This window comes from Elephas maximus, chromosome 21, assembly GCF_024166365.1.
Source record: "Elephas maximus indicus isolate mEleMax1 chromosome 21, mEleMax1 primary haplotype, whole genome shotgun sequence".
Classification (NCBI taxonomy): domain Eukaryota; kingdom Metazoa; phylum Chordata; class Mammalia; order Proboscidea; family Elephantidae; genus Elephas; species Elephas maximus.
This window is the reverse complement of record NC_064839.1, coordinates 69,604,960-69,893,317: the sequence shown is the minus strand read 5'-3', so window position 1 is coordinate 69,893,317 and position 288,358 is coordinate 69,604,960. Positions and strand designations below refer to the sequence as shown.

The window sequence follows — 288,358 nt, the reverse complement described above, 5'->3', positions numbered from 1 at the left end:
TTCAGCTCCAAAGCTTATATTTCCACCGTTCTATAACGTCTCCTCACATATTTATCAAATGTAAACATTATTTCCATTTTAAAACATGTTCTTTCTTTGTCTTTAGAGATATGGAGTAAAAGAGAAATATTTACTTCGGTGGCCAAAATATTTCAGATACACATGCTGGTCTCCTGCTCTGCTTCTGTATCAGCAGCCAGGCTGATATGACTAATCCAGTGCAGATATCTAGTTGATTTTCAATAAATACAGACTTTTTGTTGTTTGGTTAATTATGATGCCATCTCAAAATATTGCCCTCCACCTTGCTGCTACTTATCTTCTGCATATTCCAGTGTCCCATTTATCCAAGAAGCTTCTGGGTGAAAATGGAGCCAGTCTGGTCTCATGAGAGTCCCTTCCAACCCCTATGTTTAATCAGAGATAAATCAACACAAGTCAATAACACACCAAGATAAAGTCTAGTAAAGTCAAGCCAAGTGTTGGCTGCTGAATCCTGGCACGCTACAGTTATGAAATGATAATACCTTTCAGGTTCTAATCTATGGACTCTGTTTCTTTGGTCACTGCAGCATGACAAATTAGAAATTATGGCCAATTATTTTTCATTTTGATACCATTATCAACCTTTCAGAGCCCTGGTGGCACAATCATTAAGAGCTCAGCTGCTAACCAAAAGGTCGGGAGTTCAAGTCCACCAGCCGCTCCTTGGAAACCCAATGGGGCAGTTCCACTCTGTCCTTCGGGTCACTACGAGTCACAATCGACTCAACAACAGGTGGTAATGGTATCAACCTTTCACATTGTGGCCTTGTCTCAAACACATATATCTTCTCTACACACCGTTAACAGCATTGACTATTCTGGTACTTAACTCTAAAAATGATCATAGACCCTCCTTGAGAAGAAAATATTCACATGAAGCCCCTACAAACAGGAAGGTATATGTTAGAAGATTAATTATAAAATCTTGAACCAAAAAAAAAAAAAAAAAACCATACCCACTGCCGTCGAGTTGATTCCGACTCATAGCAATCCTATAGAACAGAGTAGGACTGTCCCATAGAGTTTCCAAGGAGCGCCTGGGTTCGAACTGCTGACCTCTTGGTTAGCAGCCATTGCACTTAACCACTATGCCACTAGGGTTTCCAAAATCTTGATAGAGGTTATAATTACGAAGAAAGATCAGTAACAGAAAGATTTCTCTAAAATGTAAGCACCAAGAGGGACGAAACAAGATAGGACTTAAAATTTTGATTTTCAAGGATAGATAGTATTTAAATAAATGTAGAAGGGAGGGGGTGTTGTTGGGAGACAGTTCTCCATGGACCTCTCACATTTCTGTATGTCTTGCAAGCAGAGATACTAACTGCCAATGTCCCAAACTATCTTTTCAAGGATGTTTGTACAGCTAACAGTTTTGGAAGAAAAAGGTACTGTCTCTCTCCCTCTCTCTCTCTCTCTTCCTTTCTCTCTGGCAAAGTAGCAGGCATGCCTATTGCCCATTTTAAAAGAATCCAGTTCCCTAAGCTCAGGATTCGTCACCTATAATGAAATTCACTGTGGGTTCAGGAATCACTTCACCCTCTTCATGTCACCTTGTAGGAACTGGAACTCGAGGTACTGACATAAATGCTAATACTCTCACTATTGCTATTGCTGTGAGTAACAAACTATCCTTTGTCTCTGACCCAGAAGCCTCGTGTTTTCTGTTAGCATGAAATTGTGGCAGGCTAGCTCGTTAGCTCTCAAGTAGGGTAAAATATCACAGCTTTTACAGTTCCTAACAGGTATATTTGAGGCAGAGGTCACAGACTGAATAAAAGCCTAGGAACAGTAATACGAAGGCGAAATACAGAGAAAGATATGAATATCTCCATGTAGTTCTAAACAGCATCACTGGAGTTGGTCTTTATATCTGGACTAAGAATTAACCAGGCAGATACTGCCAAGTGAGTTCATTATACTTCAGATTTATATCAACTGCTTTGTGACAGGATTTTTTTCTTTCCATCTGCACATAATGGAGGGCAGGGGAGGTGGAATCAGTGACATGTTTGCATGGTTTCTTTTCGATGAATTAAATTTAGACTTCCCCAATCACATTTCTCTTTCCGCTTTAGTCAACAAATTTTCAAAGCCAAGCTGAACTCAGGTCTACTCACATTGGTCTGAATGGTTCTGGCCTAATTCTTCCCAGCTATGACTTATGATTATTTTTACCTTATTTTACATATTAATGTGTATCATCTCAAATCTTCTTTGGAATGAGGTAGGCTATTACTTAATCAATAATAGTTCACTGAATACTTAAATAATTAAGTAAGCTTTGATGATTTTGTTTACTTGCCCAAAATCTTACCACCTTTTCTCCATATCTTTCCAAAGTCAGAAGTAGAAATTCCAGTTCGATGTGTGTTAAGCAGGGAACATGATTATGTTCTTCAATTTCTAGAAGCTACATAATAATTTTCTCCTCAATCAGCAAATAAGCCGGGAGCTAGTACAGAGAGAAAGGAAGTCAAACAAGGCAGTCTGTTCTCAAAAACCCCCAAGTTTTATAGAGAGGGAGGCTGCCAACCAGGTTGCGTCTAAATACCATAATAACTGGCTCTATATAAAAGTGTATAAAGAATGTGCTTGTAAATCACCTTGAAATTTCTGGGCTGATGGAATCGTATCACTAACGTGAGTTTCTGCTATAATTGCCCTTTTCACCTTCAAGTCTCTTTACAAGCATTATCTAAAATTTGTTGACACAAAGTACCACATGGTTTAATTAAATTGAAATAATTCAGTGCAGGGAATGGTGCCTGGACAATTGGAAGATGCTTTCCAAATGTTGTTCTTCCAATGGAAGTATGTGGAATCTGTGAAATAACAATAATTATTTCAGCACCATAAATCAAGCTAAAATATTTGTTTCCAGAACTGTCCAGTAGAATGAACACCTTCCAGACCCAAGTCATCACAACATAATACAGCTGTCTGAAGCAACACTGGAATTTCTGTGTTTTTATTTTTTTAATAAGAAAGCACATTTTGAGGTGAGATTTACAACTTCGTGCTTAAGAATTGAGGAAAGGGATAAATAAGAGGATGACTGTAATACTTCGAAAAAAAATGATTTTTATTTTTACTAGTCAGGGGATCTTACGGAGAAGCAATCTGTTTTTAACCAGATGGGGGAAGGCAAAAAAACAGATGAGAAGAGGAGATCCATTGAAGTGATTTCCCCATAATTGATAAGTTGTCACCTATATAGAATGGCAGTACAGTGCAGAGGTTAAGACTTCAGTGTCAGACATATTGGAGTCAAAACCTGACCCCGTCCCTCCCTTTCTCTGTGTTCTTGAGTAGTTAACCTCTTTTTACCTCAGTTTCCTCATCTGCAAAATGGAGATAGAAGAGTTGTTGTGAGGAGCAAATGAAATAATACCCAAGCACATGGAACAATGCCAGGTACATGTAAGACTCTATAAGTGGTAAATTTTTATTATTATTATTACATTTAGATTTGATGATAGAATTTACTCTAACAATATAGTCCCAGGTGGCATTCTGTATTTGTGATTTAATGACTATACAGTTAAAAGTCTGTATTACAGGCAGAAGTGTACTCTGTTTTCTGCAGTGCCTAACTAAACCTGATTGTAATATGTCCACGGAGACGTCTAACTTTTTCAGACTGCTAGAGTCACATTGGAGCACTGGGGTGGTGCAGACATTTAACCAACTTGTCTGCCAACAGAAAGGTTGGTGGTTTGAGTCTACCCAGAGGTGCCTCAAAGAAAGGCCTGGTGATCTACATCCAAAAACTGAAATGGCTGCAGAGCAGAGCTCCACTCGGACACATACAGGGTCATCATGAGTTGGAATCAACTGGATGGTGACTAGTTGCAGTAAATACTAAAAAAGTCATATATCCCTGTATTTCCCAATAAATATTGGAAATCCTGATTTGGCACTTTTGTCTATTATACCTACATCATTAATTTAAACAGATGGCAAATCTTCCACGTAGAACCTTCCTAGAGATTCCCAAATGCAGATAACACATCTTGAAAACTTCTCAAATATTAAACACAGTATTTAATTTTGTTTATCACACATCTCCATGGCATTTCAGTGGAACTCGATGTCCTGCAGGTGGCAGGACGTTAAATCTGTAAGTGCTCTCTGTGTTTTTAGACAATCCAAGAATCAAGTTGTTTTTATAATACCTGGCTGGGTAATCCCATTAAAGATAGCATTAACAGCTACCTATTTTTCCTCTGTGAAGTAGTTATGTTTGAAGAGGTGATTTTATCAAACCTAATCAATGCAATAAGGGCTCCACTTGCAATCATATATTAAAAGCCACATATATAAAGCATGTGAATTAAAATGGAGTTTGTGCTGCATAATGCAATGTTGCTTATAGAATAGCATTTGATCTAACAAGCTGCAAAGAAACCGCAAATTACAGGCAGGAGTCACAGTTCGTTGAAAAACAATCCAAAATTAAGAATGAAACAGTTCTAAATTCAGTATGTCAATGAGAATAAATGGATTTATTTAGAAAATTCACATTTACAACAAATGTAACAGAACCAAGCAATTGTACAAATTAAGAAAAATGTAATTACCTATTGATTAATTAAGGACAGAGTAGGCATTCTGGGTATTACCAAACACCTTTCTTCCTCCTCCTCCACATTGCTAACTGCCTTTTGGGTAGCCTTCCCAACTTGAATTGGTTATAGTCTAATGTCAGGGAGTCACAAATTTTTTCTGCACAGGGTCAGATAGTAAATATTTTAAAAAGTTTTGCAGGCCATACAATCTCTGTTGCAGCTACTCAGTTCTCCCTTTTGGTGAGAAAGCAACCACAAACAAAACCCTCCAACGATGAGTAACCAAACCAGCATGGCTATATTCCAACAAAGCTTTCTTTGTAAAAACAGTCAGCTGAACAGCTTCAGTGATCCCCACTCTTCCTCCTGCAGAGAGAAATCTCTTCTTACCCCAGTGATTTAAGTCCAAGGAAATTTCTAGTTTTGACCACCTGACCCAAATGCTCTATTGGGAGATCAAGACGAAGAATTGAATTAGAAATGTGATCACACGCCTCAACTGTAAAAGTAGCCTTAACTTAAAGCTAAGTCTTGAGACTCAATGATTTCTTCCCTTTTTAGATACATCACACAGAGATATATCTAAAAGCTGTTTCCAAGATGTTTTCCTCAAAGGAAATATTTCTGGAAAGCCTGAAAATGTTTCACTTTCTAAATCAGATGACTCTTTCCCAAAAGTGGGAAGTCAGCAATTACTAAACTCATGCTCTGTACGTTACTATGCCCAGCTGGAAAAGACAAAATTTAAACACTGAATGTTGTGGTACAGAACAAGAAAACACTAAATGCCAATGTGTGACTACTTCGCTTAAGTGAAAAATCAATATTCTTCTACCTGAAGTTTGGATTGGAATTGGAATTGTAGCATTCTAAAAAAAATCTAACATAAGATAGGAGTAAGCTCCTTTTTTATGCATGCATTCATTCATTTATTCATTCAACAAATAGGACTTGATGGCAGTGGGTTTGGTTTTTGTTTTTTGTTGTTGCTGTTGTCGTTGTTGTTGTTGTTGTTTTGGTGCATGCAACTAGGAACCCAGTAGTGTGAAAAATTTCATGGGCCTAAGTGGGGAGGGGAACACAGAAAATAAGCAAAAGAAGTAAAATGTAAAACTTAATATATTAGATTGCAATGAGCACTATAGAGAAAAATAAAGGAGGGACAGGGAATTTAGGAAATATAGGGTCTGGGAGTTACCATTGTCATTGAGAAAGTGACCTGTGAGTGTAGACCTGAAGGCAGTGAGGGAGTGAGCTGGACATGGTGGAAAGAGCAGCCAGCGTAGGCAGAGGGAACCGCAAGTCCAAATGAGCTGAGGTGAGAGCATGCTTGACATGTTGCAGAAACAGCAAAGAGGCCTGATGTGTTGGCTAAAGTGCAGAGAATACAGAGGAGAACAGTGGAAGATGAAGTCAAATAGATGGGAGGGGAAGAGAAGGAAGGGGTGGGGAGCGTAAGTCTTGCAGATCACTCCAGCTGCTACGTTAAATAGAATAGACGGAAGGAGAAAGAGTAAGGGCAGAAGGGGAAACCAGTTGGGAGGATATTGCAATAACCAGATAAGATAGATGATGGCTTGGACCGAGGTGGTGGTAAAGATTTTCCTATTTTCTCTTTATTCCCCTAGAATGCATACATTACAGAGAAGACCTGGAAATACACAGAGAGGTGGTCCTAAAGGCAACATTGTTCAAATTAAACAGCCTCACCTTAGGGATTCCAGAATTTCCAAAGGTTAGGGATGACCAAGAGAATGGCGCCTGAGTGCTGTGTGCAATATCTCACAGGGCTTTTCTCTGGAATATCAGAAAGTCTAGGTTTATAACATTAACCTGAGCACAAAAGGAAGACTATGGAAGGAAAGGTCTGTTACACTCGCTGTCAGTCTCTGAAATGAAGCACAGACTCCAACATTTAAATCCACCTGTGCCCATCACCACTTTACTTCTTCGCTGCTCACTCTGGAACAAGTAAAGAGCTGATCAGCTTTGCAGGAATCAAATTATAGGAAGGCCATTTTGAAAGCTGGGGTTGAGTAGAAGGATGGGAAATTCTCCATTCTCTGATTTTTCAGAGTACACAAAGCCATGCTATACTGACAAATACGGAGGGCTGGTGGGGAGGTGTTTCAAATAAAGCTTGGCTTCCTCCACAATGTATAATATAAACCAAAACCAAACCCATTACCATGGAACCAATTCCGACTCATAGCAACCCTATAGGACCGAGAAGAACTGCTGCATAGGGTTTCCAAGCAGCGGCTGGTGGATTTGAACTGCCGACCTTTTGGTTAGCAGCCGCAGCACGCTGTAGCTCTTAACCACTGTGCCACCAGGGTCCCATGTCTAATATAAAAATGCCAGTAATTATTTGAGTTACACAGCAAGTACTGTTTATTCCTGGATAAGAGGTCCATTTGCTTCTCACAATTTTTAACGCTTTCTAATTTATGTTTGATGGTTTCTCGAATTTAACATCTGTTTAAAATGATGATATATTAGTTTGCACCAGTAAGATATGATTCTTGTACTGTAGTTGTACTTTACTGAAACAGAAGAGAAAGCAACAAAGTACAATGAAACCATACCTTCTATATGGCCTTCAAATAGTTGTCTTCTAAACACTGAAGACAAAGTTATAAAATTTAAAATAAATATAATCAAAAGAGTATATTATATGTAGTATTACTTGTACTGTATAAGTAAGGTCCTTTGACAGATTCCAATAGGTTAGTAACATGAAATGATGTTTATATGATGTCTTGCTCGCAGGAGGTGCTCATACATTTGGTAACTGATTGATTCATGTTCTCATAGACTCCTACATTTGTATCTTCATGGATACTTCATTCACTTTCACAGGAACCTGGATATTTCTGGAACTCTGTGATTCAACAGCAGTAACGGAGACAAATATTCCCATTCTGAGATGTAATACATATTCACCAGCAATTAGCAAGTGTTTGTGATTGTTGTCAGACTCTGCGGAAAAAGCTGAGAACTGAGTTTAGGTGATTTGATGTAGTTCTCTATTTTTATAGACAAAGAAAGTGAGATGCAGAGAAGTGAACCATTTAAGGAAAATAATGTGAAAAGCTGGTAGGATAGGTGGACTGGGGTCAAGTGCAAATGATATTATGTGCCACACAGGGTTTCGCGCTGGAGAGGCATAGAATGATCTCAAATAGTGGATGGCATGGTCAGAATGTAGAACCATCACTTTAACGGTGTAGATGGACCCTACCTTCCAGCCATCTGGATTACCAGTTCCCTGGAGTCCCATGCTCTCACGTGCCCGTGCCTTTCCAAATGAGGGTCCCTTTGATAGGAATGGCCTCCCTTTCTTGCTCACCAGCCTCATTCTTCAAGTCTCAGAACAAGCATGGCCCCTTCGTGGAAGCCTCCCAGGCAGTCAGTCAAGTTTTCTTTTTTACTCCTTCAGTAGCCATTTGGGACATGATACACGTGATTGTTGATGTATCTGATTTCTCCATTAGACTGAGACTTATTTAAAAGCAGGGGTTAGTTTGTTATATTTTGAATTGCAAATGCCAAGCCTGGAGTCTAAGAGGCACTCAAAGAGCTCTTGTCACTACATATGATCAAAGTTACCTTCCTACCTCCTTTCTCTGGATCTCACACACTTGGGCATTGCCTCATCACTCTGTCCTCAGCTGCCTTTGGGATGCCCAGAGCTCTTGATTTAAATGTCCTACTGAAGCCTGCCCTCTATACATCTTACGGTCTAGAACCATCCCTTTCTTCTATCCTTCAAGACTCTGCTCTTTGCTTTCCAAGTACTAAAGTTAATCTATTGGCTAACATGATTTGTTTTAGATGGTCAGTGGCTTCAAATTTTACAGTTGGGAGGTATTTCCTAAAACCCTAAAGAATAGTTAATGGTTGAATTTCAGACACACGGTATTTCTCTTTATTATCTATAGCCACCGATCCTAAAATCACATTCTGAAGGCTGCTACCTAGGCCGTCTACATGCAGACATGTAAGAAATAACAAACGCATTCCAATTCACGCAAGCATGGTTATTTAAACACTCCTCTAGCACATATTTTTTTTTATATGTGCACATGAGGTTTCCCTTTTCAAAACGAGTGTGACTTCATTGATTTTTTTGTGAATGAAATTATATTAGCCACTCACAAAGGAAAAAAAAAAAATCAGCTAGACACATCAACAACATGGGTGATTCTCAAAATATAATGAGCAAATAAAAGAAAGCCACAGGAGAATACACCTAGTATGATTCCACTTATATCAAGTTTTAAAAAAGTCCAAATTGAACTATATATCGTTTATGGATGCATTCACAGAGAGCTGAACGATAAAGAAAAGCAAAGAAATGATTAAGACAAAAATCAGGTAAGTAGTTACCTCCACGACAGAGGCAGAGGCAGAGAGAAGGTTTGCCTTCTAAGGTAGGGTAATATTCAATTTTCTTTTAGCTAATAACTTACTACATTATTATTCTTTAAACTGCATATATGTCTTCTTTCAAATGTATGGCACATTTCACTGTAACAAAAGAAATTGATCAAGCTAAAAATAATACAAATAATAAAGATATACAAAGAAAATAATAATCACCTAAAACCCATTACTCAGAGTTAACTATTAACAAACTTCAAAACATCTCTCTTTCTTTTTTCATACACACACACACACTTATGTATGTGTAGCATAATATTCCATAAATACTTTTGTAGCCTATTTTTTATTCAACAATATACACCAATGCATTCTTGTGGAAAGAACTCCATGACATACAACTGGGAGGGAAAAAACATTGTGAGCTTGCTAAAAACTCACACAAAAAAGAACATTCTCACTCATGTGATTAGATCTATTTCCCTTAGATCCCCAGGGTTTATACAAGAAAATTTGACCCAAATTTTTATATGTTCCAAACACATTTCCAGATAATTCCACTCAAAACTGACCGTTCCTAAGAAAGTAAGCTTAGCTATACATCTCTTAAACCCACAAAGCCAGACTTTTTCACTTGTAAGCTAAGTACTCCTTTCCTATGGAACAAACGTGCCAATGACGGAAATTCATAGTTTTCAACACAGAAAAGAATAATCATATTACATCAGAGCCCATAAAATACTGAAAATGGAGGTGTGGTTTTCTCACTTCTGACACTTAAGCCAGGCATAAGACATAAACTTACAGCATTTAAGTTCTGTTAATAACAGAATGGTTTCCATCTAAGGTCCCAAATTTTGCCTCCATCATGCCAACATTTACAAATCTTCATTTCCTGTGGCTACTATGTTAGTAAACTTGTTTTAAACTGACCTGCCTTCTGGACCAAATTATGCCCATGAGCAAACTGCTTGCTAGCCAGAGTCTCAGTAAATATTCCCTATGAACTTGAGTTTTTCAATACTGCAAGCCACAACTGGCAATCATACGCTTCACACTCATGGCTTTCTATAAATGTTTTAGTTTGAAATAATAAATGCTTTAAAAAATACCTCCACTTTGATAGGAAAACCTTATTCACCTCACAGCTCATTCCCACTTTTTAGTAATTTTTCTCTCATCAAGTTGAGACTCAAATTGAAAACATATCACCAAGGACTGAGCCACATAACAGCTTGACATAGGTTCAAGAATTGGGGGTGGGAGGCCAATGAGGGGGTCTTAAGAACTTGTGGAGAAAGGGATTTTTCTTATCAAAACATGATCATGAGTTTGGGAATGTGCTCACAAAACCAATTTTGGCTGAAGCAATTCCTTGCAGTTCCAATCATCCCCCAAATTGGGCATTTACCAGTATAAAAGATTGTAAGACTCCACACCTACAACTCACATCTCTCATTTCCTCCTAAATAAACTAAAATGAATTTCTGTAGCTATGGCTGTTTAGACGAATTTTCCCTTTGTAAATGAATGCAGTGTGCAGAACTACTCCCAAGTCATTAAACATGACAGTTCACAAAGCAAGAGACTTTCAGAAACAGCAGTGACCTGCCACATTTTATGAGCTTTGAACCAAACACAGTGATCACAGTGAGTAAAAATGTCTCATGACAATCATGAACACTCTGCCAAGGAATAAGAAATGGAATAAATTCATGTCTGGGTATGGGTGAGGATCTTAACGTTTAGATGATCTTCTTGGTTCTGTTGTTGTTTTCATTTTCTTCTTTATCCGTCCTTAATGAACCAATTTGTCAAATGATACTTCTTGCTAGGAAAATGCAAGATAGTCCATAGAACACATGCAAAATAATTATCCCACTTAGATATGACAGGTGTTCATGAATGGTCCCAATGCAAATGTATCGAGCAAAATAGGAAGCAGATGAACTTCCTAATATTGTGAAATATCAGATTGTTGCTGTTAGTTGCCATAAAGTCAGCTCCGATTCATAGTGACCTTATATATAACAGAATGAAACATTGTCCGGACCTGTGCCATCTTCATGATTATTGGTACGTTTGAGTCCATTGTTGTGGCTACTGTGCCAACCCATCGCAGTGAGAGTTACCCTCATTTTCACTGACCCACTGCTTTACCAAACATGATGTCCTTTTCTAGTGATTGGTCTTTCCTGACGATGTGTCCAAAATAAGCAAGTCAGAGTCTCACCAACCTCACTTCTGGAATATCACCTAGCTCCCCACACTTAATTATGCTCATGAGGAACCTATACAAAAACCAAGAGGATGTTGTTCAAACAGAACAAAGGGATACTGTGTGGTTTAAAGTCAGGAAAGGTACGCATCAGGACTGTATCGGTTCATCATACTTATTCAATTTGTACGCTGAGCAAATAATCCAAAAAACTGGACCATATGAAGAAGAGTGTGGCATAAGGATTAGAGAAGACCCATTAACAGCCTTCGATATGCAGATGACACAGCCTTGCTGAGAGTGAAGAGGACTTGAAGCATTTACTGATAAAGATCAAAGACTACAGCCTTCGGCATGGATTACACTTGAACATAAAGAAAACAAAAATCCTCACAATTGGACCAATAAATGACATCATCATAAATAGAGAAAATATTGTTGTCAAGGATTTCATTTTACTTGAATCTCTAATCAATGCCCATGGTAGCAGCAGTCAAGAAATCAAACGACGCACTGTATTGGGCAGATATGCTCAAAAGACCTCTTTAAAGTGTTATGCCTGACCAAGCCGTGGTATTTTCAATCACCTCATATGCATGCAAAACCAGGACAATGAATAAGGAAGACCAAAGAAGTATTGACGCCTTTGAATTACAGTGTTGGCGAAGAATATTGAATATACCATGGACTACCAGAAGAACAAACAAATTTGTCTTGGAAAAAATGCAGCCAGAGTGCTCCTTAGAAGCCAGGATGGTGACACTTCATCTCATGTACTTTGGACAAATTATCGGAGGAACCAGTCCCTGGAGAAGGACATCATGCTTGGTAAAGCAGAAAGTCAGCTAGATGGATTGACACAGTGGCTACAACAATGAGGCCAAACATAGCAATGATTGCCGGGACGGCGTGGGACCAGGCTGTATTTTGTTCTGCTGTGCATGAGGTCGCTATGAGTCAGAACCGACTTCATGACACCTAACAACAACTCCACAATGTCAACTTTCAGGTGGTTACATGACGCCCCAGCTTGAGAAGGATATCAACAAATCCTGGCAGGTTGTTCTGCTGCCCTGGCCTAGGAAGAGTGATCTTTGTACTCATCATATTTTTTTACTTTAAAGCTGTTTTGTCCAGTAGATTTTTTTCTTTGCATTTTTGCATGTGAAAATATGGACAACATACTCCTAAAACAAAATAATCATTTTTCATCAGAAACATTTTTTATTGTTGTAAAAATATACATAACCCAATGTTTGTAATTCAACATTTTTAGGTATACAACTGAGTAATATCAATTAATCATGTGCAACCATCACCCACAATCATTGCCAAATTTCTCATCACCATAAACAGATGCTCACTGCTTCCTAAATAATGGCTTCCCCTTTCCCCCTCCCTCCCACTAATAAGCTTTGTTGTCTATATATTTGCCTATTCTTGTTATTTTGTATAAGTGAGATCAAGGTTTGGCTCACGGCCAAAGCTCAAGGTTTAGCTTATCTCCCTGTCTGCCCCTAACTCCTGGAGCACTGCTCATCAGTGTCACATATTTGGCACTTAGCTTATGCTAGCAGGTCATCATGCCATCTACCTGTCTTATATTCCTCACTAGACCACACCTTCCTGAGGGTAAGATTAAATCGTATACCTCTTGCTAACTTCACTGATTGTATAAAGTATAAAAAAAAAAAATGTATAAAGTATATTGCTTTATAATTAACTGTTTGTTTGTTTTTTGAAGGAGATATTGATGACAACATTTTTCTGTTACTAGAAACAAGTTTCACCTTCAAAGAATCAATGTAATCCAGAGGGATATTACTGACAATTTTTAATGTATTTTCTCCATTATTTACAACACTGTCAAAACAAATACCTGGAGACACAACATGTTTGAGTATGTATCTGGGGCCTAACCACTTATTAAACCATAGAGTGTTGCTATATTAGATATTAAATATCTATGGCTATTAATAAGGGTATTAATATTATTAAATATTAAAACATGCAGTATGCCCTAGATAACACATTTGCTTTACCCTAGTCCTCACCCAGTATGAAAGCAGTAACCTGGACAAATAAAAATACAATGATTTAATGAAAAGTAGCTGTGCTAAATAAATGAGAATTTTAAAAGATAGCTTGGTATTCTAAAATAATGGTCTTTCAATTCTTATGCCATTTAAAGTCCTATGGCCAGATTACAAGTCACATAATTCCATAGGTTTTTCCCAAAAGAGAATCCCTTTGCAACGAACCAGCAGGAGACATAGTCCCACTTACAAGGCTATTTCTACAAGTTTTATTTTTAATCTTTTATTGCCTATTCTCCCAGCTAATCAGTACTCAGTAATTAATCTGAACTGTAAAAAAAAAAAAAATTTTTTTTTTTTGTCCCATAGTCACTTTACTATATTGCAAAGTAATGCCTTTCATATTTTCTTGTCAGCTATATTATTTTTTTAATCACCACTCCAACACAGCCCTAGTGTCAAGAGCTGACTTCTGTCACGTGAGATAGAGTCTCTCCATTCAACAGCTGATCGGAATCTCCCACCACCTCCTCAGGCACGCCCTCCTGGGAATCACACCTATTCTCACATTCCTGTGTGGCTCTTTTCCCTTATTTGAAGCTATGCTCCCGACTCAAGTAATGCAATCATTACCTCTCCCACCCACAAATAGAATCCATTAAGAGAAAATTCATTCCGAAGTCATCTTAGGGTAGTGAGGAAGACGGGGTAAACCCCAAAAGGTCTAGAGGTTGAATTTCAGTTGGAAGAATACCCAGAAGTTGGACTGCTTATCCAGCCCTTATCCACACTAGGAGAGTGGCCTCGGGATGTGCTGACAGGGAGGAATTAAGGTTCCACCAGGCACCGGTGAAAACCAGTTTTGTAGCGCACACTGCTTCTGAGAGTTGAGGAGATGAACAGGGAGCCTTCAGGACCCTCCAAGGAGATGTATCCATGCTGCGTTTCAAACACGGGAGTCCTACTGTGCCTACTAAGAAAAGTTCTCTCTCGACAGAGAGCTCTTTTATAAATAAAGTGATGTTGACACTCTTTTCTAAAATAATTTATTGTCTGACTTGAAGGCCAAAATGCTGTGAAAGGCAGTGAGGCACATTATTTCCTTGGATTTAAAGGGTGATGCTTGGAGAGGGGGAAAGGATGAGTCATTGTTTAGGAAGAACCCAGTTTCTCTTTACGGAGATGGAAAATTGGGTAACGGATAATGGTAATGGCTGCACAAACAGGATTAATGCAATCCGTGTCCTTGAATCCTACAGGTAAAAAATGTCAAATTGGCCAGTGTCGTATTACATATACTTTTACAACAATAGGGAAAAAAAAAAAAAAAAGATGATCTTGGAAATGAATGCCAGGGACAAAAGAAACAAAAGAAGAGGATTTTATCATAAAATCCCAAGGATACCTACCAGGTACTTAGTCTGTGAGGGCCTGAAACAACTCATCAGTTCAGCCCTTCGGTGGAAAACAAAGAGCTTTGTTTTGTTTTGCTTGTTTGTTTGTTCGCTTATTAATATGGTTTGAGATTTTGATGCGAGCTTTGGTGAAAATAAAATTACTCAGGTCCCAGTTTGATTGAACTTGGACAGTGCAGGGAATTGAAGAATGAAACCTTTGGATGGAGCATAGAAATAGAAACTTCCTTTAAGAGCTCTTCCAACCCACCTTTCTCTCCCCAGAGTTTTATTTAAAACATTCGAGAGTAAGGATAGTTATTCTATTTTTGAAGCATATGCCCAGGAGGAAAAATACATATCCCATCTCACTGCAACCAACACTTATCAATGCTGGGAAATTATTTCTCACACAGGAGCCAAATGAAAAGATGCTCTAGGTTATCCCTCACAGTGACGAACGTGAGGACCTGATCCCATTCCCTGCCTTTCTGTGGAGTCCAGAATGGGTGTTCAAGGCCCTAAAGATAAGTGAGGTCCTTCTATGTGTGCCCTTACTCTCTTGCAAACCATTCTCTCCTAGAAGGAAAAAAAAAGGCTCTATTTCAAAAGGGACATGATCTTCTCAAACCTCTGAAAACCTGAATAGTAAGATTCTCTTAAGGCCAACCCTGGCCATTTTGCTGATTAACAGCACTAAAAGAGAACCAAAAAAGGGAGGAAGTTTAATTATGAGAAAAAGAAATTTACATTTTTTTGATGTGTGCTTTTTCTAAGATTTAAGTTCGCTAAACACTTCAATGAATACCCAGATCCTTCAGCCAAAAAAGGGAAACATTCCAACAGAAGAAAAATTCCTAACTTTCTTTGTCTATAAAGTACCAAATAAAATGATGCCTTATATAATTGTCCATAGAGGTTGGCCGGGTGAAAAAGAAAGATGTTCCATCTCCAGGCTTTTTCATGGTGTGTAGAGTAGATTGGGTCCATCTTGCTAAGACAGTACTTTGGAAGCATTACATCTCATTCTGATAGAAAGCCGAGTATTTGGAGAGACACAATTTCTCTGGGAGCTTGTAGGGAACAACTTCATGCAGGTGATGGAAAAATAGCTTTCTTCTGAAACTCATCTCAAGGTTATTATCATCCTTCCTCCCCCAAAACTGTAGAGCCACAAGAGCCCAGAAAGCCACCTGGAAGCAGGAAAGAGAACAGAACAGTATAACGTTCAGTGTGGAGGGAAATATGATAATAACACGTATTTCAGACATAGGGGCAGCTTTGGTACAGTAAGTGTCGTGGCAATCACTCTGCCAAAGGAGCAGGGTCCTCTCCCACCTGCAGCAGCAGCACGAAGAGCAACAGCAGCCGTCATGAACTACCACTCACCACGCCTGCTCCACCAGGGGAATTGCTCCGGTCTGTCTCATAGTTCAAGAGCTTGTGCTCTAGAGTTACACTGTCTTTGTTTACATAGCTCCACCCCTTACCAGCTTCAGGACCTTGAGCAGATTTCTTGACTGGTCTGCCTTAACTTCCCCATCCGCAAAATGGAAATAAATATAAAATGTCCATGTCATAGAACTGTCAAAAGGATTAAGTGACATAAGGCATGCAAAATGTTTAGCATAGTGCCTGGGAGATAGTAAACACCCAATATATGTAGGGTATTATTATTGCATTTCTGTTCATCTCTACAGCAGCCGTATAACGTATTTATCATCACCTCCATTTTATGCGAGGATACACAGTTAATGAGGAAGTGTGACCTGTCCAGTTTCACATTGTTGGTTAGAGTTCCAGACAATATCTGTGTCCCAGAAATGTCTGCCACCAAATTAAATAACCTTTTCCCTGAGATACACTGTTCTGTCTTACAGGATACCCAGTTAGGAAAATGATGACTGGATTTAATACAAATAGCCCATCAATGGTATTTGAATAACTAACATTCTAGAGGTCTGAAAGAATAATCTCCCCAAACTATACAACTTAACACTAGAAAGTAGCATTCTTGGGCTATCTACAGCCAATTCCAAGCATTCGGTGGCTCCTTAAAACCTGTCTTTAATGTGTGTGTGTGATCCAACTAATGCAGCACTTCTTAACTTTTATTGAGTCTTTCACCCCTTTGGAGCATCAGATCAAGGAACAAGCACATTCTCCTGGGAAAAAAAATGCACATATATACACTCGCAAACTAGGTACACGAATTCCACGGTTTCAGAGACTTCAGGGAGCCCAGGAAATCCAGGTTAGGAATCTCTGCACTCAAGTGCCTGGAGATCTCGGATGATTATAGTAATTGTGCTCCATTTGTAAACCAACACTTCTTTCCCTTAGCTGTCATCTCCTGGCTTTGCTTTGCTTTGTTTCTGTTTGACTTCTTCCTCTCCTTTTCCGCCATTCTTTTTCCTATCTCTTACCTCTCTTATTCTTCCTTTCTCAATTCTCCACCCCCTTCCTACCTCAGCCATCAGACAAAGCCACTATCAGAGTTCCTCTCCTTTCCCCTCCCTCCCCTCTGTATCCTTCCTGACCAGCTGATTCCGGAGAGGGATCCGATAACTTATCAATATGCATAGATTACTCCATAGGAATATTGACCAGCCTAGGAAACAGTCCTTCTCTGAAGAATAGCAGATCAGAACTTCTGACTCCATCATGGAGTGTTTTCTTTTAATTCTTCTGTAAATGCAGCCACTTTCCATTAAATATACACAGATTCGCTGCATCCTGTTTTCAAGGAAACAGATTCACTAACAAGTTAACAATGCTGGTATGGATATCTGTGCACTCATTCATCCTTTTATATCTGTGACTTTTTTTTTTTTTTTTTGTAGTACCCATCAACTTAGGGCTTAAGCACTCAGAAAAAGACATACTGGAAACAGAAATAATCTGCATTTGAGCAACCTTTTCACTAAAACGTGTCAATCCGCATTAGGCCTCTTGTTTCCCTTCCATGCGTAAGAGAATTCCATTTATTCCAAGTTTTAAAAAAAATAACCTTATAAAAACTCGTCCTGCAATCCTTTAGGCTCCTTGACCAATTTTTATGATCTTATATTTAGGTTTTTATATACAGTCTTGCCACAGAATTGCCTAATATGAAAATCTGACTAAGTAGTTATTAGAATGGACACCTCAAATGGAAGCAAAATGTAAAATCCTGGACTGTAATATTTAAATGAAATCTTATTCAGAGGATTTGTTTTATAGTTTGCCTTCTGATGCATTTTACACCTCTATCATTGACCTGCACCAAAAAATCTAAAGTCAGTATTTCCACTCCTAAGCAAATAAAAACTGTTTTGTCTCAACCTAAGACTTTTCTTGCAGGATGCTTTTCAAGGTAATTGTCCTTTGCATTTTCGGTGTGGAAGTTCCTGCAAAGGCCAACTAAGATGTGATTACCACACTTTTAATAAGCCAAATTTACCACCCTAAATGTGCCTCAGATTATAAACAGAACATTTTGTGAGCAATTGGGCATGCAAAACTCCAGGTGAGGAGCAAACGCTTTATAGACATATGCACGTCCCAGATTTAATTCTGAGTTTTCTGAATATCTTAGAGCAGCTTCAGTGGTTTTTTGGCTTACCTTATAATGATCATCTAAGGTTCCTTTTTTTTTTTTTTTATGAAGTCATTCACCAGACAGAAACACTTTTTAAAAAACTGTACAAAATGAATAGCATTGGCAAATGTTTCTAATCATTTCCTTAAAATAGCAAACCACCAAACAATCTTTTTATTTACTATGTTGTGCTTGGGAACATAAATCAAAGGACAATAACAAGCCTAATGTCAAAGAAACTTTTTGACACTTCATACATCTGAGCAAGCTTAGCCGATAAACAGTTTGGATGAAGTTAGCGTTTGAAATATGTTTCCCGAGAGGACTGTGGTTCATAAATTGCTATCAGGCTACTTCTGTCATTATTGATTTGAGACGTGTTCAAGGTACCCACAGCCATTACGACGTCTAGTGTTACTTGACCTGCTTCCTCAGAGAATGATATTTGGTTATTCACAGACAACTAACCATCCATCCTCAAAGAACCTTGCAGTTTGCATGTCATTATATGTGTAAAATATTGCATTTGATTTGAAATTTTGACCCATGATCTAAAAAGAAAAAAAAAGTAACCCTTTTCAAGGACTGAATGGGTTGCCAACCAGTTTGATAATCCTGAGATTGAGTTAAATCAGTCGTTTTAGAATTATGGTGCTGGAAGAGTCTAGACAGATGAAAAAATTAACTATAGATATATAGATGGATTCTTTAAGCAATAGAAATTTGCATCTCAGCATTTTGTGATTGTGTGATAATTTATTACACCTGTGCTCTTGTTTGGGTTTTTTTTTTCAGATACATGTTTTTGATAAAAAAGAAAAAAAAATTTTTTACAAGTTTTTGATAAGCTTATTTAAAAAATAAACCCACATCCAAATCAAAATCTAATCACCTAAAGTGCGCGAGTGTGTGTATGTGTTTATTCCTTTCCCTGCCTGAGAAAACCAACTTGCCGGCACTCCTCAGTGATGGCCGAGTATGGAACAGTTTACACTCCAACCCTGCATCATGCCCTTTGCCTTGTGGATTTGGGAAATGTCAGAAAAAGATCAGAGCAGGGATCCTGCTCCTTTTTATTCAGATCCTCTGTTCTTAACCTTCCAGAAAATACTTAAAGGTTACTTACGACTTGCTCATTCTGCATTAGGTTTGTCATCAGTGACTGGGCTTTACACAAGTACAGAACCGACGAGTTTTGGAAACGGGCCGTATTGCGGCTAACCAACAGCAAGAGTTGTAATAAATTTATGAATTTTATCAGGCTTGCTTTTATAAGTCCTGGTAAGTTAAACAGTCCGAGGTGGTGGCTTCCTGTGAGCCCCTGAATCATCTGAGGAGAATTATACAAATCAAAACTTGACCACATCACTTTCACACAAAGAATCCCGCCAAATGTGAAGGAAAATGTTTGGGGGGAAAAAAAAAAAAAACTATCTCCTCTGGAACTTACTGATTGGGGTAACTCATTCAAGGAAATACCACTTGAGCTGCTGTCTCCTTCACTTGCAGCAAGCTTTTCTAATGCTTCGATGGTAACTTTCGCTAATTTTACACAATCGTCCGCTCAGCTACCTGAATAAGAAAACAGGTCTTGCCAAAGCAAATTTAGATTCACCTCAGCTATGGCCTTTGACTGGAGCTGCTCAGGAATCAGAAAGCCTGAGGAGAGCAAAGATCATTTTTCTCTTCCTTGCCTTACAGTGCTCCACAGCACTGAACCTGGGGAAACAGTGCAAATCGTGGTGAGCGATTGAAAGGCCTTCCAGTTCACTATCAGCTGCTTCACTCACCCACCCCTTGTGCCCCGAAACAAAAACAAAACCAGGTTGTTTTGAATAATTGTCCATACGAAACACCAGACCTTTTCCGCAGTTTGTTGTTCTGTCTAATTAAAACAGATCCTCTAAATGTGGTGTATCTTTTTCTCGGTTATAAACCGTTAAACTCTTCTTTGATAAGGGCCTTGGGAAACTTCCACAGAGTTGGTTTATGCCTCTAAAAAGTATCCAAAAATTCACAGGGCACTTTACTCTGATAAAGCGCTTCTGACACGTAACTATTAACCTCTGAGCATAGGGTCTCCATCTAGTTTTCTCTTGACCTCCTATCCCACAATCCCTTGCTGCAGTTCTGGCCTCACTTCAAAGACCTGCAGGGCCAGGAGGGGCTATACTTATTCTGTTTCCTCCTTCCTCCCCCACTCCTTCCCTTGTGCTCTCGTTTTTTTTTTTTTTTTTTCTTTTGCACTTCTCTCTTGCAACTTTCTTGCCACTAGAAAAACATCTAATCTCTCAGTCTTCCCACAGTTTACCAGGTTGCCTGGCAGTGAGCCTAGCATTTTATTTCCTTTATTCAAGGGAGAGCCCCAAATTCTCCTGTTTTAAACGGAGAAATGGACAAATTAGTCTTGATTTTGGGGCTGTCTCTTCTTTACAACCTGTAATGTTTATATTTTAGGCAAAATAAAGAAATCATAACCCGAAAATGCTAGACAAATCTGATCACTATACCCAAAACATTGCTTCTTTGAATCATAGAATAAAAAGAGCTAGAAAGAATTTCTAAGGCCTGGCCTACCTCCAAAGGTCCTTGGTTGGTGCAATCCTTTTGCACTCAACTACTAACCTTAAAAGGTTGGCAGTTCGAACCCACCCAATCCCAGCAACATTGCAGAAGAAAGAAAGGCCTGGCGATCTGCTTCTATAAAGGTTACAGCCAAGAAAACCCTGTGAGCAATTGTACTTCGTAACACATAGGTCACCATGAGTCAGAATTGGCTCCACGGAAACAAGTTTAGTTTTTGGTTTTGGTCCAACCTCCTCTTTTGAAGCTAAGAGAGCAGAGGCCCAGAGAGGCTAGATAATTTGTCCAAAACCACAGGGCGGTTTCTGATAGACACAAAACCCCCCTCCTCAGTCCAGCACTTGCCATGACAACACGAGGATTTCCCTGTGGTCTGAAGAGACTTATTCCTTGTCTTGGGTGGTAGTTACTAGTGGAATAAATGCCTCGTTGGCCTCTCTTTTTTGACTGGAAGGATATGAACTAGAGGGTTTCAGCATTCCCAAATCCATTCAGAAGCCGGGTGCTTTGAGTTATGCTATCTGCAGTGATGTCACGTTCTTCTCTGTTCCTTTTCTCCTTTTTCCTCAAAGAAGGAAACATAACCAAACAACTACTCAAAAGATTAAACTTATAACTTTAGGACTGTGGAATTTCAGAGCTGATAGGAGCCTTGAGCTCCTGTAGCCTGTGTTCGTCACCTTACATTTTGAAGAAATTGGCCTCACGTTAGTCACCAGGTCAGTGAAGAAGCTGGGAGAGAGGGCCAGGCTACCCCTCCACTCACAAGTATTTGAGAATATCCATGTTTCTCTACTTTGTTAGTAATACCTTTAATGTACTGTGTGCCTTTGAATCTCACCTAATTACTTTTTTATTTCAAGGATCTATGACATGTCATAGCCAGGATGACTCATAAATTCACTTTTATTTAATTGCTCCTCAAATCTTTTATAATTACAGCCCCTTATGCTATTCCTAAAATGTTTTTACATATCAAATATCAAATTTATCACTCTTCTGGGCAATGGCCTAAACATGTAAACTTTCTTTCATGCTGTATTTTAAGGAAAATGGCCACTTTCATTTTTCATTTTTTCCTGTGTTAACCTTAAGGCAATATTGATTTCATTTTATTTTAAGAAATTTTCTGATAAATGGTTCTGACCAAAGGTTTAAAAATTTTTAAGAAAAACAACTTGTCTCCTACTCATGTTTGTTTTTACCTTGGAGAACAAAGTCCCATGAGTCAAAGTTTATAGTCAATCAAAAAAGGGCACATTACCTTCCCAATTTAATGGTAGAACAGGGACCTTTAACTTTCCTGGAGGCTTTGCTACAGGGTTTATGCAGAGCAGAACTTCCTTGCTGCTAGTAATCAGACCCACAGGGCACGTGTTAATTGTTCCTGACATGTAAACCTATCTACAGTATCTCAGCTAATAACACTAAGGCAGACATTTCACTTTTGAAAAGCACAGTACTGAAACCAATTACATGGCTGTTGATCCGCCTCCTTCCATTTTCCCAAAACAGTAGTATAGCCCCTTCCAGTGTAATGTCAAAATTCTAACGCCAAAATAGTAACAAAAGCACTGAAATACAGAGCCAAGGCATAGTGTGTGTGATCCCTAGCTGACTAGAGATGACCGCCAAACCAAAATACATACGGGCAAATATTTATGAAATCCTACGGAAGAATATAATTGACATAGCTGCACAATAGCTAATAACTGCAAATAAAACATTTTTTAAGGGTAAGTCATCCTAAGACCAAGTACCATTTTTAGGGTCATAGGGTTCTCTAGAGAGACAGAACCAAGGATGTATATAGAGAGAGAGAGATTTATTTCAAGGGATCGGCTCACGCAATTGTAGGGGCAAAATTCCTAGGTCAGGAGACAGGCTGGAGGCTTCTGATGGCTCAGGAATTGTGGGAGCTGGCAATTCCAAAATCCATAGGTCGGGTCACAGAAGGAATGCAGTCCAGAGAGAGAGAGCTAGTTCTGCCAAAATACCTATTTAGAGTCTGCAGGTAGACCATACCCTAAGACAACTCGTATTTCAACTGATTAATTACATTAAATTACATTATAGGTTGTGATTACATTACATCACCTTAGGTTATGTTACATTATGTTACCTTACATTACATTACGTTACGTTACATTACATTGTATTATGGGAGAGCAACTAGTCTAGTATTTGGCCAAACCCCTGGGAACCATAGCCTAGCCAAGTTGCCACGTAAAATTAACTATCACACTTACATTGATAATTCAGTGTAAATAGTTACGTATTTTCGGTATTTATTTTGGCTTTGAAAATTATTGTATCAATGAAATTTCTTATACACAAGAAATAGAAACCTAATTTGGCTGCCATAAGAAATAAAAGGTGGGGAGGTAGATGGAATGGAAGTATATGGAGGCTTGCAGAATTGGTCAGAGGCTGAGGACAGGCTGGGAAAATGGTCAGCAACCCAGGAGGCCGGCAGAGCTGAGCAGCCAGAAAGAGGGCAGCCGGCAGGCTGGGCAGGCGCCTCCAGTCCCACTGCAGCTGTGGGTGCCAGTGAGTGTGACTTCAGCCATCCCTTGCTTCCTTACTCGCTCCAGATTCAAAGTCCCAGAGGACAGCAGCTGATTGCCCAAATAAGTCTAAACCTCATGGCTACCTTAGGGAAGAGAGAGAGTCTGGCACCTTTAGACAATTGTGGGCCTGATACAGCTCCCCAGGACTGCGAACCGTGAGGCTTCTCCAAAAGGATTCCAAGATCTAATAAGAAGGGGAGTTGGATAACCCAATCACCAAAAAAAAAAAGGGTAGGGGGAAGGGAGGTTTACTACAAATACGCTGGCTTCATTTGCTTTTTAAAGGCTTTTGAATTTGGGAAATAATTTGTTTCTTCTGGCAAAATTCACTTTGAACTTTAGAAATTAAGTGCCTTGGAAACAAAACGCCCATGTCTTTGCTGCAGCAAGGAAGGTCATAAAACGGCTCCTGGGTTTTGCCTGACTTCAGTCATGGGGAGGGGCGTGGCTATAACGGAGAGCAAAGGAACCCATCCTGAGTTCTTTGACCTTATGCCGGAAAACAAGAGTCAGCCATTTCTCCACCAAAGGGAATATTTTCAAGTTGCATGGAAACGTTTGGTAAGCTTAAGTCAGGTCATTTTCGTGGTTGACTTCGGCATGATTTTAGCCAGCTTATAATTTTATTTTCTTTACATAAAATAGAGAAGGTAAAAGTATTATTTGCGCATAAACATTTCACTAAATGCTGGCAAATATGCAATTCGACATGGTACTTTGCTCTGTGGTATTTTTACCGCTCGAATAAAATAAAGATCAACTTTTTAAAAGGTCAAAATACTACTTTATTGCATATTTGCTTACTACAGTCCAGATGCTACCCTTTAAGCAAAAAAAAAGATGTGTTCATTCTAAGACTTTTGCCAGATCTGAGCACATTTCCATCAGATTGTAACACTTCAAAAAGTGGCCTCACTGCAGGGAATGAAGCAATGAAAACTTGTCGTTAGACTTATCCCTTAAAGTTTTGACTCTCCTAAAACTTATATTTCCCTTAGAAGATAATAATAACAGTAATATAAAGATGACACATATTAGTAGATGCTAATAATAAAAGCTCTTAGTAACTGCTTATTAATTAAATGAATAACTCACATTTATATAGCACTGACTGTGCCAGCTACTGTTCTAATCATTTTATGTATATTATCTCACGTAATCCTCCCATTAGCCCAACGAGTTTGGTATTATTCTTATACCCATTTTACAGATTGAAAAACTGAAGGGCAGCAGAACTAAAACCATTCCCAAATCCAACTCTTCAAACAAAGATTAGTCTGGACTGTAAGATATAAAATGATACTTGTGAAGAGTGTACTTCGTAGTTCAAGTAGATACATGAGACTAAATGGGTAGCCCCTGTCTGGAGGTGAGTTGAGAAGACAGAAAGGGACAGGAAACAGGAAATCCGGGGTGGAAAGGAGGAGTGTGCTGCCACATTATAGAGAGAGCAACTAGGGTCACATAACAATGTATGTATAAATTTTTGTATGAGAAACTAACTTCAGCTGTGAACTTTCACTTAAAGCACAATAAAAATAAATAAATTTCACTTTCAAAATGAAAAAGAAAACCAAAACTGAAGGGCAGTTAAGTAATTTACCCAAGATTTCTTAGCTAAGAGGCCTGGCTCCAGAGTTTATGTTTTTAATAATTAAGTTACAATTCCTCTTTGCATACAGTTTTTCGAATAAGGCAATGGAAGTTCTTTCATTAATGTAATTTAAAGATGAATTATGCTATCATTTGGGATCATTAAAATAATTCTCTACCCACGCATAAAGTTTGGATCAAAATGTATTCTTTCATATTATATTCCACATTCCTGGAATAGGGGAGCCCTCTGAAAATTGTAGATACAGTTAGAAAACTGTCCGCAAACTAAATATACATTCCTTATCCCATAACCAAGTATGCTGGTCAACATATGGCATGTGAGGGTTTTGCTTTGGATGCAGGAGTTGCTCCATACAACACTGTTACAACTACATAGATAGATAAGCAAATTCAAAACACTAATAATTCACTGATTTGGAGTGCCAGATGTACTCCTAGAGACCTGAGAGAAGGAATGCTATCCAGAGGGATGTCTCATTTACAGCCAGGGGATAGTTTAGTGAATAAAGGAACCAAATCCCTGATGGTACATTGAATTGTACATTACAGTACCAGGGTACGGGACTTCAAACAGCCAATCTTTCTGACAATAGATGAGTGTGTTTTGAGAAGTAGCTGGACAGCATTGAAGAGTACAGTAATTACCAAAAAGGCTTCCAGACACCCTAGAGTTATGGGGCCCTGTTACAAAGTCTCACCTCCACCATCAGTTACTGAGTTCATTTGTGCCATTGAAGCCTACACTCAGAGCAACTGGAACAAAAGTGATGTTTACATTTTACCAGTGTTTTATTTTCAATTAAACATCTTGACTGCTATTTACATAGTTGAATGGCATGGCATTTATACCATGCAATTGGATGTTATTTCTTTATAAATATTTCTCCAACAAGAGACCTAAGTTCAAATTAGTTGTGAAAGTGTCACTAAAAATAAAATAAACTTTAATTTAACCTTGATCACAAATTATTGTTAAGCCAAAGCTGAAAACCTATAAAAATTAAAAATGGAAGGCCAAAGACATTAACTGAAATGCACGTGCCCCAGAAAATGACTTGCTTTTACACTGCCTGGGCCCTGGAGGACTCGGGTTGAGTTAAAGACAGTGGGAAGTGAAGCTGTAGAGGACACAGATGAGGACAGTGAAGCTGTGGCTCTCAGCTTTCACCCCAATGGCCTGCAGTTCCATTTTGGGATAGGTCACAACTGGCATGCTTCACATTTCTCTCTAATAGTTGCCGTTACCACGGCAGCTCCTCTGTCTGAGATCATTCATCATGACTAGAAATCTTTACTCTATCTGCAACTGAAACTCCCAGGGCCAGGTGAGTTAGAATCAAATTCAAAATGGAAATAAAGCTCAAGAAGGTCTGCAAAGCTTTCTCTGCTCTGCTCTGCTCCTGCTCCTGCTCCTGCTCTGGTCTGCTCTGCTTCCCGGAACATTCTCTTCCCATGTGGTGTCTTCTTTGATGGGTTAAAAAATAGAGATGACTAAGCAAGTAAACAACGCTTCAGACTTATTTTTTACCATGTACTTGTTGGTTTCTTCCAATTCTCTAGAATCTGAATAGATATCAATTTGAATTTAGAAGAAATAGGCTTTCGGGTAGGGCACGCCTTATATGCACACAGGCTAAAATATAGATAGGTAAATAGATAATGTGATTTGAGAGATACCAATCATGCTGTTATGTTAAAAAAATAAAAAATAAAAAATAAAAAGCTCGATTGGCTTGGCAGATGCCCGGGATTAAGCACTGTTACCGTCCTCTTTGGTGTAGCGATTAAGTGCTATGGCTGCTAACCAAAGGGCTGGCAGTTCGAATCCGCCAGGCACTCCTTGGAAACTCTATGGGGTAGTTCTGCTCTATCCTATAGGGTCACTATGAGTCAGAATTGACTCGATGGCACCTGGTTTGGTTTTTTTGATTTACCATCCTCTTTATAAACTGCCAGTACCTTTATCGGGGTGAAATGTTCAGCCTCTGTCAGTCATTTACAATTGGGTGTGGATTCATTTATCTGATTACTTCCCTCTGAGAATGCAAGAAGAGAATAAAAATTTGTCAGAGAAAAAGAAATCATTTGGGGGCAGGGGTGAGATGGCGGCAAAAAAATTCAACAATTTACTGATTTTGACAACTTACACAGTTTGCCTTGGTTTGGGGAAATAAGATAATCCTTTCCTTCTCTGTTTAGTTTGGTAACCTAAATGTCTTCTGCAGTTAAGCAGGTAACTAAATAACACAGAATCAACTCTGTGTGAATCAGTAGAGGGTGATGAGGTCTATGATGAACTAGGAAGAACAAACCTCATCTCAAGAATTGCAAATTCAAATATATAATATATGATGTTGCTGCTGTTAGGTGCCATCAAGTCGGTTTTCAACTCATAGTGACATCAGGTGACAGAGTAGAACTCTCCCATAGGGTTTTCTTGGCTGTAATCTTTACAGAAGCAGATGCCAGGTGTTTCTCCCGAAGAGCCACTGGGTGGGTTTGAGCCTCCAATCTTTGGATTAGCAGCTGAGCACTTAACCATTGCACCACAAGTGTTCCTTATATAATGCAGAGAGAGTCAGTCCTTGGGTATACAAATGGTTAACACACTTGGCTGCTAACCAAAAGGCTGGAGGTTGATGTCCACCCAGAGTCACCAGGGAAGGAAAGCCTGGTGATCTACTTCAAAAAAAATCAGCCATTGAAAACCTTTCAGAGGGCCACATGAACCAGAGACTTACATCATCCTGAGACCAGAAGAACTAGATAGTGCCCGACCACAACCGATGACTGCCCTGACAGGGAGCACAACGGAGAACCCCTGAGGGAGCAGGAGATCAGTGGGATGCAGACCCCAAATTCTCATAAAAAGACAAGACTTAATGGTCTGACTGAGACTAGAGGAATCCCAGTGGTCATGGTCCCCAAACCTTCTGTTGGCCCAGGACAGGAACCATTCCGGAAGACAACTCATCAGACATGGAAGGGACTGGACAATGGGTAGGAGAGAGATGCTGATGAAGAGTGAGCTACTTGTATCAGGTGGACACTTGAGACTGTGTTGGCATCTCCTGTCTGGAGGGGAGATGGGAGGGTAGAGAGGGTTAGAAACTGGCAAAATTGTCACGAAAGGAGAGACTGGAAGGGCTGACTCATTAGGGGGAGAGTAAGTGGGAGTATGGAGTAAGGTGTACATAAGCTTACATGTGACAGACTGACTTGATTTGTAAACGTTCACTTAAAGCTCAATAAAAATTATTAAAAAAAAAGAAAAGAAAACCTTTCAGGACACAGTTCTACTCTGACACACATGGGGTCACCATGAGTGGGAGTTGACTCAACGGCAACTAGTTTGGTTTGATTTTGTAGATAAAGAGCTAGAGGCAGAGATAACGATTTGGCTGGCCAAATAAGACCTACATGCAGTTCTTAGTTTCTGACTCCTAATTTAGTCCATCCTGAGCGAAGTTCTATGCAAGACAGACGTCAATCAGAAATTACGTTAAAGTGTGATTCAGCACTGCATGTTTGCCAAATCAAGAGGACCTAGAGCAGATCTCACTGAGGGACAGTCACTAGTCAGGCTCCCCCTGATTCGCTTACATCGTTCTGCTGATGGTGGTGGTGATTAATTTGGTTACCTGAAGAAGTCTCATGCTCTTCAGAATGAATTTGAAGAATCTGGAGGGTGCAGTAATTAAGTGTTCAGCTGCTAACCAAAAGGTCAGCAGTTCAAATCCACTAGCTACTCCTTGGAAACCCTATGGGACAGTTCTACTCTGTCCTATAGGGCCATCGGGAGTTGGAATCGACTCTAAGGCAATGGGTTTGCTTTTTGTTTTGTTTTGTTTTTGTTTTTTGAAGGGTTTGAAAGGGGATTGCGGGGAAAGGGGAAAAGGCAGAGTGCCAGCTTAGACGGTTGGGAGCCCAGGACCAGAAAGCAAGTGTTCATCATTAGCATTCAAGTAAATACAACTTTAAATTCTTTTCTTTTGTTTCCATATCTTCGGAAAGAAAACAGTGGGTCCAGTGCCTACCTCAGACTGGTATTATGCATATTAATCATGTTAGTGCCTTATAGGTACTTTGAAGATAAAAGGGATTAATTAGCATCAAGTGGCAGCCAAGACATCCATAACAATTAGAGAAAAACAGGAAGGAGGCACCACTGAGAAACTTGGAAGCAATATAGCAAATTAGTTTTTGTGCAAACCTTTTAATAATGAAAACCTCTGAACTCCTCTTCAGATGAAAAGAGGCTCAACTGTGTCTTTAATTAGATCATGCTATTGGAGCACAATAGAGTGATAAAGAAGATTTAATAAAGCATTTTGTCTTTTTATTACTTTGATTTGATGCAACATATCTGCTCATCCAAGCAAGATGTTTAACTTCAAAAGAAGTCCTGTCCACCTCCCCTCTGGCCTATAAATAACTCCAAGGAGGAAAACACAGACACACACAAAATATATTTGGAGTATCCTCATGCTGCTGAGTGATGAAAAGATTCATCATTTTTTTCCACCATGGACACAGGTCTTGAATTAGTCCTTTCTCCAATAATTGGTAGAATTCGTAAGAGTTTACACTTTTTCTAGTTATTGATTAAAACAGAAGCTAAAGTAATTTTGAAAAAAAAAATCAAATTACTCAACAACCATGGAAAGACTCTCCTATTTGACATGATCCTGGATATGCCCAGTAGACTGGGAATTTTAGAAATAAACAAAATTAAGTCTTAAAACTGTTGACATAGAATTCTCTGTATCATGACAAACCTACTCTAAACATTTTTTTTTTAACATAGATCTCTAATTAGGTTCTATGGTTGATTTTAAGAATGAGGCCAAGCTTAGCCTGAAAACACATAAATAGAACATTTAGGAGATCAAGAAATTGATTTTTTGAATGTTTGCATTTTTTTTTGATCATCTTAACAGTAATATTGCATAGACAATCAGATTAGCCAAACAAGCATCCTGAGGCTGTAAGTAAGAAAACGTCAGACAAACTTACCCAAATAAACTTGTAGACATGGAATGGGAAGTCAGAATAAAGATGCAGAGAAGAAGGTGGATAAACCAGAGGGAGAAAACTAAAAGAATATCAGCAAGGACAGAAGGGACAGTGAACAATGCAGTCAATCAGCTGTCTTAATTATAATGTATCTCAAAGTCATTTTTATTTTTTGCCCTTAACAAAAATTTGGGTATCTTACTCAACTGGCTTTTGTGAAAGCTAACTTAATTTTGTTTATTTCTAAAATTCCCAGTCTACTGGGCATATCCAGGATCATGTCAAATAGGAGAGTCTTTCCATGGTTGTTGAGTAATTTGATCATTAAGGTTGTGTGTCAACCTGGCTGGGCCATGATTCTCAGTGATTTGGCAGTTATACAATGACGTGAACATCTCCATGATGAGATTTGATATAACATGATGACCTTCATGATGGAATCTTCTATGAGTAGCCAATCAGTTGAAAGGGATTTCCTTGGGGATGTGGCCTGCATCCAATATAGGTGGACTTTCTGACAAGGCTTATAAGCTTTTGCTCACACTGGATCCTGCAGCTGGCTGTTATTCATCTGACCTCCAGTTCTTGGAACTTGATCTAGCAGCTTACCTGTTGATCTAGGGATTCGTCAGTCTTCGCAGCCTGTGAGCCAGAGCCCTGCTGTCTGACTTACCGATCTTGGGTTCACCAGCCCCTGCAGCTGTGTAAATCAGAAGCCTCCAGCCTGACCCACAGACCTGGGACGTTCCAGCCTCTACAACTGTGTGAGCCATTTTCTTGATACAAATTTATCTATATATCTATATATGTATTTATATGCCTTACTGGTTTTGCTTCTCTAGGTAAGAAGACAGAAAACAGAAAGAAGTGTCTTAGATGAGCCTGTAGGCCACAACTGTTAAATAACATAACAGAATGTGATTTCTTAGGATCTATTTATGGCATGACAAAACAGATGGGGAAAAAAAAATAGTCATTCCCAATATCTCTCTTCCACCACAAACCACTGACTATATACTTCCCAACTTGAGTTCTTTACTATCACCCTTCTACCTTTGGAATCAGAGAGATTTGATTTCAAACTCTACCTTCACCATTTAACAGGAACAACTTTATGTTAACCCATCTGGCTTCAGTTTTGTCTGTAAAAAATGGAAATAATAGTTTTTACTACATGTGGAAATTAAATGAGAAAATATACATAAAGGTCTTATAAAATAGCAGGTTAACACACAAAATTTGGATATCTTAGTCAACACACACACACAAATACATATACTTACTCTAATCCACAACTCCACTTAAGCCCTCTGATCTTGCCCTTATGCCAGCATCTTAATATTCAGTTGTATATTCTCCTACTAGTTTGTCTGCAACGATATGTATTCAAGATTACTGTTAAAAAAAATTGCACATGTCCATGGTGAAAATTTATTTCCTTATTCATTCACAAATCTTCAAAAGGCAATTGTTCATTTAATTGGGGAGTTTTACCTGGATGTTTGCTGGCATGTAGACACAGATTTAAACTGCAAATTCCTGGAGAACAGAGCATATCACGTTGAAAGTCATGGCCTGAATGGTCCTGTTTCTTGCACCTAGAAGGGGCTGGGGTCCTGAGCCAAGCCTACCCACTGAGTTGGGCAGGCTCTGGGAATGAAGATCCTGCTGAGAGGCAAAGTGTGTATTCGGCAGCAGGCTCCATCCTCTGCACCTCTGGCCAATGCACTTCCAAGAACTAAGCCAGACCTTGATGCAGGTAAGAGACCGATATTCAAGACAAGTTACCAAAGGAGAGCCTTGAAAGATGAGGTCTTAGTCAAGGTTCAATTTATGAAAGTAGTTTTAGTATCTAATGGAACTCAAAGATCTTTCCAAAAACTGGAGAGCCATCAAACATCTCTCTCCCTCTCCCCATGCCACCTTTCCAGCTCTCAAGTTTACAGCACTAAGTTACAGTCATGCACAGAGACCGACTCTGCAGATTCGTTCCAAATTCCCTGGAAGTGATTCTGAAGGCCCTGCTTGCATCAGATGATTCTAACATGTCTGCCAGAGGCCCACGCCTTAGCGGAAGGTGAAGTTCTTAGGAAAAGGGGTCATTGTGAGGATGTTCACTATAAATGTCTCAACTACTAAAAGATCACAAACCTAGAACAAAGTAGGAACCAAAACAAACTGATGCTGTGCCTTAGCACATGGGACATCTGGCAGTAGAGCTATTAAAGGTAGGTTCTCAGAACTCAGCCTGAAAAATGGAGACCAAGTAACCCCATCTGTGGAGAGGAAAAAAGGCAGAGCTTGGAAATCTATCTGGCAGGCCCATCCTGAATATTTATAGGGTCCAGAGCAAGAATGCAAAGGCCCACATACCATATGTCTAAAATAGTTCAAGTTGAAGCTCAAGCTTGCAAACTAAATAAAATGTTATATCCTCCTATCTTGACAAATATACCTTCATAACAACCTGGAAGTCCAGGTTCCAATTTAGAATTCTCAGACTCCTCAGAGTTGCACGTTGCAACATGGTAGCATGAAAGAGCTGGGCTCAACAGCCACCCCACCCCTTCTCTGCCATCCCTGGCCTTTGAGAGGGACCTCACACAAGCACATGGACACCCCAGTGTTTCCCACACTCCTCTGCAAATAGCCGCCTCTTAGGCCCAAGGAATGAGAAGCACAGGCCACGGAAATGGGCTCTGGGCTGTTTGGGCAGAGAGTTTCAGAATCCTGGTATATGGCAGGGCTTCGTAGGATGTTTAGCAGCCTCCTTGCCCTCTACCTGCTAGATGCCTGTAGCAATCCCTCTGCCCCTACCAAAGATGTTACAACCTGAACGGCCTCCAGACATTGCCAACTGTCTCCCCAGGAGCAAAATTGCTCCTGATTTAGAAACACTGATGTAGAAGGGCAAGGCTTGTGCCGTGGCAAGGGGCAGAGCTGGAACATAGCCGATGTGGGGGCTTCTCTAAAGTATGGGGACCAAAACAGAGGCCCCCTCATCCCCAGGCCTTAGGGCATTACTTCTTGTGGGACCTGAGTCCTTGAAGAGCATCCAATACTTAGCAAAGGCAAGAAAGTGTAATGGACATTTAATAGTAACAACGTGCCTGGCTCGATGTTTGCTATCTTCACAGAATTATTTTTCCTCATCCTCTCAACAACTGTGCAAGATGAGCACTCTTAACCCATCTTATACGTGAGGAAACTGAAGCTTGTGGAAGCTAAGCTTCTCGCTGAATTTCACACAGCTAGGAACTGGCAGAACTAGTTGTCAAGCTTGGATCCACCAGGCACCAACCCTCCTGATACTGTACCAGACTGAGACTAACTTAATAAAGCCAAACTAGAATATCCAGCCTCAAACTGACCCTAAACGTAGTCTAACTAGATTCTCTGTCAGATGTGGAGCGTATTTGTTGATGCTCAGGAAATGGCTTGTGATCATAAAGACCATCACAGGAAACGTTTTCTTCTGCTGCACAAAATATCCCAGGAGATGAAGAGGAGAATATTTCTGATATTAATACCAACACTAACTTAAAAAAAAAGAAAAAATCATAGCTGAGTGTTAAGTATCCATATCCTAAAGTCTCTAATTCATTAGTTACTGTAACTTTAACTAAAATGAGAATCTGCCCTTTGAAGCCAGTAAGGATTTTGTCTGTGAAAGTAGGCAAAAACTAAGGTAATATGGATATAAATTAAGGTGCAGAACAACGTGATTCGGGTCCTAGAACCATGAAGATACCATTCTTTCAGGACAGGAGCCACATCGTCCTCATTCTGGATCTAGCACGGTGTGTCATACCTAAGAAGCACTCAGGAAATTTTGTGAATGAATAAATGGCCTTGTGTGACTGTAGATAATTTTAAAGACATACATTATCCTCCATACCTGAGAAGATGTCTGGATAATTGCCTCGGCTTTTTATTTACCTTTAGCTATACAAAAAACAATCAAAGAGAGAGTCTTGAAATGTATCATATTTAAAAGCGTTTAAAACAAATTTTGTATTTGGTGCAGTGCAGTCCACATTAAGCAATGTATCCAGCAAAACGAAATAAGCTTGTGGTGTCAGAAAGCTGAACTGCACTAATAAATACATTTGCACGCATTGGACCAAGGGTAACAGTACACAAGGGTAAAGGTTAAACGTTGGAGGCCCTGATTTAATAGCAGACCCGAACTGTTATTTAAATGTCACAAATGTCAGTGTTCATCTTCCAATGGTATTACAGTAGGATTAGTGTCCTAAGCCTTGTTCCAATTTATGGAGAATCAGGGAGAATGATTCTCATCAACTTGGTCCAAAGCAGGAGAAGATTGATTTTCCTTTACCACTCACTTTGCTTTTATGAGTTTTCCAGACCCTACCTTTCCCAGCCTGCATCGTGGATGGAAACTGCTGGATCTGCTTGGAGGCCATATGTGAGCAGTGAATCTGAAAGAGTTATGGCTCATTGAGAAACCAACCAAGAAAACCCTGCCCCGCTCAACCTCCTTCACCCAGCCGGAGCTCCCTACAGTTGTCAGAACAGCAGTGGCTTAAATCCAACGGGAAGGTGTGGGACCAGCCAGCCCAGTTCTTCCAACCAACCTGCCAAAGGCGGAAGCACCGGAACCAGGGTGGGGGAACCCATCCTGCTCCCCCATCAGTATCATTTGTCTTAGCTAGGAGAAGGTAGATGATTCTGAGGCTCTTCTAATCTTATTATTTGTTATTAGTAATAGTAAAATTTGTTTTTGTTATTAGCAGTAGTAAAAAGCATGTATTTGAGCACCATTTTTCTCTCATATTTCATACAAACATGTCCACCGATTAACTCATAATACAACAAACCTGTCCTGCATACATTGTATTACACTTCCATCGTTTTAATGATCTCTGAGATTGTCCCCAGGCGGCGCGAACGGTTTGCACTTGACTACTAACCTAAGCATTGGAGGTTCAAACCTACTCAGTAGAGCCATTAAAGGCCTGAAGATCTGCACCCATAAAGGTTACAGCCAAGAAAACTCTACAGAGCTCACCTCTGCTCTGTAACACATGGAGTCGCCATAAGTCAGAATCAACTCAAAGACAACGTGTTTGGTCCTTTTGCTTTTCTTAAGTGCCATGCGCAATAGACACCGCATCTTATCTTAATGCTCCCAGTGCTATTTGAGGTAGGTACTATTATCCCTATTTTAAATAAACGAAGACAAGACTAAAAGCTCACACAATCTAGCAGAGAATTTGCACTCAAGGTTACCAGATTCCGAACAGGTCTTACTTGACGATTATTAGAGGAGGTGACTTGCAGAGAGGCAAATGATAAAATGACCTCAAGGCCACAAAGCTTCAACCCTTGAAGTATTTCCCACCACAGGCATGGGTGATAGCTCTAAGGACTGTAGGATTTGAGGCACCAGCTTCCATTAGGATGCCCAGTTCAGCAGGAGGTGCCATTCAAGTCATTGAAAATCACCAAATGATAATAATATCTGTCCTTGTTTTGGGTTGATGTAGCTCTTTCCTCTTTGGAGTCTCACAACAGTGATTTTCAAATAGAAGGTGGAGCCTCTCCTTCCACAAAAAGGAAGCAGGGAGTGCTAGAGGAGGTACTGGAGACCACACAGTAGTCCTCTTAAAGCTTTCCAAGGGGAATGGCAGAAAATGGCAGGCTGGGTGAACAAAGAGAAGCAGCCACTTTTCTATTCCAGCCCCTTCCATCTCCCAAGCCTTTGAGATTTACTGTAATTTTAGAAAGGAAATGAACTTCTGGTTGTGCTGGGGTCATGGGTGTGTGGGTGGTGTGGGAAGGCTGCATGAGGCCCCAGAGAGCCCACAATAAAAACATTTGAAAAAATTTCCACTGCAAGGTAAGGAATTAGACCCGAATTAACATCTCCAGAAAGAAAACACTTAGGGCAGCCAGTCCCCTCTCCTCTAAGCTGTAAAAGAGGCGGCCTGTCTGTTGTTCTTTTTATTTGAGTATGTTCAGACAACACAAATAAACAGTAATATAGATACCCACTGTTGGACCATATTGACTATTAATGAAATCATTTGAAGTACAGTAAGAATGTTGCCAGGTTGCAAAAATATGTGAGTACTTAGCCAGTAATAATTAATCCTTTGTATTCTGTGAATATAAAGTGTACTGAGTACCTACTAGGTGCTAAACATTATTAAGCACTTTCACACATTTAATATTCTTTCTTCACACCAGCCCTATAAAGGTAGGTGATATTATTAGCCCCTTTTACAGAAGAAACAATTGCATCTCAGGAAAGCTAAATCACTTTCCAAAATCCATAGCTAGAAGACTCTGAACTGAGGTTTTTGATCCCAAAACCATTGCTTTTTTCATTTCACCATGCTGATGGCTTGGCAAAGCAGTATGCCACATGGGCAATTGGAAAGAAGGGGCTAAATGAAAAGACCATTTTAAGTACAGACTTATTATGAAAAATAAAACATTGGTAGTGCTCAGTCTTTAGAATACTTTAAGTTGGATCCTCATAGATGAAGTGAAGATTTATCTTCATATCAAAAAAAAACTGTTGTTGATTCAAAAAATTAGATAGTAACCTAAGGGGGACAGTGAGTTTATGTTAATGGGGAAGGAACAACTCAGAGAAGGAGAGTAAGAATGATTGCACAACTCGTAGAACGTAATCAACATCACCAAGCTGTACATGTAGAAAGTGTTGAATTGGTGTATGTTTTGCTGTGTATATCCTCATCAACAACAACAAAATAAATTTTAAAAATTTTTAATTATTGTTCGAGGAATTGGAATTTGGTACCGTGATCACCCATCATGTCATTCTATATAGTCTAAACTCACTTAATAGTTAAATAACACTCCATTTTGCTTCTGTGGACAAAGTCTTATTCACTGTAGTAATTTCTACCATTAAAGTCTCTCATTTTTGATAGTTTATGCATACACATATACCTTACACCACAAATTAGATTTAGTAAGAACAAGGAAGGACAGCATAATTCAACCGATTCATTGTTTTATGCTTTTAAGGTATGAATCAGTCCTTACTAGATTTGTTTTTCAGTCTGCCTTTTTTGAAAAATTATTTTCCAAATTTAAACAAACATTGACTCTTCTGTGCTGAAGATTTTACACAAAGAAAAGCAAAAAATGATAATAATAATACAGCCCCAGACGTAACTGAAGAAAAAATTGTAAAAGATTTTCTTCTGGATTTTTACGCTAAATATGTATAGTAGAAGAGAACCTACTGTATATATTATCATCTCAATTGATTTTCCAGAAAAAATATATATATAAAAAATTTTTTCAGATGGAGTTCAAATTTATGTTGTAAAGGACTAGACTCTTATCCTGATATCTATGACAGAAAACGTTATGCCCTAATCACTTTTTTCCTATGCCATTACATTAAACATCTGCATCTCTCCCAAAATGCTTGGGAATCAATTTGTCCTAAAGAGTGAGTAATGCTGACTGTGTATCTGCTTTACTGAAGAGAAGTAGAAATTAAGAAATAGCAGAGACTTGTTTGAGAGCGGTGGGATACAGAAGGAATGGTGGTAGGGAGAACCAGAATCCAAGAAAAAAAAAATGTTTTGGACTACAAAAAGGGCTTTTCAGTTTGTAACAAAAATCCAATTCAACTTACAAATTAACCTTTTCTTAGTTCACTAATAATCTGAAAATAATGTCTATATTAAGCTAGGAAGTAAAACCATTCAATTAAGGAATTAAAAATATCAGCATGAACTAAGAACTTTCTGATGGTAAATGGATAATGGCTCTTTTGTTAATTTGTAAAATAAGTCCAGGAAATATTTTGATAAATTAATACTCAAAGGAGCAGCAAGTTAAATTTTTCCAGCACACTAATACAGTCTGTTTTATTGAGCACCAAACAGAAAGTTGCAAATGTACCCACTGGATAACAATATCTACACTGTTAAATTTTAGCAGGTGGAATTCCAGCTTGCCAAAGACTCAAAATTAGGAAACCACTCTTCCAGCCATCTCCAGACTGCTGACTCTTTATTTGGTGAACTGAACACTGTAGGAAGATTGTCCTTAAGTATGTGATTAGATCTTGAACCAATCTTTTGTTTTCTATTACATTCCAAAGAGGTCTTTATGTCAGGCAAATAACTCAACGGTATATTATAAAATGGATAAAGGAGAACGCATGGAACATCAGTAAATGGTGAGATTGAGATTGCAACAGACAGAATCTTCTGCATATTCATCCAGTTTATCCAAAAAGCCATCATGAGAATTACTAGGTACTTACATCAAAGAGAGAATGTGCCTTTATTGGCCAGAATAAAATAAAATAAGCTATATACAGAGATAAATTACTTCACTATAGCATTATCTTCTACTAATATGTTTTGAAATGTTTTAATTTAATTATTATATATAATTTTATAAAGAGTTGTTTTTTCCCTCCTGGATACAAAAATAGTTATGTGTTATGTTAACTCAGTATCATGAAGAGATAAGTGATAAAATGTTTAATATACGGCCACGGTGGTTATTCACAACTGAATAATGAATTGCATGTCACGCAGTGCGTGATAGTTATCTACATTGCTGAGGTTACAGCTGAGGAATTGTTGGTCTCCCTTATCTAAAAGACCGAATGTAGTGTGAGATCAAAGAAGGCAATAATTGTGCAGGAAACAGCATTTCAAGGAAAAAAAAAAATTCTCTGAGGATGTGAAGCTGATTTATAAAGTTCAAGATTAGTAAGTACTGAGTATCATTTTAAGTTACCCAGTTGGGTCAAACATTTTTAGCAATATGTCTAGTAGACCATTTGTAGCAGAAACAAACATTCAAAAATTACCAAATTGTCAGACCCATTAAGGATTCCTTCCCAGCACTGAACAAAATAGAATGTGAAGTTATTTTCAGCCATTTACATGAAAAAAAAAAAAAAATCTTTTATGACAAATACAACACAATTGCCTAAGTTTGTTTCATTGCAGAGAGAAGATGGCCCCTGATGTACGCTCCAGAAGCCCTGCACACTAAATCTGATCCTGATAAGCAAAGCAGACAATAGGAGATCTCTGGGCCCTGTCAATTGATGACATGTGGTGTTTTCTGAATTGGCAGCCTCCAGGAGAATCAAGTGTGGCTACAAGAAGCACTTGGAGCAGATTAACAGACAGTTCAAATCAACAACTAGTCATTGAATAAGGTACCAAGTGTCAGATTATCTTACCCTCCTACCAAAGCAAACTTTTGGAATTCCTTAACAACTGATTACAAGACAAAATTTATTACCATTCTTAAAGACCCGGAGAATCAGAAAACGTCTGCATGACTTTCCCACCTTGCATAAGTTTCCCTGCCAAGGATTCTTAACCCAAAACATTCTCCATTCAAAACTCAATTAAGATCAAGTGAAAAACTGGAATGCAAAGCTCTATGCAATATTAACTATCAAAAAATTAAAAACCAGTGTGCAGAAAAAAGGAAAGAAAAGAATTAACGACAATTATCAGTGAGTGAGAGAGTGATTTTTAATCTTCTTTACGTTTTCCTAGATAAATACAATTGTTATAGTTTTGCTGAGCTGCCTCCAACTCATTGTTTAACAGAACAAAATGTTACACAGTCCTGCACCTTCTTCATGATCAGTTGGTATACTGGAGTCCATTGCTTTGGCTATTAAATAAATATGATACAATAAGCAAATATTACCTTTATAAAATCAAAACATTTTATATGTGGACTTCAAGTATGAATAATAGATGACTCTTCAGTCCCCATTTACTTGCATTTACATCAACACAGTCACTTTTGTAATAGTTTTCATTTCTCTCTATTGATTCTTTGGAAGTTCTATGTGCACTTAGGTCTCATTTGTTTTGTCTACCAATGAAGGGGAACAAAAGAAAAGAAATCTCTGCAAATGTTGTCATGCAGTACTAGGTTATGATCTCAGTAAGTAAGTAAGCCAATCTAGGATTTGATCTCCCAGCTATAACTACAAGACTTTAATAGCCAATAAGTTTCTCCCAATTTAAATATATAGCCATTTAAGACTATTTGCCTTATCTTTCTATTGTCTGGAGCCCTGGCATAGTGGTTAAGAGCTACGGCTGCTAATCAAAAGGTCAACAGTTCAAATCCACCAGCCATTCCTTGGAGACCCTATGGGACAGTTCTACTCTGTCCTATAGGGCCACTATGAGTTGGAATGGACTCAACAACAGTTCAAACTTACTAGCCACTCCTTGGAAACCCTGTGGGTCAGTTCTACTCTGTCCTATAGGGCCACTATGAGTTGGAATGGACTCAACAACAACGGGTCTGGTTTTTTCTTTTTGTTTGTTAGTTTCGGTTCTGTGATCTAATGGAAAAGGGTGGAACAACCTAAATACAAATTAGTTCCTTACGATTTCCATTCTATAGGAAAATAATCCTGAGACACCACTCTCCTTTTCACATTTTGAAACTCTAGGGACAATACAGCTGATTCTGGTAAATAAATGAATACATATAGCTAATACAGAATGCAAGAATACAAAATCAACTATGGATCAGAAGTTTGCTTCAAACACTGTTAGATTTAATGACACTAATATCATCTTTTACTTCCTGTGTTAGAGAGTTTAGTATAGTTCAAGCCTTGCCTTGTCAGTGAAGCACCCCCTAACCACTCACCCATGTGACTCTCCCTAAATTCTAAAGCTCTATCTTCAGGTGTTGCTCACTGGCTCAAGTAGACTACCTTGCACCAGTGAAAGCTTTTTATGTATGTACATCCTTTTTTCCCACATGGACTGTGGGTTCTTCATGTACTTTGCAACAGCAATTCCCCCTCCCCCAGCTTCATTCCTGATCTCAGTGCCTGGCATCCTGTCCTGCACATGGCAGATATTCAGCTAGTATCTCTTGGTTGATTGATGTGAAGAACTAAGCTTGCCCTCACTTTTTCAATCTTCCAACTGTCTTTGACTGGGTCCAGGCATAGCTCTGCTGTTATAACTATGAAGGCAGCACGGTGGATGGAAAGTCCACCAAACTGGGATCAGCTCATCAGAAGTCCAAGTCCAACACTGCTAATCCATGTATCCAGGATGCTTCACCTCCTGGTCTTCGGTTTCCCCATTTGTAAAATCAAAGTGCCAAACTAGGTCAATTTTAAGGTCTATTTCAACTCTTAAATATTATGATTCTACTTTTCCAAACGTCCAAGAATTGCTAGAGTTGTTCAATAAGCTCACATGTAGCCATTTAAATTCAAATTAAGTAAAACAAAAAATCCAGTTCCTCATTTACACTAGCCCCATTTTAAGAGCTCGATAGCCACATGTGACTAGCGGCTACTGTACTGGCATAGATATGGTACATTTCTATCATCACAAAAGGTTTAATAGGACAGTCTTGGTCTACAGCGATATCTTAAATATCATGGTTGCCCTTCTAATGCTGTACCAACAGATCCAATTTAACTAACTTGTTAGTTGAATTAAGTTTAATTAAGTAGATTACTCTCATCTAATTGCCAATTTTAATGCTCATAAATCATACATCAGGAATACACGTACATTTTCTTAAATGGCAATCACTTACATATGTCCCTTTTTCTTGGAAAAATATAGCAGGAAAAATGTTGCAACCAGTGTCATAACTAGAGCAGCAAACTGAAAATCAGGAGGCTAAGATCCACCCTTCCCATTCAAATCCCTAGCTTTAGCCACTCTGAGCTCTGTCTCCCTTCCCCTTGCACTTGGCAATTTCCTGTGTGCATACCTTTGATAGTTTTGTTTCTTTAACTTAGACCAGTTTCCTTTCCTCCCACACCCCACCCTTGGTCCAGTCTTTCAAGGTCCTTTCCACAGCTATGCTGTGACGAAGCTGGGAAGAACTGTTCCAGATGCAGCCATGATAGGTAGCAATGGGGGTCAGAATGGGTAGTGGAAAGAGGCCCTTAGCAGCTGGATACCAGACTGCTTCAACTTGTCTCTATGAAACCTGATAAAGCTACATGGTACATTTACTGAGGCTGGGACTGCCTGAGAGGCAGATAGCTAAGCTCACCAAAGTGCATGCAAAAATGAGGGAATAACACCAACCACGTAAGAAAAGATCTGTTGGGTCGTAAGCAACAGCTAAGGCAGTCTGCCCCTCACAAGCATCTAGAGAAATGACAAAATCATCCTCCCAACAATGTACCCACTGCCACAGACAACATAGAACCAAGTTACATGAATGTGTGAACTACCACCCCTAGCTGGAGGAAAGCTGTCCCTTCATCAGCCTCAGACGATTTATTCCATTACAAACCCCAGTCAATGTAGTATTTGAATAAATCACTGAATGTAAGTAAAATCACCTATTTTTTTGTGTGTGTTTTTGTTACTTCAATTGTCCTGTACTCCAGGACAAGTGCCACCTTCTCTTGACTATGAAAAATAATATCTTCCCCTTCGATACTGCCATAGCACTTTACCAATATCATTTTCAAGATACTTACAATGCACTCTTTTATTTTATCCTGCCCACTTCTTAATTCCCTTACAAGACTGTAAGGTATGGTCAGTTCCTTGTACTTCTTATATTTTCTAGAGTTTTAGCATAATGAATAATATAGTACCTGTGACCCTTGAATCAATTCCCACTCACAGCAACCCTATAGGACAGAGTAGAACTGCCCCACATAGTTTCCAAGGATCAGCTGGTGGATTTGAACTGCCAGCCTTGTGGTTAGCAGCCCTAGCTCTCCATAGCTCTTAACCACTGTGCCAGTGGGTGCCCAATAAATATTAAATCTAACAAGGAATGGATGAATAAATGAAATGAATGAACGGATTTATGAATGAATGAATATAGTGAATCAGGTTGCTTCAGCCCCAAAATAACCCAGGTCTTACAGTATCCCACCTTAACCCAGTCTTTTATCCATGACTTCATTAAATCCCCTTTATTTAAAGGGAAGCAATATACTGGTCATGCATAAAAGGAAATGTTCAGCAACACTGTCAACTACAAGGATTGGTGGCTGACATGTAAAGCAGGTTGGGAATTACTCATAAAAGATGTTCTTTGGCCACAGTTTCTGAATCGTATCCTCCTTTCTACTTTATGCTTTTTCATTTAACATAATTACTAGAACTCTTGACATCATAATTAGCCTGACTGGATATAAAATAAAACTACCTGGATATAGTAAAATTTTGAAATTATACTTGCCAATATTAATCATGAGTAGCACTAACTTTTTTTCTCATAAAATTTCTAACTCAGTGATGGAAGGGTTTTTCTCCTACTTTTCCCAAAGCAAATAGATGTATCTGAAAATTAGACATAAATGAAAAATGTTATTCACAACCAAGGATTTCACTAAGGCAGTTATCACACTTATTAAGTAAGCCATGCTTTATAAGCTTAGGGAGATCACAAAGACTCCTGTTTTAAATTTGTTGTATGCTGAACAATCATAATCCCATCACACTCTCTAAATTTTCTTCCTTGTTGGATTTTTCTAAACTTTTAATTCTTATTATAGTTTATGATTACATTTCCTTCAAATGTCTATACATAGCATTAAGTGGAAAATGGGAACTAACTAATTTATTTTCTACATAGTCAAAAATGACAAGCATAGTGGGAATTTGGAAAACGGAATTAGTTGATTGCATAATATATAGCTTTTTACAACTTTTACCTGATAGAAATTTCCATTTTTACCTGACAATCTGACTTCTAGGGATTAATTCTATAGGTATACATGCTCTCATATGAAGTAGTATATGTATGAGATTATTCGTTACAACATATTCTGTAAAGGATTGTAAACTCGATCTCCGTCAATAGAGAACCAGATAAATAAATTATGATATATCCGTTCAGTGGAATACTACGTAACCATTTAAAAATGAGGAAGCTGTCTGCATAAGTCATTGCAAAGTAAGTCATTGCATTGCTGTTTGCAATAGCAAATATTAGAAACTATCTCAATGTCCATCAGCAAAGAACTAGACATAAATTGTAGTATATCTGCTCAAATAGAATACTACACAACCTTGAAATGAGGATCTCAGACAAAAGATCTCTAAGGTATTTTAAGTGAAAAAAGCAAGATTAAGAATAATGTGTATAATCTTTCATGTTAAAAATGGAGGTGTAAGATATATTCAAACAAAGGAATTCTGAAAGGGTACACAAAACAGCAAAAAAAAGTAGCTATACAAGAATGGTAGAATTGAGTACCTGGGGAAAGGAGCAAAATTGCTCACAATATGCCATTTTCTATATTTAGGTTTTACACTTGTGAATATATTACCCACACACAAAAAAAATTTGTATATTTCCATTATCATTGTTCTAATGTTTAATAATATTAGATGATTTTTTAAAAGGCCTCAATATATCATTTTCTACTGTTCTCTTGCCAAATTTCTCTTCTGTACTCCACCCCCTGTTCCACATCAAATGCCTTTTTCAATGCTCACAAAAACCCAGAGCAGAGAAACAGCTGAAGCAGAGTACTTTGGAGTGGAGTTGGTTTTGATCCAGTATGAAACTTAACAAGATATGAGACTAAATGATCAAGTAGTTTGGGGACCATGTTAGCCTAGAAATGAAAGATGAGATGTATGGGCTGAGTGATGGCCAAAAACTTGAAGAACACAGAATTAATTGTACCTGCTTCTTGCTAACATTTTAATGACCTATAAAAATGGTGAAAAAGATGTTTTAATTCTTGAATGAAGGTAATAATTGTCAACCACTCTCTGAGGAACTAATGAATTTCTTGTTTCATTAACCTAAGCAAATTTTAAGAAAAAGTAAAAGTAACTGAATAGCCATACTAAGTTTTCTTTTTTATATACTATACCAAATTTATAAATATTTAAGTAATTAATCCATATTCGGAAATTTGAAATCATCTAAGGTCCTGTACAGCCTCTCATTAGTTAGAAAGGAATTCACAGAAAGAGTAACAATGCTTTAATTTGTTGTTCAAGATGCCCTCTCAGCAAGAGGTAATAAAATGTCAACCTCATTTGAATGAGACATTATTGACCCCCATTAGTAGGACATGTGCTTGGCTTTGCTTTTTCTAACGGTGGTGATGGATTTGCTCTTGTCCATCCACACACTTCTGCCCTGTCCTCTTATGACCTGGGGCAGACATATGCTAGGCAGCTGCCTGGACCAAGTCTGTGACCACTGAACAAAGCAAACCTTCCTGGCCCACACAGAGATTGAACCTGTGACCTTGTTCTCATTAGCTCAATGCCCTAGCCACCTGCGTTAACCAGCCAAAAAACGTATGGATTGAACATTCTGTAGATAGATGTCTGTGTGTGAGTGTCAAAGCCAGATATAAAACAATACATAGCAACAGGCATAAAGCTGCTGCTTAGGTATTAAAGGAGGACGTTACACCATCAGCCTGTATCACATGCTCCCATGACATTTTCAAGCTGAGAAACAAAAATGCCTTAAAAGGCATTTTACTTCAGTTCTGAACCACAATTCGGTATAGTATTGTGTTGATGTTGTTGTTGTTAGATGTCGTCAAGTCAGTTACAACTCATATTCAAATGAGAGAATGTATAACAGAATGAAACACTGTCCGGTTCTATACCATTCTCACAATCATCACTATGTTTGAGCCTATTGTTTCGGCCTCTGTGTCAATATATCTCTTTGAGGGTCTTCCTCTTTTTTGCTGACCTTCTGCTTTACCAGTCATGATGCCCTTGTTCAGGGATTGGTCCCTCCTGATAGTATGTCCACAGTACGTGAGACAAATGCTTCTAAGGAGCATTCTGGCTGTACTTCTTCCAAGACAGATTTGTTCATTCTTCTGGCAGTCCACAATATATTCAATATTCTTTGCCAACACCACAATTCAAAGGCATCAATTCTTCTTTGGTCTTCCTTTATTCATCGCCCAGCTTTCGCATGCATGTGAGGTGATTGAAAATACCATGGCTTCGGTCACATGCACCATAGTCCTCAAAGTGATATCTTTGCTTTTTAACACTTTAAAAAGGTCTTTTGCAGCAGATTTGCCCAACACAAAATGTCATTTGATTTCTTCACTGTTGCTTCCATTGATTGTGGATCCAAGTAAAATGAAATCCTTCACAATTTTCCATCTTTTCTCCATTTTTCATGATGTTGTTTATTGGTCCAGTTGTGAGGATTTTTGTTTTCTTTATGTTGAGGTGTAATCCATACTGAAAGCTGTAGCCTTTGATCTTCATCAGCAAGTGCTTCAAGCCCTCTTTACTTCCAGCATGGTATCAACCATGAAATGAAATTGGCCATTGAAATTAGCAATTAGCCATAATGTCTTGGGAGGTCCCAGAAAGCAAGGGATTCCAGATCTCATCTGATCTGTGTTCTACTGGGCCTTGGGTTAAAAGTAGAAGTCGAGATAAGAATGGTAGCTGATAGAACTAGAGAGCCAAGCACAGAAAAAGAACTAGAGAGCCAAGTTGATAGAAAAAGAACTGGACAGCCAAGTTGACAGAGCCAAGAATTTGTGACTAAAGGATACAGAGCTGTTTATTTATCCAGTCATAGCTTCATGAAAAAAGATCCGTGCTTAATCAGTCAACCTAGGATTTTTAGTGGGTATCCAATTTTTTTTTTTTTTGTCACATGACCCCTGGTTATAGAGATCTACCCAAGTGAGGGGGTGAGCATGAAATACTTCCTCTCACAGAACACACAGTCATGGAAAGAGTCATTAATGTCTAGATACCCACATTTCTACTTAGCCCTGAATAGACAGTTATTCTAGTGCCAACTTATAAGAGTCACCATGACTGTGTGTTCAATGCAGTATTCACTGAATCTGGAAAATTCCAGATTACGTGGGAAATCTGACCATAAGTGCACTACGAGCAGCTCCAATGCCAAGATTTTACTTCAAGAGATAGATGAAGTTCCACTCACAAGCCCTTCCTCCTCATTTGTTTGAATGGACTCTCTGTTATGGGAATGAGTGAGAGTAGGATGCTGGTCACACCCCCAGGTACAACATTAACCCCCAACCACTGAGAGACAACAACTGAACTCATGTCTTTGGATCACGAGTATTATATTCCAGGTTAACCACCCAAAAAGACCACTTTCAATTTCCTCCTTTAGCATAAAGTTTCAATTCCTTAACTTAACCTCAAAGATCTTCCATCAACAGAAATCCAAGGCCAAGTCTTCTTTGTCTTTGCATCTCCAAGACTAGCAGAGGATTTCCCACATAAAAGGAGCCTACTAAATTATTAAATGGAGAAACAAGTGAATGAATGAACGTGATTCTAATTTATCTCTCCACTTTATCTCCCTCCACTTCTTTTACTTAGTCCTTCCCTCCACTCATAATAGTCTTTTCATTGCCTCATAAACATGGCTGTCTCCTTCCTCCATGCTTGTTTGTGGTGTTCTCTCCAACTGAGTGTACTACCATCTACTGATTGCTTACTATGTACTACTTTATAAATGGTATCTCATTTAATCCTAAAAAAAAAATTAATGTAACTAGCTGTATTATACCCATTGTATAGAAGATGCTCAGAAAAGCTGAGTAACTTCCCCAAATTACATAGCTAGAGACTGACAGAACAAGATTTGAACCCAGGTATTTCTGGCTACAAAACAAATCTCTTTTCCTTTCTTAGCTACTTGTCTCCTTCCATGTTCCAAAATTCTGCCTTTCTAAAATTAGTGTGTCTTTCGTAGATCCCAAAAGAAAGCCACCAAGACGTATTATCATCGAACTTGCCAAAACCAAAGATAAAGAGAAAATTTTAAGAGCAGCCAGGGATAAGTGAAAAGTCACCTACAAAGGAGAAACAATAAGTTCGGACTACTCGGCAGAAACCATGCAGGCAAGAAGGCAAAGGGATGACATATATAGAACATTGAAGGAGAAAAATTCCCAGCCAAGAATCACATATCCAGCAAAACCATCTCTCAAATATGAAGGTGATATTAAATCATTTACAGATAAACACAAGCTTAGGGAATTTGCAAAAATCAAACCAAAACTATAAGAAATACTAAAAGGAATTCTCTGGTTAGAAAATCAATAATATCAGATATCAGCACAACACTAGGGCACAGAACAGAGCATCCAGATATCAAGTCAGACAGGGAAATCACAAAAATAAAATAAGATTTTAAAAAAATGCTCAAAACGGAATCAGTGGTGCCATCATGTGAAAGATGACAATAATCAATAAAGAGGGACTAAATAAAGTGGGCATAGATCTTCCACATGGAGAGGAAATCAAGGCAATATAGGGAGATACAAGTCAGGTTTATACTTAGAAAAATAGGGGTAAATATTTAAGGTAACCACAAAGAAGACTAACAATCCCACACTTCAAAATAAAATCAGTCTATCTTTCAAGGTTTAGTGCAAACTTCAGGAGAGGAACTCTTTCCTGTCCACTCCCATCCCATAGTGATCTCTCATTCTTTTAACTCAGCATTACGAACTCAGTGTCAAGTCGATGACAACTCATGGCAACCCCACCTGTTACAGGGTAGAACGGCTCCATAGGGTTTTCTTGGCTATAATCTTCACAGGAGACTGCCAGACCTTTCCTCTACAGTGCTGCTGGGCAGGTTTAAACTGTGATCTGTAGGTTAGCCTTCAAGCACAAATCGTTTGGGTCACCCAGGGACCTCAGCAAGTACATAGTAACTAATTGATGTCAACACCTACATCTTCCCACCAAAAATTGTGCACTAATTCCTATTGTTATAAAGAAACACACTCTGAATATTTATACCTTGCTGTTACTGTAATAAAGAGAAAAAACTGTAAAACTTTGAAAATTAAACTGACTATGTTTTAAAGGTATTTTAAGGTCTTTAATTATTAACCTGAAGCATCTCTGCTTGAGAAGTCCACCACACCAGTGTTCATGAGATCATCTTGTTAGGGTTCTCTTTGTTTCCTTCAAAAACCCTCATTTTCAGAGGTTAATTACCTAGTTGTAAAAGTCCACTCCAGACTGAAATTTAACCTACGAGTTCTCCATCTTGAGCTGAATATTCTGAGCAGTTTTTTTTTTAATAGAAAGCCATCTGTTTAACCAATTTAAATACATACTTAAAGAAGAATAAAAAAAATAGGAATACAGAGGTTCATGGATTTCTAGCACTTTCAAGTATTTGTAAAACACATTATGACTTTGATGCTGGGAAAAATATGAAGTAGTGCTTTCAGCTGTAAATCAGCACCAGAAAATAAAGCTGGGCCAGACATGAGGATATCTTTAGGACAAAATTTTTTTGAGCATCCACAACGTTGATCATTTGTGGATCATAGAGAAGAAGCATTTATTTTTTTTTTTTTGAATGGTTCAATTTTTAGTAAGATTAAACACATATAATTTGAGAGAACATCAAACAGAATGTGGTTCTTATTAATATCACATAACCTTTCCTGCAAAGCTTTTCCCCTCTCCGGTATAGTTCCCGTTAGAACCAAACTAAACATGTTGACAGCTCCAAGTTAGAAAGGTGTTAGGCCAACAGTCCCTCCTTTTGAGAAACTGGGTCATTAATTCAATATCACTTTACTTGTTTTCTTCATACACCAAATCCATGGAGACAGACTCTATTCTGCAGGGTTTAATCACAAGAAAGTGGTAAAAACCACAGAACACAGCCCCTAATCAGCCAGGCCTTCAACCATGGACTTACGCTGTGCACATATGTCACTCCCATTATCATTAAAGTGAATAAAACTTTGACTTGTTTTACACATTCAAAAGGGGCCGGATCTCTGTGTTTGTGGTTAGACATGTTTCATAGGAATCATATTGTCTCATTGCTGAATATTTATACATATTGTTATGTTTTAGAATTCAATATTTTCTTTCAGAGCAGAATAAATCATGAATTGTTTCCTGGGCGATCTTTGAATTACTTATTTCCTCTCTTACCCTAAATACTCATATGACTATAAAGTTAGCTCTTTCATTTTTAAAATTTTAAGATTACTGAAATCTTTAGAGCCCAAGTGTGTCTTATTCTAGGTCTTGTACACAGTAGGCACTCGATTAATGTTTATAAAAGAATGAATGAATTAATCCCAATCACCTAAACTTCTGAACTCCACCCATAATCAAAAAGAAGTACATTCTGAATGAGATCCCAGATGAAATTCCAGACAAAAGGCTCAGCTCTATGTCATGTAGTTGATTCCACTTAATTTTGAGTTTGAATTCCAGGAAGAAATAATCTTAAGGCTTCCAAAGGATCCAGACAGAATTGGTTAGACAGGGGTGACGTAGATGTGACTATATCTTTAGGAGAAGTTGGGGACTTCCTTTGCAAAAAAGAAGAGAGAGCTCTTGGAGCTCTCTCCAAGATCCCCTCCTGAGGCCATTCCTGAATTATTGAACCTAGAGCCGTATTCCTGGGTTGTATGGTTACACATCAAAACCAAGCAAAAATGAGTTAACATGAGACTAGAGGAATCCTGGCGGTCATGGTCCCCAAACCTTCTGTTGGCCCAGGACAGGAACCATTCCTGAAGACAACTCATCAGACATGGAAGGGACTGGACAATGGGTTGGAGAGAGATGCTGATGAAGAGTGAGCTACTTGTATCAGGTGGACACTTGAGACTGTGTTGGCATCTCCTGTCTGGAGGGAAGATGGGAGGGTAGAGAGGGTTAGAAACTGGCAAAATCGTCACGAAAGGAGAGACTGGAAGGAGGGAGCAGGCTGACTCATTTGGGGGAGGGTAAATGGGAGTATGGAGTAAGGTGTATATAAGCTTATATGTGACAGACTGACTTGATTGGTAAACTTTCACTTAAAGCACAATAAAAATTATTTAAAAAAAAAATGAGTTAACACCAATTCATTCTAAGATCCTTCGTTCTGCTCCCATTCCCATCCCTACTACCATTGTTACCTGCACAGTCTTATCCAGGTGAGGAACCTGCCCACCTAGCCTGCGACCTGAGATACACATCAGAATACAGTGGAGCCTGATACTGAGGAGTCCCACTGAAGTGGGATGACGTACCTTATCACTTGGATGGAGAGCAAAAGAGTAGAAGACGACCAAGACTGTGTTGGAAAGGTGGAGTCAGGCTCCCTACTTTTATTAAGGAGCTTACATCAAAATCAATGTGCCGTACAAACATTCACTAAGGCCTTCCCACAACATCAAGTTTTTACACAGTAAGTCTTGAGCCTTCGTGCCCAATAGATCATCAGGGCAAAGGAAGCAGAAACATCTATTTGAATTCACTAAGGCGATGACCACATAGAGCCCAGTGCTTGCGTATATCAGTTGCTGAGTAAAGATGTGATGAATAAGTGACAGTGGCTAAGAGAATGACTCAGGAGCCAGGCTGCCTGGGTTTCATTCCAGCCCACTGTGTAACTCTGGGAAGTTAGATAACTCTTTGCACTTCAATTCATCATCTATAAAATAGGGTTAAATGCAATATCTTGCTGGGTAATTGTGAAAAATAAATGAGTTAATATGGGAAAAACACTTAGAATAGGGAATGGCATATGATAAATGCCTGTAATATTATTACTATTATTTTTATTATTCTGACTTTCAATTCCTGGTGTAAGGTAGAGCGGGGCCTTGGCAGACTTCCAAGACTCAAGCAATCACAGAGCTACTCATCACCCTGTGAGAATGTTCACTCCTATAATAAAGCATCTTCATATCCTCATTTTGTGAGTGAGAAGGCAAAGCTCGCCACTCAATAAAATGAATTCTTCAATAGGCCTAGGGTTTTGCAAGGGTTAAAAAGATATTCTCGAGTGAAAAATTTGAGTTCTCTGGGTGGCGTAAAAGGTTAAGCACTCGACTACTAGCCAAAAGGTTGGCAGTTCAGATCCATTCAGAGGCACCTCGGAAGACAGGCCTGGCAATCTGCTGCCACAAGGTCACAGCCTTGAAAACCCTATGGAGCAATTCTACTCTGCACACATGGGGTCACCATGAGTTGGAGTCAACTCAAGGGCAACTAAGGACAGCAACAATGTATCTAAAGCTATTTCTAAATCATAACTCCAAAGTGAGAAATTTATCACCACTCTTGCCCTTAGTGTTAAAAAAACAAAAAGCTGTATCCAAATTACTACCCAAGGTCCACTGTTATTAAATATAAAAATAACTTTCCCACACATGCATAATTTGCACAAAATGGCATCAGTGTGGTTTTGACAGGTAGGAGGAGACTCCTGATATTGCTAATTATGTTCACTGGGCTTAACCTGAGAAGGTGATTCAGCTGAACACCATGTTGGATTTCATCGTTTCCGTTTACCCTGCCCCTGCATCACTAAGCCTCTGCGGCAGTTACGGGTTACTGCGGGTGGCCCTCGGGCCGGGGTGTGTGCACCCGGGTCACTGTGGAGGACTGTGTGAGTGCAACAGGGACATCTTCAAACGAAGCAGCTGCATCAGAAGTAGCCAAGGCTGGGGCGCAATATGATAGCTGTCATTAAACCCCACTTTGAGCTTCTCTTGGCTTTGGTGATTCCTGTGTGTGCGCGCGTGCACGCGTGCGCACGTGCTTTAGGTGGAGGTTTACAGGCCAAATCAGTTTCCTATTCAATAGTTTATACACAAATTGTTCCTTGACATTGGTTGCAATCCCCGTAATGTGTCAGCACTCTCCCCATTACCACCCGGAGCTCTCCATTTCCGTTGAACCTGTTTTCCTGCCCCTTCCTGCCTTCTCATCTTTGCTTTTGGGCAGATGCTGTCCGTTTGGTCTCATATAAATGATTGTTCTAAGGAGCACTTTCTTCACGTCTGTTATTGGTTATTTATCAAACCAAAAACCAAGCCTGTTGCTATGGAGTCAATTTCAACTCATAGCAACCTTATAGGGCTGAGTAGAACTGGCCCATAGGGTTTCCAAGAAGCAGCTGGTGGATTTGAACTGCTGAGCTTTTGGTTAGCAGCCAAGCTTTTTAACCATTGCACCACCAGGGCTCTATTATAGGCCTGTCTATCATTTGGCTGAGAGTTGATCTCCAAGAATGGCTTCAGTTCCAAGTTAGAAGGGTGTCTAAGGGTCATAGTTTCAGGGATTCCTCCCCTCTCTCTCAGACCAATAATTCTGGTCTTTTTGGTGAAGTTTAATTCTGTTCCACATTTTTTTCCACTCTAACCAGGACCTTCTATTGTGATCCTGATCAGAGTGGTCAGTAGTGGTAACCAGGCACCATCTAGTTCTTCTGGTCTCAGGCTAGTGGAGGCTGTGTTTCCTAGGGTTCATTAATCCTTTGGACTAATTGTTTCCTTGAGTCTTTGGTTTTCTTCACTCTCCTTTACTCTGGACAGGAAGAGACCAATAGTTGTATCTTAGGCAGCCACTCGCAAGCTTTTAAGAACCTAGACAGTACTCACCAAAGTAGGAGGTAGAACATTGTCTTTAGGAACTATGTTATGCCAGTTGACCTAGATGTCTCCCAAGACTATGGTCCTTGACCTTCAAGCCCAGTAACTCAGTCGCTCAAGTTTCTTGGTTTTATCTAGGATGTTTCCATGACTGGGCCCCCTGTGTGCTCTATCATATATATGAATGTACATGAAAAATCATATATATGAATGTACATGAAGCACATACAAATATGTATGTAGAAATATCCAGAGCCAAACCTATACATGCACATGGGTGTACTCTCATGCACACTCCCACACCTATTCAGCATACACATCTACCTATGTATCCACTCATAAATTATTGTTTGTTATTATTGTTGTTGCAGGGTTACATATAATATTTACCACTGTTGCTTTTTATTCTTGTGTACTTCTCAGTGTCTTCCCCTGCCTTGGTCATGTTGTGCTGACTTCCCCCATATCGTGTATTACCTTTCCCCTCACCAGAATTAACACATCTGCTGTCTAGTGATTCTCCTTCCCTCCCTCTCCCATCCCTGATAACCACCATAGATGGTTTCTTTCTGTGTGTAAACATTTTCTTGACTTTTTATAATAGTGGCCTCATACAATATTTGTCCTTTTGTGATTGATTTATTTCACTCAGCATAATGTCCTCCAGATTCATCCATGTTGTGAGATGTTTCACAAATTCATCTTTATTCTTTATTGTTTCATAGTATTCCATTGTGTATATATATCCCCGTTTACCCATTCATCCATTGCTGAGCACTTCGGTTGCATCCATCTTTTAGCTATTGTGAATAACGCTGCAATAAACATGGGTATGCATATGTCTATTCTTGTCACAGCTCTTATTTCTCCAGGATATATACGTAGGAGTGGGATTGCTGAATCATAAGATATTTCTATTTCTAGCTTTTTAAGGAAGCGTCATACTGTTTTCCATGGAGGTTGTACCATTTTACATTCCCACCAGCAATGTTTAAGGGTTCCAAGCTCCCCACAACCTCTCCAGCATTTGTTGTTTTATGATTTTTTGTTTTGTTTTGTTTTGTTTTTGATCAGTGCCATTATTGCCAGGGTGAGATGGTATCTCACTGTAGTTTTGATTTGCATCTCTCTAACGGCTAATGATCACAAGCATCTCTTCAAGGGTTTGTTAGCCGCCTGAAAGTCTTCTTTGATTGATTATTCCTTTCTTCCTCTCAAAAGTTTTTCACTTTTTTTCCTGATCTCAATTCAACCTTATAAAATTAGCCCGATTTTTGTTTTGTTTTGTATTAAAGTTTTTGTTGTGCTGTTGTTGGTTTCAGGGTTTTGAGTTTTTGGTTGTTTGTCAGTTTGGTCTGGGAGAACTACAATGTGAAGTGAATCAGTCATGCTAAACTCCTTGAGTAGACATGAAGGAAGGACCTGGTGCCCCAGTGTTCACCTGCTCCACAGCCCCTGCCTTCCATGGCATTTCTTCTAGGTGAGCAGCTATAAATGCCCACTTGTTCTGCAGTTTTGTTTCGTTTTTTACTTTTTGTGTGATTTTGAAGAAAATTTACATAGCAAATTAAGTTCTCATTTAACAGTTTCTATACATATGATTCAGTGACGTTGGTTACACTTTTCGCGATGTGTCAGCATTCTCATTATTTCCATTCTGGTTGTTCTGTTTCATTAATCTAGCTTCCTTATCCCACCTTACCCTCTCATCTTTGGCCTAGGGTAAATGTTGACTATTAGGTCTCATTTAGATGATTGTTTAGAGGAACACAGTACTCAAGGGTGATGTTATTTATTTTATAAGCCACTCTGTCTTTTGGCTGATAGGTGACTTCCTGGAGTGGTTTGAGTTCCAGGTTTAAAGGATATCCCAGGGTGATAGTCTTGGGGGTCCCTCTAGTCTCAACTGGTTCAGTAAGCCTGGCCTTTTTTAGGAATTTGAGTTTTGTTCTACATTTTTTTCCCCATTCTGTCTGAGGCCATCTATTGTGCCCCTGTTTGAACAGGCAGCAGTTGTAGCCAGGCACCATCTAGTTCTTCTGGTCTCAAGGTAGGTGATGAAGTGGTTCAATATGGACTATTAGTCCTGTAGGCTAGTTTCTTCTTTGAGCCTTTGGTTTCTTTCTTTATCTTTTTCTCCAGATGTTTAAAACCAATAGTTGTATCTAGATGGCCGCTAATAAGTTTTTAAGACTGCAGATAATACTTACCAAACTAGGATGTAGAACATTACCTTTATGAGCTATGTCATGCCAATTGACCCAGTTGCCCCCTGAGACTATGGTCCTGAGCCCTCAAACCCAGTGACCCAGTCCCTCGAGGTGTTTGGTTATGTCTAGGAAGCATCCATAACTATGTTCTCTATGTGCTTTATTATGTATATGACTATATATACAGCACACACAAACATGTGTATCCCTTTGCCTACAGAAACACCTATACATGAGCATTCACATATTCATATGTACTTACCTATACATATAAAACTTGTTGCCTTTGAGTCGATTCCAACTCATAGAGACTCTATAGTACAGAGTAGAACTGCTCCATAAGGTTTCCAGGGAGTGGCTGGTGGATTTGAACTGCCAACCTTTTGGTTACCAGCTGAGCTCTTAACCACTGCACCACCAGGGCTCCACCTATACATATATAAACATACATATCTAAATATGTAACCACACACATATTTTTCATTGCTATTACTGTTGTGGAAACCCTGGTGGCGTAGTGGTTAAGTGCTATGGCTGCTAACCAAAAGGTCAGCAGTTCAAATCCGCCAGGTGCTCCTTGGAAACTCCACAGGGCAGTTCTACTCTGTTCTATAGGGTCGCTATGAGTTGAAATTGACTCGATGGCAGTGGGTTATTACTGTTGTTGCAGAAGTGTATATTTGCGGCTTCTACCAAAATTGTCTCTTATTCTTGTGTACTTCTTAGTGTCATCTTTAACCTTGGTCAAGTTGTGCTGACTACACCTTTATTTGGTATTGCCTTATCCATCACCAAAACTAACAAGTGCCTACTATCTAAAAAGTGATTCCCACTTCTTCTCCCTCCCATCCCTGGTAACCACCAAAGAATGTTTCTTTATGTATACCTATTCTTGTCTTTTTATAATACTGAAAGCACACAGTATTTCTCCTTTTGTGATTGACTTATTCCACTCAGCATAACGTCTTCCAGATTTATCCAAATTATAGTATATTTTGAGAACTCACTGTCTTAGGCTGGTTCTCTAGAGAAGCAAAACCAGTAAAGCCTATAAATATATATAAAGAGAGATTTATATCAAAGAAACAGTTCACACAATTGTAGAGGCTGGAATGTCCCAAGTCCATGGATTCATGTAGGTGCAGGGGCTGGCAAAACCAAGATTGGCAGGTCTGAAAGCAGGGCTCTTGCTCACAGGCTGTGAAGATCGATTATTCCCAAGATCAGCAGATAAGCTGATTGCTCAAGTCCCAAGAACTGGAGGTCAGGTGAACAGGAAGCAGCTGCAGGATCCAGAGCAAGCAAAAAGCCAGAATGTCTGCTTATATTCAGGTGTAGGCTATACGCATGAGGAAACTCCCTTTCAACTGTTGAGCTACTCACAGCAGATCCCATCATGGGAGTGATTACATATAAACACAGAGAATCATGGCCCAGCCAAGTGGACACGCAATGTTAACCATCACACTCACCATTATTCATTATGGCTGTACAGTATTCCACTGTGTATATGTACCACAGTTTGTTTACATTGATGGGCATTTAGGTTGTTTCCATCTTTTATTATTGATGGGCAGTTAGGTTGTTTCCATCTTTTTGCTATTGTGAATAATGCTGCAATGAACATAGGTATGCGTATATCTGTTCATGTCAGTAGCTTTAGTTCTCTAGGATATATACCTAGGAGTGGGATTGCTGGATCATAGGGTATTTCAATTTCTAGATTTTTGAGAAAGCACCCTACCGTTTTCCACAGTGACTGAATCAATTTACAGTCCCACCAGCAGTGGAGCAGGGTTCTAATCTCCCCACAACTTTGCCATTATTTGTTGTTTCTGTTTTTTGGATCAGTGCCATTTTTGCAGGGGTGAGATGGTATCTCATAGTAGTTTTGATTTGCATTTCTCTGATGGCTAATGATTTCAAGCATCTTTTCATGTGTTTGTTGGTTGCTTGAATGTCCTTTTTGATGAAGTGTTCATTCATGTACTTTACCTGTTTTTTAATTGGGTTGTTTGTCTTTTTCTTGTTGAGTTGTTGAAATTTTCTATGAAATTTAGAGACCCTTATCAGATACATCATTCCTAAAGTTTTTTATGCTTCATCCTTGTGGGATTTTTTCAGGCTCTGTGGTTCCAATCTCCTTTCCTACATCTCTCATTCCACTGGGGGCTAGTTGAGTGAAAAGGCCTCATCATTTCAATATCTGACAATCACATCCTTGAATAAAGCTCATTATTCACTCTTGTAAGAGAACAAGAGCCTACATGCACTGTTAGAATGAAAAGTTATTTTTCATTCTGACAGTTATGAATTTAATGCACTTTAAGTTTCTTGAGGAAAGTACATTTATTAACACAAACAGTGATAGAAAATGGAGAGATTATAAAGAAACGGTTCTAGGACCTTCTAACCCCACCATCAGGAATCATTTAAAAGACTGTTAACAGTGTTCCTAAATTCCCACATCTTAATTCCACCAAGGTATTTAGCATCATCTTTTCTTAGGGCTATAATTAATAAACTATCACTAAATGACTCTTTAATGATGCTGAAATGGAGTGTAGACCTAGTCAACCAATTCATTGGGACTTTTTCCAGCTCCCAAAGGCCACCTGGGATTCATCTCAATTCTCTGATTCTGTGTTTCAAATCAGCCACTCAAAGATACTATTTGCTGTCAGCAAGTCCCCTGATTTATTTAATCCTTCCCCAAAATACGCCTTGAAATTCTCTCAATTTAACCCCTATCTGTCATGAGGGCAGCTCCTCTGCAGTGACTAAATCACTCTTGGGCGTTGTCAGGTGTTTGCCGCAGGCCTGTGACTGCACTGGTGGCCTGGAAAAGTGAGATCGAGCCTCCGTAATATTGCTGTTATTTTATCTTCTCCACAAATCGTCGACAAAATTTTTAAATGGTACTTAACAGTCTCCACTAATCCTCTCCAAAAATAAGAACACCTATGCATTCTGCAAGCACGTGATAACGTATGGAGACTCAATGTATTTCTGCATTTTCATTTTAAGAAAGACATTACAAATTCAAAATGCAATATATACACTCTTGTTGGCTTTTAGATACAACAGTACAATGTGAGAAAATATGGGTTCAAATGGAATGAGGAGAGAGAAAAGGAAAGAGGAAGAAAGGAAGAGAAAATAAAGAATAAAAACTCTTCTCTGATTGACTTAAAAAATAGATTGTGACAATCATACAGAATATAATCTAGTTTTATCTTCTAATGCATGAATCAGTCAGCTGATGGATTAAAAATTCATCAAGGTTTGCAAAGCAGAAGCCATATGAAGGTGAGGTGCAATTTTTTTTCTTACCCAAAATAGCAGGAAGAATGCACTATAATCCCTAATAAAAATCAGGCGGGAAAAAGAGTCAAAAGAGCTTGAGAAATGCACTGGAAATAATTCTTAAATTTTACACCTCCTATTCTAATCCCATCCTTCCCCTCTTTTCAGATCAGTTCTGGAACATGTAGACCTGGACCGCCAGTCAGCTGACTTTTTTAATTATCTTTCTATTTTGAGATAACTGTAGACTCACATGCAGTTGTAGGAAATGATAGAGAGAATTCCCATGTACCATTTACCCAGTTCCCCCAACGGTAACATCTTGCAAAGCTATAGTTCAGTGTCACAACCAGGATATTGACATTGATACAGTCGAGAGCATTCCCATCACCACAAGGATCCCTCATGTGGCCCTTTCACAGCCAGACTCACTCCCCTTCTAAGTCTACAGCTCTTAAACTGCTGGTGACCACTAGTCTTTTCACCATTTCTATAATTTTGCCATTTCAAGAATGTTATATAAATGGAATTATATGGTATGCAACCTTTCAGGTTAGGCTTTTTTCACTCAGCATAATTCTCTGGAGATTCACCAGGTTGATATCAGTATCAATAAATTTTCCTTTTAATTGCTGAGTAGTATTCCATGGTACAGAGGAAGCGTAGTTAACAGTACAGGGTTAATTGTTAGCAGAAAGTCAACAATTTGTTTATTCATTCACCCACTGAATGACATCTGGGTTGTTTCCAGTTTGGGGCTATTTCGAATAAAACTCCTAGTACTCATACACGGGCTCCCGTGTGAACTTAAGCTTTCATTGCTCGGGGATAAACACCCAGGAATACGATCGCTGGGTTGTGTGGTAGTTGCTGGAATCTGTAGGTGATGCGAATGCTTAACACAGTCACCTGCTAACTGAAAGTTTGGAGGTTTAAGTTCACCCAAAGGTGCCTCAGAAGAAAACGCTGGCTATCGACTTCTGACAAATCAGCCATTGAAAACCCTGTGGAGCTCAAGTCCATTCTGACACACGAAGGGTTCCCATGGGTTGGAGTCAACTTGATGGCACCTGGTTTTATGGCAGCTGAGTGTTTAGTTTTTTAAGGAACTGCCGAATTCTTCCACATGTCTATACCATTTTTCGTTCCCACCAGCACTGTATGAGCGATCCGGTTTCTCTGCATCCTCACCAGCATTCGGTGTTGTCACGGTGATTTTTGGCCAAAGCCAGATGTCTTAGTTATGTGGTGACGCTATAACAGAAATACCACAAGTAGATGGCCTTAACAAACAGAAATTTATTCTCTCACATTCTAGGAGGCTAGAAGTCCAAATTCAGGGTGCCAGCTCTAGGGGAAGGTTTTCTCTTTCTGTCGCCTCTGGAGTAATGTCCTTGTCATCAATCTTGCCCCAGTAGAGGAGCTTCTCAGAGCAGCAACCTCCAGTCCAAAGGACATGCTATGTTCCTGGTGCTTCTTTCTTGGTGGTAGGAGGGCCCCAAATCTCTCTGCTCACTTCTTTCTTTTGTATCTCAGAAGAGATTGGTTTAAGATTGAGTCCTGCCTCATTATAACTGCCGATAATCCCATTTCATTAGAAGCATAGAGATAGGATTTACAACACGTAGGAAAATCGCATCAAATGACAAAATGGTGGACAACCACACAATACTGGGAATCATGGCCTAGCCAAGTTGACAGATATTTTGGGGGGACACAATTCAATCTGTGACACCAGAGATTCAATTTGGGACAAAAACTGGTAGTACAGTTTTCAAATTTAGTACATCTTGTTATTTTAACATGACCTGGAGACTTTAAAAAATATTTTTAACGTCAGTTCCCTTTGGTTTAAATTCCACAACTTAAAAGCTGTGCACTTTAAACAAATTACATAACATCTCTGAATCTCAATCTCCTTGTATGTAAAACTTACCCCTCCCAGGTAAGAATAATAATGCATGTAAAGAAGGTAGGATATAAATGTTTAATAAATGCTAATTCCCTCCCTCCGTGTCACTCCATTTGCCCTTTATATATCTTAATATACATGCTTCTTCTTAATCCAGTCCCAGTATCACTCGGAACTATTGCTTCTGTTCAGTCCAGATGAACAGGAATATTGTTTAAAAAGTCTGTTAAAACATATGCTGAGTGAAATAAATCACAAAAGGACAAATACTGTACAGTCCCACTTACATATGAAAATCTAGAATAGGCAAATGTATAAAGACCTAAATTCATTCGTAGATAAGAGGGAGGAAAGGGAAAAAGTGGGCCCTGAATTTCTGCTAACGGCGATGGGAAAATGTGGACACAGATGGTGGCGATGGTGGCACACCCTGTGAACGTAATTAATGTCACTGAACTTAATTAACGTCAAAAATGTTAAAATGGCAAATGTATATACATTGACCACAAATTTAAAAAAAAAAAAAAAAGTCAGTTAAGACGACTGAAAGGAAACAGCATGGTCTTGGTTTCAGTAAAAAAAAAGTTCAGGCCCAGCTTCCTTACCTACCAGCTGTATGAACTTGGGCAATTATTTCACATCTCCAGTCAACACCACTGACGTTTCATCTCCTCTGTCTTCAGGATGCACAGAGCCAGGCCTGCTTTTCTTGCCTCATAAAGACGCTGCATGCAAGTAAAAGAAATGCGTGAAAGAGATTTGCACACAGCAAAGAGCTCTACAGCTGTGCTGGAAATAGAGTCAGGCAACTCATAGAAAACAAAGGGTAGCACACCCGAGGGTCCCGTTCATTCTGCCATAAAACATCAAGGTAGAAAAATAGCAGAGCTGCCATGAGTTCTGAGTCTAGGACAGTGGTGCCACAAGGAATTGGGTGCAGAAGACTATGTTAGAAATTCTTTTTATACTTACTTTTATATAAACAATCAGAAATGGGTTTACCAAAGTTTAAAGTAGCCATTGGCACCAACACCCTCACTCAGTCCTCGTCAACAGTCCCTTTTGGCACACAAGGTATGCTGAGGGAAGGGGGTGATCCCGACCACAGAGGCCTTGTCAGCAGCCCTCTCACAAATTCATTAGATTTTCATATTCTAAGATGTGTTATGGCTTATCTGGCTCAGCTAGGTGGAAGCAGATTATATAACGCAGTTTTAGTTTGTAAAAAAAAATAGTTGCCTTTAAATAGACTCTGACCCATGACGGCCCCTTTTGTATCAGAGTAGAACTGTGTTCCAAAGGGTTTTCAAAAGCTGGTTTTTGGAAGCAGATCACCAGATCTTTCTTCCAAGGCACACCTGGGTAGACCGGAACCTCCAACATTTCTGTTAGCAACCAAGCGTGTTAACTGCTTGTACCACCCAGGGACTCCTTAACAACCCTGACCAAATGGATGTTGTTGTTGTTAGGTGCCCTGGAGTAGGTTCCGACTCATAGTGACCCCACGTACAATAGAACAAAACACTGCCCGGTGCTGTGCCATCCTCATAATTGTTGTTATCCCTGAGCCCACCACCAAATGGATAAAGAGCTTAAACAGATTCTTGCCAAGGACCTTGGACTGAAGAAAATCCAAAGGATACAGGCACAAACAATCGGCAAGGAACGGCAGGCCTGACCCTGCGAGCAAGAGCTTTTGTCAGCCAGAAAACAAGCAAGAAACGTTAACAACGTGAATTGGACAGTAGCTAGCCAAAATATTTTTAAATGACAAAAAATACTTGAAATACGGGTTTACATCCACAACTGCTGATGCTGAATCTCACCTTAAAATACTCAAACTTACTGTTTAATCCAGCTTTAGCTTATCCTTTTTTAGCTTTTTTTTTTTTTGCATAGGTTTATAATGTACATTGTATGTCAATAAAATAGGGCATATATGTAATTTTCAAATAAACATACTTAATAAAAAAAAAGGCTGAAAAATGTTTTACTGTCAGAGTGACAAATCAAAACGGTGGGGAGAGTACTGCCCTAGGGCACTCTATTTCTTTGAGGTGTCATTTCCTTTAGTTTGTGTCAGGCACCAAGAGGCCACACTGCACATGACAAAGACAGCATGAAGCTGGGTTTCTACTGGCAGCCTGAAGGGTTGCTATCACTAGGATCACCTCCCCATACACTTCTAAGCCTCTAAAACAGCCAGAAGCCATTGCCCTTGTACTTCAACCCAGCGGGCGGGAAGCCAATGCAGGCTCATCATACAAAACTCTATGAAGTCCTAGGCTGTCAACACTGCCACGTGTAGGGTCTCTAGGGAAGGTGACTGTAGCATGCCACTCTTTAACACTGTAGAAATAAGCCAAAGAAAAGAAACTTAGCTGGCTTTTATTAAGCACTTACTACGTGGCCTGGTCGCCTAGTGGTTAAGTGCTACAACTGCTAACCAAAAGGTCGACAGTTCAAATCCACCAGGCACTCCTTGGAAACTCTATGGGGTGGTCCTAACTCTGTCCTATAGGGTCACTATGAGTCGCAATAGACTTGACAGCAAATGGGGTTGGTTTTTTTATAAGCCAGATCCCCTGCTAAGAGCTTCATGCCAGTCATCTCATTAAACGTTCATCCCGACACTGCGACAGAAGCTATTCCTATTATCCGCCGTCTACAGGTGCAGTATCTCAAGCAGAGAACGGTTAAGTAATGTTCCCGGGATCCTACTGCTAATAAGTGCTGTAGTCGAGATTCAAAACTGTTTCTCTGAGTCCAGACACCCTGGTCTTAATCACAGACTCTGCTGCTCTACCTTCATAGTGATAGCTTTAGAGAGTATCCTTGGTAACATTTCCTTACAACGTACTCAAATTTTAAAGATTTGTTGCGTTCTAAATGTGGTTTTGTTTCATCTTGGGGGCCTAACTATTTACCAACACATCATTGAGCTTGTAATAGGCATCAAAAGTAAATTACAATTTATTCACTGGAATTACTTTTACCAGCAGCTTTTTGAAAAATTCATCTTACCAATTCTCGATGCCACGGCTTTAAACCCTTTCTGAGGTGAAGCAGGCCGTGAACAAGAAGGAAATCTAACGCGCGTGGCTTACTGTTTACTCAGATGTAGCTGAGGCTATACGCCGCGCAACTCCTAATGTCCAAGGCAAAGAGGAATTGCAGCAAGTGATCCAGTGACTTCCCAACAGTCAGGTCATTGACAAAGAGAAGAAAAAACACAGGGGCAGCCAGGTGATTTTTTTCATGAAATATAATGTAGCTGTATTAATGTCATGTAGTATTAAGATGTTTAAGGAAAAGAGAGAAAAGCCCAGTGAGTTTTTTGTTTTTTACTGAAATGCAGCCAGTGGCAGTACAGAGTGGGGAAAAAAAAGAAACGGCAACCTCAACAGAGAAATGGTTCTGAGTTGCTTCTGAGTTCCTATACGTGATTGTGTGTTCGTGACTGCATGTTGGGGACTTTTGAGTTTCTCTTCTCAGATGTCCTCATTATAAATACCTACATCATGATTTTAAAAGCACTCTAATTTACAAAGCTCAGTTGACACCACACAGACTCAAAGGCCACTTTGAGTCACTATTTAATCTTTTATGAACCATCATATCTATCTTTATATACACTTTATTAAATATCACTCTATCTGAAAAAGAAAAATTCAGCATTCAAACAACAAAGCAATTCAACAGCCCAATATAATATATAAATTTTGTAATAAAGCAAAAATAGTTACTTGATTAGATTCTGTAATTTTATTACATCATCTTTACTTGAATAGCACAAGATGCATAGGACTTAACAATGTTTGGAAAAGGAAGAAGAATTACTAGAAATAGAAGAAGGCAGTTTCCTGTTTTATTTATCCCAGATTAATAACAGTTAAAGTTGCCTGCTTTCTTCTCAACAAATCTTTTTTCACTTTATTCTCAGCAAGTCAGAGTTTATCATCCCGTGGGTGTATTTTATTATTCTAGTTTGTCCCCAGCTTGAAAAAATGCCCTGCTTTTTGACACCAATTGTTACATCATGCCCTCATTTAGAAAGAACAATGGTACAGCAAATTACAGAAACTTTTATTTAAACCAAATTGTGTAGTAGAAAGTTACTATGATTTAGGGACATTTCAAAATGCTGTGTTGAAGGAAGTGGTATTTAAAAAGTAATTGAAAACTGCTCTCATCTTAAAAGAAATCAACATAGCCATATCCTTATAGAACAATGCCATAATTATAAATCACAGTAACTAGTATTTTCCCATATACACAAATGACATATACTTTGATTGGACTTCTTCATGTAGGGTAAAACAAATTTCAAAAATCACTGAATTGACTGCAGAAAGAGAAAACAAGCTATTTGGATATGAGGATCCAACCTACCACCCTCCACAGAGAGCCAGATCCTGCCTAAGCAAACTTTCTTTTTCAGACTTTATGTTTCTGCGTGCCTCCTGTCTTATTTTTTGCGTACATCTTTAAGCCATCATCTTATAACTATAGCTGGAGAAAGCACTTGTTTGTTCCTCGGATGTCACATTTTAATAGAATTTTTATTTTAGAGGGAACACAAGCAATCCTGTAGAACAACACCCATTTCTGGTAGGTTCTGCAGAGTTTAGGCAGTCTGTCTAGGGCACTGTCCGTTTGTCACCCAGCACAAACAGGGAATCCCATTACCTACAAAGGTATTAGGAAAGTGCTCCCAGCTGAAAGCGTTTATCCAATTCCAATTGTTTGAAAATCGAAAATACTAAGGGCAGTATTGTTCCAGGAGCCACTGTCTAACACAATGCAAGGCCTGTTTAGAGTAAAAAAATCAATATTTGAAAATCTGAGTTTGGTTTAAAAAATAATAACTGTGTATGTATCCAAAAAAAAAAAAAAGGAATTTCTAAAGAAGCATTTCTGTGCCAGGCACATGTTTTTAATTTTAATAACATTGACTTACCAAACAATATGTAGAACGTAATTATTCTCTCTATTTTGATACTTTTTCATATTCTATTTTAGTGAGTTTGCAAAGAGACTAACGAATAATAGTGAAGAAAAATTACGTCTCTGTCAGTAGAAAGTTACTGTGCTTTAGGGGCATTTCCAAAGGCTGTGTTGGAAAAACTTTGTGAAAAATAATTGCAAACTGCTCTAATGTTTAAAAACATGAATGTCAGCCATAGCCTTATAGGATAATGTCGGATAATAAGTAATCGTTTTCCCTCCACAATTGTATTTGTTGACATTTATGTGAGAATAGTAATACTTGAAGGTTATTTTCATAGTTGTTCACTTAAAGGGGATTAACATCAAAATCTTCATAATTTTCTGAGATCACCCATTGGGAAGTGGGGTGGCAAAACATGTTACTACTGGGTAAGACACTCTAGCAGTTTTAATACTAAACAGATTAACACACATGAAAAGCAGTAATATAATCTGTGCATTGAATAATGTGCCAGGCCAATTGTTTTTGGTGAAGAGAGAATTTTTACGAAATGGTACTATTTCTAGCTACTGCTTCCTAGCTCTTGAAATACTGCAGTAAGCAGTTAGCCAGGAGGCTGAAACAGATACATGGGTGTGCGCGACTGTAGGGACTTGGAGTAATATTCCGTGTCATTGCACAATTTTCCGATGTTTGCTTTACAGAAAACTGAGAACCAAAATATTACAATAGGAGGGTTACCCGGAAGAGCAAAGATACAACCCAGGTAGGATTATAAACCAAAAAAGTTTAAGTGTGAAAGAAGATTGCTTACTGGTGGAAATGACTATGAATTTATTTTATGACCGGCAGCAAACAAATGTGCCTCCATACTTTATACATTTTAAGCAATAAAGAAGCATATTTCAATATGCATGACGGTCTCCTAAAAATATTTCTCTGCCTCAATTGTCCCACCTCCTTCAGAAGTCCTCGAATAAGAGAAAAGTGGATAGTCATTTTGAAAACAATTATAAAATATTTACCCAAATCATGCCCATCTTTCTTGAATCCACGTGAAAAGCAGACATCACATCCAAGGCCTAATTACTTGACAATTCTTGTTACTTTCAGGTATATGGCTCAGGGTGGGGTGTGAAACCTTGGAAACTGAACTGAATGTAACAAATGCAGGTGCCTCCTGGAAGAGATGGACAGTGTGTGCTACCAGACAGTATCTGTAGAACTTCAGCTGTGCCTGAGAAGGGGGGGGCGAGGTGTCAGAGGTTTAAATCATGTTGTTTCCACTTATGCAGAGAGAATCCATAAAAAGAGATTTATGGTCATATTTTCTTTGTGAAATGTAGTATTTGTTTTTTACTTTAAAAGTGCTCCTCAGGATAGAACAGAGTAAATATTACAGTTTTGTTAAACAGCAGCCAAGATTTAATTGTCTGTGAAATACAAGGCTTAAGACCTGATTTGAGTTAACTACTGTTCTACTGATACAAACTGGGCTATGCCTGCGAGCTGACTGGGGGTCCCCAGCTGCTGATGTGCACACAAGAGCTCTCCCGCAAGACCTAACGGTGAGCTGGGTGCAGCCACACGCCTGCAGGGGCCCAGCCAAAGGGCCTGGGGCTTCATTCTTCCTGCAGCAGATCCAAAGTGACTTTGCGCAAAAAAGTCAAACAAGAATAAGCAGCTATGGAAAATATAACAAATCATGCTAGCAGTTTAACAGCGAGGGAGAAGGGGAAATCCAGTAACCGCTAACATACACTGGAGAAAAATGTAACTGGGATAGAAGACGGGGAAAGAGAGAGAAAACTGAGGGAGGCACAACGCTGATTTCCATATGTGAATTGCGGGTTTTATTACTGTTGTTGTACACACTCAGCGCCTCGATCGGAAACCTGAAGAGTCCGGCTCCTTTAACACTGCTCTGCGCGCCTTTTTGGTGGGGTTTAGGAAAGGGTCCCCCGCCCACCGCCCCTCGGTCACTCCCCCCACCCCACACCCTCCCTTCTGGCTTCAGTGGCTCCTCGGGTCGCTTCCTCCAGCCTCCCAGGGTGCCGAGGAGAAAGCGGGCGGCTGCGGATTTGCCCCGGTGGCACCGCCGCCACAAGCCAACCCGTAATTGCAAAGCAAACAAGGCTGAAATATTGGATTGGTCTCAATCGTGACAAGATCTACGCTTTTGCCGCCAATTTGTGTGTACAGCTCTATTTAAAGGCACTTGATTGAGGAAATGTTGAAAATAGCGGTGAGGGTTTCCCTAATGAGACCTCAGGAGGAAAGCCGGGGCCTTCGGCCTGCGCTGGGTGCGCGGGGGGCGCGCTTAACCCCTTCCTGCCCGCCTCGGGCGAAAGGGCCTCGGAGAGGAGCGGGGGAAGCTGGCTTCCATCCCGCCCCGGAGGGGTGACCTCCCCCGGCCTGAGTGACGGGGAGCGAGAATGGAGAGGGGCGCGGCGATCTAAAGAAGAACGTCCCCGGCACGGAGGGGCGGCACCGCGTGACTGGGCGCCGGCGGCCTGGATCCGGGTGGCTGCCCCCGCCGCGCCTCCGCCCGCAGGCCCGCGCGCGCCTCGGTGCCCGGCGCCCACCGGCCTGGGGGGCTGAGGTCCCATGCGACGCTGGAGGCGAGGCGGGCGGTGCCCTCCGCCGCGCGGAGAGTGCGTCTGGCCAGGTGGCACCATCGCAGTCTGGCTGGTCTTCCGGCGGCTGGAAGGGAGAGAGGGAGAGACCGAAGACGGGACAGCAAAGACAGGAACACTTACTGAGCGCAGCCTGCAGGCAGGGCGTCTCTCTGGCGCGCGCCTTCATCTCCCTTCGTCTTCCCTACACAGCCCCGGGGTCGGCGTCTTTATCCCCACTGTTCAGATGGGGAAACCAAGGCTCAGAGACATTGAAGAGCTTGCCCCAGGTCGCACGGCCAGTCCGTGGGCACCGAGAGTCGGCCTGCCCGGCCCTGACTCCGGGCTCGGGAGTCGGAAGGCCGCACCCGGGGAGGTCCGGCCGAGGCTGGGGTTTCGCCCTCGGATCCAGCGGCCCCTGACTCAGACCCAAGGCCAGCGCCAGCGAGTGGGAGGAAGGCTTCCCCGGTGCTCCCGAGGGCTCGGGGGTGAAGGTCTATTCCCAGCCGAAGACTCCAACTACTACCAGCTCTCATCGCTTTGAAAGTAAAGAAAATAAATCCGATTGCAATAGGGGTAGGCGGAATTCACCCAGTTTCTCTAAGCCATCCCTCTTAGGCAGGCTGTTTAAGTGCCTACTGGGCGCAATGAATTGTTTGCACCCTCAAGGAACCCAGAGTCAGAGGAGGCAAAAGATATGTTTCCAGAGTGGAAGCACGATAGAGGAGTTCAGGAGAGGAAAGAAGGCCTGAGGGGGGAGATGGGGGAGGGTGGAAAGCAATATCTGGAGAGGCTTCCTGGAGGAGGTAGCATTTAAGATGGGCCTTGAAGAAACAAAGGCGTGTGGATTATCTGAGGTGGGGTAGATGCTGGAGCGTCAAGGGGTGCCAGGCCCACAACTGGGGACAATGCTGCCTTCTCCCGGCTGCCCCTCTAGCTTTGAGAGCTAGGGGTTGATCACACCATGAGGCAAAATTCTAATCACTTCTAGGATTGGAAATCTAGAGCTTGGGGGCAACACTGACCCCTCCAAAGCCCTGGACTTGGGCCAGAAGGGACTGTCAGGGGTAGGACAGATAAATGGCACTTGGGGCTATCTCACCAGAGCTCCTAACTACCAAAGCCCCATATTCCTGTTTTCCCCAGTGGAACCTGGTCAGAGATGTACCTTGGCCAATCTGAAGTTTGTCTTTCTGGAGGCACAGGCAAATGCAGACTAGGATAGCGAAGACACCCCTCCCCCCAAGGGGGAAACAGGACTGGTTTCGGTCGTACTTCCCAGAAGGATCTGTGCCTTCTGTCAGCAAAACAAAAAAGCACCAGTCCCACCGATTTAGTGAAGACTCCAAATGTGTTCTGAATGGAATTGGCTTTTTTTTTTTTTAATGCAACCAATTCCTCCGTTTGAAGTTGGATGCTTTGCAAGCAGAATGCAATTCCATTTTTTGTTCCTCTAGGTTTTGGCCTGTGTTAACTTAAGTGGGTACTCACACAAGCATTAAAAAGAAAACCAGTCTCTTCTGGGGAACTGAAGGAAGGAGCGCTCCCCAATCATGGTGCAGATACATAAAAAACCAAACCAAACCCAGTGCCGTTGAGTGATTCTGACTCAGCGACCCTATAGGACAGAGTAGAACTGCCCCATAGAGTTTCCAAGGAGTGCCTGGCGGATTGGAACTGCTGACCCTTTGGTTGGCAGCCCTAACTCTTAACCACAACGCCACCAGGGTTTCCACAGATACATAAAGGGTAACAACAAATTAGCCCCCTTGTGCTGCGTATTTCCAGCAAGCATCCTGCCTTCTCTGTTTAGATTATAACTTTTCTGCCTGCAATTATTTTTATTTTAATTTTCTGTCACTGTAACAGAAACCAGAGCCTTTTCTTTCAATGTTTTGTACACAACATGTTCGTTTTGATAAGATGTTCTTTCTTATCCTCTTTTAGTTTGCCTTTGCTTGTTTAGAGTTCTGTATCAGGAGTTTCTAATATTTCTCCTCCTTCTTTTTTTTTTTTTTAAAGAACATGTCCCTGTCTTGCTTTATTTGTTTGTGTGAAATTTAGTTTGAAAGGAGATCAGAGAGAGCAGGAGGGGTTTGTAATAAGAGAATGACCGAATGACCCAACGGCTGATTATCTATCATTAACTGGAGACTCGGTGTACCCAAATTACCAGAGAGACCTCAGTCTGCCGGATCCTCACCCGGCCAGAAAGGCCAGCATGGAATGCACACTGCAACAGGCTGGGGACATTGCATCTGGGGACGCACTGCTCACACAACATTTCCTTAAAGGGGTTTCCTTCAAAACTCGACTCTTGTTCAGTGGGCATGTTTATGAGATTCTGACATGTTGTACACAGGTAGAAATTTCTGCCTAAAGACTAACTTTAACAGCTCCATAACTAACTTTTCTGTATTGTTTCGTTGGGAGCAAAATTGCAGTTAATTGTCTAAGCTCCAGAGAATATTGAGAAATCAAGCCAAGCTGCTTTTGATCTGCTCATGCTGCTAAACCCACGCCTTGTAAAAATCAAGGCTTTCCATTAATATTGACAATAAAAGTGTTTCTTTTTGTAAACCTGAAACCTAACCATCCTGGCTCAAGTCCCCTGTCTATAAGCAAAGGCCCTAGCAGAAAAGTAGAAAAGGTCTGGAAGAAACTGCCAAGACTAAAGAAATCCATCTATGTGGATTTGCGTACCCGGAAGCTACAGACCACAGCTTCCCGGGAATGGCAGTAACACTGCAGTTAGAAATGAGAACGTGCTGGGGCCTCAGGCCACCAGCAAACCTTTCGGTCACAAGAATGACTTTTCCAAAGCACCACATTTTAAGTTGCCCTTTTCTCTCATGTTCTATCTGGAGACTCAGGCTGCACTGTAGTCTAGCCGAAGTCCATTATTTACCATTTCCATAGAGTGTGTGTGCAAAATCATAACTACTTCCTCATCTGAACACTGAATGTTTCCTCCCGCCTTGGAAGAAAATATTGCTAATGTATGGGGTTTGCTAGGAAGATGAATGCTGAGGAGTATTTAACATAAATCCTGTGGGACATATTTTCTTATGCCACTTCTGTTCTAAACCATATCTTTCTACAAAGTAGCGTTAGGACCAGTATAATAATGGCATTAATGATACCTCTCACATATACATCATATTGCCTCTTGCGAGGTCCTTTCAAATGCTTCACCTTGTGTTCTTTTAGTCTGAGTATTTTCACATTACACACAGACTTGAATACCTGGCAAAGTGTCTAGTTCTCCATTGTCAACGAAGAGCCCCCAGAAAGGCAATGTACCTAACAGTTAATCTGGGGAAACTCTGGGCATTGGTTAATTGGTAAAAGTGCATATTAAGATCTTTCTTAAACAACTTAAGGATGAATTGGTATCTCATTCTTCTTCCTCAATCTCAGATTCAGTGACATCAAAAACCTTGTAAATCCAAACATTGCCAGAAAGAGAAGGGAAGGGTGAGAGAGAGAGAAGCTAAATGCAGGGGGCTGAATTTACAGGCACGAAGCAAGTTCTGAGTTCCACTGACTTAGATGTTTCCCAATCGGAATTGGACTGAAGGATTCGTAAGTAATCAGCCCCTCCACAGCCATCGTTACAGCTAGACCACCGCCCCCCCCCCCCCCGCCCATTTCCCCTGATCTGTTTTGGATGGGGAAGCAGAGAGGAGGAGGCCCACTCACCAAATACCCTGCCCCCATCCTGACTCCAAAAGAATCGATCTGGGAAAACAAAATCTAAGAGCCAAGGGCAGCTTTCCCTGGCCTTCATTTCTGAAACAGATATTGAAAGTCCAACGGAACTTGGTTCTGCTTTGTGGACACATACGTTGAGCAACACATTTGTGGAGCCACAGTCGCAAGCTATATTCACATACAACTATTTCCCAAGAGGAGAACTCACAAGGGAGGGACTGCAAAACCCCAGTTACAGGGAGATCCCTGCCGCCTTATCCTGGATGTTTTAAAGGTTCCAGGACTACGTAGTTAATATGTGAAATGACTCAATCCCACCCTAGCACAGACAGGAGTGAAGAGCTATCACTGCATCAAAGAAAGAACCATCCTTGGGGTGGGCGCAGCTGGGGTTACATCTTCAACAACCCATTGCTTTTTCCGTCATCTTCTGGGTTTGATGCCCTTTCTGGGGTTCTTATCACTTTCTGAGGTTCACCTTATAGAAGAGCACCATGGATATTTAAGGGAATGTTCACAGCCATGTCTCTGACATTGGTTAGAAAAACAAGGTAAAATCAGATTTGAGAAACTACGAAGGGAATCAAGTCATAATTCCCACAAACATAATATGTGTGTTTATGGCCCTCCAGCCTGGTTCTTTTCAGGTCTAGTTTATTTTGAGTTCTCACGAGCAAAACACAAGATACAAACTGCCCTTGCCTTTGAAATAATAAATACCTCAAAAAGGTCTGTATTTGCCCTAAAAACAGGCTGAAGTTTTTAAAAAAAATATTTAGTTTAAACCAGATTGATTTTATAAGTAATATCTCACAAGACCAAAATGTTTGCAAGGGAGTGCTCAGCCTCTCCCGTGCTCTTTGAATCTTTTCCAGGGGAAGCAGTGGGAGTGAAGGGAAGGAGACAAGAGACATGGATGCAAAATAAATGTTTGAATCCAGCCTAGCTGCTTGGCCCCGAGGCAGATGTAAATGCGCAGCCCAGTGGGTACACCAGCAGCTACAAGCAAGGGTATGGGCACAGAAACACAAACACTACTTCAAGCCCGGGCTGCCCCACCGGGAAGCCGTACCCAGATGGGTGAGGGCTCCTCGGAGGAGGGGGTTGGGTTAGCATACCCTTGATAGGATTCCTCCTGTTAGCACCGGGGCAGCCCTCACTGGCATTCTCAAAGCTCCTAGGCTCTTGAGGTCTTCAAGCATGCATCCTCTAGTGCAGCCCAGGGTGCGGTCCCCTAGCTGACACCTAGGCCAGGGGCTGCACCCTCCTCCCCTCTTTCTATCACTGTCCCCCTCATCTTCAGCACCAACATCACCTTCATCACCACCACCCCCCAAGAAATGCAAACCACCTAAATTGGGGGCAAACCCAAGATGGCATCTTTGCCTCCCTGCTTTCCAGAGCAGCAGGGTAACTCGGCAGCTCCAGGTGACCTGGAGCTGAATGTACCAAAGAGGACACAAAGAATAAAAAGTGAGTATTCAGGGTGGGACACATCTGGGTAAAGCAATCCTGGCCTCTCTGGGGTCAGTCACTCCAGTTGAGGACACCACTAGCATTCCCCGGCTTGTCACTTCTCTCCAGGCCACCTACAGGTCTACCTCTCTATGGCTGTAGCCTCTGGGTTTGAGTTTCTGAGATACATGAAGCCCTAGACCCTTGGACCGCAGTAATTAACTGATAACGACACTGTCAATGAGGACTGATGTTCACATTAGCATCTTTTATGACTTTTTTTTTGTCCCATGTTATTCATTTCTTTTATCATTTTTGATGCTATCTGGAACCATGAAAGTGATTCGCCCATTTTTTGTTTCAGTTCAAAGAGCATAAGAAAGGCTGATCATGGCAAGTTCTGAAGGCTTCCCTACTGAGGTCATTCGCTCCTTGTGGACAGAACATCCCAAACCCCAATCCAGCCCTCCATCTAATCTTTTCTTCCTTCCTTCAATTCCCAAAACTTTGTTTGGGTTTGAAAGCAGTCAACCAACTACTTCCCCTGAATCTTTATGTTCCTGGTGTTGGACACAACCAACTTCTCATTTTGTCTACTTGCTTCCAAGGCCTGGAAGTGTTTTTATAAACAGACTTTTTTTTTTTTTAAATGTATCAAATGTCAGAACTCTGCCTATTTACACATCCAGCATTTCCCTCTTTGGTGAAACTGTAAACAGAACGCGTTCAACCACACTACCTGTATTCTTTCCTTGAATAACCAAGCCTCGGAAGGGCTTTCCTTGTGCTCAAAACTGAAGACCCACCTATGTCCAGGGCTGGAAGCTGTAGGTCGCAATTTTGTTCTGAGCCCAAATGCAAGACTAAAGGGGCTGATTTCTGCTACTCATCACCCCTGTCTCTGCGTTAAGACACTCTGCTGGGGACATCCAGGAAAACTGACCCCGTATCCAGGGGAGAGAATGGGCCCAGCACCTACTCCCTGCGTGGGTTTTTACCGTCTCTGAGTGCCTTTCCCTTTCGTATGCCCCAGCCCCTGAAACCTATAAAATATTGCTCAAAGCTGCTGCCCGAAATTCGGGGCAGCGAGTAGGGTGGTGGCGGGTGGGACCTGGCCCGAATCCTGGCAGCTCAGGAGTTAGGTGCCACCACCCTCCCTGCGCTCTGACCATGCCTTCTAACGCGGAACCAGCAAGTCCTCGGCAAGCGCCCGGCAGGCAGCGAAAAGACTGTCCTCCCAAGCCCTCAGGTGTCAGGAGCCTGGGGCTTTACTTATGGCCTGGGACCCGGTTCTGTCTGCCCCCAAAGAGCGATGCCCAAGGAGTCTTTGGTTTTTCCCTGAGCAACCCCGCTCAGGCCCAGCGGCGAGTCCAGGCCACCCCGGCTTGCCTGGCTCCTGCACGCTCGGCCCTCAGCTCCCTCTAATTTTCCGCCCGCGGGCTCCTGTTGGCGCCCTTTTCCACACGCCACTCCATCGGGCTGAATCCCCATAGACTCAGTGGCCTGCCTCGCGGCCTGGGGCCAAGCCTTTGGGATGGTTTCGCTCCGACCGATGCTCCCCACTCCAGTGAGTCTTCCAAAGATGCTCAGGCCATGCGGGCGCCCGGCCCCGCCCGGCTGCCCCCAGACCAGTGACTTACAAGTGGAGATCCACTTTCTGTTGTAATGCGTTCAAGATCACCAAGGCTTGCAGTCTAAACATCCACGAGCCGTCCTCCCTGCCTGCCTCTTAAACCAGCGTTTAATGGTTCCCCTCCGATAACTAAACCTGCTTTCCACAGATGCCCGCTTTTATGGGGGAAGGCAGGAATGCAGAGATGTATTTATATGTTTGTTCATAAAAACTGGAAAATAAGCTCTGAGCAAGCTGTAAAAAATATTCAGTTACTTACCAAACAGGCTAGTTAAACCATGGGAACACCGATATCGGCCACATCACTGATTCTGGCAACCAAAGTACCGGCGCTTTGAAATCGTCCAAGGTCTCCGCTGGGGCGGAGGTCCCTGAAGAATATGAAAACAACATTTACAATCGGCCTGCCCCGTCGCCCAGGGGTCTCAACCAAGATCTTGAAAAGTACCCACCAGCACAGCAGCCACCCCAGGCCGTCCCGGCCTGGGTCAGTAAATAGCCGTGGAGAGCTGCGTCTCCAGCTTGTGCCCAGGTCAAAGCAGCAGCCTTCGCCGCCTGCCCCGGGCGGGCCTTGGCGAGGAGACAGCCCGCTGCCCAGGCGCCCCTTTGTGGGGGCCCCGCCGCCTACCGACTCTGTTCGCGGGCCTCACACGAGACTGCTTGCTCATTCTCTTGCCTTGGTTACCTGGAAAACACTTCGAAAAGCAATTAATTTTTTTTTAACCAGAAAAGAAAGAGGAGTGATACTGTACCTGGCAGGAGATACCTCAATATTTGAGACTGGGGGGAAATTTTTAATAGTGAAGCATCTGTTAAACACTTGCATTAACCTCTAACTGATAAAAAAGTTTTTTTAACCCTACCCCCCCCCCGGTTTAATTATCTTCTGGTTATGAAGGGGCAGCCAATCCCGAAAGAGGACCTGGGCAATTAGCAACTTGAACATCAAAAAAGTTTTATTGCGGAGAGCGCGAGGCACCGCCCCCGCCGCCCCCGGATTGGCGTGCGGAGCCTCTGACGACATATATTAACCCGAGCTGCCCTAAAGATGTAGCTGTACATGGAGATCTTGCTGGGAAAAATCGCTTGCTCCCCTCACGGAGTCCAGCCCCGGAACGCCGCCGCCGCCGCCACCCGGGAGCCCCCTCAGCCGCCTCTGCGCAGACCCTTCCGAGAGCGCGACCCGCCGACTTCGCGTCCCAAGGCGCCTACAGGGCCCTAGATCCTTCCCCCGAAAGGAGAGGAGCTGGGAAAATGGATGCACTGAAGTCTCTCTGAAAACCTTCGGAGAGAGCCCAAGAGGAGCAGGACGCGTTACTTGCCGCTAAAATCACGTTCAAGGACCAAAACAATAACCACCACCAAAAAATCATTAAAACAATAAGCGCCCAAGAACCCAGACCGGTCTGGTGGGGGGAGGGAAAGGGGCGGGAAGGGGAGGGTCGCATGGAGGTAGCTTCGCAGTGAGCAGTCGACCCCACCGCCTCCCGCCAGGCCGGGCTAGCTCCTTCAGCCGCGGCTCGGATCTCCCCGGGACTCCGGCTGAGCTTTGGCTCCGGGAGCGAGCGCGGGCGGCCGTGGAGCCCGGCGACTCAGCAGACCAGCCTCGCAGGAGCCGGGCCACCTTTGCATGAGCACCAGAGGATTCTGCGTCCCCGCAGCAGCCTGGGAAGCAGGAGCCGGCACGGGGGCCGCGGAGCAAGGCGGGCGCCGGAGGCGGCGGCGGCGGCCAGGGGCGCACGGTGCCGGGACCAGCTCTCCGCCCCCCATGGGGAGCCGGCGGCCGCGGCGCTGCTGAGGCGGGCCCGGCGGGCCAGGCGGGGGGCCCGGGCTGCAGCAGCCCCCTCTGCGGCTGCCGGGCCGGCCCGGGCGCCCGGGGGCCGGGGGGTGGGGGGTGGGGCAGGCCCCCGAGCGCCGAAGCCGGGGCCCGGGCGGAGGGCGCGGCGGGGCTGCGCGCACGCTGGGGCGCGTGGAGGGGCACGCCGGGCGAGATGAGTCTGGTGGGGGGCTTCCCCCACCACCCGGTGGTGCACCATGAGGGTTACCCGTTCGCTGCCGCCGCCGCCGCCGCTGCCGCCGCCGCCGCCAGCCGCTGCAGCCACGAGGAGAACCCTTACTTCCACGGCTGGCTTATCGGCCACCCGGAGATGTCGCCCCCTGATTACAGCATGGCCTTGTCCTACAGCCCGGAGTATGCCAGCGGCGCCGCCGGCCTGGACCACTCCCATTATGGGGGGGTGCAGCCGGGCGCCGGGCCCCCGGGCTTGGGGGGGCCGCGCCCGGTGAAGCGCCGGGGCACCGCCAACCGCAAGGAGCGGCGCAGGACTCAGAGCATCAACAGTGCCTTCGCCGAACTGCGCGAGTGCATCCCCAACGTGCCCGCCGACACCAAACTCTCCAAGATCAAGACGCTGCGCCTGGCCACCAGTTACATCGCCTACCTCATGGACCTACTGGCCAAGGACGACCAGAACGGCGAGGCGGAGGCCTTCAAGGCGGAGATCAAGAAGACAGACGTGAAGGAGGAGAAGAGGAAGAAGGAGCTGGTCAGTACCAGGGGGCGGCGGGGGGCCGCGGAGGGGGGTGTTCGGGGAACTGGTGCCCCCGGCCTCTTTCCAATTGGGCTGAGCAATAGCATCCCGCGTTCTTTGGCCGTGTCCGGAGCCAAGGGTGTCTGCGTCAGGTTGTGGTAGAGATGGTTTCCTGCCTAAGTAGAAGCGATGGGGGCGGGTGGCAGCAAGGAGGAGACGGAGGACGAGGATGATGAGGGGAGTGCTTTGGGTCGGTGATCTTCCCTCCGAATTAGCGCTGTTTCCCCTAGCCGTTTAGGGCGGGCCTCCATCTCTCCTTCGCACTGGCCCGGGCCCTTCACTCAATGCTGATTAGAACCTTCGTTTGGCCTCCAATCTGATCTTGCTTTCGGATATTTCTGAAATAAATCGCCCAGAGACACTCGATTCCACGTTGTTCACTATTGGTCGCATTTCCCCCTTTTGACAACAAGGCTGCCCCTGATTCTGAGCCCTGAGAGAGCTTTGTGGTGGTTCTCCTAACTGGGCCCGGAAGAGGTAAAGGTAAACACAAAACTAAGTCCTTTTAACTTCCAAATCCTGCTCCAGTTTTTTCTTTGTTCATGAGGTTGACTGCAGTTTCCCAGATGAATATACTCCCTGAGTATTTCTAATGAACCTGTATATTTTCAGATGAAAATAAATAAATATTATGCTGATCATGCTACTGTTGGTAACGGTAATACGAAATTATTCTCAGCCGTTTAAAGTTTTCTCAGATTTCTACCAAGTGCCCAGAGGGTCGTTGGTGTTCAGGACAAGGCTATTGCCCCCGAAGGGCCTGGAAAATAATTTTTATTTGTCGAGTTTTTCTTCTTTGGTTCCTACATAATGGAGTGACCTGCCAAATAACCTGGGATTTTAGAGGCCTTGGAAGGGAGGCACGGCTGAGCCGGAGACTAAGAGCCGCTGGCAGAGAGGCCCAGTCCCGGGTGCAGGAATTGCTCCTATCTGGGATGGCGATGGAAAGCCGAGAAAGCTTGTTTTAGCTCCGGCCCAGCTAACGCCCCTAAAGTGAAAGAAGAGGCCCCCAGCTCCTCCATCGACAACTTGAAAGCGGCCTTTTGTTTATAGCATTGCCGGTCTGCTAGTTGAGAGCTGCAGGCGTGGGGAGCCCTAGGCAGTAGCTAGGGCAGGGCAAAACTTCACAGCGAAGCTGGGACTTGGAGCCCGCGGCCCATGTATTCCTTCCTGGCTCTCTCACGGTCTCCTCAGGCTCGGGAAGCGCTGGGGTGGCGGCCCATGAGGTCTCCTCTCTGAATTTCTCTTTCCACTTCTCTCCCTCTCGCCTCCTCTCTGCCCAGAACGAAATCTTGAAAAGCACAGTGAGCAGCAACGACAAGAAAAGCAAAGGCCGGACGGGTTGGCCGCAGCACGTCTGGGCCCTGGAGCTCAAGCAGTGACGAGCAGGAGGAGGAAAGGGCCAGACAGCCGGGGCCGAGGCGCCGCCTGCAGACCCGGGACTCCTGGCCACCCCTCCGCTCCGCTCTGAGGACTTCTGGCTTTGGGATTCATCCGGTTTATTTATGTGCAATTTCCCTCCCCTCTCTTTGCCCCCTTTGAGGCATCCGCTCCCAACCCCCCCTCCGAAAGAAAAAAAAAGTGGATATTTGAAGAAAAGCATTCCATATTTTAATATGAAGAGGACACTCCCGCGTGGTAAGGGATCCCGCGTCGTCTTGTAGATTCTCTGTGTGAATGTTCCCTCCCGGCTGTATAGACACCAGCGTTGCCCCTCCCCACCTGCCCAACCCCTTCCAGCTAAAGACAGCGGACATTAGTGCCTATGTGAAGTATATCTTTGGGGCCTTTTGGATATAAATATTCCTAGGGATTATAAAGTTTTATTTCAAAGCAGAAAATGGGGCCGCTAACATTCGTTGGGGTCAGTATCTAGTGCTGTCGTTTCCTATGTGGTCCTTCCCTACTCAAAGATGTTCCCAACAGCTATTTGTGTTGTGCACTTCAGCCCTCGAAAAATAAGTGGAACTTAATTAATATTGAAGGTGTAAACGTTGTAAGTATTCAATAAACCACTGTGTGTTTTTTTTTTTTACAAAACCCCCAATCTTTTCATAGTGGATACCTCAAAAGAGTTTTGAAAACAAAGCTGTTCTATTTGTTTTCATAATATTTAAAATATTCAGAAGTAAACTAAATTATCATGATTGCCTCTACTTTTATTTGAGAGAGTCAGTGGTTCCAACCAGCCTTCAACGTGATGCCGGTTCCAGCAGGGCGAGGAGGTCCACTTAAGGAGAAGTGTCCTCAGTGAAAGGGCCTGCGTCCTGTCCATGTGGTATCTCCATCCCTTTCCCTCCCCCAGACCTCCAACCTAGGGGTATGTGGAGTGGTCTCCAGGAGGAGGGTCTAGGCTGGAGAGCTGGCCGGGGCAGTTGGCTCAGAGGCTGGAAGGGTGTCCTTGTTTTCCAGCAATTGAGCAGATGCCATCCTGTGGTGGGTTCGGTTTTTGTTTGAGGACTGCGAATTCGGTGGAGGAGGTGTCAGGAGGCTCCCAGGCATTATTGCAACCACAGAAACTAGTCTGGAGTGTTTAATTCAAAATATAAGGCTTTCATCCAAGAAAAATCCAAAGAAGAGGCTTCTCCTGTAGCCTGTGGGGAATCCTCACCTGAGCAAGCTCAGGGGCTTGGGCATGGTTGGGGAGGGGTTTCCAGAAAAGTCCATAATTAGGTAACACGGAATTTTAAGTCTACTAAGCAATCGCGCACAAGACCAGGGATTTTAGGGGTGGGGTTGCAGGGGAGCTGTATTTACAAGGAGCTTCAGGGAACTCAATATTAACCGTTACGGTGTCTGAGGCCTCCCGGGCTAGAGCCCGGTGGAGCCAAGAGCCGGAGCAGTCCTCCTGCTCCTTCCCTCCCTTCCTCCCCCGGCTGCCACCCGGTCGGGAACTTTGGTCTCCCCCAGTTGCAACACACCCCCAGCGGAAGTCCCTGAGGCCTTCTGGGCCCGCCGCCTTGGCTAGAGCCTAAATCTGTGCTCTAGGAACGCGAGAAATGGAAGCATCGTAAAGGACCCTGCCGAGGGTGCAGGGAGCGGAAAGGGATTCCGGGATGGAGGGAAGAAAGGTGAAACGTATTAAAAAGTGGTTTGTTTCAGGAAACGTGCACGTGTATAAATCTGGTGTTGCGGAGGCTTGCCAGAGGGGTTCCACCTTGGATCCCATCTTCCGGCTGCTGTTCGCACCTCGGCTGCGGGCACAGACCCTCCACCCCGATATTTGTGGGGTTACCGCGCCTTGCCAGTGCCCACTCTGAGCCCGTCGCCTGCAGCAGGCAGGCCAGGCCCAGCGCGGGCGAATTCGCCAGTGTCCCGGGAGAGACAAGCCAGTGGCTCTGCGGGCTCCTTCTGCGGGCGACTGACAACGCCAGGGCGCGGGGTTAGAACAACTCGGCCAAAGCGATCTGAACTTTCTCCCCTCGGGTCAGCCGGCGCTGGGCCGGCCCGGTGGGCGCGGGGCTGTGTTTACTGACACTTGCCTTTGTTTATAGCACGGGGTGGGGGGGGATGAGGAGGAGGCGCGCCCTGATTTTCTGTTGCTCTCGGGATCCCTGTCCGTTTGACCGAGTGACTCCCTCCCTCTCCTGCCTCCAGCCGCCTTCTGCGTCTTCGCTTTTCATCCGCTCTCAGGAGAAAGAATACTAGCCGCTGGAAGTGGAAGACAGGAGTCTACCGACGTGGTGGAGCGAATGGTGGTGGTGGCAGTGGCGGTTTTTAAAGAGGAACCGGAGAGAAGTTCTGTGCGCGTGCACGTGTGCCTGTGCTTTCCTGGGGTAGCTGGTCCTTTTCGCCATCTGGGCCTTAATACACTACTGGTTTAACACACTGTTTCCGGCTTATTAAACACCAGCCGAGGAGAACCAGGAAGACCGCGGCGTTTCCAGGCGGCTGACTAGTACTCATGTTTTTCAAACCGCGCTCCGATAATTTGGCCTCTTTGTCTGGCCCCGGCCCGGGCACTGCCCCCTTCTCTCCCGCCTGCGGCGCCGGTTCCCCAGGAGCACCCGGCTCGGATACCCAACCGCCCCAACACTCCAACCGGCCGGACACCCCAACCAGCCCGACACCCAGTAGGCCCATTACTCCAGGCGGCCAGACCTCCTAACCGGCGGCACACCTCAAGTGGCCTGACACTTCAACCGGCAGTACACCCCAGATTACCCTTCACCCCAGCCACCCTGACACCCCAGCTGTCCCAACGCTCCCAGCGTCTTCAAGCCCTGGGGAGGTGAGATGCGTGCAGGGCCGGCGTTTCTTCTGAGCGTCTATGTTTTTCCCTTCTACAAACCTCTTGCTCTTTTAGCAACCTCTCTTCTTCCTTTCAAAAAAAAAAAAAGTTTCCAAGCTCCTGCCTTGCGGGACCCGCTAAAAGGCCTCTGTTTTAATTGCTTGGGTAATGTGGTTGCTGCCATTTTGTTAAGAGCAATCACTCCTGCAGCGAAATCACAAGCGCTCTAGACAGGCCGGAGCCGACAAAAATGTAGGATTTGACGTTAAAAGCTAAATGGGAAGCCGGGGCGGCGGAAGGTAAATTGATGGTAGACGGGGCTGTCAGGGCCCTGGCCCCAGACCGCCGAGCGGGCTGAGTGCCTGATAACCCCGGAGCACGAGCGGGGCGGGGGCGCGCTCGTTGTGCGTCTGGGTGTGTGTACTTTTCTGCAGACCCATCCTCAGCTGCGCTTGGAAAGGAGTCGGGAAAACTTTGCCCAGCCGGCCTCAGTACACTTCCTGCTCCCGTCGCAGTTTCCCAAGACTTTCGCCCCCACCTGGGCCACTGACAGCAGCGTTAAGGATTTTTTTTTTTTTTTTCAGGCCTAGCTGGCAAGAAGATGGCATCACCATCGCTTGGGTTTCCACTGCCTTCTAAATCGCGGCTCGGTGGTGGGAAGTGCGGTCTCCGGGTGGGTTAGCCAGAAGGCCAGGCCGGGGGCACCTAGGCTGGGCCTTCCGGCCGAGGCTGCCCTCCTCAGGAGTGGGAGAACCAGGCGGCTTGGTTATCTCCAAAGAAAGGTGGATGCAGTTGTGGCCAAGAGGAGGGCAGACTGCGGGCCCCTTGGAAAGTGTGTTTGCGTGAGTCGGAAGTGCCGGCCGGGCATGCTAGACTATCCCCCACCTGCGCCTCCGCGGACAGCTCCGAGAGCAGGCTAGGGTCTCCGAGCTGGTCACGACCGAGACTAGGCGAGTTAGGTGCACGCGGAATTCGTAGGAAGGGGTGCTGAGGGTCAGAAGGCGAATGAGCTCCAATGCAAAGCCGCGGGAAGCAGGAAGGGGCCTGGAAGCGCCTTCCACACTTCAGCTTTCCAGGTGGAGCCCAGGCCAATGGCCAGGGCCTGTGCTGTGTGACGGAGGACAGTAAACCCGGCAAAGGACGCCACGAAGATCGGGCTGCGTGTGCACCGTGGGTCTACAACGCGCGGGAAACTGCTCAGTTAAGGAGCTTTAAGGAAACGTTATATCTGTGTCTGACGCTGGGTTTTCTCTTCCACAATCGGGGAGTCCCACTCATACGCCTGGATTTAGAAAATGGACTGACTGGTGAATGCCAAGTGGAGACGATCTGGAAAGAGGTCTACGGCGTGGGCCCCGAACAGGGCTGAATCCGGACCCTAGGCACTGGTTGTCTTTCCTGGATCTGTGGACCGGAGGGTACCGATTGCCTCCAGCTGGCCAGCTCCTACCGCCCACACCCCGGCACGAAAAGGAGCCGCAGAAGAATCTCCTAAACGCACAGGACCCCCCTGTCAGAGCCGGCAGATCCCTCAGAAAGATCCTGGAGCCGCCCCCAGGCCAGGCCCAGGACCCCTACCCTAGGCCCCAGCAGCACCTTCTCTGAGGAAGCTCAGCTGTGCTAGGAACTGCTGCTGTGGGGATTGTGTCTTGGGAAGGGAGTGCTGGAGAGGAGATAGAAGAAGCATTTTTTAACTGTTTGGAACAGGTCTCCCCTTTCCCTCCCTCCTGAGACAACTCAGGGAGAGGAAACGAATCCCACATTTCCGGGGGCCGGGCAGCTCGGAGCGCGCTGCCTACCACCCAGAGGCTGCGCAACGCGCCGCTTCCCTCACACCAACTGTCTTTGCCCGGTTCTTACTGGCCTGTAACAACAGCTCAGAGCTCTCGGGCTGCCGGGCTAACAGAGGTTAAAGCGCTCTCGGTATCTGACTTACTTGTGCACAGAAGTGTATAGAATTCTCTCCCTGTTCTCCCCCGCTCCTCCCTGCCGAAGCCAGCTCCCTTGGAGGAACGCGTCCCCCGCCTCTCCCCCAAGCGCAACCCCACCCCCTCGGTACACACATTCCCTTCAAATTCTGCCGGCATTTGGGCCGCTTTGATGGTCAGATGGTAGAGCCCTGATTACAAATTTATTCCCGGGCGCTCCGTCCGTCTTTATCTCCGCTATTAGGGACATCTGGGAGTGATTAGCGCCGCGCCCGCTCCCGGCAGCGCTCGCCTATCTCGCCGTGGCGGGGCCCGGAGCCTCGCTGACGTCAGGGCAGACGGCTCGGAGCCATCCCAGCCGAGCTGGGTGTAATCGGCAGCCGCGCGGCCAAGTCCTCCCCGGGCCAGGCCGGCAGCTGGAACGCGCCGCCCGCCTGCGCACAGGGATTTTCTAAATATGTATTTTTAGCGGCGGAGACGTTTTTGTTCTCCTTGTTTGGGGTGAGGCGAGGTCGGTTAACCTCTCTACTGCCCCCTTCCCACTTTAAATTTTGCAACTCGTTGCGTCTGGTGCATTCGGCCAGGAAAAGCATCCCACGTCTGGTCCTGCCAGGCTCCTTTCCATCCCTGCCCGGGAGCGCTGCTCTCCTACACCAACAGCTGCGGCCCGGGCCGCGTTGCCCGTGCTGGCCTGGGAGGAAGGAGAAGGGGGTTGGGGATCTCAGCCTGGATGCTCTTAGGGCCACTCGCTTGCCTCCGTCCGTCGCTGGCACCCGTTCAGCCCCTACAGGCCTTAGCCAAAATGGTAGGAATTTCTGCTTAGCGGGGAAGCTTGGCAGAGCTGATTACAAAAGGCGACGCTTTCCCGGGCGGCCTGATCCAGGGGCCGCCTTTGCACCTGCTGTTAAAGCCTAACGGGTCTAGAGATCAAAGGTGCTAGACCTACTCCCTCGTGAGAGTTGCCCTTGACGCAAACACTGACCGCTGGAGAAGGCAACGATGGCTGGAGGCAGCTTGGTTCTCTGCTATGTCCCAGTGCCCAGGGCAGAGGATGGATGTCGTTGTCTGATTCCTACCATTCCTACCAACAGGGAACAGACTCCCCAGACCTCCGACCAGGCGCCCTGAGGCGCAGGCCGGAGTTTTCGCGCTGGGTTAAAACCAAACCTGAACCCGTTACGTCTGAGCTCCCTACACCTGGCTAGTAATCGGAAGTCCCTGGGGGAACGTTATAAAATTACACATTTAGTCCCCATTTCACCCACCCTCTCCAGAAATTTGACTCAGCAACTCAGAGGCAGGATCTGGATTCTACAATTCGGGAACCACTGCCTGAGGCCACACCCACTGGTTCGCAGCGAGTCCCCCACTCCGGCACTCGCTCTGCGGCCTATGTGAAACACTGGACCGCTTGGGTGGGGTTGGCTTTATTAAGCCTGGGCAAGGGTGGGGCGAAGCCTGCATCGTTTAAAGCCTCCACAGGGAGAGAACTGGCTACATGACGGTGTCTGCTCTACACGTGGGGCAACGAAGGGATTCCAAGCAAACCTGGAAGGGGCTGTTTCTTTCCGTACAGGCTGCAAAGGGCAGGCTGTGTTCAATCAGAGGCTACGGTGGATTCAGCAGAAAGGGGAAAAGAAGCAGCCCGCGATTTGAGCGGAATGACAAGCAAATCTATTTCGGGGGCTAAGGGTATCAAAAAATAAAGAGAAAATCCAGTCGGGAAAACTTCCCAAACGTTATCCCCTTCTCAGTTCTTTGTCTCAACTCAATACACCACAACTCCAAAGTGTCTTTGTGTAATCTATAACGGAAAATGTCCATTTCCTGGGCTAAGTCAAGAAAAATGTCACTTTGAGAGCTTGGCTCCTCTCTCCACCCACCCCTACTCCAGCCAAGGGGAGGAAACATTGAGTCCTGCTGTTAGGGTGTAGGGGTGGGGAAAGAAGCTTTGAGACGATCGTATCCGTAATGATTTGGAGGACCCCAGGCCTAACCGTGCTGGGGGGGGGGGAGGAGGGTAGGGGCAGACCAGGGCTGCTGGAAGAACAGTTTCCCACAGAGCTGGTAAGTGGATTCCGCACAATCTGCCTTTAGGGTGGAGTCTACTCAGGCAAATAACCAGTTGTGAGAATCATTCAGACCACTTGAAGGAAAAAAAAAAAAAAAAACTGCTTTGGCCTGTAATACTTTCAGCCTCAAAACATAAATGAAGGTTTAGCTTGAATTAGATGGAATGATTCAATAGGAACTATAGATCCAGACAGTCCTAGTTTATATTTCTAGCAAAAGGCAGCTAAACCATTTTATGTAAAGGATCAGAGAGTACTCACCAGCCTCCTCCCCCCCCCCCCCACCACACACAACTAATACCCTAGGCGTTTCCTCAAATAGTATTTTTAATGCCTGGCCAATCAGGAGTAACCAAGACAACCGATGTTTTAAAGCATGGCTCTTTGTCGTAGGGCTAAATCATCCTTCCATCTGGTGATGAACAAAAACCAAAGAGTCAGGGAGATCTGTAGATTCTCCTGAAACGGGGGGTCGTCCGCGGCTCCCCCACCTGAAACATTTAGCACACACGACGCACTTGGCCAGGGACAGATAAAGTTTCCAATCTCCTCTAAGTGCATTGCTATAGAGAAAAGAACAGAAAAAGATTTTATTCTAAATTAAGATGGCTGTAACCCCTCCCTGTAAAAAGGATGGAAACCTATGGTCCCTGATGCCAGTGCACGGTTGCCTTCAATTTAAAACTGGTTGTTGTTGTTGCTGCCTTGGGCTAACATTTCTGTCGTTATGGTAATACAGAAACGCAGGCATAGAAAAAAACGTTGCTTTGGGGTTTAACGAAGAAAACCCGAAAACTCAACCTAAGTGTCACTGGAACTGGCGAAGAAGAAAAACTGGTGGATTTTTAATGGGAGAAAGTGGTCTGCAGGCTGCCTGACCATCGCCTGCGCTCGCCGAATCTGGTTTTCATATTCTCGCTCAGTAATCACCCAAAGCCATAACTGTCTCTGAAATTATTCATTAAAGTCGTTTTCAGGGATTCTCACAGGATGCCGTTTTTACGTTTATGGTCTTCTCAGAGCTATGACATCAGCCTCTGTCTTTTTTCCCCCTGTAATTAACGTGCTGGGCAGAGGAGAGAGGCCGTGGCTGTGTGCGTGGAGAGGGGGCGGGGACCCGGGTGCAATCCGCGGGCTGTGCTGCTCCCGGTGCGGCCAGCTGAGCTCGGGCGCGCAGACACCCTTTGATTAAGGAGGGTATTTCGGGGAGTGCAAGCTGTGCAGAAGATCACGGCTGTGCCCTGTGGTGCTGTCAGCAGTGACAGATCCCAGATGGGGCCGCTACTGTATGGCAGATTGAGTTTCTCAGCAGAAAACTCGCCCTCCCTTCTAAACGTCTTCAAAAACCTTCTCCAGATACTCCAGGTCGCTTCGTGTGAAGCTGAAAAACTCCAACCCCAAAGTTATTTTTGCGTGCGTGTGTGTGTGTGTATGTGCGCGCGCGCGCACGCGCACGCGCGCGTGTAAGGGTTTTTCCCTCCTTTTTCTCTGCAATTCCTCTTCCTCTGAGCATCTTGGCCCTTGAGGGCAGACTTGGTGGGCCTGGGGGTTGCGGTCCGCCCGGCCCACAGCCCCGGGCCGAAGACGCAGTACCGAGGGGCCCCAGAAGAAAATCCGGTGGGTAGGGGCGCGGCGTCCGGGGCACGGAGGCAACCGTGGAGCACCCAGGCAGCGCGGGTTGACCGCTTGGCGGGAATCACAGGGCTGCACCCAGCAGGAGAAGGGGGTGGGGGACGCGTGGAGGCGGAGCAGAGTCCCGGGGCCTGCCTCCGGCTTCCCTCCTTTCCCCTCCCGGGCTGAGTGCCTCCTGCCCGCCCGGGCACCCTCCAGGGGCAGCGCGGAGACTGAGAATGGGGGAGGTGGGTGTTTCTTGGGGTTGGGACGCGGCGAGTAGGCGAGCTCCGGGAGCCAGCAGACCCAGGCACGGTCCACCATGGAAGGAGCGCGGTGGAAAGCAGGGAGAAGGGGGGCTGCGGGAGTCCTGGCGGCTGCTGGAGAGGGGAGGCTGGACTGGGTTCTCTCCGGGCGAGAGGCATCGCCTCGAGGCGCAGCTTTCTGCAGAATCAACATTCGCCACGTGGGGTGACCAGTTTGGGTCCCGAGTTTCAAGTTTCTAGAGACCCTTCAGATTGGAAACTAAGTTGCAGAAACATTGGGACTTATTTTAAACCTTCGTTAAAACAATAAACGACTTCATAAATAAATGTCTGGCGCCCCGCCTGCTCGGAGGCAACGGGGGTTCTCCAGGCCTTCTCCCGCCCACCGGAGGAAGCCGGGGCCGGCTCCCGGGGAGCAGCAGTGGCCAGGAGAGAAGGGACGAGAGGCGGAAAGCAAAGCGCACCGCACCCAGAGCCTGCGCGGGCTCCTGGGCGCCACTCATCCCTGCTCTCACGGTCCTCTCAACTGTAGAAAGTATTCTTTGGGCCCTAACCCGGAGAAAGGAGAGAGGCCGGCGGGAAGGAGAGGAACCGAGAGGGAGCGAATTTTGTTTTCATTTAAAAATAAGAAATCTCTTCTTCACAATACCGTTGCAGCTGCCTCCACTCCCAGCCCCACCTCCGCTCCCAACCCCAGTTGCTTGGAGAGCCTCCGTTAGGCTTCCAAAGGAGCCCCCTAGGGAACTGAACACAGGAGCTAAAAATACCGCAGACCCAGGCGGAAGATCCGGGAGGAGCCAGCCGCCTGCGCCTTCCCAGCCTTGCCGCCCACGGCAGGCTGCCCTCTCCACCTCCAGGGCCGGGGCCGGGCTCCAGGGGTCCTTTCCTTTAAGCCAAGGGCGGGCGCTGGGGCTAGGCCGGGGGGTCACGCTGCAGCGGCCGGGTGAATTTCGCCTTCCCTTTGCGGTCCAGACCCGGGTCTTCCCAGGCCACACGGGTTACTCCGAGAGAAGCCCTTCGGTCGCAGTCCCGGGTGAAATCAGATGCCGCACTTTTCACATCTCCCAGTCTTTCCCCTTTGCAACCTCGATTTTTAAAAAGAAAAGAGGTGGGATGGCCAGACCCTATTTTGCATCAAAAATAATCTGGCCACGTCTGTCTTCTCCTCCGGTTTGTGCAATGAGCTATATGGCTGTGTGCAGTTCCTTGCAGTTTGAGGCACAAGCTGATTGGGGGGAAACCTGTGAAATTCTTAGTCTAGTCCTCTCCCGAGGGGGGCAAAAAAAAAATCGAGCAGCTATTTCCTCTGCAATCCCAACTTGGCTATGGGAGAAAACCGCAAAACGCTTTACAAAAGCCAAACACGCTGAATTTCAAAACTCCCGCCCGTCCCCTCTAGAAGGCAGCTTTTATGTTAACTGCCCCAACTGCAGGAAAGCGGTTTATTTTGACTTTTTTTTTTTCTTGTACCCACATGCCTTGTAAAAGGTTCCTGTGCAGCGGCCCGGCCCTCTGCTGACGGCGGGGCCTTGCTTGCAGACTGCAGCCCCCGCCACTTGGTGTTTTAAGTCTTCTCCTGGAACCGAGGTGAAATTGTGACCCCGCCCGAGTCGCGAGCCTCCCGGGGGGGGGGACGGTTGGCCAGGCCTGGGTTGGGGCCGGGACCTCCCAAGTGGCGGGCCTGGACGCCTGGAGCCGAGCTGTTTTCTCGCTCTTTGCCTCCTCCCTCTCTCCCTCCCGCCGACTTTGCTCGTTTTGTCCTCCATTCTCCCGCTTGCCCACGCTACCCGGCTCAGCATTTGTCTTTTCCCCTCCCTGTTTTGGTTTTCTCTTGCTCTTTTCCTCTGGACCACCTTTCAATCGCTCTCTCCGTCACCCTTCACGGGGAAATCGCAGGCTCAGACAAACCACGTGGGGGTTTGTCGGAATCTAGGGGACAAGAACCGGGAGCCTCTGGCCCCCTTGGCGCCGCTGCGGAGTCGGAACCGGGCGCGCTTCTGCATAACATCAGCGCGGGGATAATTTACCTTCCTTCGGCGTCTGTCAATATGACTAATTTCCACAGGGGTCAAAAAGCCTTTCTCCCGCAGTCCATCTTGGAGCGCTCTCTTACGCAGCAGACCGGGTTGGTTGTTTTGTTTCCAGCCTTAGAAATAAATACTCTTGGGGCGTTCCTGCCAGGGCAGCCCAGGAGGAGCAGAGGGATATACACTGTGTCAAATAAAGGCAGTTCTCCTTGAACTACGAACTGTGATTGGGCTTCAACGACAGCGACCTGCTTACCTTTTAATACACACTGTCCAACTCGTCTTTGATAGCAGAGCTTTGTTTAGGAAAGGGAAACCAGAAAAGAGGGCAATAATTATTGCTTCAGTTATTCTCTGTCGCTTGCAGATTCCTATTGAAACCATTTTCTCTGTCTTTCAGGGTGTGATTTAAACAAACAGTGTTCGGGTGTTTTGGTCATCTGGCTTAGACAGACAATATATCCTCTAGGTGGTACTTTACAATAATTTTTTAACTGCTACTAATTTCTAAGCGTGGATCTGTGCTGTGGACTTAAACATTTTCTGGGATTCCATAGACCAGCTCACTGATGCTGGTTGCATAACCTGAACTCACTTTGAGAAATGCACTGAAAGAAGCCAACTTGTCCAGAGGAGGCAGGGTGATCCCTGTATGCAAAGACCTCTCTTGTCCGGAAAAGAGAGCTGGGAGTTAAAGGGCATTCACCTCCAAGGGCACCCAACCTGGCCCCTTGGGTGTTGAAGGAGATTAACCTCTCCAATCTGGGAATCTGGGTCCAAAGGGAAATGAAAGGCCCAAAATAACCTGTTTCCCTCCCACCCAGGCACAGGCAATGAAACCCCAACTAATAAACTTCCCAGAGTTAATTTTTTAACAAACCCTCTAGAAAAAGCACGCCTTGGAAAAAAGTCTTCCTGTGGCTTTTAGGGAAGTAAATACTTGGTTTTAGGCAGTTTAGAGCTGCCGGTGGAGCCCCGGGAAAACGTAAGAACTGAGAAACTGAAGTCAAGGCCCTAGGAAGCACCTCTGAGACAGCCTCATCTCACCATCCTTGGCCTCCGCTAGCAGGGTTGGGTTGCTCGCGCTCAAGGACGCACGCACGAACTCAGGCACACCTCTTTCCCCTCTCTCATCTGTTGGTACATTTATGACCTAATGAAAGTATATCCTTTGGAGGAAAGAGTGTGTGTAAAACGTGAAATATGAAGAACCCATGTGGATATCTCCCCTCCAGGCCAGGCCCAATTTTGAAGTTTTTTAGTAGGAGCACCTTGGACTTTTCTTGCCTGCAGAATCACTCCAGTATTTTTACTAAAAAAAAAAAAAAGGGAGAGAATTAGTTCTAAGTGACCTCTGGTCATTCCCTGTGAAGAGGGAAAAAATCCTCCAGCCTGTTGGTTGGTCTTTATTTGGGAGAAGGCATGACTTGTAGAAAAAAATAATTTTATATTCGCGATTCCTCGTCATCTTTGGAACACCCTGGCACCATATGTTTCCACTTCCGCAGACAGCTGGGGAAACCAAGGGCTGTTTCAACTCCCTTCCCTTTCCTCTCTGTCCTGCAGTTGCCCCCAAATACCACCCTTTTGGGTCTCACAAACATTGGCCCATTCCTTCTGGTGGTTGCTCCACTGAAATCCTTCCAACTCTCAATATAACTGAGTAACCCCTCATTGGAAATCAGATAGTTAACCACCTGCTTTCATTGTAGAAAAAAGCAATCTGATTTTATGTGTTGGGGGAAAAAAAAAAAGGGAGGACCTATTTATTAACACACAAGTAGGTAGGGCAGAGATTATTTCTCCTGGGGTTGTCCATATACCATGCGGTTAAATAAGACAGTTTTTTAAATTCCTTTCATTTTCCAATTTGACCTTCACCATGAGACCAATTTATTTACTAGCAGGGCCTATGCAACAGGAAAAGTTCCAGGAGACATAAGCAATGTGAACCCAAGAGCTGCATCCTTTGATAGGATAGATTTATTTGTTTATTTACATATTTCTGGAAGAGCACAGCAGTTCTAACTTAAAGACTTTTTGGCATCCAGGCAGACATTTAATGATCTGGGGTGGAGTGGGTGGATTTTTTAAAAACTCCCTTCTGGGATCATCACTTTTATTTCTGAGTTCACATGGCTGAGAGAATTTTTAATCCCCCTTTTTCTTTTCATTTAGGTATAAAACATTACATTTTCTGGATAGGATTTGCCTAACAAGAATGTTTACACCTGGTTAAGTCTTAGGAAAGGGGCAGAAGTCCTGGGGCAGTGTTCAGCCCACCCTTAGGGTAAGTGTGTGTGTGTGTGTGTGTGTGTGTGTGTGTGTGTGTGTAGCATGTATTGTCCCCAGGGGCAGCCATTTCTATGGAAGAGTCTTGTCTTCCTTGTAAAAGAAACTGTTCATTTTCAAACACTCTTCAGAGAACATCAATCCTTTTTTTCCAGTTGTGGCCTGGCTTAGCCTTTCCACTTGGGCTCAGCCAGTCTTACAAGTCCATGTTCTCAGTGACCTGACTTAATTGGAACAGCAAATGGTTTTAAATTGGCAAATCTCCCCATTTGGGGAGATGAGGGAGGAAAAGAGCAGTATATTTTTATCTATCTACAGTAGAAGTTTTATTTTCTTGTCAGATTTCCAACGAATGACCCATTGATCAAAAAAAAAAATTATCTCTTTTTCAATCCTGCATTCTCAGTAGATGAAATCCTCTTCCTCAATATGTGATAGTATGTCTGGATGTATTTTAGCATCTACTGTCTCATATATCCTGATCAGATTCATTTCTTATGAGTAGGCATTATGTTCTCATGGTTCAAAAATATACAGATTGTACATGTGAAAAGTCTCTTTTTCAGTTATCTATCCAGGTGCCTCCCCCCTCCCACACACACACACACACACATACACACATTGTTGCTCATTTCTTGTGCATCTTTCCAATACCTCTTTATGCACAGAGAAACAAATACAATGATGCAGGTTACTCCAGTTGCATCTGTTCTGCTGATGGGGGGAGGGGAGCCCTGAGAGCTTTGAAGGACGTCAGGGGGCTCCTACCAAACACAGCCTGGTCGGGCTATGAGATGCCTCCTGATTGTAGTTGCAAATACCCAGCAATGAAGGGGCTGGTGAGGCACAGGCAGAACAAAAGGTTCTTAAGGTTCCAAATTGAGTTGTCTTTTGTCTGTGACTGAGACCAAGGTATAAGGGGAAAGTGAGGAAGGAGAGGGAGAAAATCAGCAGAAGGAGCGAGGTTACCAAATTCTAAAATTGTGGGAACGTAGCTCCTCATTTTTTGGCAGGCCTTCTCCAACTCAAATTGAAAAGGACTAAATTGTTACACATCAAATAAGTAACAAGGCGATTTTCCCGTGTTCTAGGCTGTAAGTATGTTGTATAAGTTATAAATAGAGTGGGGGGGGTTGGGAAATCCACCTTTATTACAAAACCACTGAGATAATTTTGCAGTGTGGCAAGTATGTGTAGACTTGATAGACCTCAGGCAGTTCATCTTTTGTGATTTGAAAAGAGATGCAGATAAAGCTATAGGTTATAGCTTCCAATACAGAGTAGGTAATACCTTCAGTTACATCAGTGTAGCCATCTGAAAGGCTGAGGGGTCCTGCTACAGGGGTCTGACCTGGATCTGACCTAGATCTGGCTGATTCTGACCATCCTCCATCCAGGTGTCAGATGTGGGTGGAGAAGAGGACACCACTTGTAGGAAAAGTGCTTTGTACAAGGCCCCTTGCCACGAGTGGGAGCAGTTCTGCTCTCTGGGGTGTTCTGTGAACTCCTGGTACCTGGCTAGCATCTGTGGTTGTTACCTTGGCTCTAGCCCAGGCTCCTCGTCACCACACCTTCCTTGTAAATGGGGTTGGAAGCATTTAGGCTTCTGGATGGACTATAGCCATACACATGTCCCCCCCCCCCCCCCGCCCCGTTCACTTTCGGCTTCTCCCTGACTTTCTCATAATAATACTAGATGCAGTAATAACAACAAAAGCACACTATTGATTCTTTATCTCACCTTTGGGCAGATTCTTGCCTGCCTTCTCAGGAAAATCAATCACTGCAAGGTTTTGGCCTTAGTTACTGTGGTTAAGCTACCCTTCCAAAGCGGGTAAGCTTTCAGATCACCCACTGTGCTCAACTGATGCCTTGGTAGGACCAAAGGGCATTGGTGGGTGAAAAGGACCCCAAGCCCTCTGCCCTTGCAGCCCTGGAGCTATTCATCAGACTGGAAGTCAAAGACTCACATAACTCTAATTAATGTGTGCATGTGTTGGCCAGTCTCTTGGTCGTTTTATGGGGCTTCACTGGCGGTGCCTGAATCGCCAGGGGTCACAGACGCTGATGCTAGCACTCTGATGAGGATTAAGGATCCTAATGAATCATGTGACCAAGAATGGACTTGGATGGTGGCTGTGTTCAGGAGACTTACCCTTGGTGATCTCCACCCTGAGGGTCTCTGCAGCTAGAAGAGAGGTCTGGTCTGGGAGGAGCCAACTAAAGAGGGTGCCTTCAGAAATTAAAAATGTCCTCCTGATCTGCATTTTGGCACAAAACATGACTTTAATTTTTCAGGAATACAGAAGAAAAGTTTTGTCTTAGAAGTATTGGATGTAAGAATGGAAATGGGCCTTTACAGTTCATCTAGTCTAACCACTTCTTTACGGAAAAGAAGGCTCAGGCCCAAAGAAACTGCGGGATTTGCTGCCACTAATTACTGCAGCTGGGAGGGGTCATCTCCCCTCTTCAGGTAGTTATTTCCGGGGATCTTTTTGTTTTTTCGACTCGACGGCAGTGGGAGTGGGTTTTTTTGTTTGGGAAAATAAAGGCATAAGTAAAGAGAAAGTTTCGGCAGGAAACATTTCGAAGAAAAAAAACAGCAACGGTGTAGAAGGCCAGGAGGTAGAAGAGGCATGGCGAGAAATGATTGGGGGATGGTTAATTCAGCAGGCCTAGCTCCACCATTTCCCGAACGTCTTTATTGGACTGCAAGGAAGTTGTTAGAAGCGATGTTTTCACATCACAAATACTTTGTCATGGTAATTTATTTATTTATTTGTAAGCCAGTCCAGAATAGGTCCTCCTCTCCTGGGGTTTCCTAAAGGGAAGCAATTCTCATCATAAGCGCTCTGGGGATCTAGTGACCACAGGAAAACGCGCTTCGCTTAAAGAAGACTGTCCCCCGGGCGGCGGAGGCGGGGTCAGGGGCCACTGGGACTGTAGGGGCGCAGGGTGAGCGCGCGGGGTACCGGGTTACGGGCGGGCTGCGTCCGTGGGAGCAAGAGAGCCTGGGTCCCCGCCAGAGGTCTAGTGCTGATTCACAGGGATTGCAGGGAGTGGGAGGAGGAATGGTAGGTCACCGCGTGGGAGAAAGACGAAACGGGGAGAGGAGAGCGCGGGAGGAAAGAGGTTACGGAGCTACAAATGGGAATCTTGGCTGTCTATTGGAAAACACAGGCCCTCTCTGCGGGATAGCCGGATCCGATCTGTTACCGGGGTGAAGGTACAGGCTGGGCTGGATGTGCCTCGTTTGTGGTAGCTAACCACCAAGATGGCTCGGGGTTTTGCACGGATTCAGGCTAAAAAAAAAAAAAAAAAAGTTTGCTTTTTTGAGGTGGGTCTCAGTGGGGCCCGAGGCTGCGGGGAATAATGAGGGACTTCGGGCGCCGTTGGCTATCTTTCTGTAAACCGCAGAAACATAAAGAAAAATAATAACAAAAAACTCAGGCCCCGCAGTCATCCTTCAGAGCTGTAGAGCAGTGCTCTGGCCTCAGCGCTCAGGTTGGAAACCGGGATAAATGTAGCCAGATCCTGGATACACCCCGGGGACAACCTTTTAATGTATATGTAAAATATGCTTGTAATAATCACTTGTGGGCCCTGAAGCACCACTAGAATCTCTGTTTAATTATAGGGGAGTGAGAGAGCATTACCAGCTAATTAAATCCAATCCAATTTGTAATTTTCCTTCTGCTGCTGCCGACTTTAAAACGCGAAATTTCATTTTAAATGTGCCCGCATATGAAGTGAAAAACTAAAAGGAGAAAGAGGGGGGAAGAAAGAAAGAAGGATGGAAGGTAGGAAAGAGAGAAGGCGGCAGCTGGGCCCGAGATGAGTCCAGGGGCGTCGGATGAACCTCTGGGGTTGCGCCGGACCTCCCAGAGCTCAGGCGGAAAGGGAGCTGCGCGCATTCGGCGGCGCTCAGAGGTCGGCCACGAAAGGAAGCGATGTCCTCTCTTTTCAGAGGTTTCAAGTTCCCCTTTCCCACCCTGGCGGAATCTCAGCTGCTAGACGTCGCCCCAAGAATCAGAGCCCTGGAGCGCGGGGAGGGCACCGAAGAGGCCCGGCGCCCCGAACGCTGCGCGTTCGGCGGGGCGGCCAGGCGGAGAGCAGCTGTCGCCGAAGAAAGGGAGCGGGCGGAGAGGAAGTGAGCTCACTGGCGGGGAAGGAAAGGGGTAATGCGCCCTGGCGGCGGCCGGGCCCAAGCGGGAACCCCGGGGGCACGTGGAGCCGGGGCGAACGGCTGGGGGCCCGGGAGGCGACTGCGCCGCCCTCCCAGGAGGTCGGGGGCCTAGCCCGGCTTTGGGAACCTTCGGGGCCGCGTGGACCGACGCGATCTCGAACCGCGCAAGCTGTCCTTTGCTCTCCGGGGAAGGAGGAGCGCCAGGCACGACGCAGGAGGCTCAGGCCTCGACGTTAGGAACTGGGAGTTGACGACTTGCGACGGCTCTATTCTGGTGTGAGCGTCTGTTTGTGCCCTCCTACACACACACACACACACGCACACACCTCCCCTCGCTTTTCAACATCTCTTTTTGCAGGCCTAGAGCTGTGCCTGACAGAACGTTGAGTTATTCACAAGAGAAAACCGGGGTGAACGCGACCACCAATTCTTGAACAGACCTTTGTACTTAAGCAGTAAAATAAGATGCCGGTGGGTCCAAAACTGGTACTGCGCCCTGAGCCGGCTGCTCCAGCGCAGTCTGGTTGGGGGACATGCTCTACAGAGGGAGGCCGGCCACCTCACCTCTGCACAGGGTGCTGTAAGCAGACAACGTGAGAGCGCGGAGAGAGGCGTATCCCAACACAGAAGATGCAGGCGGCACCTGTGAAAGAGGAGCCCTTCCCACCTCTGCCTCTGCCCGCGAGTACTTCTCCCGCGGGCGGGGCCCTGGGACCCGAGTCCACCCTGGAGGCTGCAGAGCACGTTTGCGCCTGGAAGAAAGGCGGCGAGGAGCGCGAGCCCCGCCCCGGCGTGGAGCGGACTGGTTTTCCGCCGCACCCGGCGTGGAGTGCCTTCTTTGGGGCGCTGCCCTCGTCCCAGGAACAGTCGTCTGGGCCGCAACTCAGCGAGGGGCACGCGGCCTGAAGTCTGGCTCCCCCTATTGCTGGCCTGTGCGTTGGGCGCCCTGCTACTCGGCTTAACGAGGCCGGGAAGGTGAAAAAAGCCCGAGTCTCTTAGTACGTGTCGGGGGCGGGGAGGTTTGCGGGATGGGGGTGCTTTTTGTCAGACCTCGGGGAGGCGGCCTTGTTTGCAGGGCACTGTGTGGGCTTATTTGTCGCGTCTGTGCGCCCTGGATCGACAATCGATGGGAGAAATTCCATTAATCTAGGGCTTCGCCATCCCCATCACGTTCAAGTATTTATAAAATTAGTAAAATCTTGTTTTCAACCTAACTTTCAACCTGATCCGTATCTGTGGTTTGACCCAAGTCTTGCTCTACATTCAGGGCTGAGGTGGAGAAGTTCTTGGAAGCCTTCGCAGCTGGGAGAGGAAAGCCAAGGCTCTTCCTGCGGTTTCTCCCCTACGCGGCTGGCTTAGGCCTCACCTCCTCCCCCTCTCCATGGCGCGCCCCCTCCCTCCCACCCTCCCGTCCCCCAGGTTCCCTCCGCGGTCCCCACCAGTAGCAACTCCACCTGCATCCACATACGGGGAGCCAGGACTCTGAGCCTCCAGGGCAGCAGAGGGGCCTCCTGCCTGTTTTGGAAACTCTCCACGTTCCCACAGTATTTCACATTCATACTATTTTCACACCCTGTTAGGCAGTAAAGGCACAGAAACTGCTAAATACTTCCATGCACCAAGCTGGCCCTCCCGGGTCTACTCCAGACCGTTCTGTCTTCTGGTGAAAAGGAAGATGGTTGCTCTCATCGTGCGGGGTTGTTGGCTTCTTTCTCCTCACTGCGCCGGCTCTGCATCCAGAGCTTCGTGAGCTGGTACTGGTGGTGGCCGCCGGGCGGGAGCGCTAAGGTGTGGTGGAGGTCTTGGCGCTCGCTTTTCCAAGAGGTGGAAAGGGCAGCTGTGGCAAGATAGGATCGGAGTTGGGCTTGGCTTTGGCAGCAGTGTAGGGACGAACTGGCCATTTTTAAAAGAGAGAGGCCTTGCTCCAGGCCTCAAGCAGGGAGAGCGACCTTGGCTTCAGAATCAGAACCGCCTCCCCGCCTTCCCTTCAGGGCACCAGACCAGTCGGGTAGAATTTGGGCACTAATGGACTTAGAAGCAGCACAGAGCAACGCCGACCGCCGCATAGAAGCTCCGAAAGCTCTGGGCCGTCCGGTAAACTTGGGGAAAGGGTTCGGGCCAGGCGCCAGGAGCGCCGGCGGATAGGTAGCTTCAGAGGAGAGGAGAGAGCGGCATAGGCCTGCCAGGCGCTCAGAGTCGCTTGTTCTTTGGCTGTCGCTGTTGAGTGGACGCGAGCCACCAGCTGTCCGACCTGCGCCGGGCGGATTCGCAGAGAGCGCACCTACAGTGGACCGAGCCTCGCCTGGCCCGGCAGACACCGAGGTCCTGACCCTTTCCTGGCCCAGGCCTGGGCTCCTGGAGGGCGCAGCCGGAGGCCCAGCGACTCTGCCGCCTTTGTAGGACTCAGGCCTGTGACCTCAAGGCTTCAATCTGAGAAGGCAGGGAAAATTAGGGGCGCTCTTCTGTATATCCTCCATGATCCCTTTCTCAGTTCTGCCATCAAAAAAAGACAAGTCACAAAATCTGTCTGCCCCCTACCCTCAGGGCATGGGGGAAGGAGCTAATTTTTAATGAGTGCCTATTAAGTGCTATGCATTTTACAGGCTGCATATTGTTTAATCTTAACAAGCTGTAAGATATATTCAAACCAGAGTGCCTGCAGAGAAACTGAGGTGCGGAGAGGATGGGCCTGGCCAGAGTCATAGACCAACACATCCAAACAAGCCCCAGGTAATCTGTGGGTGGTTGGCATGCTGAGGGCCTGCATCCTGGGCCAGGTCTCTTGGTGAACAGGAGAGGGAGTAGGACTGCCTTCCACCAACCTCTGACATATACTAAAGAGTGATTTAGGTGAGAGAGACATCTGGTTCTAAGGACTTGAAGATTTGGGTTCCATTTTAAGCAGTTGTGCCTTTATACCTTTTCTTCCAAAATAACCATGAGGTTAAAGTTACCGGGATTTTTCTGACTCAACCAGAAGAGCCAAGTCTACTACGCATTTGTCCCTTGGTGTAACTTTGCTCACTCCGCCATACCGAGGTTTGAGAAGATTTAAACTCAAATTCATTGGCCTTGAGTTTCTACTCATACCACCGACATCTCAGCTGAGCCTGAAGCTCCCCTCCCTTCAGCCTAAAGTAGGGACATCTCAGGCTTAGAAGGTTGGGGGAGGTCTAGGAGGGGATTAACAGTAACTTGGCTCCTAACTTCCAAGTGCCGCTTCAGCCATTTCTCCACCTGTCAGGACCAGAGTTTGTCCAGGAAGCAAAAGGGACCACCCACCCCTAAGCTGGAGGAGGATGGGATGTGGGACTGTGGATACTCATTTTCTCTTTTAAGTGATATGTTAACATTTGGAAGAGAAGCCCCAAGACCTCCACTCCCAAATATTATGTGTGTGTCCTCCTCCCAGCTCTTGTTCAGTAGTTGCTCCACAGAGAGGCCGTCTGGTGGCTGCCCACTCACACTCTGGAGAAAATGCTTTAGATTTGAGGAGTTTGCAGAAAGTAGGAGGGGTGAAGCAGAAAAGGCCAAGGCAGGAAGCAAAGAAGGAAAGAGTGCAGGCCTATGGAGTGGAGGTAATTGTGGTTAGGGAGTTGCTTGGGGAGATGTTTTCTGTCTTCTCTCCTAGACACAATCCCAGCACAGAGTGTCTCCACTGCCTACTTTCCTCTTTCCCTCCTTCTTCATTCTCTCGATGCTGAGGCTCAGCCAGAAGAAGAATTGGGGAATGGTACCCTACGTCCTTCTCTTCTGAGCAGTCAGCTGCACAAGGGACCATCTCCAGATGAACATTAAGGGTAAATTGTTTTCAAGAGTCCCCCTCTCCCAGCACCTTGGTCAAATGTTTTTCCTTTTCTCTAAAACTGCACTCATCCTTGTTGAGCCATCTTGTTCCCTTTGAGCACTGAGGGTGATGTTTTGGGGGCATCAGGTCTGCTTCCAGAATTTCTGGTTAATCTAAACACTCTGGGCCCTCACTGCCCCCAGGGCACTATTCCAAACCTGGAGGCAGCTAAATAAGTGGCCATTTACCAGAATTTTTAGCATTTACTAAAAAAAAAAAAAAAAATTTTACTAGGGTATATTAATTCATTTTACAGTCATGGGGGGGGCAGGGATGATACCTAAATACCAGCTGGTTTTTCCCCCTGGGGTAAAATTGTCTTTTCCTCCATTACAGTTATTGATAGTCTAATCCAGCGTTAACAAACATGGTGGACAGGAAGCATTGCGGCACTTGTCGACGTCTCTTTCCTCCGGATTATCATCCTCTGCCATGGTTTCTGCTCTTCCTGTGGCCTGTGGTGCCACCCTGGACCTTAGGAATGCCGAGCCGAAGAGGCTGACCACGCGAGGCCCGCGGGCCCTGGGGCTGGGGTTAGGTTAGGAATTCGAGTTGTACTTGGTCTCTTCTGATGAGGATGCTGGTGACCCTAGAGTGACATCTCTTTTCCTTCGGACGTATGGAAGCTCTAAGGTATCAAGACATGGGGGGGGGGGAGGTATTAAAAGAAGAATGAGAAACAGCAGGGAAAGGGAAAAAAAGCAGGAAAACGACTGTGCATCAAATCCAAAGGACGTTAGGAAGTTTGGCTGAGTTTTCAACAACTGATGGTGAAGAGCCTTTGTCTCCGCTTTACTAGGGTATCCTCATTTGATTTCTAGCCCCCTTTTCAGAATCTCTGGAATTCTTTGCCTAGGAACGACACATTTGCCTGACAAGTGGGTCTAGTCTAGTGCCCTGCAGGGCTTTGCCCACCTGCGGTGTGTTAGGAAAGACCGTGGGGAGGGGGGGATGGGGTGGGGGAAGCCCTCGGCCTTGCAGGCAGGTTGCATCAAGGCCCCCCCCCACTCCGTTACGGTAGGGGCTTGCCGCGCCCACAGCCCCGACGCCCCGGATGACTTGGGCCAGAGTGATCTTATTACAGTTATTAATAACCGGAGTGATTTCGTATGCCAGAGCCAAAAAGAAAGGGACCAAATGAGAAAACCAGAGCAGCTCGGGCTCTGCGCGACAGCTGCCAGCGGAGGATTGCACCGGCTGGCACTGTCCACAGCCCTCCTTTGGCATCCGCTGGGTAGCGGCGAAGAGGTGCGCGCGGCATGAGCCCTGCGCTCCGGAGTTTGAGGTTGTGCGGGACTGGAAGGCAAATACTTAAAACAATTCGACTATACGGTGCTTACAGTTGGCGGGAAATGAAAGACATTCTTGGTATTTCGGAAAAATGACCACCCCACTTCCTCCCCTGCAGCAGGCTCAGGGTAAGCGTCCCCTTTGCTAAGGATGACACCCCCTTACAAGCCGTCGGGGGTTCGGGCAGATGAGGGACTCACTTAGAATAACAGTGTCAGCGAAGATCTCCTTTGAGTCGCTTGTCTGAGCTTCAGTGGCTAGTGCTTAATGGGATTCGCAATTCGGAGCCTGCAACCAAGCACACCTGGGGTGGGTCTCGGCTCCTGGATTTACTGGCTTTGTGATGTCGAGCAAGCATCTTGGCCTCTCCGAGTTTGCTTTCCCGTTCACAGAACGGGAACATTGGAGGAATGAGAGGTCTGAAAGCAGCGCTCCTGGCCCTTTGTGGTCCTTATCAATGTTTGTTTCTTCGTGAAATTCCCCGCATCTTCGTCCTAGAAACGTGGTAAACCTGACTGTCATCTCCCCTTCCCACCATGAGGCGTGGCTCCCAGGCCGCCACCCGCTCAGCACCGAGGGAACTTCAGCCCGGAGAATTCCACGTCCTTCCCTCCGGGGCAAGCCTCACAAGCGCGTTCTTGGACGTGACCGGATGCATTCTCGCACGGAGACCGGAGAGGTCTGATCTTTGGAGTTCTTAACGATCGCTCTTCAGCGGGTTCTACCTCCCTCCCACGGCCGGTCCGGGAAGCCCACGTTCGGCCTTCCAGGGGGACGGGCCCTCGAAGGAGTCCGGGAGGGCGCAAAGTCCACATGCCCCGAGGCCAGCGGAGCCGCGGTCGCCCCCTGCCCACCCGCCACGCAGGCGCCTGACTAGGGTGATTGGGAGGGGGGTCATGGGGGCCAGCTGACCACGGGGACCAGGAGGCGACACCTGCACTGGCTATGCAGCAGCCCCAGTAGGAACACACTCAGGGATGCGTGCCCTTGTCTACCGCAGTGTGCGAGCGTCCGACCTGGACTGCCCCGCCCTCCCTCCCCCAGCCCCTGAGGAGGCGGGAGAAGTTCAAGGTCGGGAGAGCTCCTGCCCCTCCCATTCCGCGCCGCCTGCGAGGGCCGAGTCCCCCTTCCGAGGGAAACCCGCGGTGTACGCCAACCCCCCTTTTTATTTTTTCCACTCAGTAAACATCTTGCATATATGTCCATAGCGGTCGGGCCCCAATTGTGTAAGCTTATGTTCCAGGAGCGCGGATGTAAGGCCCGAGGGCTTCTGGGTTGCAGAGTACGCTTGGAACTTCACGTAGTTATACGAAATACTTAATTTGGACTGTTGGGGGGAGAGTCAGGAACAGATTGGTGGCTGGAAGACGCCTGAATTCCCCCTTCCGAACACGGGAGCTCGGAGTCACCTTGCAGGTGAGGGCTGAGGAGGCAACAGGTCCCTGAATCGTCCCCCGCCGCCAGGACTCCTCCCAGCGCCGAGCCGGCCCGCACCACCTTTTAACTGGGACCTGGTTAAATCTTTTAACCTGGCAGACTCGGAGAGAGAGAGGAAGGGATCCAGGCAACGGAATTGCGGAAACATCCTTTCGGTCACGTGAACTTTATTCCAGTCCGGAAGTTATCGAACAGCTGCCAAAAATCCTCGGACTCCAGCGCTCCAAATGTTTACTGTTTCTCACACCTCACCACTGGGAACAGAATCCGCTGCCTTTGGGGTTATTCAGATGCCCGAGTCCCTTTCAGTTTCGGTCTGCCCCCACCTGACTAGTTCCATTTGAAGACGATTTTCCTTTTTCCGTCCGCGAGACCATGTGGCTCCCATACCTACCTGCGCCGACTGTTCGTCCTCCCACCCCCAGCCCCGTCCTGGGGATCCGGAGTCTCCTCCTGAGGAGGGAAAGCTGGGCTCAGGAAGGCTCAGAAAAGGCAAGCCGAGCCCAGGTCCAGGCGTGCAGTGTTATATTCTGTCCCGGTGCCTAGATTCACTTCAGGTAAAAGGGGAGCACGAGGAGAACTCTGATGGACGCCCTTCCATCCTGCCAGAAACGCACTAATTCCCAGTCCTGAGCCAGGTTCACCCGCAGGGATGCGGCCTTGTAGTCCCCAAAGGGCCTGGCAAGGATCTAAGGACACAGTCGGCTGACCGACAACCCGGTTGACCGAATGCAAGCTCTGAAGGAGAAGGCGCAACTGTCCGAGAGCAGCTGGAGGCAAAGGCGCGCTTGTGTATACCGTGCCTCTGCAGTCAAGTTCAGGCTCGCACGCGAGACCCCTCAGGCGGATTCGCTCCCACCTGCAACCCCGCGCCTAAGCAGAGCCCGACTTCTCCCGGTAACCCGGGCCTGCGCGTCCAGGGATCCCGCGCCGGCTGCCCATCCAACACAGGCAGGACATCGCTGTCTACTCGACAGTCCTCCACCGCCACCGTAAAGCGAAGCCCACACAATCCAGTCCAGGCTCCTCCAGACCCGCGGCGCTGAGCCCTCATCGGAGACCAGAGAGCCTGGAGGCCGCTCCTCGTGCGCCCGGTGACGTTGCTTGGGTCAAAGGGCGCCGGCCGGGCGGCGTTCCCGCGACGACGGGCGGGGCGGGAGGCTGAGCGGGCCCTGGGCCCCACCTCGCCGGCTGCCACCCAGCCGAGTCTCCCTTCTCTGAGCGGCCGAGAGCAGAGGTTGAAGCGCTTGAGCACGGGGGCGTCATGATCTGTCACAGCAGCAACCCGGCTCGCAGTTGCTGCGAAGTTCCCTCCTCGTTAAAATGGCCGAGGCCACAGAAGGCACGGAGGCGCACACCCCGGAAGCGCTTTTGCCGAGACCCGGAAGCAGCGGGAGCTGGGACCAGGCCGCACTCGGGAGGAGCCCTCCCCCGGCCCTGTGAGGAGGGGCCCGCGTCGGACGGTCTCCGCGTCGGGCGAGAGCGGGTCCCGCGTTAGCGCCTCTTTCGCAGCCCGGCACGTGTGGCCGCGGCGGGCCTCCGTGTCCCCGGAGGGAAAGGACCCTTCCCTGGAGGGCCGCGAGCGGAGTGACGTGCCTCGTGCAGGCTGCTGTTTTGTCCGGCGGTGGGAAGAGGGAGGCAAAGGGAAGAAGGGATTTACCGCAGCCGGCGCGGGAGTGACTAATAAACTCCGCCTAGGTTAGAGTGTACATTTACTAGGGATCTGGGGTTGTAATTCATAATTCCACACGTAGTAGAGTGCCACCGCTGCCCCCGGCCTTTTTTTTCCGGCGTTGCTGGTCTCCCCAGCGGGGTGCCGGGCGGGCGCGAACCCGGGCCGTGCGAGAGGCCCCTGGGCGCAGCTCTCTGGGAGCCGGGCTCGCGCGCTCCGGGCGGCCCCGTGACCCGCCGTCGTAAGAACGCTTCATATCCAACCTGGGCTCGTTTCCCTCACGCAGGAAACATTTGGGGAGTTTACGCCGGCGTTTGAGAAAGTTCTTACTTCCGAACTCCGCGCTAAGGTGTTCCTGGATCCAGACAAACCTTGGCCTTACAGGGGGATGGAGGGGCGCTAAGGTGTTCCTAGATCCACACAAACCTTGGCCTTACAGGGGGATGGGGAGGGGCGCTAAGGTGTTCCTGGATCCAGACAAACCTTGGCCTTACAGGGGGATGGAGAGGGGTGCTAAGGTGTTCCTGGATCCAGACAAACCTTGGCCTTACAGGGGGATGGAGAGGGGTGCTAAGGTGTTCCTGGATCCAGGACAAACCTTGGCCTTACAGGGGGATGGGGAGGGGCGCTAAGGTGTTCCTGGATCCAGACAAACCTTGGCCTTACAGGGGGATGGAGGGGCGCTAAGGTGTTCCTAGATCCACACAAACCTTGGCCTTACAGGGGGATGGGGAGGGGCGCTAAGGTGTTCCTGGATCCAGGACAAACCTTGGCCTTACAGGGTGATGGAGAGGGGCGCTAAGGTGTTCCTGGATCCAGACAAACCTTGGCCTTACAGGGGGATGGAGAGGGGTGCTAAGGTGTTCCTGGATCCAGGACAAACCTTGGCCTTACAGGGGGATGGGGAGGGGCGCTAAGGTGTTCCTGGATCCAGACAAACCTTGGCCTTACAGGGGGATGGAGGGGCGCTAAGGTGTTCCTAGATCCACACAAACCTTGGCCTTACAGGGGGATCGGGAGAGGCGCTAAGGTGTTCCTGGATCCAGGACAAACCTTGGCCTTACAGGGGGATGGAGAGGGGCACTAAGGTGTTCCTGGATCCAGACAAACCTTGGCCTTACAGGGGGATGGAGAGGGGTGCTAAGGTGTTCCTGGATCCAGGACAAACCTTGGCCTTACAGGGGGATGGCGAGGGGCGCTAAGGTGTTCCTGGATCCAGACAAACCTTGGCCTTACAGGGGGAGGGAGAGGGGTGCTAAGGTGTTCCTGGATCCAGGACAAACCTTGGCCTTACAGGGGGATGGGGAGGGGCGCTAAGGTGTTCCTGGATCCAGACAAACCTCGGCCTTACAGGGTGATGGAGAGGGGCGCTAAGGTGTTCCTGGATCCAGACAAACCTTGGCCTTACAGGGTGATGGGGAGGGGCGCTAAGGTGTTCCTGGATCCAGACAGACCTTGGTTGTACAGGGGGATGGGAAGGGGCGCTAAGGTGTTCCTGGATGCAGACAAACCTTGGCCTTACAAGGGGATGGGAGGGGCGCTAAGGTGTTCTGGAATCCGGACAAACTTTGGCCTTACAGGGGGATGGGGACGGGATGGCAGTGCTGCTATCTGCCTGGGTGCGAACTGGGGAGATAACCGGTGGCAAGCACTTAGGTGAAGGACGAATTAAATACTTAGAGCCGGGTCCACACGTTCTGGCCTCATTGTTTTAATGTCTGTAGTACTTATGAGCAGTTTGAGAAAGAATAATGCCTTTACATTCAAGAAAAACATCAAAGACCAGGGCCTGCTCAATATGGAGCACATATGGTAGTCTCCAAAGGCCTTGCTTGCCAAAACATGTTTCTCAGTATTTTTCTCTTTTCCTTTCTTTCGGTTCCCCCCCACCCCCCTCACACTTTTTTTTCTCTCCAAATGGGAGGGAGCTGCGGGCTCAGGTTACCTAGGGTGTCTTGCGTTCACGTGAGTCAGTTGGCGGCTGTACCAAGGCGATCAATGAGGCCTTTCAGGAACATAATCTAGCCCAGGAAGAGTCTTTGAAGATGAGTCAGCTTCGGGGGCCAGGCCTGCGAGGCCTTGACTTACCCAGAACCCCAGAGCTGGCTGTGGCAGAGTTGAGGCATTAGGGATTCACCGACTTTAGGTTGCTTTTGGCATTATACCTTCAAAAGTACATTTCCCTGTTGGTAAGTGCTTTCACCTTAATGTGGTCAAGATACACTGGCTGTATCCCCAGGCTCTAGCGCATTGCTGGCTACTTAGAGGACATTTAATAAATATTTACTGAATGAATGTCCACCAAACTAAATGAAGGCAGTAGTCTGGAAAACCACTTCTGACTTCACTCTAAACAAGATTTAGTCGCAAAGCTTCTAGCTGCCTCACTGCTATTATTTTTAATTATTTTAATTACCCATCAGAGAGAGGCAGAGTTGGATAAAAGTTTAGGAAGTTTGTTTCAGGAATTCCTTAAGGTGAAATCTCGGAATGTTAGGGGTCATTAAAAGTGATCTAGTTCAACTTCTGAATTTCTCTGAAGAGGAAACTGAGACTCAAAGAGATGAAGTTACTTGCCCAGGGCACACAGCTCGTATGAAGCTGGGGAAGTATCCTCTTTCTGATGCCTAGCATAGTGCTGGGCTCACTGCTCTGCACTGCCTTTGGTGGAAAGACAAGCCAGACAGTATCCTCTCTTTTAGCCTCTTCTATTAAACGGACTCCTTTCATCACCTCTGAAAAATGATCTCAGGATCTTATCCTTCAGCAAATTTACATGCAGAGTTAGGAATAGAGGCAGGGGTAGATTCTTGGGGCTTCCATTTTAAAGAAGACTCACGCTGTCACCAGAACGTTCGGCATTTTCTAAGGCAATATTGATGATGGTGGGGGAGAGCAGCATGCCACACATGGAGCTGATTAAACATCAATCATCAACCTTCCTAGTGTTCTGCCGACTTATGATGCACCCACAGTCACCAGAGGGCAAGTTACCTGACAAGTACTTAGAAAACCTGGACTTTAGACCAGGTACATATCTTGACCAAAGTCAGTTTCTCTGGATCTCTCTCTCTCCCTCTCTCTCTATATTCTCTACATATATAATAAGGAGCCCTGGTGGTGCAGTGGTTAAAGCAATTGACTGCTAACCGAAGATGGATACCACCGGCAGCTCCGTGGGAGAAAGATGTGGCGGTCTGCTTCAGTAGAGATTTACAGCCTTGGAAACCCTCTGTGAGTTGGCACTGACTCAGCGGCAGTGGGTGTGGACTATATATACTACATATATATGCATACCGAAAAAAAAACCAAACCCATTGCCATTGAGTTGATTCTGACTCAACAGCGACCCAATAGGGCAGAGAAGAACTGCCCCATAGGGTTTCCAAGGAGCACCTGGTGGATTCGAAATGCCATCACTTATGGTTGGCAGTCATAGCTCTTAACCACTAGGCCACCAGTATATCTGTATATATGCATAGACACACACACACACACACACACACTTTTGTTCTAGGTGATCTGTTTGGCCCTAAATCCAATTTTCATTCTCGTTTTTTCTGATGTTATAACATATACTGTAACTGTACCAATGTACAATAAGCCTCTTACCTAAACCAGATGGGGAAACAGCAGAGTCAGCACTAGAATCCAGCTTGTTCTTGTATTACGTACTCAGAGAATGTTAAACCTGGAAAGGGCTTTAGAGATGCTGTAGTCCCTCCAGCTTAGAGGTGAGCACATTGGGGCCCAGGGAGGTGATTTCCCCAGGCCACACAGCTGCAGAGCCCACAGGGCTTCTTGCTCAGTGCCACATTCCTTCAAGATGGTTACTACAAATACAGGGCCCACCAATCTCTGAGGTAGGTTTAGGTGAGCATGTGTTGTGTCTTTAGGATACTGTCTATTACCCCAGCCATCCAGACTCCTCACTGTGCTTCCTCATTCAGATAGAGAATAAGTGGGCCAGGATGTAACAGCCTTGGGTTCAGGAGTAGGAATTTAAAGCAAACTTTGAAGTCCAAACCACTCCACCTGGCAGTTACCTTTCTTCAAACATACCAGCTGTACTGTGTGAGGCTTGGAGCCCTCAGAGGTCATCGGGACAAGGTCATGGTTCCTTAAACGAGAAGTACAGCAGCAAGACTCACTTGTTTTTAGAGTCTTGAATCCGATGTAAAAAAGACAATGCCTAGTCAAAGAGGCGAAATCAAAAATCAACCATTGCTTAGGATAGTATTTGACTGATCCTGATGACCAATATTGGGAGCAGGTGGGGGAGGTGGAAGGGAATTCTCTACCATAAGATAGTAAAGCTGCTTTTGCAGGGAAGTGCATTCTTGAGAAAATACCTGGAGGAAACCATCTGCCATGTTGAAGATCAAGTCTAGGGCAGTTCCATCCTCCTGTATGCCTGGCCCTGGTTGGCCATGCTTTGCCCTATTGATCTTTTCTTGCTCAAATCCAAAGTGTTTCAGAGGAACAGTTGTGATATGTTTTTTCCTGGGTATGAGCTGGAATGGGCAGTTTTTCTGTACTGAAGTAGTTTTTTCCCCCCTCACCTTTAGGCTCAGAGTCTTGATGACTTGGTCTCTCAGCAGGACCTTTAGACTCTGGGAATGGGCTGCCTAGGCCAGACAGCCCCTCCAGGATGTTGTCCTCAGCAGAAATGGAACAAGGGTGGAGCTGAGAATTCAGCCAACTGGAGGGAGACATGTAACCTTCAGTTTTTAAGTCTGGATGATGGTGTAAACTGCTCTTTGCAAACTACAGCTGTGCAATATAGTAGGGAGAGCTCTCCCACCATTCTTCTTAAATGTAATTCTCAAGACCCTCTCTGGGACCACTTCACTTCTTATACAAAACCCTCTCCCTGGGCAATACTTCATTGTCACACCTCGTGTGGTGGTTGTGAGGATTAAATGAGATAATCTACTAAAAGTGCTTTGCATAGTGCCACATATGTAGTATGTACTTGGTGTATACTAGCAAATATCTTCTTCATCAACTATTAACCATTCTATGGTTTCAGTTACCACTTACATGTTGATGACATCCATACCAAAAAAAAAACCCAAACTCATTGCTGTCAAGCTGATTCCACCTCATAGTGACCCTATAGGACAGAGTGGAACTGCCCCATAGGGTTTCCAAGGAGCACCTGGTGGATTTGAACTGCCATCCTTTTGGTTAGCAGCTGAGCCCTTAACCAGCACACCACCAGGGCTCCATGACATCCATATCTGCCTGTAACTCAAACTTCTTCATGGAGCTCTAGGCCTGAATAGCCAACTTCCTGTTGGAGGCTGTGTCCATATAAATATACTTAGATTTTTAACAATCAATGTGCTCAAAACAGAACTTCTAGTCCCCATTGCACATGTATAATCTGTCCCTCTTGTTTCCCTAAATGGCATCACCACTAATGGGAGCACCACTGGTGCTCAGGTCAGTAACCTGGCAGATGTCCTCCTAAATATCTTTCAAACCCATCCCTTTCCCACCCCACACCCACTTGCCTTAGTAATAGCAGATACTGCTTTCTGGCCCCATAATGCTATCATTTTCCTTACTGCCAGAGAAGCCTGTCTCCTTCACAGCCGCAGGAGTGATCTTTATAAAATGCAACTTGATTATGTCATTTTCCTAGTTTAAATCTTTCATTCACTCCCCCACAGACTTCAGGATAACTCCAGTTGCTAAGCATATAATGCTCTTCATAGTCTCTCAACTCTCCACACGCACACACTCAGCCTGGCTCGGCTGAACCGTGTGGAACACCCTCGTTTTTTTTGCCTTCTTGTCTTTGTACATGTTGTCTGCCTGGTTTACACCTCTCTGCTTCTCCATCAGCTGCACTCTGCTTGCCCCTCGAGACTCGGCCTAGGCGTCCTCTCCCTAGACTCGGCCTAGGCGTCCTCTCCCTAGACTCGGCCTAGGCGGTCCTCTCCCTAGACTCGGCCTAGGCGGTCCTCTCCCTAGACTCGGCCTAGGCGTTCCTCTCCCTAGACTCGGCCTAGGCGTTCCTCTCCCTAGACTCGGCCTAGGCGTTCTCTCCCTAGACTCGGCCTAGGCGTTCCTCTCGCTAGATGCCTTAACTAAGCCCCTGGGCTTATACCCAGAGGATGGTAACTTCTCTCTCTTCTCACTAGGTGTGAGTGCTTTAAGGGCAGTGAATGTGTCTTTGGTCTCTGTGGCCACAGGGCCTTAGTGCCTGGCACACAGTAGGTGCTCACATTTGCTAAATATGACAGTAGCCCAGAATTGGAGATTCTACAGCTTCTTATCATTGAGATCTTGGAAAGTTATTTTTTTCTGAACCTCATTTTTCTCATCTGTAAATGGGGATTAATAATGCCCCTGGTGTTGCCAGGAGCCCCTGGATGTGGTGCAGACGGTTAGCATGCTTGGCTGTTAACAGAAAGCTTGGAGGTTTGAGTACACCCAGAGGTACCTCGGAAGAAAGGCCTGATGATCCACTTCTGAAAAATCAGCCGCTGAAAACCCAGTGGAGCACATTTTTACTCGTCACATGGGTTCCCCGTGAATCGGAACTGTGACTCGAGGGCAACCATTTTTGTTTTTCCTGGTAATGTGAGGATTAAATAAAAAGTGAACCCATAATCTTTTGTGAACTGTGTAGCACGTGGTGGTAAGTGCAAGCCCGCCTTTCCTGTGCAGGTACTAATTTCCATGCGCTCATTTACTGTGCACGTAGTACAGGCAGCCGTGCCCACCGGTGGTTGTGGTTCTCCGCAGTTACACGGAGAGGCAGTTTCCAAACGTGCCTTTCTCTGGATTGTACTCTTTAGAAGGAATGCCGAAATGGACGGATAAACAGTTACTTTTGAGAACTAGTTCAGGTGCTAGGTAAAGCATTTTGCAGGAACGCCCTGGAATTAGCCAACATTCTGTGACTTCATTACATCCCTATACATAAATGCGCTGCAAATTTGTACGGCATTCAATGCATAACAGCAGCCTATTTCTGGTTTCACTGTGACTTTTATTGTACCTGAAACAGCAGGGTTGAAGGGATCCCTCTCAGTTTTTCACTGGAGTTTCACATCACTTGCACGAAGCAGGTACTGAAGCCATTGTTTTTCCCCATCTTGCTTTCGAACAAACTGAGGCACACCGGACTTGTTTCATAACCTGCTGCCTTTCCAGTGTTGTAACAAAGCGGAGATCAGCACCTTAGGAGGCGATTTCTCGTGTCTTCTTTTTCTCAACCCACAGGTCAAAACAGGACGTTTGCTCAGAATAAAAATAGGCAGCTAATAAAACGAGCCAGAGCCGATCGACACGTACATAGGCCCGCGCTTACTTATAATGCTTTAAGTGCCACAGTTAATTCTGCACGTTGAGGCTGCCTGAAATTTGCAATCTTGCTCTTCTAAGATCAGCAGCGAGGGAAGTTCCCGGGTTTTTTTTACTCCCGGGAGGGTAATTGCCTTTCCTTCCGCAGCGCGCGCGGCTGCCAGCCCCGCTGCCTTGGCGGCTTTGATGTGCAGGCGCACCTTCCAGCCGGCTGGTGCCCACAGCCGCCCGAGAGCGGGGCGACGACCCCTCGGGAACCCCAGCTGCCTCCTGCCTCTGATTCTCCTGTACGAAGCCAGGTGGCGCCAACTCTCAACAGCCGCGGGAGCTGAGGGTTTTCCTGCCTGCGCAGAGGGGAGCCCAGGGGTAAATAGGAGCTGGAGCTTCTCTCAGCGCCCTCCGCCCTTGGGAGAGACGGATCCGCCTCCTCCTTCTTCCGCACCCCTTGCAGAATGACGGCGAGCCTAAAGGAAAACGGAGTGTCCTGTGTGCCACATGGAGCTTGGGGAAAGGAAATGATTAAAGCCGTGAGGTTTCCTGGCTCTTTGGGGTGTTTACGGTGGGTTTTGATTTGGGGAAGGAAAGTGGGGGAGAGGTTGAGGCCGGTTTCAATCAACCGCATCCTGTATCTGTCTGTGCGGCAGATGACACTGGGGGGGGGGGCGCCTGGGTACCTGTGGGCGCAGGATGACATCTCCATGTGTTGTGTGTGGTGGTCTAGTACGAGGAGGCAGACTGCAGTATGTTTATAAAGAACTGGCAACCCTCCCAGCTGTACAAGGAGGGCTTTGAGGGTCCCTCGTCGGACGCCTGAAGTTCTAGATCTGCTTTGGAAGGCACACGTTTCAGTTTTCAAACCCTATGTTTTATCCTTGAAACGTTTCCCCTCTTTCAACTACTGTGAATTAACAGGGAGAAACCCCATTATATGATTCTGTTGATCAACTTGATTTAAACCAAACTTCACTGAACAAAAGTGTTTGTTGGCACTTGGAGACTAACTACTAATCTGGCCCTGAAATCTCCGCCATCCACATGTGCTGGCCGTTGCAGGTCGTCACCGAATCCCAAGTTAAGATGCCTTCAGTAAAAGTAACAGTTTTGTGTTCACTGGGAACCTGTGAGAATAGACTTGGTCTTAGGGCCTGTAGCCATTTTAAGATTTTAATTGAAATGACAGGAACACACACACACACACACACACACACACAGCACTCAGTAATTTAGTAATGATGACAGTATGCTGTTAATGCTGCCTTTATACACTGCTGGCAGTGTGTTTATTACAGTGTGCACCTCAGGGCTGTGTTTCTCAAACTAAAGGTCGCCAACTCTCAGTAACTTACGAAATCAGTAATGCGGAGTATGACCAGCATTTCTTTATAATGAAATAGAATAGAAAATATCAGGATGCTAAGTGTTCCTTCCTGAGCCATTTTTTTCCCCCAGTGTTGCAATAGAGTGAAGATTGGAACCTTAAGATGCTATTCCTTCTCTCTTCCTTTTCTTTCCCCACAGGTCGAAGTAGGAAGTTTGCTCAGAATAGGTAATCAATACAATTGAGCCAGGGCGAATCGACAGGGTAATTGACTGGTGCTTATTTATAATGCTTTTAAGTGCCACAGTTACCTCATACATGCACTGGGCTGCAATGTAAAACGTAGTTCTTATTATGGATCCCATGTTTTACAAGTTTGAAAGCTATGGTTTTAGAAAAACCCCTGTTTCTGTAACGAGGTTCCCATCAGTTTTCTGCTTTTTAGGTTTGGGGTGCAGAACTGGGTTGCCTGTTGCCCCATGGTGCTCTGCACTGTATTGTTTGCAAGAGGACAACAAACCAGTTGCCACGGAGCTGACTCCTGTTCATGGAGACCTCATGAGTGTCAGAGTGGAGCGCTGCTTCTTGGGGTTTTCCATGGCTGACACTGAGGGCGCCCCCAACACAAATGATATCAGGAGGTGAACACTCAATTTTGAAAGCGAATGAATAGACTTTAGTTTTTAGATCAGTTTTAGGTTTACAGAAAACCTATGCAGACAGTACAGAGTCCCCTCTGAGCACTCATTTTTTATAGTCTCAATTTATGTTTTTCAAATAATACTTAGTGGATTTTTCCTGATTATGAAAGTAATACTGAACAAGAGATCATGTCAGGCTTCAGGCCCCAGGAAGAGGACTAGGAAGAAAGATCGACATGGAACCCCAAGCTTAGGATAGGACTGGTGGCAGGAGGAAGCTTAGTAAAATAGGAACTCTGGAGCTAAGACCAAGGCAGAAGCTTGCTTATTCAGACTAGGTACGGGACAGTCAGAGTCCCTGGGTGCTGCAGTTGGTTAGCATGCTCAGCTGCTAACTGAAAGGCTGGAGGTTCAAGTCCACAAGAGATGCCTCAAAAGAAAGTCATGGCAATCTACCTCTGAAAACAAAAACCAGCCACTGAAAAGCCTGTGGAGCACAGTTCTACTCTGACACCCAGGATGCCTCCATGATTAGGAGTCAACTCCGTGGCAACCGTTTGGTTTGTTTTTTTAACGGGAGGGCCAGGGAAGGGGTGACTGGAGTCAGAAATTTTGGAAAGGGGATCCATTATTGTAACTGGGGCAGGAAGAATAGTCTTAGGCCATGGGAAGCAAGTTAGGAGATCAGTGATCCTATCTCCTCTGCCCAAGAGAAGGGGATATTACTTTTATTGCTCAAGTTCCGGGACACTGATTAGACCATATTTGCTAGAAGGCAGGTCGTTTTGTGTATAAAAGGCCATGGATCCATTTGGGCTCTTTCTCCTATTTCCTGGTAAGTGGACTTACATCAGAAATGTCAACCATCTCCCTCTTTTTGCACTCCAGACACGGACTAGTTAGTTGAGCCAAGACCCATCTTGAGCGTGACCTACCTGTCTCTTCACCTAAAACACACTGCTCATGGCTTTGGGTCCCTGCCCTATGTGGTCAGCCAGGGGGACAGGAGATTCAGATTTGGCCTTCGACGGCGATGGAGCTAGCCACGTCCTCCATCCTGGCTCTGGAGCTCTGCACTGCGGTGTATGATGTTTCTCCCTCCGGGAATGGAGTGGGCTTCATTTCCCATTATCTATTGTCCCTGAAATGTATCATTTTTATAGCAGTTCTCAAACTTCAGGGTGTGACAGAATAACCTGGAAGGCTTGTGTAAGCACAGATTTCTGGGCTTCACCCCTGGTTCCTGATTCTGTAGGCCTGGGGTGGAGCTTGGAAATTTGCCTTTCTAACAAGATCCCCTGTAATGCTGATGCTTCTGGTCCGGGAACCATGTCTTGAGAACCACTGCTCTATAAAATCTTGAGAAGGATGTGGAGTGGGGAGGTCGCTGGCAGGACAAGATGAAGGCATTCCTTCGTTCTCGGCTTTAATACCATCTTAATACTGTGAACCTCCATCTCCCCCAGCCAATCCCCTGGCACTCTTGGCTGCCAGGAGATCAGCTCCTAGTGAGGGTCCCTAAGGTAACAGCATGAGTTCTCAGTGGTTAGTTTTGGGACTCCCTGTCTTGAGTGAGACTTCCAGGGAGGGGGACTTAGTCAGGTTGGGGTCCTGGGGCACCTTGTTCTTGGACAGACCACTAGAGAACGTGATTCAACATAAAGTCTCCATAGGGGAGCTGTGCTGGTTACTGTCCACAGCCCTCGGCATCTCTGGGTTTCCCCACCATCTTCTATTTCAGGCCCTAGAAGTGTGAAAGTTATAATTCCCAGTCACCTTTGCAGCAAGAGTTCAGGATGCCAGTTAGGTTCTGATAATGAAATGTAGTTGCATAGGATTTGAAAGGTAGAAAAGGGGGGTCAGTCTCTCTTTCTGGCTGTGTGGGTGCACAGGAGGGCTCTGGGAGACACGGGTGTGGGCAGTAGGGCACTCCATAGTCTGCTGCCTGGTTGCCAGCCTGGGAGGTGTGTGTGGGGGGGGGTCTGCTGGTGGTGGTAAGATGGCAGCAGCAGGCTTCTGACATCCACGGGGTGTGATCTAGAGGCCAGGAGCCTCCCCCGCCCCTGAGTGTCTAGTCCTTCGGCTTGATGACTTGTATTAAATCCCTCTGAGCCTGAAAGATGTAGAATGTTTCCTGTACTGAACCCTGACTGATGCAGGGAATGAGGCTGTTGGGGTGACTCATACCTGAGGTCTGCATTTGTCTGGCACAGAGCAGGTTGACATGACTGCCCTCAGCTGGGGGAGTCTGGGGGCAGTGAGCTGAGTTCAGGAGAGGGTGCCCATCACCCACAAAGCTGAGGCTGAAGACACAAGAGTGCAGGGTCACTCCCATCTTATTCTGCCTCTCTGGCCACAAAGCCTCATGCTCGCTGGCTTCCTTTCCTAATTTTCGCAGTAGGGCAGGAAAACCAGCAATTTCTTGGGGCATTCAGGCAAAAGATTTTTCTAGGGCTCAGTGACTGTTCTGCTCATTTTAATACTTGGTTGTATATTGACCCATATTATGTTCTAATTCCTGGATATTTACTCCCCAGGGAGGCTATAAACTATTTAAGGAGAGACAGCGTTTGGTTTCCAGCCCCCAGGGTTGAAGGACAAGTTACTCGGGAAGCCTCGGTGTGAACCGAGAGCCGGATGGGCAGAGCACATCTCCCCGGCAGCAGCCTTGCCGCCTAAGCCAGCTCAAAGCCCTGTACCTGCAGCTGTTATTCAGGTGCTGATTCTACAGTTTATCAGTTCTTCCTCAGCAGAGACGAGACCGGACACCTGTCAGTTTGCTTCTATCCACAAAGAATTGACTGCCCTGGTAGATGGTAGCATTGTTCCCAAGTGCATGGTGCCCTCTGTGGGAAGAGGACGGCCTCACTTTGTGGCATCCAGTTGTGACCAGTGATTGGCTTTGGCTAATGGAAGTCACTGCCTGAAATCTTCAGCCCCTTGACCAGGGTGACCAGCGGTGATGCCAATAGAGGGTCTCAGAGTGAAGACAAAACGAAGAGGCTTGCAGGGATTTGGGATGGACATGCTGTAAAGCCTTTTCAAAGAGAATAATTCTGTATTAGTTAATTTACTTCTATGAGGTCGTTGGAATTTTAAAGGCCGAATAAATTTCACCTCTATTCCTAGCCAGAGAGGTTGAAACAGGAATCAGATAGCCTAAAAATACCAGCTGAGTTACTGATAAAAGCTAGATTGGAAGAGAGCCACAATGTGCTTATAAATACTTCACCCAGCTCTTAGCCGCCCTGTCCCTGGCACAGCCGGACACTGCAGGCCTCCTCCCCGCAAGCTGAGAGCAGGCTGGCAGCATGTCCCCCACAGGCTGACTCAGAAAGAGGCACCTGGAGAGGACCAGACTGGGCATGCTCAGTTCCCTCTTCCAAAGGCACCAATCAGACCAGCTGCTCCTCCTCCCTTGGAGAGGTGGGCTGGGCTGTGGGAGACTGAACTGCAAAGGAGGAAAGGCAGCCTGGAGACTTGTTGCTGCTGTCCAGTCAACCCCCACTCATGGTGACCCCATGCACAATGGAATGAAATGCTGCTCTTTTGCCATTCCCATGATCAGTTGTGGGCCAGACGATTCTGATTCACGGGGTTATCGTTGGCTGATTTTTCAGCAGTACCATGTTTTTATGCAAACAACTCCTGCCCTCTGCCTTTGTGTACCTGCCGTGCCCACCTGCCCCTCCCGTGAGGCACCGTCACAAGCACCGCCATGCTAGTCCTCTTCCACATGTTGCTCTAAAAAAAAAAAAAAATCAGCGTAAAGGGCTTAGGAAAATACCTTGGGGAGGGGAGAAAATACCTCCATGGGTGGAGGACTCTGCAGGCAAACAAACACAGAAGGCGCGATTTACTTGTGTTAAAATATGGTAGATTGCCAAACCTTTCTTCCTCGCCCATCTTAGTCTGGAAGCTCAGGCATCTGAGGACTGAACCACCAATAAAAAAAAATTTTTTTTCCCTGAAAACTTTAGGTGAGGGAAATAGGGATTTTGGAAGGGATTTAGCCACTCTTTCTAAAAGGAATTTGCCAGGAATAGGACTATTAGGCAAGGCCGTACATAATCAAATCCATTGCCATGAGTCATTTCCGACTCACGGCAACCCTCTGCGTTACAGAGTAGAACTGTGCCCCACGAAGTTTTCTTAGCTGTGGTCTTTGTGGAAGCAGATTGCCGGGCCTTTTTTCTATGGTACCACTGGGTGGGTTTGAACTGCCAACCTTTAAGGTTGCTAGTCTAGCCCAAACTGTTTGTGACACCCAGGAACCTGAGGCCATAAAAACATTATTTAATTTTTGTTTCATTTGTATTCTTCCATATTTTAAAGCTTAGGGGGGAGAGTCCAAGTGACATTAATCCAAGGCACTGGATTAAAAGTTTTAAGCAATGGTAATCCTAACCATTATTAAATAAAGGTTTAACATTTAGCACGTTACTGCAATAGGGGAGCAACTCCATATTAAGTGGGGGCTTGGGGCCTGGAAACATTAATATGACTGACTTTCTACCAAAATGTCCTTGGTCCCAGGGCTTATTAGTTGATGGCCTGTGGCTTCCTAGCACTCTGCTCCTGCTGCTGGGCCTCAGAATGGGGGTGTTTTTAAGCCCAGTGTTCTTAATGAAGCAGTGCCTGACCCTGTGGGAGAGGGTGGGAGAAAATGACCTAAAAGTGAGATGAGAAACTGGTCTATTGAAAAGTTGGTGACCTTGCCAGGTGGATTAAAAAAAAAAAAAAAAGATTTGTTTTATTTGACACTTTGGTAAATGATTTAATAAAATCAATATAATGTCAAAGAAATTATTCCATGTGTTTCATGTCCTGCAGCCTGGAATATCTAAACTATATATATCCTTGCAAGTGGGCATAGTTATTAGTGAGATTTTTTTTTTTTAATTTTATTGTGTTTTAGGTGGAAGTTTACAAAGCAAATTCATTTTCCATTCAACAATTCATACACAATTTTTCCATGACATTGGTTACAGACCCTGCAATGTGTCAGCACTTTCCCCATTGCCACCCTGCCTTCCCTGTTTCCACCCCTCCAGTTTCTCTTCCCTCCTTGCCTTCTCATCTTCGCTTTGGTCTCCTATAGCTTATTTTCTAAGGAGCACATCCTTATGGGTGTTATTTTTCATTTTATAGTGAAAATTCTATTATTATTTGGCTGAGAGGTGACCTCCTGGAGAGGCTTCAGTTCCAGGTAAGAACCTTGCTTACCTTGCCTATGGGATAACCTGCCCCTGCCCTGTATCAGCTGTCTTCACTCTGCTAGCTCTGTCTTACTTTGTCAGGCACTCTTTTTCGTTCCACTATCTTCTGCGTTGTTTTCAGACTCCTAAAATTCTAGCTTAAGATGGCACGAGTTAGGGTTTGAGAGAGAACCAGCACTAGTTCGTTAGCATCCACAGTCTCAGAACACACCCTTTCCTGTTATTTGACACCATTTTCTACACGGCTTTCTTTCGAAAGTGGAAAAAATACATTATTGAGAGTTTGTCAGATGAAACCATATTGCAAAACCTTTGCAAAACCGAATTGTTGACAAAAATGCATGTGATTCCAAAAGGACCTGCTTGATTGAAAGCAGTTGCTGTGTTTCAGAGTGAGAATGTTGCTCATTCATTCTGTTGCCTGTTTTTAGGTTCTTACAGAGCATACCTCTGGACTTCTCCTGTCCCAAGATAGCAGTTTCTCCACAGCTAATTCAGAACAGATTAGAGTTGGAGTTTTAGAACACTCTACTCCTATGCCTTTTAGGCCTTGAATGAGCGTTCAGGAAAATCGCATCATCGAGTTCTCCCACTGTCATCCCTAAATCATAGGAGGCTGCTTTCCCTCTGCCTGCCTGTGGTGTCCAACAACCCCTACTAAATTGCATAATCATGCTGGTCCATCCCCAGCAGGCTCTGGCTGTTGCCAGGACATAGTCACGCTCTCAATTGGTTCCTTGGAGAGATGTTCTTTCCACGTCCTGTAGCTTCAGGGTCGACTAGCCAGTCACTCCTAAATGTTCCAGTTTGCCTGACACGTAGGCTACCTCTGAGAATGACACCAAAATCAACTCTGCCACTAAACAGAAACATGGCTATTGAGAAAGGGGAACAATAGCCTCAGAGAAAATTGCACTTGTATACTTGGTGATTATAATTAACATTTAGAATTGAATTAATTTTTTTTAAAACCAAAGTCACTTAACTAATCTGTGAACTCACCAAATGTGTATGTGTGTGTGGGAGGGTGTTGTAATGTAAAGGAGATTTCTTTTCCCAAATCTAATATATTTGATATCTCATTTGTCTTTTGACTAAGATAGAATTAGCATCTTGAAAACTGGCCAAAGAAGGAGAAAAAATTATTTTGTTTTATTTTCTCATTTTACCTATGCTTCCTTTTTTCTAATTACTCTCATAGCTAAGGAAAACCAAAAATCAAGAGCAACATGGTTCATCTTTATGTGGAATTTCAGAAAAGTTAGCATTCCAAACTATGTCTTCCGAACTTTTCAAAGGACTTTTGCTGTCTGGCTTCACCTTGTTTAAAGATGTTAGAGCTGTGTTGAGATTAATATCAACAACCAGAAAGTAATATCATGGTTCTGGTTGTCATTACTCTGTTCACGTGTGCTAAAACTAGACTGCCTGTGTTCAAACTTAATGGACTAGAGAAGCATTTGAAACCTTAATGATGGGGGCTTCGACCATCCCAGCATCTGCCAGATGTCTCATTTACTGAATTCAGAACGTCTGATAAATCCATGATTTACCTCAATTAGTGTTCTCAGCCCTTGCTTCACAGTGGAATAACCCCAGAATTATTATGAGTATGCACGTGTGTGGATAGATGGATGAATAGATGGATGGGTGGGTGGATGATCTATCTTCATCCTAATTAAAGCAGAATCTCTCGGCGGGGGGGACCCCACCCCAGACATTGGTATATTTTTAAAGTACCTCAAGTGATTTGAGTGCACACCCTGGTGGAGAGTCACTGACCCACGTGATAATTTCATCTTTCAGAAGGAAAAGGAAGTGATGAAGGGGATTAGCACCCTGCTTCTAATTCTGGCCAACTTGGAGGCCCTGAATGGAAAATCAGAAGTGACAGGAATCCTGGAAGAAGGCCACCTGGCCATCAGAAAATTCCAGAGGGATGTGGTCACTGCCAGATGCTCACTCAGTTAGCCTAGGACTTAAAAATATTTCAGGAAATTATGAAAGCCTGGCTTTAACCCCTTGGTCTGAGATTCCAAAATGAAGCAGAGGAGAGTCCTCAAAATCAAATTCTGATGCTATTATTGTAAAGGGTCCAAAGGAGGAAAAAACAGAAGAAGAAGGAAAAAAAAGAGGGAGGTTGCCAAAAAGATGCAGTGTCTTCCTGCAGGAAGCCGTCTACTGAGACCAGATACTTTTTAAATGGGGTACATAAAATGTGAAAAGTAGTCTAGAAAAATAAGCATGGATAAAAAAAAAAAAAACTGTCAAGAATATGTGAGAAAATGGTCAAAAAACAAACAAAAAAACTAAATCCAGAAGGAAGATAAAATTATAGATATTGAAAAAAGAGCTATTTGAAACAAAAGCAAGGAAGTGTAGGACCCAAGCAGAGCTTTGATGGCCTTGTCAGTGGTGAAGGATAGAAGGCAGGACACCCTCAGATTCTGTATAACTGTAGACTGTAAAGGATAGAGGAAACCCTGATGGCGTAGTGGTTAAGAGCTACGTCTGCTAACCAAAAGGTCAGCAGTTTGAACCCACCGGGCATTCCTTGGAAACTATGGAGCAGTTCTACTCTGTCCTTTATGGTCGCTATGAGTTGGCATTGACTTTTTTTTTTTAATAAAAGGTAGAACAAAGCTTGGTAAGAAGGAATTGAAGAATATGATCGTTTAGGAGGAAATGCTAACTGTCCTAACCAAGTTCAAACACTGGCTGGGACAAAACACAAACCAAACATTAATAGAATTTTCAGATGAAATTGCTTTAATCTTTAAAAAATATCATGGAGGATGGAAGAGGTGCCAGAACACAGGTGCAGTGGGTTTCTCTCATGTGGCCTTTCTGGCCTTGGGTTTGTAATTCTACCAGAATGACTGGTCTGGCCATAGTCTGGCAAGGGATTGGTCAGTTTATGACCCACTCTGTAGTTGATCTTTAGGGATTGGCTGGGGAGCCCGCGCCAGTAGCTGACTTTTACCCAGTTGGTTAGGGACCCTGCCTTATAATTAACAAGGAGTACTTAGGCTAGCCCATAAAAACACTGGAACCTGGGGGCAGAGTTATCTTTTTTTTTTTGTAATTAAAAAAAAGAGAAGTTTTTATTGTGCTTTAGGTGAAAGTTTACAGCTCAAGTAATTTCTCATACAAAAATTTATACACATATTGTTTTGTGACATTAGTTGCAATTCCCACAATGTGACAGCACACTCCCCTTTTTCACTTCAGGCTCCTCATGCCCCTTCATACAGTTCCTGTCCCTTCCTGCCTTCTCATCCTGCCTCCAGACAGGAGCTGCCCATTTGGTCTTATTTATCTGATTGAACTAAGAAGCATGCTCTTCACATGTAATGTTTTTTGTTTTATAGTCCTGTCTAGCCTTTGTCTGAAGAGTGGGCTTCAGGAATGTTTTCAGTTCTGGATTAACAGAATGTCCGGGGGCCATAGTTTCAGGGGTTCTTCCAGTGGGCAGAGCTATTTTGATTGAGAGAAGAGCTTCTGGAGTCATCTAAAGAGAGACCTATTCCTGTGGGGAGCTTGTCTGAAGCTGTAAACCAAAAACCTGTTGCCACTGAGTCGATTCCAACTCATAGTGATCCTATACTGGTTGCCAAAGGGAGAGACACGCTCTCTACTTTGGAGACCTTCTCATACCTCCTCCCTACACCTTTTCCCTGGGTTTCCTGATGTTTACCCCGAGTTCCATTGAAAATTGTATCCCGTTACTTCTGTGTTGTTACCTTAATAAATCACATAACTGTGAGTACAGTCTGTGAGTTCTGTATGACTGGTGCAGTAAATTGTCCAGGGCTTTGAACCGGTTCCTTCTGCTTTGAACCTCTGCTGAGAATTTTAATTTCTAACAAGTTCCCAGGTGATGCTGATCCTGCTGGTTAGGGACCAATTCTGAGAACCACTAGTAGAGCAATGGTTCTTAAAATGTATTACACATAAGAATCACCAGGGGACCTTCTTATAATGTAAATTCTGATTTAGTATATCTGGGGTGGAAATGCAAATATATTTGACCTCTGCCTCATAGAAATGAGCCTTATGCTGATTCTGGTTCAGAGTGTTGCCCTTATACTGTCCCACTTTTTTTTTTTTTTTTTAAGAGTAAGGTAGAAAAAGCCTTTGAAGTATAAACTTGAGGGTCTGATGATTCTTCAGCTCAAAATTCTATGATATACTTTAAAATGCAGTTTGGGTGCAAGATTTGCTAAATTAAATTTTACGTATTGCATAGTTTATAAAGAAAGTAGGAACAAGAAATCACAAAATTTTAAATAATCTGTTTCAGTGGTTCATAACCCTTGAAAAGCTACATACTCTCTTGTAGTTGAATATTGTGGTATAACCAAACTAAATCCATTGCTATCAAGTGGATTCCGACTCACAGTGATCCTATAGGATAGAGTAGAACTGCCCCCATAGGGTTTCCAAAGCTGTAAATCTTTCTCCCACAGAGTGACTGGTGGGTTCGAACCGATGAACTTTCAGTTAGCAGCTGAGTGCTTAACCACTGCAGCACCAGGGCTCCTTCATGATACAACAAAGCATACTAAAATTTAATGGCTTAAAATAATTACTATTAATTTGCTCACAATTCTGCAGGTTGTGCTGGGCCCAGCTGGGTGGTTCTTCTGCTGACCTTGTCTGGGATCACTCAGGCAGCTTCAGTCATCTGATGGCTTATATAAGCCTGAATGGTCCAAGACAGCCTCAGTCCAGGCCTGGATTACTCAATAAGCAAGGTACACACAGACTTACTTGTGCATAGTTACTAATCTGTAGTGCACAATTCCACCTGTTTTTCACCTTATCAAAGGCTTGGTAAAACTCATGTGAAATTGTTCACTACAGATTAGTAAGTAAACACAAGACTGTGTGTATCATGCTTACTGGTTAATCTGCCCCTTCCTCAGTCAGATGTCTGGTGGTTGTTGCTGGCTGTCAGCTGGGCCACATATCGTCAATAGGCTAGCCTGGGCTAATGTACATGATGGTGGTAGCATTCCAAGAGAATGAGAGTAGAAGCTGCAAGGCCTCTAGAGGCCAAGGCATGGAAGTCACATAACATCAGTTTTGCCTTATTCTGTTGGCCAGAGCAAGTCACAAGGCTAGCCCTGACTGAGGGGTGAGGAAATAGGCTGTAACTTTTTTTTTTTTTAATATTTTTATTGTGCTTTAAGTGAAAGTTTACAAATCAGTCTCACATACAAAACCTTATATACACCTTGCTATATACTCCTAGTTGCCACCCCCCTAATGAGACAGCACACTCCTTCTCTCCACCCTGTATTTCGTGTCCATTCAGCCAGCTTCTGTCCCTCTTGGCCTTCAATCTCCCCTCCAGACAGGAGCTGCACACATAGTCTCATGTGTCTACTTGATCCAAGAAGCCTAGTCCTCATCAGTATCATTTTCTGTCTTATAGTCCAGTCCAATCCCTGTCTGAAGAGTTGGCTTCGGGAATGGTTCCTGTCTTGGGCTAACAGGAGGTTTGGGGACCATGTAGGCAGTAACTTTTGATGGGAGTTGTCAAAAAGAATATGTAGCCAAATCTAATCTGCTATACTTCTCCTCAGAAAAATGCTTCTACACAGTATACGTAAAATAATTAATTTCAGGGGATTCCTGGATCCTCTAACTCAAGTTAAGAGCCTTTAATTTGTGTTCCAAAGCCAAACTGTCTTAGGCTGGGTTCTGTAGAGAAGCAAAACCAGTAAGGTGTATAGAGAGAGAGAGAGAGATTTGTATCAAGGAAATGGTTCACGTGGTTGCAGAGGCTGGAATGCCCCAAGTCCGTATGTCAGGATGGAGGCTTCTCCTGATTCACAGCAGGGGCTGGCAAACCCAAAATCTGTAGGTCAGAGAGCAGGGCACTTGCTCACAGGCTGCAAAGATCTCTGAATCCCAAGATCAGCAGGCAAGACCACAAGTAAGCTGCTAGCTCAAGTCCCAAGAATTGGAGGTCAGTCCAGTAGGAGCCAGTTGCAGGATTCAGCATGAGCAAAAAGCCCCTGCATCTTGCCAGAGTGTCCACTTATATTTGATGCAGGCCATACGCCCAAGGAAACTCTGTTTCAAATGATTGGCTACTCACAGCAGATCCCATCATTGGGCTGATCACATATTAAATCTCAGCATGGAAGTGATCACATTATATGACTGCCAAAACACTGAGAATCATGGCCCAGCCAAGTTGACACATAATCTTAACCACCACACAAACACATTGCCATCGAGTCAATCCTGATTCATTGTGACCCTATAGGACAGGGTAGAACTGCCCCATAGGGTTTCCAAGGCTGTAAATCTTTAAGGACGTTGACTTCCACATCTGTCTCCTGCAGAGCAGCTGGCAGGTTCGAACCGCTGACCTTTCAGTTCGTAGGCGAGCTCTTAACTCCTGCACTACTAGGGCTCCTTGCCCCAGACTTATTTAAAGGAGGAAATTAAAGCTTGAAGAGACTAAAGACTTGCCCAAAATCAAACATATTTATTTAGTGTACGAGTGTGGTCTATCACCTGATTCCCTGATTCTTGGTCCTGTACCATTTCCATTATGCCCAACTGGTAATCTCCTTTTTTATTACAGGAAATTCAGCAGCTTTATAAATCACTGGTTGACAGTCAAAACAGGACAATATATGTCAAATATATACAGTTATATTATATAAAATATAAACATCTTATTTAATTATCTTTGGGTTTGAGTCCTGTTCAGTACACCCGATGTGCAGCTACCGGCCCTCTGTCACTGGAGGCTTGTGTGTTGCTGTGATGCTGAACAGGTTTCAGCAACGGAGCTTCCAGACTGACACAGACTAGGGAGAAAGGCCTGTCCATCTACTTCTGAAAATCAGCCACTGAAAACCCTGCGAATGGAATGCAATGGTCCTATCCACAACTGATCATGGGAAAGGTGCAGGACCGGGCCATGAGTTGGGGCCAACTCAGTGGTGCTAACAAAAACTAATAACAACAGCAACATACATCCAGAAAAGTAGACTGGTTAAAAATAGATGTAAGGAGTAAATTATTAATTCGCAAACTGGCATAATTATTTACAAATTATGGGCAATCCCCTAAATCTGGCTCTCTTTTTACTGACAGATACTTTATGCTACAATCAACTCACAATGAAAAGTTGATTAAATAGATAATTTAAAACTAACAGGAATCTTTTCACTTTTAAACCATTAGAAATCATTCATTGATAAGAATAGCAAGTAATCAATTTATATTGATTTTAATTTGCATAAAAATAAAGCTTTATTACCATTTCAAGTTTTCCCCCCATAAGATAAAGATAATTAAAGGGAAGTTATGCAGCTTACTTTAAATAAATTATTGACTCTTTTCTTTGTATTATTGTTTTTGCCATTGGACAATTTTTCATACAAAGGATTCTGGTTATGTTTTCTAAATTTTAAAAAATTATTAGTATTTACTTATCTATTCAGGTGAATTTGACAGGTTGATCTGGTCCACATCAGTAGAGAGAAACTAATTAGTTTTGAGATGGCCAATTTTCAGATATTCCTGACTAATAAAGGTAAGTTTTCTGTCTTTCTTTTTGTTATTAAAATGTCAAAGACAGAAAGTAGAAAATAGTACAATGAACAGCCATAACCCAATACCCTTAATCAACAATTGTTATTTTGCCATCATTGCTTCATCTATCTGTATTTTTTTTTTTGTTGGACAATCTTAAAATAAATTACAGATATAAGAATGATTCATCCCTAAACACTTCAGAATACATCTTGAAAAAATAAAGATACCCACTTACATAATCAAATTCCATTATACTTAATAAATCAATAGTAATTCCCTAATATCTAATATCCAGTTCTATTCAAATTATAACCCTGCTTTTATGGCTTTTTTTCCCCAACTTAGAATCCAGTGAAGGACTACATGTTACAGTTGCATGTCTTCATTCTCTTTTAATCTAGAACAGCCCCCCTTCTTTTTCCCTGCTATTGACTTTTTGAGGAGATCAGGCCTGTTCAAGAATTTTCCAAATTCTGGCTTTATCTGATTTGATTCTTTCTTCATGGTGATTTAACTTGTTTCTCCATCTCCTCTGTTGGAATCGACTTGATGGCAATGGATTCAGGCCACACATTTTGAAGAACACTCCATAGGTGAGGCCGTGTACTTCATAACGTATGACATTAGAAACACATTAAGTCTAGTCCCTGGGTGGTCCAAATAGTTAGCGTGGCTGGCTGCTAACCGAGAGGCTGGAAGTTGGAGTACACCCACAGGCACCTCAGAAGAAAGGCCTGGCCATCCACTTCTGAAAAACCAGCCATTGAGAACCCTGTGGAGCATAGTTCTACTGTGACACACATGAGGTCACCATTTCTTGGAATTGACTCGACAGCAACTGGTGACTGGCCCCATTATTAGTGACGCCAAGTGTGACCTCTGAGTTAAGGTGGTGGCAGTTGTAGCTCACTCCACTATTAAGGTGCATTTTCCCTTTGGCAACTAACTCAATAGTGGGGTGGTGTTTTGGTCCTATGCAAATATCTTGTTCCATAAGATTTTTTTTTTTAATAAGTTATTTTTGCTTTTAATAAAGAATTATAGGACTTCCGGCCAAAATGGCACCTTATGCAGAAGCACTATGCTGTTCCTCCACAGTAAAGACCCAAAGGGGATAAGAAAGTAAGTAAAACAGAGACAAACTTCATTCCTGGAACCTGAAGTGTCAAACGAAGAGATAAAGAACTCGGTCAAGCACCGAATGGAATAAGAAACTGACAGAAGACAGACAGCAAGGAGAGATAAGTGCTGAAGCCTCCGTCAGCTAACACAGCACAGATCTGCCAACTTGGACTCCTGTTGGGGATCCACAGACACGGAGCATGGGAAAGCAGGTCCGTGTAACTCCCAGTAGGAAACAGAGCACCAGGTAACCAGCGATACATGCTTTCCCACTCCCCATTCTCTCTGGGCTGCTCTACCTCCGAGCTTCCTGGCTGGCAGCTGTGGCTCGGTTGGCCGGGAAATGCAGCATTTATACTGCTTGGGTTCATCCCACCCACGTCAGAGATCAGCGGACAGGGAGTACCAGAAAGCAGCTTCATGAAGTTCCCAGCAGGAGACAGAGCATCGGTAACGAGCAATATAGGCTTTCTTAACCCCCTTCTCCAACCTCCCCACCACCTCCTCTGCTTCCCGCCAGCTGCAGTCTCTTGGCTTGGGGGCTACTGCTTTGGCCTCAGGCTGCTTGGAGTCACCTCGCCCACACTGGCTGGATCCCTGAGCTGGTGTTACTTCTTTCCGTTTCTTTTGGTTTCTTCTGTGCTTCCTACCACCTCCACCTCCTTTCTTTGGAACACCTGGCCCCATGTGCCATCTTTGCTTCTTCTTGAAAGGCTGTGAAGCCATGCTCAACTGGGGAACCACTCCCCTGGCCCGGAATACCACACTGACGGGGACCCTGGGGCTTTTTTTTCCCTTGTTTTGCTTTGCTCTGTTTTGTTTGTTTTCTTTTTCTTTTTGCAGCTTGGGAACCCCTTTTAGCCAGGCTGCACTACACAGCTTAGAGCCATTCCCCCAATCTGGACAGCTACAGAGGTGGAATCCCTGGGGGCATTTCTTTTTCCTTTTTCCCCTCTTTCTTTCTCTCTCTTTTTTCCCTTTCTTTCTCCATTTGTCAATTCTCATCCCTCTACACTTATCTTCTTTTCCTGTCTCCTGAATACCTGGTGCTGTGTGACATCTATACCCCCTCTAGCCAGGCTATACTGCACATCCTGAGAGCCACTCCCCCAGTCTTGGCAGCCCCACCGGTGGGACTCTGGGACTCTTGGGGGCTTTTCTTTCCCAAATTTTTATCTAGTTTTTTCTTTCTTTTTCCCTTTTTCTTTCTTTTTGCTTTTCTCTATTTCTTGGTTTCTAATCTATCCACTCCAATGGCAAGCTCCCTTAGCACTCTTTTTTCTTTATTTGTTTGCTTGTTTGTTTTTGGTTCATGTTTCTCTCTCCTCTTTCCCATACCCCTATTAGCTCCACACATCACAACCTCCTCACTCTTTCCTGCCTACCTGTACCATGCACTGAACATCACACCTCTGAGCAGCACAGGCACGGCCTACTGGAACCTGCTCAGCACTGATTCCTGGCCCGCCCTGTTGTGTTGGCCCTAGTACATGCCCACAACCCATACCAGCACCTCCCTTTCAGCTGGATCTGCCCTGCTGCACCATAGCTGACTGACTGGCCCTGCCCATTTGACAAGGAGGTGAAAAGTACCATGAATACAGATGAGCAAACAACAAAGAACGCACAACCTGCCTACTCAGACATAACCAAATAAAACAAAAAAGCAGGATGAAACAAACAAATCCACAACCAAGAAATGAAGAAAATAAGTACTGAATGTCCCAAAGACAGCAGACAATATCAAAACATATAAAAAACAGGACATGATGGTTCCAGTAGGTGTCCAAAATAAAACACCAGATGACTTTCCAGTAGAAGAAAAGGCACTGGAACTACCTGATAGGGAATTCAAATCTCTAATATTCAGAGCAATCCAAGAGTTTAAGCAAAAAGCAGACAAAAATAAGGAAAAAAATAGACAAATTTATAGAAAAGACAGACAAATTTGTGGAAAATACAGACAAAAGAAAGTAACAATTCAGGAAAACAATACAGGAACAAAATGCCAAAATAAATTCACAACTAGAAATCATTCAAGAACAACAGTTAGAAATCCAAAAAGATAAACAATAAGATTTCAGAAATGGATGGTATCATAGAAGGGCTGAGGAGCAGGTTTGAAATGATGGAAGACAGAATCAGTGAAACTGAAGACAAACACTTGGATACAATTCTGTTTGAGGAAAAATCAGAAAAAAAAATGAAGAAACCCTGAGAATTATGTGGGATTGAGTCAAAAGCAAAAATTTTCGAGTGATCAGAGTTCTAGAACAGGGAGAGAAAATGGAAAACACAGACAGGATCACTGAAGAATTGCTGATAGAAAACTTCCCTAATATCATGAATGATGAAAAGCTGACCATCCAAGAAGCTCAATGAAGTCCACATAGAATAGACCCCAAAAGAAAAACACCAAGGCATCTCATAATCACACTTGCTAAAACCAAAGAAAAAATTTTGCGAGCAGCTCAAGAGAAACAAAAATTCACATACAGAGGAGAAACAATAAGACTGAGCTCTGATTATTTGTCAGAAACCATGCAGGCAAGAAAACAATGGGATAACGTATATAAAGCCTTGAAAGAAAAAGCTTGCCAACCAAGAATAATATATCCTGCAAAATTTTCATTCAAATATGATGGTGAAATTAGGACATTTCCAGATAAACAGAAATTAAGGGAATATGTAAAAACCAAACCAAACTTACAAGGATTATTAAAAGGAGACCTTTGGTCTGAGAACAAACAACATCAGACCACAGCCTGAATCTAGGACACGAGATTGTACCAGCCAGATGCCAACCTAGGAAATGAACTCTCAAGGACTATCCAAAACCAAAACAATTGCAACAGGGAAACCAGAGAGGTTAATCTGTAAATGACAACAACATCAGAACAATAAAAAAGGAATAAATGGTATAGGTATAGAACTTTCTAACGGAGAGGAATGCAAGGTGATACCAAGAAATAATAGACTGGTTCAAACCTAGGAAGATAAGAGTAAATTTCAAGGTCAGCACAAGAAAGCTAACAAACCTACTCATCAAAACAAAGAAGAAAAACATAAATTCTCAAATAAAAACAAAATCTACAAAAAAAAAAAGAAAAGAAATCCACAAACAAAAGGAACTCAGCTCAGGAGAGTAAGAGAAACAAAATACTAGCACCACACACACAAAAAAAAGCACTACAAAATGACAGCAAAACTCACACCTATCAATAATTACACTGAATGTAAATTGCCTAAATGCACCCATAAAGAGACACAGAGTGACACAATGGAGTTAAAAAAGCCAGGATCCATCAATATGCCGTCTACAAGAGACACACCTTAGGAACAAAGATGTAAATTTATTTAAAAATCAAAGACTGGAAAAAAATACATCAAGCAAATAACTACCAAAAAAGAGCAAGAGTGGCAATACTAATCTCAGATAAGATAGACTTTAAAACAAAAATCCACCATAAAAGACAAAGAAGGGCACTACATAATGGTTAAAGGGACAATCCATCATGAAGACTTAACCATAATAAACATCTACCCACCTAATGACAGGGCTCCAAAAGATATAAAACAAACTCTTCGACTGCACTGGGTTTGGTTTTTTGGTTTTTAACAGCACTGAAAACAGAAATTGACAGTTCCGTGATAATAGTAGGAGACTTCAACACACCACTCTCAGGAAAGAACAGACATCTAGAAAGAAACTCAGCAAAGATACAGAAAAGCTAAAGAGCACAATCAGCCAACTCAATCTCATAAACATATACAAAACTCCACCCCACAGCTGCAAAGTACACATTCTTTTCCAACACACAGGAACGTTCTCCAGAATAGACCACATCTTAGGCCACAGAGCAACCCTCAATAAAATTCAAAACACTGAGATAATGCAAAGTATCTTCACCGACCACAATGCCATCAACGTAGAAATTAACAACAGGAAGAGTAAGGAATAAAAACTAATTACATGGAAATGGAATAACACTCTGCTTAAAAACCACTGGGTAATAGAAAAAATCAAAGATGGAATCAAAAAGTTCCTAGAATCAAATGAGAATGAAAACACATCATACCAAAACCTTTGGGACACAGCAAAGGTAATCCTCAGAGGTCAATTTATAGCACTAGATGCACACAGCAAAAAAGAAGAGAGGGACAAAATCAAAACATTAGTTACACGACTTGAACAAAGAGAAAGAGAACAGCAAAAGAAGCCCACAGCCACCAGAAGAAAGGAAATAATAACTATCAGAGCAGAAATAAATGAAATAGAGAATAGAAAAACAATAGAAAGAATCGACAAAACCAAAAGTTGGTTCTTTGAAAGCATCAACAAAATCAACAAGCCACTGGCCAAACTGACAAAAGAAAAACAGGAGAGAATGCAAATAACCCAAGTAAAGAATGAAATGGGGGACATTACAACAGACCCATCTGAAATAAAAAGGATCATAACAGAATATTATGAAAAACTATACTCAAAAAATTCAAAAACCTAGAAGAAATGGAAAAATTTCTAGAAACACACAACCTACCCAAACTAACACAAAATGATATTGAAAATCTGAACAAGAGATTGACAAAGTAATAATAATAATAATAAACTCCCAACAAATAAAACCCTGGCCCAGATCACTTTCCTGGAGAATTCTACTAAACATTCAGAGAAGAGCTTACACCAGTACTAATCAAAGTATTTCAGAACATGGAAAAGGAAGCAGTACTTCCAAATTCATTCTATGAAGGCAGCATAACCCTGACACCAAAACCAGGCAAAGACACCACAAAAAAAGAAAATTACAGATAATATCTCTCATAAATATGGATGTAAAAATTCTCAACAAAATTCTAGGCAATAGAATTCAGCATCATATAAAATAATAATAATACACCATGACCACATAGGATTCATACCAGGTACACAAGGATGGTTCAACATTAGAAAATCAATTAACCTAATCCACCACATAAATAAAAGGAAAGAAAAGAATCACATGATCATCTCAATCGACACAAAAAAGGCATTCGACAAAGTCCAGTGCCCATTCCTGATAAAAACTCTCAATAAAATAGGTATAGAAGAGAAGTCTCTCAACATAATAAAGTGCATCTATCAAAACCAACGGCCAACATCATTCTCAATGGAGAGAGGCTGAAAACATTCCCCTTGAGAACAGAAACAAGACAAGGATGCCCTTTATTACCACTCCTATTTAACATTGTGTTGGAAGTCTTAGCTAGGGCAATAAGGCAAGAAACAGAAATAAAGGGCATGCAAATAAGTAATGAAGAAGTTAAACTGTCCCTATTTGTGGAAGATATTATACTATACTTAGAAAATCCAAAAGACTCCACAAGGAAACTACTGGACCTAATAGAAAGATTCCGGAGAGTTGCAGGATACAAGGTAAACAAAAATCAGTTGGCTCCCTATACAACAATAAAGAGAATGAAGAAAAGGAAATCAGGAAAACAATACCATTCATAATAGTCCCTAAAAAAAATACTTGAAAATAAATCTAACCAGCGATGTACAAGACCTATACAAAGAAAACTACAGAACACTACTGCTAGAAACCAAAAGAGATCTACATAAATGGAAAAACATACCATGCTCAGGGATAGGTAGACTCAACATTGTGAAAATGACAATTTTACCCAAAGCGATTTACAAATAGAATGCAATACCGATCCAAATACCAGCAACAGTCTTTAAAGAGATGGAAAAGCTTATCATTAACTTTATATGGAATGGGAAGAAGCCCCAGATAAGTAAAGCACTATTGAAGAAGAAGAATAAAGTAGGAGGACTCGCACTACCTGACCTCAGAATCTACTACACAGCTATGGTAGTCAAAACAGTCTGGTACTGGTAGAATGACAGATACATTGACCAATGGAATAGAATTGAGAACCTAGATGTAAATCCATCCACAGGTCACCTGATCTTCGACTAGGGCCCAAAGTCCATCAAATTGGGAAAGACAGTCTTTTTAATAAATGGTGCTGCCAAAACTGAATGTTCTTTTGCAAAAATATGAAACAGAACCCATACCTCACACCATATACAAACACAAACTCAAAGTGGATCAAAGACCTAAACATAAATCCAAAAACCATGAAGTTCATGGAAGAAAAAATAGGATCAACACCAGAGGCCCTAAAACATGGCATTAACAGGGTACAAATCACAACCAACGATACACAAGCTCCAGAGGATAAGCTAGATAACTGGGATCTTCTAAAAATTTAATAATTATGCTCAACAAAAGACTTCCCCAAAAGAGTAAAAAGAGAACCTACACACTGGGAAAAAAAATTTGGCTATTACAAATCAGACAAAGGTCTAATCTCTAAAATCTACAAGAAAATCCAATGCCTCTACAACAAAAAGACAAATGATCCAATTAAAAAATGGGCAAAGGAAATGAACAGACACTTCACCAAAGAAGACATTCATGCGGCCAACAGACACATGAGGAAATGCTCATGATCTCTAGCCATCAGAGAAATGCAAATCAAAACCACAATGAGATACCATCTTACCTCTGCATTACTGGCACGAATCAATAAAAGAGAAAATAACAAATGTTGGAGAGAATGGGGGGAGATAGGAACTCTTATGCACTGCCGGTGGGAATGCAAAATGATACAACGTTTTTGGAAAAAGATATGGCACTTCCTTAGAAAGCTAGAGATAGAAATACCATTTGATCCAGCAATCCCACTCCTAGGAATATATCCTAGAGAAATAAGAGTCCTCACAAGAATAGACACATGTATACCCTTGTTTATTGCAACATTGTTCACAATAGCAAAAAGATGGAAGCAGCCTAGATACCCGTCAACAGATGAATGGATAAACAAACTGTGGTACATACACACAATGGAGTATTACACAACGTTAAAGAACAACGATGAATCTGTGAAGCATCTCATAACATGGATGCATCTGAGGACACTATACTATGCTGAGAGAAATAAGGAAATATATGAGACCACTACTCTAAAAACTCTTGAAAAGGTTTACATACAAAAAGAAACAATATTTGATGGTTACAAAGGCGGGGGGAGGTGGGGATGGAAAAACACTTTAAGGACAATAGATAAGTGGTAACTTTGATGAAGGGTAAAACAGTACACAGTACTGGGGAAGCCAGCACAACCTGTACAAGGCAAGGCCATGGCAGCTTCATAGCACATCCAAACTCCCTGAGGGACCGAATTGCTGGGCTGAGGGCTGTGGGGACCATAGTCTCAGGGAACATCTAGATCGATTAGCATAATAGAGTTCGTAAAGAATATGCTCTTCATTCTACTTTGGTAAGTAGCTTCTGGGGCCTTAAAAGCCTGTGAGTGGCCATCTAGGATACTCCACTGGTCTTACCCCTTCAGGAGCAAGGAAGAATGAAGAAAACTAAAGACATAAGGGAAAGATCAGTCCAAAGGACTAATGGACCACATCTACCACGGCCTCCACCAGACTGAGTCCAGTACAACTAGATGGTGCCCAGCTACCACCACTGACTGCTCTGACAGGGATCACAATAGAGGGTCCCAGACAGAGCTGGAGAAAAATGTACAACAAAATTCTAACTCAAAAAGAAAGACCAGACTTGCTGGCCTGACAGAGCCTGGAGAAACCCTGAGAGTATGGCCCCTGGACACCCTTTCAGCTTAGTAATGAGGCTACTCCTGAGGTTCACCCTTCAGCCAAAGATTGAACAGTCCCATGGAACAAAACAAGACTAGAGGTGTGCACCAGCCCTGGGGCGGGGACTGGAAGGTATGAGGGAACAGGACAGTTGGTAATAGGGAACCCAGGGTTGAGAAGGGAGAGTGTTGACGTGTCGTGGGGTTGTTAACCAGTGTCATACAACAATGTGTGTACTGTTTGATGAGAAACTAGTTTGTTCTGTAAACCTTCATCTAAAGTTCAATTAAAAAAAAAAAAAAAGAAGTCTTCAAACAAAAAAAAAAAAAAAAAGGAATTGTACTCAGTTTTTCCAGGCTTTCATCAAGCTGGGCATATTCAACCTGAAATTATGAAAACAAACTGATGTCAGCATTGAGCCTTTAAATAACTATTCATTCTGCTGGTATCTTTGTAGTTCTTGGTACCATCCTAGTTCGCAGTAGTCACGCATGCCTGGACTAGAATCGGGCATTAATGGGTTCTCAGAGCTGTGCTGTAGTTCCCTTACCCACTCATGTTATTTTATGACTACTACGTGCTAAGTTCAGACACGGACAACGTGGAGTGTGAAGACGTGAATGTCATATAGTCTTAAGTAATGAAGTGAGAACCAGCAGCATCCAGCATGCCAAGAAATCAGGCCTTACTGTAGGTACGATGCCTAGAAAACTCCTACAGTGAAGTAACTATGCCACAACCTCAAGTTGAAAAGTGGGTCTCTCAAAGTGATTTCTTTCTTTCTTCATTAAGAAGGTCAAAAGACGTGAGTAAAAACATGCCAGTAAACCAAAATGATGGTGTCAAGCCTAATTTGGAAGAGAAAAAATCATTTCTAAGATCTATATCTGCTCATCTTCTTTATTTCATTTGTTTTTGTTTCCCCCTTGTCTGTGATTCATTTGTCTTTTGTCATCTTCCACAATATTCAGCAAGAATATCAGTCTTGAAACATACAACACGGCTCATACCCACTTCAAACATTGTTTAAAATCTCATTTATTATTTCATACCGGGGTCTCACTTAAAAGCCAGTGTTACTGAGATTGCAGAGCACATACCTTTAATTCCCAGGGTGAGCAGGGAGAGAGAGAACAAGAGCAAGCAAGAGGGAGAGCTGAAACTGTGAGACATTCCCCAACGGGCACATGAGGAAAGTAAGAAAATTCAGAAGTCATACATACAGGCAGCTGAAGTCTCTAGGCACTAGAAAACTAGAAACTGCCCAAACCTGGGCTCAGTATAGGAATGTGATAAAACCCAGGACTGGTAATTTTTTTTTTCCAACAAAGGGTTAGATTTTTATAAGAACACATTCCCAGGATTACAAGGATTTGCCTGAATAGCCCAGGGAACAAATATCTGCAGTAGAATTAGTAATAAGGAAGCGATGAGTTACTACCTGAGCCACCTAGTACACGAGACTATATTTAGAACTTGAAATTAAAACTGGGAATAATCATATTAAATTGGTAGCAGCCAGCAAAAGCTATATTAAGTAGGAATTATGTTTTTCCAATTAGCTTAATTTTTCAGATACTAAAATCCAGGTGTTTGGGGAAGCCAAACCCGGTCACTTGGGTTTAGCATCATTCCTTTAAAGAAAAACAACACCAAATGCTAAAATATCTCAGGCCAAGATCTCAATCATATTCATTCAACTCACCTGTCTTCCTTTACTCTCAAATAGAAAAGAGCCTCCCACAATTGAAAACGGCTTGGGCTCGTTTTCTTTTAAGAGGAGAGCATCTCATCCCTCTGTAGGATGTGTGCTGTACAGAAACATTTGTGAAGGACAGGAGGAAAGCAGATACCTAATAGGAAAGAGAAGAAGATGGGAGTGAAAATTTCCTGCTCATTGTGCAGTGAATAAAGGAGGCCTGGCGACTCAGTGCTCAGCTGTTAACTGAAAGGTGAGTGGTTTGAACCCACCAGCTGCTCCATGGGAGAAAGATTACCTGTTGCTGTTGGGTTGATTCCGACCCACGGTGGCCCTATGGGACAGAGTAGAACTGCCTGCCCCAGGGGGTTTCCAAGGAGCTCCTGGTGGATTCGAACTGCTGACCTTTTGGTTAGCAGCCATAGCTCTTAACCACTATGCCAGCAGGGTTTCCCTGTAAAGGTTATAGCCTAGGAAACCCTGTGGGGCAGTTCTGCTGTGTCCTATAGGTTGCCATGAGTTGGAATTGACTCGATGGCAAGGGTTTTTGGTTTGTATACAGTGAATATTTTTTTCCCTTTATTCCAGGAAAGCTGTAAGTAAAGCCTTTATGAAGAGCTCAACTTTCAGACCACACATATGATTCAGGCAGTTATTCACTCAGCAGCTCTTTGCAACAGGGTCTCCTCACTCTGGAAGCTGCAGTAAGAGATGGGACACAAGATAAGAGAATATCCGGCACTGAACTACCATTTTCATTCCTCTTGCTAAAGAGACCTTGTCTGGAAGAGCTTTTTGGTTCATTTGAACAAACTCATTTTATTTACATGCACTGCTGCCATTTTCAACTTCAAATTCTCAAAATAGGCTGGGCGGTCAATTCTTTCCTTCTGTTCCAGGTAAATAACCAACAGGTATGGCAACACCTCATGATCCTACTTGAAGTCACTAACAGTAAAAAAGTCTCACACAAGTGAAAAAATTACTGGGGAATGCTAATTTGAAGACCTCAAGTGGTTGAATAGCCTTTAGAGAGCTGGAAGGAATATAATGATAGCTTTGTATCTCAGGCTGGGACTCTGTGCAAGAAATGTAACTGTATGAGGCAACTTAAATTCTATTTCAAGCCCTCATTCAGTCAATTCAGGAATTTTCCCTGTGCTGGGTGTCATGTCCAAATTCTGGGCTGGGTGATGTACACAGAGCCAAGGCATTGGAGGGGTTCATTTGATTGTCCATGTTGTAGCCCATCAACCTGGGTTGACACTGGTCATAAATCCTTGTAAGGCCCCATTCAGGAGTCCCTGGGTGGTTCAAACTGTTGGAGGTTTGAGTCCACCCAGAGGATCTTTTTCTGAAAAGTCAGCTATTGAAAACCCTCTGGAGCACAGCTCTACTCCGACACACATGGGGTTGTCATGCATCAAAGTTGACTTGATGGCAGCTGGTACTGGTGAAGCCCTTTCCAGTTCCATCTGCCTGCTGTTCAGTTCATGTGCCTCTCCCTGCCACTTCCCCACCCCTTTAAGGCACACAGCAATTATTCTGCTGCTGCTATACCCACTAGAGCCTGGAAATTTTGTGAGGGTGGTTAAGGCCTAGACAGCCAAGATATAGCACATAGCAATTTTGTCTCCTCTTCAGAATTCTTGCCATTCTCAGGGTTTTTCAGGAAGTGAAATCCGAGTTCCCTCTGAGGTCTGTGAAGGTTTTGCACACTTTCCAAGTGCAGAATGCCAGGCCCTTTCTCAGGAATCCCTCATTGTCTGGCTCTCATGCTTTCTTCCCTTGCCTCTCCTTCTCCTAGCCTGGGAATCCTGTTTTGGTATCAGGGTCAGAGAAGACTTGTCTTCAACTTGGTGTCTCCTCCATCAGTGAGTTTTAACAGGAGCATTTTAGCCCTTGGGGTCAGCTCTTTAGAGTTCTGCAGGACTGTCTCGCTCATTGCAGAACGTTTAGTATCCCTGGCCCCCCTCACTATTTTGCATAATGTTTCCCAGTTGAGATAAACACTTCGCCCAACGTGTACACAAACCATTTTCTTTCTTTCTTTCTTTTTTTTTCAAATACCTTATTTCATTTTTGTTGTTAAAAACCCAAACCAATTGCCATAAGGTCAATTCCAACTCATAATGACCCTATAGGATAGTGTAGAACTGCCCCATAGGGTCTCCAAGGTTGTAATCTTTATGGAAGCAGATTGCCACATCTTTCTCCCGTGGGGCAGCTGGTGGGTTCAAATCACAGACCTTTCGATTTGCAGCTGAGTGCTTCAACACTTCGCTATCAGGGCTCCTTGTTGAAATCATACACCAATTCAACAATTTCTACATGTACAATTCAGTGACATTGATTACATTCTTCAAGCCATGCAACTATTCTCACCCTCCTTTTCTGAGTTATTCCTGCACCATTAACATGAACTCACTGCCCCCTAAGTTTCTTCTCTAACCTTTTCAGTTGCTACTGGCGATTTGATCCCATATAGAAAATTCTTTAGAAGAAAGCACAATGCTCAAGGCAGACGTTCTTTACTAATTAAGCTATAGTTTAAAGAAAACTTCAAGGTTTATTTTTTGGTTTAAGATTTAAGGTTTAAGATTATCTCAGAGCAATAGTTTCAGGGTTCATCCAGCTTCAATGGCTCGAGATATCCTGGAGTCCACGAGAATTTGAAATTCTGTTCTGCGTTTTACCCGTTTTGATCGGGATTCTTCTATAGAACCTTTGATCAAACCATTCAGTAATGTTAGTCAGGCCTCATCTAGTTCTTCCGGTCTCGTGGCAAAGGAAGCATTTGTTCATGGAGGCAATTAGCCACACATTGTACTTCCTCCTCGTCTTCCTAACGCTCCTTCTTCCTCTGTTGGTTGCTTCAGGCGAATAGAGACCACTTGTTGTATATGACACATTTTGAAATGCTCTCTAAAGGATGGGGGGAAGCTTCCCAGTTACACTCTCAGGTCTATGCCATTGATTTTTTCACATGCCTCAAGTCCCGGAAACTCAAAATCATAGAAGAGGCTCTTTTTTTTTTTCGCTGTCTTACCGTCATATTCTTTCCTTGATTCAATAATCAGAGAATGGCCTAGTTTAATTGAATGGATGGGAGATACCAAGAGTGAGAAAGAGATAATAATATTTCAAAACATCATCTCACCACACAAAGATTTCTCTTCGTGTTTACTTTCTTCTCTTGAGCAACTATGGCTGTTTGTAATCTTTATTTTCTTGTCAGACAAACTTAGATTTCCTAAAAAGGCCTTAGACTTGCATATGACATGTAATTCAAGAAAGCATATGAACCATATTAACTATTTATTATGCAATGCTGGGCATAACTGTGATCTCTTTCCTGGGATGTAATGCTGGCCTAGTGAGGTGTCTGTACTGACTATGCCCATCAGGCCACTTGACTTCTCACATCCCAGGTAACTCCGATGAAAGGCACCCGTAACCCATTGTTGTCAAGTTGATTCCAACTCATAGTGACCCTATAGAACAGAGTAGAACTGCCCCATAGGGTTTTCAAGGAGCAGCTGGTGGGTTCGAACTGCCGAGCTTTTGGTCAGCAGCTGCAGAGCCACCAGGGCTTCACCCATTGGAAAACAAGAGGCTTCAATTAAATGATCATTACAGCGCCATCCCATAAAAACAGTGTAACTTTACCTTTATCATAAGTGATTTTCTTAACCCCGTTATGTCTTCAGTATGTTAACCTTAGAATTATTATCTTTATGCAAAACTATGTGACCTGTAAATAATAAATAGGATTCACTTATAATTTGGAGGGACAAATTTTCTGAAGATGTAAAGATTCCTGACTCTTTTTTCCACTTAATTTAAACTTTATGTACCTTTTGTGGAGGACCCTTGGTGGTGCAGTAGTTAAAGTGCTCTGCTGCTAACCAAAAGGTCAGCGATTCGAACCTATCAGAGGCTCCATGGGAGAAAGATGTGGCAGTCTGCTTCAGTAAGGATTTATGGCCCTGGAAACTCTGTGAGGCAGTTCTGCTCTGTCCAGTAGCGTCGCTATGAGTCACAATCAACTTGACGGCAGTGGGTTTGGTTTGGCTTTGGTATCTTTTTTGTATGTATATATATTTTTCATAACATTTTGAAGTTCAAATGATTTGCTTTCCTAAGGGGTTAAGGGCTTCGATGCCAGAGACCGGGCTACTTCCTAACCAAGCCGTTTAATCTCTATGAGTCTGCCTCCTTATCCACAAATCTCTGGATTTACAGAGGGACTCAGTTCCTGAAAAACGACCACCAGCTGCCGTCAAGTCGATTCTGACTCATGGTGACCCAGTGTGCGTCAGATGAGCTGTGCTCTGTAGGATTTGCAATGGCTGATTTTTCAGAAGTAAACCCCCAGGCCTTTCTTCTAAGTCACCTCTGGGTGGACTAGAACCTTCAACCTTTTGGTTAACAACTGAGTTGTGTTAACCGTTTGTACTACCCAGGAACTCAAAATTCCTAAAAAGTGGTGACTAATTAAATAATACTTAAATTAATTTTCTCGTGAGAAAAAAAGACAAAGGTACATTCCAGTCAGCTGAAAACAATGTCAATTATGCCCCTGCCCTTTTGTATTGCTCCAATGTGAACAGTTAGTCAGCAGTCTAAGAGAAAACATGTAATAGTTGAATTTATGAAGTGAATGTTTTAACGTCACTAACAGATGACATTAGCCTAGAATCCATTATTCTAAAACTTCATTATAAGAGACAAAGTTCTGTCATACTCCTTGATATTCTGATCCAAGTCTTTAATTTGGGGGGTCTTGTGCTTGTGTCTTGTGTCCGTTCACCAAGACAGGATGGGAGCCAGTGTCAGTCGGGCACCTTTTTCAATTGAACCTCTATTTGGACCCTTTTGGCTGACTTTCCACTGCTGCTTTATCTGTGGAATTTCTGAGCCGTTAAATAGCATTTCCTAGTCATGATTTTGCCTAAAATGAGAAAACAGTTTCTGAGGAAACACATGAACTCACAGAAAATACTCAGAATATTGGAATAACAGACAGGTGGCAGTTGACTGACAAAGCCCTTACCTGAAACTGAATGAAGTCTTGTCCAGTTTCCCCTGGCCATCTGGCCACACTCTTCAGTGACCAGTGAGAAAAACAAATCGTTACGGCAAATATTAGTTGTGCTAACTGAAATTCCTGCTCGTATATTTTTAAAAGATGGACATTTCTTCATGGTTTTTCCTCCCAAAACTCACTTACATGGGGAATTGGACCCAAAACTTACCTCAGAGTTTGCTCTGAGGCACTGCACGAAGCCCATTTAGTCTAGCGCCTAACGAATTGAACCTGTTGCCGTTGAGTTGATTCCAACTCATAGCGACCCTATAAGGACAGAATAGAACTGCCCCATAGAGTCTCCAAGGAGTACCTGGTGGATTTGAACTACCAACTTTTTGGTTAGCAGCCGTAGCTCTCGACCACTATACCACCAAGTTTCCAGACTAGTACATGGAATTTAACAATCATCAATTGAAAGCTCTAAATTGTTAGAACGAAGACAGTGATGCTGATCATTCTAATATTTACCCGATTTAAAAAGAAAAAAAGTTCTTTCACATTGATAAATACTCAAAAAGCCAAGTTCTTACAGGCATGTTTATTTTTTCTAGATTACAAGTCTAACCTAAACCACCATCTGTCAAAACCCCTGCCAGTGTCTTACCACCAACAGGATGTGTTCAAACTGCTTAGCACAACACAGAGAGGCTTTCAGGGTATGGCTGCTGGGAACCCCTGTGGCCGTACTGCCTCTCACAACATTGCCCCGGACCCCATACCTTCTACTACCAAACCAAACCAAACCCATTGCCATTGGGTCGATTCCGACATATAGCAACCCTATAGGACAGAGTAGAACTGCCCCATATGGTTTCCAAGGAGCGCCTGGTGGATTCAAACTGCCAACCTTTTGGTTAGCAACCATAGCACTTAACTACTATGCCACCAGGGTTTCCCCTTCTGCTACAGACATGTCAAAATATTGACAGCTGTCCTGCAGCCTCTTCTGGCCTCTGCTTCTTTGCCCTTACGCATAGTACACTCTTCTTTTGGAATGCTGTCTTTTGCTTTCTCCCTCTGCCCTATGCTCATTTTTCATGATCAATCCAGGATCTATTGAGGGCTTTCCTTCCCCAGCTGCCACCAGGTAGATTGGCCTGTCTTCACGGGCAGCCCTACTTGTATCATGTAACTTCTTTCACATCACCAATAACTAAGTGGCTGCATAATTTACTGCCCAAATTAGGACACTTGGCTTTCAGCCAAGATCTGTCTGACATCATCAATGGCATCCCTCGTTCCAGGTTCTCTTCTGAATCTGGCCTGAATTTTTGACAGTTCCCTGTTGATGTACCGCTGCAAACATTTATGAATGATTTTCAGCAAAATTTTATTTGTGTGTGAAATTAATATATTGTTGGAGAATTTCCACATTCTGTTTGATCACCTTTGTTTCAAATGGACACAAATATAGATCTCTCCCAGTCAGTTGGCCAGATAGCTGTCTTCCAAATTTCTTGGAACAGATGACTGAGAGCTTCCAGCGTTGCATCTCTTTGTTGAAACATCTCAACTGGTATTCTCTCAGTTCTTGAAGCCAATGCCTTCAGTGCAGCTTGGACTTCTTCCTTTAGTAACATCAGTTCTTGATCATATGCTACTTCCTGAAATGGATAAATATCAACCAATTCTTTTTGGTATAGTGACTCTGTGTATTCCTCCCATCTTCTTTTGATGCATCCTGCGTTATTCAATATTTGCCCATAGAATCCTTCAGTATTGCAACTTGAGGCTCGAATTTTTTCTTTGGTTCTTTCAGCTTGAGAAATCCCAAGCATGTTCTTCCCTTTTGCTTTTCTAAGTCTTTGTACATGTCATTATAATACTTTGTGTTCTCAAGCCACTCTTTAAAATCTTCTGTTCAGCTCTGTTACTTCATCTTTTCATCCATTCACATCAGCTACTCAAAATTCAAGAACAAGCTTTAGAGTCTCTCTGACATCCATTTTGGTCTTCTTTTTTTCCTGTCTTTTTAATGATCTTTTGCTTTCTTCATGTATGATATCCTTGATGTCACCCCATAACTCATCTGGTCTTTGGTCATTAGTGTTCAATGTGTCAAATCTATTCTTGAGATGGACTCTTAATTTGCGTGGGATATACTCAAGGTTGTACTTTGGCTCTCGCAGGCTTGTTTTAATTTTCCTCAGCTTTGACTTGTTTTAATTTTCCTCAGCTGATGGTCTGTTCCACAGTCAGGCCCTGGCCTTGTTCTGACTGTTGATTTTGAGCTTCTCCATTGTCTCTTTCCACAGATGTGGTCAATTTGATTCTTGTGTATCCCATCTGATGAGGTCCATGTGATAGTTGCTGGTTTTGTTGTTGAAAAAAGGTATTTGCAATGAATAAGTCATTGGTCTTGGAAAATTCTATCATGCGATCTCTGGTGTTGTGTTTATCACCAAGGTCATATTTCCCTACTATCTGATCTTCTTTGTTTCCAACTTTTGCATTCTAATCATCAGTAATTATCAATGTATCTTGATTGCATGTTTGATCAATTTCAGCCTGTAGAAGTTGGCAAAAATCTTCAGTTTTTTCATCTTTGGCATTCATAGTTGGTGGGTAAATTTGAATAATAGGTGTATTAACTGGTCTTCCTCATCGACGTATGAATACTGTCCTATCACTGACATCGCTGTACTTCAGGATAGATCTTGAAATGTTCTTTTTGTGGATGAACGTGATGGCATTCCTTTTCAATTTGTCATTCCTGGCATAGTAGACCATATGATTGTCTAATTTAAAATGGCCAATACCAGTCCATTTCAACTCACTAATGCCTAGGATGTTTATGAGTTCCATTTCATTTTTGATGACTTCCAGTACATTCCACATTCTCTTTGTTAATGGATATTTGCAGCTGTTTCTTCTCATTTTGATTCATGGCACATGAACTAATAAAGGTCTCAAAAGCTTGACTCCATCCACATCATTAAGGTCAACTCGCTCTCCTTTGAAGGGACAGCTCTTCCCCAGTTGCGTTTTGAGTGCCTTCCAAGCTAAGGGGCTCACCTTCTGGCACTCCATCAGACAGTGTCCAGCTGCTATTCATAAGGTCTTCACTGGCCAGTTTTTTTTTTTTTTTCCAGAAGTAGATCACCAGGCCTTTCTTCCCAGCCTGTCATAGTCTCGAAGCTCCGCTGAAACCTGTCCACCATGTGTGACCCTGCTGGTGTTTGAAACATCAGAGGCAGAGCTTCCAGCATGACAGCAACATGCCAGCCACCACAGTGGGACAAACTGACAGACGAAAACTGCACAGTCAACATTGTGTCATCTCATGATGTTGCCATGTTTCTTTCAATTTTCAAAAAAATGTATAACATATTCAACTTTTATTTCAAGCCCTTTTTTGGGGAAAATGTGTTTAAAGTCTGCTGCCCACAAAAGATTGTTTTTTAATGTATCATTTCCTTGAGTCCACTGATATTCCATGAGTTTTATTCATTTTAGTTACCTATTGGTATTGAACAATGAACCTAATTTAACTTTTAAAAACTATTAAATAAAACTTGTATTCCATTGCTATTATTTTGAGGATTGTGCTTTTGAGAGTGGCCACAATTCTATAAAATAACATATCAGGGTGCCTGATTTCAGTTAATTTCATTGAACTCCATTAAGAAGAAATAAAGAAAAGGGTTATAAGTTTCTTTATATGCTGTAAAACAAAAATTTACCTTAGTGGGCAAATGTTTATATGAAGTACATTTAAACAGAAGTGGGTAAATGATCCAGTTTGGGTCTCCAGTATTTAATTTGCTTCAGTGGAAGGACGACTTGTTTTTTCACATCTTTATGACCACTTGCTCAGCAACCAAAGACTATCTGACGAGTCAGTGTGGCTGAAACACCAAACTGCCTGTGAGGTGATCCTCAGTCATTAGACTGTGAACTCCAGAAAGGAGGGGTTATGCCTCCTGATTCGTCTCACAGCTCCCCACCTGACTTGCATCTTTGCTTGCATATAACAGATGCCCAATGTATGTTTTTGTACAAGTTAAAAGGATTGTGCTTTTCTGTCCTTATAATAGCTTATACTACCTCTTAAACACATAATGAGGTGCTTACCAATGACAACTGAAAAAAGAAAGAAAAAAAAGGAGCCAGAGTGAAAAAGAAATAGGAAGGAGGCATATCCCTAACATAAAATGTGCCCCTTCCCACCCCCCAGCTCTGTCTAGGTTTTCTACCCAGGCCGGGTCAGCTATTGTTGTTGCTGTTGTTGGAGTCTGTTCTGGCTCATGGTGACCCCAAGTGTGCAGGGTAGGGTTTTCAAGGCTGTGACCTATCGGAAGCAGATCACCAGGCTTTTCTTCAGAGGCACCTCTGGGTAGGTTTGAACTAGCAACTTTTTGTAGTCCATTTGCACCATCCAGAGACTCCTCTGCCTCCCACCAGGAGGTAATTCTACTGAAAAGGCTATCATTCATTTCCTGGAGAGATTCCTAACAAACAGGGATGGATTACCCAATGTCTTAGTCATCTACTGCTGGTATAACAGAAATAACACAAGTAGATCTTGTTAACAAAAACATTTATTTTCTCACAGTCTAGTAGGCTAGAAGTTTAAATTCAGGGCGCAAGCTCCAGGGGAAGCCTTTCTTTTTCCGTGGACTTTGGAGGAAGGTCTTTCTTGTCAATATTCCCCTGGACTAGGAGCTTCTCTGCACAGGAACCCCAGGTCCAAAGGATGCGCTCTGCTCCTAGTGCTTCATTCTTGGTGGTATGAGGTTCCCAACTCTCTGCTTGCTTCCCTTTCATCTCTTGTAAAATAAAAGGTGGTGCAGGCCACACCCCAAGGAAACTCCCTTTACATTGGATCAGTGACGTGACCTTAGTGACGGTGTTACAAACCCACCCTAACCCTCTTTAAAATAAAATTAAAATCACAAAATAGAGGACAACCGCACAATACAGAGAATCATGGCCCAGCCAAATTGATACACAAATTTTGGGGGGGACATAATTCAGTCCATGATACCCAATAATCGATGTGGTGAAACCCATGAGAAATTGTGCACTACAGATTAGTAAATAAACATAATTAAACCTGTGCATACCTTGCTTACTGGTTAATCTGCCCCTGGGAGAGAATGTTGCTTGCCCCCCAACACACACACAGAGCTTGGGTAGCTACAAAGTGGCTGTTAGCAATAAGTACCTTTACTACTGGAACCAGTGGCCTTGTATAGAAAATAAACCAGCAGTAAAAGCCTCCCCTGGTGTAGCTGTAAACTCGGAAGAAGTTGGAAAGTCAGTCTTCCCTTCAATGTCTGTAAATCCTCTGAAGGGGAGAATCTATGGATGGAAGTATGATTTTTTTCTTCTCCCTTCCTAAAAGTTGCTTTGTTAGTGTCATACGCTAAGAGAAGAGCTCAGCTGATAAAAATTTATTATTCACTCTTATTTATATAACACTTTTCCTCCACTTAGAAGAAAACTACTGCTCACATCCAAAAATACATAATTTCAATAGTTTATAGAATTTAATTCCCACCAAAGCAAAAGTCAGAATACGTGAAATCTGAGATCTTGCTAATTTAATGCACTTCTAATAATTTTTAAGTAGCATATATTATTTTAACCCTTTTCACAGTTGGAAGGTTGTCAAGGGATAAATTGGCAAAGTCTGTATTTTCTGTTGAAAAAACAAATTAACAAAAATTAATTATTCTTCATTTATTTTATTATTTTGTCAGTTTTATTTTTATGACAAAATTCTGAGTTAGTTCTATGTGGTCTGAATGCAGTTGATTACAGAGAAATTTATATAAAAATCTAACTTTGCCATTTTTCCCTCTCTGGATAATTCCTGAGTTTATTTTTTTTAATATATGTATTTACTGTTTAAAGAAGCTAATTTATTTTTCATGGCCCATCACTAATATCCAAGATAATGTCAAACTTCTTAATTCTGAACTCTGCCTTGAGTGACTTCCAAACTAAATGAAATGAAAATACTTCAGGCACTCTGTGTTTATAAAAAGTGATAACACTAACTTTAAGTTACATAGGTCTCTGCACTGGGGATACTTCTGAGCTCTACTATGTATGCTCCCATGCAGAAGGCCTCTACTCCTTTCACGTTAGATAGAATAAGACTTGTTGAGCACCTACTCTGAGCGAAGCACAGTGCTAGCCACCACAATTGCAAAGATGGATAAGGCTCAGTCCTGTTTTGAAGGTTCCTTCAAGAGTTTGGCTGCTAAACAAAAGGTCAGCAGCTGAAATCCACCAGTGGCTCTTTGGAAACCCTATGGGACCATTCTACTCTGTTCTACAGGGTTGTTACGAGTTGGAATCGACTCGATGGCAACAGGTTTGGTTTTGCTTGGAATGGACTCTTGAACTGGGATATCACTGAGTTTCTAGAGACATAAAGTTTGCTTTTATCAATGGGTTTCAAAAAGACATGAGTTCGAGGCGGGGCCAAGATGGCGGACTAGGTAGACGCTACCCCAGATCCGTCTTGCAACAAAAACTCAGAAAAACAAGTGAATGGATCACATACATAACAATCTACAAACCCTGAACAACAAACACAGATTTAGAGACGGAAAATGAACAAATACGGGGAAGCAGCGACTGTTTTCGGAGCCTGGAGCCAGCGTCCCAGTCAGGTAACCTTGGCGCCGGACATCTGGGCCCAGGGGAGCTGAACTCATAAATCTTGTGACGGCACAAACAGGGGCGCAGCCCTACTCCCCTGAACTGAACCCGGGAGGGGGCCCAGCCGGTCTGCGTGGGCGGCATGGTGACGTGGCTGGTGAGAGAACTCCCTGGGAGGCAGCGACTGGTTTTGGAGCCGGAAGTGCTGCGTCCCAGCAGGGGAACCTTGACGCTAGTATTTGGAGTGGCAGCGGAGGATCTGACCGCGGCTTCAGCGGGCCAGACCCCCGTGGGCAATCTCCACACAGCCAACACACATAGGCGACACGCCCCCTCGGGAATCTCAGATATACTAGTCATTCCAAGCAAGACAAGCAACTCTGGCTATATTCTGAGGTGCTACTCTCCTATCTCTCTGATCCCTCCCCCACCCTCCCCAGTCGGCTTCATTAACATTGGAATTACCTGAGCCAGAAGGAGAACAGCTCCGGTTCCGTGGCGGCTTTGCTTCCCCCCCCCTTTTTTTTCTTTTGGTCTTTTCCTGACCCACTCTTCCGGTCTGAGAGAAGGAACCACAAAAAACCCAGGGACCAAAAATCCATCCCTAATTGGACTAAAAACACAGAACCAGCTACAGCCAAGCATATATGATCCAAATCTCGGACTTTCATCCTTACAGGGAACAAGGTGGCAGCTATAATCCAAAGGCAGTTCTGATAGGGATCTGACTGTATTTTTTTTAGCGGAATTTCTGGAAAAACAAGTTTCCCAGTGATGGCTCGGAGACAGCAGTCGATATCAAACCACATAAAGAAGCAGACCATGATAGCTTCTACAACCCCCCAAACAAAAGAATCAAAATCTTTCCGAAATGAAGATACAATCCTGGAATTATCAGATACAGAATATAAAAAACTAATTTACAGAATGCTTCAAGACATCAGAAACGAAATAAGGCAAACTGCAGAAAAAGCCAAGGAACACACTGATAAAACAGTAGAAGAACTCAAAAAGATTATTCAAGAACATAGTGGAAAAATTAATAAGTTGCAAGAATCCATAGAGAGACAGCATGTAGAAATCCAAAAGATTAACAATAAAATTACAGAATTAGACAACGCAAATAGGAAGTCAGAGGAGCAGACTCGAGCAATTAGAATGCAGACTGGGAAATCTGGAGGACCAGGGAATTAACACCAACATAGCTGAAAAAAAAAACAGATAAAAGAATTAAAAAAAATGAAGAAACCCTAAGAATTATGTGGGACTCTATCAAGAAGGATAACCTGCGGGTGATTGGAGTCCCAGAACAGGGAGGGGGGACAGAAAACACAGAGAAAATAGTTGAAGAACTCCTGACAGAAAACTTCCCTGACATCATGAAAGACGAAAGGATATCTATCCAAGATGCTCATCGAACCCCATTTAAGATTGATCCAAAAAGAAAAACACCAAGACATATTATCATCAAACTTGCCAAAACCAAAGATAAAGAGAAAATTTTAAAAGCAGCCAGGGAGAAAAGAAAGGTCACCTTCAAGGGAGAATCAATAAGAATAAGTTCAGACTACTCAGCAGAAACCATGCAGGCAAGAAGGGAATGGGACGACATACAGAGCACTGAAGGAGAAAAACTGCCAGCCGAGGATCATATATCCAGCAAAACTCTCTCTGAAATATGAAGGCGAAATTAAGATATTTACAGATAAACACAAGTTTAGAGAATTTGCAAAAACCAAACCAAAGCTACAAGAAATACTAAAGGATATTGTTTGGTCAGAAAACCAATAATATCAGACACCAGCACAACACGAGGTCACAAAACAGAACATACTGATATCAACTCAAATAGGGAAATCACAAAAACAAATTAAGATTAATTAAAAAAAAATGCTCATAACAGGGAATCACTGAAGTCAAAGTGTAAAAGATCACAATAATCAAAAAGAGGGACTAAATACAGGTGGCATTGAACTGCCATATGGAGAGCGATACAAGGCGATATAGAACATTACAAGTTAGGTTTTTACTTAGAAAAATAGGGGTAAATATTAAGGTAACCACAAAGAGGTATAACAACTCCATAACTCAAGATAAAAGCCAAGAAAAATGTAACAACTCAACAAACATAAAGTCAAACACTACAAAAATGAGGATCTCACAATTTACTAAGAAAAACGTCTCAGCACAAAAAAGTATGTGGAAAAATGAAATTGTCAACAACACACATAAAAAGGCATCAAAATGACAACACTAAACATTTATCTATAATTACGCTGAATGTAAATGGACTAAATGCACCAATAAAGAGACAGAGAGTCTCGGACTGGATAAAGAAACACGATCCGTCTATATGCTGCCTACAAGTGACACACCTTAGAGACACAAACAAACAAAAACTCAAAGGACGGAAAAAAATATATCAAGCAAACAACAAGCAAAAAAGAAGAGGAGTAGCAATATTAGTTTCTGACAAAATAGACTTTAGACTTAAATCCACCACAAAGGATAAAGAGGGACACTACATAATGATAAAAGGGACAATTGATCAGGAAGACATAACCATATTAAATATGTATGCACCCAATGACAGGGCTGCAAGATACATAAATCAAATTTTAACAGAACTGAAAAGTGAGATAGACACCCCCACAATTATAGTAGGAGACTTCAACACACCACTTTCGGAGAAGGACAGGACATCCAGTAAGAAGCTCAATAGAGACACGGAAGACCTAATGACAACAATCAACCAACTTGACCTCGTTGACTTATACAGAACTCTCCATCCAACTGCCGCAAAGTATACTTTTTTTCTAGCGCACATGGAACATTCTCTAGAATAGACCACATATTAGGTCATAAAACAAACCTTTCCGGAATCCAAAACACTGAAATATTACAAAGCATCATCTCAGACCACAAGGCAATAAAACTAGAAATCAATAACAGAAAAACTAGGGAAAAGAAATCAAATACTTGGAAACTGAACAATACCCTCCTGAAAAAAGACTGGGTTATAGAAGACATCAAGGAGGTAATAAGGAAATTCATAGAATGCAACGAGAATGAAAATACTTCCTATCAAAACCTCTGGGACACAGCAAAAGCAGTGCTCAGAGGCCAATTTATATCGATAAATGCACACATACAAAAAGAAGAAAGAGCCAAAATCAGAGAACTGTCCCTACAACTTGAACAAATAGAAAGTGAGCAACAAAAGAATCCATCAGGCACCAGAAGAAAACAAATAATAAAAATTAAAGCTGAACTAAATGAATTAGAGAACAGAAAAACAATTGAAAGAATTAACAAAGCCAAAAGCTGGTTCTTTGAAAAAATTAACAAAATTGATAAACCATTGGCTAGACTGACTAAAGAAATACAGGAAAGGAAACAAATAACCCAAATGAGAAATGAGAAGGGCCACATCACAACAGACCCAACTGAAATTAAAAGAATCACATCAGATTATTATGAAAAATTGTACTCTAACAAATTTGCAAACCTAGAAGAAATGGATGAATTCCTGGAAAAACACTACCTACCTAAACTAACACATTCAGAAGTAGAACAACTAAATAGACCCATAACAAAAAAAGAGATTGAAACGGTAATCAAAAAACTCCCAACAAAAAAAAACCCTGGCCCGGACGGCTTCACTGCAGAGTTCTACCAAACTTTCAGAGAAGAGTTAACACCACTACTAGTAAAGGTATTTCAAAGCATAGAAAATGACGGAATACTACCCAGCTCATTCTATGAAGCCACCATCTCCCTGATACCAAAACCAGGTAAAGACATTACAAAAAAAGAAAATTACAGACCTATATCCCTCACGAACATAGATGCAAAAATCCTCAACAAAATTCTAGCCAATAGAATTCAACAACATATCAAAAAAAATAATTCACCACGATCAAGTGGGATTTATACCAGGTATGCAAGGCTGGTTTAATATCAGAAAAACCATTAATGTAATCCATCACATAAATAAAACAAAAGACAAAAACCACATGATCTTATCAATTGATGCAGAAAAGGCATTTGACAAAGTCCAACACCCTTTTATGATAAAAACTCTCACCAAAATAGGAATTGAAGGAAAATTCCTCAGCATAATAAAGGGCATCTATGCAAAGCCAACAGCCAACATCATTCTAAATGGAGAGAACCTGAAAGCATTTCCCTTGAGAACGGGAACCAGACAAGGATGCCCTTTATCACCACTCTTATTCAACATTGTGCTAGAAGTCCTAGCCAGGGCAATTAGGCTAGACAAAGAAATAAAGGGCATCCGGATTGGCAAGGAAGAAGTAAAGTTATCACTATTTGCAGATGACATGATTATATACACAGAAAACTGCCGGGGGCCAGCCTCAGCAATGAACAGGGTTACCAGAGGAGGGGTAGAGTTCGGCGAAAAAGAATGAGAGGTAGTGTGTCTTATATTTTCATTCTGCAGAAGAAGAAGCCTCTGCTCTTTATTTTTTACATGGTCTTTTATATCATAAGCTTACAAAAGCATAACATCGCATGATCAACAAAGGGGCAGTATAACATCATTTCCCAGAGACATAATTTTCCAAGTGACACATAGTACAGTTCTGCATGCGCACACAAATACAATGAGTTTTTGTTTAGTTGATTTAAAGTAACAATTGACTTCACACTGCTTTACACTTATGCTTAATCTTGCAATACCTTCCACAGTTTTTATAACAATTAATCTTTTTGCAAAACCATTGCCACATAGGCTTTGTCCATCTTGTCCAGGGTGGCCAAGTTCTTGAAGTCCAGCCACTTTGGGTTACATTATATTGTCCACGATTATGCCAAGGACAATTCGCCCAATCTCTATACCCAAAGACCAGTCAAGCGCAGCAGTGAGCGGGGTAGACGAGAAGGTTGACCTGTAATTGGCTGAGAAATTGGCTGAGAGAACTCACTGCCTTTTGTTTTTCCACTTTTATGGGATCATGTGTGGGTGGTGGTTTAATCACAAAAGGGCCTCGGTAAATACCAGGATTCCACCATCCTGTTTTTGTTTTCCATAGTTGAGCTATTCGTTCTCCCCCTAAGACAACTTCATGTTGATCCTCAGGTAATACACGGGCTGTCCCTACCCGGGATTTTACCAGGGGATTATGAGTAGGACGCCCCCCTCCAAAGGTCCCTAAATCTATAATGGAATTTTATGCTTATACATTCTGCTATACACAGGCTGAAAATGAAACAGAAACAGAACACAGATGACAGAGATATTCCTGACTTTTCAGGAATTCTTCGATGTTTATGCTGGGGGCAGTGGGTGCAGAGGGGCCGCCCTTGCAGCCTGGCTCCTCCTGACTTTTCAGGGATTCTTTGATGTTTATGCTGGGGGCAGTGGGTGCAGAGGGACCGCCCTTGCAGCCTGGCTCCCAGCAGAAAACCCTAAGGAATCCTCCAGAAAACGACTGAAACTAATAGAAGAGTTTGGCAGAGTCTCAGGTTATAAGATAAACATACAAAAATCACTTGGATTCCTCTACATCAACAAAAAGAACACCGAAGAGGAAATAACCAAATCAATACCATTCACAGTAGCCCCCAAGAAGATAAAATACTTAGGAATAAATCTCACCAAGGATGTAAAAGACCTATACAAAGAAAACTACAAAGCTCTACTACAAGAAATTCAAAAGGACCTACTTAAGTGGAAAAACATACCTTGCTCATGGATAGGAAGACGTAACATAGTAAAAACGTCTATTCTACCAAAAGCCATCTATACATACAATGCACTTCCGATCCAAATTCCAATGTCATTTTTTAAGGTGATAGAGAAAGAAATCACCAACTTCATATGGAAGGGAAAGAAGCCTCCGATAAACAAAGCATTACTGAAAAAGAAGAAGAAAGTGGGAGGCCTCACTCTACCTGATTTCAGAACCTATTATACAGCCACAGTAGTCAAAACAGCCTGGTATTGGTACAACAACAGGCACATAGACCAGTGGAATAGAATTGAGAACCCAGATAGAAATCCAACCACATATGAACAGCTGATATTTGACAAAGGACCAGTGTCAGTTAATTGGGGAAAAGATAGTCTTTTTAACAAATGGTGCTCGCATAATTGGATATCCATTTGCAAAAAAGTGAAACAGGACCCATACCTCACACCAAGCACAAAAACTAACTCCAAGTGGATCAAAGACCTAAACATAAAGACTAAAACAATAAAGATCATAGAAGAAAAAATAGGGACAACCCTAGGAGCCCTAATACAAGGCATAGACAGAATACAAAACATTACCAAAAATGACGAAGAGAAACCAGATAACTGGGAGCTCCTAAAAATCAAACACCTATGCTCATCTAAAGACTTCACCAAAAGAGTAAAAAGACTGCCTACACACTGGGAAAAAGTTTTCAGCTATGACATCTCCGACCAGCGCCTGATCTCTAAAATCTACATGATTCTTTCAAAACTCAACCACAAAAACAGAAACAACCCAACCAAGAAGTGGGCAAAGGAAATGAACACACACTTCACTAAAGAAGTTATTCAGGCAGCTAACAGACATATGAGAAAATGTTCTCGATCATTAGCCATTAGAGAAATGCAAATTAAAACTACGATGAGATTCCATCTCACTCCAACAAGGCTGGCGTTAATCCAAAAAACACAAAATAATAAATGTTGGAGAGGCTGCGGAGAGATTGGAACTCTCGTACACTGCTGGTGGGAATGTAAAATGGTACAACCACTTTGGAAATCTATCTGGTGTTACCTTAAACAGTTAGAAATAGAACTACCATACAACCCAGAAATCCCACTCCTCGGAATATACCCTAGAGAAACAAGAGCCTTCTCACGAACAGATATATGCACACCCATGTTTATTGCAGCACTGTTTACAATAGCAAAAAGCTGGAAGGAACCAAGGTGTCCATCAACGGATGAATGGGTAAATAAACTGTGGTATATTCATACAATGGAATACTACGCATTGCTAAAGAACAGTGACGAATCTGTGAAACATTTCATAACAAGGAGGAACCTGGAAGGCATTATGCTGAGTGAAATCAGTCAGAGGCAAAAGGACAAATATTGTATAAGACCACTATTATAAGATCTTGAGAAATAGTATAAACTGAGAACACATACTTTTGTGGTTACGAGGAGGGGAGGTAGGGAGGGAGGGAGAGGGTTTTTTATTGATTAATTAGTAGATAAGAAATGCTTTAGGTGAAGGGAAGGACAACACTCAATACATGGAAGGTCAGCCCAATTGGACTGGACCAAAAGCAAAGAAGTTTCCGGGATAAAATGAATGCTTCAAAGGTCAGCGGAGCAAGGGCGGGGGTTTGGGAACCATGGTTTAAGGAGACTTCTAAGTCAATTGGCAAAATAATTCTGTTATGAAAACATTCTGCATCCCACTTTGAAATGTGGCGTCTGGGGTCTTATACGCTAACAAGCGGCCATCTAAGATGCATCTATTGGTCTCAATCCACCTGGAGCAAAGGAGAATGAAGAACACCAAGGTCACAGGACAACTAAGAGCCCAAGAGACAGAAAGGGCCACAAGAACCAGAGACCTACATTATCCTGAGACCAGAAGAACTAGTTGGTGCCCGGCCACAATCAATGACTGCCCTGACAGGGAGCACAATACAGAACCCCTGAGGGAGCAGGAGATCAGTGGGATGCAGACCCCAAATTCTCATAAAAAGACCAGACTTAATGGTCTGACTGTGACTAGAGGAATCCGGGCGGGCATGGTCCCCAAACCTTCTGTTGGCACAGGACAGGAACCATTCCCGAAGACAACTCATCAGACATGAAAGGGACTGGACAGTGGGTAGGAGAGAGATGCTGAAGAAGAGTGAGCTAATTATATCAGGTGGACACTTGAGACTGTGTTGGCATCTCCTGTCTAGAGGGGGGATGGGAGGATAGAGAGAGTCGGAAGCTGGCAAAATTGTCACGAAAAGGAGAGACTGGAAGGGCTGACTCATTAGGGGGAGAGCAAGTGGGAGTAAGGAGTAAGATGTATATAAACTTATATGTGACAGACTGACTTGATTTGTAAATGTTCACTTGAAGCTCAATAAAAGTTAATAAAAAAAAGAAAAGAAAAAAAAAAAAAAAGACATGAGTTCACTTACAAGCCATACATTGTGTCATAAGTCTGCTTGGCTATCCATTGGGCAAGATTCCTTTCTGATGCCTGTCAGTTGCAAACAGGTAGATCGACGAAATACTTTAAGGACAGCCTGAATCACAATCTCCTCCTTTGGACTGCTAGAAAAATGTAAGTGGTGGAGAGACTGACAATGCACACAGGCAATTACCTCTGTCTGGTGCCTTGGTCTCCCAGTGCCGCTGTAGCGAAAACTGCCGCAGATGGGTGGCTTTAAAGAACAGAAAATTATTTCCTCCCAGATCTGGAGGCTAAAAGTCCAAATCAGGGTCTCAGCTGTGTAGATTACTTCTGTGGGCTCCTCTCCTAGTCTCTGACGTCTGTTGACAATCCTTGGGATTCCTTTGCTCACACGCATGTCCTCACGTGATGTCTGTCTTTCACCTGTGTGTGTGTCTGTGTCTATTTTCATCTTTTTTGTAAGACACCACTCAGAAGGGATTAGGTTTAAGGCCCACCCTACTCAGATGTGACCTTATTAGTATAACAAAAGAAAGCCCTTATTTCCAAACAGAGTCACTTTGACAGATACAGCAGTTAGAATTTCCACATTTCTTTTAAAGGGACACAATCTAAACCACAACAACTGGTTTGAGCCATCCCTGAGAATCTCATTCTTAGCAGGGCCAGAGAGTGCTTTTTTCTTTGTTTCCCTTACACACCAGTGTTGTTTAACACCCTACATGGATTTCATCTTACTTGGATCCAAAATCAACACCCAGCTGTCAAAAAATCAAATGACATATTGCATCGGGCAAATCTGCTGCAAAAGACCTCTTCAGAGTGTTAAAGCAAAGATGTCACTTTAGGGACTAAGGCAAACCTGACCCAAGCCATGAAGTTTTCAATTGCCTCATATGCCTGTGAAAGTTGGACAAGGAATAAGAAACACTGAAGAAGAATTGACGCCTTTGTGTTATGCTGTTAGCGAAGAATATTGAATATACCACGGACTGCCAGAAGATCAATCAAATCTGTCTTGGAAGAAGTACAGCCAGAATGCTCTTCAGAAGTGAGGATGGTGAGACTTTGTCTCACATATTTTGAACATGTTGTCAGGAGATATCACTCTCTGGAGAAGGACATTATGTTTGGTAAAGTAGAGCATCAGTGAAAAAGAGGAAGACCCTCAAGGAGATAGATTGACACAGTGGCTGTAGCAATGAGCTCAAACACAGCAACGATTGTGAGTATGGTGTAGGACCAGATAGTGTTTCGTTCTGTGGTTCATAGGTTGCTAAAAAAATATTTACCGTGGCATATACAATTGAAGCAACAACTTTTTTTTAAAAAAGTGTTTTTCTTAATCATAATTTATCAGTTAATTTTCTCTATTATTTCCTTGTTTGAATGTGAGTAAACAGTCTACTAAGAAATGGCATTTTCCTATTCTACTAGAGAATCACATCATCTAGAGTTTTTTGGCATTGGCCCAGAATCTAGACATTCTTTATAATATGCAAATAGAATTGCTAGAATTTAACATAAGCTACTCAACGCACTAGATTAAAAGTAAATGAATCCACCCAGGAGACAAGCAAACACAAGCAAAGCAGTTGATCCTTGACATTGCTGTCACCTTTTGGGTTTATATGAGCGTGAGGAGTGTGAAAAAGACAGAATTTTTTGAAAAAAATTGTCAGTCACTCAAGGCCAGATTTCGCCTTGCGTTGTTTTGGGAGAACTTTGCCAATAATTTAGAAAAGATGGTAACTTTTGCCTGTAATTTGACATTTGCCTATAATTCTTATAACCCCTCCTAGCTGGAGCTAACTATAAGCATTAGAACACTCACTTTAAAATGGTTCTCTGAGGTTTAGTATTGCCAGACTGCTTGAATCTACTCCTAACTCCATTTCACCTAAATTTTAAAAGCTACATGTGTTCCGATATTCAGTCATGTTGAGTTGAGTCAGTCAAGCTAACCAGCTTCAGGAGTGGGTAGAGAACATTTTGAAGTAATCTAAGAACATGATTTTCAACTACAAGAGAGTGGGGAATTGAGGAGGAGATTATTCTCAAGTCGTTGGACTCAAATGGAAATAAGGCTTCACAAACATGGGATTATTGAAAGATATTGGTAAAATGATTCTCTATGTATTTTAACCCATTATAACTCACAGAATCTACCCATTTATCCATTCATTGATGAAAAACCTTTGTTGAATGTTTACTATATGCCAGGCACAATTCCAGCTCCTGGAGACTCTGTAGGACAGAGCAGAACTGCCCCATAACGTTTCCTATGCAGTAATCTCTATGGAAGCAGACTGCCAAGTCTTTCTCTCAAGCAACAGTTGGTGGGTTTGAACCACCCACCTTTTGGCTAGCAGAGCTGAATGCTTGACCACTGTGCAACCAAGTCTCATGTTTTTGTTGTTGTTGTTGTTAGGTGCCGTAGAGTTAATTTCAACTCATAGAGTCCCTGTATACAATAGAACAAAACACTGCCCAGTCCTGCGCCATCCTTAGAATCATTGTTATGCTTGAGCCCATTGTTGCAGTCACTGTGTCAAATCTCATTGAGGGGCTTCCTCTTTTTCGCTGACCTCTACTTTACCAAGCGTGATGTCCTGCTCCAGAGACCAATTCCTCTCGATAACATACCCAAAGCATGTGAGACGAAGTCTCGCCATCCTTGCTTCTAAGGAGCATTCCGGCCGTACTTCTTCGTAGACAGATTAGTTTGATCTTCTGGCAGTCCATGGTATATTCAATATTCTTCACCAACACCATAATTCAAAGGCATCAATCCTTCTTCAGACTTCCTTATTCATTGTTCAGCTTTTGCATGCATATGAGGCAATTGAAAACACCATGGCTTGGGTCAGGCACACCTTAGTCCTTAAAGTGACATCTTTGCTTTTTAACACTTTAAAGAGGTCTTTTGCAGCAGATTTGCCCAATGCAATGCGTCGTTTGATTTCTTGACTACTGCTTTCTTGATTATGGACCCAAGCAAAATGAAATCCTTGACAACTTCAATATTTTCTACCTTTATCATAATGTTGCTTATTCGTTCGTGAGGATTTTTGTTTTCTTTATGTTGAAGGGTAATCCATACTGAAGGCTGTAGTCTTTGATCTTCATCAGTAAGTGCTTCAAGTTCGCTTCACTTTCAGCAAGCAAGGTGGTGTCATCTGCATATCACTGGTTGAAAATGAGTCTTCCTCCAATCCTGATGCCTCGTTCTCCTTCATGTACTCCAGCTTCTCAGATTATTTACTCAGCATACAGATTGAATAAGTACGGCGAAAGGATACACCACTGACGCACACCTTTCCTGACTTTAAACCAGGCAGTATCCTCTTGTTCTGTTCCAACAATTGCCTCTTGGTGTATGTACAGGGTCCTCATGAGCACAATTAAGTGTTCTGGAATTCCCATTCTTTGCAATGTTATACTAATTTGTTATGATCTGCACAGTCAAATGCCTTTGCATAGTCAATAAAACACAGTAAACATCTTTCTGGTATTCTCCACTTTCAGCCAAGATCCATCTGACATCAGCAATGATATCCCTGGTTCCAGGTCCTCCTCTGAATCCGGCCTGAATTCCTGGCAGTTCCCTGTTGATGTACTGCTGCAACTGCTTTTGAATTATCTTCAGCAAAACTTTACTTTTGTATAACATGAATGATACTGTTTGATAGTTTCCGCATTCTGTTGTATCACCTTTCTTTGGAATGAGCACAAATATGGATCTCTTCCAGTCAGTTGGCCAGGTAGCTGGCTTCCAAATTTCTTGGCAAAGATGAGTGAGCCCTTCAAGCATTGCATCCATTTGTTGAAACATCTTAGGTGGTATTCCATGAATTCCTGGAACCTTGTTTTTCACCAATGTCTCTGGTGCCTCTTGGGCTTCTTCCTTCAATACCATTGATACTGAAGTCAGGTTCAAATTTGGAAGACTAGGAGAGCTCATAACTGATGACACTCAGAAACTAGACGAGTTAGATTATAGTCAAGTTCATTTTTTTTCTTGTAAAAATTCATGGTTAAGGTGGCTACATCAATGTATCGAACAATATTGACATATTTTACTTCAGATGAATAAGTGAGCATACTAACATCTTAGAAATACAAAATTTTACATTTTATATCTGGTCTAGTTTTCAAATTGATATCCAATTTTACAACTGGCTGCACTTTTGCAGTTTTGGGTATTAATTACATTAGTTTGTAAAATACTACATTGCTGAATGCTAAAATTCCACTGTTAGACCATCAATTTATCTCAGACTCATAGTACTCAGGCTGAGTTAAACATCTGGCCTCTTTTCTTAAGTTCACAGCAAACATTTATCAGGCCTGACTTATTTTTTCCATTTTCCCAAGGTGAATATATTGTACCAAACCCAGCATTGCCTTCTGACTAGAATCTCGGTGTCCTCTAATATAGACACGCTGTCAGTTTCACAACTGTGTATAAGGTCCCAATCCACATTCTCCCATCAGACCACATCTCCCCAGCTGGGAGATCGTGAAAAATGCTGTGAACAGTAATGAAAAGACTTAGAGGGTCTCACTTTTCTGGAGACAGAACAATTGTTTGTTGGGAATTGTTCACTTGGCTTTCCTTCCTAGGATGGAATGTAACATGCTCCAGCTGATGCTATTCCGGGAAAGTAAATATATCATTATTAACATGACAAATGACTCCAAACTCAGCACTGCTACTTGGAAATGTTCCCTTTGCCTATGTTGTTTAGGACAAGTTTATGTACCAAATAAAAGAAACTTATTCCATTTGATCTCCAGTGTAAGCCCTAATGCTCTGAAGTTTCACAAGATTTTTCTTTTAAGTCCCTCCCCCTCTTTAACTTCAGATTGGCCATTTCATCCATAAATGTTATTTAAACCAAGGGGAAACAGGCCTGGCTTTAAGCTAGTGCCTAATCTTCCCTCTTGCTGGTGATTTTCCTGTTTAAAGGAAGGCTTGGAGGAAAAGAAAATGACAGTCCTTTCACACCTGGGAAGATAGACCACTTGCCCCATGCACCAAAAGGTAAAGTTGGAACATTGTATGTATTGTCTACATACACCCATATATTTTTTTAACATCTTGACAATTACATATTGACAGAAGATAGGAACTTTGCTGGTAGTGTTTCTTTACCATAACAAATTTTGGTTAATCTGGTAGTTATTTTGATCGTTGAGAAGGTATAATTTATAATAGAGTTTCCAACTGAATGTTTATCAACACTACTTCCTGAAAACCTGAATTATACCTTTTCTAGTTCTGTTTAATGTATACACATGGACTGTCACTCTGTTCATTAAAGCACATTTTACTCCTTGTGAGTAAAAAAAAAAATGAGTAGTGAGTAATTATATAAAGTCAACTGAGACATCTTCAAATATTTTCCATAAACTACACAAGTTGTTGAGATAATGTGGTTTTTATTTAATTATCCAGGTAATTTTCAATTTTTCTACTTTGCTTTGTGTGTTTAGATACAGTCTAAGTGGAAGAATGGTTTCAGATTCTTACAAAACAGTTTCGAAGCCCCATTCCCTAATACCATCCTCTCACCGACTAAAAAAGAAGATTCCAAAAAGTGGTCAATTCACTTGACCACAGACTCTTTCAATAATTTTAAAATTTGGTCATGAATATTGGTTGACTACTGCTTGAATCAGTATTCTTTTCCCCCTGCCTCTTTGATTCTGGTTTGGCTGTTATGCCACTAGCTTTGTTCTTTTGCTCACTTTTTTTTTTGTTAATCTCTGGGTCAGAATGCAGGCCATTCGCTTGCTGTTGTTCTGTGAATCCTGCCCACTCAGCTCTTTCTCCCCAAACTGTGATGGGTTACGGTTGTGCGTCAACTTGATTGGGCCATGATTCTCAGTGGTTTGGCAGTTATGTAATGATGTAGTCATCTTCCATGATGTGATCAGCCGATCAGTTTTAAGGGCAGTTTCCTCGGATGTGTGGCCTGCACCCAACATTTATATGGACGTTCTGACAAAGCCCACTGGCTTCTGCTTGCTCTGGATCCAGCACCTGGCTTGTCATCATCTGAACTCTGGTTCTTGGGACTTGAGTCAGCAGCCTGCCATATTGCCTGCTGATCTTGGGATTCACTGACCTCCACAGTCTGCCATCAGACTTGCCGATCTTGGGTTTGTCAGCCCCTGCAACTACTTGAGTCAGGAGAAGCCTCCAGCCAGACGTCTGAACCACTACTTGGGAATTGCCAGCTTCTACAACCATGTGAGACGTTTCCTTGAGATAAATATTTCTTCTCTCTCTCTATATATATGTATATATACATATGTGTACACTTCAGTTGTTTCATAACACCAAAGAAACTCAGGGAATTGGCTCTACTCCCAGAGTCTTCCAAAATGCGAGCAAACCCCTTTTTCTTTGCTACCAAGTGTCATCATCAGCATAATCAGTGTCATCACAAAATACCATTTATAGTGTCTTTCTGTCTCACAAGAGCTCTAAGTGTTTCTTCATTGCTCCTGTAGCCTACGTTTCCTGGGTGGGCCCTCTCAACCCTCGCTCCCCTTCCTCTGCCCACTTCGCCTTTAAGCACCACAGGTGGTGGCAGAGCTCAGCCATCCTGGCCTTCAACACAGGTAGATGCTAGGGTTTTTTTGTACTTTAGATGAAGGTTTACAGAGCAAACCAATTTCTCATTAAATAATTAATACATATATTGTTTTGTGTGATACTGGTTGCCAATCCCATGACACATCATCTCCCCTTCTCAACCTTGGGTTCCCCAGTACCAACTTTCCTGTCCCTTCCTGCCTTCTCGTTCTTGTCCCTGGGCTGGTGTGCCCATTTTGTCTTGTTTTGTTTATGGGCCTATCTAATCTTTGTCTGAAGGGTGAGCCTCAGGAGTGATTTCACTACTGAGCTATAAGGATGTCCAGGGGCCATACACTCGGGGTTTCTCTAGCCTCTGTAGTAAGTCTGGTCTTTTGTGTGTGTGTGTGTGTGTGTGTGTGTGTGTGTGCATTAGAATTTTGTTCTACATTTTCCTCCAGCTCTGTCTGGGACCCTCTAATTGTGATCCTTGTCAGAGCAGTCGGTGGTGGTAGCTGGGCACCACCTAGCTGTGCTGGACTCAGTCTGGTGGAGGCCGTGGTACTTGCAGTCCACTAGTTCCTTGGATTAATCTTTCTCTTGTGTCTTTGGTAAGTGCTAGTTTTGACAACACGGGAACAAATGCATTGGCTCCTAATTCTCTTCTGTACCTCTCTGGCCTCTTACAGAGGTGGAAAAAAGAACCTCCTTAAGCCCCTTTCACAGCCTTTCTGAGACACAGTTTCAACTGTTGACCCCAAAGCAAACAAGACCTATTGTCTTAGTTACCCAGGGCTGCTGTAACAGAAATGCCACAAGTGGTGACTTTAAAAAGCAGAAATTTATTTTCTCACAGTTCTGGAGGCTAAAAGCCCATAACAGGGTCTTGGCCTTGTCTATTCCTTCCTTTTCAGTAGCCCTGGGCATTCCTTAGTTTCTTGGCGATTCTCACGCGACATCTGTCTTCCCCTGTGTGTTTGTGCCTCTGAGTCTAATCTGCTCTTTTATAACTCAGAAGTGATTAGATTTAAGCACACGACGTGTGCTAAATTCCATCAGTAAATTGGCACTTTATCTCTCTGCCCTTTTTACTTATGAAATTATACACCCTACTTGGGTATGATCTAATAAACCTAAAAAAAACCTCATTTCCAAACAGATCACATCTACAGGTATGTTGTTGTTGCTAGCTGCTGTCCAGTTGATTCCCACTCATAGTGACTCCACGTGACAGAATAGAACTGCCACAAAGGGTTTTCTAGGCTGTGATCTTTATGAGAGCAGATGGCCAGGTCTTTCTCCCTGAAAGCCACGTCATGGGTTCAGTCTACCAAACTTTTGGTTGGCAGACGAGCACTTAACTGTTGCACCACCAGGGGTCCTCTTTGCAGGTATAGGGGTTAGTGTTCTGGCACATATTTTGAGGACCACAATTTAATTCATAATACCAATTTTTAGGCTGAGATCCCCTGGGAGATAGAAACTCTGACAGCTGTTCCTCCCATCATCTCCACCCTGATGAAGGACAAGGAAGGTAAGTTGTCTTCTAAGACACCAACCAAAGCTTTCTCTCTCTTTGGAGCAGTATAACACTTTCTTCTCCTCTTACTTTTGCCTCATCTCTTGCAGCTATTTTCCCTAACTCCTTCCTAATTTTGAACATATTCTTCGCTGTTTGATATACTCCCCTACTGCCTTGCCAATAGTGGAAATATAGGGTTTCCATATACGACCTCTGCAACTTTGAATAAGAGATGCTTACAAATGGGTGGACATTATACAACACACAAGAAAGCTTTTCTTTTTTTGTGTATGATAAAGCAGCCCAAGCTGTTAATTATAGCAATATTCGTGTGTGTGTGTGTGTGTGTTCTAGATGATGGCATTCAGCCAAACGAAATGCTGAAACCAAATTGGGAGCAAGGAAGAATGAAGAAAACTAAAGACATAAGGAAAGACTAGTCCAAAGGACTAATGGACTACATCTACCACAGCCTCCACCAGACTGAGTCCAGTACAACGAGATGATGCCCAGTCACCACCACTGACCGCTCTGACAGGGATCACAATAGAGGGTCCTGGACAGAGCTGGAGAAAAATGTAGAACAAAATTCTAACTCAAAAAGAAAGACCAGCCTTGCTGGCCTGACAGAGAATGGAAAAACCCTGAGAGTATGGCCCCTGGACACCCTTTCAGCACAGTAATGAGGTCACTCCTGAGGTTCACCTTTCAGCCAAAGATCGAACACGCCCGTGGAACAAAACAAGACTAGAGGTGTGCACCAGCCCTGGGGCAGGAACTGGAAGGCAGTAGGGGACAGGAAAACTAGTAATAGGGAACCCAGGGTTGAGAAGGGAGAGTGTTGACATGTTGTGGGGTTGTTAACCAATGTCATAGAATAACATGTGTACTAACTGTTTGATGAGAAACTAGTTTGTTCTGTAAACCTTCATCTAAAGAACAAAACAAAAAAAGAAGAAGAAATGATGAAATTGGAAAAGGGAACTTCCCAGGAGAAGGCTCTGGGTGTGGTATAATTTTTTGACACAAGTCAGACCTTTAGATTCATTGAGACCAAATCATCTTGCACAATTATCTACAACTGAATTTGAGAATATACTTTTGGATGCTTTCTACCCAATAAGGTAGACTTCATTATCATAAAGATTTTTAATTCAATGTATATTGTGAGTTAAAGTTGTGAAGTTTTCATGAGGACTCTCTACCTCAGATTCTAGTTCTCCATATGGAGAATCACAGAATTCTGGAGTTGCAAATTACTTAAAGCCGTTTAGTTCAATGATCAGGTGCTTGAGTCCATCCATGATATTCTTCCTCTGTGGTTGTGCAGTCAATGCTTGAAAGTCTCAAATGGCAGGGAACTCAGGATCACCCAAGCAGCCTGCTCCGTTTTTGGAGAGCTCTATTAGAAAGTATCCTCCCCCTTCTTTTAAGCTCCAAGCTGTTTTCAATGGTCTCCACCCACTATCATGGTTTCCACCTCTCTTCCCCATGAGAAATCTTCTTCTTGACAACCCCAAAAGTATCTGAGGACAGCTGTCATGGCCTCCCAAGTCTTCTCCCCTTCACATATCTCCTGTTTCCTTGTTCCCAGCATGGCACGATTTTGTGTCAAGGTGGTCACTTCCTCTCGATTTATCACATTTTTTTGTTTATATTCCTTCTAAAGTGTGGGGCCCACAATCAAACACAAGGCACCAGGTGTGCTATCCCGTCAGTAAATTGGTACTTCATCCGCCTGCCCTTTTTACTTATGATGGATGGCTATTCTCAGCGTTAGCCACTACATTCATTCCGGTTCTACTTGAAAGCTTACACTGCTCCCTGGTGTGAAAACTTCCAGGCTCATTCTCAGTGAACAGATTAATGATGGGTCTGAGTAAGGCCATAAGGGCTGTTGCTCCCTGACCAATTACAGGGGTTCCTACCCCGTGGCCCACACAGCACAGGTGGCCATTAGTGCAGGGGACTTCTCATTAAAGGAGATTGCCAACCATGACTCAGCTTCAATGCTGGAACCTTGGTGTGCTTGAAATCTGCACAACGGCATCAGCTTCTCGTTAGGTAAGTGTTGTTTATTCTCCTCTGGAAGGCTGACTGCAGGTCTATGTTCCTTGGCAAAGGTAATGTATTTATGGGCATTGTGCATAATAAATTATGGGAAATAACTGTGTTTTTAATGCTCCCTTTTTTTTATATATAAAATTTGACTGCTGTCAACTACAGGCTCTGTTAAAAATATTGAGGAGTCTGCTTATGCGGTGGTCCGCCCAAGCCTTCAGTGATGATCTAGTGGCCTCTTGCAGAACTGCTGAGGCCGCAAGAGTGTGAGGGGCCCCCAGAGGCTGATGCGAGCCCAGGGAACATGAAGGTGTCACTTCTTTCATTTGTGAGGAGGATGGTGTGAGATGTGCCTCTATGGCAAATTTCTCACAACAGAGTCAAGGAACCATAAGAAATAATAAGAAACTACTATAAAAAAAAAAAAAAATTTACCATAAGGCACCTAGAATTTCAACCTCTAATCTTTGGGTTAAAGTTATGGCGATTTAGCACTTAAGCTATCAATGGTTCACTCTGTTCCAGCCATTTGCTTGTTAGCACCTGGGTTTCCTTGAGGGGTTAGGGGAGCATATTTTTTTGCACTCATTTTTCCCACTTCGAGAGCTGATATTGTAACTGGTCCCCCATGTACAACAGATGTCACTTCAATCAATCTCCACCCCCTCCGCCAAAGCCCTCCCTTATGCTGGCCAGGAAGGATCCCCTGAGGTCCCTTAGATCTGACCACTGGCCCCTTCAGTGAATGGTCTGATCCCAGAATGTATTAGAGAATCCAGCACTAAACATGCTTGGATGATCCCCTCTTGAATGAAAACATCTACGTAAGTGCCACTTTTTCAGTTGCTGTCGAGTCGATTTCAACTCATGGTGACCCCATGTGTACCGGAATAGAACTGTGCTCCATAGAATATTCAATGGCTGATTTTTTTGGAAGTAGATTGCCAGGCCTTTCTTCTGAGGTGCATTTAAGTGGACTCCCACCACCAGGTTTCAAGTTAGCAACAGAGTGCTTTAACTATTTGCACCACCCATGGATTCCAAGTGCCACTTAAGGTAATAGATTTATTAGTGATGCTGTAAATCAGTCCTTAAACATACACAGTAACCTACCAAGTTTTGCCTTGGTGCTCTTTAGTAAAGAAAACTAAATCAAATAAATACAAATATGTTTTCCTGTCACACACAAAAAATTCAAGTAGTCAATACCTCATGCCTAGACCATTGCACTAACCATCCCATAGTCACTTTGTCTTCCTTCAGATCTCCTTCACCCTGGCCCATCCTACACTGTGCTGTCATTTAGCACTCTTACTTTCCCTCCTCGTTACTCTAGGAAAGGGCTTGTTAGGCATTCCAGGCCCTCCAGAGACCACTCTCAACCTTCCTCAGCTTTCCTAAATAAACTTTCACCTCAACAAAACTGATCATAGCATTCCTGCCTCCACACCTCCACGCACCCTCTCCTCCCTTCTGGTCCAGGTTCTCCCTTCTATTCAAGGTCCAGCTGCTTTCCCAACTGCTCTGCCTCCAGTGCCCACTTCTCGCTCATCAGGGGAATGCTTGCAGTAGTGTTTCTGGCACTTGTGTAGCACTTGGCATACGCTGCCTCATAGCTGTTGGGAGACAACTTTTCATGAGTCTCTCATGTGTCTGCACATCTCACAACCAGAGGCACTGGCTGCCTTTGTTCTGGACAAACATTTTAAGGATACTTATATAGTGAACGAAGTAGCTGGGTGATGCAAATGGTTTAGAGCTTGACTACTAACAAAAAGGTTGGCAGTTCAAACCTATTCAGAGGTGCCTTGGAAGAAAGGCCTGGTGATCTGTTTCCAAAAGGTCACAGCCTTGAAAACCCTGTGGACCAGTTCTACTCTGACACACATGGGGCTGCCACGAGTCAGAACTGACCTGATGGCAACAGGTTTTTATTTATTTATTTTTATAGTGAACGGCCTTAGAAGAAGGAGATAGCGTCTCCCTTTGGAGCAAAGGACAGCCAGGCTTAATGCCCATTATAAAAGATTTGGTTTCCTAAACTCAGGGTTCCCCTCCTGTAATACAATCCACTGTGTGTCACCCTCTGTGCCCTCCTATGTCACCCTGTGGAAATTGGGACTTGAGGAACCAGTACCAAAAAAGGTTGGTGTTATTACTACAGCTATTGCTGTGAGTAATAAAGTCCTTTATCTCTGATCCAGGAGTCTTGTATCTTCTGCTAGCATCCGTGACACCGTGGCAGGCTAACTTGTTAGCTTGCAAATACAGCGAAATCTCAGACCATTCCTGACAGTATCTTTCAGTGGAACTCTCATCTGCCCTAAACTAGAAAGTCCGGGATTAGATACAAGTATCCTGTATATTTTTGAACATTCCTGATATTTTTTCCTATACATCGTAAGCACACTTTAAGTTTTATTGATGATGCTATAGATGCTACTGCTAATAAGGTAAAATCGTCATAGCAACAAACTCCCTAATTTGACCCAATTCCAAGCCGTACTCATGCTTTCTGCTCTGCATGATCCAGGCTTTGAAGCAGAAACTTTTTTTTTTTTAAATTAATTTATTTTAATGCTTAAGTGTGAGAGGGAGTGGGGGAGGAGAGAATCTGGGATGGAGAGAAACAAGAAGATGAGAATAGATTTGAGAAGTAAGCTGTGGCAGAGACTCCTAGTTGCCTCCAAGTATTAATGCTTCCTTTTTCCTTTGTGAAGAGAATCCCGCCCTTTTTTTTCATTTTAGATGAGAACATGACAGCTAGCTAAAAGAATGTGTTTCTCAGCCTCTTTTATAGCCATGGAGCCCTGGTGGCACGGTGGGTAAGAGCTCAGCTAGTAACCAAAAGGTCAACAGTTCAAATCCGCCAGCTGCTCCTTGGAAACCCTATAGGAAAGTTCTGCTCTGTCCTATAGGGTCACTATGAGTCGGAATCAACTCAGTGACAATGGGTTCGGCTTTGTTTTGGGGTTTATAGCCAGATGTGGCTGTTATCACTAGGTCCTAGTCAATGAGATATAAGTCAAAGTACCCTTAAAAGGGAGAGAGTTCTCTTCTTTTTGCCTCCTTTCCTTCCTGCTGCCTGGAATGTAGAGATAACTGTTGGAGCTTTAGTAGCCATCTTAGACCATGAGGTAAACTTGGGAATGTAATCATAAACAATGGAGTAACAAGACAGGAGCAAAGTGAGCCCCTGATACCATGAAGCTACCATACCAACCTTGACCAGACTATCAATTGACCTCTTTTACATGATGGAGAACTGAAATTCTATTAACTTCAAACCCTTGTCATTTTTTGGTTTGCTTTCACATGGGTGAGCTTAATCTTAATATACAAGCATAATTTTCATCAAGTGCAAAGTCTATTATAAATCACTTTTCTTAAGAAAAGTGTCATTCTATGTCTATATGATGCTCAGAAACATAGAAAAGTAGGGCTACGACCAATCCACACATATGTTGCACTGTAGTCCAAAAGAAAACCTGTTTTGAACAATTGAATTCATTGTATTTTATAAAGAGTTTAGGCAAACTTATACATGTGTGTGGCATGTCTTAAGAATATTTGCATCAACACAATGACGAATGGCTTGTTTCAAATATTTGTTGACTATTTGGACATAAAAGTTTTATCACCTCAGAAAAATTTCCTACGTACTTTGAAAATGCATCATAGTATTGAGTGCTACCAACACTGCCTAAAGTCAGGCTGGGCCTAGCTTCCATCTTGACATCTTTTCTCTTGCATCCCAGTCATAAATTAAGCCGTGATTCAAGTCCTTAGGACCAATCCCAAGCTAAGACAAGCTCAAACCCCACCAGCTCCACAGCCTCAGTCCTCAGCTTCAAATGACCTTTGCTGCTCCTCAGGCTGCTTTATGCAAAAATATGATTCTTAATAAACACTTCTGTGCTAGTATGGGGCAAGATGGGACAATGTTGAAAGCACTGAAGTCAGCATCAAGAGTTCTGGATTCTAGTTCCAGCTCTCTTGTTTACTAGTAATGATACCTTCCGAGATACATGTATTTTTTCAGTCTCAGTTTCCTCACCTGATAGAAACAGAAGGAAAATACAGGCCTTGACTCTCTCCCCGGGCTTCCTTGAGGGTTCCATGAAACAATTCATGATAAGGAATATTAAAAACTAGAAGAAACCCCATCAGGTTACATGTCATGAGGGTGGTGATTTCTGACATTTTGAAATCCAGTGCAAATATTTATTTTGGAGGGATGTCAGTCACCTCTTGGATTTCAGTCTCTCCAAACCTGTAAGTATCTTCTTGATGAGCTACTCCGAGTAACTGTTTTCTTCTGACTTCTTTTCCAACTCACATGGTGGGGTGAAGAACATTACTTTAACTCAACAAAGCCAATAAAGATTATTAATAAAAAATAATTTAGTTGTTGGCCTTGGAACTGCAGATTTTGCATGATACCTTCAAAATTACCAAGGGAGAGACAGATGGTGTTTTAAATATTCACCATTTTAGTCATACTACTGTTTGCTATATTATTTATCACTAGAAAAGGATGCATCATGTTTGGTAAAGTAGAGGGTCAACAAAAATGAAGGACACCCTCAATGAGATGGACTGGTACAATATCTAGAACAATGGACTCAAACATATCAATGGTCATGAAGATGATGTTTCATTCTGTTAAACATAAGACCAACATGAATAAGAGCCAGCTCAATGGCAACTAACAACAACATTATTTACTATTTTAGTTGACCAGCAGGGATACAGTTGAGGCTTATTCTTCAGTCAGTGGTCTCTCAAACTTCAGAATTTACTGTCTTCCTGGTAAAGTTTTTAATCAGTACTTTAGAGCAGAACCCCAAAGTTAGAGAAAGAATTGGAGAAGAAAAAGTCAGAGAGTCCTCTGAATTGAGCTCACTTGGGGCCCTGCTCACCCCTGGCAGATGGGCCTCAGTTTCAATCCCAGCTCACCATTTGGCTCCTACTTGATCCTGGTCCAGTAACAGCCTCAGGTTCCTCACCTATCAAATAGGAATAACAAAACATTCTTCATGTTAGATGGTCACTTACTGTTAGTTTTCTTCCACTTAGTTCCTCTCAGCAAAATATGACAACTAGAAGACCAGAGACTGCTGACACATGCACTGGAGCTTTGAGGAACTATGCTCACCCAGAGTGCTTGGAGGCTAAGGAGAGTCAAAAACTGATTCGGAGACATTCCTTGGAGAAATAATTTCAAAAGCTGCCTCAGATGGGACTATATTAGATAATCTCAAACCGAAAAGAGGCAAAGTTCATTCTCAGTTCCTCCCCTTCCTAATTTTAGGCCCCTTCTCTCTCCTGCAGCCCCTGGGTGTTGCAAAGGGTTTGCTCTTGACTACTAACCAAAAGGATGGTGGTTTGAACCCATGCAGCAAAGCCACAAAAGGAAGCTCTGGTGATCTACTTCTGCAAAGATTACAGCCAAGAAAACCCTGTGGAGCTCAGTTCTACTCTGTAACACATGGTGTCGCCAGTGGCTAGAACGACTCCATGGCAAGAGGTTTGGTTTTGGTTTTGGTCCTCTCTCCTGATAGGGTATCCTTTCTTGGACACATCTTAGTCATCTAGTGCTGCTGTAACAGAAATACCACAAGTGGATGGCTTTAACAAACAGAAAATTTATCCTCTCACAGTTTAGGAGGCTAGAAGTCCAAATTTAGGGCCCCAGCTCCAAGGAAAGGCTTTCTTTCTCTGTGGGCTCTGGGGGAAGGTCCTTGTCATTAATCTTCCCCTAGTCTAGAAGCTTCTCAGCCCAGGGACCTTGGGTCCAAAGGACACGATCTGCTTCTGACTCCTCTTCTTGGTGGTACTGAGGGCCCCAAGTCTCTCTGCTCACATCTCTCTTTTATATCTCAAAAGATATTGACTCAAATACAACTTAATCCCAATAAATTTTTTTGGTGAAGGGTAAGACAGTACACGATACTGGGGAAGCCAGCACAACATGACCAAGGCAAAGTCATGGAAGCTTCATAGACACATCCAAACTCCCTGAAGGACTGAATTACTGAGCTGAGGGCTGGGGGCCACAGACTCAGGGAACATCTAGCTCAACTGACATAACATAGTTTATAAAGAAAATGCTCTACATCCTACTTTGGTGAGTAGCAGCTGGGGTCTTAAAACCTTGTGAGCAGCCATCTAAGATATTCCACTGGTCTCATCCCATCTGAAGCAATGGAGAATGAAGAAACCAAAGACACAAGGGAAAGATTTGTCAAAGGACTAATAGACCACATCTACCACGGCCTCCACCAGAGTGAGCCCAGCACATCTAGATAGTGCCTGGCTACCACCACCAACTGCTCTGACAGGGATCACAATAGAGGGTCCTAGACAGAGATGGAGAAAAATGTAGAATATAATTCTCGCACACACATGCATGCGCACACACACACACAAGACCAGACTTACTAGTCTGACAGAGATTGGAGAAACCCTAAGAGTATAGCCCCTGGACACCCTTCTAACTCAGTACTGAAGTCACTCCCAAAGATTAGACAGGCCCATAAAACAAAACAAGACTAAATGGGCACACCAACCCAGGGGCAAGAACAAGAAGTCAAGAGGGGACAGGAAAGCTGGTAATGGGGAGCCCAAGGGTGAGAAGGGGAGAGTGTTGACATGTCGGGGGGTGGCAAACAATGCCACAAAACAATATGTATATTAATTGTTTAATGAAAAACTAATTTGCTCTGTAAACCTTCATCTAAAGTACAATAATTAAAAAAAAGACACAACTTAATCCTGTAGATTGTGTCCTGCCTAATTAATATCATAGAGGTTAGAATTTACAACACAGAATAATTACATTAGATCAGAAAATGGAGGACAACCACACAATATTGGGAATCACAGCCTAGCCAAGTTGACACATATTTTGGGGGGACACAATTCAATCCATGACTGATACTCAGTGTCCCTTTGCTGCTTGTGGATGCCCTGATCAGGCCTCTCTTCTCTGAGGAAACCCATGGACCTAGGCTGGGCCTCAGCTCTTCTTCTTATTTCTCAACTGTACTCATCACAATTTTCTTATGCATGAATCTGCCTTCACTTCAGTCTTCTGGATGAATAGCTGATAAAGTGATTCACTCAGAAGTTGTGTTAATTTCCTAGTACTGCCATAACAAGTTACCACAAACTTGGATGGCTTAAAACCACAGAAATTTATTCTGGAGGCTGTAGATCTGAAATCAAGGTGCTGGCTGGGCCATGCTCCCTCTGAAGCCTCTAGGAGAAGATCCTTTTTTGTGTCTTCCAGCTTTAAGTGGCTGCATAACTCTGATCTCTGCCTCTGTCTTCAGGTGGTGGTCTTCCCTCCATATCTATGTCAGCGTCTCTTCTCTTCTTATAAGGAACCGGTCGTACTGGATTTAGAGCCACCCTCCTCCTGTTTGGCCTCATACTGATTATATCTGCAAAGACCCTATTTCCAAGTAAGGTGACATTCAAAGGTGCAGGGGGGCAGTCAGGACTTCAACATATCTTTTACAAGGACAAAATTCAGCCAACAATTGTGATTAAATAGCTAACAAGGTTTTTTGGGGTTAGGTCCCTACCCAATAGAATTTGTAGTTTCTCCTGTCGTAAATTTTAAGGACAAGAAGTCCTTTTATTTTTTTTCCTAACCCTGGTTTTTTGTCCTGAACCCACCTGTAAAAAAGATTATAATTTACCAAAGAGGCAAAGTAATCAAATGTCAAACAGTGCTTGTTATTTACACGAGATAACTGGTATTGCACCCTAACCTGTTAAAATTGCTCCCCAAAGCATGTTGCCTGAGCAGTCAGCACTGGAAAGCGTTCTGAGATATTCACAATGGCTTGTGAAAGTCCATTACTAGGGCTTCAGAGATGACCCTTTGGGAATTTCCAGCCTTAAAAAAAAAAAAATTTGAGTATTGACTTGGAAACTTTTTTTTTATTCTTAAGGCAATAAACTGTTAAGTATACGACTTGTCCACCTATAGGAGAGGCATAGCTTGGCCAAAAGGAATTCTTCTCGTCTAAGCCAGGCAGCTATCTACTTCCAAAAACCAGCCAGTGAAAACCCTATGAATCACAATGGTCGGGTCTGCAACTGATCCTGGGGATGGCACAGGACGGGGCAGTGTTTTGTTTGGTTGTGGCGAGAGCAGCAAACAATAACAATGAGCCAGGCAGAATTGAGAAAGAGGGGGAAAAACCTGTTCTTTAAGCCCATAAGATCTTTCCACCTGAAAACACTCAATTTTCCAAGTGGCAAATAAAATCATCAAATAAACCAAGCAATAGAGGAACACAGCCAGCCTCAAAGTGATTCTCTCACAAGCCACAACACAGGAAGGGGGCTTGGCACTACTAGCCTGCCTGGTGAGCTTTGGTTTGGGAGACAGCAAGCAGGCCAGGTAGGAAGTGTAATCTTCACAAAACCTCAGGGGAGAGAAGATCAAGCGGGGCGAAATCTGTGGTACACCGGAGGTGGAGGTCATAGGTAGAGCAGCTGGGTCTGCAGCAGACAGAGACGTGACGGCTTCGGGACAAGGCAAGCTATGCCCTGGGAGGCCAACAGACACAAGCCAAAAAAAGGTTTTCCACGTTCTCTTGGCAGAAAGCCCTTATCATCTGACACACTTGGGTATTTTCAGCCACACTTGCATGTGGGGAGAACCACAGTGTCAACAGTATCATCCTTGACTACAGAGGACACCAGTGACAAATCTCAGGGCGCTTTGAATTTGGAGATAGCATTGTTACGGTGAATGCCAGATTTTTTATCGTCAACAGAGTTTCTCAAGCTATTTGTGCCTGCAATGACTTGTATTAGATCACCTCACTCTTTTAGCTACTTCCCTGTGACATGTCATAATAAGAGCAAGACTGTTGTCAGCAGGAACTTGTCCTACATGAAGTTCCCAAACATCAGCTTGAGACCTCTCACACTGTTAACCTCTCCACTTCAGCCTGTCTTTGATTCCCTTGGGAATTAGCAGTGGCACAAAATGCTATCTCATTCTCCACTCTGGAAACTCAGAACAGCTTCCAAAATAATAAATCCCTCTATGCAACTCCTTGTACGCCTGATCCCAAGCTACTCCTGCAAGGATTTTTGGAGAACCTGTACTAGGAAACTATACAAATAAATGACACAATTCAATGGTTTAACACCATCTGCCAAGTTAAGCTACTGCAGAGCAGCTGTGCACATTTAAAATGATGCCTGGCACAACTGGAGATCCATAAATCGTCAGCAGCATACTTTCATCCAATTAAGAGAGTTAAATAAGAAAAACAAACAAATTAAGATGTGTCTAGGACACGAATGACGTCTCCGTTCCTCTCCTAATACAAAAACAAATAAAAATAAGGCTTCAACTTGCTCGTGTTAAGGCAGGAGTTTCTTTTCTAGGGCACAATTTTCCAGTATTTCAAATCCTGGCACAAACCTTATTCTTAGGAAGGTCATTTTAGGCTCATCTCTTTGTCTTTCTGTGAGTTGTTAGGTGCTGTTGAGTGAGCACCAGCTCATAGCCACCTTATGTATAACAAAATGAAACTTCTAGTCCTGCACCATGCTCAAAATCTTGCTATGTTTGAGCCCATTGTTGCAGCCATTGTGTCAATCCATCTCACTGAGAGCTTCCCTCTTTTTTGCTGGCCCTCTGCTTTACCAAACATGATGTCCTTCTCCAGTGATCAGTCTCCCCTGATGATGTGTCTAAAGAAAGACCAAGTCTCACCATCCTTGCATCTAAGGAGCATCTGGCTGTACTTCCTCCAAGACAGATTTGTTTGTTATTCTGGCAGTCCATAGTATATTCGATATTCTTTGTCAACACCGCCAGCAAGTAGTGCAACAAGATAGTGATGACTCAACCTGAAAAGTAATAGTTCTTAAAAAGGAGTGGCTGAGTTAGCCAGGATCCTTTTCTGGGAAAATTATTAGGTTTGGGGCCCTGTCTCTGTGCAGTTGAGCCTTGTTTCTGGCTTGTTCATCTGTGCGACAAAGACATACAGCAGCAGGTCAGGTGCCCCAGTCAAGAGATGACTTGATCCAACTGTGGTTGGCCTTAGGCATGTAGGCTTGACCAGAGAAGTCTTGCCAAACTAAAATGAAGAAAAGTTGCATTATTATAAGGTAAGTTGAGTAACTGTAGGAGAGGTTGACTGTTTTGCCTAGGCCTGAGGGGGCTCCTGAACCCGTTGATGTGGAGTGCATTCTGACTCATAGCATCCCTATAGTGGGTACTCCCAGGATGCTGGAATTTTAAAACCAGAAAAGTCCTGGACAAACTGGGAAAAGTTAGTCATCCTAATTGTTGCTGTTGTTGTTAGGTGCAGTCAAGTCAGTTCCAACTCATGGCGACCCTATGTACAAAAGAACGAATCACTGCCCAGTCCTGTGACAGCCTCATAATTGTTGCTCTGTTTCAGCCCGTTGTTGCAGCCACTGTCAATTCATCTCATTGAGGGTGTTCCTCTTTTTCAATGACCCTGTACTTTACCAAACTTGATGTCCTTCCCAGGGACTGGTCCCTCCTAATAACATATCCAAAGTATGTGAGAAAAGTCTCACCATCCTTGCTTCTATGGAGCATTCTGGTTGTACTTTTTCCAAGACAGATTTTTTTGTTCTTCGGGCAATCAATATTATTCTCCTACACCATAATTCTAAGGCATCAATTCTTCTTCATACTTCCTTATTCATCATCCAGTTTTCACATGCAGATGAGGCAATTGAAAATACCATGATTTGGGCCTGGTGCACCTTAGTACTCAAGGAGACATCTTTGCTTTTTAACACTTTAAAGAAGTGTTTTACAGATTTGCCCAACGCAGTAAGTCATTTGATTTCTTGACTGCTGCTTCCATGGCATTGATCATGAATCCAGGTAGAATGAAATCCTTGACATCAATATCTTCTCCACTTATCATGATGCTGCTTATTGGTCCTTTACCAAAGTTAACACTTATCTACTACCTAGTTAGTAATTTTCCCTCCCTAACCAACCCTCCCCTCCCTCATAACCATCCAAGATTTGTTGTTGTTGTTTCTTGTATGTAAACCTTTTCTTGGATTTTTATACTAGTGATCTCATACAATATGTGTCCCTTTGTGATTGACTTATTTCACTCAGCATAATGCCCTTCAGATTCATCAAGTTTGGAGATGTTTCATGGGTTCATTATTGTTCTTTATCATTTCATAGTATTCCACTGTGTGTATGTACCCTAATTTGTTTATCCATTCATCTGTTGATGGGCACTGTCTTAGTCATCTCGTGCTGCCATAACAGAAATACCACAAGTGGATGGCTTTAACAGGGGGAAATTTATTTTCTCACAGTTTAGTAGGTTACAAGTCCTAATTCAGAGCATCGGCTCCACGGGAAGGCTTTCTTTCTCCGTCAGCTCTAGAGGAAGGTCTTGGTCCTCAATCTTCCCCTGGATCAAGGAGCTTCTCAGGCACATGGACCCCGTGTCCAAAAGACGTGCTCTGCTCCTGGTGCTGCTTTCTTGGTGGTATGAGGTCCCCAACTCTCTGCCTGCTTCCCTTTCCTTTTATCTCTTGAAAGATAAAAAGTGGTGCAGGCCACACCCCAGAGAAACTCCCTTTTGGATCAGGGAGGTGACTTGAGTAATACTTTCAACCACAGGCAGAGATTATGATTTATAACACATAGGAAAATCACAAAATTGAGGACAACTACACATGGCCTAACCAAGTTGACACATATTTTTGGGGGGACACAATTCAATCCATGATAGGCAGTTAGGTTGTTTCCATCTTTTAGCCATTGTGAATAATGCTGCAGTGAATGTGGGTGTGCATATGTCTATTCCTGTGATGGCTCTTATTTCTCTAGGATACATTCCTAGTAGTAGAATTGCTGGATCCTATGGTGTTTCTATGTCTAGCTTTTTAAGAAGGCACCATATTGTTTTCCATAGTGGTTGTACCATTTTACATTCCCACCAGCAGTGTGTAAGAGTTCCAATCTCCCACAGCCTCTCCAACATTTGTTATTTTCTGTTTTTTTTTTTTTTTTTTAAATTAATGCTAGTAACGTTGGGGTGAGATGGTATTTCATTGTAGTTTTGATTTGCATTTCTCTTATGGCTAGTGGTCACAGGCATTTCCTCACGTGTCTGTTGGCCACTTGAATGTCTTCTTTGGTGAAGTGTCTGTTCATTTCCTTTGCCCATTTTTTAATTGGATTGTATTTTTGTTATTGAGATGTTGGTGTATTCTATAGATTAGATTCTTGTCAGATATGTTATAGCAAAAAAAAAAAAAAAAATTCCCAGTCTGTAGGTTCTCTTTTTACTTTTTTGGTGGAGTCTTTTGATGAGCATAAGTGTTTAATTTTTAGGAGCTCCCAGTTATCTAGTTTGTCTTCTGGTGTTTGTGCATTGTTAGCTATAGTTCGTAGGGCCCCTAGTGTTGTCCCTGTTTTTTCTTCCGTGATCTTTATTGCTTTAGGTTTTATATTTAGATCTTTGATCTAAATATATTTTGTATGGTGTGAGGTACGGGTCCTGTTTCATTTTTTACAGATGGACATCCAGTTTTGCCAGCACCATTTGTTAAAAAGACCATCTGTTTTCCATTTAATGGACTTTGGTCTGTTTTCAAAGATCTACTGACCACAGAAGGATGGATTTATAGATGGGTTCGGTTCTGTTCAATTGGTCTATCCGTCTGTTTTTATACCAGTACCAGGCTGTTTTGACTACCGTGGCTGTATAATAGTTTCTGAGAACAGATAGTGTGAGGCCTCCTACTTTGTTCTTTTTCTTCAATAACGCTTTGCTTATTAGGGCCTTTCTACTTTCCATATAAAGTTGATGATTAGTTTTTCCACCTTGTTGAAGAACGCTGTTGGTATTTGAATTAGGATTGCATTGTATCTGTAGATCGCTTTGGGTAGTAGCATTGACATTTTTATAATGCTGAGTATTCCTATTCATGAGCACGGTATGTTTTTCTATTTTTGTAGGTCTCTTTTGGTTTCTTGCAATAATATTTTGTAGTTTTCTTTCTATAAATATTTTACATCCCTGATTAGAATTATTCCAAGTATTTCATCTTTTTAGGGGTTATTATAAATGGTATTGTTTTCCTGATTTCCTTTTTTGAAGTTCTTTCTATTGGTTTATAGGAGTCAGGGAGTTTTGTATGTTGGTCTTATACCCTGCTACTCTGCTGAATCTTTCTACTAATTCCAGGAGACTTCTTGTAGACTCTTTGGGGTTCTCTATGTATAGGATTATATCATCTGCAAACAGGGATAATTTTACTTCTTCCTTTCCAATTTGGAAGTTCTTTATTTCTTTCTGTTGCCTTATTGCTCTAGCTAGGACTTCCAGCACAATGTTAAAATGGCATCCTTGTCTGACTCCTGTTCTCAGGGGGAATGCTTTCAGCCTCTCTTCATTGAGAATGATGTTGGCTGGTTATTTCATATATATGCCTTTTATTATGTTGAGGAATTTCCCTTCTATTTCTATTTTATTGAGAGTTTTTTATCAGGAATGGGTGTTGAACTTTATCAAATGCCTTTTCTGGGTCACTTGAGATGACCGTATGATTCTTTTGTTCTATTTGTGGATTACATTGATTGATTTTCTAATGTTGAAGCATCCTTGGATCCTGACATGAATTCCACTTGGTAGTAGTATATTATATGCATGAGAAATACTGGTCTGTAACTTTTTTTTTTTCTGTGGATGTCTTTCACTGGCTTTGGTATCAAGGTTACGATGGCTGCATAGGATGATTTCGGAGTATGCCTTCCTTTTCTATGCTCTCAAATAGCTTGAGTAGTACTGGTGTGATATCTTCTCTGAATGTTTGGTGTAATTCTCCAGTTAAGCTGTCCCGGCCAGGGCTTTTTTTTTTTTGGGTGGGTGGGGGGAGATTTTCTTTTATTACCTCTTTCTCATGGATTGAATTGTGTCCCCCCAAAATATCTGTCAATTTGCCTAGGTCATGATTCCTTTGTACAATTGTATGATTTTCTGCTATTTTATCATCTGATGTGATTTCCCTATGTGTTGTAAATCCTATCACTATGATGTAATAAGATGCACAAGCAGCAGTTATATTGATGAGATCTACAAGATTAGATAGTGTCTTAAGCCAATCTCTTTTGAGATATAAAAGAGACAAGCAAGCAGAGAGAGGTGGGAGCCTCATACCACCGAGAAAGCGGCACTGGGAGCAGACTGCATCCTTTGGACCTGAGGGTCCTGGGCTGTGATGCTCCCAGATCAAGGGAAGATTGATGACAAGGACCTTCCTCCAGAGCCAACAGAGAGAGAAAGCCTTCCCCTGGAGCTGACATCCTGAATTTGGACTGGTAGCTGACTAGACAGTGAGACAATAAATTTCTCTTTGTTAAAGCCATCCACTTGTAGTATTTCTGCTATAGCCGCACTAGATGACTAAGACACTCTTTGATCTCTTCTGTTGTGATGAGTCTGTTCAGGTTTCCTATCTCAGTTTGTGTTAGTTTAGGTAGGTAGTGTGTTTCTAGAAATTTGTCCATTTCCTCTAGGTTCTCAGATTTGTTGGAGTACAATTTTTCATAGTATTAGGTAATGATCCTTTTTATTTCAGTTGGGTCTGTTGTAATGTCCCCCATCTCATTTTTTATTTGAGTTATTTGCTTCTTCTGTGTTTCTTTTGTCAGTTTGGTCAATGGTTTGTCAATTTTGTTGATCTTTTCAGAGAACCAACTTGTGGTCTTGTTGATTCTATTGTCTTTCTGTCCTCTATTTTATTTATTTCTGCTGTAATCCTTATTATTTCCTTTCTTTTGGTGACTATGGGCTTCTTTTGTTGTTCTCTTTCTATTTGTTTGAGTTGCAGGGCTAAGGTTTTGATTTTGGCCCTTTCTTCTTTTTTGATGTGTGCATTTATTGCTATAAATTGACCTCTGAGTATTGCCTTTGCTGTGTCCCAAAGGTTTTGGTATGGTGTGTTTTCATTCTCATTTGATTCTAGGAATTTTTTGATCCCCGATTTGATTTCTTCTATCACCCAGTTGTTATTAAGCAAAGTGTTATTCAGTTTCCATGTATTTGACTTTTTTTCCCTTGCTTTCCGTTATTGATTTCTACCTTTATGGCATTGTGATCAGAGAGAATCCATTGTATTATTTCGATGTTTTGTATTTTATTGAAGGTTGCTTTGTGGCCTAAACTGTGGTCTATTCTGGCGAATGTTCCACGTGCGTTGAAAAAGAATGTATACTTTGCTGCTGTGGGTGGAATGTTCTATATATGCCTATGAGGTCACATTGGTTAATTTTGGCCTTTAGATCTTCTATATCGTTTTTGAGTTTCTTTCTAAATATTCAGTCCTTTACCAAGAATTTTTTTTTGTTTTTTTTACCAAGAATAGTGTTTTGAAGACTTCTACTATTATTGTGGAACTGTCTATTTTCAGAGCTGTTAGAGCTTGTTTTATGTGTTTTGGAGCCCTGTCATTATGTCTCCTTGGTGGATTGTCTCTTTAATCATTATATAATGTCCTTCCTTGTCTTTTATAGTTGATTTTGCCTTCAAGTCTATTTTATCTGAGATTGGTATTGCAGCACTCCTGCCCTTTTTTGGTTACTGTTTGCTCGATATATTTTTTTTTCTTCCTTTGCTTTTAATATATTTCTTTGTATGTCTCTTGTAGACAGCATATTGATGGATCATGCTTTTTTATCCATGTTGCCACTCCTTCCTATTGCTTTACAAGGTATATTTAAGCCATTTACATTCAGTGTGATTATTAATAGGTATGAGTTTATTGTTGTCATGTTATTGTGATTTTTCTGTGCTGCTGACATTTTCTTTGTTCCTCTTACTATTCTGAGCTGAGTTTCTTTTGTTTGTGAATTTTCTTCCGTTATTATAGATGTTGTGTTTACTGAGACTTTGTGTTTTTCTTCTTTTTTAATCTGATGAGTTGTCGTTAGGTCCCGTTGAGTCTGTTCCAATTCATAGCGACCCCGTGTACAACAGAACAAAGCACTGCCTGGTCCTGTGACATCCTCCAAATCATTGCTATGCTTGAGCCCATTGTTGCAGCCACTGTGTCAATCCATGTCACTGAGGGTCTTGATGAGTAGGTTTGTTAATTTTCTTTGTGCTTACCCTTATCTTCCTAAGTTTGCACCAATCTTTAATTACTTGAAATTTACCCTTATCTTCCTAAGTTTGCACCAATCTTTAATTACTTGATATCGCCTTGACTTCCTCTCCTTTTGAAAGTTCAATGCCTACACCGTTTATTCCCTTTTTTTATTGTTTTGACATTGTCATCATTACAGGTTGACATCTCTGTTTCCGCATTTTAAGCTTTTTAGCTTTGTGTTATTATTAAGAGCTCTTTACTTAGGTTGGTAACTGCCTGATACTATCCTGTGTCCCAGGCTCCAGTTGTTGTCCAATGTTGTTGGTCCCCTAACCAAAGGACTCCCTTTAGTATTTCTTGTAAGTTTGGTTTGGTTTTTACAAATTCCCTTAATTTCTGTTTATCTGGAAATGTCCTAATTTTGCCATCATATTTGAAAGTTTTGCAGTACATGTTATTCTTGGTTTGCAGTTATTTTCTTTCAGTGTCTTATATATGTCTTTCCACCACCTTCTTGCCTGCATAGTTCCTGCTGAGTAATCAAAGTTTAGTCTTATTGTTTCCACTTTGTAAGTGACTCTTAATTTTTCTCAAGTTGCTCTCAAGACTCTTTCTTTGTTTTTGGTTATGGCAAGTGTGATTATGATATGTCTTGGTGACTTTCTTTTGGGGTCTATCCTATATGGGGTTCATTGAGATTCTTGGATGGTCAGCTTTTTTTCTTTTATGATATTTGGGAAGTTTTCTGCCAGCAAATCTTCAACAATCTTCTGTGTGTCTTCCATTTTCTCCCTCTGTTCTGGAACTCCAATCAAGTGCCATTTTTTTTTCTCTTGATTGTGTTCCACATAATGCTTAGGTTTCTGCATTCTGTTCTCTGATTTTTTTCATCAAAGTGGCCCCCATGGATTTGTCTTCAATTTCTCTGATTCTGTCTTCCATTGTTTTAAATTTGCTCCTAGGCCTTCTATTGAGTTGTCTGTTTCTGAAATTTTGTTGTTTATCTTTTGGATTTTAGTTGCTGTTTTGTATAATTTCTAATTGTTTATTTTGATGTTTTGCTCTTGTATCATTTTCCTTAATTATTCTATTGTTTTGTCTGTGTTTTCCTGGATTTTGGCTATGTTTTTGTTGCTTTTGTCTGTGTTTTCCATGATTTTGTATATTTTCTCCTTGGTTTTGTCTGTGCTTTCATTGATCTCTTTCCTACTCTCTTGGAAAGCCCTAAATATCAGTCTTTTGAATTCCATATCAGGTAGTTCCACTGCATTTTCTTCTACTGGAAGGCCATCTGCTTCTTTATTTTGGTCACTTGGTGGAGCCATTTGTCCTGTTTTTTTTGTATGTTTTGATATTGTCTGCTGTCTCCAACACATTAAGATATTATTTTATTTATTGATTGTATGTTCAATTATTTTGTTTTGATATGTCAGGGTGGGCAGGCCAGGCATGGTGTTTGCTTCTCTGTGGGCAGTATAGGTCTCATCACCTGGTCCAGGTTGGCAGGGAAGCAGCAGGCACAGTGAGCCTACTTCACTGTACAATGGTTTGATGAAATGGCTGAGATCAGGCTAGGCAGATGCTGTCTGACTCCTGATGTTTGTCCAGTGGTGTGGGAACATTCACAGCCCCTTGCCAGATAGGTGGGGTGTCAAATGAGGAGTGGTATGGGCTCGCTTCCCAGTGTTCAGCAGTTGATTGAGTGGCGGGAGGAGAGGGGCAGAGTTGGCCTGGTGTGGTGACAGACCGGAGTGCCAGGGATGCTCTAGCTATGACTAGTGGGAAGGGAGGGCAGTGTATGGGGCTAGATGGGGGAGAAGAGGAGAAGAAAGGAAAAGAGAAAGAAGAAAAGAAAAAGAAAAAATGATAGCCAGTGGGTTGGGGTGGAGTGGACTTGGGGGCTGGTGGGAAAATGAAGGAGGTGGCATATAGGGCTAGGTGGGAGGTAAAAAGAAAGAAAAGAGAAAAAATGGCTGTGCGGTAAGGGCCTAAATGTGGGGATGGGGCGGACCTGGAGCAGTGGTGGGCTGGTGTGCCAGTGGCACTCTATCCATGGCAGCATGATGGGGGTCAGCAGGAATGGGGCAAAATGCCATATAGGTCTAGGTGGGAGGGAGAAAGAATAAGAAGAAAATGGCATGGTGTGGTCACAGGTTGGGGCAGAGTAGACCCACGGCGGTGGTGGGCTGGGGTACCAGTGGCTCTCTAGCCACAGTGGTGTGGTGGCCTATGGTGTGAAGGGGGGAGGTGGCCTATGGGGCTCAGTAAGAGGGATAAAGAAAAAGAAGAAAGAGAAAAAAAATGGTATGATGGGAGCTGATGAATGGGGGTGGAGGTGACCCGGGATGGTAGGAGGCCGGTGGCACTCTAGCCATGGCTGTGTGATGTGGCCTAATGGGAAGGGGTAAAAGTGACACACAGGGTTAGGTGGGAGGGGGGAGCCAGTGGGTGAGAGCTGTGTGTACCTGGGGAGGCGGTGGACTGGAGGCTTTTTAGCCAAGGTGGCAAGATGTGGCCCAGTGGAGAATAGTAGACTTGGGGTGTAGGGCTAAGTGGAAGGAGAAAGAAAAGTAAGAAAGGGAAAAGAAATGGTGCAGTAGGCACCAACAGGTAGGGGGTGGGCTGGACCCAGGGTGGCAGTGGGCCAGTGGCTCTCTAACCAGGGTGGTGTGGCGTGGACTAGCAGGAAAGGGTGTAGGTGGTCTATAGGGCAGAAGTGTGAGGGACGGGAAGCCATGTTTTTTTGGTTACTTGGTGCTCTGTCTCCACTGGGAGCTCTGTGAAGTTTCCTCCCCATACTCCCTGTCCAAGGTCATTGCTGGCTGTGTTCCAGGATGATGACACTGGGCTGTGTTAGTTAGCGGTGGTCTCCACTTCATATCTCTCCTTGTTTTCTGTTTTCCTTCAGTTTCTTCTTTCATCCAGTGTTTGATCTAATTCCTTATCACTTCGTTTGATGCCTAGGGTTCCAGGATTGATGTTTGTATCTGTTTTACAGATCTTTGCTGTACAGGGATGGCACGATATGTCTGTCTGGGGTGCCATGTTGGCTCACCTCTAGTTGTGAGGATTTTTGTCTTCTTTATGTTGGGGAGCAATCTCTACTGAAAGTTGTAGTCTTTGACCTTCATCAGTAAGTGCTTTAAGTCCTCTTCACATTCATCAAGTATGGTTGTGTCATCTGCCTATCATAGGTTGCTAATGAGTCTTCCTCCAGTCCTTATGCTATATTCTTCCTCATATAGTCCGGCTTCTTGGATTCTTTGGTCAGCATACAGACTGAAAAAGTAGTATGGTAAAAGCATACAAGCCTGACACACATCTTTCCTAATTTTGAATCACGCAATAGTCCCTTGTTCTGTTCAAATGACTGCCTCTTGATCTAAATGAAATTGAGTACTTGAAGATTGATATCCTAAGCATTAGTGAGCTAAAATGGACTGTTAGTGGCCATTCTGAATCAGACAATCATATGGTCCACTATGCTGGGAATGACAAATTGAAGAGGAATGGCATCATATTCATTGTCAAAAAGAACATTTCAAGATCTATGCTGAAGTACAATGCTGTCAGTGACAGGATAATATCCATACACTTACAAGGAAGATTAATACAACTATTATTCAGATTTATTCACCAAACGCTAATGACAAAGATGAAGAAATTGAAGTCACCCTGGTAGGAGACCAACTTTTAGGCCATTTGGAAAGCCTGACTTATTCATTCTCATATTTTTACCCAGATAATGTGCATTCTCTACTCTTGTTTGCCAACTGCGCCCTCCACCCATGAGGTATTTCACAAGCTCCGCTATGCCAATTATTTTTACATGCTGCAGTAAAAAAAAAAAAAAAATTAGCATAACACGCTTATGAAAATACCTAGTGGGGGGAGGGCAGTTAGCAAGCAAAAGTAGAAGGCACGTGTTGTTTATGTCAAAATACGGTAGTCTAAATGATCTGTCCCATAACTTGTTTTTGTAAATAAAGTTTTGTTGAAACACAGCCAACCTTGTTCATTTACATATTGTCTATGGCTGCTTTCTCATTACAAAAACAGAGTAGAATAGTTACAACAGAAACTATATGGCTGGCAAAACCCCCAATACTTCCTATCTGGCCCTTTACAGAAAAAGTTGCTGACCTCTAGTGTAGAGAATCATTCGTGGCAAGATAAATGACAGCAAACCAACCACAATGACCACTATAAGATAGAGTGGCTCTAAAAATCAAAGTTTGCCCTTGAATGGTAATTCGTTGTGGAGATAAACTAATGGAGTATTTAGGAATTTTTTTTTTTACTGAATGTATAGTGTGCCAAAAGTTACAAGTGCTGTGAAAATTCAGAGGAGAAAACGACGAATGAAGGCAAGGCAAAAATACATTCGAAGTGCACAAATTCTCCCCTAAAATGTCTCATGAGACACTTAGAAACCTGGCCTGAGTAGACTTCTGTCTATCTCAGCTTCCTTGTGTTTAGGTGCTCACTCTTAAAAGACAGGTGCGCAGCATGTGAAGGATCCTTTATAATAAAACTGTAGTCATAAGAATAGCACTTTCCTGAGTTCTGTGAGTCTTTCCAGAAAATTATCAAACCTGAGCAGATAGTGGGAACCCTCAAATTTGTAGCCAGCAGTTCACAAGTGCAGATGTCCTGGGGACTCCCAAACTTGCAGCTGGTGTCCTGATGGGGGTAGGTGCAATATCATCTTCTTTAAATACTTTCTTCCCCAGTTTTGAGGCCCTGGCTGAAGGCTGGTCCATTCTCTTTCTTGAGCAGTTGATTAAGTCCACTATCCAACCACAACCCTTATCAGATCTCACACTTGTGGGGCACTACGCACCCAACCACTATGCACCCTGAGGCCAGGCACCTGACTACTAAGGACAGTCCCTATACCCCAGAGTCTGCAGAATTATAAAAACGGCCAGTTCTCAGAAAGCACAAGAAACCTAGCTAACCCCACCATGCTTGCCATACATATGCCCTCTTCTGCAATTCCAGCTTGTTGTCACATTGTCCCCGGGTTCAACCCCTTTGTGGTCCTGTGCCATGGCATGCTGTGTCTCCCTGTCTCTGAGACCTGTGAGTGTAATAAACCCAGTTATTGCTCATGGCCTCCCTGAATCCTCTTTCCCACATCACACCTGACTTACCTGCCTGTAAATTTTTTAGAGCATTAGGAAACCCCCAAATTTGTAGCCAGTTGGTCAGAAGTGTGGGTGTCCTGGGAACTCTAAACTTGTGGCTGGTGCCTGAAGTCCTGGGCAGACTTGGAAGTCTGGAGTACTATACCCTTACCTGTGACATCTGACCTAACTCCAAGTAGGTAGGGTTAGAAGAAGAACTGCACTGCCGTTGGTGTTAGAACCGATTTTAGTGAGGTAAAGCTGGAAGCCTCACTCCAGTAAAGAGGACTGGAGATCAGAAAATCCTCGAGTTAATTAGGAAGGAATCTGTGACTATTTCCTCTTATCCTCAAAAACACCCACCACTTTTAGGCACTTTCCTACCCTGACCCTTTAAATGCACTATTGTACTGTGCTAAAACATAAACATGGAAAGGATATAGGAATGTGGAGGACCATTATTCAAATTCCTATCCTACCTGTCCTGCCGAACTCAGAATATTAAGTTTGAAGTTTAGGTGATGACTTCATCTTTCTCACGAGTTTCATGGGATGAGAATTAGTTGAGAAGTAACGGTAGTAGTTTCAGGAAAAGAGAAAGGTCTTGCATCACCTGCCCCACCAAGTAATCAGGGGTGTATTTGCCCCAGCAGAGACTGTCGACCCATTAGCAGCAAGCTGTGAGAGACACATGTGAGACATGGCTGCTCCTAGGAACTGGCATGTCCTCACTTCACCGTGGGGAGAGTCACGGTGAAATAAGGCGAGATGGCAGGGATCCCAGCAGGATTAATACTGAATTTCATAGCTGACAAGGAACCAACTTCTGGAGGAATTAAGTATATTTTAAAGATGCAGGCTGGGTGAGGGCCTGGAGTCCAGCTCTCAGAGAGTTTAAGATCAGAAATAATTCCCCTTACCGACAATGTTTAAACCTTTTTGTTCAATTCAGAAAATATTTCTTGAGTAATGATTGTGTGGTGGAAATTGAACTCGGTGTGGAAACAGAGCTGTAAACAAAGTTGACATGCTCACTCTCATCGTGAGTTTTATGGGCCATCCTTGTATCCTGCTTGTGCTTTCTTTCTCCTTATTAGACTGTAAACTTTATGAGGACAGAACATATATCGTATTTATCTTTTTGGTCTCCTCCACACCTAGCAGAGTAGTTTGCACATAGCTAATACTCAAAAAAGATTGTGGAGTGAATGGATGAATGAATGAATGAATGAAGTCAGCTCTAATCCTAACGCAGTGAACCTTAATATTTCCTTTTGAGTGAGGACAGCCCTGGACCCCATATCATAGGGAAATGGAAGGCCTACAGGTGTTCCATGTTCACAGTTGGAACGAGGTCAGTGGGGCTGGGATTACAGATGGATTCTTGCCCTAGGAAGTGTTAATGTGATACATATTTAGCACATGGACTCTAAATATTTCACAGCTGAGAGTGAAGTAGGATTGCCTGGATTAGAGCTGCAAAGGAGACCTTGCTATAGGAAAAAGAAAGTAAATGTTTAGAGACTGAACATCTTAATTAAAACAGTATAACTTTTTTTTGTGTAGGAGACATTTTAAAATCTGCCTTCTACAGTATCACACAAGTTCAGGTAATGAATCATTTTATTTCTATTTTAGTTTCCATTCACCCTTCAAGATGCAGCTCAGGTATCCTCTCCTCCTCTAGGAAACATCCTTTGATCCCCTCTCTGACTTTCCCTCACCTGGGTCAGGAGTCCTTGTCCCCTTACAACCACATACAACACTGCTGCACCATATTGAACTATCTGTTTGTGTACATGTCTCCTTTCTAGTTTACGATTGCTTGAGGTAGAAACATGTCTCGGTCATTTCTGTATCTTTAGCACCTAACACAATATTTGACCAAAATGAATGTTATTAAACTGTTTGAGACACGATTGACAATTCTAATTGTTCACCAAAATTAAAATTTCCCATGCCTGCCAAAACTCCAAACTTCCACCAACCCATGTCAAAGTCATGTCTACCAAAAAAACAAACTTTTTGCCATTAAGTCGATTCTGACTCATGGCTACCCTATAGGACAGAGTAGAACTGCCCCGTAGGGCTTCAAGGCTATAAATCTTTACAGAAGGTGACTGTCACATCTTTCTCCTGTGGAGCACCTGGTGGGTTCGAACAGCTAACCTTCAGGTTAGCAACCAAACACTTGACCACTGTGCCACCAGGGCTCCTTAAGCCAAGTCTAGACTCTAGAAATACCCTCCCACCCTGCCATTTATCCCAGGGTGAGGAGTAAGAGAGAGGTAACGAAGTATGGAAATGTAAATTTATTATTACTTAATAAAAGCCTTTAGTGGATTAAAGATCTTCCAATCTACACAGACTCTGTACAGGGTAGAACTGACAAAAGGAGTCCTTTATGGCAAACATGGTGAAAACTACAGGCCTAACCCATGGAGTGTTCTAAAGAAAAATGTAGGGTTTACCAGTTGCCTAGTGTGAAACCAGAGAGAAACTAAGGGAAGGTTGTTTATGTACACCTTAAAACCTGAACCTCCTAATTTTGACAGAACGTCACAATACTCTACCAGAAATATAACTAATACTTCAGAAGTACTTCTCTGAAATTTCACCTAAAGACATTTTCACTGTTGACAACTTGATTAGTTGGATTAAGAGCCACAAAGGAAGTTAGAATTTAAGAGGAAAGGATATAGGAATATTAGAATTTAAGAAGAAAATCGGTTATGTGGAGACAGTGTCACATGTCCTTGTTCAAAATAAGGAAACAAGAATAATTAAGTATGTCACTCCCTCAAGTGTCAAAGGCCCTGGCAGGAACATCTTTTGGGTTGGATCAAGGCCACATGCCCGTGTTCTTGCTACCAGGAAGAAGGGACAAGGATTACCTAGCCACCTTTAGCTATGTGGAAACCCTGATGGCGTAGTAGCCACCTTTAGCTATGGTGGAAACCAAAAGGTCAGCAGTTCAAATCTACCAGGTGCTCCTTAGAAACTCTACAGGGCAGTTCTTCTCTGTCCTACAGGGTTGCTATGAGCCAGAATCAACTCAATGGCAATGGGTTTGGGTTTGGTTTTTAGCTACAGTGGTAGGCGGTAGGACCTAGCTCCACATTTTTTTTTTCCAGTTGCCATTCAGTTGACCCCAACTCATGATGACCCCATGTGCGACAGAGTAGAGCTGTGATCCATAAGGTTTTCAGTGGCTGATTTTTCTGAAGTAGATTGCCAGGCCTTTCTTCTGGGGCACCTCTGGGTAGACTCAAACCTCCAACCTATCCATTAGCAGCTGAGCACATTAACTGTTTGCACCACCCAGGGACTCCTGTCTCTGCCTACTTGCCACAAATAAGAAGGCTTTCATATGTTGGATAACCTCCTGTATTTGTTGTAATAACATATACACACAACAGTCATAGTGGTTTAACACACACACACACACACACACAAATTTGTTCCCGGATCACAAAAATGGGTATTCCTGGCCAATGGGCAGTGTTCCTTCAATCAGTAACTTTTGGGACTCAGGTTCCTTCCATCTTGTGTCTCATCCATTTTCAATGTATGGTTTCCAAGGTCCCTGAACTTGTTTTAATTTAACTCAAACAAGATAAGCCTTTGGTAATTGCTAGCTTCTGCAATAGCTTTTCTTCTTTCTCTTTTCTTTTTAGCTGATGATAAAAAAAAAAATTTTTTTTTTTATGACCCTAATAAATTATCTCTCTAATTGGGTGTTCATGCAGTCCCTTCAAAAATAGAGTTAATAAGGAGGGCAAATGAGTTAATAAGCTCTCGTGTTGTTCTTAACACGGCATCTCTTAAAACCTAAATGTCAGATTATAGGCCATTATTACAAACCTTCCCTTATTTGATGACATGTGTGGCTGAATGTTCGGGCTTTCCTTTGTGTGTGAGCTACTGGATTAAATACCACCAGACAAATATTAGTAAGTGGGATGGTGGGATGTGCTTTATTAAGTATGCTAGTGAACAAATGAGGTTTAAGAACAAACAAACAACCACAATAAAAACAATGCCCAAACCATTCTGTTTTGACATACAGGGTGGAGTGTGCGTGTGTGTGTTCTGCTTGGTTTTGGTGTCTTGCATAGCATAACTGCACACCCTGGGAAATTTGTGTAATGTTTGCTGACTTTCTAAAGTAAGTCTGCAGTGAATGTATAACAGAAAGAGGACCAGGAAAGCAAGAGTTGATGTTAACATAAAGACAGGCTGCCTTTTATGTCTTCCTGGACTCCACAGAGGGGAATCCCAACCTCACTACTGAGCAATGAATGTTTCCGGTTAATTCGGGTGTGTGGGCTGGGAACCCGGAGGGAAAGCCAGAAGCTGCAGGGACTCCTAATTAATCTAGTACAGTCTTCAGAGATGTTTAAATGAGTGAAGCAATTAAAATCAACACACCTGAGAGGCTAAGAAGTGGAAAAGAGGGGTTCTTTAAAAAGTAGTTGCTGTGTCTACCTGAAGTCTATGCAGTTGGTGGTTCACCAGGCATCAAGATGTCTTTTACACCTTAGCCTTTAGCCAGGTGCTTCCATACACTGAAAACACACCAGCACGCCCCCAATCAATTTGTGTGCAAATGCACACACAACTCCAAGTTTGCCTATCACCCGTATACAAAAGTTGACACGCTTTTATGAGCAATGTATGTTTATGTAAAAAAAAAAAAAAAAAACGCGTAGAGAACGATTGTTTTGCTTTGGTGTGTAGGTGAACTTTGATGAAACTTAGTAAAACACAGAACATTTATTACTGTGATAAATGGCGCTCTGGGGAGTCATTTCTCTGCCCTCCCGGCTGGAGGTACAGGGCTGCAGTGACAGCACTGGGTGAGGAAGGGACAGAACAATGGGTTCTGTGAGTTCAAGAAGTTGAGGTTGCCCTTCCCATGTGGGTGGTACGAGCATCAGTCCTGAGCAGCACATAACTCAGAGAGAAGTGACGGATTCTTGTGGCATGTGGAAATAACAAAAGGGGTAAAAGGAGAGCAAATTATGAAAGTGCACTTGAATCACCCAATGTGCTGAGGATTTTTCGTGTCAACAGATTCCACTATTGAAAAGCCACACGCCTGGTGAATTTCCTGATCAAATCCAGGACTCGCTATGCCATCCTAAGTAACCCAACAAGATTATCCAAACCAGATTCCACAGGGTGTTTGGCCGATTGGATCAATTAGAAAACAATTAGCTTTTTCACCTTCTTCACAAGACCTTTTAAAAAATACCGAGGCTCTCCTCAGCTCTATATTTCATTTCAAAGTCACACAGCAAGAAAACTGACCCAGGCTTAAGCTAAACGAGATTCTCTGCTTACTCTCGGACAGGTTCTTTCGTTTATTTCATTTTCCATTTAGTTGATAGGCTTCTAGCAGTTATCTGCAGACATATTTGGCTGTTTAAGAAGTAAGATGTGACCTTAAAAATCACAAAAAGGTAACAACCTGAACAAACTGCACCGTTGGGTGAAAGGCCCACCTCTGACTGTAGCATCACTAGCATCCTGACAACAGGGTACCCCTTCCACGTCCAGCACCCAGGCAGAGATGGTGGCACAGCGTGGAAACAGAATTGTCAGGGCAGCCTTGGCTCTGAGGAGCCATGATTGGCTTTGACACCGGTGGAGAATGATCAAAAGCCCTTCAAAAATCAGCCTAGAGAGGAAGCTCCATTGTCTTCTGTCTCTTCCACTCCCCCTGCCAAGACAGAGACTGTCAACACCGTGTTCCTTCCTCATACTTCTAACGGGGGAAAAAAAAAAAACTGAATTATAGATCTATCTTCTTAAAAAAATCATAAAATACAAAATGTGATAAAAAGGGTTTTAATCCTATATAATCCAGTGCCCAGTTACCGTCAAGTTGATCCCACTCATGGCGACCCCACGCGTGTCAGAGTAGAACTGTGCTCCACAGGGCTTTCAGAACAGAGCAGTAGGCCTTTCTTCTGAGGTGCTCCTGGATGGACTCGAACCTCCAACCTTTTGGTTAGCAGCCAAGCACGTTAACTCTTTGCACCACCCAGGGACCATTGATATAACAATGAATGCTAAACCTATTGATCCTCAGAACCTCTTGATCATATGAGATTTTCCAAAACATACCAGTTCCAGGGTCCCAACCTAGATGAGTCTGAATCCCTGGGCCTGTGGTCAAGCTTAGCAATCTGTAGTGCTCCCCTCCGCACAGGTGACTCTAATGATCAGCCATATTTGAGAACTAGAAACTTGGCTTAGTTATTTTTTAAACCAGTTTGTCTAATCAATTTTTATCATATATATATTTTTAAAAATTTCTCTTTGGAGATTACATTTAGAACATATTACTTGCATTTTATTCCCAATTCCAGTACTATACCAGTTCACACTATCTCCTCCTAGTAGCTGTGGAGTAGCTTTTGACTCATGGTGACCCCTTCCGTGTCAGAGTAGAACTGTGCTCTGTAGGGGTTTTGATAACTGATTTTTTTAGATGTAGACCATCAGGCCTTCAAGGAGCCCCTGGGTGGTGTGAATGGCTAACACGCTTGGCTGAAAACCCAAAGGTTGAAGGTTCAAGTCTACCCTGATGCACCTCAGAAGAAGTCGTTTATTGTCGTAGCAAATATAACCCTGCAGAAGGATTCATTCAATTCTATTTTTACCATACTTGCTGGGTAGCTTAAGTGAGTATTTGAGAAATGTATTTGTAATTCTATTTTCCATAATACCCCAGAATATCTCATTATCTCAAGGGATGTTGTGAAAATTTCAAATTGAAATTCCTTTGAGTTCACCTAAATTTCTAAAGTTTGAAAAACATTGCTTTAGCTCAAAGGAAAACATTCAAGGCTTTTCCTCCTGGCTCCTCTACCCACATTCCCAGCCTCCCTCCATCTCCAAAGCCACTCTTGTGGTGAAGCTCTCATGTACATTCTTTCTCCATCAAGGTCCAGTCACGAAAATAGACACCACACCAGGTGTTTTACCAGGGGAAATCTGGGATGGGAAATTTGGGATAGGAAATTTGTTATGAGTGTTAGAGGACTGAAAAAGCCAAAAGGGACACAGAGCTAACAGAGAGTAAATGTAGGAAGCAGCTGTCAATCATGGGGAAAAAAAAAGGTAGAGGCTGGAGTTAACAGAACTAGAAGCTGATAAGACAGCCACATAGAGCTATGATGTAGGTGTCAGGATGGAGCATTGTCAAACCCCTGCTACTACCCCAGGTGCTTAGGAGAGAGGCCTCTTTGATCTGGGGCTCTGACCTCTGAGGAGAGGCACCACCTGGATGCTGCTGCCTCTGATAGACTGCAATGAGGTTCTGCAGGCAAGGAAAAAAACTGAAGACTGGAATCAACTACTGCTGCCCAGTGAGAGGCCTTGATAGGGTGACACCTAGAAACAGCTAACAAGCAGGAAGAAGGAGAAGTCCCCTCCCCTCTTCCTGCTGTCTTGTTGCCCTCCAGGGCACTCTAATGGGAAGCCAGCTGACCAAAGTGAAATCTGCTTTCCAGAGTCTTGGCCCCTGCATCACCAAGCAGATCACAGAAGGAAGGGTTTGGCACTGAGAGGCAGTATGCTAAGAATGGACACAACAACAGGCTACCCTTTGGTTCAAGAAAGCAGTGGAAAATGCATCAGTTGGAACAAGGTTAAAAGCTTTTGCTTCCATGACTATGCTTTTTTGACGGTCAAGTAAATCTGGGAAACCCGCATGTCTATAATCCACTCTTGGAGTGTCACAATGCCCACTGGCATATTAAATGACCTGAGAAGTCCTGCAGTAAAGGAACCTGCTTAACGTTGTTTCATTAAGTATTTCTAAAATTTATTAGGTGTAGAGTTCTTTAAAAAAAAAAGTATACATATATATACACACATATACATACATACATATACATATATGGAAACTCCGGTGGCGTAGTGGTTAAGTGCTACAGCTGCTAACCAAAAGGTCGGCAGTTCAAATCCACCAGGCTCTCCTTGGAAATTCTATGGGGCAGTTCTACTCTGTCCTATAGGGTGGCTATGAGTCGGAATCGACTCGACGGCACTGGGTTTGGTTTTGGTTTGGTTACATTTATATATATATATATGCTATTCCCCAGAACATGCAAACTATGTTGTAAATCCTGTTCTTAAAAAACCAATACCACTAAAGTCCAACCTACTTTTTTTTATCTGTTAGCTCCTAAAGCTAGAAAAAAGGAATGCATCCAATTAAAACCAAATAATTAGGAAGAAAAATAGAATTTTATCTGTAAATTATTAAATGTAATCACTTCTTTTTCACACTCCCTGATGCCTATAAGGAGGACCCCCCTCTGTCCTTTACCACACTGTGTTAGGAGAAAAAACTCCTGACTCAACTGACGGAAGAATCACTAATCATGGGCTGTAACAACGACCACTAACTTCAACAAAATCTGCAAGAAATAGGGACGTGTATGAATCATCTCACAGTGACCTGGGGTGCCCAGCTGCCTTTAAAAACACAGAGTAGTTTGAAAATTTTCCTACTGGGCGAAGAGTAGTTCTATTTTTATTCAAGGAGGGAAAAGGAATTTCTCTCCCTCGCTTTCTGTAACGTTTGAGACTACGATTATTTCTATCCCACCCATGCCTGCCTCAGGCTGGAAGAGGCACCTGATTGTAGCCCCTGACACAGACTGAGGTGGAAACACAGTCAACGTTGGGGAGCTGAGCTGGGTGGTTTATCTAGACACAGGGTCTGAAGTCACCATTTGGCAGATGCAGAGGGTGGGCAGTAAAGGTTGTCTGCAAAGAGAGATACTCAAAGAAAAGGAACAAAAATGATGGAGGGAGAGAGAGGTGGGAAAGGAGAAAAGGGAAGAAGAGAGAGCGAGAGAAAGGAAGAAGGGAGGGAGGGAGGAAGGGAAAGAGGAAGAATAATTGCTTGATGATTTTCCAGATTCTGTGAGAACTGTTCTAAATAATTCCTTTTTAACTAGGGTTTTTCTTTTTATAACACGAAAATGCCCAACTAATACAAGTGTCCCTGATCAAGTTATGCTAGTCTGGCTTTTACCTCTGAGTTGAATTTTCTTCGTGAGGACAGCTGATTCCTGTCTGCAAATCTGGAAGTTTCTTAAGCAAAAGCAGTTTGAGTTTATCTTATTTATTTAATTGACTTTTCCATTCCCTATCCTAAAAAGAGGCACCAAAACATTCCAAACAGCTCAATGTGGCTGCAAGTGACTGTCCCAGGACTTCAGCATATCTCCTTTCATTATGATACGCTGTCCACAGATCTGACATGATCCTAAATCTTCACGTTAAGATGAAACATCACGGTCCAATTCTAGTGTTGAGAAAACTTTTCTGTTCCATTCGTTTGGAAGGTGATGAGTTGAGACAGAGGACTCTGACAGTTTTGTTTCCAACTCCCACATAACAAAGGACAGAAGTTCCCGGTGCACATATAGGAGAAAGCAATCCTGGTTAAACATGCAAAGTGCCAGGGACTGAAATCTCCTATTAACACCCTAGCTAGTAGACAGAATTTCTTTCTGAAATTAGATGTCTTTCAATGGATCTGGTTTCACTTCACAGTTAAAATGACACTTCTGAATAGTGCCCAAGCCAGCTCCCAACCACAGGCTGCTCTGAAGGTGACTGATAAAAGGTCGCTTCCATTTCTGTTCCTTTGCCATAGAGGAAACCACAGCCTCCACCTCCTAAATTTACCGGCTTTGTCTTGCTCCTCTTTCATTTAGTTCCTGCTCTTCTCACCCTTTGGAATTCATCAGTCTTCTTTCCAAGGTTTTCTTCAGCTGGAATTCAGATTTAAACTGCCTTTTGTTCAATGGCTCACAATTGAAGGTCAGTATTCCGACCAAATCAGTTCACTTCTGGTCATTGAACCTCAACCTACACAGGAGGGGGTGGTCTGAACATAACATGGAGGACCCTTTTGTCCTTAAGTAGAACTCTGGCCCTGAGTTATTTCATAAACAAACAAAAAAGAGCGTGCATAGTCAACCTGTTCGTAGGCCTGAAGTTCTTAGGGTCTGACTATATTGTTTGTTATTTCTGATTATTTCCAATTGGTTCTTCATGTATTTTGTAATTTGGGATCTTGAGCTCATGTTCGGTGGGACTTTATCTGTAGGTATCCTGTGTAGCCTGGGTTGAAGAAACGTTTTCCCAGAGAAGGCTTCTAGTTGCTTCTGTTAGGGGCACCAGTATTGTTAGAAGGCTAAGACGGCTTTTTGTATTCTTTTTCTGGAGAATCTAGACCCTCCAGATAGTGTAAATTCAAACCCTTAACCTGAGTGAGGGCAGCCGGAAGTTATACATTCTCAGGGTGTTTCTGTTTCCCCTCTCCCCATCAATGGATCAGGGCACGCAAAACGTTTCCCTGAAGTCTCCCTTTGGAGGGAAGAAATGTTTTCAGTTCTAACCCTTCACAGATACACAGTCATTCAACTGTGCAACACAGTGTTGATACATTAGTTCCAAATTTCTGCCCCATATAAGCCCAAAGATTTATCTCCTGCACCTTCTTGGTCATTAAAAGCCAAACCCATTGTTAACCAGATTGGCAATAAAATAATAGAAACAAATAAGTAAACAATCCAGAACAGCCAAAAGATCAGTTTCTGGGGAGATTTGCCTTACTTTTTTATTAGTATTTAAAAGCGTGTATCCTTTATTTTTATCCAGCATATCTAAGTGATTTATAGCAGGGGAATTTTCAGATTCTCTTGTCAGCACTGTTGCTAGAAATGAAAGTCTACTTTGAACATTTCTGTTCTTGTTAGCTGTCAAGATTCTTTTGGATATGAAGTCACTTCTGAAAATAGACTTGTTTAACAACCAATTTTGATCCCTTATAGACTTACATTGAAAGTATCTTCTTAGACAAAATGAAGATTTTTTTTTTTTGCAATTTTCTGCAGGCATCAAACAACTGAAACAATCAATATGGAGGCTGAAGTCCCTCTTTCTGTTCACCCCATACAAACAGAGTTCAAAAGCTTTCTGGTACTCTCGAAAACAACACAGGGCATGTGAATGCTTCCTTATTAGGAAGGTTCCTTGAAGTCAGGAACTGCCTGGTTTTTTGGAAAAAAAAAGAACAGCCTCCATCTTCAAAGAAATCTAAGCTCTCCCTGGGGAAACCAGGATTTAGGTCTTAAATTTAATATTTGGAGCTCTTTCCATTTTCTTTTTTTCTTTGCCTTAATTTTAATGGAAATCTTCCAGTGGGAAAATTCTAAGACTATGCCATTACAACACCAAAATTAGCTTTTCATTTGACCAATTATATCAAACCCTACAATCATTTTTTTAAAAAACATACATTTGATTGAACTGAGCATTATTAATCAGAGGTATTATTTAGAAAAGAGAAAGTAATATTGGAAAAATGCACGTGGTAAAGCAAATGTCATATGCTGGATAGAATATTCATAAGGCCCTGTGATTTTTGAAAACCATTAGCAATGCAATTTCTATCATAATTGTATAGATCTTCTTAGGAATGGTATTGCTTAGCCTCTCAGGCATCTATTTTACTGATTACGAGCAGAGTCAGAGAATATTTGGATCTAACCTAAATTCTTCCTTCTGCAATTCAAACGTATTTCTTCTTGTTCTATTCTTAATGGAGAACAGATCCTTAAATAATAACCCCTCATCTACTTGAAGACTCACCATCTCAGCCCTGCATTCCATTGCATTGTCTTAGTTACCCAGCTGCTGTGGAGGATACCCTGAAGGGAAAAGTTCAAGATCAAAAGAGACGTCTCTCTTCATGAACTAACAAATAGAATTTTCTCCTTTCTAGTTTTATTAACAGTGAGAATTGCTCTTCAAACAATACACTGAAACCAAAGGTGCCACAGAAAACCTATCGGCTTTAAAGCCCAGAGAGGCTTGAAAATGTTACTCTAGTAAATATTTTCCAAGTAATGCCATTTGCAGAATAATTATAGTTTGAGTACTTCTGTCATCAAAACCAAGTGGTCGATTCTCTAATGGCCCTTTTTGCTCTAAAGCGCAGTGCACGGTTGACTGCACAAATTATCTTGTTCAAATTGGTAAACTTTGATTCCATCTCTGCCTCTCTTTGACAGCTCCCAAAGTGAAGTAAAATGGAGTGTTAGTCAATCCAAAGTCCGTCAGCCCGGATGATGAAATTCTGACACTGCTATTCACCATCTACCCTATATCCCTGCTCTTTTTTTCCCCTCCATCCCAAATGCACATACAAACATAAAGTCTTTTGTTTTTAATAATTGATTCCAGTGTCTGATATTTTCTCGATATTTACATATTTTCTGCTTCAACTTCCCCACATTCTTGTTATTAGTTGTCTTCAAGTCAATTCCAACTCATGGCTCTGTGTTACTGAGCACAGCTGTTCCATAGGGTTTTCTTGACTGTAATCTTCACAGAAGCAGTTCGCCAAACCTTTTCTGCCGTGGAGCCACTGGCTGGATTTGAACCACTGATCTTTGGGCTAGCAGCCAATTGCAACCTGCTTCTGCCACTCAGGCTCCTTATTGCTCAGTTACCAAAAACCAAACCCACAGCTGTCGAGTCAATTCCAACTCACAGTGACCCCAGAGGATAGGTTAGAACTGCCTGATAGAGTTTCCAAGGAGCACCCGGTGGATTCGAACTGCCGACCTCTTGGTTAGCAGCCGTAGTTCTGAATGACTACACCACCAGGGTTTCCTTACCACTTAGGCCCTCTCTAAATATGTCCATTAAAGAGCCTGGGTGATGCAAGTGGTTTGGTATTGACTGCTAACCTGTTGTTGTTGTTAGGTGCCGCTGAGTCGGTTCTGACTCATAGTGACCCTATGTGCCACAGAATGAAACACTGCCCAGTCCTGCACCATCTTTACAATCGTTGTTATGCTTAAGCCCAGTGTTGCAGCCACTGTGTCACTCCATCTCATTAAGGGTCTCCCTCTTTTCTGCTGACCCTGTACTTTATGAAGCATGATGTCCTTCTCCAGGAACTGATCCCTTCTGACAGCGTGTCCAAAGTATGTAAGATGTAGTCTCGCCATCTTTCTAAGGAGCATCTTGGTTGTACTTCTTCCAAGACAGATTTGTTCATTCTTTTGGCAGTCCATGGTATATTCAATATTCTTCTCCAACACCACAATTCAAAGGCGTCAACTCTTCTTCGGTCTTCCTTATTCATTGTCCAGCTTTCACACGCATACAATGCAACTGAAAATACCATGGCTTGGGTCAGGCGCACCTTAGTCTTCAAGGTGACATCTTTGCTTTTCAACACTTTAAAGAGGTCCTTCGCAGCAGATTTGCCCAATACAGTGCGTTGTTTGATTTCTTGACTGCTGCTTCCATGGGTGTTGATTGTGGACCCAAGTAAAATGAAATCCTTGACAACTTCAATCTTTTGATGAACTTCTATCTTTTCTCCATTTATCATGATGTTGCTTATTGGTGCAGTTGTGAGGATTTTTGTTTTCTTTATGTTGAGGTGCAATCCATACTGAAGGCTGTGGTCTTTGATCTTTATCAGTAAGTTCTTCAAGTCCTCTTTGCTTTCAGCAAGCAAGGTTGGACTGCTAACCTAAAGGTTGGTAATTCAAACCCACCTAGCAGCTCCACAGAAGAAAAGACATGGCGCTCTGCTTCCATAAAGATTACAGCTAAGAAAACCCTATGGAGCAGTTCTACTCTGTCACACATGGGGTTGCAGTGAGCCAGGGGCCAACTTGAAGCATATATATCTATTAATCCCAGAGAGTAATCATGTATTCATAAGACCATTCTAAAAGACCAGAAGTCAAAACTATTTATGTCTATAACAGCTGCTATTATTAAGTTCTTTTAACCCAGGATTTGTCCTGGGTTTTCACATGTTATATATTTAATTTTTGTAGCAACTCTACAAGTGTTATTGCCTTTTTATAAATAAACTGCATCATAAGAAGATTAAAGATCTTCCCCAAATTTATACAGGTAGTAAGTAGTAGAGGTATAGTTGAACCTAGATCTGTTTTGTTCTAAAGCTGTGTTCTTTCCAATATATCACTCTGCCTCCAAATTTATTTTACATACCTACTCTTCACTTATCTACATAGTTAGGTTCCAAAGACCAGGTTCTTATGTGAAAATGGAGGATGACCACATTAGATCACGAAATGGAGGATGACTACATCTCTATATAACTACATCATCACAAATTACAACATTACATAACCACCAAAGTACATAACTGTCAACTTGTATCATTGCATAACTTCCAAATTACATCATGACATAACTGCCAAATTACATCATTACATAACTGCCAAACCACCAAGAACCGTGGCCCAGCCAAGGTGACACATAATCTTAACCAACACAGCCAGCATTACACTTGCCTCACACCTCAGCATTCATTACTTCCAGATGTACATCATTAATGTGCAAAATAGTCAGATAGTAGATTTTTTACTATTGTTGTAAATGCAAAACATCAGATAATGAGACAGTCAATAAGTGAGGAGTAGGTGTACCTCCTTAAAGGTTACCTTATCCTGGAAATTAATGGGAAATTAGAAAGGTGAAACTAGACATGAGTGAGAGGTCCTTAGGAAGTTTGTACTTGCATGCCTGGTTGAGGTTGGTGTGGTGGATAATTTTGTGTGTCAACTTGGCTAGGCTATGGTTCCCAGTGGTTTTTCCAAACACTAGACTAGTTGCTGTTCCATAATGTAATGTAATACAATGCAATCACACTCCATAATGTAATCAATCAATCAGCTGAAAGGCAAGTCTCTTTAGGGTGTGGTCTGTCTTCAGACTATAAATAGATATTTTGGCAGAATTTGCTCTCCCTCTCTACTCTGCACTATTCCTGTCACTTAACCTATGGATCTTGAAACACAAGCCTGCAGAAGTCTCCAGCTGCCATCTGATGTACAGATTTTGGACCTACTAGCCACTACAATCCTGTGAGACATCAAGATTCTACAACCTGCCACATGACCTTTGGATTTTTGACTTTCCAGCTCCCACAGTTGTGTGAGCCAATCCCTTGGAGTAAATCTCTGTGTGTATTACTGGCTCTATTTCTCTAGAGAACTCTGACCATGACAACTGGACGTGAAGAAAGGAAGGAAATCTTTGAGTATTTTTCCTGGGAGAGGATCTGGTGGAGGATACCCATAGATACTTGTTTTAACTCAAGTGGTTAAAAACAAACAAGGAGGAAAGAAAGATTTCTATGGCCAAAATGTTGGTCCAAGAGCCAATTATGCCAAGAAAGGGGCCATTACCTACAGAAGTGTGGATTGTTCACTCCATGAAATTGCCCAGCCAAGGTGGTGAATAGGGGCTAGAATTCAGCCTTAGTTTCTCTTCCCAAGCTGCCTATCCTGGACGGGCTGTGCCTGATCAGCAAAGGGTGCACCTTTTTCTAACTCTCACAAAGCTCCTTATAGGCCCTATCCAAGACATAATTATCTCAAGATTGAGCATTTGGGCTGGACCCTCAGACAAGATGTAGAATAGAACAGAGTCTTTTGGTTTTGAAGGTATTAACAGCAGTACTTTATAAACATGATGGTTTTATGCTGAAATTTTCTTCCTTTGTTTCCCTTAAGGGTTTTCTTTACTTTTGTTGTTGTTGAAAAGTCCCTTTTGTTGAACCGAAGAAGTAAAGAAATGTAATTTATGATTTTGCCTTTTCCACGATGGGACCAAAGTTTCAAGAGAGAAAAACACACCAGGGAGGGAGGCGTCATGAGCTCCTAGAGAGCAAACAGGCAGAAATATGTGGTAGTGAAGGGCTGGGGCTCATCAGTTAGTCAGAACTACATTTGAGGCCTCCATCTGCATTGCAAATTGGGCAAAATAACTTCGGAAGCCTCATTTCCCCAGTGTGAAATGAGAATTTGTTCATTCACCCAATAAATATTTATTAGATGCCTACTAAGTGTCAGGCAGGGTCATTGAGTTGTGCAACTAGCTAAGCACTCAGCTACTAATCCAAAGGTTGGCAGTTCAAATCTACCCAGAGGCACCTCTGAAGTTACCATAATAGTCTACTCAGTGGCAACTGGTTTGGTTTTTTCTTTTTTTTGGTTTATGTTTCAGGTACTATTTCAGTATTTCCAGGACAAGGTCCATATTCTCATAGAGATTAAATTTTAGATTGGGGTGGGAAGAAAGAGGAAAGACAGACAATAAGCTAAAATATAATTTAATGGGGGAAATCCCCCTCACAAATACATTGACGTACGTTTCTCTTTTGTATTTCTGGGTATCCTATTAGCCTGAGTCACCTTTCTGCCAGGGAATGGGGAGGGGATGCCATAATACAGGATGAATGAAAGACAATTAAAAAGTTAATAAATAATTTCTGATACTCAAAATAGAGTTTCTAAGTCTATAGCAAGACAGTAATCTTGACATTCAGGCTTTTTGAGCAAGCCCAATCGAGAGGACTGGATGACTAGATCGCAGAGTTTTATGTCTATCTAGGGTAGAGATAAGGAGGGTATGAGGTGGAAGAAGCTGAAAACCAAAAAGCGGAGCTGGAGAGAAGAGGAAATAAGACAGCAGTGTTTTTGTTCTCCACCCTGATCTTCCCTGGGCCCAACCTCAAATATCTGTATTGGTGTGGAGAAGCCAGAGGACATTGGAGTTTGTGGCTTACTTCCACAGGTGTAGGAAGACTAGTCATGTTTGAACTTCAGATAAACAACAAATAATGTTTAATATAAGCATATCCCATGCAATATTTGGGACATAGTTACACTAACTCTTTTTCATTGTTTATCTGAAATTAAATTTAAACTAGATGTCCTGTATTTTCATATTTGCTAAATCTTGCAACCTTACCTCAGGAGAGCTTTTAGCTTGGGTCCCCAGCTCCTTCACAGCATAGCACTGAGGGAGTGTTGATACTAGGTCTGAGAAAGCATTCTTGCTCCACCTGTAAAGCTCCTGGATTTTCTGGCCTGTAGTAAGTGCTCAATAAATATTAACTATTATTACCATTCCAAGGAGCCCTGGTGGTGAAATGGTTAAGTGCTCGCTACTAACCAAAAGGTCGGCAGTTAGAACCCACCAGTGGCTCCACAGGAGAAGAGACTACGAAACCCTACGGGGCAGTTCTACTCTCCCTATAGCATGACCATGAGTCAGAATTGACTCAACGGCACAGGGCAACAACATTATAATTTCATCACCCATCTGTCAATTTGTTGTACTGTGGTGGCTTGCATGTTGCTAGATGCTGGAAGCTCTGCCACCAGTGTTTCAAGTACCAGCAGGGTCACCTATGGTGGACAATTTTCAGCGGAGCCTCCAGACTAAGACAGACTAGGAAGAAAGGCCTGGTGACCTACTTCCAAAAATTAATCAATGAAAACTTTATGGATCATGACAGGATATTATTCGATAAAGTGCGGGAAGATGAGCCTGCTAGGCTGGAAGACACTCAAAATACACAGTGCTGCAGGAATGGACTAGAGTACACCAATGATTGTGAAGACGGCACAGGACCAGGTAATGTTTCGTTCTGTTGTACATGGGGTTGCCATCAGTCAGAGCTGAGTCTACAGCAGCTAACAGCAATTATTATCCTTATAGCAATTAGTGAAACACCCTCTTTTGTCCCTGGAGACAGTGCAGTGGTGAAGGGAATGTAGCAAGAGAAAAAAAGTAGGACTAATAATACTATCGCAAGGGTGAACTGGCCCTGGCAAAGCTTATGGAAGTTAAAAGATGGAGAAGGCATGCTGGTTTCAGATGGGAAGGTTCAGAATCAAAGCCTTTGGATGATCAATGGAGTCTCACTGGGCCCTGAGCCCACAGAATAAAAGAATATAGAGCCCTAACAGTGCAAAGGACTTCAGGCCAACAGAGTAGTCCACCAGACGCTCCCCTGAGGGAACACAGGAAGAAATCCAGTAGATACGTGAGACACAGAAGTGGAGGTCTTTCAGATTAAGTGGAATAAAATAGTATTACTATATCAGAAAACTGCCGGAAAGCCAGCTGCCAATAAAAACGACCAGAAAATTTCTTGCCATTGAATCAAACCCAAAAAGAGCATACAGTTATCTTTTTGAACAGCTTTGTCTTCTGAATTTACAGCTAAATATGAGCAAAACCTTCCTAATTAGTAATGAGAAATCTTTTGGAAAATGAAAAAGAATATTCTAAGCCTAAATTAAAAAGTCAAAATGGTAGTTATGAAAATTGACACATTACTGATAACTTCTTTTTTCTCTTTGAAATTATGCTTTTACTTCTGGGTTATTCAACTGTAAAATTCTCAAATGATATCACAGGATCATGAAAGTATGTCCACAGCAGCAAATTCTTGTTGGCTAAGAAATCGTACAGCATATATGTAATTTTCTTCTTAATGATTGGCATAGGAACTTGGAAAGTTGGCAAAAATAGATGATGACCAACAATTTCTTGTCTGCCTTGGTTTGTAAAATCATTCAACGTGATGAGCTTCCCACATTTCTTCGGCTCCGTGTAGACAGAAAATGGCCTTGGATAGTGACAATCCAGAAGGTTAGCCCGATATCGGATGCTCCATAGAGCAATGCTTTGTGTCAATTAGATGCATGCTGGCCTGACATATCCACTTACTGTGGCTTAGTGAAAGAAGTGATATGTTGACACAAAATGGAGATACCTATTCGTAGTAGAGTGACTTACTGCCCTGGTAAACGCAACATCATTGTTTTGCCCTTTTGAGAAAAAGATACAATTTTTATTTTATCCTCAGATATCTGGTTTTCTTGATCTACTCAAGTTTTTCCCTCAAAGATTGCCCCAACATGAACTAGTGGTACGTCAAGCTCCCATCAGAAGGACCCTATCCACAGTAGGAAAATGTTTGATACCAAAAGACAAAGAGAATTCCAGCATAGGAAAGATTTTATTCACAGTAAAGGAGGATACGAATATATGGTTTTCTTGTTAATAACTGGAACTAAATTTTCAGATGGCTGAAAATTTAACTTTTTTAGCAAACATGTTATTCATCAACCGTGCAAATTACTGTGCTAATCTGATTGAGGAAGAAGGGTTAAAGAACTGAAAAGGTTAAGCACCTGTTCTTGGGAAGGCCGTTTCATTTCAATTGCAAAAGCATTTATGAGGCCAAACTAGGTGCGTGGCCTCTAGAAGAACAATGATGGCTTGGATGTTCAGGCTGTGTAGGAACTTACGTTTGCGAATTGTGCATCAAGTCCTGTCTCTGCATTAAAAACAGCTTCGAAGGACTTTTACTAGGCAACGATTTCGGTGATTAAATCCACTTTGTAGCTATAAAGTGTGTTGTTACAAATATTCGTGATTAATGAAACTATATTTTTTAAGCTGCACAGTCAATACACTAATAATTCAGATTTTTTCTTTTCCTCTCTAATCAATCCAATGTCATGGGGTTCATGGCAGTTCCTCCCCAGCTACTTTGTGAAGTAAACCCAGGTGAATCATGGATCCCTCAGGTTTTCTTGAAAGTAACTGAAAACCAGCACCAGCATCAAAGGCCAGACATGACCTTCTGAGTCTGCTGTTTATAAAAACAGAGCAAATTCTGACCCTACACAGCTAACCTGACATTAGAGCATCTCTGGCAGGCAATTTTCAAGTCATTATACAGGGTTGTAACTATGGTAAGTGAGCTTGACTTTTAAAATATAAAATGAAAAGCCAAGATGTTGATAATGATTTGCACCATATATGGTCATATTCACTTTCAAACTTTATTAATTCAAGTCACTAGATTAAACAAAATGTCAATCTCCTGTCCCTTTTCAAATGGTTTTTAACATCAGGTAGTCAGAATTACAGTCTAGAATCCTGCTAAACGGAAGGCAATTGCTAAACAGCTTAGAATGGCTGTATTTCTTCGTTATCCCTGTGACAATTCTCCTACCTTTTAACTTTTCATTTCTAAAGATGTGTCCCCTAGTGGTGATAAATAGAAGAAGGTGAAAATCAAATTAGCAGTTTGCTCATGGCAGTCTTGGCAAAAGAATAGGTGGAAGGGGATAAAGTGATTGGCTACAATTAGCATCCAAGCACATGACTCTGAACATAGTTGTCACTCAACAAATGCTTAATGAATCAATCGATTAATTAAGGTTTGGGAATTAGCTAGAGACCCACTGATCAATTTTGGCCTCTCGCCATTGTCACACCTAATCAAAAGTAACTATAAAATTCATATGAAACTACCAGTGATCATGAGGTATATTTAAAAAGTCAGTGGGATAATTAATATCTACTCCAAGTGCACACGGGCTTTGTTACTCCAGTCTCACAAAGGATTTGAAAACCACAGCTGCTGATAGTGCTTTTGATTTGCCAGATCCTGTAAGGATCCACTTACTTCGCCTTGAACATAGCATTTATACCGCATTAAAGTTTGGCAAGCCTCATTTTTGTTAACCACTGGCAAATGTGAACACGCTATAAAATACAAAAATATATTTCAGCCAAAGCCATTATCAGGTCTATATTTGTTTGTGTTTGACTAAGAACTTCTAGTTTGTTCATGTGCACTTGACATCTTTACATTCTGTGTGGTGATCATGCTTGCAATGCCTATATAATGTGCCTGACTCAACTAAAGTGCTAAGTGCTGGTAAGGGGGGAAAAGAAAGAGGAAAGGTAGAAAGAAGTCCTGTTCTGCTGCTGCTGCTACAGTGAGAATAAACCAAAAAAAAAAAAAAACAGGCTCACCATCAAGTTAATTCTGACTCATAGTGACCCTACAGGACAGAATAGACCTTCCCACAGGGTTTCCAAATGCTGCTAGTGGATTTGAACTGCTGACATTTTGGTTAGCAGCCAAGCTCTTAACCACTGCGCCACCAGGGCTCCCCAGTGAGAATGAGCCTTTACAAAAAAAAAAAAATTTTTTTTTTTTTTTTACAAACTGAGAGGAAACTCTTCCAAATGGCCGCTCTTCCCCATCCTCCCACCCCATCTGCCCCACGCTGAAAATGTTCAGTAGTGTGTGTATTCTCTCTCACACCATCACACAAGAGAATCTACCCTTGCATTTATCTTTAAGCAGGAAATATTTATTTCTTGCTCATGTTTCATGAGGGCCGCAGGTTCACTGTGGGTCAGCTGTGAGTGTTGTGCTCAGCTCAGCTGGGTTCAGTGCTCCTTCTTTTATCTGGCTGTTGTTGTTGTTAGGTGCTGCTGAGTTGGTTCTGGCTCATAGAGATCCCATGTACAACCGAACAAAACATTGCCTGGTCCTGCACCTTCCTCACGACCACTGCTATGTTTGAGCCCATTGTTAAAGTCACTGTATCAAACTATCTCATTGAGGATCTCCCTCTCTTTTGCTGATCCTCTACCAAACATGATGTCCTTCTCTGGGGACTGGTCCTTCTGATAACATGTCCACAGTACATGAGATGAACTCTTGCCATCCTTGCTTCTAAGGAGCATTCTGGCTGTACATCTCCCAAGACAGATTTATTCATTCTTCTGGAAGTCCATGGTACATTCAGTATTCTTCACCAACACCATAATTCAAATGCATCAATTCTTCTTTGGTCTTTCTTATTCACTGTCCAGCTTTCACTGCATATGAGGCAATTGAAAATACCATGGCTTGGTTCAGGCACATCTTAGTCCTCAAAGTGACACCTTTGCTTTTCAACACTTTAAAGAGGTCTTTTTCAGCAGATTTGCACAATGTAAGACAGCATTTGATTTTTGGACAACTGCTTCCATGAGCATTGATTGTTGATCTAAGTAAAATGAAATCCTTGACAACTTCAATATTTTTTCCATTTATCACAATGTTGTTTATTGGTCCATTTGTGAGGATTTTTGTTTCCTTTATGTTGAGATGTCATCCATATTGAAGGCTGAATGGATGACACCTCAACATAAGGTTATCTGTTCACAATGTTCATAAAAGAATAAAAACTATGTTACCTGGCACTATAACAACACTAAGCTCAAGAAGACCAATTTCTCTAAATATTCCAACACAACAGAGTTCTTCTGTCTGGAAATCCACACCACCCACAAGGGTGGAATAGGTGTAAGTAATGTGTGACATTGAGATTATTCTGTTTTGTTCATCCTCTCGTTTAGAAAAGGCCAGTCAGGGCAACACGTGTTGCTGGATGAAGTTTGTGACTCCCTCCCCCATGAGCATCTGTCCCTGAGACTTCATGCTCTGCAGGTCTAGAGGTCTTAGTTCCAAAGGGAGGGATGCTTCCACTTGGAGACACATCACTGATTCCATTGAACTGGAAGCTAAGAATGCCACCTGGCCACTTTGGGCTCCTTATGCCTCTGGATCAACAGGGAAAGAAGGGAATTACCATACTGGCTGGTGTGATTGATCCTGATTAAAAAGGGGAAATTGGATTGATATTACATAATGGAGGTAAAGAAGAGTATGTCTGGAATTCAGGAGATCCCTTAAGGCATCTCTTAGTATTACAATGCCCTGTGATTAAGGTCAATGGAAAACTATGACAATCCAATTCCAACTTGACTACTAATGGCCCAGGCCCTTCAGGAATGAAGGTTTGGGTCACCCCACCAGGCAAGGAACCATGACAAGCTGAGGTGCCTGCTGAGGGCAAAAGGAATATGGAATGGGTGGTGGAAGAACATAGTTCTAAATACCAGTTATGGCCACGTGACCCGTTGCAGAAAAGAGGACCGTGATTGTTATGAGTATTTCTGCTTTGTTTGTGTGCATCAAATATTTTTGTTTTCTTCACTTATAAAATATGTAAACAGGGCTAGTGTATTTTCAGTTGTACGCATGTTAGTTGTATCATGTAGGTGCAAGTATGACTTTACAAATTTCTTTATTCAGAGATTATATATGGTTTGGGGAGATGTGCGCAGGTGCCAAGTTGACAAGGGGTGGACTGTGATGGTTAAGATTGTGTGTCAACTTGGCTGGGCCATGATTCTCAGTGTTTCGGCAGTTATTTAATGCTGAGTGGTACTGGCAGGGGCAGGGCTCGTGGTGACTCACCAGTCCCTCAGCCTTCATCTCTCTGCTCTACTGGCCTACTTCGTTCCCGCTCGCCTGGACCGGGCTTTTGCTTTTTCCGGATCCTGCAGCTGGCTCCTGTTCATCTGGCCTCTGGTTCTTGGGACTTGGGCTAGCAGTTTACCAGTGGTTTTGTCTGCTGACCTTGAGATCTGTCAGTCTTCACGGTTTGCAACAGCACTACTCTCTGTCCTGCTGATCCTTGGTTCACCAGCCCCTGTGACTAAGTGAATCAGGAGAATCTTCTTTCCTGCCTCATGGACTTGAGACCTATACCTTTAAAAACTGGGTGAGCCATTTCCTTGATACAAATCTCCCTTTACATATATATATATACATATATATATACATATATATATATACATATATATACATATATATACATATATATATGTATATATATGGTTTACTGCTTTTGCTTCTCTAGAGAACCCAGCCTAAGACAGCATCTTAGAAAAATTTCCATGAAACCCTCATTTATTGAATAACTTTTCCATTTGAGTTATTAAATAACTTCCAAATATGGCATCTTATCTTTTTATTATGACATATTCTGGAGCACAAAGTGTAGGAGTTATATAATTATTACTTTCATTGTACAAGATGGAAAGAAAGGTTAATTGCCCCAACAAGGCCAGGATCAACATTAATTCATCTTAAATCCCCATCCATCAAGATCTTTCAGTATTTTGTGACAGAGACTGTGTTCCATATCTACTTTTTAGGGCGCAGCAAATGGACAACTATAACGAATAAAGGGAGGCCCTGGGTGGTGCAAATGGTTAACTGCTCAGCTGCTAACAGAGAGGTTGGAGGTTTGAGTTCACCTAGAGGTGCCTTGGAAGAAAGGCCTGGTGATCTACTTCAGAAAAATCAGCCATTGAAAACCCTACAGAGCACAGTTCTACTCTGACACACATGGAGTTGTCGTGAGTCAGAGTTAAATTAATAAAGAACGCTGAAAATCCGGCACTCGTATTCTGGGGTTAAATTGGGTTTAGTTCTGTCAGGGAAATAAAACCAACCAACCTCCTCACACAAAGCAAAGCAAGCAGAGAAACAGGTCCTTCTTCCTAGCAGTCATTTACTCATTCATTCACCAATTGCTGAGCTTCTACTAAGTTCTAGGTGCGTCTTCGATAAGTGATTAAGTGAGACAACATGTAAAAGTACTTACCACAGTGCCTGACGTGTGGGAGGCAATCAGTAAAAAAATCGCCTTCATTCTCAAATGTTTATCCGGGCACTAACCAATCCATGAAAATCAACATACAATGTGAAGGAAACGATTCACATCTGACCCAGTGTCCCCGTTCCCCTATGTGGTTAGATGCTGTGACATTTAGGGATGAACTACCAAGCTGGAGTGAAATAACCACATTCAGGCAGAATCATGGCTTCTGATCCTTTATTTGTCATTGTTTGTCATAAAGAGAGAGGAGGAAAGGCCAGTCAAGTGTCCTAGGATTAGCAGATTTTCTCCGTATACAAACACACACAGAGAGAGTTTTGGGGAGGAGGGGTTGTTAATCCAAGCAAATAACTTTGCAATTGAAAAATAAGCATTTGTTATCTTCTCTGGTTGTTTGACTGAACTTTTATTATAAGCAATTTATATAAACAGACATAGCCGTAAAAGCCATTACTTTCTGCCCCATCTTGCATCGTGTTTACTATTTGCTCCTCCCCAAGCCCACCTTACGGAGCCCTGGTGGCACAGTGCTAAGAGCTGGCTGCTAACCAGAAGATCGGCAGTTCGTAATCCACCAGCACCTCCTTGCAAACTCTATGGGGCAGTTCTACTCTACCCTGTAGGGTGGCTAAGAGTCGGAATCGACTCGACGGCAACACGTTTGGTTTTTTACCCCTATCTTGGCTCCTAAGACTAAGCCATCAATTTATACCTTTCAGCAGTTTTCATGAGCTGTATGCCAACTGCCACCACTGAATTGATCATGTGGTAATCCACATCGATCTCTGAGATATCAGAGTGAACACACCTTGTATAAACAGACGCAAGAGCAGTTACGGGTGCAATGTATCTGAAGAACTCACCCATGACCTCTACTGGCCATGTTATTAAACTACAACAGCTACTCTTCAGAAGTGCTTTGAAATTTTCATTCCTTTACCTGTTAACAAGTACTTTTTCCCCCTTTTTTTTTACCACTGACTGGATGCCAGGCATTGTTTAGGAGGAGTCAGTAAACAAAACAGACAAAAACCTTCTCTCTTAAAATCCACAAGGGGAGACATTTAAATTATAAACATTATAAATAAATTATAGAGTATCTCAGACGATAATAAGTGCTTTTTAAAAGAGAAAAGGTATATCAGGTAAGGGGGAACTAGAGTCTGGATGAGGTGGGGTAGGAGAGCAGACTGCAGAATTACATTGGTGCCAGGATAAGCCTCAGCGAGAGAGTGGAACTCAGCAAAGACACCAATGATTTGAGAACCTCAGCAACATAAAATCTAACCCACAGTGGGTTCTCAAATTGAATAAATTAGACATCACGCTGAAAGCAAGTGTTCTTTTTCAGAGTTTCCAAAGAGATTTCGGAATTAGACTTTTCTCAGAACCTGTATTGGTCAGCCTTTGCTGCAGCAAGAGGCAACCTTGACTTCCCAGTGGCTTAAAAAGCACATATTTATTTCTTGCTCATGTTTCATGAGGGCTGCAGGTTGACTGTAGGTCAGCTTCAACTCTGTTGTGCTAAGCTTGGTTGGGTTCAGCTCCCCTTCCTGTGCCATCTCATTCCAAGACCCAGGACACAAGAAGCAGCCACTCCTTAGGGCATGTGTTCTCATGTGGCACACATCACGTCCAGTCAACATTCCACTGACCAAAGCAAAGTCACACTGGCCAGGCCCAAACTCCACGGGCGCGAGGAAGTATGTTCTGATTACACAGAAGCAAGACAAGAGCAAGGAGGGACTGAATCATGTTATAATGTTATAATATAATATAACCTTAATGAGTTACTCAACTTCTCTCTTACTTGGTCCATCTGTGAAACAGGCGTGACAGCAGACTACCTGTGGAGAATCAATGAGGTTGTGATTGCAAATGCAGTTAGCACCATAACTGGTTATAATGAGGGATCCATAAGTGTTATCTTTTTTTTTTTTTTTTGTCTCCCACAGATGGCATCGCTCTGGCCCAGTTATTTTAGAGGCTCAGGAGGCTACGGGACACACTGGAAAGTTCAGGAGCCTGGGATTCAAGAACTCTGGGTTGAGTTCTGTTGAAATAATGGGTAAACTACTAATCTATAAAACGAAGCAGCTACCTAGATGATTCCTAAAGTTCCTCCCAGTACTCAAGATCCTTAATTTAGAATTAAAAAAAACCTGTTGCTGTTCAGTCAATTCCGACTCATAGTGACCCTATAGGACAGAGTACAACTGACCTATAGGGTTCCCAAGGAGTGGCTGGTGCATTTGAACTGCTGACCTTTTTGTTAGCAGCCAAACATTTAACCACTGTGCCACCAGGGCCCCTAATCTGGAATATCAACCTCCCCCAAAAAACCGAAAGCCATCGTGTCCAACTTATAGCAACTCTCTATGACAGAGTAGAACTGCCCCACAGGGTTTCCTGGGCTGTATGTCTTTATGGAAACAGACTGCCACATCTTTCTCCCATAAAGCAGCTGGTGGGTTTGAACTGCTGACCTTTCAGTTAGCAGTCAAGGGCTTTAACCACTGCACCACCAGGGCTTCTATTTGGGATGGGAAACATCTAAAATTGGGTTTTGCTTTTTCTCTAGAACTGTTCTTTAGTTTTAGCACCAGGTGGCGCTAGAAAACAAGTTAATGAAAAAAGGACTCCCCCCCCCCCCCCCCCGCCCCAAGGCCTTAGTTCTAGGACAATTTTATTTTCTCCTTCTAGATGGTTATGAAGCAGAATTCTCACATCTGAGCGTCCCTCCAAAAGCACCACTTTGAAGGTACGGCATCCATTCTAGTCCCAGGGCCTCACTTCGGAAGAGGACCCTCCGAGTTTTGTGACCGTCTCAGACAAGGCTCTTGTAGGGCTCGGCTTTGGAATTTGGCAGCTTCTCTCCTTTTTTTTTTTTTTCCTCCATTTGCGCAGAAATAACCAGAGATGTGAAATAAGGAGACCTGTGCTTTAGGATGTGGTATCTAGCAGCCTTATGATGTGAGCAAGGAGTGGGTGGCAAGGAGGCCCTTAGAACAGCCCAGAGTCCACGTGGCAAAGGTCGGACCAGGGCGGTGGGAAATAGAACACGGGAACAGAAACGGGTAAGATGCTGCAGCAACAGAGTCGCTAGGACTTGGCAGCGTTTTAAATCAAGGAGCTTGAAGCAGGCTAGGTCACTGTGAAAGACGACTCCTGGGTAACCAGGAAAAGGTCAGGGCCACTGACTGGAAGTGGGAAGAGGACTGGGGTGGCAGTACTGAGGTTATTCTCGCACTTCTCACAGACACTAAACAGAGACGGTGCTTGTTCCTACCTTGCTGGCACTGAGACCACCCCGTGGTGCACAAACGTCAGTCCTTAAAGGCCCTCCTAGGGTTTTGCCTGCTGTGACGAGCAGTCAAGTGCTGGCCTTTACTAAAAAAACGCTTGTTACATATCATTTTATCAGTGGTGCCTTTAAAATCCTGTGACATTTCTTTAGCCTTTTGTACGTGAATGTGGCAACATTATACAAAGGAAGGGGCAGTGGTTTAGAGGTCAGATGGGCCTGGGTTTAAGTCCTAAAATCCAGTGTTGACACCCACTTCTCCTCCACAGAACTAGCCAGAAAGGAAGTTTTATTTTAGGCTTTTTAGGTACTCTGTTGCCTTGGACAAATTACTTAATGTCTCTGGGCCTCTGTCCCATCCATAATTATAGGGAAAATAGCTGCCATCTCACAGATTTGCCATGAGAAATAAAGGCAGTATGGCTATTGTTGTTGTTAGGGCTCTGACTCATAGCGACCTTATGTGTCACTTCTCGTTCTCTTTAATGACAAGGCGATTCGCTTGCCCTTATGTGCATGTCACATTCAACATCAGCACAGAGACAGATCTAGTGATCACGGTTATTTGTGGCCACTTTCGCAAGAGATGCTGAGCTCTCATGATGGGAGATACCCCAAACTGGAATCTATTAAGCTGGCCTACAGCTTGAGATGTGGGATACTCCCTGGTCCACAAGAAATAAAGAGGAAGGAGTTACACAATGCTCTCTGCTGTAACTACTCAGTCTCTGGCTAACGGACACCTGGCTTCACAAGAGGGTAGCCACAGCCTGTGGCAGCAATAAACACGTTGAATTGCAATCCCATCTTGCCACCTCACAGAACCTTTATGAATCTCAGTTTGCAGAGAATGTGTCTGCTATCTTGCTTATGAAATGGTAACGTTGAGAGAATTTTCACAGTAGTTATCATTGTTAGTCTTTTTTACAACTCTCCAAAATAATTATTTGCAATATTGATATTTCCGTTTTGCATTTAAAAGGAAGATAATTTCCTCTTCGATGGATACAGTGCAATTTTGGGGATTCAGGTGGGTAGATAATTTCTAGAGTTGGGTCACCGCTGCTTCCATCTCATTCTGGAAATGGGCAAAGACTACTGTTCACCAAAAGGCCAATGGACAAATGTCCCACAGCAAATCAACAACTGGGCAATAGTGACCAACAGGTGCGTGGTATCAACCATTTACTTCCTAGGACGGAGGCAATCAGGGGAGGACGACTGATATGACGATGCCCCATCTTTACAAGAGTCAGAGAAGAGAACACCTGGGAAAGCCATGGAAGCTCACATTCTCTCTGACTGGGCAAAAGCGGGCAAAGCCTTCCACTCGCCCACAACCGCTGTGGGCAAAGTTGATAGAAGGCCATACCATCTAGTTCTGCTCTTGGGGATGAGAACACCCTACCCTTTCTTCACATAACCCAAATCACCCACCTTTCAAGTTATGTGATCAGGGGGCCCAAGGGAGACTGGGTAGGAACTGTTTGGTGGAGCAATTCTTCCTTTCCTTGCTAAAGCACATGTGGGCCCTCCTACATCATTATGTGGCCTCAATGTGGCCCGCTTTCTCAAGATGAAGAGGACAGCAGGGACCACAGGAATCTGTACGTGTGCTGCTTGGTGAAACTGTATGGCCACAGTGTGATTACAGACCATGCAACTTGCCGCTAAGGTTCAGAGCTAGGCTATGAGGTACTAGAACGCATTGCTGAGAAGATAATTTAGAAGTATCCTCCATTGACTTTAAAGAAACAAGTAGGAAGATGACCTTCTGGGATGCTGTGTGTTGAATTTAAAGAGAGGCAAAGATGTCAGGGAAGAAGGCCAGGGGCTGCTTCGTGGGGCCTCACAGGACCCCACTGGGTAGTGGTCACAATGCTCTGGGCTATGGCTCAGCTGTGCAGGGCCAATGAGTGGATCTGTCTGTGACGCTGGGCAAATAGGCTGCCGGACTAACCTACGCTAACCAAACTCTCAAGAGACTGACATATCAAACAGAAGAATTTATTTATAACGGGGGCACAGTAAACATTTCCAGGGACCTCAAAACTTGTTTCCTCAACCCAGGGTACATCCTACCCATTATTAGGGTACTTGGGAGATCAAATTCATAATCAGAATGTTGCTTGTCGAACAGGTATGTTTCATGTGAGTATTGGAAAAGTCTTCTGGGTGGAATGTGCTTTCAAAGTGAGCTAAACACAAGTCCAGGAAAATTGTCTCTCCTCTAGGAAGCATTAGATAACCAGCAACGATTCTCTCCTGCCTCATCTCCCCTTTTCCAAACGGAGGCAGTTTGCCTACTGCACCTCCACTACCATTAACCCCATTTATTGCCAGATGGAGAGCACAACCATCACTGCTTTGTTTTACGTTCAGTCTTGTTTTCCTGAATCTGTATGCATCTCATCTTCACCATCCTTGGGTAATCCCCAATCTTCTCATCCCCTCATTACCAGCTCTCAAAGGGGCTACTGATGGTTTGTCTCTTCAATCAGGTCCTGACAGAATGAATTTCAAGTTCTGGGGGCACTTTAATATATGTGTATGACCAATTCCCATGGTCTGCCTGGAGGCAGGAAGAGCCTTGCTCAGCACCCATTATTCTGTTCATCTGCAGAATGCCGTAGTGTGTTTTGTTTGTTTGGCCCATACACATTTCCACCTCCCTAGAGGAAGAGGTGAATAAACTGCCGTGACCTGAAGAAAAGTAATTTTTTCACCTCAGGTGGGCCATCTGCTTCTCCTAATACAACTTTGCTTTAATTTGAATTGAATACATCTTGTCCTCGGCACCTTGCCAGTTATAGGCTCCAGGAAATGGAGCAAATAAAGTGGTTTCCGTGTGATGCTGGGTTGTTGTTTTTTCTTCTTTTTTTTTTTAATTATTTTGAAACGCAACTTATGGAATCAACCTAAAGGCAATTGCACACTAGTATTCACAGGAGCGGTCCACAGAATTGGCGGGAGCCCCAGAGCAACAATGTAAGCTGTTCGTGAATTTCCTGAGAAGTCATCCCATTGAGGCATGCCAGTAGATCCAACAGAGTAAGCATGATAGATGGAAGGGAAGACTGAATATTTGCCTACCCCAAAACAGACCCCTAAGCTAAAGGGCCTCAATCCTGGGTGTAGATCCAGTTCACCTGGAGTTTTCCCAATCTTCGTGCCTCGACCCCTCTCAGCTGGCTGATTCTGATACTCAGCCATGCTGAGAACAATTTCCCTAAACCACTGAGGTCAAAGACCTCTTCTTGAGCTCCTAAAAACTATTAGGAGTTAAAAATTACCCAGAGCGGGGAAAATAAATAAATAAATAAATAAGGAGCGTCAAAATCCGGTCTTCAGAAAATGGTGAGCTAGAAGGCAACAATCACTTGGGTGTGGTATGATGCTCCTATTGTTTTATGGTTTGGCTGCCCAGACACTCAGGGTTGTAGTAAGAAATAAGACATGAGAAGAAGGCAGCCATGGCAACAGTGTGCCATGCAGGCCAGTGGAGGGGATTTTCTGCTGCTTTAGCTCAGGGGTAGAGGCCCAGCAAGAGTGACCACTTCAATGACTTTAAAAGCTAAAGCAAAAACAGTAGCTGCTTCCAGGGATCAATGCATAAATATGGGGGCTTTTATGGAAGTGGTGGACAGAAGAAGAAATGGTAGATATCATGAGACAGAAGACAACAGCATTCATGGCCTTGTTTTAGCATATTTTAGAGAAGACTTTGGGACTTTCTGAACCACTCAGAAGGGGTTGGCTGATATTGAGTCAAAACTAGCATGGTGTTATTTCAGGTTAAAGTACAGCAACACTGCCCTGGTGGTTGGTGAATAGCTTGTTAGACTACAAGTCTCTTAACAACATGGCCCCGTGGCCACTGAGGAAGTGGTAATGTGGCTTGGTTCCAGAGCAGTTAGACGTTGAGGCAGGAGCTGAGTAGACCAAAGTGGTAGCTGGGAGGAAGGCAGTGCCACTGGGCCCCAGGGTTGGCAGGAGTAGTGGAACAGGCCAGGCTGGTGGCAGTGTTGTAGGTGGGGGTGGAAGCAAAGGCTCACCAGGTACAGACCATGAGAGAAGCGCAAGCATCTAGGACATGACAGGCAGTCCGTTCAGACACCCTTCTGCGGCTGCAGTGCCTGGCCCCAGATCTAATAATCATCATTTAATGGGGAAGTTATTGGAAGGGTTTGGTGCCATTTCCTACATAAATCATGGCTTAGAGACAGGCAGCATTTAGTCTAGTGACAGCTTATCAAAACATGAAATCGTACCGATAATTTCTATTATCAACAATGATTTAGAAATTATTAGTAGGATTCGGTGAACACTTTGCCTTGCAAGATATATCACACAGTGAGTGGTTTCATGATAGTTTAGTTTACTTAGAGAATAAACAGAAAATATTTAAAATTTTTGTTTATATATTGATTTATGTAAATGCATTTATATATATGACTTTAATGACTATATGCATTTATTTATATAATTTATGCTGCCATAAATATGCTGTTAAATATGTTGTTCATCATCCTTAGATGGGGGGAATAGCAGTTCAGCTGGTGGGGTTTGAAATGGCTCCATTGGATCCCTCCCCCCATCCCAGATCAGTCTGACTTAGGAAAATATGGGTTTCATTTGATTGACAAAGGAAACTGTTACTTACCATTTGTTGCTTAGGATTGGGGCTCCCAAACCTGGTCAAGAATTTCCAGACACTGCTGTCCTCAGAACTCCCAAATCTTCTGTAAGCTCCGGCTCTGCAGCCACGAGGTACGAACTGTGTAAAAGAAAGGGGTGTTGGATTTTGGTAACTTTGCCAGGACAATGATAGACCAGGCATTCAGACATTCTTCAAATAGTTGAGCACCTACAGTGTGCCAGGCACAGTTCTAGGCTCGGAGAATATGTAAGAGAATAAAATAGATGGAAATCCCTACTCTCGTGGAATCAACAAGTGATTGGAAGTGGTGGTTATTACTCAGAGGTAAATGACAGATGCAGCTGAGGGGAAAGAAAGTGTGGGAATCCCATTTCAGCACCCTCTCCCTGCACACTAGTCCTCCTTGGGTTAGAGGTACGTAAACATAGTGATTAACAACAGAGCATGGTGGGCCCGGTTAAGCAACCATATCAGTGGGTGCCAGGAAAGGGCCCCAGCCCCAAATTTACTGCTCCTTTGGCTTGATCTAGCATCTAAAATTCTGCCATTAGAGAAGTATTTTCTGACAAGTGTTCCTTGGAACCTACTCCCTCAAAAAAAGAAAAAAAAAAAAGGCTCAGTGGACAAGTAACTTTGGCAAACACTAGAGCTCTTGAAGATTCATAATGAACACTGGCATATTAATATAATTTTATGACCTCCTTCAGTTTAGGACACAAAATTTGGGCTTCACTCTTCATTTTTCAATTATGTGCTCAAATTACTGTAGGTAATTTTGTATCTCTCACTGAAGGACTTTTCATTCCCCAAATTGTCCAGAACCCTTGGAACTTAACTCAGTACAAAGGGATTAGTCTTGTTTCAATATTTCATGTGGAGAGAACAAACCAGTTCATTAACAGCTTCCAGGTTTAATCATCACTTCTACGTGGTGTTGCTATTGACAACCGGTTCTGACAGGTTCCATTCTAGTGTGTCCTTGCCCACAGCTGTAAGGATGTCCTTGTTGCTGCAAAACCCTGTACAGGCAGCAGGGTGGTACTTCCCACATGTTCCCAAGATGACAGCAGCTTACTGGTTTACATTCACACAATCAGCCACTGTTCCCCAAACATGACGGCTTTGCCAAAGTGGTCAAGGCTAATTGGGTTTCTACCCACAGCCACACACTGTATCTAGAGTAAGCTGTCCCCCACAAACCTCCAGGCCCTGGAGTTGAGCCTAAGTCACTATGCCAGACTCCCTCTTTCTTCCTGGGAGATCTCTGATTTTTTTTTTTTTTTTCTACCAGAGGATCTCAGGGCTAGCTCAGGGTTTCAGAGACTTCTATTTATATTGACTCTCAAAAGAGCAGGAGGTAGGGTCTTGATCCCTTTCCTTCTGGAGGATCCTTGGCCTTAGGTAAATTTGGTTTGGCATCCCAGGGGCATATTCGGAAGAATAGTCTTTGTAAAGCCACAAAATCTCCTTTCCCCGGAGACATATATATCTACTCACCTTTTACTGGCATATTTAAGAATATTCAGGAAACTATCAAAGATCTTGAAGCCCTGGTGGTGCAGTAGTTAAGAGCTCAGCTGCTAACCAAAAGGTTGGCAGTTGGAATCCACCAGCTACTCCTTGGAAAATGAGGCAATTCTACTCTGTCCTGTAGGGTTGCTATATGTCAGAATCAACTCAATGGCAACGGGGTTCATTTGGTTTGGCAAAGATCTTGGTCCATCTTGGCGCTTCTGTAGCTAGAAAAAAATACTAAGTTTCAAATCACTAGGAATGTTTCTGAGAAGTTGGAACAGGTAAAAATTGTCACTTAGGAATAGATTGGTCTGAGATGCTTATGAGTTTTCTTCCTACTTGAGAGGTAAAGTAGAAGGATATGGAGCATAGATCTTCACGGGAGCTGTCTTAGTCATCTAGTGCTGCTATAACAAAAATACCACAAGTGGGTAGCTTTAACAAAGAGAAATTTATTCTCTCACAGTCGTAGGCTACAAGTCCAAATTCAGGGCATCAGGTCCAGGGGAAGGCTTTCTCTCTCTGGAGGAAGGTCCTTGTCATCAGTCTTCCCCTGGACTAGGAGTTTCTCTGCACAGGAACCCTGGGTCCAAAGGACGTGCTCTGCTCCCGGCACTGCTTTCTGGGCAGTATGAGGTCTCCCTCCACCCCCCACTAGCCTCCCTTTCCTTTAATCTCTTGTAAGATAAAAGGCAGTGCAGGCCACACCCCAACAGAACTTCCTTTACATTGGCTCAGGGATGTGACCTGAGCAAGGTGCTATGTTCCAGGCTAATCCCCTTTAACCACAGGCAGAGATTATGATTTATTACACAGGAAAATCACAACGTGGAGGGCAACCACACAATCCTGGGAGTCATGGCCTAACCAAGTTAACACTTATTTTGGGGGGATGCAATTCAATACAAAGAATAGGAAGAGATTCCAGGACATTGGAAGCAACTATGAAGGGCACCCTGTCACATGGAGAAGGGGCAATGAAAGGAGGGATAGAAGGAGGATTTTCTCTGTGATGATCTTTTATACTAAAAGGGATATGATCCAGCTACAGAATCTGCCATATAATGAAACATAAGGCCTGGTCTACTTCAAACAGAATCAGAGTCCCAGGATTCTCTCCCAAACTCCTTCTGCTGGTCTAAAGGCCCGGACTCTCCAGGCTTCTCAGTAAACTAGTCCTCACCTCTCAGGGAGACAGTTTCCTAGCTGAGAAACTCCAGAACCTTTTAAGTCAGGGAAGAAAATCCAAGCATTTTCTAAAATGGCATTAGATTCATTAATTTTCTGACATTAGAAAGATCATAAGCATTATGAAGAGAGAAAATACATTGAACTTGCAGCATTTTGTTCTGTTGTACATGGGGTCAATGTTGTTCGGAGCCTACTCAAGGGCACCTAGCAACATGGCATGTTGTTCTTAAACCCCCTCATTCTCACTGGTATTTTACCTTCTCCATTTTCTCAAATATTTTATATCAAGTAACTTTAGACACAAAGTAAATCATAGAATACAGTTTTAAAACTTTCTGATGTCAGGATATATTATACTTGATCCATACTGGACAAACCTCCCAGCAAAAGTCACCTGGATACTGTGGGAAAATATAGTAAAAATTTTGTAAGGTGGTAATGATTTGGGAGTAATTTCTATTGATTCATCTCCAAAGAAGAAGCCTTCTTTGGAATATTAGTACTAAAGACTAACTTGCCATTTGATAGAAAGCTGTGTTACAGAAGGGTTTGTTTTTTTTTTTCACTTTTTTAATTTTAGAACTGTATTATGTTTTGGACTTTTGATGGACATATTCGTCTCCCACTATAATGCGTACCCACATCCTATGGGACAACAAGTTATGTTTTCATAGGATTATATTGTACGTAAAACTTAGCATGTGTTTGGAGATGAAATATCCAGGGGAAGTGTTTCCATTGCTTACTATTTCTTGGCATTTCATGTTCTATCTGATACATACACATATAAAGGGAACTGGTTTTAATTATCTAATACTATATTGTATTTACTATTTCCACTTGCAAATGCTTTTATTTGGATTTCCAAACATGTAATTTTTAATGTGTTTTATTGCAGTTAGGGAATAATAAAGGAAAGCTTTCACAGTTAACTTAACACCTATAAATTTCCCTATTTGCAACATAAAAGAAATGGTCTTGGCAGACCACAAAAAAACAAAAAAAAAACCAAACCCAGTGCCGTTGAGTCGATTACGACTCATAGCGACCCTATAGGACAGAGTAGAACTGCCCCATAGAGTTTCCAAGGAGCACCTGGCAGATTCGAACTGCCCACACTTTGGTTAGCAGCTGTAGCACTAGCCCTGGTGGTAGTAGACCACAGGTGTGCTCATATTTCAAAGAACATTAAATGTAAACACTGCTAAATTGCCCTAAATTTAAGGTCCTTTTTTCCGTAAAATATGGTTTCATTGTTTATATTTTTATTAAAATGTTTCCCGATTCTGAACATATTTATTATTTAAAAGCATTTATTATTTTTTAAATAGCTATATTTTGCAGTTCCTATTTATGTGGTACAGTTAACATGTTGTGGTGCAATGAATTATTTAACATGGTCTTTCTAGCTATGGTCTTTGTAACTCCCACCAAATGATTGGGTGGGACCATGCTAATAAGGTATATGGAACCCTAATGAGGGAATTGGTCAGTTTTACCATCCTAAACCAAACCAAACCAAACCCAGTGGTGTCAAGTCAATTCCAACTCATAGTGACCCTATAGGACAGAGTAGAACTGCCCTATAGAGTTTTCAAGGAGCACCTGGCAGATTTGAACTGCCGACCCTTTGGTTAGCAGCCATAGCACTTAACCACTATGCCACCAGGGTTTCCTTTACCATCCTACTAGGCTTAAAATGAGCCATACCAGAGGCGGGAGAAGAGGATCTCTCTACCACCAAGGAAGAAGAACCCAGAGCAGGGTGTGTCATTTGGACCCGGGATCCTTGTGCTGAGAAGCTCCTGGAACCAGGAGACTGAAAGGGGGACAGAGAGAACTGTAACACTGAACACAGCTGAGAAGCAGTGGCAGAGAAGCAGTAGCAGAGAAACGGCACAGGAGAGACTGGCAGGAGACTGCACATTGGGCTTCCTGGCCCATGGAGTGAGAAAGCTGAGTGCCTTTGCACAGGAAGCTTGCTGGAGGGGCAGGATGCCTCCAGGCACTTGGTGGAGCTAGGTTTGCAGACCCACAGAGCTAGAGCTGAGCACCTTCAGGACGAGGCTTACTGGTAGAGTGGGGTGTCTCTTTCACGTATCTGTAGAGCTGAAAGAGCTTTGTAGCACTTGCCTGAGCAGGGCAGAGGCCAAGGGCCAGAGAGAGGTATGCTTGTGGGCACCACTGAGAAGAGGCTGTCCTGATGGAAGAACTGTATCCTGAGTGTTCCTGAACCTGAACTGTAACCTGTTACTTCCCTAGTAAAACCCATAATCATAAGTACTGTGTGTGAGTTCTGCGTGGCACTGCAATGAATGATCAAACTCAGCAGAGAAGTAGACGGTGCCGTGGGAGGGACAGCTGGTGTGAGAATTGGTGAAGATGGCGGAGGGAGGAGGCATAACTGACCTCCATTTCATAGGAATCAGCCTTGGGCTGTTGATCTTGATTCTCTTTCCTCCTTGTGAAGTTAGAGGAGGTCAGATGCTGCCACCAAGAATTTTTTAAACATGCTCCACTAACTGAAAGTTTGGAGGTTCAAATCCACCTAGAAAGGTTGGAGGTTCAAGTCTACCCAGAGTCACCTCAAAAGAAAGTCCTGGAAATCTACTTCTGAAAAATCAGCCGTTGAAAACCATGTGGAGCATAGTTCTACTCTGAAACGCACGGGGCGGCCCTAAGTCAGAGGTGACGCGACAGCAACCAGTAGTAGTAGGAGTGGATTTAAGAAGCCACGTAAAGGCCAGATGACTACCAGCCAGCAAGGAAGGGTTGTTCCTGAAAAACAAATGCTAAAAAAAATACAGACCAACTAGTTTGAAAATTTAAGTCCACTTAAAACCTGCATGCAATGTTTATAGCAGCAGATTCATTCATAATTGCCAAAAAACTGGAGGCAGTCCAGATGACCTTTAATAGGTGAATGGATAAACACACTGTGGTACATCCATATAATGGAATATTATTCAGTAATAAAAAATAAGTTATCAAGGCACAAAAATGCCCGGATAAATCTTAAATACATATTGCTACTGTCTGAAAAAGCAACATACTGTATGAATCCAATATATGACATTCTGGAAAAGGTAAAACTGTAGAGGGAAAATGATTCATAGTTTTCCAGGGTTGAGGGCTGAATAAGTGAAGCACAGATTTTTAGGACGGCGAGTTTATGCTGTATGATAGTATGATGGTAGGTACGTGACACCATGTATTTGTCAAAACCCATAGACTTCTACAGCACAAAGGGTAACCTTAATGTATGCAAATTTAAAAATATTATTTAGGAGGTTAGGGGATTCCAGGATGGAATGTAGAATGTATAACAAAACAATCTAACTGTACTATGAATGTATGAAACAAGCTTACTGAAGAGTGTGTGTGAGTGGCTGGGTGGGGGGATAGGGGTGTGAAGTGCTGATCTAAGCAACACTGGAGATAAGTGGAGTCTGTAAGACACTGGACATAAGCACTGTACTCCAGCGGATAAAACTGTTTCCCATAGGGGTGCAAATTAATCATTCTGATACTGCTATACGTGTATACTGGAATTGAACAATTAAGTAAATGGCAGATAGTGGGAGCCAGGTTTTTCCCTGTTGAAGTATGAGGTTACAGATAACAAGTGAAGGAGACTAGAATGACTCATGTGGTAATGGATTAGAGTTGGTAATATCAGTATAAACTCATGTTTGCCTTGACATAAAAAAAAAAATAGATACAAAAAAAAAAAAAAAAAACCCATTCCCATTGATTGGATTCCAACTCAGAGCAACCCTATAGGTCACAGTAGAACTGCCCCATAGGGTTTTTCAAGGCTATAAATCTTTATGGAAGCAGACTGCCACACCTTCCTCCTGCAGAGCTGGTGGATTCGAATTGCTGACGTTTCAGGTTAGCAGCCGAGCACTTAACCACTGCACCATCAGGGCTCCATATAGGTACAGATGGCTACATATAGAAATTAGGGGGTATACATGGGTTAGTATACACACGTAAATTTCCTTGCTCTGTCAGCAGAGAGAGCCTAGAAACAATGACACCTCAGTAACAACACACACACCTAGTAACTAGATGTTGGTTTCTAAACCGTCCTCCAATAAAAGGAACTAGGGCTTCTTCGAGAAATGGCTGATTCTAGGGCTGGGGCAGGAAATATACAGGTTGAGCCTGGAGCATCTCATAATGTTAGAATATAAAAAAGAAATGAAGCCCAGCTTGGTGGGGATATGTCAAAGGGACACGAGTCAACTGGAAAAGTTTCCAATGGCCAAACGTGGAATAATTTGAGCACCAAAAAAAAAAAAAAAAAGGTAATGTTGGGTTCAAATTTCAAGTACAAAATAAATATTCATAAATACATGCTGACATAAGTAATTGAATAAGTAAATTGTGGAGAACAGACAAATCTACTGTCCAGAAGAATTCCAAATAATTGATGTAGATACACAGCCTCCAAGAGGTGGAACAAAATTCCTCACTCCTTAGGCAGGGCTGTGCATAGTTACTGCCTTCCAAAGAGTACAGAATAGAAAGGGGTGGATAAAGAGTAACTAAGACAGTGGAAAAGAAAGCTGATAAACATTCCTTAGCCAGATGATCAAAGTTAATATCAACAGTGATAAGCCAAATTGATAGCAGGTACTCTTGATATAGTCAATTCTAACTCATAGTGACCCTGCCAAAAGACCAAACAAATCTGTCTCGGAAGAAATACAGCCAGAATGCTCCTTAGAAGCAAGGATGGTGAGACTGTCTCACATACTTTGGACATATTATCAGGAGGGATCAGTCCCTAGAGAAGGACATGATGCTTGGTAAAGTAGGTCAGTGAAAAAGAGGAAGACCCTCAATGAGATGGATTGACACAGTGGCTGCAACAATGGGCTCAAACATAACAATTGTGAGGGTGGCACAGGACCAGGCAATGTTTCATTCTGTTGTACATAGGGTCTCTATCAGTTGGAACCAACTCGACGGCACCTAACAACAACAACCCTTGATATGATGAAAATGGCATTTTAACTCTGTGATATTTGTCCAAAAAAGCATGTAACACACATTTTATCATAACACAAACATCAGAAAAATTTCAAATGAGGAGTAATCTACAAAATACCTGACCAATACTCCTTAGAACTTCCAAGGTCCTCAAAAACAAGGAAAGTCTGAGAAACTCACAGTTAAGAGGAGCTCAAAGAAACATGACAACCAAATGCGATGTGGTATCCTGGGTGGGATTCTGGAACAGAACATTAGGTAAAAACTAAGGAAATCTGAATAAAGTATAGACTTTAGTTAGTAATACCAGTTGCCATTAAGTCAATTCCAACACCTGTGTGTCAGAGTGGAATTGTGCTCCACAGGGTTCACGATGACAGAGTTTTCAGAAATAGATTGCCAAGACTTGCTTCCGAGGGTCTTGTGGGTGGACTCAAATCTCCAAACCTTTCAGTTAGTATCTGAGCACGTTGCATCATTCAGAGAATCCTTAGTTAATAATAATGTATCAATATTGGTACATCAGTTGTAACAAATGTACTATACTAATCTGTGGCCGTTCAGTTGGTTCCAACTTATAGTGACCCTATAGGACACAATAGAGCTGCCCCATACGGTTTCCAAGGAGTGGCTGATGGATTCGAATTGCTGACCTTTTGGTTAGCAGCCGTAGCTCTTAATCACTGCACCACCAGGGCTCCACTATACCACTGAAAGGTGTTAATTACAGGAGAAACAAGGTGTGGGGTATATAGGAAGTCTCTGTATGATGTTTGCAATTTTTCTGTAAGTCTAAAACTGTTCTAAAATAAAGGTTATTTAAAAACAAATATTGAGAATCATGTCCACAGAAAGTGGGAAATGAAAGGGACCATAAAGAAATCAGCCAAAGCTCTTATTTTACAAATGAGCAAACTGAGGCTTTACAGTAGGGTTTAGCAGCCTAGTTTGTGGTAAGTAGTCCACACTTTGGAGAAAGTCTTGAAAAAACTGTGGTGGCTAGCTGCTGAACTTCATCCTCAGTGACACTACAATGTCAATCATAGTACACAGTAGGCACACAATAGGAAATTATTGAAAAGTGAAAGTCCCCAAGAACCTATCCGCTACCCAAGAACTTCAGTCACTCATTCATGCAACCATTATTTCCTGAGTGCCTGGCACTATAATTTTACCCCTACTATAACTTGGAAACTCTATCCAAGGGACTGAGTGGCATTTTGGCAATTTTCCATATCCGATTTTGTAAGAAACTCAATTCAGCTGATTTTAGTTTATAAGTGTCCAGGTAAGAATTATTTCAAGCCAAGCATCATCAGAAAATAGATTGAGGAGGCACACTAGGAGTGATGATCTATGATTCACAGACAGTAGGTATGGTTCATTCATGCACAGATTATGGGCTAAATGTTTTTAAATAGTATTGTTATTCTAGATCCTCTAATATCTCTATTCTTTTTACTGTTTATTGAGGAAACGGTCCCAGAGCATAGTTTTGAAGTATGTCTGTGTTTCCAGTTTCAGTTCCATGACTTAACAGCTGGGCGATCTTGATTAAGTTGCTTAATCTTTTTGAGCCTCTGTTGTTCCCTCTGAAAAATTACCTTGTAAGTTTGTTGCTGTTAGGTGCCATTGAGTCATTTCCAACTCATAGCGAACCTATGTATAAAGAATGAAATGTGGCCCGATCCTGCTCCATCCTCACAGTTGTTGTTATGTTTGACCCCATTGTTGCAGCCACTGTGTCAATCCATCTCGTCGAGGGTCTTCCTCTTTTTCGGTGACCCTCTACTTTACAAAGCATGATGTCCTTCTCCAGGAAGTGGTCCCTCCTGATAACATAACCAAAGTATGTGAGATGAAATCTTGCCATTCTCGCTTCGAAGGAGTACTATGGCTGCATTTCTTCCAAGCAAACTTGTTCGTTCTTCTGACTGTCCATGGTATATTCAATATTCTTGACCAACACCATAATTCCAAGGCATCAATTCTTCTTCGGTTTTCCTTATTCGTTGTCCAGATTTCCCATGCATATGACATGATTGAAAATATCATGGCTTGGGTCAGGTACACCTTAGTCCTCAAAGCGACATCTTTACTCTCTGAATATTTTAAAGAGGTCTTTTGCAGTAGATTTGCCCAATGCAATTCATGTTTTGATTTCTTGACTGCTGCTTCCCTGGACATTGATTGTGGATCCAAGTAAAATGAAATCCTTGACAACTTCAATATTTGCTCCGTTTATGTTGATGTTGCTCATTGGTCCAGTTGTGAGGATTTTTGTTTTCATTATGTTGAGGTGTAATCCATACTGAAGGCTGTAGTCTTTGATCTTCCTCAGTAAGTGCTTTAAGTCCTCTTCACTTTTACCAAGCAAGATTGTGTCATCTGCATATTGCAGACTGTTCATGAGCCTTCCTCCAATCCTGATGCTGTGTTTTTCTTCATACAGTCCAGCTTCTCTGATTATTTGCTCAGCATACATATTGAATAAATATGATAAAAGGATACAACCCTGATGCACAAATTGTCTGATTTTAAACCACACAATATCCACTTGTTCTGTTTGGTCTGTTTGCCTCTTGGTCAATGTACAGGTTCTGCCTGAGCACAATAAGCCTTCTGGAATTCCCATTCTTCACAATGTTATACATAACTTGTTATGACCCACATAGTCGAATGCCTTTGAGTAGTCAATGAAACACAGGTAAACATCTTTCTGGTTCTCTGTGTTCAGCCAAGATCCATCTGACATCAGCAGTAGTATCCCTCATTCCATGTCCTCTTCTGAATCTTCCTTGATTTTCTGGCAGTTCTCTGTAGATATACTACTACAACTGTTTTTTAAATTACCTTCAGCAAAATTTTACTTGCATGTGATATTAATGATATTGTTCTATAATTTCCATATTCCATTGGATCACTTCTCTTTGGAATGGGCACATACATGGATCTCTTCCAGTTGGTTGGCCAGGTAGCTCTCTTCCAAATTTCTCGACATAGATGAGTGAGTACTTCCAGTGTTGCATCCGTTTGTTGAAACATCTCAGTTGGTATTCCACCAATTCCTGGAGCCCTGTTTGATGGCAATGGGTTTTCATTAGTATGTAGTTAGAATTAAATGAGCCACAATTTGTAAAGTGTTTAGCAGACTTGGCAATGGCAGTTAATGTCGTTGTTATTACTAGCATCATTACTATTAATGTTAGCATTATCAATCGACCAGATGCTCGTACCTGTGAAGCTACCTTGAGAAGTTTAGGGCAATAATTCAGGATCTACAAAAACCAACACTGACACACTTAATCTTTCTAAGCTTGATAAGTGAGTAGGTTTATTGCCAACAAACCACAAAATTACTGCTGGGATCCAGGCTGTGATTTTATTCACTCTCAGTCCAGTGCTTCTTATAGACTGCCAAGAAATCAAGGGAATTATTTTCAAGTTCTTTTCCATCTTGGCCTCCTCTTCTGCCAAATTTTATTCTCATTTTAACATTAGTATGCACTTTAAGTATTCCACAGGCTCCTAAAACTAGTCAGTTTCTCTCGACACACTTCTCTTGTAATGTTCATTTTTCTGACTTTATTTCTATCACATTTAAAGAGTGTGTTACTCATGGTGCTCACAACCTCTCTGTATAAATGCCGTGGAAAAAGTCCAGCACTCCCAGCCAATGCCTTCCTCTGTATGCCCAGATAAAAGAGGTCTTGTGTCTGCTATGCTGACTAAACCTTTTGATCAAGAAGACTGGCCCTACTATCATCAGTTATAGCCAGAGCTGCCCATGTGGGAATCCTAGCAGTTGCCAAGTACATCATACCATAGAAATTGTATTCCAGTACGAAGGCCTCTCAGAAGTATTTCTCGTCCTGTACTTGTAGTAGCTTCAGTGCAACATCTTACATAACAGCTCCTTGGTAATTCTGCTGTCTCCTCAAGAAGCTCACTTGAGACTTCTCAATGGAGTTTGTTTTTGTAAGTCTCACTTCAGTATCATAATGCTAAATTTGGGTAATAAAAGTTATCCTGTTCAATCCAGTTGTAAAAACCATTCTGAGCGGAAATGTCCCAAGATAAGAGGAAATCTTAAGGGAAAATTCAAAACAGTTTTAATCAAAAGTTCAAAAGTAACCAAGTTAATAATGCAGCTTAATTGTTTCTTTTAACTAATGAAAGATTTTAAAGGTAATTTTCAAAGGTAAATTTGTCTGTAGTTCAGTAGCATTTCAACAAACATATTGTAAATTAGTTTTCAATTAGTGTAGTTGTTTTGAAATGTCTCTTATCAAGGATATACACATAAGCAGGTCCTACCCATCTCCTGGGAGGATCTGAATTATGAAAGCTGAAATCAGCTGCTGCTTCTCCCCACATTACTACCATCAGTGATTCCAGAAGGATGTAAGCCTGAGGGAACTGAGAGAAAAGGGTCAGTTATGGAACAGAGGCACGGCAGATTCTAAATCAGGGCATATGCATGAGCTCCCAGTGGAAATCAGAGGAAGAGTGCTATGTCTGCCACCATTTTTGCTCACCAGCATAAGATGTCCAATGTCTGAAATTATTTATATCTGAGACATCTCCTGATACTTCATCTGGTTAGAAGTATTTTGTTGTTACTGTTTGCTTTTTTTAGGAAATATTTATCAGATCACTTTTCAAGTTTAATACCACTATCATCAACACAATTGCTTAACTTCTATGCGAATGATCCTCTACTCCTGAATTGACTCCACCACTACTTTGTGGAGGCAACTTTCTATTTGTAACAAACCTGAATTGACATAAGAGTGATATGATAATATGTCCAAAAAGCACACATACACCCCCAAACTGTTTGCTTATTAGAGCATCACATAAAAAATAGCTGAACATATTTTCTAGAAATCTGGACAGCATATTTGGACGGACTTACTTAAAATATACATGTCACATAAGAGCTTCACTTTGGGAAGCTCCAGGGGCTTTCTCAGAGAGACCTGCAGCTGTCTCCAGAGCAACATAATTTGGGATTCAACAAGTGGCCTGAGTAACTAACAGCCCCATTGGGCAAGACAAAAAAAGAAAAAAAGTCTTCTCCATGTACAAGAACATAAATAGTGGCTTCAGATATGAGCCCCGAATTAAAAATGACAAGGACAGGTTTCCTAATTGCAGGCCTTGGTTGGCAATTCAAGTGCTTCTCCAATGGATATCCTGATGAACAGCATTAGGCATTTTTTTTTTTTTTTTTGCCAAAATATATTTTTTATTGTGGTAAATAGTATGTGGCTCACAAAACATTTGCCATTTCCACAATCTTCATGTGTACACTTCAGTTTATTCTTATACATCATTATACCAGTGAGAGGAGTTTTACAGAGAGGATCATGCTTGGGTAGAGTGAGTACAGTAATAGATATTTTTTAACATAACAATGTTTAATAATTCTCCCAGAAATGATTTAACTTAACAATGTTTAATAATTCTCCCTAGAAATGATGGCGTGTTCTGGTAGTAATCAATAAATATTTCAGAACACAGGACGAGGAAGCCACGGTCCTAACGTGTTTCTGAGGGGAAACGTTCCTGTGTGACCAGGGACACGATCCAGAGGCTATGAGACAGGTACCCAGGAGCTGCTGTGAACTGGAAACAGGCATGCAAGGGCACAATGCCAGGCATATTGCATGGATCTTAATATTGCTGAATATAAAAACCAATCAACTATTATGAACAGCTGTGAATTCAGATACAAGAAGACAAAACAAGCAATGCAATAAGGGAAGTGAAAAAACAAGTAGACAGAAAGGGAAACGAGAAGGAAAAGAAGAAAAGAGGGGATCCATACACAGAGAAAATCAGATTGTTGGCCCTATATTTCTGGTCTAGATCTTCTCAGGATAGACAGGATGGACAGCTCTCAAGATGGAGGGAAGGCTGAGGAGTTTCCACTTCTCTCCTGCTAATGACGTATTTCCCCACATTTAACGAATTAACCTATCTGTGGCATGACCTTTATTTAGTAAGGATTCCAGGAGGCTTCTATTTACATACGCAAAGCAAATGTGCAGTCAACCGCACACGCGCCTCTCATCTCCTTTCCTGAATTCCACGCCACTTGCTCTGGCTTCAGTGGAAGGGAGACCAAATAGAGATTCGATCTCTTTCAAGGCTAATAACTGCATCTGGTTCTGTTGGCCTTCACTTTGCTCCATGTACCTCCATTTCCGGGTATGCATGCGCCACTTCCTCTCACCTCCGTTCTTGAAATGTTCTGCCTTTGCTTCCATAGCCACACTCTCCTAATTTTTCCGGTACTCTTTTGGCCACCCCTTGTCTGTTTCCTTCCGAGTTCTCTACCTGCCCCTTACTTGCCACGGGTCGGTAAAGGTTCTGATCTATTCTCTTCTCACTCTGTTATCTGTTCTGAAAGGCTGTATAGGGCAATGGTGAAGAGCATGGGGTGATAGGGCAAAGTAAATGAGCCAGACATGTGAAGTGCCTGGCACACGGTAAGAGCTCGTGAACTTTGAAGTGAGGTTAAAGTGGTATGCACAGCCATGTTTGTCCTACATTGATGACAAACTAATTCCCTACCCCAGATTTCTTTCTTGAGTTCTAGGTCCATTTATCCAACTGCCTACAACACATTCCCAATTGCACTTACGGTTCCTTAAACTCACCGTTCACAAACTAACTTATTTCTATCTCCCCACTTGTGTTCCAGCCAAAGCTGCTCTTCCATTGGTATTCTTTTTCCTTAACGAGTAGAAGCACCATCCACCTGGGGAACTAAGCCTTGAAAAGTAAAATCTTCTTCCTTTCTCTCAGCTACTTCTACCCTAAACGTAAATACCTAATTAATGAAAAACCCTTTATTTTGCTTCCTAAATATCTTCTTTTCTGGATTATTTCAAGAGGCTCTGTTCTCCCTCTTTCCTGCCTCTCTCCTTCCCACCATATCTTTCTTTCACAGGGCAGCCAGGGCATTTATCCTTTTAATATTTTTCGTCATTGTTCCAGGCACCTTCAGGATAAAATTTTAAAAATTTAGCATGGCATATTTACGAGGTACCTCATGAACTTACCTCTTTCTATGTCTCCAATTTTATCTCCCTAGCTTTTTTAGCTCCTACTTATGCCCTAGCTCCACCCAGACCAAACTACCTGTAATCTCCCAAAGTTATCACCTTCTTTTTTACCTTCATACCTTTGTTAATGTGACCTGGAATACCTTGGCCTTCATTCTCTGTCTAGATAATTCTTACTTTTATAACATTTCTAACTCCAGCAAGACTACTCCAAACTGAATTAAAAAACAAACAAAAACATCCTAAAGGATACTTAACAGATGCTACAATTCCAGTACAGTTTGCTCAAAACAGAGTGAAATCCCACGTGTGCCTTTATTTCTGAGACACAGAATAGATTTCTTCTTTAGCCATTTTATTTTTGCTTTCTATTGGCTGGTAATGACTCTTTGCGGGAGCGGCAGGAACACTGGACTATGAGTTGGAATTTATCTTCTGCCAAAACGTTGCAATAAGAGATCTTGCTGGTGAGGAGAACTTGATGAAAAAACACAAAGCAACCATGAAAGCAGAGGAGGTGCTCAGCTATCTTCCTAAATTGTATTACCCATTCCACCTTTCTTCCCTCCCTTGTCTTCTTCCTCCTTCTCCTCCTCCTCTATGAAAGTGGAAGAAGTGTTCAGCTATCTTCCTAAATTATATCAGCCATTCCACATTCTCCTTCTTCTCTTATTCTTTTTCTTCTTCTTTTCCTCCTCACCCCCTGCCCCCCCCCAATTCTCTTAAGGAAAAATCACTCTCTTGTGTTCTTTTTATATCCCTCAGGCTTTATATTTTATTGCTCCAAGAGTCTGCCTCCTTGAGGTTCTTGTATAGACTAGTTATTACTCTCTGCAAAGAAGCTATTTAGTTTGTTCTTGCCTGGTTTGGAAGGATCCAAGGAGGCAGTTCTTGCAGCCCTGTCTTCCTTCCACTCCACTCCTTCCCCTAGTCCTGGCTGGAGCAGTGAGCCTGTCAATCCCAGGCAAGAGGCAAGGCAGACAAAGACTCATTTGTAAAGACCTCCTTCCAGCACCTCCTCTCCTCTCTTTCCTAAACTCAGCCAGTGACTTGGAGCATTTAAGAAGATTCCTCTGTCAAGAAGGCTGGAAGGAAAGAAGAAAGGGAAAAAAAGGTATGTATTTTTTTTTTCCATTTTTCTTTTTAAAGGCCATTTCATGTCATTTACTCCAAGCTGTTGCTATGGATTATAGCAGAAGTGTAGGTATGTGTTGAGTCAGAAGGGAAAGACAGAAACAGATTTTCTGAGGAGATGGTACGTGCACTGTGAAAAAGATGATGCTGGTTAGGATAAAAGAAAAGAATCAGACCGAAAGAGAATAGAAAATGTATACTCCTTGACTGGGAAGGTCATTTAATCATAGGTTTAAGAAGAGGTAGCTTCTTAATAATTAATGTCCACATTTAGTCTGACTCTAGTCCCTCACAAACAGGGCCTTGTTAACCCAACCCTCAGAGCTATATGAGGATGATGAAAGGTATACAATATATTTTAATGCAGTGACTGTATCTCTGTATTTTATATTCTATACGAAGTTAACTGCAATATCTAAGAAAGGAAATGTTTGTTGCTTTTAAAAAATCCTCATTCCTGAAAAGAAACGAGTATTAAGTGTGTGATACAAAGAGGGAATTCATCGAATTCATCCTTGCTGTCCCCACCATGGAACACAACACAGTATCTGTACTGCTAAGATAAAGGGAACCTTTTTCCCTTTAGAAAACATTCTTTAAAATTCCTTAAGTTAGTTACACAGGCTACAAAAAGCTCACATGGGTCCTAGTCCTTTTGTCCAGTGAAGACAACTTATGGTGGCCAGGAAAACAATTAGAATATGTGAGGCTAAATGTTAACATTATCTTCCAGCCTGCTCTGCAGATTCCTTTCTGGGAGGATTTGAACTTTGTTTTTCCACTGTGAAGGTCTCTTGGTATTTGAGCTGATCATGTCTGCTTTAAGGATGTTTGAAAGACTTAGCCACTTTCTGACACTTTTTCTGTTCCTTTATCACACACTTCAACAAGTGTCACTTTAGGACTCTCTGTCATTCTAGCACAAACCTCTTCTTAGACAGTTAATAAGGAAAAAAAGAGAAAATTTATAAATTTTCATCTTCCAGGAACGAGAAATGGGAAACATCGCAGACTAAGCTGTTAATCTCTCCCAACTATAGCAGAGGCATAGGGGAGGGAGGGGAGGGCACTAGTCCAAGGGCGTGCCAGACAAGGCACTGAATGACATTCGGAGGTGCCACAAATGTGAAAGGCACCTGACTGAGGCAGCCAGGACAAGACAAGGGAAGGTGTTCCTGCTGATGGGTAACTATTAATGTCTATTCATCTTGAAATTGGGGGGTGGGGAGGCACAACTTAGAGACTGCCCCTGGGCACGCATTACCCTCAGCTAGCCTCTGAACTGTAGTTTTGATATTTCAAACGTCAAGTTCTGGACTGTCAAATTTTCATTTGCTTCTGTAGCTCTTGCTTCTCTCTTACTGCCTTTTGAAAGACATTTGAAAATGGACTGCCCTTTCTAATTCATCAACTTCATTTCATTCCATTGCTTTTAATGCCCGTGCCCAGACCTGACATAAGCCGCCTGTATGAGCACTGTACCATAAAAGTCTGAACTTAAACTACATCACCCTGTTAGTTTTGGCTGTCAAATGAGATAATTCTTCTTTTTAAGTCTCCATTTAACTCCAACCATTCAAAAGCTTGCTGGTGCCAAATACTCTTACAGAACCAAAATTTGCAATTTTCCTACCTACAAGATGGTGGCAATGATTTATTGCTTAACTAGAAAAGTCTTGCTTATAATTCTGTATTCTCTGCATTGATTGTTTAAAAATTACACCACTATTGGGATATGAACGGTATCAAACAACATTAGGAACAATGTTAATTACACAAAATTGAATCCAAAGAACCAGTGAATAACTATTTATCTCTCACTTATTCCTCCAGAGCTTCAGTTTCTGGCTATGTTTTCTTTTGTAATTTGGGTATATTCCAAGAAGAATTTTAAGTGCGTGTACTTCAAATGAAAGAGAATTTCACTCCTGTTGGCATTTGAAAATATGGTCTTGATGGATTGCCAAGGATTAAGGTTGGTGTCCTTTAATGAAAAAAACCAACCAATGTACCACAAGAACATACTGATCCAGATATTTTCCCACTTGCTGAAGAATAGTTAAAGCTATTAATTCTGCACTGCAGTAAAGAAGACTTCAGTTTAAATCCGCAATCTATGAAGTGTTTAAAAAAAAAAAAACCATAAGTGCTTGCCAAGTGTGGAACTTTCCATTTTAGTATGTGCCTGAGACGGTGGCAGAAATGTTATTTTCTGCTCTGGCATGGGCACAGTCAGAGGAGGTGCGTGGTATGGCAAAATACCCACTTACTTTTCCAGCAGTTTATTTGTTCATCCTTTCCTTCAGTGAATGTTTCTGAACACCAACTGTGATTCTAGCATTGAAGCTGGCTGTCTGAGAGATGCAAAAGAAGTAGAACTTGAAGTCTTGGCCTTTATGATGCTGGCAGTCTCCTCAGTCTTTTTGCTGGTATTTTCTCTTCCAGTCCTCTGAATATTGAACTTCCCCAGGCTTCAGTCTTTTTCTCTTCTCTTCGTTGTCTATATATACTGCCAATAAATACATAACTTGCACTACGAGAGAACTCAAATTTGTATCTCCAGCCTTGACCTTCAGACTCATACTCAACTGCCTACTTAACATTTTCACTTGTATGTCCAAACAACGTCTCAAATTTAACTTGTCCAAAGCCTTACTCTTGGATTCCCCCAAAACTGGCTCCTTCCAATTCTTCCTAAGCTCAATAAATGGCATCTCCATTAACGCCAAAAACCTGAGTTATCCTTGATTCTTTCCTTCTTGCCTTAGATCTTACTGGCTCCAACTTTAAAACGTAGTCCTAATCTGATTATTACCATCACCATTGCAACATTTTACTCTAAACTACCATCAACTCTCACCAATAACTTCTTGTCTTCCTACATTCATTCTTGCCCCACCATGATGCATCTTCAAAGAGCAACCAGGCAGGTGTTTTTTTTTTTTTTTTTTTTTAAAGACATAAATCAGATCACATCACTATCCTGCCAAAATCTCCCAATGGCTTCCCAGTATACTCCATGATTTTAAATTCTTCATCACGTCCCATAAAACCTTTTATGATCTTTCCGGATCTCCCTTCCTGGTTCTAGGTAAATTCATGGAATAACTAATTCAATAAATGGCTAATTGGCTTTCTGTGAATTTCTCACTCCCTCACACCTAAAGCTAGCCATATTCTCCATATAGTTAACTAGCCATATTCTCCATATAGTTAACTAGCATATGAAAAATGCTGACAATGATAAGGTATTGTTTAGCCAATGCTCAGTTCTCATAGTGCAGGTTATATATAAGTGCTATGGGAACATGGAGCAAGAGAACTGTTAGAGTGGTGTGAGCTAGCTCACACCATCTTCTCTTAGAAAAGATGAGTCTGAAGTTTGTTCTTAATGGATGGCTTGGTCAGAAATTAACATAAAAGGGAGAGGAAAGAGGGAACACCAAGGCAAAAACACATGTGTAGGACTGAAGAGATGACTGGTTTGACTCTCTGGCCAGCTCAGCAGTAGTGAATGATAGGTGTGGAGGGGAAGTGGAAGGAAGGTCTTAGGATTCACAGCTAAGAACTTCACACAGTCTTTTAGATAACATGAAATTGCTGTAGGCTCTTACCCAGGATGAAAAAGTGTTTTTGAAGAATCATTCATTCGATTCAACAAATATAAGCCAAGCATTGTATTAGCCACTGGGTATTTGGTAAGGAATAAAATAGACTGCCTTCACGGAGCCTTCAGTCTAAAAGGAATGTGAGCTGATAAGTCACCTGGAAAAAAGCAATTTAGCTTTTGGTCTTGGTTCCTGAGAGTGGAACCACACCTGAAGCTAATGAGTGGGGCTGACTAGACCAAGAGGAACCACCTGAGAGCCCACTGTTGCCTAAACCTCAGGAAGCATGACACAATCTATCACAGCCATGTGAGGAGGCAATAAAAGCCTGGAACCCCGAGACTCAGATGAGCTTCCTGGTTGGTGAAGTCTTTTCCATACATAGGAGAAGGACATGTCACTGGGGACATGGAAGATCTGAACAGGGACCCCTGCCATAACTTACCCTATGCATCTCTTCATTTGTATCCTTTTGGTTGTAATAATTCTGTAGTCACAAGTATGATATACTCTCCATAAGATTCCGTGAGTCATTTCAGCAAACTATTGAACTCAGAGGGGCAGTGAAAGCCAGCAGGGGCTAGTGCCTGCCTATCTGGCAGTCTGAAAGAACGTGTTGAGCTCTGACCCAGCTCCAGGTGGCTAAGCTCATAGAAGTGCTACATGGGCAGCTGGTCTGAAGGACAGTACCTATCTAACTTGTGAGCTCTGACCCAATTCTGGATGGCTAGAGTTGGAGAGAGAGTGCTCCTTCGGTAGCTAGTGATGAGGATGAAGAAGTAGGAAGGTGAGGACTGGATCCATTTCAACATTTTGGGGGATTGGGTTCATGCTGATCCTTCTATGCGGTTAGTGAAAATGGTGGGATCTGCTCACTTTCCCCCTTTCTTATGCAGCAATGACAGACAAAATATGTGAACTCACAAATATCTAATTTAAATTGTGATAAATATCATTACGGAAAAGAATAGAGAGTACTATGAGAGAGTTAGGCTGAAACTTTATATTGGATGGCCTAAGGGAAGGCCTTTAAGGAAATAACATTTAAATTTAGACCTGAAAGTTGAGAAAAATCCAGTTAACTAAAGAGCATTCCTGGCTGAGAGGGCAGCATATAGAAAGATCTCAGTGGAGGAAGAAATATTTCTTAATTATAAGAAAATATATTGTACATATCTGAGACCACTATTATAAAAACACATAAAAATGCTTCCACACAGAAAGAAACAATTTTTGATGGTTATGAGGGAGGGGAGGGGTGGAGAGAGAAAAACACTAACTAGATAGTAGATAAGTGGTAACTTTGGTGAAGGGTAAGACAGTACACAGTACTAAGGAAGTCAGCAGAACTTGACCAGGGCAAAGTCATAGAAGCTTCACAGACATATCCAAACTCCCTGAGAGACTGAGCTACTGGGCTGAAGACTGGAGACCATGGTCTCAGGGGACATCTAGCTCAATTGGCATAACATAGTCTATAAAGAGAATGTTCTGCATCCAACTGTGGTGAGTAAGCAACTGGGGTCTTAAAAGCCTGAAGGTGGCCATCTAAGATGCATCTACTGATCCCATCCTGGCTGGAGCAAAGAAGAATGAAGACCAAAGATACATGGGAAGAATTAGTCCAAAGGATGAAGGGACCATGACTACCACAACTTCCACCAGAGTGAGCCCTGAACAACTAGGTGGTGCCTGGTTATCACCACCAACTGCTCTGGCAGGGATCACAGTAGAGGGTCACAGATAGAGCAGGATAAAAATGTAGAACAAAATTCAAATTCACACACACAGAAAAAAAAGACCAGGCTTGCTGATCTGACAGAAACTGGAGAAACCCCAAGGGTATGACCCTCGAACACTCTTTTAACTCAGTACTGAAGTTACTCCTGAGGTTCACCCTTCATCCAGAGATTAGGTCTATAGAGTCACCAATAATACACATGAGCGACATGCTTCATAGATCCTGTACATTAGACTAATGGGTACACCAGCCCAAAAGCAAAGAGGAAAAGGCAGGAAGGGACAAGAAAACTGGACAAATAGAAATAGCGAACCTGGGGTAGAGAAGGGGAGAGTGTTTGACACAATGCAGGGTTGGCAACCAATGTCACAAAACAATTTGTGTATTAACAATTTAATGAGGAACTAATTTGCTCTGTAAACTTTCACCTAAATCACAATAAAAAAGAAAAACTAAATATATCTCTACTGTAATTTTTAAAAGTAGGTAAAATGGGTTATCTTTTAGCAAAACAAATTGTCAAAAATAACTCAAGAGGTAGAAAATGATGTAATACTGGGGACTTACTTTTCCTAAAAAATTATTCATTGTTTATCTGAAATTCAAATTTGCTTGGTATCCTGTAACTTGATATTTTAACACTGCTAAATATCATTGTCTGAGTGGGAATATCATGTATATAAGAGCGACCCCAGACTGTAAGAGAAGTCAGGAAGTATTGGTACTGCATATGGATTCTGAATTCATCTGCTTTTATGTAGCTGACATGCTGAGGGTGGAGACACTCTGAGGAATAAGCCTCAGTTAGTACCATTCTTTAAGGTGAGTTTGTCTGAGCAACCCTCAGCCTTCCAATCACTTATCCTTTCTACGTACTGTCATTACAGCACTGCCTTGTATCTCCTTTTCAGTCTCCTTCCTCTGGTTTATAATCTCTTTCTCTGACTTATCTTCTACCCAGTCCATAAATGTTAGTTTCCCTGTGTTCTGTCCCAGCCATCTCATTTTCTCCTTCTTAACAACCTCTAGGCAAATGTTACTTATACTAAGGTTAAAGTAAGTGTTTCTAAAAATAAAGGTGACATTTTAATGGTGCTCTTTTACAAAATAAATCATAGCAAATGAGACTGTCTTTTGAGCGCTTAACCATGCCTGTTGGTCAGGACCCCATAACTACCGATGCTTTGGGGCTGGTGGGTGGAGGGTGGGTGAGGTCATAGATCATCAATCAGATGCATACTTTTTTAGTACTGAAACACATTGTAAAAAGAAATAAGGTGGATGCTTTATTGGAGCTGATTTCCATTTATAGTAAGAATTGGTTTGGAACATAAAGGTAGATGGAAGCTTAAAGGGAACAATTAAAAAATGATCAAATTCCAGCTAATAAGCACATGAAACATACTCAGCATCATCAGTCATCATGAAAATGCAAATTAAATCCACAATGATATGCCACTACGCATCCATTAGAATGGCTATAATAAAAAAAGAAGACAATCTCAAGTGTTGGTGAGGATGTAGAGAAGCTAAAGCCCTCATATATTGCTGGTATGAATGAAAATGTATAGCCACATTGGAAAACACTTTGGCAGTTTCTTAAAAATTTACATATAAGGTGGAGCCAAGATGGCAGAATAGACAGATGCTTCTGGTGAGCCCACTTTACAACAAAGACCTGAAAAAACAAGTGAAATGAGTATATTTATGACAAGCTAGGACCCCTGAGCATCAAAGACAAACTTAGAAAACAAACTGAGGGGCAGGGGAAGAGATGGTTCAGAAATAGAGAGGAGTTACCGGACCTGAATCGCAGGGAGCCCTCAGGCACCATTCCCGGAGCAGCGGCAAGGGGCTGGTACTAGCGTTCAGCTGCAGTTTCCTCAGGGAGAAGCAGCCAGCCACACAGCCTACTCAAACCTCCAGAACCAGAGGATAACGGCGCTCCAGGCAAAAGATAAGTACTTGCATATATTTTATGCACCTGCCCCCCACCCCGCCCTGCCCCCAAGCCGGCTTCAGCAGCTGAATTCCCTGGGCCTGAGATAGGCCCTGTTGAGTGCCTAGAGCCATCCTCCCAGCATTGGAGAAAGAAAAAATTTGCAATTGGGGGAAAACATAATTTGCCAGCTTCACTAACTGGGGGAGCTCAGGACAGAAGCGGCTCCTGACCAGGCATAAACGGTCTGTAACCTTTGAGTACCTTTCCCCTCTGCAAGGACTTGTGTGGGCCTATTTCAGGAGAACAGCCCCTTGTTGGCAGACTCCAACTGTGTTATCTGTGCGTCAGAGAGTTGGGTATTTGATGTTTGACATTGCTTTGCCTGTTAAACAGGGTCCTCACCTACCCACAACAGGGGCCTAAGGACCGGTAGTTCCACTCAGGTCAGCCACCCACGACAAGGGTCCAAGGATAACTCGTACCTCCCAGTCCTTACAACCAAAAACACTGGGTGCCCATGGTCCATCTGCAGAACCCACCCACCTGTATGCTATAGGGATCAGGGACACGCTTTCCTAAGAAACACATGGGGGACATTTCTTAGCCCCCTGCCTTGTTCAGAATGTGACCCCCTGCTGCAACCAGATACTGGTACCTACACCAATCACCCCTGCCCCTTTAAGACTGTAGGACAGAGCCTGTACCACACACTTGATGATCAGCTACCTGGACCTGAGCTGAATTTGTACAAGAAAAGTGAATGGACTCTTAGACTGATATACCTGATAACAGCTTTAGCCATCTGGGGACAGGATGTCAGAGCTCCAAAAGTGAAAATAATCAAGCTAGCTCATTCAAGCAACCCATTTGGGCATACCAAAACAAAGCAAGAAGCTACGACACAGTAAGCAAACATACAATAAACTGATACAATAACTTATAGGTGGCTCAGAGAAAACAGGTAATATCAAGTCACATAAAGAAACAGACCATGATCGCATCAACAAGCTCTCAAAACAAAGAATCCAGGGATTTTCTAGACAAAAGTGCATTCCTGGAATTACCAGAGGCGGAATACAAAAGATTAATATACAGAACCCTTCAAGACATCAGGAAGGAAATGAGGCAATATGCAGAACGAGCCAAGGAACACACAGATAAAGCAATTGAAGAAATTAAAAAGATTATTCAGGAACATAATGAAAAATTTAATAAGCTGGAAAAATCCATAGACAGCAATCAGAAATTCAGAAGATTAAAATTACAGAAATAGACAACTCAATAGAAAGAGGAACAGAATTGAGCAAGTGGAAGGCAGAATTTCTGAACTTGAAGATAAATCACTTGGCACTAATATATTTGAAGGAAAATCAGATAAAAGAATTTAAAAAAATGAAGAAACCTTAAGAATCATGTGGGGCTCTATCAAGAGAAATAACCTATGAGTGATTGGAGTACCAGAACAGGAAGGGATAACAGAAAATACAGAGAGAATTGTTGAAGATTTGTCGATAGACAACTTCCCTGATATCGTAAAAGATGAGAAGATATCTATCCAAGATGCTCATCAAACTCCACATAACGTAGATCTTAAAAGAAAGTCACCAAGATACATTATAATCAAACTTGCCAAAACCGAAGACAAAGAATTTTAAGAGCAGCTAGGGATAAATGAAAAGTCACCTGCAAAGGAGACCAATAAGAATAAGCTCGGACTACTCGGCAGAAACCACACAGGCAAGAATGCAATGGGATGACTTATTTAAAAAATTGAGGGAAAAAAATTGCCTGCCAAGAATCATATATCCAGCAAAACTGTCTCTTAAATATGAAGGTGAAATTGGGACATTTTCAGATAAATAGAAGTTTAGCGAATTCATAAAAACCAAACCAAAGCTACAAGAAATACTACAGGGAGTTCTTTCGTTAGAAAATCAATAATAACAGGTATCAACCCAACACTAGAACACTGGGCTGAGCCATCTGAAGTCAACCCAGACAGGAAATCAAAAAACAAACCAAGATAAAAATATGCTCAAAACACAGTAATAGCGATGTTATGTAAAAGAAGACAACATTAAAACAATAAAGAGGGATGTAAAAGACTTATACAAAGAAAACTACAAAACAGTTCTGCAAGAAACCAAAAGACTTGCATAAGTGGAAAAACATACCTTGCTTATGGATAGGAAGACTTAACAGTATAAAAATGTCTATTCTACCAGAAGCGATCTATACATTTAATGCAATTCTGATCCAAATTCCAATGACATTCTTTAATGAGCTGGAGAAACAAATCACCAACTTCATATGGAAGGGAAAGAGGCCCCGGATAAGTAAAGCATTACTGAAAAAGAAGAACAAAGTGGGAGACCTTACTTTACCTGATTTTAGAACCTATTATACTGCCACAGTAGTCAAAACAGCATGGTACTAGTATAACAACAGATAATAGAGCAAAAGAACAGAATTGAGAATCCAGACATAAATCCATATACATATGAGCAGTTGATATTTGACAAAGGCCCCAGCTAAGTGGGGAAAAGACAGTCTTTTTAACAAATGGTGCTGGCATAACTGGATATCCACCTGCAAAAAAATGAAACAAGACTCATACTTCACTCCATGCACAAAAAAGAGCTCAAAATGGATCAAAGACCTAAATATAAAATCTAAAATGATAAAGATCATGGAAGAAAAAATAGAGACAACGTTAGGAGCCCTAATACATGGCATAAACAGTATACCAAACATTAGTAACAATGCAGAAGAAAAACTAGATAACTGGGAGCTCCTAAAAATCAAACACTTATGCTCATCCAAAGACTTCACCAAAAGAGTAAAAAGACTACCTACACCCTGGGAAAAAGTTTTTAGCTATGACATTTCCAATCAGCGCCTGATCTCTAAAATCTACATGATACAGTAAAAACTCAACTACAAAAGACAAATAAGCCCATTAAAAAATGAGCAAAAGATATGAACAGACACTTCACTAAAGAAGACATTCAGATAGCTAACAGATACATGAGGAAACGCTCACAATCATTAGCCATTAGAGAAATGCAAATCAAAACTACAATGAGATTTCATCTCACACTAACAAGGCTAGCATTAATCCAAAAAACACAAAACAGTAAATCTTGGAGGGGCTGTGGAGAGATTGGAACACTTATACACTGATGGTGGGAACATAAAATGGTACAACCATTTTGGAAATCGATTTGGCACTTTCTTAAAAAGCTAGAAATAGAACTACCATACGATCCAGCTATCCCACTCCTTGGAATATATCCTAGAGAAATAGGAGCCTTTACACGAACAGATATAGGCACACCCATGTTCACTGCAGCACTGTTTACAACAGCAAAAAATGGAAGCAACCAAGGTGCCCATCAATGGATGAATGGATAAATAAATTATGGTATATTCACACAATGGAATACTATGCATCGATAAAGAACAGGGAGGAATCTGTGAAACATTTCATAACATGGAGGAATCTGGAAGGCATTATGCTGAGTGAAATTAATCAGTTGCAAAAGGACAAATATTGTATAAGACCACTATTAAAAGAACTCAAGAAATAGTTTAAACAGAGAAGAAAATATTCTTTGATGGTTACAAGAGGGGGGAGGGAGGGAGAGTGGAAGAGGGTATTCAGTAATTAGATAGTAGATAAGAATTACTTTAGGTGATGGGAAAGACAACACACAATACAGGAGAGGTGAGCGCAACTGGACTAAACCAAAAGCAGTTTCCTGAATAAACTGAGTGCTTCAAAGGCCAGCGTAGTAGTGTGGGTGTTTGGGGACCATGGTTTCAGGGGACATCTAAATCAATTGGCATAATAAAATCTGTTAAGAAAACATTCTGCATCCCACTTTGGAGAGTGGCATCTGGGGTCTTAAACACTAGCAAGAGGCCATCTAAGATGCATCAATTGGTCTCAACCTACCTGGATCAAAAGAGAATGAAGACCAGTAAGGACACAAGGTAATTACGAGCCCAAGAGACAGAAAGGGCCACATAAACCAGAGACTACACCAGCCTGAGACCAGAAGAGCTAGATGGTGCCCAGCTACAACGGATGACTGCCTTGACAGGGAACACAACAGAGAACCCCTGAGGGAACAGGCAAGCAGTGGGATGCAGACCCCCAATTCTCATAAAAAGACCAGACTTTATGGTCTGACTGAGACTAGAAGGACCCCAGTGTTCATGGCCCCCAGACCGTCTTTTGGCCGAGGACAAGAACCATTCACATAGTGAACTCTTCAGACAGGGATTGGACTGGACGATGGGTTGGAGAGGGATGTTGGTGAGGAGTGAACTTCTTGGATCAGGTGGACACTTGAGACTACGTTGGCATCTCCTCCCTGGAGGGGAGATGAGAGGGTAGAAGGGGTTAGCAGCTGGCGAAATGGACATGAAAAAAGAGAGTGGAGGGAGGAAGCGGGCTGTCTCATTAGGCGGAGAGTAATTGGGAGTATGTAGCAAGGTATAAGTTTTTGTGTGAGAGACTAACTTGATCTGTAAACTTTCTCTTAAAGCACAATTAGAAAAAACTTAAACAAATGAAAAAATACATATATATACACACAAACCATATAACCCAGGAATCTACCCAAGAGAACTAAAAACATATGTCCACAAATATTGATAGCAGCTTTATTCTTTATTTATATTAGCCAAAAAACTGGACATAATCCAAATGTCCATCACTTGGTGAATCGACTTAAAAAATGTGGTATATATAATTGGCTGTGTAGACCATGATCTTGGGGAATATCTAGCTTAGTTGGCATAACATATTTTATAAAGAAAATGCTCTATATTCTGTTTTGGTGAGTAGCATCGAGGTCTTAAAAGCATGTGAGCAGCCATCTAAGATACTCCACTGGTCTCACCCCATTGGAAGCAAGGGAAAATGAAAACTAAAGACGAGGGACCACAGCCTCCACCAGACTGAGTCCAGCACAACTAAATGTTGCCTGCCTACCAATGCTGACTGCTCTGAGAGGGATCACTGTGGGGAGTCCCGGACAGAGCTGGAGAAAAATATAGAACAAAATTCTAACTCACAAAAAAAGATCAGACTTACTGGCCTGAGAGAGACTGGAGAAACCTTGAGAGTATGGCCCCTAGACACCCTTTTAGCTCAGTAATGAAGTCACGCCTGAGGTTCACCCTTTAGCCAAAGATTGGACAGGCCCACAAAACAAAACGGGACTAAAGGGACATACCAGCCCAGGCGTAAGGACTAGAAGGCAGGAGAGGACAGGAAAGCTGGTAATAGGAAACCCAAGATTGAGAAGGGAGAGCGTGCTGGGGTTGGTAACCAATGTAAAAGGAAAAAAATGCAGTATTTCCATACCAAAACCTAAACCAAATCTGCTCCCATCGAGTCTATTCCAACTCATAGCAACCCTACAGGACAGAGTAGAATTGCCCCACATGGTTTCCAGTGAGTGGCTGGTGGATTCAAATTGCTGACCTTTTGATTAGCAGCCAAGCTCTTAACCACTGCACCACCAGGGATCCACACAATGGGGTACTATTCAGAAATGAAAATGAAAAACTGAGGATATGTACTACCACACCTAAGAACCTCAAAATCATTAAGTGAAGGTAGCCAGTGATTACATATTATATTATCCACAAAGCAGCTCTGAGGTTGCCCTGTGCTGGGCGTGGGAGCAGGGATTAACAGCAAACAGGCATGAGGGAAATTTTGAGGGTGCTGGAAGTGTTCTAAAACTGGATTATAGTGATCATACACAGTGATTTTACTAAAAATTATTGAATTGTACAATTCAAGAGAAGTGGGAGTTCTAAAATAAGGTTACCAACTTTTTTTTTTCTTTCCCTAAGGGACTTAAGAAAACAGCTGCCACTTCCAATCACTATCATTTCATAAAAGAATTTTGAAAACCAGCAATGTGTATAAGACATAAGCTCAGAATAAAGGAAAGCAAACATCTACTGCTTCTAATCACCATCGTTTTATAAAATAAAGAATATTTAACACTAAAAATAAGGATCACGCTCAAAATCCTAGATAAAGACATGAGTCAGCATGGCTAAGAATATAAACTTTTAAGAAAGCTGATGTTATGTGGAAGGTGCAATGAAAACTCACAGCATCACCAACCATATAGCTGATCTAGGCATACCGAAAAGAAACACACCAAAATGTTAACGAAAATTCTGTTAGTATTCCAGTTGAATTTTATTCTAGATATGTTTTTTGGTATTTTCTCCATTTCTACAATGAGTATGTATTACTTATTTTTTTTAAGAAAAGGTACTTTTCTTAAGAAAATATCGTGTCAGGTTTATGACTGTAAGTAAGAGCCATCTAATGGAAAGAAAGTTTCAGCAGTTAACAGTCGTGGAATGAGCTCAGGAACAAACTACACCAACATGCAGGAGCAGCATGACGGTAATAAGAGTCCAAGTTGGCTAAATGCATGACTCTATAAAAGCCACAAAAATTAGGCAAAATTTACCTAGATTACTAAAAGTAAGAACAGCATGATTTCAGAGTAAAAAAACTAGGAAGATCAAAGCTGTAAAAGATGAAAAAATGCCAAAGACCTAAAATAATAGAAAAATTCCTTGAATGCATTAGGAAAAATTGAGATTAAAAAGAGCATACAACTCTACCTCCTTCTCCCAGCTCTTTCATAGAGAGGGGTCTGGAGAGGAAGGTTAGAGAGAAGGCAGGTGGTGGTTGCTATCGTTACTGAATCTTCTGAAAAACATACACATACATACATTTTTTTTTTTAAAGTTAGGTATGAGCTAGCTGACCAGAGTAAATGCTACTTTTGACCAAAAAACAAACCCAGAAATTGAGAAATACATTTTAGTTTCAGACTATTTAGAGTCAATTATGGATACACACAACAGTAAGTACAGATAAATCTCAAAGAAAGTGTGCTGAGTAAAAGAAAACCAGTTTAAAAGATATATATACAGATTTTATGATTCCATTTATATAAAACTCTAGAAAAGGTAAACTCATCTGTGGTGACAAAAAGCAGACCAGTGGTTGCTTGACTGGGAGTGGAGGAAGTGGGGTAGGTTACAAAGGGGCACGCGGAAACTTAGAAATGATGGATATGCTCACTCTCTTGATTGTGGTGATGGTTTCATAAGTGTATACACATGTCAAAACTTAATCAAACTATATGCTTTAAATATTTGCAGTTTATTGTATGTCAATTATACCTCAACAAAGATGTTTTAAAAACTCTGCCTGTTTAGTAGGGGTTTACTCCAATAGGTTTTTTAAAGCTTAATGGCTGTAGTGATTCCTGACACATAGTAAATGCTCAATAAACTGTAGCTTTAGTGACCCTTCTTTGAAGGTTAACCTGAAAAAATGAAATGAGATATGGCTATTTTTTACACTGCATATATTGTGGGTATAGATAAGGTCCTAATTTGAAGTAACTGAGAATTAGAGCACTTCTGGAAATTATATTTTTAAAAATATGAAACTTAAGTTATGGTCTGCAAAAAGCTTATGGGAAGGTGTTATCATATATATGCTGGATTGTGATGTAACATAACACTGTGAACTCTTCATCCAATCAGAAAAAAAAATAAAGTGAAATAAATCTCATTTTTGTCTTTTCTTCCACTAATATTTGGAGGTAAGAATTAAACTGAATATGTATAATTCTAAGAAAATATATAAGCAAAGTCAATAATGACTAACTTAAATAAAGAAAATCTTTAACTCTTAGGAATATGAAAGTAATTTCCCTCTCTCAAGTTAAAAAAAGCTGTGAGTGCACCTGCGAATGGCCACCTAAGGTACGTCTACTGGTCCCACCCCGGCTGGAGCAAAGGAGAATGAAGAAGACCAAAGACACAAGGGAAAGATTAGTCTAAAAGACTAACGGATCACAACTACCACAACCTCCACCATACTGAGCCCCAGAACAACTAGATGGTGCCCAATTACCACCACCGACTGCTCTGCTGACAGGGATCACAATAGAGGGTTCCAGATAGAAAAAGCGGGAGAAAAATGTAGAACAAAATTCAGATTCACGCACACAGAAAGACCAGGATTGCTCGTCTGACAAAGGCTGGAGAAATCCGAAGAGTATGGCCCCCAGACACCCTTTTAACTCAGTACTGAAGTCACTCTTGAGGTTCATCTTTTAGCAAAAGATAAGTCTATAGGGCCAATAATAACACACACGAGGGACATGCTTCATAGTTCAATCACATATCCAAGACGAATGGGCATAACAGCCCCAAAGCAAAGACGAGAAGGCAGGAAGGGACGGGAAAACTGAAAGAAAGGAAACAGGGAACCTGGGGTGGACACAGGGAGAGTGTCGACACATTGCGGGGTTGGCAACCAACGTCATGAAACAATTTGTGTATTAATAGTTTCATGAGAAACTAATTTGTTCTGTAAACTCTCACTTAAATCACAATAAAAAAAGGCGGTGAATGTGTTTACTTAAAAAACCCACTATCTTACCTAAATGATTCACTTGAAATGTGTTTAACCACTGAAAACTTCATGTTAAAATTTACTGCCAAAAATATTCTTTCCTTTCAAAGCATAATATTCATCTGTCTTTTCCTCTTTTTAATATTCCATAGTAGGGAAGATGTGTTGTGGCCTGTCAACAGATGAAATCTGAATGGCTGTGGATTCTGATTCACTATTTTGCTATTCTTCCTTTTCTGTAAGAGCCTCTGATTTATTCATGTCAAATATGGAAGCCAGACAGATCTGATTAAACAGTTAATGAATATCCCATAGTTAACAAATACTATACCTGAAGAGTTGTCTCCTGGAAGAGGAATTAGACTTGTTTGGACAACCCCAAAGGTTTAAACTAGGACCAGTGGGAGGAAGCTACAGAAAATATTTTACAGTAATGAAAACATTAGAACTATATCAATGGAATATATTGACTCAGTCAAATAATGGGTTTCCCATTATGACAGGTGTTCAAGAACAAGGCAGATGATTATTAGGGGGAATGTGAACCTCTGTTTTCAAAATAAAGAAGTCTATATGGGGTAAAAATTCACATTACTAAAAATTTGCCCAAAAAGGGAGGCTCTTAAAAATTATTCTGGGAGTTTTTTTGAAACTTAGGTGAACTATATCTATAGACTATCATCTGTCAATGTCAGTATAAATGGGATTTTTGTTTCTGTCAAGGTGGGACCCAGGTTCTTTGACAATGTTGTTGTTAGGATGTAAGATATGCAAGCTCAAGAACCACTGTACTCAACAATTCTATTTGTTCTAGAAATTTACCTGAGTTATACCACCTTACAAAGCAGTTACTCTCTACTGAATATACAAAAAAAAAAAAAAATCACTTGGGTCCTTATTATATGCAGATTCTGGTTCTTCTGCCCCACAGCATTTCTTATTTAATATTTCTTCATGGAGTTTAGGCATGTGATTTTTAACAAATATTCCAGGTGGTTTTTATTGTAGGTGGTCATAAGACTACACTTTGAGAAATACGTTCAAAGAAGAGAATAGAAAAGACAAATTCCCATTCTTTCTATCCAAGAGTTTATGAGAGTGCTATAGAACCTTATGTTCAGATGGATTCCTTTTTTTTTTTTTTAGCAAAACAAATAATGACACATTTTGTTTTTTCTTCCATCCCAGGGCCAAAAGCCAAAATGAAATTTATGGCACTTGTGGTCACTGTTGGGCTAACTCTACTGCTAGGAGTCCAAGCCATGCCTGTAAATCGCCTGTCTTGCTACAGAAAGATACTCAGAGATGGCAACTGCCACAACCTTCCGGAAGGAGTAGCTGACCTGACACAGATGGATGTGAACGTCCAGAATCATTTCTGGGATGGGAAGGGATGTGAGATGATCTGTTACTGCAATTTCAGCGAACTGCTCTGCTGCCCAAAGTAAGAAAACACAATCATAAAATGTATTGCTATGAAATATACACATAACTTTTTTAAAGACACCTTCATAATGGGTTTGCTGAAATTAATCACACTTTTCAGTAAAAATACTGTTCAAAGCCAAGCTGTTTCCTGGAATTATCACCATTGTGTAAGGAATATTTTCATTTAAGAAATGGAGTTTGACAGAGTTTAATAAAACTAAATGAAATCCTAAAAATTAGTAACACTTCAATCTATTAAATTCTAAATCTCCCATCAGATTTTTACCACAAGAAATCTGAAGCGGAATTTAGAATTTAATAGATTTTTACTACACGCACACAAAAAAACTAGTAGCAGAAGTCAACCTCAAGGCTGCCATCTTAAACCAATTTGTTGACTAATAAAAGGTTTTAGATGGGATCAAGTACAGGTAGTTCCCGACTTATGGCAAGGTTCCATTCCATCAACTCTGTCCTAAGTTTGTCCTGACGTGAGTCGAACGCCTCATTTTAAATTTATTTCTTAGCTTTCATTATTACTCCCTTTTATTATCAGCATCTTTATAAATCTCATATTTATTTATCTTCCGGTGTTGGCCTGAGAATGATAACCAGCAAATCATGTGCTGCGATGTTGTATGTAGTACATGTTACTAATGATAAGATTTACAAAAGAGAAAAGAAGGGACGGTCGTAATTGTGGTTTGTGGTAACTGGAATACGTCCTAAGTCAGGGCCTACCTGTAGTTAGCTGGACAGAAAAGTTTAGTAATAGTAAATGAAAAGCCTTGTAGCTCCTTGTGTAAATTAACCAAAAATGAGCTGAGTAAAAGTCATTCACCGACTTGTAAAGTGGTGTATTTTAAGCATAAAACAATAGTCCAAAAAACCCAAACACATTGCTGTTGAGTCAATTTTGACTCATAGCGACCCTGTAGGACGGAGCAGAACTGCTCCGCTGGGTTTCCAAGGAGCCGCTGGATTTGAACTGCTGACTTTTTGGTTAGCATTCGAGCTCTTAACCGCTGCTATAGTAGATGAACCCAAAAATATTCTTAGCTCTCAATTTTAAAATTATCTTTTTCTGACTATTGAAGAATCTTTCAAGTGCTGTGATCCTGGATATTTCATACTGAAGTTAGCTTTTTCAAATTACTTTCAATGTATGCCCCTGTATTTTCATTCTTCTAAGAATCCTGTGAGGTATGAAGGGCAAGTATCACCATCTAACTAAGGCAAGGTAGAACTGCACTATTTCATATAACTAGTACGAGGACTAGAACCCAGATTTTCTGACATGGGCCAATTTTTTTTCCTACCAAAGCAATGGTTCTAAAAATGTGGTTTGCAGAGGACCAGCATCAGCATCACCTAAATACTTGTTAGAAATGTCCATCCTTGAGCCCCACCCCAGACCTAATGAATCAGAAACTCTACAGGTGGGTCCCAGCCACCTGTTTTAACAAACCTTCCAGGTGATTCTGAGAATCACTGTACTAAACTTTGACACCAAGAATTTTAGTTGACAGTTCACACAGAAATCAATTTTTCCTGGTCTACATAAATGAAAAGCTATCTAATATCAAAATATTGTGTTCACTTTTTTGGTAATTGTATGACTTGAAACCAATTTGCTGACATGGACTTATGTTTATAATTTTGTGATTAGCTGTGTGAATGGATGAGAACAGCAATGTAGATATACAAAAGTAATTTCTATTTGATTTTGGGATATCATTATCCCAGTAGCAGCAGATTCACCTTGCTAATTATATTTCTAGTCATAAGCATAATATCACCCTGCACATGTATAAAATGTTACCTTACTCCATGCATTTTTACACCTTACCTTTTATGATCTCTCCAACCAGAAGAGAGCTGAATGGCTTTTTAACATTTCTCCTTTATAAAACTTAGAATTTTATTTAATGACTTTCCTAAGAAATTTTCCATCTTCTGTTTCTTACTTGCAGATGGGCATACTTTATGGCCCATCTCCACCCACATCAAATGAAACTTTATATATGATGATGAAGTTTTGAAATTACCTAATCTTTCCTTTCTTTTATTGATAAATTGATAATATTGATAGCATATTATCAATGGACATGGGGGAAAAGCAGAAGAATCGATTACCTTCTTGGTCGGCGTTGCTCCTGTGGCAAGTCCTCCCACTCATTCTTTTTGTACTTTATTCACCTAAAAAGAATAGTCATATCTGAAATCCTGGAAATCACTGTCCATTTTTAACCCAGAAAAGACTAACTTATACCTCAGCTTGCAGCTGAACTTAACTATTATTCTAATTTCTTTCAGGGATGTCTTCTTTGGACCAAAGATCTCTTTTGTGATTCCTTGCAACAATCAATGAGAATCTTCATGTATTCTGGAGCATGCCGTCCCTAATCTCCCACAAACTGCACTATACCAGTGTAACTGCATTTGTAGTTTCTATTTAGTGCAATAGAGCACAGATTCTATAGAGTCTTACTTGTCCAGGACAAGTAAACTAGTGTTAAACAAGCAATAATAAAAAATTCATTCAATTTTTCTCTGTGGACATTATTGGCACTAGTTTAAAAATTTGGGCTGGAAATTTTTCATCTACAAGGTTGTTCACTATGACCTGAAAAAGCATTTTTTTCTCTCAGTTGAGTTGCCATAATCTTGGCTCAAAGATTGAGAACACTTTGAGATCTTCGTTGAGAGTTATAGACGATATACACTCAATAGAAAGAACCAGGTATAAACTGAGGTTCCTGGAAGGGAAACTAGAAGTTTTCTAGTAAGAAGGAAAAGAGAGCCAATGTTTGAACATGTATTATGTATGCCAAGTACTTGAAGTATATTTTCATTTCAGCCTCTTAAAAACAACAACAACTTCCAGGTAAGTATCCTCAGCCTCATTTATCAGATACTAACTCAAGTTTAAGATATTTGCTAAAAATCGAGGCAGAATTTGAACACAATTCTAATCCCAAAACCCATATTCTTTCTAATATCCCTACTTCTAAAACTGAAAAACTCTTAACTATCACACCTCAGACTTCCTCAACCCCATTACACATACACTAGCACATGTGAACACACACACACATGCACACACACACACACACAGAGCTTTGTGCTTAAAACCATGATGTCTATCCTGGAGTAGCAATTTGTCTTGAGAATAACAAAACACATTTTATATTAAAAGAAATATATAAGAAATGAGAATTAGAAAGTTACATACATTTTAAAATAAATAAAACTGGTGTCTTCAAAGATATTTTTTGATTGTTAGAGGCAGATTTTTGCCCCCAGATGTTTAAGAGGTATGCGTTTACTCACTGAAGTAGTTTCTGAATAAGATGGACTTGACCTCTGGGAACATGTATTCTAATAAAAGTGTAATAACTACAAGCAAATAATTATCTATAAATCTGAAGCTTGCTATAGATGAGAAGTATAGGGTGCTATATAAAGTATTGTTGTGGGGAAAAGTTGAGAAGGACCATAAACCCACTGCTGTCGAGTCAATTCTGACTCATAGCAACCCTATACAGAGTAGAAATGCCTCATAGAGTTTCAAAGGAGTGCCTGACGGATTTTAACTGCTGACCTCTTGGTTAACAGCTATAGCACTTAACCACTATGACACCAGGGTTTCTGGGAAGCACCATACCAGGCAGCCAATCTAGGAGATAACATTGTGTGAGTAAAAGTGACATTGCTCCATTGAAATACATCTTCTGAGGTCCCTGCTCCGTTTCTGAAGACCACACTTAGAACAGTATCTGGTATATATTGTTTTCAGTAAGTATTACTAGGCTGGATCAATCTCAGGTAGTCAGAATTCAGTTCCTCTTAATATATATACAAACACAAGTTAGAACCTGTTTATCAAATAGTATAATCTGCTACAACATGCATGAGGAAGTAGAACCATCAAAAAATCAAATGAATTGCTTTATCAACATAGCATGTGATTTGACTGGACTTTTTTTCTTCACTGAACTGACTGGTATTACAGTCAGATTAACACAATAGAAGTCTCATACCCTTGCTGCAACAGTGCATGGAACAGGTAAACATAGAAACCCATCAGTAAACCTGTCTCCTTTTATACTTGGTATAGACTCTCCTTGAGGAAAAAACGTGTTAAAGATTCAGTACCGCCATTTCATCCACATGGAGGCATTTGTGAGGCAACAACAACTAATAAGAGTTCCCTTAGGGCAATTAAAACCTGATGAGAAAAACAGTACTGGGAAAAAAGCTAATATTTCATAAATGGAAATTTATAGATTATGATGATCATTCTTCATTACATTCTGTCCTTTCTGGAAAGCACTTTGTAATATGAAATTTAATCACGTTACTAAATTGTTAAATGTAAAAACATGAATGTTCACACAACTTACCTTTTGTAACTTTTTCTGACTTGGTAAATATGTTCTTAAAAGCAAATATTTCATTCTATCACAGTAACGAATAAGATCCTTTATTTTTCCAATATAGCTACAAGAAAAGACAACTAAGCTTTTGTAAAAAAATTTACTATGCGCCAAAAATTGTTCTAAACACTGTTTTACTACAACTGAATGAGGTAAGTACTGTCATTCTCCCTGTTCTATGGACGAAAAAATACAAAGAGATTGAGTCAGGTTTTGAATATGCCAAGTCTTACTCTTGAATCTAGACTTATAAAACATTGTTTAATAGCATCAACTAATGTATTTCCTTTTCAGGGAAGCAAACAGGTATTTGGATGGGACATACTATTGTATCTTGCAGTTATCTTATATATGTTAAATGCTTACTAAATAACCACTTCTGTATTTTTATCTTTGATTGTATCTTTCTTCTTATTGTGAATCCCCCAGTGCTAAGCACAAAGTTGACAGTAATACTAATAGTTTATCCCTTCTTGATAAAATTTTTCTTTTCTTCATCATAATCCATAGGCACTCCTTGATGGTTTTTGTTTGCTAGGATTAGTTAAAGAAGCCCTGGGGGCACAGTGGTTACTGACCCTAGAGGATTATGAGAGAATTGGAAGCAACAAGGAGAACCAAAACAATGAGCAACAAATATTGGAGAAAGGGAGAGGCAGATAGGGACATTCACAGATCATTTTGTAACTTCAATTTCCTTATAACGGCCAACAGGTACATATGAGTTCTTTCCATAATAAATCATTTTGCAAAAGATTATGGTGGATGTTTTAAAATGTATATAATCCTATAAGTAAGCACTATGGGCTTTAAAATAATTTTCCCAAAAGGAAATATATATATAAAAAAACACATATAAATCAATCTTGAATCGACAACCTAAGCTTAAGCTTTTCTCTGAGTTTTGAGGAAAAACTGATAACAGAAAATTATAGTAAATTCGCACAGAATTCAAGTTCTCAATACACTGCTACAGAATGGTATCACAATATGCTCATCTTTGTGTGGTGGTGTATCTAGAGAGAAACGTCTGCCACATATGCAGCCTATATATCCTAAGAATTTAATAAACATAAACCTAGTCAATTTTCCACAAAAAAGAATATATGTGATCTGTATTTCTAGAGGTTTTTAGAAATAAAAAAGATAAACCCATTGGGTATTATGGGTTAAAAAAAAAAAAAAATGTCCTAAAATACATACATGGTAGTCTAGTAGCAATTTTTGGAAGGCCACAGTCTAGCAGGTAGGCTGTTAAGGAAAATAGAATACAATACACTACAAACTAAAGTTTATAGCAACCATCAGCTGCTATCTAGAAAGAACTACAAAGAACTGCATAATCCCAAAAGAATGAACTCTGTAGTAAACAGCACTCATAACTGATAAACGAGAAATAAATACGTATATATTGTTAAGAGAAATACGCCTAAGAAGCTGGGATAGGAAATTCTTTTTATAAGAGCTTGCTTGACATTTTAAAAATAAAACCATTAAAGAAATAAGCAATAACATGGCAAAAAATTATTTTTGACCATCACTTGCCTAGATAGCATAATCAGAATTTTGCTACCAAAACTTTATGTAGAAACAATATAGAGAATATTTTTTAAAGAAATGTATCTCAGGCATTACTATTTAGCCTTTTACTGTCTTTCTGTAAAAGTTGGTTACCAAGTAACTTAGTTTTTGAGCCACTGCTACACATTCAGTATATTTTCTTCCTCCCATTCCAGTGGTAGTCCAATTTAGATTCTTCTTCTGATGCTCTAACATTAAAAATAAACTATGCCCTTATTGAATTACAAGTTTCCATTTACTTTTTTCTTCAAATATAGATGAGTAAAAAGGTTTCTAGTGAATTCATAGCTTTATTTAAAAATCCCAATAGCATAGAATCAAATTTTTTTTTCATAAAACTTGACTTTTACATTGCAGCTTCTGTTTCCCAGCTGTGGTAAAGGTTCTAGAAGTTCTCAACTTACAAGGCCCCACATTTCACGTTTTAAATTGCTCTAACAATTATTTAATTTCATTGTATAATCACCATCCAAACTCTTATCCTTTTTCATCTTTTATACAACTACAATGCTTTACACAATCACATGAAATTCACATTGCTAGACAAAGATTATATTCATAAACACTTTAATGTAAGCAAGTAATTTCGAGCTTTTTTCACAAGAAAGGAGTGTACTTTTATAAGAAAATGTAAGCTACAGACAAGCTACAAATTTATTTAAAATTTAAGTCTTTATAGTTTTAGGTAAAAATATAAAACATGGAAGTAATACTTTTTTCAAATAAACCCCCTCACCTCATACTTCTGTGATTCATTTTGGTACAGCTAAGAAACAAATTCTCACCGGGATTTCTGGGATACCAGAGATAACAAGCTTTCCATAATGCCAATTATCACAGCCCCTGCTTATCAATAAAGCAGCAAGTAAATGTTTAAATGTCCTGAGCGAGAACACAGATCAGCTGCTTATTGTTCACCTTATTTTCCAGCTGTCAATACACTCGGGACGCTGAAAAGTAAGAGCTTACCTTCTCATGAACCAGTACTGTACATTTAACTACAACAGTGGCTCTCAACCAGGGACAAGTTTGCCCGCCAGGGGATATTTGGCAATGTTGAGAGATATTTTTGGTTGTCACACCTTTGGGGTGCTACTGGCATCTAGTGAGTAGACACCATGCTAAACATCCTACAGCCTCCCACACAAAGGATCATCCAGGCCCAAAACGTCAACCTTGAGAAACCTTGAGTGAGCTACAATAACAGTTTCATCTATTTCAAGCCTAAAAGCTGTAACAAGATCTCAGAACATTTCAGTAAAGATGGGTTTTTTTCTTTTTTTTCATGTCACAAGCTAAAAATTTGATTTCTCATTTTAAGAATTTGGTTAAACAATATAATCTCACGAAAAAAAGAAGTTAAAAAATATTTACTACAAAACTGACAGAGAACAAAATATAAAAAGAAAATACAATATCCATCAAGTGAGAGCTACCTATGACCAAAATTCAAATGAAGATCTTGGTAGATTTTTAGATTTCTCTAACTTATTATTTTTAATTTGAAGTGTAAACAGTACAAGGCATGACTGGGAAGTAAGGGTCATTACAGAAGTACTTTCTATATTAAAGCATGTAAATATCTTTTCCGTAAAACAAAATTTAAGACACAACTAAAGCTATTCTGTGCTCTCATTTCAACTGCAAGCACTGTGTTCATCTTCACTGGCACACACTGTCTTCTTTGTAAGGAGGTAGGCATATAAACAAAACTATTTATTCTTCCTGATGCTTCATCAAGTAATAAAAATTTTTAAAAAAGGAAATAAGTTGTACCCCAATGGAAATCTATTTTTCAAACATGCTAGCTCTATAAAACACTTTAAAAAATACTGCTATGTAGGATGTCTTTGATTCCAAAGCAGATTGTCCCAAAGAAAACAAATGTGCTGTATTTGTTACTTCTTTTTAACCTGTTAATTTCTTGGAATTAAAAAAAAAAGGGGGGAGTAACAAAATGAAGGACCTTTACATTAAAATCTCAATTAATACTAGTCCCTAAAATTCAGTTTGAAAGAAAAATCAAGCTTCACAAAATAAATACACTGAAGCAACTATAATAGTAATAACCTTTATTTAAAATACTTTGTAATCCAGGAAAGCTCATTTTACATGAGTTTCCAGGTAATTACTAGAGTCAGAAAGAAAGAAAATAAAACCAGAGAAAATCCTCTGTAGAAAAAATACACAAGAAACATTTCTACATGTGAAAAAACAGTAAACAGTCTGAGCATCTGAACATCCAAGTCTTAGGCTCAATTCCATCTCTCTAGTGAACACCACTATCAACCTTGAGATCTGATTTGTTCTTGTCATTCTTCACTGAGTAGATGAAATATGTTAAGGTGTCTTTTTCATTCACTGGAATAGACCTAAAGTGGCAACCAACTATCTATAAAGAAAAAAAAAAAAAATTGAGGAAATTAAATCATAAGTATTAACAGGTTTCATAAATTAGGTAAAAAAAAAAATACTGTTTCATCAAAATAAAAGTGACATGTGATGATAAGAGCTATATCCTTTGAAGAAAGAATTGTATTTAACAAAATACCAACAAGATGAAAAGCACATTAGACTAAAATGTTATGAACAAGAGATAGTGTGATTTCAAAGGACCCTTGGACTCAATTAAATACACATTAATTAGTGTATTTCCTTTTATTTGTTTTAAATTTTATAATATGAATCTAGATTAGGAAGTAAATATTTTTACTTTCAACTTTTAAATATCAATGAAATAAAACAATGTCAACAGTACCTCTGCATCATACCTATACTGGTTTAGATCCTATTCAGAGAAAAGGATAAATATGAAGTTGAAGACATTCTTGGCTTTAGAGAAACAAACCATGAGGTATCTTACAAATATGTCCACTGCAACTTATATTTATTCATTCATTTGCAATACTCTGCTAGTTAAGATTCATTGAAAAAAAATTTCTGAAAAAAAATTATGGATGGACAATGAGAGGAGAAACAGACGTTCACTGAAGACTGTTTATCTGCTTTTCTTGCCTTTTTGTTGTGCTGAGCTAACATGTGGACTGCTACTACCAACAGAAGTACAGCAGGCTAGCCTGGGGTGCCAATATGCATGTCTAGATTTTAGAAAACAAAATTTCTTAAAGAAAAAGTCCATCTACCCAAGAATTAAAGAGACTTAAAGAGGACAGTCAGTCAAGCCTGGGAACACTTTTAAATATCTGCATTTCTGACTATGCAAACTATAGCATTCATGGTTATCTGAATTACAGCAATTTCTCATTTTTTAAAAGAAACAGCTCTAGCTATAATATAACTGTTTTTAGAAGGTTGTATTTAAAAAAAAATTCAGGTCTTATTTATACATTTAAATATATATTTAAATAGAACACAAATATGTATGTATATATATTCAAACATAATGTTAAAAATAATCAGTTCATCAGTCTGCATTTGTCCCAAATCAAGGATGTAGTTACTCAATTAGGATCTGATACAGTCTCTCCACAGTAGACAGTATCTATATTTATGTTATATTAATGTACTGTAGAATCCAAAAAGGGCTGGTTCTTCTAAATCAAATCTAAAGAAAAATTAGGCAAGAATCCTAATGAAGCAGTTCTACTCCGCACACACACGGGGTTGCCATGAACTGGAACCGACTTGAAGGCAACTAACCATAACAAGGTAAGAAGTAAAGAAGAAATTCTGGCTAAAATACACTGGATACTAACAATGTTAAAAAGCCTTCTGCCACAGAATTATACCTTCCATTCAATTTGCCTGTTTTAGAAAATGTTGGATTACTACCAAATTCAAGCTGAAGAATATTAGAAAACTAATTTATATGGTTTCATTTCTATTCTGCCTAGTAGGTTAAAGATTTTTCTTTTAAACGTGATTAATATATAAATACATAAAAATTATAATATGAAACATAGATTTCTTGGTTTTATTATTTCCTGAAAAAACATACACTCTCAGCCGACTTTTCAAAACTCACTAAAGGACTATATGCACCAGGGTAACAGAAGCCCTATATCGAAGCAAACTATAAGTGTGTATAAAAGTCTAATTAATCCTTGCCTCTTCTAGATATGAAGAAAATACAGATGCACAAATAAACTAACAGCAACAAAGATCAATTCTGAAACAGTTAAACCAGAAAGTTATGCGAATACTTTTTAGGAGCTCATCTTCTGACCTATTCCACCAGAACCTTCAAAATATAAATTCTAATAAAGACGTTAAGGCTTATTAATTTATTTTATTATGCTTCAATTAGGTGTTCAATATATGCTTACCGAGTGAATGGAATTTTAAAACGAACAGCTTTCTAGAGTGACGATAGAAAAAGTCTCGTTCATTAATTTTAAAAGTCAGTATTAGAAGAAGGAAAGGAAACTACACACAATCCATCAAGCAGCCATGACATAAAGGAATTTCCTAATGGCAGACAAACATTTTGAGACAACTAGATTTTTCCACAGTAGATACTCTACTTTGATCTTTCTAACTGAGATGTATTGTTACATATACTATGTTAACAATTTCATTAGCATATAATGACCCGTTATTTGCACCCACAGGCTCATTTAAAGTTTAAATAGTTTAAAATTCATACATACTTCAACAAGTTGTGCTTTATTAAGTCCTGGTCTGGTTGGTAGCTTGAAGTGTCGTTTGTATCTCCTAAGCGTATTTACTTGTAATTGGTATAAATCGACCTAGAAAGAATTGACATATATGAGTTAGTTCTTGAAAATTGTAGAAAACTTACCATTAGTATGCATAATTACAAATATTTCAACTTCAACACAATAAAAACAATTTCATTTTTTTTCAAAAAAAGTCTCTTATGTAATCAAAACTATAAACATATTAAATATTTTGGGGATAAACATTTTAAAAACAGGGGAGGGGACGAGTAAGTTATAAGACAATACAGCCCTAAGAACTGTCAATTGAAAATATAACAAGTTAAATTGTATAACTGCAGGTTAACTGGGTATATTTAATTTCGCTTTCATTTTCATGTTTTCTGATGCTTTAAACATTAAAAAAAATTGTTCTTATATCTTTTATGAAGTTTCATAATGGGCTGTTTAGGGTTTACATTTAACACATGGGGGCTTTCACCTACCTCTGGAGTATCAATATCTTGAACAGGTGAGTCACCTCCATCATCATCACTCCCTTTTCTCTTTCTTCTGTTTCGAACACTCTGAATTAAGTTTTTATGATAATCACAAATGTAAAGATGCCTTGCCTGTAACAGAAAAGTTTCACCGACTGCTTATGATTACAGTAAAATGTTGTGTCTACATACCAATAAAACACACGGGCCACACTAAGTTATTAAAAATAACAGTCAACAGCAACACTGTTTCTGTAGGCCCTTCTTCCACCCTGCTAAAACTTAGAAGCCTGACAAACTTGGTAATACAACCACAGCTAATAGGACAGAGGGGGAGGGGTGCCAGACAGTGAAGGGAGGGAGGCAGAGAAAGAATGAGAAATTCCAACCCACTGAGTTTTGTCACCAAATTGTAGCTAGGGTGGACTGAATTAACTAGTTAGTTCACTGCTGGATTTTTAACTGACAAGGGGAAAGACGATGTTGTCCACAATTTTATTATCTGTTTGATAGTATCTTCTCTTTTTAAATAGCATATTTTAGTATATGCTTCCTGATTTTTTTTCTAACTTATCCAAATTATATCTCAGATACAAAAGCTACATTCATTTTACAAATGAGCTACTCATTTCATATTCTAACCATATATGAATTTCAATTACAAACTTTTCTTCCTGAGTATTTAAAAGAACCGTATTTATCTACAATGTTTTTCCAATCAAAGCAACCTGAAATTTTTCTATTCACCTGAAAAGTTTTTCATGAACACGACTTGAAGAACTGTTTCAGCCGGCAGAAAGTATCACAAATTAACTTTTCAAAAACTTTAATTACATACAGTCTTGAGAGCTGGACAGTAATATTTGAAATACTGGGCTTCATACATTGACAGTTCATTCCTTTAAAAAGAACGATTAGGGACGGAGCTATAGGCTTTTAAATCTCTTGCTAAGTGCAACTGAAAAAAATAAAGGAGGTGGGCTAGGTTCTGGCATCTTGTTATCCATATACCGTCAAGCCAGAGCTCCGAAAAGTGGCAATGGCTGTTTCTAAAAACCTCACGGATGGCCCGAGAATAGACGCGCAGAAAGAAGGGAAACAGAAATCCTGATGGCTGCCCAGCGGACGGACAGCCGAGAGGCGACGCGCTCCCCACGTTCGGAGCAGAAAACGCTCCCCACCCAGCTTCCCTGCTGGGCGGCGGGAGCGGGAGGGGGGCTCGGGTCCCCCCCCCCCCGGTGCTCCAGGGAACGCCATGGAGCCCAGAAACGAGCAGGATCGCCCTAGCGCGTGGGGCAAAGTCCTGCACGACCCCGCTTCCCCCAGACGAGAGCAACTGCTCCGCCGGCCCCACGCCAGCTCTGGGGACAAAACAAAGGCGCCTCCACGGCAGGAGGGGCTGCCGGGCCGCACGGAGCCCCCTCCCGGGCCCGGAGCGCCGGTGCCCTTTGTCTGGCTTCCCGGCCGCCCCGAGAGGAAGGAGGCGGGGAGCGCGCGGGAGAGGCGCGCGGAGGGCGGCGGCGGCCCGCGGCCAGCGTGCCCGTGTGCAGCCGGCCGTCTGCGCGTCCCGGGCGGCCGTCGGCGTCGCCGCCACCGTGTCGCCCGCTTCCTGCCGGAGATCTCACAACCGGCCCCGCCGTCACCAAGCCGCCCCGCCGCCCCGCGCGCCGCACGGCCCCCAGCCCGCCGCCCCCGCGGCACTTACGCTCTTGTCCAGCTCGATCTTCACCTTCTTCTGGGAGATGCTCTTCTGCACCCTCTTGCTGAAGCTGGCGTTGCCCGCCGCCCGGCTGCACCGCTCGCCGTCCTCCCGCAGACAGCACAGCTGCCCGGGGCCCGGCCCGGCCGCTCCCGGGGGCCCGGCCGCCGACACCGCCCCGGCGCCCGGCACCTCAGCCCCAGCGCCCACCCCGGCCCCGTTCCCAGCCGAGGCGGCGGCGGCGGCGGCGGCGGCGGCCACCACGGCAGCCACCGCGGCAGCCGCGTCCCCGCCGCGGCTCATCTCCTCAGGGGTGAAGCCGTTCATGTCTCCCCGCTCGGGGGCGCCGGCGCTGACAGAAATCCTCGGCCGCCTGGCCGCTGCTCCTCCCTCCTGGGGTGCTAGGGAGACAGCGGGGGCCCGGCCGGGTGTCGGGGAAGTTCACTGGGCACCGTGTCCGGCGGCGGCACCGCCAAGGGCCGAGCGTCCCGGGCCGGCTGGCGTCTGCTGGCGCCGGGACAGCGGACACTGTTTGTTCGGGACTCAGAGGCGGGCGGCGCCTGGAGCGGCGATCCCGTTCCCTGTCACATGCCGTCTTCAGCAGTTGGACGGCCGCGCCTCCGCCTCCCTGCAGCCCCCGGAGCCGCGCAGGCGCGACGCGCCTCCTTCCCCGCCCCCTCCACTCTGCCGCGGAGCACCACGGGGACTGTAGTTCTCTGCGGCGGAGTCAACCGGCGCTCCGCCCTGCCCCTGCCCGGGTCCCTCGCGAGTTGAAGGAACTACTTATCCCAGCATGCATCGCGCGGAGACGGGCCGGCTGAGGAAGCTCTCGGACTCTATTTTTGTTTTTCGAAACGCCGGGTAAACAGGGACGTGTAATTGGCGGTTACGGTGTTTTCTCCGCACTTGTCTCTCCTGGGAAGTTAGGCCGTGGTTAGCTCCTGGGATTTCGCGGAGTCAGTGGTGTGGCAGTGTACTGATCACACCTCCCGCGTCAGACCAAGCGGTCAGCCGACTCTTGAGGCAAAGCACAGCGGAGGCGGGAGGAGTAAGCCTGTGGGAGGGTGGGGAAGGGAACAGAGTTTCGGGGCCGCTTTCCTCGCTGTGGCCAACAGTTCTTGGTGTGACCGCGCTTTATGGGGAAACCTAAATCAAGGAGAACTCGGGCGTCCTGGTGCTTTCCGGGCCCTCGGGGGAGAGCAGCCCCATCCATTCACGCACCCAATTAACAGGGCATCTGCTGCTCGGTGGAGAACGCCCATCCCTACCCCTCGCCCTTGACCGGTCCTCCTCACAAATGCCTCACTGAAGGCCGTGTCTAAACCCTGCTACATTCCTGCAAGGAACACGTTTGGGTTTGGGGCTCACTAAGTCAGCTGCTTCGTGATGTGGGGCCACTGACAAGCTGACAGTAGCAGGGCTGCTCTTCACCGACACCTCCAATCCTTTCCATTTCTCCTCCGATGGATCCGGAAAAGGGCGGCGTCTAAGAGAATGTGAAACCAACGGCAAAGCCAAGGCGGCTGGCCGGCTCCTCAGGAACTTGCCAGCGTTAGCTCCCCGGAGTGCGAGGGGAAATGGAAACCACATCCCTGGGTCGTCCCGGCGCGCGTGCACGTGCGCGCGTGTAAGGGCGTGTATGTGGGTGCGTGCGTGTGTGCGCGTCTGCATGCGGAGGGCGGGGTACAGGATGGGAGGGCTGACACGAAAGCTGCGGCTTTACAGTGACTTCGTTACAGCGCTTCCTGTATCAGCAGATACGCCTTGTCTAACGATCCCAGTGTTTATATAAAAATACTTAATATTTCAGACAGGACTTCTTTTTGAAAGTTCTCTTAGACTTACTACATTGAATGAAAGACGATTTTTAAAAAATGTTTGAAAATGCTCTCTACGTTGTTATTCAAAGCCGTCTTTTCATGTGTAGTATTTCAGTTCCAGGATATGGGAAAGGAAAAAAAAAAGTAAATAAACTGAGTGGGAAAAAGGAAGATGCTGAATAAGCACTTGGTGTTTTTTAAGCTGCACTGTCCAATAGGGTAGCCACTAACCATATATAGCTATTGAGCGGTTTGTGGTTATTGCGACTGAAAAACGAACTTAATTTAAATTTAAATACTGACGCGAATCAGTTAATGGAAAAATGTTTAGTATCTCTGGAACTTAGATAAATGTGTCCTTTCAACTTAAATTTTAAGAAAATTAAATATAGCATCTAAATTGAGATGTGCTGTAAGTTTACACTACACGCTGGATTTTTTTTTCTTTTTGTTGTGCTATAAGTTTTTGTAAGTGAAAGTTTAGAAATCAAGTCAGTCTCTCATACAAAAATTTATATACACCTTGCTATATACTCCTAGTTTCTCTCCCCCTAATGAGACAGCACACTCTGTCTCTCCACCCTGTATTCCAGTGTCCATTCAGCCAGCTTCTGTCCCCCTCTGCCTTCTCATCTCCCCTCCAGACAGGAGCTGCCCACATAGTCTCATGTGTCTGCTTGAGCCCAGAAGCTCACTCCTCACCAGTATCATTTTCTATGTTATAGTCCAGTCCAATCCCTGTCTGAAGAGTTGGTTTAGGGAATGGTTCCTGCCTTGGGCTAACAGGAAGCTCTGGGGGCATGACCTCCAGGGTCCTTCTAGTCTCAGTCAGGCCATTAAGTCTGGTCTTTTTACAGAATTTAAGGTCTGCATCCCACTGCTCTTCTGCTCCATCAGGGATTCTCTGTTGTGTTCCCTGTCAGGTCATACACACTGGATTTTAAACACTAGGTACAAAAAAAAAGAATATTGAATAGTCCGTTAATAATTTTTACATTGATTACATGTTGAAATGATAATATTTTTTGATATACTGGTTAAATAAAATATATTAAATTAATTTGATCTATTTCTTTTTTTAATGTGCTACTCGACAGCAGTGGGGTTTACTAGAATATTTAAAATTACACATATTGGTCACATTGTACTTCTATTAGACAACACTGTTTTCAAAGTATTAAAGCATACTGTTTATGGATATATTTTCTTAAATGGTAAAAAGGAGGACATATGAATGGATGGATACACCCCAGCTCAGGATGGTGGTCACATCTTGGGAGGGAGACCAAGGGATAGTATCTGGGAATGACTGTTACAGATTGAATTGTGTCCCCCCTCAAAATACATGTTGGGGTCCTAACTCTATACCTGTGGATGTAGTCACATTTGGGAATAGGGTTTTCTTTGCTGTCAGTGTAGGGTGTGTCTTAAAAAGAACAGATCAGACACAGAGACAAGCAAGTATACATGGAGGAAAGATAGATGCCATGTGGAGATCACCAACGGACCAAGACTAGAGAAGCTGAGACAAGGATTTTTCCCCAGAAAAGACAGCCTTCCCCTAGAGCTGGTGCCCTGGATTTGGACTTCTAACCTAGTTTGGGAATTGTGAGAAAATAAGCTTCTGTTTGTTAAAACCACCTACTTGTGGTATTTTTGTTACAGCACTAAGAAAGTAAGACAATCTTAAAGGCAATTTCTGCTGTATTTGTAAGTATATATATATAGCAAAGATAATAGTGGGATATTGGGTTTTAACCTTTTTCCTTATAATGTATTTTAAAAATAATTCACATTTAAAAAAAATTCATGGTATTGTTTAGTTCTTGCTCTTACAAGCTTGTAATTTATCTTCTGTAAAATGTGACCAAATCAGTTCACGTATGTATGTATGGGTTAGTTATGTATCAGTTTTACATGAACTTTACTAAAGTCAAGAATTGTGGCTATACCTCCTTTATACACAATACAGTATTTTTTCTAAAATATCCAATTAAACACTCGTTTATTGCATATTGCATACTAGGATCTTTTTTCTGTGGTATCGCTGGTTCAGTGGTACAACTCATCTTCCATGAGGGAGACCCACTTTGATTCGTGACCAAAGACCTCCTGCAGCCATCACACATCTGGCAGCGGAGGCTTTCCCGTTGCTAGTACGCTGCATAAGTTTCAGCAGAACTTTCAGACTAAGATGGACTGGGTAGAAAGGCCTAGCGATCTACTTCTGAAAAATTAGCCAGTGAAAACCCTACTGATCACAATGATCGGATCCATAACCGATCGTGGAGATGGTCCAGGACCGCACAACATTTTGTCCCATTGTGCATGGGGTTACTCCACAGCAGGCAACAACAATAGGATCTTTTCTAAGTCCCTGGTGATAGAAAAAGAGTTGGGAGAGGGTCTTAGCCATTTTGGCGCTCACCTGTTACTAGGGGAGACGGCTTGACAAGCACGTTTCAAAAGAGCATGATACAGGCCTTCATAGAATTAGAGAAAAAGTATAGACATAGCACCTAGGAGAGAATGATTAATCTCTGGTAAGTAGAAAGGACTCCTAGAGTAAGTGACATGTAAATTCTTACTACCAGGTTTAAAGTACCTCTTCAATAAATTTTTCATGATTAACATATTTCATTATTTATTTTATAAATTTCATATGCAGGGTGGGGACTCCTTGCTTCAAGTGTAATTCCAAGTCAAGGTTGGAATCAGATTTTAGGGGACCTCAAGCTTATATAATTTGAGGAGCCCTCTTTAAGTAAAAGCATATAAAATTATCAATGCAAAATTAGGTACCCACTGTCCTGGAGTCGATTCCAACTCATAGCGATCCTATAGGTCAGAGTAGAACTGCCCCATATGGTTTCCAAGGCCGTAATCTTTACTGAAGCAACCACCACATATTTCTTTTGCTGAGGGCTAGTGGGTTCCAACTGCCCACCTCTCGCTGAGCGCTTAACCACTGCACCACTGGGGCAAAATTAGGTACAGAGCTTGAAAAGGATCTGTCCAAGTGAGGAACAGATTCATGGGCCTGCAACCAGTGCAGCCAAACAGAGCCCCACGCTCTGAAAGGCCCTTCTCCCTGTGTACTGCACTGCCCACCCCCTTGGGGTTTAATCTCTACAATCACTATCATGAACTTCTTTATAATTTTATCTTTGTGTTTGTGTTTTACAAATGAAGTCTAATGGAACACTGGAGGAGGAGCTGGGGCTTGAAGCCCTAGATTACTCCAGGTAGCTGATGAACCAGTCAGCTTCCCACAGCGTCCCTGCTTTTCTCCACCCTCCCCTCCAGTATCGGTCTGATCCACAAGCACCATCACCAGGAGTGTTGGTCTGGTAAGCAGGCTCCTCCCCACCCCTGCCCTCACACTGAGTCACAGAGCAGGGCTCTGGACCCCCGTAAAGCTCTGCATTCAACCTGTAAGAAACCCTGTGTCCATTAAAAAGAATCAATAAAAGATAAGAAAACATCATGACAGGCCCAGAGAGAGACTGTGGAAGAGAGGAAAAAGAATTTTTCTCCTGCGTTTTGAACAAGAGGCCCCACATTTTCATTTTTCACTGGGCCCCTTAATTACATAGTCAGCCTTGATTGACAGCCCAGAAGGCCCCCATCATAAACCCCCTCTCCCTTCTATCATTCTATGGTATTTACTATGACACTTTTCATTATAATTTTACCATATTTACCCCTAAAAATATTTTTTTTAGTTTTGCCTGTTCTTGAACTTTATATAAGTAGAACTATGTAGTCTGTATTCTGATATCTTTGGCTTAATTCACTCTGGTTGTAAGACTATACTTGTATATAGTTTAACTAACTCTTTTCATTATAGTAAATATTCCATTGTATGAATAAACTACAATTTTGTTATCTATTCTATTGTTGATGGAAGGAGCCCTGGTGTCACAGCAGTTAGCCGTCGGCTGTTAACCAAAAAGCAGTTTGAACCCACCAGCTGCTCCCAGGGAAACACCTGGCGATCTGCTCCCATAAAGATTACAGCCTAGGAAACTCCTGTGGGGCAGTTCTACTTTGTCACACATGGGTAATAACAACAAAAACATTATTGATGGACATATGGCTTGGTTTCAGTTTAGGGCTATTGAAAGCAATGTTGCCATGGAGTTTTTGTACATGTACCCTGATATACATGTGCTTGCAGTTCAGTGGAACCCTGGTGGCTCAGTGGTTAAGAGCTTAGCTGCTAATCAAAAAAAAAAAAATGGTCGGGAGTTCCAATTCACCAGTCTCTCCTTGGAAACCCTATGGGCAGTTTTACTATGTCTATAGGGTGGCTCACATAGTAGGAATAGATTCGATGGCAACGGGTTTGGGTTTGTGTGTGCGCGTGCATTTCAGTAGGATATATATTTATGACAACAGTTGCTGAGTCAGAGGGGTATTGCATAGCTTCAACTTTACTAGATAGTTCCTAACTTTTTACACTTCTACAAGCAGTGTCTGAGAGTTCCATCTTTTCCTGCAATTTTGTATTTTTATGCCTTTTTTTTTCTTTTAACAATCTAATGGGTATAGATGGTATAGATATAATCAATTTTCCTGATTATTCATAAGGTTGCATGTTAATATGAAGTTCCTATTCAGGATTTTTTTTTTTTTTTTTTTTGCCTATTTTTCTATTGGGTGTGTCTTTTGCTATTGATTTGTGGTAGTTCTCTACATATTCTGAATAGGAGCCCATTGGCAATTTTACGGATTGTAAATATCTTTTCCTACTCTAGTTTGCCTTTTGACCCTGTAGTGGTGACTTTTGATTAAATAAGTATTTTAATGTAGGGGACATAAATCAATCTTTTCTTGTATGGCTGGTGTCATGGATTGAATTATGTCCTGCCAAAAACGTGTGTATCAATTTGGCTGGGCCGTGATTTCCAGCATCTTGTGGTTGTCCTCCATTTTGTGGTTGTAATTTTATGTTAAAAGGATTAGGGTAAGATTGTAACACCACTCTTACCCAGGCCACATCCCTGATCCAAAGTAAATGGAGTTTCCCTGGGGTGTGGCCTGTACCACCTTTTATCTCTCAAGAGATAAAAAGGAAAGGGAAGCAAGCAGAGAGTTGGGGGCCTCATACCACCAAAAAAGCAGCTCCGGGAGCAGAGCGCATCCTTTGGACTGGAGTTTCCTGCACTGAGATGCTCCCAGACCAAGGGAAGACTGAAGACAAGGGCCTTACTCCAGAGCTGAGGGAGAGAGAAAGCCTTCCCCCAGAGCTGGAGCCCTGAAATTGGACTTTTAGCCTAGTGAACTGTGAGAGAATAGACTTCTCTTTGTTAAAGCCATCCACTTGTGGTATTTCTGTTACAGCAGCGCTAGATGACTAAAACAGCTGGCGACTGTTATGACTTAAGTAATAGCTCCTTATCCCTAAGTAGGTATTCTATATGATCTGCTAAAAGCTACACTGTTTTGCCTTTCCCGTTTAGGATTATGATTGATTTTTCTGTATAGGGGGAGATTGAGGTCCAATTTCTTTTTTTTTAACTTAGTACCCATTTGGCAAAGCACCATTTACCGAAAAATCCATCCATACTCTTATTCTTCTACATTGTCATCCATGTCCTTCTACAAAATTACTTTTGTCGTATGTCAGTGTGTGAGTCTGTTTTTTTCAAGAGTCTTGGTTTTTCTTGGCCCTTTGCATTTCCTTATAAATTTTAGAATGAGCTTTTTAAATTCTACTGAAAAGAAAAACAGAACAGATAAACAATAACAACAAGAAAATACCCTGTAATAGGACTATACAACACAAAGATTGAAAGCTAATAATAATAATGTATCAATACTCTTTTATTAATTGTAACAAATGTACCATGTGAATGCAAGATAATAATAACAGGAGAAACAACCTGCAGGGGAGAAAGGGAGTACATGGGAAGTCTCTGTGCTTCCCCACAATTTTTTTGTAAACCTAAAACTGCTCTAAAAAATAAAACGTGTTTAAAAAAAAAAAAACTTCTGTTGGGATTTTGTTTGATATTACATTGTATTCATGCATTAACCTGAGAGAGAATAGATATCTTTACAATATTGAGTCTTCCAGTCCATGCACATAATATGTCTTTCAATTCAATTAAGTCAATTCAATTAAATCTTCTATGTCTCTTAGTGGAAACCCTGCTGGCGTAGTGGTTAAGATGTACAGCTGCTAACCAAAAGTTCGGCAGTTCGAATCCAGCAAGCGCTCCTAGGAAACCCTATGGCGCAGTTCTGCTCTGTCCTATAGGGCCGCTATGAGTTGGAATTGACTCGACGGCAACGGCTTTGGCTTTTTTTGGTTTTAAATCTCTTAGTGTAATTTTATTTATCAGTTTTTGCAGAAGTCTTGCGTATCTATTACTGGGTTTATTTATCTGTACTTGATATTTTTGATGCTATTGTAAGCAATATCTTTTTTTATTTCATTTTTTCTCTTTGTTGCCAATATATATTAAGCTGATTTTTTAGCAATAATCTTTTTATAATTTTTATTGTGCTTTAAGTGAAAGTTTACAAATCAAGTCAGTCTCTCACACAAAAACTTATATACACCTTGCTACATACTCCCAATTACTCTCCCTGTAATGAGATAGCCCACTCTCTCCCTCCACTCTCTCTTTTCGTGTCCATTTTGCCAGCTTCTTATCCCCTCTACCCTCTCATCTCCCCTCCAGACAGGAGATGCCAACATAGTCTCAAGTGTCCACCTGATCTAAGAAGCTCACTCTTCACCAGCATCCCTCTCCAACCCATTGTCCAGTCCAACCCATGTCTGAAGAGTTGGCTTTGGGAATGGCTCCTGTCCTGGGCCAACAGAAGGTCTGGGGGTCATGACCACCGGGGTTCTTCCAGTCTCAGCCAGGCCATTAAGTCTGGTCTTTTTATGAGAATTGGAGGTCTGCATCCCACTGCTCTCCTGCTCCCAGGGTTCTCGGTTGTGTTCCCTGTCAGGGCAGTCATCGGTTGTAGCCAGGCACCATCTAGTTTTCTTCTGGTCTCAGACTGATGTAGTCGCTGGTTCATGTGGCCCTTTCTGTCTCTTGGCCTCGTAATTGCCTTATGTCCTTGGTGTTCTTCATTCTCCTCTGATCCAGGTGGATTGAGACCAATTGATGCATCTTAGATGGCTGCTTCCTAGCATTTAAGACCCCAGATGCCACTCTTCAAAGTGGGATGCAGAATGTTTTCTTAATAGATTTTATTATTCCAATAGACTTAGATGTTCCCTGAAACCATGGTCCCCAAACCCCTGCCCCTGATACACTGGCCTTCGAAGCACTCAGTTTATACAGGAAACTTCTTTGCTTTTGGTTTAGTCCAGTTGTGCTGACCTGGCCTATATTGTGTGTTGACTTTCCCTTCACCTAAAGCAGTTCTTACCTACTATCGAATTAGTGAATGCCCCACTCCCACCCTCCCTCCCCCCTGCTCGTAACCACAAAAGAATGTTTTCTTCTCAGTTTAAACTATTTCTCAAGTTCTTATAATAGTGGTCTTATACAATATTTGTCCTTTTGCAACTGACTAATTTTATTCAGCATAATGCGTTTCAGTTTCCTCCATGTTATGAAATGTTTCACAGATTCCTCCCTGTTCTTTATCGATGCATAGTATTCCATTGTGTGAATATACCATAATTTATTTATCCATTCACCTGTTGATGGGCACCTTGGTTGCTTGCATGTTTTTGCTATTGTAAACAGTGCTGCAGTAAACATGGGTGTACATATATCTGTTCACGTAAAGGCTCTTATTTCTCTAGGATATGTTCCTAGGAGTGGGATTGCTGGATCATATGGCAGTTCTATTTCTAGCTTTTTAAGGAAGTGCCAAATCGATTTCCAAAGTGGTTGTACCATTTTACACTCCCACTGGCAGTGTAGAAGTGTTCCAGTCTCTCCACAGCCACTCCAACATTTATTATTTTGTGTTTTTTGGATTAATGCCAGCCTTGTTGGAGTGAAATGAAATCTCGTTGTAGTTTTGATTTGCATTTCTCTAATGGCTAATGATTGTGAGCATTTCCTCATGTATCTGTTAGCTAACTGAATGTCTTCTTTAGTGAAGTGTCTGTTCATATCTTTTGCTCATTTTTTAATGGGCTTATTTGTCTTTTGTAGTTGAGTTTTTGCTGTATCATGTAGATATTAGAGATCAGGCGCTGATCGGAAATGTCATAGCTAAAAACTTTTTCCCCAGTGTGTAGGTAGTCTTTTTAGTCTTTTGGTGAAGTCTTTGGATGAGCATAGGTGTTTGATTTTTAGGAGCTCCCAGTTATCTAGTTTTTCTTCTGCATTCTTAATAATGTTTTGTATACTGTTTATGCCATGTATTTGGGCTCCTAATGTTGTCCCTATTTTTTCTTCCATGATCTTTATCATTTTAGATTTTATATGTAGGTCTTTGATCCATTTTGAGTTAGTTTTTGTGCGTGGAGTGAGGTATGGGTCTTGTTTCATTTTTTTGCAGATGGATACCCAGTTATGCCAGCACCATTTGTTAAAAAGACTGTCTTTTCCCCACTTAGCTGTTTTGGGGCCTTTTTCAAATATCAACTGCTCATACGTGGATGGATTTATGCCTGGATTCTCAATTCTGTTCCATTGATCTATGTGTCTGTTGTTGTACCAGTGCCAGGCTGTTTTGACTACTGTAGCGGTATAATAGGTTCTAAAATCAGGTAAAGTAAGGCCTCCCACTTTATTCTTCTTTTTCAGTAATGCCTTATTTATCCAGGGCCTCTTTCCCTTCTGTATGAAGTTGGTGATTTGTTTCTCCACCTCATTAAAGAATGTCATTGGGATTTGGATCGGAATTGCATTAAACGTATAGATTGCTTTTGGTAGACTAGACATTTTTATAATGTTAAGCCTTCCTATCCATGAGCAAGGTATGTTTTTTCACTTATGTAAGTCTCTTTTGGTTTCTTGCAGAAGTGTTTTGTAGTTTTCTTTGTATGTCTTTTACATCTCTGGTAAAATTTATTCCTAAGTGTTTCATCTTCTTGGGGGCTACTGTAAATGGTATTGATTTGGTGATTTCCTCTTCGATGCTCCTTTTGTTGGTGTAGATGAACCCAACTGATTTTTGTATGTTTATCTTGTATCCCGATACTCTGCTGAACTCTTCTATTAGTTTCAGTAGTTTTCTGGAGGATTCCTTAGGGTTTTCTGTGTATAAGATCTTGTCATCTGCAAATAGAGATACTTTGACTTCTTCCTTGCCAATCTGGGTACCCTTTATTTCTTTATCTAGCCTAAATGCTTTGGCTGGGACCTCCAAAACAATGTTGAATAAGAGCAGTGATAAAGGGCATCCCTGTCTGGTTCCTGATCTCAATGGGAATGCTTTCAGGCTCTCTCCATTTAGGGTGATGTTGGCTGTTGGCTTTGTATAGATGCCCTTCATTATGTTGAGGAATTTTCCTTCTATTCCTATTTTGCTGAGAGTTTTTATCATGAATGAGTGTTGAACTTTGTCAAATGCCTTTTCTGCATCAATTGATAAAATCGTGTCATTCTTGTCTTCTGTTTTATTTATGTGGTGGATTACATTAATTATTTTTCTAATGTTGAACCATCCCTACATGCCTGGTATGAATCCCACTTGGTCATGGTGAATTATTTTTTGATATGTTGTTGAATTCTATTGGCTAGAATTTTGTTGAGGATTTTTGCATCTACATTCATGAGGGATATAGGTCTATAATTTCCTTTCCTTGTGTGTCTTTACCTGGTTTTGTTATCAGGGATATGGTGGCTTCATAGAATGAGTTTGGTAGTATTCCATCTTTTTCTATGCTCTGAAATACCTTTAGTAGTAGTGGTGTTAACTCTTCTCTGAAAGTTTGATAGAACTCTTCAGTGAAGCTATCCGGGCCAGGGCTTTTTTTTTTGTTGGGAGTTTTTTGATTACCTTTTTAATCTCTTCTTTTGTTATGGGCCTATTTAGTTGTTCTACCTCTGTTTGTGTTAGTTTAGGTTGGTAATGTGTTTCTAGTAATTCATCCATTTCTTCCAGGTTTTTAAATTTGTTAGAGTACAATTTTTCATAGTAATCTGATATGATTCTTTTAATTCCAGTTGGGTCTGTTGTAGTATCACCCATTTCATTTATTATTTGGGTTATTTGCTTCCTCTCCTGTTTTTCTTTTGTCAGTTTGGCCAGTGGTTTATCAATTTCGTTGATTTTTTTTTTCAAAAAACCAACTTTTGGTCTTGTTAATTCTTTTTAATTGTTTTTCTGTTTTCTATTTCGTTTAGTTCATCTCTAATTTTTATGATTTATTTTCTTCTGGTGCCTGTGGGTTTCTTTTGTTGACCTCTATTTGTTCAAGTTGTAGGGACAATTCTTTGATTTTGGCCCTTTCTTTTTGTATGTGTGCTTTATTAATATAAATAGGCCTCTGAGCACCGCTTCTGCTGTGTCCCAAAGGTTCTGATAGGAAGTGTTTTCATTCTCATTGGATTCTAGGAATTTCTTTATTCCATCCTTAATGTCTTCTATAATCCAGTCTTTTTTGAGCAGGGTATTGTTCAGTTTCCAAGTGTTTGATTTCTTTTCCCTGCTTTTCCTGTTATTGATTTCCACTTTTATGGCCTTATGGTCAGAGAAGATGCTTTGCAATATTTCAATGTTTTGGATTCTGCTAAGGCTTGCTGTATGACCTAATATGTGGACTATTCTAGAGAATGTTCCATGTGCACTAGAAAAGAAAGTATACTTTGTTGCTGTTGGGTGGAGGGTTCTGTATATGTCTATGAGGTCAAGTTGGTTGATTGTGGCGTTTTAGATCTCCTGTGTCTTTATTGAGCTTCTTACTGGATGTCCTGTCCTTCACTGAAAGTGGTGCGTTGTAGTCTCCTACTATTATTGTGGAGCTGTCTATCTCACTTTTCAATGCTGACAGAGTTTGTTTTTGTATCTTGCATTCCTGTCATTGGGTGCATAAATATTTAATATGGTTATATCTTCTTGGTGTATTGTCCCTTTCATCATTATATAGTGCCCTTCCTTATCCTTTATGATGGATTTAACTTTAAAGTCTATTTTGTCAGAAACTAATATTGCCACTCCTGCTCTTTTTTGATTGTTATTTGCTTGATATATATTTTTCCATCCTTTGAGTTTTAGTTTGTTTGTGTCTCTAAGTCTAAAGTGTGTCTATTGTAGGCAGCATGTAGATGGATCTTGTTTTTAAATCCATTCTGCCACTGTCTGTCTCTTTATTAGTGCATTTAGTTCATTTACTTTCAGGGTAATTATGGATAGGTATGAATTTAGTGCTATCATTTTGATGTCTTTTTTTGTGTGTTGTTGACAGTTTCTTTTTCCCACTTAATTTTATGTGCCGAGGAGATTGTCTTTATATATTTTCCTTTCCTCATATTCATTGTTGTTTTGTTTCTGCTGAGTCTCTATTTCCTTCTTGTATTTTATTTTGATGAGTGGGATAGTTTTTCTCCTTTGTGGTTACCTTTTATTATTTACCCCTATTTTTCTGAATTTAAACCTAACTTTTATTTCTTTGTATTGCTGTATCTTCCTCTCCACATGGAAAGCCTAGCCTTTCTTTCTTAGTCCCTGTTTATTATTTTAATGTTGTCTGCTTTTATATAATAACATTGCTGTTACCCTGTTTTGAGCTTTTTTTTTTTTTATAATCTTGCTTTGTTTTTTTCAGATTTCCCTGTCTTGGTTGACTTCTGGTTGCTCTACCCAGTGTTCTAGTCTTGGGTTGATACCTGATATTATTGATTTTCTAACCAAAGAACTCCCTTTAGTATTTCTTGTAGTTTTGGTTTGGTTTTTATGAATTCCCTAAACTTTTGTTTATCTGAAATGCCTTAATTTCACCTTCATATTTAAGAGACAGTTTTGATGGATATATGATTCTTGGCAGGTAATTTTTTTTCTTCAGTTTTTTAAATATGTCATCCCATTGCTTCTTGCCTGCATTGTTTCTGCCGACTAGTCTGAGCTTATTCTTATTGGCTCTTCTTTGTAGGTGACTTTTTGTTTATCCCTCGCTGCTCTTATAATTCTCTATCTTTGGTTTTGGCAAGTTTGATTATAATATATCTTGGTGACTTTCTTTTAAGATCTACGTTATGTGGAGTTTGATGAGCATCTTGGATAGATATCTTCTCATCTTTCATAATATCAGGGGAGTTTTCTTCCAAAAAATCTTCAACAATTCTCTCTGTATTTTCTGTTATCCCTCCCTGTTCTGGTACTCCAATCACTCATAGGTTATTTCTCTTGATAGAGTCCCACATGATCCTTAAGGTTTCTTCATTTTTTAATTATTTTATCTGAATTTTCTCCAAATATATTAGTGCCAAGTGATTTATCTTCGTGTTCAGAAATTCTAGCTTCTACTTGCTCAATTCTGCTCCTCTGACTTTGTACTGAGTTGCCTAATTCTGTAATTTTATTGTTAATCTTCTGAATTTCTGATTGCTGTCTGCCTATGGATTTTTCCAACTTTTTAAACTTTTCATTATGTTCCTGAATAATCTTTCTAATTTCTTCAATTGCTTTATCTGTGTGTTCCTTGGCTTTTTCTGCATATTGCCTCATTTCCTTCCTGATGTCTTGAAGGGTTCTGTATATTAAACTTTTGTATTCTGAATCTGGTAATTCCAGGAATGCACTTTCATCTAGAAGATCCCTGGATTCTTTGTTTTGAGAGACTGTTGAGGTGATCCTGGTCTGTTTCTTTATGTGACTTGATATTGACTGTTGTCTCTGAGCCATCTATAAGTTATCGTATTAGTTTATGCTTGCTTACTGTGTCGTAGCTGCTTGCTTTGTTTTGTTTTGGTATACCCCTATGGGTTGCTTGAGTGAGCTAGCTTGATTATTTTCACCCTTGGAACTCTGAAGTCTTGTCCCCAGATGGCTAGAGCTGTTATCAGGTATATCAGTCTAGGAGTCCATTCAGTTTTCTTGTATGAATTCAACTCAGGTGTCCAGGTAGCTAATCATCAAGTGTGTGGTACAGGATCTGTCCTAGAATCTTAGAGGGGCAGGGGTGATCAGCATATATACTGGTATCTGATTGCAGCAGAGGGTCCTGCTCTGAACAAGGCAGGGGGTTGAGAAGTGACCCCCAAGTGTCTCTGAGGAAAGCACGTCCCTGTTCCCTAGAGCATGCAGATGGGTGGGTTATGCAGGTGGACCATGGGTACCCAATGTTTTTGATTGTAAGAACTGGGAGGTACCAGTTATCTTTGGACCCCTGTCACAGGTGGCTGGGTGGCCTGAGTGGAGCTACCAGTCCTTAGGTCCCTGATGTGGGTAGGTGAGGACCTTGTTTAATAGGCAAAGGAATATCAAACATGAAAGACCCACCTCTCTACCGCACAGCTGAAATGGTTGGAATCTGCCAACAAGGGCCTATTCTTCTGAAATAGGCCCACACAGGTCCACGCAGAAGGGAAAGGTGCTCAAAGTCCACGGGCGATTTATGCCTGGACAGGATCTGCTTCTGTCCTGAGCACCCCCAGTTAGTAGAGCTAGCAAATTATCTTTTCCCCCAAATGCAAATTTTTTCCTTCCCCAAGGCCTGGAGCATGGCTCTAGGTGCTCAACAGTGCCTAGGGAATTCAGCTGCTGAAGCCAGCTTGGGGGTCCGGGGGTGCAGTAAAATATACGCAAGTACTTAGGTTTTGCCAAGAGCGCCCTTCTTCTCAGGTTCTGGAGGTGTGAATAGGCTGTGTGGCTGGCTGCTTCTCCCTAAGGGAACTGCAACTGAACACTAGTACCAGCCAGGAATGGTGCCTGAGGGCTCCCTGTGATTTAGGTTTGGTAACTCCTCTCCGCTTCTGAACAGTCTCTTCCACCCCTGCCCCTCAGTTCTTTTTCTAAGCTTGCCTTTGAAGCTCAGGGCTCCCAGCTTGTTACAAATATACTCGTTTCACTTGTTTTTTCGGGTCTTTGTTGTAAAGAGGGTTTGCCGAAAGCATCTGCCTATTCCACCGTCTTGGCTCCGCCTCCAGCAATAATTTTTATACCCAGAAATACTGCTAAAATTTCCTGTTTGTAATAATTTATCTATATATTCATTTGGATTGTCAAGGCACCCAATCATATCATTTGCATGCATAGAGTTGGTTTTTCTTCATTTCTAATTCTTATAATTTTCTTTCTTGCTCTGCTATATGGCTAGAACTCCAGAACAATGTTGCAATGAAGTGACGTTAACATGCATCCTTGTCCTGTCCTAGGCTTATCCCACCCACTTGATTATTAAAATCCTCCTCTGCCAAGGTCACCATTTGGTGATGATTCATGAGACATAAATATCTTCACTTCCTTGGCCCATTCAGGGAGGTCTAGCCACATGTCTTCCCCATACCTCCTTGTCACCAATTTTCCTATCGTGTTCTTTCCAAGTCCCTGATCATCCAGCTAAACCACTGGCCACAGTGATGAATCAGTATACAATCCCACATCTGGCCCTCTCTCCTTCCAAGCAAAATGAACAACCAGGTGTACTGCTGGAATTTCTGCTCATTGTGAGGATTTCCCTCTACCACTGTCCTTCAGGGGGGTTCCAGAAAGGGGCTGCAGTGCTGCTGTCCACTTTTGAGTGGTGCCTGCATATTGGACGAAATCATCCATAAACCAGGCATGAGTTTTCTCTTCCTCAGTCAACTGATCATGAGGAACACCCCAAGAAGCCATAGGTGCAGATTGGGAGGAGGAAGGTAATGTGACAGGAGTGAGGACCATGAGCACTGGGGCCACTTTTTCATGTAACTTACTTGTGCCTTCAGGTCCTGCTCGAGACTGATCTCATATATACTACTTCCATTTAATAATGGAGTGCTGCTGTACACATTCGACTTTACAACTCTGTGGGTCAGACAACACTCAGTTCATGATGGACAGCTTAGTCTGCATAGCTCAATCTCTACTAAGACCCAGTAGCAAGCCAAAAGCTGTTTTTCAAAAGAGAATAGTTATCTACAGAGGATGGCAGAGCTTTGCTCCAAAATCCTATGGGTCTGTGCTGTAATTCACCAATAGGGCCTGCCAAAGACTCCAAACAGCATCTCTTTCTGCCAATGACACCTCAAGAACAATTAGATCAGCTGGATCATATGGACCAAGTGGCAGAGAGGCTTGTGTAGCAGCTGAACCTATTGCAAAGCCTTCTATTAATCCGGGCTCCACTCAAAACTAGGACCTTTCTGAGTCACTCAATAAATGGTATGGAGTTGCACACTCAAATGAGAGATATCTTTCCTCTAAAATCCAAAGAAAGCCACCAGGCATTGTGCTTCCTTTTTAGTTGTAGAAGGGGCCAGATATAACAACCTATTCTTCACTTTAGAAGGAATGTCTGTACACGGCCCACACCACTGGACCCTTAGGAACTTCACTGAAGTGGAAGGTGCCTAAATTTTTGTCAGATTAATTTCCCACCCTCTATCACACAAATAGAGAACCCTGATAGCACAGTGGTTAAAGCGCTTGGCTGCTAACCAAAATGTTGGTAGTTTGAACCCACCAGTCACTCCATGGGAAAAAGAATGGCAGCCCACTTCTGTAAAGATTTACAGCCTTGGTAACCACACGGGATAATCCACCAGTCTCTCCTTGGAAACCCTGTAGGGCAGTTCTACTCTGTCCTATGGGGTCGGTATGAGTTGGAATCAACCCAAAGGCTGGGGGTTCAGTTTTTGTCCTTTTTTTTTTTTTAGTACACAAATGTCTTACAAATAAGTCTACGGTCATTAATACTTCTTCATTACTAGGTCCAATCAGCATAATGTCATCAATATAGTAGACCAGTGTGGCGTCTTATAGAAGGAAAAGGCGATCAAGATCCCTGCAGATTAAATTATGTTTTAGGATTGAAGAGTTGATATACCGCTGAAGTAAGACAGTGAAGGTATATTGCTGGCCTTGCCAGCTGGGGGCAAACTGCTTTTGGTGTTCCTTTGTAACTGGAATCAAGAAAAAGGCATTGGCTAGATCAAAAGCTGCGTACCAGCTACCAGGAGATGTATTAATTTGCTCAAGGAATGAAGCCACTTCAGGAACAGCAGCTGTCATTGGGGTCACCACCTGGTTAAGTTTTCAATAGTCCACTGTAATTCTCCAATATCCTCTTTTTTTTTTTTGGTCTGGTATTAATATAGTTGCACCCTCTGTCTTTTACTAACTGTTTGCATGACATATTTTTTCATCTTTTTACTTTCAGCCTTTCTGTATCCTGATGTTTTAGATGGGTCTCTACAGCACATGGATTTGGTTTTTGTCTCATGTTACTGCTGGTGTTGGCTCATGCTACCTTGACTCTTCTCGTATCTTATTATCTTTGATCGTTTGCTGCTCATTTTATTTGAAAAATTAATTATAGAAATAATTCGAAGCATTGCGTTATGTTATGTTTCTACAGAGAGAACTTACCAATCCTTCCACTAGGTACTTAAGTGTGCCAATACTTCTGAACCAATGCTTGAGGATTCCTGAGACAACCAAATGATTCTAATACATTTTATTCCAATCTTAGGACTATGTTCCTTGAAGGTTTTAGCCCATAATGGGAGAGCTTCACTAGGGTTACCATCATTAAGGTGTATGGGATTCCAACTCTAAAGCCAAGTGAATTGAAAATGGTCTGCTGTTCCTCTTACCTCCTACCTTAAGTTGCGTGAATATAACTAGTACTGTTTATGTTAAAACAACATTCTTATTCTTATACTGTCCAGGGCCTAACATTTTGGTCAGCATGTCTTTGCAGTTTCTACTTGACTTTCCTTCTTATCAGAGCATGAAGCATACAAAAAACAGATATCATTGCCAGGAAATGATGAAACTTACTCTGGATACAAAACCATTTGTGGCTGACCACCACGATGGAATGGTATTAGTCTTCAATAAGAAATTGCATGGTGATGTCAGTAAGATGGTGGTGTATACAGTTCAGTGTTCCCAGAAACACCAATACACAACCAGAAACTGGTGAAGACAACTTTGTCAGACCTCTGGAAACAAGTCAATGGTCTACAGCAACTAAGCTGAATCAAAAAAAGACTACTTTAAAATAGTAAGAAATCGGCAATCTTAAACCTGAAGCTGTGTGCAATTCACAGAGTTCTTGGTCCCTGGATCTGGATTGAGTGGAGCAAACTTCATTTGTAATTTACTGTGTGTGTCCCTGGATCAGCAGCTGTCTTAAACCTGCAATAGTCTGCATTCTGAGAGTCTCTGATCCTTGTTTCTGGATTGAGCAAAACAGACTTCATTTTCAATCTATTGTGTGTGTTTATTCTAAACCTTCTGGGGACAACCTGAAAGGCTGAAGCAAGGAGTTCACCTCTGTCTGGCCTACCTCAGAGCTCACACAGGAAAAAAAAAGTTGCAGGCATTAACCAAAAGCTGAAACCGCCTATAGCTACCTGCTGCTAAATAGTATAATAGAGGCATACAGAATAGAAGGACAAGCTGGAGAAAGCTTCTTTGGGAAATTAGGGCATTTAAAATTCCTGTGTATATGGGGGCATTTAGAAAGCCACTCAGATGCCCAGAGAAATACACATGCCCAGAGAATACCTTAGCAAATCCTTTGCTTTCACTTTGGCCCAGTCTCTATGCTTTCACCTTGGGCTGATTCTGAGGCTCAGTGCCCCAGCTTTGACGCAAGTGTTGAAGTGTTCCAGCACGGAGCAAATCTGCAAAGACTAAGACAGATTTTGTTGTTCTTTTAGCTCTTTGTCAAAACACTAGCTGAACACAAGCTAAGGAAGCACTCTTCGGTGACTGCACACATCCAAAAGGCAGTTTTTGCAAAAAATACTTAGGAGAAGTCACAAAACAAACAGACTACTACAACCTTCAACAATTAAAAAAAAAATACTCCCTGGGGAAAGAGAAAAATCTGATTTCCAGAGATACCATGTTATAATATTCAAATGTCCAATTTCCAACAAAAATAGCAAGGCCTACAAATAAATAGGGAAAGGTGACTCATTCAAAAGAACAAAATAAAGTAAGAAAAACCATCCCTGTGAAAGCTCAGACAATAGACTAACTATGTAAAGACTATAAAATAACTATATTAACTATGGTTATAAAGATAAAGGAAAATGCAGACGAACAACTAAAGGAAATTAGAAAAAACAATACAGTGACAAAATGAGAATATTTATAAACATCCAGAAATTATAAAAAAGAATGAACAGAAATATTGGAGCAGAAAAGTACAATAATTGAAAAGAAATATTCACTGGAAATATTGAAACAGCAATCAAAAACCTCCCAACAAAGAAAAGTCCAGGGCCAGATGACTTGGTGAATTCTAACAAACATTTAAAGAATTAACGCCATTTCTTATCAAACTTTTCCAAAAAATAGAGGAGGATGAAACACTTTGTAACTCATTCTGTGAGACAATCATTATCCTGATTACAAAGCCAAATAAAGACACTAAAAGGAAAAAAAAAAAGTGTAGAGCAATATTGCTTATCATACAGATTGAAAAATCCTCAACAAAATATTAGCACAACAAATCCAATGGCATATTAAAAGGATTATGCACCATGACTAAGTGGGATTTATCCCAGGAATGCAAAAGTCGTTCAACATAAGAAGATAATTTAATGTCATACACTGTATTAATAGAATGAATGGGAAAAAATTCATATTATCACCTTAATTGAAAGAGAAAGGGAATTCTATATAATCCAACACCCTTTCATGATGAAAGTACTCAACAAATTAGGAATAGCAGGGAAATTCCTTAACATGATAGAGGGCATTTATGAAAACCCACAGCAAACATCATATTCAATGGTGAAAGACTGAAAACTTTCTCCCAAGGATCAAGAAAAAGAAAAGAATACCCAGTTTCACCACTGCTATTCAACATTGTACTGGTAGTCCTAGCCAGAGCAATTGGGCAAGAAAAGGAAATACAAGGCATCCAAGTCAGAAAAGAAGAAATAACACTACTCTATTTACATATAACATGTTATTATATATAGAAAGTTCAAAAGAATCCACAAGAAAGCTACTAGAACTAACAAAAAAATTCAGCAAAGTTGCAGGGTACTAGAGCAACACTCAGAAATCTGTGTTTCTGTACACCAGCAACGAACAATCTGAAAATGAAATTTAGAAAACCATTGCTTTTATAACGGCATCTAAAAGAATAAAATACCTAGGAATAAATTTAAAGAAGGAGGTGGACAAAATTTACATTGAGAACTATAAAATACTGTTAATGAAATAAAGGAGATCTAAATAAATGGAAAGATGTCCTGTGTTCAAGCACTAAAAGATTTAATATTATTAAGATATCAATTTTAACTTAACAGCAAAAAGACAGCCCAATCCTAAAATAAACAAAGGACTTGAATAGACATTTCACCAAAGAGGACATTCAAATGGCTATCAAACACATGAAAAGGTCCTTAAAGTCAGAAAGATGCATCAGAGAGAGATGTAAATTGAAACCACAATGAGATACCATTTCATCTCACTAGGATGGATAAGATTTAAATAAATAAATAAATAAACAACAAATGTTGACGAGGGTGTGGAGAAATTGGAACCCGTAACTTTTGCTGGTGAGAATGCAAGATGGTAGAGCTGTTGTGGAAAACAGTGTGGCAGTTCCTAAAAAAACTAAAAATAGAACTACCATGTTGTTGTTAGGTGCCGTCGAGTCGGTTCCGACTCATAGCAACCCTATGCATAACAGAACGAAACCCTGCCCGGTCCTGCGCCATCCCTACAATCGTTGATATGCTTGAGCTCATTGTTGCAGCCACTGTGTCAATCCACCTCGTTGAGGGTCTTCCTCTTTTCTGCTGACCCTGTACTCTGCCAAGCATGATGTCCTTCTCCAGGGACTGATTCCTCCTGACAACATGTCCGAAGT

General features: G+C 42.2%; 3 protein-coding genes and 1 long non-coding RNA gene across 13 annotated transcripts; 2 read left to right on the top strand and 2 right to left on the bottom strand.

Annotated features, from left to right (window-relative positions):
• Nucleotides 1–67,775: 67,775 nt before the first annotated feature.
• Nucleotides 67,776–83,991, bottom strand: LOC126065042 (uncharacterized). Of its 2 annotated transcripts, XR_007514713.1 has the most exons (4): nt 83,945–83,991; nt 75,639–75,881; nt 75,446–75,557; nt 67,776–68,922 (listed from the first exon to the last, which is right to left on the bottom strand). It is a non-coding gene; the product is annotated as an uncharacterized LOC126065042 (long non-coding RNA). The 2 variants fall into 2 exon arrangements; XR_007514712.1 differs by lacking the exon at nt 83,945–83,991 and having other exon boundaries at nt 75,639–76,046.
• Nucleotides 77,178–79,357, top strand: HAND2 (heart and neural crest derivatives expressed 2). Its single transcript, XM_049864687.1, has 2 exons — nt 77,178–77,732; nt 79,061–79,357. Exons 1-2 carry the CDS (start codon nt 77,178–77,180, stop codon nt 79,157–79,159), a joined length of 654 nt encoding a protein of 217 aa, XP_049720644.1. The 3' UTR covers nt 79,160–79,357.
• Nucleotides 83,992–171,963: 87,972 nt separating the features above from the next.
• Nucleotides 171,964–268,229, bottom strand: SAP30 (Sin3A associated protein 30). 8 transcript variants are annotated; one of them, XR_007514552.1, is made up of 7 exons: nt 266,627–268,229; nt 264,928–265,053; nt 264,413–264,511; nt 255,919–255,981; nt 229,976–231,447; nt 220,668–220,781; nt 171,964–172,219 (listed from the first exon to the last, which is right to left on the bottom strand). XR_007514552.1 is itself a non-coding variant. In XM_049863579.1 (5 exons), the coding sequence occupies exons 1-4, from the start codon at nt 266,945–266,947 to the stop codon at nt 255,958–255,960; spliced, it is 570 nt and encodes a 189-aa protein (XP_049719536.1). In that variant the 5' UTR covers nt 266,948–268,229; the 3' UTR covers nt 220,476–220,781; nt 255,919–255,957. The 8 variants fall into 8 exon arrangements, 5 of the variants coding, with proteins under 5 accessions (XP_049719536.1, XP_049719538.1, XP_049719537.1 ...); XR_007514551.1 differs by lacking the exon at nt 171,964–172,219 and having other exon boundaries at nt 215,372–220,781; XR_007514553.1 differs by lacking the exon at nt 171,964–172,219 and having other exon boundaries at nt 220,475–220,781; nt 231,319–231,447.
• On the top strand, nt 215,449–256,335 carry SCRG1 (stimulator of chondrogenesis 1). 2 transcript variants are annotated; one of them, XM_049863583.1, is made up of 3 exons: nt 215,449–215,461; nt 253,543–253,798; nt 256,099–256,335. In XM_049863583.1, exons 2-3 carry the CDS (start codon nt 253,557–253,559, stop codon nt 256,151–256,153), a joined length of 297 nt encoding a protein of 98 aa, XP_049719540.1. In that variant the 5' UTR covers nt 215,449–215,461; nt 253,543–253,556; the 3' UTR covers nt 256,154–256,335. The 2 variants fall into 2 exon arrangements, with proteins under 2 accessions (XP_049719540.1, XP_049719539.1); XM_049863582.1 differs by lacking the exon at nt 215,449–215,461 and adding an exon at nt 236,481–236,561.
• Nucleotides 268,230–288,358: the final 20,129 nt, after the last annotated feature.

Excerpts from the sequence above, each read along its gene's own strand:
- SCRG1 (XM_049863583.1), top strand. The coding sequence starts at position 253,557 with ATGAAATTTATGGCACTTGTGGTCACTGTTGGGCTAACTCTACTGCTA. Across the intron at positions 253,799-256,098 it reads GAACTGCTCTGCTGCCCAAA|GGATGTCTTCTTTGGACCAA; the intron begins GTAAGAAAACAC and ends AATTTCTTTCAG.
- HAND2 (XM_049864687.1), top strand. The coding sequence starts at position 77,178 with ATGAGTCTGGTGGGGGGCTTCCCCCACCACCCGGTGGTGCACCATGAG. Across the intron at positions 77,733-79,060 it reads AGAAGAGGAAGAAGGAGCTG|AACGAAATCTTGAAAAGCAC; the intron begins GTCAGTACCAGG and ends CTCTCTGCCCAG.
- SAP30 (XM_049863577.1), bottom strand. The coding sequence starts at position 266,947 with ATGAACGGCTTCACCCCTGAGGAGATGAGCCGCGGCGGGGACGCGGCT. Across the intron at positions 265,054-266,626 it reads AGATCGAGCTGGACAAGAGC|GCAAGGCATCTTTACATTTG; the intron begins GTAAGTGCCGCG and ends TTTCTGTTACAG. Across the intron at positions 262,195-264,412 it reads ATAAAGCACAACTTGTTGAA|ATAGTTGGTTGCCACTTTAG; the intron begins GTATGTATGAAT and ends TTTTCTTTATAG.